This window comes from Cricetulus griseus, chromosome 6 (assembly GCF_003668045.3).
Source record: "Cricetulus griseus strain 17A/GY chromosome 6, alternate assembly CriGri-PICRH-1.0, whole genome shotgun sequence".
Taxonomy (NCBI): Eukaryota; Metazoa; Chordata; class Mammalia; order Rodentia; family Cricetidae; genus Cricetulus; species Cricetulus griseus.
In genome coordinates, this window is record NC_048599.1 from 85,596,751 (window position 1) to 85,834,666 (window position 237,916).

The following is a 237,916-nucleotide window of genomic DNA, read 5'->3' on the forward strand; positions in this document are numbered from 1 at the left end:
AAATCATCTTTGTAGCTGGAGGAGGCCCTGTTATATCAGTAGGACAGTAGCAGCATGGGATTACCTCTGCTTTGCGGAGGACCTTATCAGAAAGAAGTATATGCTAAACACAGGGATAATCACCTGCCCTGAGTCATCTTCAGATTCCCACTGCATGAACTGGTCCCACAGGAGGAGCAGCTCCACAGGAGGATGTTATGGACAGTCTAGCCATATTTATACAATCTAGTCATTTACTGTGGCTTCATGCCCACTTTTCATCTATCAGTGGTATTGACTGGCTTTTAGGGTCAGACCATATTTCAGTTTCATCTATGATCTTTGTAGCTTGAGGGGCTTTCCTCAATTTAATTTGACTTGTGTATCTTATCAATGGATATTGTGCTGGAATATTTAATTATAGAAAAAAGTACAGTGAGAAGTAACCGTTTTATTGATATAGGATCTTCCTATGTAGAGCCCCTCAAACTTAGACTTCTCCTCCCTGAACCTTCCTAGTACTAAGATTATAGACGTGCACCACCTGTCATATCTAGCTAGCGCTACCAGGGGCAGGGTTGTGGGGTAGATGGATGAAAGGAGGTTAGAGTAGTAATACAGAAAACTAGCTAGTATTGCTACAGGGAACCCTCAAATGGTAGATGAGGGATGGAAAGGTTAGCATCCCTGGCTCTCATCTGGTGCATTTGAAGGGAAGAGTAACTGAGGCTCTTTCATTGCATGCAATGCTTCCTCTCATGTGCTGCACTTAGCCTTTCTACCCATGCCCCATCCTCACTACCGCACCCTTACTCTCCATGACAGCATCTGCAAGATGCCTCCTCTCTGTGGGTACCCACAGCCCTTCGGGATCCCTGTGCTAGATATTTCACACACACAAAAAAAAACCAGTGTTCCGTCTTTCATGCATGTGCCTGTTTAGTATCTGAAGGCCCTCTGTGTCATTTCCCTTGCCCCTGGCTTTGAGAGGTCCCAGGCCTAAGAATGGGCTTTCTTAGAGCCTTGGTTATCTCTTGATCACTTGGCTTCCAGCTTTGATGTGCCCAAGAACCAAGGTTATTTGCACTTTCCATGCTTTGAGAGAGTGCTCAGGTGATCTGACTTACTGCTCCATCAAGGGGTACAGGGGTTCAGGTATTGTGGTGCACCTACTAATTGTGTATTTTTGTCCCAGTATTTGGGCTAAATACTCTAATGGAGATTGTTACTGAAGCCGGCCCTGGGAGTGGTGAAGGTGGGTCTTCCCCGTGAGCTGTGCATGACTTTCCCCCCCCAGCATCTTCTCTGCCTGCCTGAGGGCCTCCTCATGGAGCAAGTGATGTCACATGAGTGACCTGCCTTGCCTATCCCCCACGACACCCATGCAGCCCATGGGGCATGCTGCTGGTGCATGTGGAGTGGCCTGAGTCTCCATCCCAACCTCCTGCACATTGTCATGGCAGCTTTCTACCTGTGTGTGATGTTCTGGTGCCACCCAGCCCAGACCTGCTGGAGAATGGCTGTGGACAATGGCAACCCAGTGTATGATAATGTGAGCCCCCCGACTGTGCCAATGATGTATCTCATTCCTACCTTCCCTACTGTAGGAAACAGAAGGGCCTTGGTGGACCAGAAGTCATCTGTCATTAAACACAGCCCAACCGTGAAGAGAGAGCCTCCATCACCACAGGGCCGGTCCAGCAATTCTAGGTATTAAATGACAGAACAGCTTGTTTTGTTTTACTTTTTGAGTCTCATGTTGCCTACCATGCTTGCCTCAAACTTAGTATGTAGCTGAGGATGACCCTGAATTGATTTCTATTTCCAATTCCCAAATGCTCGGGTTACAGGCATGCACCACCAACACTCAACTGTAGAACAGTTTTAAAGTTCTCAGGTGGGATAATGTTTCCCTATTTTTTTTTTTTTTGAGGGATGCTCAAGATAGGGAGAGAAGCTCTCAAAGCAGTAGATTTAAATTTTTTTTGTCAGCACTTCTTTTTGGGGGGCGGGGGACGTGTTTCAGGAGAGGGTTTCTCTGCATAGCCCTGGCTGTCCTGGAACTCACTCTGTGGACCAGGCTGGCCTCAGACTCACAGAGATCCATCTCCTTCTGCCTCCTGAGTGCTGGGATTAAAGGCATGTACCACTCCTACCCCACTAGTACTTCCCATTTTTAACCAGGCCCCAGGCAACAGTAGTGGTTTATGGTGTGGAGAAAGGTGAAATTTCAGGATTGTGGGGAGTGTGCAAACAAGATCCTTGGGGAGACAGGAGTGGCCATTTTGGAGACTTAGCTTTATGCTTTGCCGTGGTATAAACATCTTGTCCAGTGAAAGAAGGGATGCTCTGGCCGGGCAGTGGTGGCTTACCCCTTTAATCCCAGAACTCGGGAGGCAGAGGCAGGCGGATCTCTGTGATCCGCCTGGTCTACAAGAGCTAGTTCCAGGACAGCCTCCAAAGCCACAGAGAAACCCTGTCTCAGAAAACCAAAAAAAAAAAAAAAAAAAAAAAAAAAGAAAAAAAAAAAAAAAAAAAAGAAGAAGGGATGCTCTGCCAAGGATCAGATGACCACAGAAATGGTTTGTGTGCCCTGTAGTGAGAACCAGCAGTTCCTGAAGGAAGTGGTACACAGTGTGCTGGATGGCCAGGGAGTAGGCTGGCTCAATATGAAAAAGGTGCGCCGGCTGCTGGAGAGTGAGCAGCTCCGAGTCTTTGTACTGAGCAAGCTGAACCGCGCAGTTCAGTCAGAGGACGATGCCCGGCAGGATGTCATCCAAGACGTGGTAAGTATTTGGGCTAGGGAGTCAGAATCAACGGAGCAGAAGGACATGGATGTTAAAGAAAAGTCGCTAGCTCTGGGTCCTGGCTATTGTTGCAGGAGATCAGTCGGAAGGTATACAAGGGAATGCTAGACCTCCTCAAGTGCACAGTCCTTAGTCTCGAGCAGTCCTATGCCCACGCAGGTCTGGGCGGCATGGCCAGCATCTTTGGGCTTTTGGAGATTGCCCAGACCCACTACTATAGTAAAGGTAGGGATCCTACTTGCTGTCTGTTTGTCATTTTCCAGTGCCACTCTGCTTCCTGTTACTCTTTGGGATTGTTTTCTGGTATGTTTGCATGTAGGAAATCTTTTCCTACCATGAAAAATAAGGCCTTAGCTTCCCACCCCCCCATGTTACTAACTACTTCACATTCCCCCCTCTATTCCGGCTTCTCTCCTCTCATTTTCCTGACTTGACTCCTATTTGATGGCTCCTTTAGCCACTGTCTGTATTTGTTCCTTTCCTCAGAACCAGACAAACGGAAGAGAAGTCCAACAGAGAATATAAATACCCCTGTTGGCAAGGACCCTGGCCTGGCTGGGCGGGGGGACCCAAAGGCTATGGCACAGCTAAGGGTCCCTCAGCTGGGTCCTCGGGCACCAAGTGCTACAGGAAAGGGTCCTAAAGAACTGGATACCAGAAGTTTAAAGGAAGAGAATTTTGTAGCATCTGTTGGTATGTATCATTGCATTTGTTATGTCAAAGTGGTCCTGGCTTCTTAAATATATTTCCTTTCTCTCAATTCATCTTGACTTTGTCTTCCCATGCTTGCTTTTTAGAGAGGGAGGGGTTTTTGTCATTTCCAGTAGCATTTTCTTGTACATGTCTGTCTTCCTGCTTACTCTCTAGCTGCCTCACCAGCATCTTTGAGTAATAATGCAAGTTTCCTTAGAGACCCATGTGATGCAGTATAGGGAGTCTGAGCTGTATTCTCTGTCCCTTTTTGTTTGCATCTGAATTGCTTCACATAGAGAAAATATATTCCTGGAAACTGTTAGGAAATATATCTTTGGGATGTAAAATTATGACTATCTGGGTCTCAGCATCCAGTTCCCCACCCCTCCTGCCCCCATCCAAACATTGTCTGGAGTGTGTTCTTTTCTGGCATGTTTGGGTCCTAGACTCCAAGGCCATAGATTTCTGAGCCAGCTCTTCTTTTTGTCTTTCCACCCCAGAATCGATTAAAAACTTGCTTATGTCTGGTGTTTCTTCATCTGCTCCCTGGTGTCTCTTCTTTGGCTCACTACTACTTGACCTTGAGTCATCGAGGCTACTTTCTTTTTGATTCTAGGTCCCTTTTCTCTGTGCTGTACTAAACTGATACTTCTTTGCCATGGCCTCTAGCCCATGTCATAAGTTCTCATAGGAATGAACTAGGTCTCTTCTTAGGACATCTCCAGGTCTCTGGTTTGCAAATATTCTCCTAGAAGCAGTAGTAAAGCTTGGCTTTCTCCTGCCTCATATGATGTTTCAGAAAAAATATATATATTGACATGTTGTCTTGAAAGTCTTGAGTCTACTTGGGCAGATTACTTCCCTACTAGGATCTCTATCACCTCATCTAGGAAATGAAGAAATTATACTTAATTCTGAAGTTCCTTCCAGGAAAGAAAGAAAAAACTATGATTGGTATTCCCTGTGCTTTGTCTGACTGAGAAGCTAGTCTTGGCCATTTTCTGTTCTATTACTTATACTAGAAGCATTTTTCCTAGATAACAACTAAGACCGAGTCTCTTGGTTGAATAGGCAGTAGTTCTGAGGGTAAGTTGGTTAATTGGTAGCAACAGGAAGATTGCTAAGTGAATAACTGATCTGGCCTCTGTCCAATCCAGTGTGTCAAGCAAATTTCTCATGTTTCTGAGATTCTTTGACAGCTTGACATGACTGTCTCTTATCTGTAGCTTGTGAGCATGGCTGTTGTTCAGCTCCTTTGGCAGTCAGAGATCATGGTGTGAGGGGAGTCCACTAATCTGTCTCCAGCCTGCCTAGGAGCCAGTTTCTCATACAAAATAAAGTGGTTTCATGAAGAGCCCTTCTAGCTCAAAGATTCTGCGGAGTGTTTACATCGGGAATCGGATTAGAAATATGTAGTCTTCAGTTCATGATTTGGGATGGGGGCCAAAAAGTGGATCTCTTGATTCCTTAACCCTACCCAAATAAAGGTATCTCTGTACCTCTTAACTGCTAATACAACATCTGAAGCGGAATGAGCTTGGGTGGGCGGGTGGGTCTCTGGTCCTCTGACACATCTCTGACTCTCTGTCTCTCTCTCCTGCTTGCATTGCATCTGGGGTAGAATTGTGGAACAAGCACCAGGAAGTGAAAAAGCAAAAGGCTTTGGAAAAACAGAGTAAGGAACGAATGCCCCTTCCTGTCCCTCAGTCTCCCATACCTGCCAACTTCCCAGGCCCAACTGGGGCAGGCTTCCTTTGTCAGCCCCACCCCAAATTTGTTCTTGGGTGGTATTTGGAGGAAGAGTTGTAAAGACAGGACAGGGGATTCTTGGGGCAGGTGGTGTGTGAATCCTAGGTGAATGACTTGTAAGCTGCTCCTTGCCCCTCCCTTCATTAGCAATCAGGCGTCTACTGTGTAAAATACCTAAACCTTGGTTTTCTATTGCCGAATAGCTGGTGGGGTGAACTTCTGCTGATTGCAGCGTCCCTCCTTGGCTGATACCTCCCTCACCATTAGGCCTGTGGGTGTAGTTGGCAGAGATGGTTGCTGTCCCTATATGTTGAGTCTGTAGCTTACCAGCTCTCTCTAGTGGCTTGCCTAGGCACACATTCTTGCTTTCTGTCGTTTTGTCCTTCTGCCATACCATTGGGGGGGGTGGGTGAGTTAAAATCGGAGCTTTTTATTTTTATTTTTATTTTTATTTTGTCTCAAACGTAGATGGTGTAGGGTGGGGGTAGGTAGTACCCAGGGAAACAGTGTTCTTTTCTTTCTTTCTTTTGCCCTAACCTTTTCTGGCCTCTTTGGATACCTTAGTCAGGAATCATTGAGCATTCTGGGAACACTTTAATAGTCTCAGGCACAGTGGGACTCTGACTTTGGATGCCATGTTTGTGGGATGTTTTGTGTTAGGATGATTTGCTCTGGATTTTCTCAGGTTGAGAAGATGGCTTCAGAGACCCTTGGCCAGGTCTAATGTATTACTTGGTTCTTAAGGCTTCTGGGGACTTCCTCTAGTGGGTCCCCGTGGTGGGGAGGGGCGGTCCCTGGGAAGTGACTGGGATGAGATGAACAGGTCTGCAGCATGTCTGCTGCTGTCCCACTCCCTTCAGCCTGCCCCAAGCTTTTGTGTGCTGAATAACAGACGCCTTCCCTACTCAGGACCGGAGGTCATCAAGCCTGCCTTTGACCTTGGTGAGACAGAAGAGAAAAAGTCCCAGATCAGCGCAGACAGTGGTGTGAGCCTGACATCTGCTTCCCAGGTTTGTGACAACCTTCCTAAAAACTGCCTGGACTAAATTACTATCTCAAATGCTATCTCAAATGTGTGTGTGTGTGTGTGTGTGTGTGTGTGTGTGTGTGTGTGTGTGTGTGTGTGTGTTAGCAGTGGGAATTAAATTCAGGGTATAAGCCGGTGTTGGTGGAGCACGCCTTTAATCCCAGCACTCAGGAGGCAGAGACAGGCGGATCTCTGTGAGTTGGAGTCCAGCCTGGTCTACAGAGAGAGTTCCAGGACAGGCTCCAAAGCAATACAATGAAACCCTTCTCCAAAAACCAAAATAAATAAGTAAATAAATAAATAAATTCAGGGTATACATTCTAGGTAAAGACTGCCACTAAGTTATACCACTAACCCTCAAAATACTTCTCACAATTAACAAAAGAAGAAAACAATCTTAAATATAACCAATAGTAGGAAATAATTAAATAAATATAATAGAGTCGTGGAATGCAAAATAAATTGTGTTTCCAAAAATTTATCAACACAGTATGATTAAATATACATATATTCATAATATGAGATACATATGTATGTATGAGATACATATGTTGGGGGTGGGTCTTACTTTATAGCCCTGGCTGGCCTAGAAGTGCTGAGATTAAAGGTGTGTGCTACCCTGCCGAACTTCAGTTTAGTTTTAAAATATATATATATATATATATATATCTAGAAAAGACTAACAGGAAATATACTAAAAGTAGAGGTTAATGTGTGCAGTAGATTTATGGCTTATTCTCATTTCCTTATTCTTTCTTTTGTTTTCCACAGTGAGAGTATGTATTTACTTAATGTGTTATTTCATTGTGTAAGTTACATTCCAGCTAAGAAAAGAATTAATTGCTCAGGATCTCTCTAGAAGCAATATAGGTATCCCCTTGTTTTATTTCAGAGGACGGATCAAGACTCTGTCATCAGTGTGAGTCCAGCTGTTATGATCCGAAGCTCAAGTCAGGATTCTGAAGTTAGCACCGTGGTAGGGGTACCACATTGGCTTCTTTGTAGGCGGGGTGTGGCTGTCTCTTTGCAGGGCTCCTTTCCTTTGGAGGCTGTTCTTAGTCTCAGGCCAGCTTGAGTCTCATAAGTGTGTGCACAGAATATCACTCATCTATAAAAGGGGAGTTTGGGGAAGCTGTTTGACACACCTGAAAAATGATTCTTTTTATAGTAGTATAGGATCCTAACTGGCATTGGGAGTCCTTCTCTGGGTACTGTCCCTTACTACGGTTTGTCTCTTCCAGGTGAGTAATAGTTCTGGAGAGACCCTTGGAGCAGACAGCGACCTGAGCAGCAATGCAGGTGACGGACCAGGAGGAGAAGGCAGTGCCCACTTGACAAGTTCTCGGGCTACACTGTCTGACAGCGAAATTGAAACCAATTCTGCCACAAGCACCATCTTTGTAAGCTTTATTTACTAACAAAAGACTTGTTTCTCTAACGGGAGAGGAAGGTGGTTTAGTACAGAATGAAAAGGTAAGAGACAATGAGGAGAAAAAAAGTGGTGGTGGAGCTGTGATTCAGTGACAGAACACTTGCTGAGCATGGGCATGGCACTGTAGAAGAAAGGAGGGACTTGCCATAGTCAGCCAGCGAAGGCTCCTCTCCCTCTCTCCCTCCTTCCCTGTAACCCAGGCTGGCCTCCAGCTCTGATCCTTCTGCTTCAGTTTCCCCAGTGTGAGCCCCACACCCACATGAAACAAATCACTCAGCTCTTATCTCACCCCTCTGCTTTGCCCCAAACACCTGATTCTTCAGACAAGTTATCTACTCTGATACGTGTGCCACTTTACTAAGATGACAGTGGATGTCCTCCACAACAGCTTTTCAGTCATTTTGTCTATAGAGGGAAGTGCAAGATATGCTCTACATGAAGTCTTTTTTTTTTTTTTTTTTTTTTTTTGCCACTGGTGCTTATTTGTGTCTCTAGATCCTTCAATATGTCTGTGCCAAGTAGAGCCAATGGATGCAGAGATAGAATTAAGAGTTAGGAGGGCCACTCAAGTTATGACTCTCTGAGTCTACAAAGACTGTTTTAAAAAAAAAAACCCAAAATAAAAGAGTGTTTAAAATATTCTTCTAGCTGGGTGTGGTAGCTCATGCCTGTGATCCTCCTTCTCCAGGGGCTGAGGTAGAAGGATCTTAAGTGTGAGGCTAGCCTGCTACACTGTAAGACCTTGTCAAAAAATGGATGGGGCCTGGGCGATGGTAAAGGCTCTTGCCTGAGTTCCATCCTTGGAACTTCATGATAGAAAGAGAAAGCAAACTCCTGAAAGGTTTTTTCTGGCCTACACATGCATGCCATGGAAAATTTGTAAATCCCCTCTCTAGCCACACATGTACAAAATGAGTAAGTGTTACTTTAAAAGTCTTTTAAAATCATTTAGGGCTGGAGAGATGGCTCAACAGTTAAGAGCACTGGCTGCTTTTCCAGAGGACCTGAGTTCAATTCCCAACGCCCACATGGCAGCTCATAACTGTCTGTAACTCCAGTTCCAGGGGACCTGACACCCATGGCAAAACACCAATACACCTAAAATAAAAATATTTATAAAAAACCAAGTTAGTTAATTAATTTAATCACTTCTCCAGTCCTGTGAGGTAGATATTATAATGTGTCTATTATAGACAAGGAAAATGATCCTCAGGAACTAAAAAATAAATCAAAAGTAGGGATCTGAACTTTGGCCAACTCTGACTTCAAACTACATTCTTTCTACCGTGTTGTGCTACTACAAAGACTTTGCCTTGTTTTGTGGGGTGAGGGTGTATGACAGGATCTTAGGTGGCCCAGGCTGTCCTCAAACTTGCTATAAAGCTAAGGTTGGCCTTGAACCCTTCCTGTCTCCCACAAGATGGATTAGAGGCAGGCCCAGCTCTAAAAGAAAGCATCCCAGAGACTAAAGAATAAAGGGAAGTCACAATGAGGCCTTTGTTTCTTGCTTCAGGAAGCAGTAACAGAAAACAGGATTATCGGGATGACTTTTAGCCATCACAGTAGCAGACAAGGGTAATAGTGTTGTTAGTGGATAATGTTTACTTAGTGTGTGAGCCTTTCAGTGAATTGCCTGGTTTACTTTGTCTCTATCTGTCTGGCATCTGACCTGCCTTGTCTTTCTAGGGTAAAGCCCATAGCTTGAAGCCAAAGGAGAAGCTGGCTGGCAGTCCAGTTCGCTCTTCCGAAGACGTAAGCCAGCGAGTCTATCTCTATGAGGGACTACTAGGTAAGAAATAGACTGGCAAGGCCCCTTGCATTAGACAAAAGCTGGGCTCAGCCACGGGAGAGGGTAGCACTGAACAGCTGCTGCTTAGCTTTCTGCTAATATCAGTTTTGACATCTGATAGCATTTTAAACTTCTTTTTAATATTTATTTATTTAATGGGGGTGGCATGTGCTGTGCACACATGTGGGTGGTCAGAGGACTTGTGGAAGTTGGTTCTTTCCTTCCTCTTCCCATATGGACTCTAGGGATTGAACTCAGGTCATCAGGCTTGACAGCAAGCATCTTTACCTACTAAGCCATCTCACCAGTCCAGATAGCATTTTAAAATCTGAACCAGGGAATCTGTAGGATAAGCAAGGGTTGAAAACTTGATGAAACTGGGTTTTGGTATTAATCAACAGGCTATGTCTTTCTGTCTCCTTTCTTTCTTCTTGCTACCATGTTCCTTCCTGTTCACAAATTGGCAGGAAGGGACAAAGGATCGATGTGGGACCAGTTAGAGGATGCTGCTATGGAGACCTTTTCTATAAGTAACTGCTTTTCTTTGTGTGATGTGTTCATTCTTCCTGCTTGGGAAGGGCTGGGCCTTGCTTGGAGGCCTCTGGGATTGGTGGCAACATATATTAGATCTGGGAGAAAGGTTTGGTTTCCATTGCCCTGGAATTCGGAATGACCTTGTTAAATCTGGGGCTTACTATCTTTTCATTTGGCAGCTATGTTCTTTAAATGTTAAACAAGCATTGCCTCCTACCCAAGAGATAACATTATTCTACACAGGCAAAGAGCGTTCTACTCTATGGGACCAAATGCAATTCTGGGAAGATGCATTCTTAGATGCTGTGATGTTGGAAAGAGAAGGGATGGGTATGGACCAGGGTCCTCAGGAAATGATCGACAGGTATGGGACTTAGGAAAGACATGAGAATATCCCTCTTCAGTTCTTTCCACTGTGTTTTGTGGTCCCCACCTGAGTTCTAATTTGAGCCTCATCTTCTGCTTAGGTACCTGTCCCTAGGAGAACATGACCGGAAGCGCCTGGAGGATGATGAAGATCGTTTGCTGGCCACACTTTTACACAACCTCATATCTTATATGCTACTGATGAAGGTAATGTTGATTTTGCTTATGTCCAGCTGTCACTGATGGAAGGGCAAGGCTTGTTGTTGCCTAAATCCTGGGACAGTTGGAAGCTGTCAAAGGGTCTGACTGGGGCTCTCTTCCTAACTGAAGTCCAAGACCTGTTTGCCAGCTTACCCACTGTCCATTTAACAGCTGCCAGGCTTTTTTTAAAATGACTGTTATATAGTTAATTGATTATCACTTTGTACTTGTCTACTTTCAATAAAGATTTTTATTTATTTATTATGTATACAACATTCTGCTTCCATGTATATCTGCACACCAGAAGAGGGCACCAGATCTCATAACTGATGGTTGTGAGCCATCATGTGGTTCCTGGGAATTGAACTCAGGACCTCTGGAAGAGCAGTTGGTGCTCTTAACCTCTGAGCCATCTCTCCAGCCCCGTCTACTTTCAATTTTATATGTGCTCTCTTCACTAAATTGTTTTAGGATACAGTAGAGCTCCCCTCAGAATACAACTGATTTAATTCATTTTTTCCAGTAGTATATTATAAAACCTTCAGGGGCTCAGAATTTATTTTCAGTATCAGTCCGTTGTCATTAATAATTTTCTGTCCTTGGAAAAAATCTGCCTAACAAGACACGGTTGTTCATGCCAGAAATAAGGCCCTTGGAAAGTAGAGGCAGGAGGGTCAAGAATTCAAGGCCAGCCTTGGCTGTAAGTTTAAGACCAAATAAAATCATATAAAATCTTGTCAAAAAGAAAAAATATCTACTATTACAAAATAATGATAAATCCTGTGCTTCATGTCTATAGTTGTGGAAAAGTATATTACCAAGCAGAAGAGTTCACTGAGAGAGAATGGTTTGGATTGGTGGTGGCAGAGAATAGAGCCTCCCTGAGTTTCTCCTCTCCTCCATAGCTCTAACTGTGAGGAAATCGGTTGCCCAAATATGGAGATGTGGTGCTTAAGCTTTTTGACTTGATTGGCCTTGTGTCTTAGTTAGGTTTCTGTTGCTGTTGTAAGCGCTATGGCCAAAAGCAACATGGGAACAAAAGGGTTTATTGGAGAACTGGTCACAGTCCCCCTTCAGTAGAAGCCTGGAACTCACAGAGATCCACCTGCCTCTGCCTTCCAAGTGCTGGGATTAAAGGCATGCACCACCACCTCCCGGCTCAGCCTGCTTTCTTATACACCCCAGGACCACATGCCCAGGGAGGGCACTGCCAACAGGGCTCCCTCACATGAGTCATTAATTTAAAAGTGCCCCACAGGCTTACCTGCAGGCCAGTCTTACAGAGGCGTTTTCTCAATTGAGAGTCCCTCTTCCCTGGTAGCTCTAGCTTGTGTCAAATTGACAAAAACTAACCAGCATTTCTTGTATTGTAAGGTTTCTTCTAGGGTTGAATTCCACTGGACAATTGAAAAATGTTCTGCCATAGTCAGTGATGCAGTTTTTCAGAATTCCATTTCTCTCAGATAAATATGCTGAAACTTAAGACATTTTCTTGTCTCTGCCTCATTGGGAAGAGAGCATATCTTTTACTAAGACTCCTGTCTTTCTTGTCTCTGCCTCAGTTGGGAAGAGAGCAGATCTTTTACTAAGACTCCTGTCTTGGCTTCCCAGGTGAACAAGAATGACATCAGGAAGAAAGTGCGGCGCCTGATGGGAAAGTCCCACATTGGTCTTGTATACAGCCAGCAAATCAATGAAGTGCTTGATCAGCTGACCAATCTGGTGAGCATACCAGACCATCCCTTGGCCTCTTCCATTCTGCTTGTCATCCTTCCCTATTTCAGAGTTTCCACATGGAACATTTCTTGCCATGTCGATATGCAGCCCAGTTAATCCCTAGTTTTGAGAATGGGACAGTTGTCCAGGTGAGGTTTTAGCCCTTCTGTTCAGCTATCACAGTATAGCAGTTTCCATGTAAGATCTGTGGATGTCTGGGGCTCTATCAGATGAAATCTGTTCTCATCACAGTACTAAAATGCATCTTTACAAAACAAAGCAAAACAAACAAAAAACAAACAAAAAAACCCAGGGTTTCTCTGTGTAGCCCTGGCTGTCCTACTAGAACTCACTCAGTAGATCAAGCTGGCCTTGAACTCACTAGAGATCCTCTTGCCCTGCCTCCCGAGTGCTGGGATTAAAGGTGTGTGCCAGGCTTGGCGTTGGTGGCGCATGCCTTTAATCCTAGCACTCGGGAAGCAGAGGCAGGTGGATCTCTGTGAGTTCGAGACCAGCCTGGTCTACAAGACCTAGTTCCAGGACAGCCTCCAAAGCCACAGAGAAATCCTGCCTCAAAAAAAAAAAAAAGAAAGAAAGAAAGAAAGAAAGAAAGAAAGAAAGAAAGAAAGAAGAAAGAAAGAAAGGGCTGGAGAGATGGCTCAGTGGTTAAGAGCACTGACTGTTCTTCCAGAGGTCCTGAGTTCAATTCCCAGCAACCACATGGTGGCTCACAACCACTTTGAATGAGATCTGGTGCCCTCTGCTGGCATGCAGGCAGAAGACATAATAACTAAATAAAGGTATGTACCACCAGCACCCAGCTAAAATGCCTCTTTTAACTGGTTAATGTTTGTACCAGCACTGCAAAAGTAGTCCTGTGCAGGCTACTGGCACATTACTATCATAACTGAACTGTGTGAGCCCCACCCTTATGTCCATGCATTCTGTTTTTTAAAAAAGACAGTTTTATAAACTAAGCATGGTGGTGCATGCCCTTGATTCCAGCACTCAGAATCTCCAAGTCCAAGGCCAGCCTGGTCAATAGAGCAAGTTCTAGGGCAGCTAGGACTACACAGAGAAACCCTGTTTCTGAGGGGGATGGGGCAGGAAAGACAATTTTGGGTTGGCAATATGGCTCAGTAGGTAAAGGCACTGGCTACTAAACCTGGCAACCTAAGTTTGACCCCTGGGATCCACATAGTAGAAGGAGAGAACCAACTCCTGCAAGCTGTCCTCTGATTCCACATGAGCTTCATGGTACTTACAAGGTACTGCCACTTACACTTATGAATGCCCTTGCCGAAGCAATGAAAAATATTACATTTGTTAAATTTTAATCATTGCTTATATGTCTTTTTAATAGCCCCTGTGATAAAATGGGATGTGTACATAAAGCATTTCTGCTACAAACCCAGTGTGTTGATGATTGTGAGGAAAAGCAGTCTGTGACAGGTGAAATGCTAACTTTGTCCAGGAAACATCATTTCCTCTATAACTATCAGATTGAGCTGGCAGACCTTTTTTCTAAAAGCAATACGGTGAACCAGTTCTTTGAAGGTGAACAGTTGACAATATTTGTTGTCAATGATAAGAGCAAATTTTTAAGTAAAATTGGAACAACCTTTTTTTTTGTTTTTTTTTTTGGTGTGAAGCTTTTTTTTTTTTTTAAGACAGAGTCTCACTATATAGTCCTGGCTAGCCTCAGAGACACAGATATCTACCCACTTTTGCCTCCCAAGTAGTGAGATTAAAGGCATATACCTGGCCAGCTTTTTAATATTTTAAGACTTTACTAATGAGATCGATGATGTAATGAATGTGATTTTTAAAATATGATATAATGAGCTATAAATATTTGGTTAGTATCTTTCCAATATACTGTGTGATGTTACAAATACAAATAAGGGTAAAAGTTCCATCAAAAACAAATATGTGTTTTCAGGTCCACATTGCAGCTCTAATAAACCGACACGTCTCAGCTGCTGCTCATAATGCTGCTAATCCCAGTGGGCAGGAGGCAGAGGCCAGTTGTAGCGAGTTTGAGGCCAGCCTGGTGTAGAGATCTAGGCTAGCAGGGTGTAGTAGAAAAGACTAAACCTGCTTACCTGAAGAGGCCTTTAGAAATCGCAGCACTTCTCCAGTGCCCATCTGCGAAGTCACATTGTTTTTATGTTCCTTAGCTAAGCCACATGCTCAGTATCTTGAGAGCAAAAGCAGGTATGAGAATTTAGCTGTTCTCTCTCTCTCTCTCTCTCTCTCTCTCTCTCTCTCTCTCTCTCTCTCTCTATCTCTCTCTCTGTGTGTGTGTGTGTGTGTGTGTCTGTGTGTCTGTGTCTGTGTGTCTCTCTGTGTGTGTCTGTGTGTCTCTGTGTGTGTGTCTCCTCATTGAGACAACATCTCAATAAGTAGTAGCTCTGTATACCAGGCTGGCCTCAAACTCACAGAGATCCTCCTGACTCTGCCTCACAAGTGCTGGGATTAAAGGTGTAATGGCTGAGTGCCATCACACTCGGCCACATTTATTTTTTTTAGACAAAGATGACTCTTTTTTTTTAATTGGATTTTTATTTGTTTGTGTGCATGTGTGTTAGAGGACAAACCGCTGGAGTTCTCTCCTACTGTGTGGATACCAGAGGTCAAAACCAGGTTGTCATTGCTCCTTTACCTGCTGAACTATTTTACCAAATCTTTTTATTTTATTTTCTTCTATTTTATTTTTGAGACAGGTCTCACTTTGTAGCACTACTTGGCCTAGAACTCTGTGTGTAAACCAGGCCTGCCTCTGCCTCTCTCAAGTGTTGGTATTAAAGGTATACATCTTATTTTATTTTTTTAATGAGAAGGGGATTTCATGGTTCAAATTTTCTATACAACTAAGAATGATCTTCTCAAACTTCTGATCCTCTGGCCTCTACCTCTCAATGCAGAGATGACAGGTGTGCATCAGAGCCAGCGCCTCCCTATGTATTGCTCCTCTCTTTCTTTTTCTTTAATGGTGTTTTTAATGTAGCCCAGGCTGGCCTCAAACTTGTGACCTCCCTGCCTCAGCCTCTTGAGTGTGGAGCACCATGCCCAGCCCAAAAATGAAACTACTTTCTCCTAAAGCAAACATTAAAGAGATTTGCAAATAGGTAAACATTGCTATTCTTTTTATTATTGCTGTTATTAGGAGAAATATGGTTTATAAAAGATACATTCAAGCCGGGCGTTGATGGCTCACGCCTTTAATCACAGCACTTGGGAGGTAGAGGCAGGTGGATCTCTGTGAGTTCGAGACCAGCCTGGTCTCCAGAGCGAGTGCCAGGATAGGCTTCAAAGCTACACAGAGAAACCCTGTCTTGAAAAACAAACAGACAAACAAACAAACAAAACATTCCTTTTCATATGTTTGATTATCAACAAATTATTTTATTTTATTTATTTATTTTGGTTTTTTCAAGATAGGGTTTCTCTCTATTGCTTTGGAGGCTGTTCTGGAACTTGCTCTGTAGACCAGGCTGGTCTCGAACACACAGAGATCCACCTGCCTCTGCCTCCCAGTGCTGGGATTAACAACATGTGCCACCACTGCCCGGCTAAACCAAATTATTTTTAAATGAATTAATAAACATTAAAATGTTATTACTATTTCTAGAATAGTGAGTATAACTATAACTCACATAAACAGACATTCTTTGAGATCTTCAAATTTTTTATTATTTGTTTTTCAAGACAGGGTTTTTCTGTGTAACAGCCCTAGCTGTCGTGGAACTTACTTTATAGACCAAACTGGCCTCAAACTTACTGAGATCTTCAATTTTGAAGAGGCATAGGGACCCTGACTCCAAAAAGTCCTTGAGCCTTCCCTATGACCAGTGACTAATAGATAGATTGTGCTAAGTGGTGGGCATGATAGCCCATGCCTTTAATCCCATCACTCCATAGGCAGAGGCACGCAAATCTCTGAGTTTGAAGCCAGCCTGTTTTACAGAGTGAGTTCCAGGACAGGCAGGGCTACACAGAGAAACCCTGTCTGGGGGTGGGGGGCAGCGGGTGGGGGTAGGAGGGGAGATTGTACTAAGGAAACTGTTAAGAACTTAATTGCTAAATGATGCATTTTTATTCAGATTTGTGTATGTCTCTAAGCATCTCTTTTCCCTCAGAGTGGACGTGATCTCTCCATCCGGTCCAGTGGCAGCCGGCACATGAAGAAGCAGACATTTGTGGTACACGCAGGGACAGACACAAATGGAGACATCTTTTTCATGGAAGTGAGTTCTAGTTTCATGTTGGAGAACCAGAAGAATATTTCAAAGACACAGGGAGCTCCTAGACCAATGAATGCTAGGTTTTGTTTATCATTATCCTCCCAATTCATTTATCATTAACTTATTAAGTTATTATGCAAATTAAGTAACTAGATGATTCCTCACCATTTCTTTTATCAATATTGGGTGTGTGACATAATTGCATTGAATCAGAACACTAGAAAATGATATACTTGGATGGTATCTGGCATGTATTCTAATCCCCACTTCCATTGTTTTCTACTGTCCTAATCCTTTCATCCTACAAGTAATTGTTGTCTCCTTTGCATCCTCCAGGAGATTGTAGGCAGCTAAGCAATAAGATGTGAACATAGTCAAGCGGTGGTGGTGGCCACCTTTAATTCCAGCACTCAGGAGGCAGAGGCAGGCGGATCTCTGAATTGGAGGCCAGCCTGTCTACAGAGTGAGTTCCAGGACAGCCAGGACTGTTACACAGAGAAACCCTGTCTCAAAACAAAACAAAACAAAACAAAACAAAACAAAACATGTGGACATAAATTATTATTTTCCCCTTTCTCATGGAAAGGTAGTAGAAGACCTCCAGTGTGCACTAGAATGTGTTGGTCTGGGTTATAGTAGTGTGGCTTTACCACCTATTCACTGGCCTATACCTTGTTTTTCCACTCAGTATTTTCCAGATACTTCTTATGATAGGACAAAAAGAACTTTGTTTTTTCTTTCTTTTCTTGTTTTTTAAAACTTTTACATTTATTTATATGTGTGTGCCACAGCATATGTATGGAGGTCAGAGGACAGTTTACAGAAGTTGGTTTTATATGGTGATTATGGACTTGGTCTCAGACTCAGGTTCAAGTCTGCAGCCTTGGTGACTAGTGCCTTTTCTTTTCTTTTTTCTTTTCTCTTCTTTTCCTGCCTTTCTTCTTCCTTCCTTCCTTTCTTTTCTTTTCTTTCTTTCTTTTTTTTGTTTTTTGAACAGTGTTTTACAGTATAGCCATAGCCGGCCTAGAACTCACTGTGTAGACCAGGCTGGCCTCAAACTCAGATATCCGAATGCCTTTGCCTCCAAGTACTGGGATTAAAGGCATGCACCACCATGCCCAGCTTTGATAGTTATTATTCTTAAGCATGTTCTAACATAGGTTCCACCCATCAACAGTTATTTTGCTGAAGAAATTCAGTTTCTGCCTATAGGGTGTCTAGACTCTGATGATCACATCTCCTTCAGCACGGACACATTTCTCAATTATTTATATTTCTCATAAACTATTAGCCCAGTAGAGATGCTTAATTTCAGATTCAATATTTTGACAAGGATATCTTCTAAATATGTATTTATTCACTGTGGCTTCATAGGTTCATTTCTCTGTGTTTATAGGGTTCATTTGTATCCCCTTTTAAGTGTGTGCATGGGGGTGTTTATGACACAGGGTCTCATGTGACATTTCTATGTTAGCCCTCAGCTCTGAGAAACACCTAGCCAAGTTCTGATGTTCTCTGGGGATATATTGCTTCCTTCTCAGCCACGCTGACATATACACTCCTGCTTCAGAACAGGGAGCTATGTGTTCCTCCTGCACTTCTGACTCGGGCACCTGCATAGGTGATGGTGCAGTTTACTACAATAAAGACTTAGAAGGAGCACCTGCCCAGGAAGTGCTGAGTTCTGGTTTGGATGAGTAGTTTCTGGTCCTGTATACGAGATAACCAGAAGAGTGGTCAGGAACAGAGAAGAGAGGCCTTGGATGGAGAAAGATTCAAAAAGCATAAATATGTTAATAATAATAATAATAATATGTAGTAATTTATTTATTATTTGTGTGTGAATGTATGTGCTACCACATGTGTGTGGATAACTTTGTGGAGTTGGTTTTCTCTTGTTCGTGTTTATGTGGGTTTGGGGGAATCAAACTCAAGTCTCCATGTTTGCTTAGCTGGCACTGTTACTTGCTGAGCCGTCTCACTGCTAATGAGTAGACTTTTGTACCGTAACTAGATTGTCCAAGCAGCCAACTGGGTACTTTCTGTGTGCAAGTGCTCTATTGTTGAGCTGTGTCCCCAGACCTGTACCTGGCTTTTGATGCACATTAAGAATTTTATGCATATTTCGCCAGGCATAGTGGTGCAGTCCTTTAATCCCAGCACTGGGAAGGCAGAGGCAGAATGAGCTCTGTGAGTTTCCGGCCAGCCTGGTCTACAAAGTCAGGAGTACATAGAGGCATTATCTAAAACAAAACAAAACAAAACAAAAAGGAAATTCATGGATGTTAATACATTTAGTAATGTAGTTATTACTGTCAGTGGCCCCTCCTTAGCCATGAGAATATATCAGAAGAGCTGGCTCAATGTGACGTAACTAGGTTTGGCAGAGCTAGGATCTCAACCCAAGCAGTAGGATTTAGACCTGCTCTTACCCAGCATGCCACAGTGCCGCTACAATAACTGAAGCTATGGAGATGGCTGAGTTCACCTGGCAGGAACTGTTGAACAAGAAAAGCATACAAAGGGGACCTTGCTTCTTAGCATTTATCATTCCATATTCAGTAATTTTATATAATAACCATTTTCATGTATCACTTATATAATTACAAAAGCATTTTATAGGAGTAAAGAGCTAAGAGTAGAAAATTTATTGGCTCCAACTTTTTCTCCTTGGTTAAGCCAAGGAGAAAGTGTTTGATAACAGAACTGATTTCTCCACATGATTATAAGATGGAGGCAGAATCCACTTGGAATTCTAGAAAGCAAACTGATTTGGACAATGTGTCTGTTTATACACAGGCTTCTTTCAAAGAATCCATTTCTGTCAGTAATACTTCTAACAGACAGTGTGTCCAGACAGTGTGTTCTCCCCTAGGGGACCCGGAGTACTGGGCAGAAGACATAACCATGGGGCTGCTCCTAGGCAGTCATGCCATCCTTTCCCCGTGGGACACACGTAGCGTGGCCTGGGATGGGAAAAATTGTCAAAGACCAGCAGAACCACTGATGTATGCTCTACATTTTTCCAGGTGTGTGATGACTGTGTGGTGTTGCGCAGTAACATTGGGACAGTGTATGAGCGCTGGTGGTACGAGAAGCTCATCAACATGACCTACTGTCCCAAGACCAAGGTCCTGTGTTTGTGGCGTAGAAATGGCTCTGAGACCCAGCTCAACAAGTTCTATACTAAGAAGGTACTCGGGTCTCTGTTTGAGCTGGGGGTTGGATAGGCATTTAGGACTAAGTGCAGAGTTTCTCACTGGAAAGTTAAAAATCCAAAATCCACACCTAGAGCCATACTTTGGCCTCCAGCTCTCATGTGGTCCTGGGGCCTGGCATTTACCTTAGCCTCTGGTAGTGGTGACCTAGGGAACACAGAATCCTGGAAGGGCTCCTATTACAGGATGTCCCTTCCCTGTGCTACAGTGTCGGGAGCTATACTACTGCGTGAAGGACAGCATGGAGCGTGCAGCTGCCAGGCAACAAAGCATCAAGCCCGGTGAGGAGCAGTCAGCACCCCCCCCCAGTACCCTCCCTGACCATAGAGACCTGCTTAGGAAGTTGGGCTGTGGGACTCTTCACCTCACCAGTTAGCTGACACCTTCCTCCTTACCACAGGGCCTGAACTAGGTGGTGAGTTCCCTGTGCAGGACATGAAGACTGGAGAGGGTGGCTTGCTTCAAGTCACCCTGGAAGGGATCAATCTCAAGTTCATGCACAACCAGGTAGGCACAAGCAGCAGCACAAGGCCTCCTGGCCCTAGTGTCTTACCTATAATAAGATCAGTTTCCAGGCTCTCGGTGTTCTCTCAGTGAGCAAGAGGGAGAGCAGAGCCTTGGGCCAGAGAGAGGTGAATGGCTGGAGCAAGAGAGAAACCAAAGGGGAGGGTACAGTGACCTTGGTGAGAGCACCAGGCTCTGAGCAGATGCAGCAGGGAGCCTGTGTTGAGAACTGGGAAAGAGAGTGAGGCTTGGTGGCTGTGCTGCCCATCCACTGCTCACACAGTGTGAGTGGGAGCGTCTCACTTGGCCCCTCTTGCGTGTCTCTGCCTTCCTGTACTCCCAGGGTGTGCTTTGCTTGGTGGTTTGCTTTGAGAATCTAGAATGGCTGATCTCCTGTGTACTTCTAGTGTGCCTGAACCGTGTGTGTGTGTGTGTGTGTGTGTGTGTGTGTGTGTGTGCGCGCGCGCGTGTGCGTGCGTGCGTGCGTGCGTGTGTGCGTGCCTATCTGTCTGTCTGTCTGTCTGTCTGCCTGCCTGCCTGTCCTCTCAAAGTATGGGTGTTTGCCTTTTCCTTCTGCTGATTCTTGTCCTTTCTCTTCCTCTGGGTGTCCCTCCTCTGCCCTGCTCCACAGGCCTCCTGCCCTTCCTTTGATGGGGGAGTGCTTCAGGATCCTTCTTCCTTGTTGTGATTCCACCCTAGGAGCTGACGTTTCTCTTTCCTCTTGGTCTTTTAACACAGTGCTACTTTTTCTCTCAGTGGACATTCCTTAAGCTAATTCCCTCTGAGGCCAGCGCATCATCCCAGGTCCGTTCCCGGCTCTGACTCCTCACACAAGTGCCTTTCCTCCACTCCCCTAATGTCCCCAAGTCTCTGAATTAGGTCCCAATATTGATATCCTGAAGCCCCTGGCCAAGCAAGCAACAGAAACACAGGGGAGGTGAATATCTGACTTCGATGTGGCTTTGTCCTTCCTTGCCAATTTAGCTGGGAAGTTTAGATACAATACGAAATAAATGACTGCCCAGATATCTATCCTATTCTTCTATTAGTGTATTTCCAATCTGGGACCTAGTGTGGCAGGATATCTATAAAGATCTGAGGGGTAGTGCCTTTGTCCTTTTTGGACCATGAAGGTATTAAAGAGGTGGCTTCTGATCCCATTTTGATGCTTCCCCCTCCCAAGGAAAGATAGACTCTTAGACACCCAGACACTCTGTCCACCTCCTTGTCCAGCTCTCAGTGTTCCCCATCCCCATCCCAGCCTTCCGTATTAACAGCTGCACGCCATGTCCAAACTGCCCTGCACTGGAAGGCTTGGCTCTTAGAAGTAGCATCCTACAGAGAGTAATAGTGAAGGCTGACTTAGATCTGACTCCATGGTCTGAATTGATAATGGAGCAATGGCTTGTGGCTTGACCCATCTTCTGTCATACAGCCGGCAGCTGAGATGAACAAAGCTTTGGCCCTCACAGTGTGGTTATGCAACTTGAAATAACAGATGGGAAAAGCATAGACTTGGAGTCAGAATGTCCTTGGATCTGAGGCCCAGCTTTATTCATGAACAAATAAATGTTCTGATCCTATTTCTGTCCCATCTGTAAGATGGAGACAAGCTGTAGACTGTACCAGGTAGATAAAATTTTGTAAAATGCCAAGTCAGTGCTCAGCGCATGGTAGCTGTTATTAATGTTACTGCACACTTCTTGGGAGGTCCTGGATCCTGTGTCAAGGAAGATAAGATCACCTCCCACCCTAAGGACAGTCTGGGAGCTTTGCACCCGTGCCAGCCCTCTGCGCCGGAGGAGGATGTATGGAAGGGTAGAGACCTGGTGGGCACCGTGTCCTATGAGTGCTGCCCTGGGCAGAGGGTACGGGTGGGTAGCCCAGGCCAGCAGAGGAGCCTTTGGGTTGGGTTTGACCATTAAAACTAATGCCTTCATTTCTCTCCCATGCTTTCTCCTCCGGCCAGGAGCGGAAGGTACTTGCCCTTTCTGCTTTCTTCGCTTCTTAGCGCTTTTGATTGTGTGTGTGTGGATTCTTATGTCTTCCCTCTGGGAACTAGGTTTCCTTGGGGGGGGCATGGGGCTGTAGCTGGGAGAGTGGGCTCTGTGGGGCAGGGGTGGAGCCTTTGGGCCTTACGCCCCCCTCCCTCCCTCTCTTGCAGGTTTTCATAGAGCTGAATCACATTAAAAAGTGCAATACAGTTCGAGGCGTCTTTGTCCTGGAAGAATTTGGTAATTACACTATTTTGCTCTTAGGTCTGGACTCACATGGCAGTAACTCAAACCTTGGAGCTCCAGAGGAGGGACTAGGGGGGACAAAAGCCTCTGCAGAGAGGTCAGGAGGAGCAAGAGTGACAGGGAAGAAAAAGAGCCCTGAGAAGACAGAAGGGAAGGATGAAGAGCAGGGAGCCTGGGACAGGTTGCAAGTCTAGGGATGGTACTGATGTAGTGCCCTCTCCTGGTGCAGCCAGCCAGTGGTCAGAAAGTTCTGGGGCAGAGCAGACTGGGGACCCTCAAGCTCTGTTGTGTCCATGTTGCCTGCTGCCGTCTCTTCAGCAGCCCAGCAGTGCTCCACCCAGCCTCCCTGGCACCACTCTGGGTTCCACCTGGCCTCTGTTCTGGAGGAGAGCATGAGGCGTCCCAGGCAGACTCAGCTGAGGCCAGAGAAGCCTAGTGGGCCTCAGAGGCAGAAGGGGCAGGTGTATCTGGAAGCTGGAACCAGCCTCCCCAAACAGGCACTAAGGAATGGTGTAGGGGGTTCTCACCCTGGGGCTTTGAGTTCCTGCTGTGTTTGTGCTTCATTCTTTTGTGCCCCTCATCGCTGCTATGAAAACCTTCGTTCTCCAGCAGGTAAAGTGACCTCGGCTCGTGCTGCCTTTCCCCAGGCCCCAGCCTTGGACCCTGCAGTGGGTGGGTGGGCTCCTTTCAACCAACCTAGCTGCTTACACGGCCGGCCGGTGGTCTCTCCCTCCTCTCCCCCCACCTCTTCTTCCCCAGAGCCCCTCCCCCTTGCGCTGGCTCCCTGTTCTGAGTTCTCTTCACTGTGCTCCCTTCTCTCTTTTGCCAGAGAGGTACTTGGGGAGCCCTTCCAGCTCAGGAGAATGATCTGGGGCTTCTTGCTCTGCCTTTGATGAGTGTGTTTCATGCTAACACTGGGTTCCGGGGATTCTACCTCCCAGGGTCAGAAGAAGGTGTGGCCAACTCTCATTCTGCCTTTTCTGCCCCCACCCCAGGGGGATGCCATGCCCTCCTCCCAGTCTCACAAGGCCACACTGATGGCTGGACCTGGGGGACCCTACTCCTTCCTCTGGCTGGGCACAGTCCCTGCATGGCTGGATGGGGTCCTAATCTTGCATTCTGGGCTGTGGACATGTGTGTATTTGCCTGACGCTCCCCCTCACCTCCACCTGGGTGCTGTACTCGCCTGTCTCTCCTGCTCAGTGTGTCTGCTCCAGAGCCCTCTGACGCTCTCCCTCACACGGGCAGGCCCAAGATCCTCCTACCTCACAGGGAAGGACACCTCCAAGTCTGATGATGGGTTAATATTCTATTACCTCATCCAGCCTTATGACCCTCTGTATGGGGGTTGTGGGAGGGAATGATATTTTTCACGACTAGATTTGTGGGCTCTGGTGACAAGGATGAGTCCCTGAGCTCTCAGCAAGGTGAGGCACAGGCTAGAGACCACTGTCCTCCCTACTGCAACTCCTCACAAGCCCTGGACAGTAGCTCTGACTGGGCTGGAGAATGGCCAGCCCTTCCACCTCAGGCACCCAAAGAAGTGTGTAGATCCCAGCTGTCAAGTAAAGAGCCACGGCAGACTTCAGACGTCTCTTTGAAAAGTCTGCCTGGATAGCCCAAGGAGTCTGGCTGGACAGAGCGGCCTCTGCTCTGTCATAGCCTAAGCCATTGCAGCCACTGTGAGAGGACACAGGGAAGGGGAGCCCCGTGCTGGGCGTTGCCGCCTGGGGGAATATGGCGCTGTTGCTCTTAGTTTTGAACTTTCTGTTTTGTCTCTTGCCCGTCCGGTTTTAGTTCCTGAAATTAAAGAAGTGGTGAGCCACAAGTACAAGACACCAATGGTGAGTATGCTGCTCAGCCACAACAGGCCGAAGTGCAGAGGGCTCCCCGGGAAGCTTCGGACAGGAAGGGTGGACCCTCATGGGGGATTGGTCTAGAGCCGCTGGCTCAGCTCGACGAAATGCATCTTTCATCCTGAGAAATGTACTTGTGATGACCCTCTCCCAGAAAAACCTTCCAAAGACTTGCTTGAGGCTCACTCAGCCCAGAGGCCTGTGCTAGTGTCAGGGCAGGCCTTGCACTCTGGGCTGACCCTCCACCCATGCCGGTGTGGGAATCTCAGTGTGGCTGACCTGCTGGGTCTTCTGTTCCCTGTAGGCCCATGAGATCTGCTACTCTGTGTTGTGTCTCTTCTCGTATGTGGCTGCAGTTCGTAGCAGTGAAGAAGACCTCCGAGCCCCACCTCGGCCTGTCTCTAGCTGATAGAGAGGGTTACACAGCTGGCCCAGCCCAGGGGTCACCCCTCACCTCTTGCTGCTCTTCTGCGCCAAAGCTGCTGTGTGTGACAGAGAAGGGGATGGTGTGTGTATGTTCTCTGCAAGCTCCTTCCCACGGTTTAGCTGGTTTTGATTTATGTCTGAATGTGTCTTTGTGTCTGTCTGTTACGGGGCTGAGCTAGTCCCATTACCTTCTCTTCCTCTAATACCAGACAAGCCTCCTATCCCCTCAGGGCTCCAGAGAATGTGTGTGTCTGTGGGGCCACTGTGAGCCCACCATTGAGTGTCCTGAGATGTTTGTACTGTGGCTCCACATCCTGGTCCTTATACCCTCCAGTTCAGGGCTCTTCTCTCCATCCTCTGTGATATACCTGGGACAGGTCCACTCTGGGAAGTGAGAGATACTTGGGGCCAGCCTTCCTGGCTGAGGGTTGGGCAGGAGGAGGACAGGAGGATTCAGGGGAAGCTGGGGTTAATGGCAAACTTCCTGCTTCCTCACACAATTCCTACACTGGCCCCAGGTCATGCTGCTGCCTGCCCCAACTCCATCAGCCAAATAGTGTTCCCGAGTGACTGCCATGTGCTGAGTTGGGATTTTTACAGTGATCTTCCTGGCCTTTGGCATGAAATTACAGAGGGGTTAGGGTGATGGTTTTCCAGTGGCCACCAGCTACTCTGCCTAAGAGCCATGGAAGGGTGGGTCACAGCCAAGTTGAGTCCAGCACATGTGCCTGTCTGCAGGCAGTGTCTCCTGGCTTCAGTGCCAGGAGGAAGATACGGACTGGACAGATGGAATGTAAATATTTCAGCTCTGCATTATTTATAGACAATGTACAGCTGTGTGATGTGAAATAAACGTCCTTAACACTGCTTGTGCTCCCTAGTTGCCTTGTATTAAATGATGGCTCAATGGGGTCTTAATGCCACCAGTGCAGTACAGGACTCTACTACACTTCCCACTGCGCAGGGCCCAGCTGCTGCCACCTGGGTCACTGGGATGAGGCTCATGCTTATGCCTACAAAGGAAAGTGCGGCTCCTGAGGCTTTTCCTTCCACACTTTCCTCACCTGAAGAATGAATATGGGGGTGGGTGGGGATGGAGGGGAGACTGACACCCTTTGTAGTGCCAATTAATGTCTCACAAATACAGGACACTGATTTGGAAAATGGCATGCCTGCCAAGATCAAGCAAATGCCTGCGTAGTTTCCTGTGGTGATGAACACGTTAGATAGGAAGCATCAGCCCTCCTTGACTGCGTTGATCTTTTATTGCCTTACATAATGAGCCAGCCAGAAGGGCCTGTGCCGAGTCACCATTTCTGAAGACCACACACTGTATGCCCCCAAAGTTAACAGCACTCCTTAGGAGCTGTGAAGTCAGTTTCTGCAGAGCCCACCAGACCTGCCTGGTGTAGCTGTGACCAGTCCTTCCCAGCCTATGATGAGCACACACAACACATGCAGTAGCAGAAAGGGCTGCTCCTCCAACTCCCTTCTGGACTTCTGGTCCATGGGCTGGCATCCATTTGTACCTGTGACACAGGCTGCCTTGTGAGTGAACTGAGGCCCCCTGTACTCCCGTTTCCTGATAGCCAACCTAGGCGCTGGGTCTCAGGTGGGCTGGAATACATACCTAGTCATCTCTGGGGAGCCATCCAGGTCACTGAGGAACTGTAAGGGAAGGAGACAAGCATGTGTCTTTCCAGTCTTCCGGAAGCCAGGCTCCACTGACCATGCCAGGGCCAGTGCTCTAGCAGCCAGAGGTACAGCTGGAGCTAGGACAGCAGAGCCCAGCCCAGGGTCCCTGCACTGCCCTGCTCTCTCCCAAGCCCTGGCCCAGCAGGCTTCTCACCTCGCACCTCCAGACGGCACTCACACTGCGCCTCGCCCTGCAGGTTGGTGGCCCTGCAGACATAGACACCCCCATCATAGGGACAGGGCTTTCTGATTTCCAGGGTCAGTACTCCCTGCTTGCTGAACATGCGGAAGCGAGCATCTTCCCCCAGGTCCAGTCCATTCTTGAACCAGGAAATCTTGGGCTGTACATCAAGTAAAAAGAGGGAGAGAAGGAAAGCGTAGCGGGTGATGGGGGAGTTGGTGGGAATTCAGGGGTACAAGTCCGAGTTCCCATTGGAGCACAGACTCAGCCCAAGGGTGAGAATGAACATAGAGCTGACAATGAGGGCTTAGGCCCAGTTCAGGGGGAAGACTAGAAGATACCCAAAGATGGAGCAAAGACAATAGACAAGGGAGAGGACTACCCGAAGGGAGCCTAGGACACCAGCCTTCTGTCAGTCTAGCCCAGCACCTTGAGTTCCTACCTTGGGACTACCCCGGACAGCACAGCAGAGGACAGCATTATAGCCTGCAATGATGGAGCGGTTTGCCAAGGGCTGGGTGAAGCTTGGGGCCTCAGAGAAGTCCAGGGCCTTGTACTTGGGTGGCTCATATGTGATGCCTGTTGGTGACAAGTCTCCGTATTAGGAAGGTCACTCCCAGCCAGGCTCCCTTCCCTTCCCCAGCTTCCCCACAGTGGGAGTGAGGGTGCGTCACCTGGTCTTGGAATAAAGACAGGCTCCTTGGTGGCAGCGGCTTTGTCACTGGAGCCCACCATGTTATGGCTGAAGACCCGGAAGTAGTAGCCGTTGCCAATGATGAGCTCTGATACCACACAGTGAGTGCGACGGTAATGCTCCAAAACAGTGAACCACTCCTGGAGGATGTAAAGGAGGGGAGGACTCTTTGAGGGACCTTTGCCTTTCTTGGGCACCCATTGTGCCTACACCCCTGCTGTGGAGGAAACCAGATTAATGCGTTAAGCAACAGGAGGCCCAGGACCCCAGGCTCACCATGGTCTTCTTGTCAGCTTTCTGTACAGTGTAACCCCAGATTTCTGTATTGCCATCATCTTGGGGTGGCTTCCACTCCAGAGCCACATTGAAACCCCAAGTCTCAATGATCCGGATATCCTGGGGAGGACTTGGCTTGTCTGCAGGAGACAGATCTGATTGGATTACTGCACATTCTGAAACTACCTGAGCAGAAGCAGGGGGATGCTAGTGTATAGGAAGCCCTCCTCCCCATGCCAGCCACCTTCTGCAGGGCCTCTGAGCTGGGTTCCCAGGCTCAAGATCAGAACACAATTGTGCTGGCAGGGAGGCTCCAGGGCTACATACCCACAATCTGTAGGACCAGTGTGGCCTTGTCCTCCATGTTCTCAATTCGAACTGTCACCTGGTAGGTGCCTGAGTGGGTGCGGTGGGCAGACCGGATGAACAAGATGGTGTCCGTGGGGCTGTTTCGGATGCTCACCTCATCACCTGCCAGGGGATGCCCCTCTTTGGTCCAGGTCACTTGAGGCCGGGGTTTGCCCTGAGGGAGGATGACCAGTCCAGCCCTGAGCTTGTCTCTCTGCAAGGGCTAGCACTACACCGGCTACATGTGGGACTGAAGCCTCAGTGTACACAGCCCCCATGAGATCCTTCCATGTGGTTTCTCCCTTGGGGCAGGGAAGGGAGCAACCTACCTGGAAAGGGATGAGAAGATTCACGGGCTCCCCCACCTTCTTCTGAATGGTCTGGCGCAGGTGCCTGGGCAGTTGGAGCCGTGGTCGTTCTGTGGGTCGAAAAGGGGCAGTTTAACAAGGGCCCTTCTGTAGCCCCAGCCCTAAAGAACCCCAGGTCCATTCTCTCTTGAGGTAGGGCCCAGAGCACTGTAGCTGAGAAGAAAGCTGCCCTGGGCCTGGCTCTTTTAACTCCCATCAATTCCAGGGTGCTCAGCACTAGATGCTGTCTGCTGAGCCTCCGGATAGTTCTAGCATTTTGTTTTGTTATATGCATGTGGTTTTCATCTTTTCAGTTTTATTTATGTGTATGAGCATATTGTCTGCATGTGTACATGTGCACCGTGTATGTGCCTAGTGTTTGCAGGGGTCAGAAAAAGGCATTGAGTCCCTTGGAACTGGAGTTATGAATGGCTATGAGCCACGCATATGGGTTCTAGAGACCAAGCCCTGGTCCTCCACAAGAACAGCAAGTGCTCTTAACTGTTAAAACATCTCTCCAGCCCCTTGCTTTGTTTTTTGAGTTCATAAAGCCTAGACTTGTCATAAGCCCCTCATCCTCCTGCCTCCACCTCCAAGTGCCAGGATTACAAGCATATGCCACCATGCCCAGACTTATTCAAGAGGGTAAGAAACTTACTTGGAGGCACACATCTTATAAGTTAAGGGTATAATTCTAGGCTTTTGGACCCTCTGCCCAGTACTGTTTAAACTTGTTGCTTTTTCCAACCTGGAGAACCAACCCTTCTACTTTTGTTGAGGTAAGGAACAGAAGAATGAGCCAGGTCAAATGACACACCTTTAATCCCAGAGGCAAAGGCAGTCTGTAAGTTTGAGACCAGCCTGCTTGGTCTACAAGTTACAGAACAGCCAGGACTACACAGAGTGACCCTGTCTCAAACAACAACAAAACAACAACAGAAGAAGGAGAAGTGGATCCCAGATCACTCTGAATGGCCCCCGAGAAGCCTCACTGTTCAGTTCTGTAGACACTACCTATGTGCTGGAGCTGAGTGAGACACAGAAGAACATGGAAGCCATGGCCTGTATTCTCCTTGGTCCAGAACTAGGGGCTGTTGGGAAAACCAAAGGCCCAAGGCATAGATGAAGGCCCTAGTCCCTTCTGCCTCTGTCCCTGCCCCTGCCTGTGCCCACTGAGGCCCATGCCTCTGACAGGGTCTCCTTGATTGGGAACGGGTGGCCAGTGGCAGGTCTCATAGCAGAAGGGTACTCACGAAGTATCTCCTGCACTGTCACAGGCTCCTTGGTGATGACAGGGGCTCCGGGCCCTGCCACGTTGTGTGCCCTCACTCGGAACTGCAGCCGTGCCCCAGTGGGCAGATCCTTCACCAGTAGCGAAGTGCGCTCCGTCAGCCCCTGAAGAGCAGCCACCCACTCAGAAGCTGGTTGTGGGGATAGATGAGAGAAAGTCAAAAGATCACAGCTCACCTCACTCTCCCCTTCTGAGGGCTTCCCAGGGTCCAGCAGGGTGCTGGGGTTGGCCCAGAGACGGGGTACTCACAGCCTTCCTGGCAGTACTCCACACTGTAGCCGTCCATGCCACCTGCACCCACGCGCTCCGGGGGCCGCCACTTGAGTGAGACTGTGGTGTCAGACACATCCTCCACAGTCAGGTGGGTTGGTTCACCAGGGGGGCCTGACAGAGACAGGAAGAGAGGGTCTGAGTGAGACCGCACCATGCAAGGAAGCTGCCACTCAGGACCAGGACCTCAGGTTTTGCTGCTCTCATAGGAAGGACTTCCCCTCTGCTGGCTTCCAAGTGTGTCCAGGAACATTTGGCCTGCATTAAAAGACATGTCTCTGGATTGACTTTGTAACAAGAGCAGTTACAAAGCAGGGACCCTCCCCCCCCAAAAAAGGAAAGGAGCCAAGAGAACACAAGGATGCAGAAAAGACTCGCCTATTGGCGTAGGAAGCTCAAGAAGTGTAAGAAAGCCAAAAGCCAGCATGAAATGTGGGAATATCCTGGCAATGTGTGATTAGGTGAGTCGCACAAACCAGAAAGTAGTTCCTTGAAAAAAAGGGAAGAAGGCTGGGAGCTGGTGCAATGACTCTTGCAGAGGACTCAGGTTCAGTTCCCAGCCCCGACATGGTGGCGTACAATTTCCTGTAACTCCAGTTCTAGGGAATCTGCTGCCCTCTTGTGACCTCTGGGGCAGGGAGCACACAACTCTAATCACAGCACTCAGAAGGCAGGGGCAGGTGGATTTCTGAGTTTGAAGCCAGCTTGGTCTACATAGAGAGTTCCAGGCCAGCCAGAGCTACATAAGTAAAATCCCGTCTCAATTGTGAAGGAATGGGACTAGTGTTCACCAGAGTGTCCGTCCTATCAGTGAGGTGACCCTGAGGCCATTTAACTTGTTCAGCCTGAGTTTCCTCATCTGTGGGACAAGGTAGGTTACCCCTGACAGCACCAGAACCCAGGCATGCAGAGGCCTGATGCAGAGGCCACCTATCAGCTTCAAGGCTGCTACCATTTGCTCCCGTGGCCCAGGAGTTCTGGGAGTCAACCATATTCACCAATAGGCATGAAGGGCTGAGAGGCAGGGCTGGGTCTGGACATCCCCACGGCATTGACTGCGTAGACACGCATCTCATAGGCTACACCCTCGATCATGCGCCTCGCCTCGTGGCTCAGCTCCCGCAGCAAATCAAAGTTGAGCCTCATCCACCTATAGCTCTTCTTCTTCTTGCGCTCCAGGATGTATCCTGAGAGAGGAGATGAGAGCTGGGTCTGTGCCCAGTCACTAGGTGACAGCTGCCTACGCTTGTCTGCATGCCCTGGCACTCACCCAGGACCGGCTGTCCACCGTCGTAGGCAGGTGGCTCCCACCGCACAGTGCAGGAGTCCTCGCCCACATTGCTGACCTTGGGGGCTGCAGGAGCGTCTGGCACATCTTGACGAGGAAGAGACACTGTGTCAGCTATGTCCAGCTCAGGGTCTAACAACATTGCTCACCTCTTCTTCTCGCCACCCCAACCAGTAACAGCCATCTGCTCCCACCACCGCCAGAGTCAAAGCAATGCAGAATCTATCATGCTACCATCTTACCACTTATGGCTCCACACTGTCTGTTTTCACCTCGTGTATCAGCTGCGATCGGCTACATCCTTCTGACCCCACTCAGCCCTCCAGAACACAGTGATTGCCCCACGCCATTTCTCCCAGAGAACTATCAATGTCACAGATAGTGACATTTCTACACACCCATCTCCCCTTCAAGCAGGGCTCCTCTCAGGCATAAAAAAGGTTCCAGTCATCACCATGGCCTGCTTTAGAGTGCCCTGTGATAACTGTTGAGTAAGTGAGTGAATGGATGGACCCTCCCTGGTGTCCTGTGTTCTCCAGCCTGGACCTCCAGTTGCCTCACCGATGACCTTGACTGTGAGGTTGACCTGGTCCTCGCCCACGGGGTTCTTTACTGTGACAGTGTAGACACCTTCATCTTCCTTCTCTGCTCCTTCAACCGTGAAGACACTGCGGTCCTTAGTGGTCTCCACACGGACCCGGCCCTCAGTCTCACACAACAGCTGAAAAGGAGAGAGAGTTGGGAAAAAGGCCCAAGTCAGACATGAACCTGTACGGTAGCCATCAGCCCTTCAATGAGAGGGGAGTTCAATTCAGGGTCTGTTGGAAGTAGTGGGGGCAGAGCCCGGGTGGAAACTGCACCGTGTGAGTGACTAGTCAAAATTTTCAATATAGTGCTGGGTGTTGGTAGCACACGTCTTTAATCCCAGCACTTGGGAGGCAGAGGCACGTGCATCTCTGTGAGTTTGAGGCCAGCCTGGTCTCCAGAGTGAGTTCCAGGATAGGCTCCAAAGCAATACAGAGAAACCCTGTCTCAAAAAACAAACAAGCAAACTAAATAAATAAATAAAATCAATATGGCAAGACACAGGCAAGGGGCTTAGACTGATCTAGTTTCATCATGGAAACTAGATTCTGTGTGCCTCACTTTTCCTGTCTGTCAAATGGGAAGCAGGTGACCCCACAAAGCTATTGTGAGGCTCCAGAAAGACCCCAGCTATTAAGACCTTCAGAAAAGCCAGCAGGGGAACAGAGGAGAAAAGGCATGACTGGGCTGTGCCAGGCAGCTGCACTTGCTGCAGAGAGCCAGGGGTGCTGTGCAGCTTGTTGGGGAGGAAAGCAACCAGTGGTCTTACCCAGCACTGGACTCTGCATGCCAAGATAACAAGCTGCCTGGCAAGTGTCCACTGGAGCACTAGCACAACTGTCCTGGGGTAAGTGCTGCTCTCTGTTAGCATATGAGGCCTGCTCCACAGAAGGGAATGCCATGCCTGGTACTGTAATGCTGGTCAGAAGCCCATGGCTGAGGAGGGCATGGGCCCTAGAGTTAAGCCAGCCTGCTGTTGTCATTTGTTAAATGGTCATGTTGTCAAATTGTCTTATGTTTCTACCCACAGACCTGGCCAGTCTCAACCTTAGTCAAGAAGCTTCTGTCTGCCTCGGACAGCAAGCAGTCAGATGGAGATGCATAAGAGTCAGTGCTGAGAACAAGACAGACATCTCTGTCAACCGTGCCGCCCCTCCCACAGCTCAGGAACCTCTTGGCGGGCAAGGCAGAAAGAACATAAGAGCCAGAGGATAGGGAGGAATGTGTGAAACGCCATCTTCTGGCCATGCCGCCCATAGCAATCAGGAGTTCTCAGCAGCTATGGTTGTCTGCACTTGATGAAGCCAGCTTGGGGGGGGCGGGGGCAGGTAGGCTGCCTGTGCTCCTGTGGATAGGCTGTGGCTGCCTGTGCTCCCGTGGGTGGCCCCACACCTATGTGTTTATTGGCAGCACTAATTGAACTTAGTGGGTTAGAGGGAAAAAAAAGCACAGAAAAAACATCTGAGCACTCTTGAGGCAGAAGTGAGTGGATGTCTGAGTTTTGAGGCCAGCCTGGTCCACATAAGGAGTTCCAGGTCAGCCAGGACTCCATAATGAGACCCAGTATAGAAGAAGAAAAAGAGGAGTTGGGAATAATGGGAGTTGGAGGGGTAAAATGGTGGATATGCTCATGTTTCATTGTATATATGTATGAAATTCTCAAGAACAAGGAAAAATTATTAATAAAAAGAAGAAAGGCAGGGATCCAGGAATCATCCCAGTTACAATGGCTTCCTAGCAAAGTCAAGGACACCAAGACCTTGGTGCAGGGTCTGTCAGGCCTCTCCCTACCTACGTACGTCCTTCTTCAGGGTGGACACTGCATATATAAAGGAGTGAGGGCCACGAGGCACAACCTGACTTCAGTCTCACCTTCTTATCGAACACCCACTCTTCATCTGCATCTGCATCTTCTTGGGCACCAGGGGGAGCCCCAGCTGGGGCCTTCTTCCCCTGGGAAGAGAACAGAGTGGAATTAGGGGTAGAGTGCTGAGTCAGCTTTCCTTCCATGCCTCTGCCACGCTCTGCCTTCTGGCCAGTGGAGGCCTCTGTGCTCCCAGTGAGTGGGGTGGGGAGAGGTATGGAGCTGAGCTTAGCACTCATCTGGTCCCACACATCCATCATACAGATAGGGAAAGTAAGACAGGAACCACAGTACCTGTGTGACAGTCTTCTGCCAGACCACAGTGGGAGCAGGGTCCCCAGAAATAGGGACATCCAGGCGTAACTTGTTCCCAGCAACAACCACAATGGTGTCTGGTGTGCTCCCAGGACAGTCCAAATGGATCTTGGGAGGTTCTGCATGGGGGAGTAGAGTTCAGAGAAAAGGAAGGGGTCCAGGCCCATAAATGTGACAGAGGAGGTGCACAGGTCAATTGGTGGGTGCTGGAAGCTCCTATCTCCGCCGGTTAGTTTTTATCATTTTATGATTTCATTTATATACAATAAAAAGCACAAATTTCAGAATAGTTAGTCATGTAGGGTTTTTGTTTTGTTTTAAGACAGGGTCTCAGCCGGGTGTGGTGGCACACACCTTTAATCAAAGTACTCAGGAGGCAGAGGCAGGCGGATCTCTAAGTTCAAAGCCAGCCTGGTCTACATAGGGAGTTCTTGGACAGCCAAGGCTACACAGAGAAACCCACCATGTCTTGGGGAAAAAACTAGGCCGGGGGGAGGGGGTGGTTATCAAAACAAAGGAAAGGTGTGCTACCACCTCACACTGGTGACACTATCCCTGTGAAAGACTCACTGTCACCTCTCATTTTAGACCTGAATTAATCAGGACTGGAAGGAATGGCTCAGCTGGCAAAGTCAGACTAGTTTAATGCCAGGAACACACATAGAAAAGCCAATGTGCACATACAATACTGCACTGGAGAGGTGGAGACAGGTGAATTCCTGGGGCTCAATGGCCAGCCCAACCTCACTTAATCACAGAGCCCCAGGTCCCAGTGAGAACGGTACCCAAGGTGGAATCTGAACTCCACATTACCCCCACACATGTGTACACCCACATAAACTCACCTCACATACATAAACGTGCACATGCATAAAGAGTTCAAGGCCAGAGAGATTATGATCATCCTATGGTCATGTGTGGTGGAGTCAAGTTGTATGGCTACATATGTCAACTTGACACAAACTATAGTCATTTGAGAAGAGGAAATCTCCACTGAGAAAATGCCTCCATAAGATTGGCATGAGGGCCAGCCCATAGAGCATTTTCTTAGTGATTGACGGGGGAGAGCCCAGCCCATTGTGGGTGGTGCCATTCCCTGGGCTGGAGGTCCTGGGTTCTATAAGAAAGTGGGTGACCAAACCACAAGGAACAAGTCAGTAGGCAGCACCCATGCCCTCTGCATCAGCCCCTGCCTCCATGTTCCTGGCCTGTTTGAGCTCCTGTCCTGGTTTCCTTCAATGATGGACGACAATTTGAAAGTGTAAGCTCAATAAACCCTTTCCTGCCCTAAGATGCTTTTGGGCCATGGTCCCTAAGATGCTTTTGGGCCATGGTATTTTGTCAGAGCAATAGAAACCCCAAGACATAGGTCTGAGGTCTTATTCCAAGGTCTTTGCCATCCCTGTGTCTGGGGTTTGGCTGGGCTGGGATGTGGGGAAGGAGACAAAGCTGAGATGGCACAAAAGGGTCCCGAGACTCACCCTGCCTGGGCACAAAGTCAATCTTGACCTCTGCAAGAGAAGAAAAGCAAGGAACACTAAGAGAAAGGAGGGCCCAACCATAGGGCACCCTGGGCTTGCCCCCAGCTGTGCATGAGTATACACACACACACACACACACACACACACACACACACACACACACACACGAACACACACACATATGCATGCATACACACAGTTCTAGCTCACCCATGAAATGGAGCTTGGCAGACAGGTTGCAGGCAAATCCTTCAGGCACAAAGCTGTAGTCAGCCTCGTCAGCAGGTGTGACGTCGTCAATGGTCAGTTTGTGGACCCTGAAAGGCAGTAAAAACTCAAAGAACCCCTACTGGGTCACACAGCCCTGACCTCTCTCTCCACACACCTCCAACTACAGGGGACTGTGTCTTACCCTTAGCTCCTTGATGTCCTGACATTTTAAAATGAGTTTTCTCCCTGTGGTTTCATGTGTTCTGGCTCCCTCATGTGCTCTCTGAGGTCAGCAGTGCAGAAGTGATGTCTGCACGAGGGCATCCCCATGGCGGGGGGGGGGGGCTTGGAGACAGGCAAATGCTGATCTGGGTAATCTCTGTGAACTGGAGCCCAGCACGGCCCCCAGAGGCTCCGGGGTGAGCCAGCGCCACCTCCTCAGTGGCCTCCTGCCTGGTCTTGTCACAGCTGGGGCAATGGCAGGGCACCTGACCCTGTGTGTTTCTCACACCCTTTGCCTCTGTACCTGTGCCCTCTATGGCTCCCTCTCATGTGTGTCCTCTGTAATTTTGTCTTCCTTTTCTTTCTCTCTCCACCATGAACTGTCTGCCTCCCTCTGCAGCCTCCTCTTCACTCACCGCCCTATATGAGACACCTTTATGCGGCTGTCAGGCACCAGCTCCTTCCCGTTCTTCAGCCACACGCCACGCACGTTCTCGTCTGAAACCTCACACTTAAACACAGCCTGGTCCTTGGCTCCCACTGCCAGGTCTGCGATGCTTTGGTATACCTCCAGTTTCTTCTCTAGGGGATGGACAGAGCCTATGAGCTAAGGAAGACTGTGCATGTGGTGTGGACCTTTGTGCTTTGCGGGAACACGTGGGCTCGCAGGCAGTGGTGTGCAGCATCTGGTCGGGTATGTGCATTTGTGTGACATACATGTATGCTTAAACTCGGGTCCAGGGGTGACACTGACCAGGCCCACCTGACCCCCATACACACACTCTGTAGTGCTCATTTCAGCGCACACATTTTACAGATAAGAAGATGGGGTTTGGGGTATCATAGACTGGCCCAAAGCCTCTTCCCTCCATGTGGCCAGTCGGACTTGGGCTGGGGGCCCTCACCTTGCACGATGAGCTCAGCCAGCGCCTGGCCCCCGCTTGTGCGTACTGCGTAGTGTCCCGCGTCCTCCAGCGTTGCCTCGTTGATGATCAGGTGGTGTTTCCTCCCATCCTTCTTGAACCGGTATTTGAAGGTCTCCTCACGGGTCAGCTCCACCCCATCCTTCAGCCTACCAGACATGGGACGATGTCTCTTCGGGGCAGATGTCCCCATCCTCCAGCCCTGCCTCACACCCCCACGCTCCTGCACTCACCATTTGACTTGGGCTCCTTCTTCCGATACCTCACACTCAAACTCCACACGCTGTCCCACCATCACCAGCTGGTCTTCCAGAGACCGTGTGATCAACACTGGGGGCTCTGTGCAGTGAGGAACAACACGAGGGCTGTTTCCCTGTGGCCTTTTGTGCTCCCAGGGTGCCCCTGGTCCTGGACCCACCTTTGACGAAGAGCTCTGTGCTGCATTTCTCTCCCCCCACGACACATTGGTAGGCTGCGTCATCAGCCAGTGAGCATTGGCTGATGGTCAGGGTGCGCTTGGTCCCGATGGACTCGAAGATGTACCTGGGCAGGGCACAGAGCATATCAGGAGGGCCATGGAAATGCCTCTGGGGCTTGGTGCCCTTCACAAACCTCATGCCTGCTTCAAGCTGTCAAGAAGGAGACTTACTTGCTATGGAACAGAAGGAGCCATTGCAGTGTTCCACATAGAAGGAAGTGATATATAGAGAGAAAGAAAGATAGGTTAGGTCAAATGTCCTGGGATTAGAACCTGAGGGTGGAGAGGGAATGGGGGAAGATACAAATGGGAGCCAGGAACCAGAGTCAGGGAGATCTCACAAAAAGAGACAGGGCAGTGCAGCTGAGCTCTAACCCCAGTGTCCCAGACTCCGCCCCTCCCCCACCACACCTGCCACTCATCTGGATCTCCTGTCCATTTTTCAGCCACTTGACCTCAGCATCCGGGTCAGCCAGTTCCACAGTAAGTCGGATCTTGTGGCCCTTGTTCACCTGGTAGGCAGGCTCCAGCTTCTTCTGAAAAGCTGAACACCACACCTCAGCCCAGCCTCCCCCAGGTGCCCCCAGCCACGCCCAGCCACTCCCCAGTGCCCGCACTTTCCCCCAGGTACCAGCCACAGTGGCCACAGCAGCTGCCTGCATCTCCCTCACCCTGCCACACCCTCTGGGTTCCTGTGATGTCCCTGTCTTTCATCTCTGTTATGTGTCTGCCCATCCCTTTGTCTGTCTCCTCCCTGCCTTCCTTCAGGTTCTTTCTAACTGCTCAGCTCTTGGGTAGGGTTAGAGGCGTCCTGTAAGATGGAAGCTTGTCACTAGAACTAAGAAGGTGACAAGCCTTATTAACATCCCTACCAGCTTCCCTCTCTCAGTGCTGTCACTGGCCAGTCCTCAAGGCCATTGTCATAGGTCTCATGTTTGCAGGGGAGATGTGGTGAATGACCTAAGGCCATAGCTCCACTGTGGTAAGGAGGAGTCTGGAGTCCAGGCCCACCTCACAAATGCCTCCCCTTGCAGCCACGTTGGCAAAAACAGAGCTACAGCTGAAGGCTGTGAGGGCTCACAGCCCTCACATCATCAGGCTAGGCCTAGAGACTACTGCAGAGGAGCGCTGGTGCCCAGTGCTCTGGGGCTTTGAGGGAGTTCCTTAGGTTTTTGTGCCTCAGTTTTCTCCCTTGCCAAAGTGAACTCATAATACTCCCTGAATGGTGGTGCTGTTGGGAGAATTAAATTAGGTAATTATGTAAAGCATGCTGTACTTTGCTTAACTATTAATTAGCTCTTTTTACTACCACTAACTACTCTTTGTCTGGTCCCCAAGGGCTCCCTCTGCCTACCCTGCAGGCTTTTGTGTGACACTCTCTGGCCCAGCAATTGTCCTGTGTCGGGAGCTAGCTGGCACCATCTCCTTTCCCATGAATGGGAAGGGCTAACCTGTGCTCTTCTTTTCGTCATGCTTCATGCCCTTGAGCCTCTTCAGCATGCCTCGAAGATCTGTGACTCCATGCTGGAAGGCGATGCGCTCATATTCTGATGGCGGTGCCTGTCTCAGGATCTCCCACACGTCCTCCTCAGCAGGTGCCTCCAGTTTCGAGTCCCTGTGCCCCACAGCCCACTGGGAAGCTCAATGAGGTCCCTCCTTGTCCCTTCCTGGGGTGGGGGATCCTGGGCACAGGGTTAGGGCCTGCCTCTGCCCCCTTCCCTTCCTCCTCGCTCTCCCTCCCCCTCCCTTCCCTTCTTTTTCATCCCCTTCCTCCCAGTCTACAGGCCAAGGGGTTTTGGGAGTTGAACTAGGGAGGGCCCTGAAGTTGCCAAGGCACTCACCTCCGGAAACTGCTGCTCCAGATGAAGAAGAAAGACAGGGACACATTAGAAGTCTGGCCACCTCCTACCAAGACTGGGGTCCTTCCCAGGGCCCTCACTTCCTCCCTCTTCCTGATACTGTGCCCTGCTTTTCAGGGCAGGGCTCCCATTCTTCTTACTATCTGGCAGAGTGTGGGGGCCACCCAAGCCTCAGGAGTGTCACCCTGAGGTGTGTGTTTCACCAAACCCCAGAAGAAAGGGTGTGTACATCCCTAAAGCCAACATCCTCTTACCCCAGAGCTCCCCAAACCCATTCCTTACTCTCTGGGCAGGAGCAGCAGCAGTAGCCATGAAGGGTAGATAGGGAGAGAGGGCAAGAGAGGACAGAAAAAGAAATGAAGTCAGGGGGCTGGGCTGCAGCTTTGGGGGTCCTCTTCCAACATCTTGGGGTCCTCTGAGTCTACAGAAATGATCTACTGTAGACTATATGGGGCTTTGAGTGGTACACTGAGGATGGGTGTCAGGTCAAAACTCCTTTCCACAATGGGGTCCTTCCACTTGACTAGGAAACCAGTTTCATCTTGTGCAGGGCCACGTAACTGGGAAATCTCAATGCCATGTCTTACTCTCTGCCCTTGAAGGTGTGACCCAAGGACTCACCTCTTCTTCAGCAGGGAACTGAAGTCCAGAGTCCCAGTGTCTTCATGGCTGTCACTATGGAAAAGGGACCCCATGAGGCTTCTCTGGATAGCTATAAGGGCTTAGGGGTGGGATGGGGTAGGAGGAAGGGACACAGCCAAATAGGGCTCCCACCCATCACAGATACACCTGGAGTCTGTGTATAGGACAGATGAGGACAACAAAGGGTACCTGGTTCGCCGACCTGCTCCAGCCAAGCTCCTGTGGGGTTAGACAGTGTCTTCAACGACCCAGGAGCTGGTTTGTCCCTGCCCCTCACAGATGTCAGCTCTGACCCCCACATGTCCCTGTGTAAAACTTCAAGGGGCCTCGGCCTCTCACACTGGCCTCCCCAAGTCCTAAGGAAAGAGAGGCACTCACGTGCGGCGGAAAGCTGATCTGAGGTCCAAGTCTCCAGAACCCATGGCCTCTGTTTACAAAGAGAATGAAATGATGGGGTTGCTTGGAGGGGACTACAGGACCCCACCTTCTCAATTTGTCCCAGGGTCCGTGTCCAGCGGCACGGGCAAGTTTATCATCCCAACCTTTCCAGCGGCAGCCTTCCCCACACCTTCCAGTTCACATTTAAACTGTCAGCAGGCACACAGACACCTGAAGCACAGCCCCACCCTTGATTTGCATCTAAACCTCCCACAACCCTGAAAGCATGGATTTCTTTCACACCCCAGGTGATTGGCACAGGACATGTGGTCAGCTCTGCTAGCCATGGCTAGTCAGCCTCTTTAGTGTTGGGAGATAGACAAGCCCAAGAGACCAGGACCCATGAAGACTACAAGACCAGATCAGACACCAGGGCCTCTCTCTCACCATGGACAGTGAGGTTGAAGTTACAGCTGTCAAATTTGTCCTTGGTAGACACCTCACAGCGGTAGCCCCCAGCAGAAGTGGTCTGAGCATCTGTGATGTGCAGCTCAAACAGGTATACCTGTGGGCAGGGGATGAAGGAAGTTGGGGCAGAAGAGGCCCTACATTGCTAAAGAAAATGGAAGTGCTCACCGCTCAGGGTTAACACATACAGAGCTTTTGTATAATTACAGAAAGGATCCATCTCTTGAGACCCACGACTGGCACTTACAGGCACGACCGTGATAAAATTCCAGGGAGATGGCCGACTTGAGAGCTGTCTTGTACAGTGTACAGCGGGTCGAGCCCTGCCCTGCTTCCCTGTATTGCAGCCTCCTATGCCTTGCACTCCAGAGCTCCCCCTGTCCCTGGCCAGGTGCCCTACCTTGCTGGCTCGGTCGTAACTGTCATGCAGTTGCAGGTGCTGGCCCACCTTGCTGCTCAGGTCTACCCACTTGCCCTTGAACCACTTGACCACTGGCGGTTTCAGGAGGCTGGCCCCAGCCACACGGGCTGAAAAGACAATGCTGCCACCTGTAGGAGAGAGGCGACAGACAGGCTGCACTTGGGGTGCTCTGGGGCTTCCTTGCCATAACACCCCTGAGCACAGAAGCCTCCACTCACCCACAGTCACCTCGCCATCCTGTGGCCGCATCAGAAAAAGGCCAATAGGGTCATCAGGGGCTCCCTGACTCCCTGGGGCTGAGTCTTCCGAGGTTTCTGAGACTGACCCTGAGAAAGAAGGCTTTTGAGACCCATCCCGGGACACACCCTCCTCCCACTGGCCTGTCCCGCATTGCCCAGCACCTTTCACCTTCAGGATTTGGGATGTTTTCTTCCAACTCAGAGGCTGGAACTGGAACTTCTCTGGGGGCTCCAGGGGCCTCCGCAGGGGTGGGAGTAACTGCAAGCTCGGCCTTCTCCGGAGGGGCTGAGGTGGGGGCGTGGCACAGTTTCTAATCAGAGACCCCATACACACCCTCTCTCAGACGTCAGACCTGTGTCCCACGGGGCCTAAGATGCATCTCACTTGTGTGGCACTGTCCCAATTGCTCCGCGCCACTGGGCTCCTACCGAGAAGAGGTGCTGGCCTGCATCTCCTTCTCTCACCCTCACAGTTCACCTGCTCCAGATTTCTGCTCTGAATAGCTCTGAGCTCCATCTGCTGTCCTCTTCCAGGCTCTGGCCTTGACCCAGCACCCACAACCAGGCTCTTAGGATTCCCTGCCAATGCACGTAGCTAGCAAAGTCCTTATCTGGGTGTGACCATCACTGTGGGTCTGCTACCAGAGAGGACTCTTTCCAGGTCACCCTTACGTTTTCCCACCTCCACGATTCAGAACGGGCTGCATAGAGAGATCTTGGTGCAGAAGAGGGGAATAAGGGGCATTTTCAGCTTACAGAATGGCCAGGGCAAAGGTGAGCACCCAGAGTCTGTTCCCTGCTCAGGGCTCCAGCTGCAGTTGGAGCCCTGGGGGAAGGGTCAGCAAGCTCTTACCTGCCTCTGTGACCTTGAGGTCAAACTTGACCTTTGAGGAGCCTGCAATGACCGCATAGGAACCCTGGTCCGCAGGGCCCACATCTCGCACTGTCAGCGTGTGCCGCTTGCCCTCTGCCGCCAAACCATACTTGTCACTGGCACCGATGTCACTGCCGTCCCGCTGCCACCGCACTTTCACACCTGCGCGCTCCGTCTCAGCCTCGAACACGGCAGCACTGCCTGCTGTCACCTCCACTGACCGCGGCTTCTTGTTGAAGGCTGACACTGAAGAGCCGGATGGAGACTGAGGGGACTGAGTTCCCTGGTAGCCCATCCCTGCCACCCTACCTCAAAAAGACCGTGGTAAGAACACTCCGAGCCTTTCAGTAATGCTCCAAAGATTCTACAGAGTTATTTCTCAGGTGAGGAGATGTAAGCCAAGTCTGTGGTCTTAACCACACAGGACATTCCTACTTTGGATCCTCTCCCTCCCGTCTGGGAACACCGGTGGTAAGCCCAGCCCCCTCTCCCACCATGGGGCCCTTGGCAGACACTTCCACCCCCCACTCCCCTCCCCTGCACTCTGCCTACTTGGAATATAGCTAAATTTGTCCTCTGAGGCCTTCAGACTAAGAACGAGCAACTGAGATAATGCTAGCCTAGGAGCAGCAGGGGGCTGGTGGTGGGGGTTGGATCCCTGCCCCCAATGACCTCTGCAAGGGCGCAGGCCTGACCAGGCACTGGGCTACAGTTTCTCTGTTTTTCACCTGTTCTTTTCCAGAGAAAAGGAAATGTCCCCCTACATCTGGAGTCAGGCATTCATACCTAGGGTTCAGGCTCAAGTGACAGACAATGTTGGAAAGGATCACCGCCCCCCCAACACTGTACATTTATAAACTGAGCCCAGAAGGTACTGAGGGACTCAGTGAGCTGGCTCCATGGCAGCCTGAATTTGGGCTCCCTGAAGTGAGGACCCTGGCTGAAGAAGAAATGGGTCAAGATAAAATGTGTTGTTGAGCCAGGTTTTGGTGGCGAATGCCTTTAATCCCAGCACTTGGGAGGCAGAGGCAGGCTGATCTCTGTGATCTACAGAGCCAGTGCCAGGATAGGCTCCAAAACTACACAGTGAAACCCTGTCTCAAAAAACCAGAAAAAAAAAAAAGAATGTGTTGTTGATCTGGGTCCTTCCTAACTTAGGGAAATTACCTCTCAGTGGCCCCGGCATGGGAGGGTTGGGGAAAGAAGCTGAGAAACAAATAGAGACCAAAGAAGACTATTCTGTCCGTTCTTGGGACCTAGAGGCCTCATCGTCATCATCCTAGCCCTGTCCCCAAGCTGTGTTCACCCACTGCGCAGGATTCAGACCCAAACCCGTGCATGGAGCTACCTGCTTTCTTCGCTGGCTCAGGCATCTTGAGGATGGTCACACCAGGCACCCAGCAGGTAAGGCCACCCAAGGAGGAACTGAACAGTGTCCTGTGTTCTCACTATTTATGAGAACCGCCCCCTTCCCCATTCCTGCTTATCTGCCTCCTGCCAGCCACCTGCTAAATATAGACAAATTCCATCCAGCTGAGGTATCTCCATGGAGAAGATAGAGCCACTTGGTCCTCTGGCTTCTCCTTTCCCTCCCCTCCCCCAGCATGATTGGATGGCTTCACCCTTCCAACCCTCTGTGGACCTCAGGGATAGCCTCACCTTGTCTGTGTATCCATCCAGCAGAAAACTACACTGTAGATGTGCTCTTGGCCTGTGTCACCCACAGCTAGAGGGTCAAGGGCACATGTGCTGGGGGAGGGGGGGATTTCGGGCTAGGTACTAAAGTTCTTTTGATTAGCAGAACCTCGATATACATTGCTGCACCACAAGGGGTAGGGCCTGGCCTTGGACCATGGAATCCAGTGTAGGCTTAGTCTAGAGTCAGTCAGGGAGGAGACAAAGCTGAGAGTACCACCACAAGGGAAGTGCTAGGTGAAACTGCAGGTAAGGGCATGGAAAAGAATCTCTAAAAGTACTCCAAAGTACAAGACAGAAGCAGAGCTAACTCTCACTAAAGTCACAAGGCTAACCAAAGATTAGTGGTGGAATATTCTGAATCTCCCCATCTCCCATCCAACTCCCACAGTTCTTGCCCGGTGACTGGACCCTTATTCACATCAGGTTCATCAGGTGTTACAGAAAAAAAGTAAATTATGGGGGTCCCCATCAAGCAACACTAGTAGAACAGATTGTTTATCTTCACAAGTGAGGGGGGCCATGCATAAGCATTTTCTATATAATAGAAACTTACCAGCCATGATTTCCACCCAGTTTCACCACCTGCTCTTAAGTCGTGTGTGTGTGTGTGTGTGTGTGTGTGTGTGTGTGTGTGTGTGTGTAATCTAGGTTGGCCTCATGACAATCCTCCGGCCTCAACCTCCTAAGTGCTGCTATTCCAGGATACACCACTGTGCCTATCTAAGTCTTCCAGAGAACTGGTGTGGAGCTGGAGAGGTGGCTCTGAAGTTAAAAGCACTTGTTGCTTTTGCAGAGAATCCAGGTTCCATTCCCAGCACCCACATGGTACCTCACTCACAGCCATCTGTAACTTCAGCTTCAGGGGGACCTGACACCCTCTTCCAAACATATATGGTACACATACATAAATGCAGGCAAAACAGTCATATATATTTTTTAAAAATCTAAAAACGTTTTTCAAAAACTGATGCTTGGGGGCTGGGGAGATGGCTCAGTTGTTAAGAGCACTGGCTGCTCTTCCAGAAGCCCTGAGTTCAATTCCCAACATTCACATGGCAACTCACAGCTGCCTATAACTCCAGTTCCAGGGAATCTGACACCCTCAAGCCAATGCACATAAAATAAAGTTAAATAAATTAAAAAACAAAACAATTGATGCTTGAAAGATTCCAAAAAGATGGCTCAAGTTGGTAAAGGTATCTGTTGCCAAGCCAGATAACCTGAGTTCAATCCCTGGGATACACTGGGGGAGGAGCAAACTGACTCCTGCAAGTTGTCTTCTGACCTCCATATACATGGTGTGGTACACACACACACACACACACACACACACACACACACACACACACACACACACACTAAACAAGTTAAAACATAATAATAATAAAAAAAAACCCAAAACAAAAAAATAGCCAGGCAGTGCTCAATCCCAGCACTCGAGAGGCAGAGGCAGGTGAATCTCTGTAAGTTTGAGGTCAGCCTGGTCTACAGAGCGAGTGCCAGGACAGACTCCAAAGGTACGGAGAAACCCTGTCTCAAAAAAACAAAAACAAACAGACAATAACAATAACAACAACAAAAAACCCACTGCTCCTTTAATCCCAGCACTTGGGAGGCAGAGGCAGGTGGATCTCTATGAATTCGAAGTCAGCCTGGTCTACAAAGAGAGTTTTAGGACAGCCAAGGCTGTTATACAAAGGAAACCCTGTCTTGAAAAAAAAATTAAAAAGAGAAAGAAAGAAAAAACAAGCAAACACCCCACTGCTCTACCACTGGGCTAACCTTAGCTCATATCCCATAGCCTTCTCTTGAGGCTCTGCAGCCTGACTACTGAGCGATATGTCAAGAAACACAAGGTCCAGGAAGTATGCCTTTCCCCTACAATCACATCCCTGGAGTCTGCATTTCTTGAAGTGTGCAGACTGCTTTGGAAAATTTCCTCACTCCCTGTCTGCCACCACTTCTGCCTACACCACCTACATGAAGCAAGATGTTTACAGATATCCCTTGTGTGCTGCCTCTGGGAGCAAACGCTTTGAAACAAAGGCTGTCTGGGAGACTCCAAGGGTTTGCCTGTGGAGTCTGTGAAGAAAACTTTGTGGCTAGAGAGGTGGTTCCCCTGGTAAAGGCTAGGCCCCTAAACACAACGACCAGAATACTTCACGGTGCCTGGAGCTTTGGACTTAACTGAACCATTTCCTCTTCCAGATAGGCGGAGCTTCCACCATGCACTGGAGTGATGGACAGCCCTGGAATGGACCGGCGTGGCCACGTCCCAGCTGTGTGACATCGAACTAGTTATTTAATTACTTTGTGCTATTGCTATTGTCATCACTACCATCACTACTAATTTGTCGTGTCTAAGTCAGAAGATCATGAGTTCAGGCTTCACTGAGACTTGAGCCTCTGCTGCACAGGGCCTTTCAATATGATCCCTGCCCTGATTAACAGCCTGGGACTTGTTTCACTAGAAACAACCTCTGTGTGTCCATGGTCCCCATGTCTCCAGTCCAGCTTTGGCTATATGTCCTCTGCACAAGTGAGAAGAAAGACATCTGTGCACTGGGTAGTGCACCCTGGACCAGGCACATAAAAACTCTTGAATGAGACTCTGCGCTGGGAGAATAGCTGAGAATAATTTTACTTCTCTTTGGGAGGCTAATGGGTAGGGGTGGGTGAGGGGAGGAAGAGCCTTAAAAAGAGCAATCAATATACAAAGACGCCAGACTCCCAAGGAAGCACCGTGGCCACTAAGCCAGGCTGACCCTCGGGTGGGGTCCGAGGCCCAGGTGGCCCTTGGGCCGGGCTAGAGTCTTGGTGGGAGGCGAAGCGAGGCGGGACGGGCCAGGCGTGGGAGGGCGCGGCCGGGCCCCCAGTCCTGCCTCGGCCCTGGGAATGTCCTCCCTGTGTCCGGGCCCGGCGAGGGGTTAATGCTATGGCCGGCGGGGGCCGGGGGCCTGGCGGGCTCTGCAGGAGATCAGTGGGGTGGGAGGCGCCGCTCGGCCAGGCTTCCGCGGCCCAGCACCTCGCCGCTGAACTGGTAGGTGAGCTTCTTCTTGACTTTCTTCACCTCGCCGGTCTTGCCGTAGTTGCGCAGCGCGCGCGCCATCTTCTGGTAGGTCATCTTCTTGCGGTTGCCCTTCTGGATGCCCCAGCGGTGCGCCAGCGCCTCCTTGTGCTTGGATGAGAACTGGAAGGTGCCCTTGTCCTTGTCCACCCACCAGATGCTGTCCTTCATGTCGCCGCTGCGCAGCAGGTCCAGCAGGAACTGGTACAGGCGAATCTTTTTCTTGCTGCCTGAAGGAGAGGGACACTCAGGTGGGGTGTGGACGGGGCACAAGGACTTTCCAGGAACCGCCCCCCCCCCCCCCGTGACCCTGGTAGGTGCAAGCACACACGTACCCACTCCCACTCACGTTCACACCCCTCTATGTATACATGTCCCTGCACCTACATGTCACATGTATGCATACATGCATATATCTATATCTACGCTCACATATCCACATGCCTATCGACAGGCCCTCACATATAGGCACTCACACATTCACATTTACGATACCTCACACACTCACAAGCCCTCACGTACTCAAGACCTCACAAATTCACAATCCATCACACACTCATAGGCCCACACACACTCACAGACTCTACACACATGCATGGGCCCTCACACAATCATAGGCCTTTACATGCTCACAAGCCCCACACTCACAGGCCCATACACACTCAGGCCTTCACATATACACATACAGTCTCCATTCACACGCTCACATAATACTGATGTCCACACACAGACCCTCACACTTTGAAGAGATGCCTTTTCACTCACAACACAGACTTAGAGACCGGTGCAGTAGAGAATCATCCACAAACATGCGCGCGCACACACACACACACACACACACACACACACACACACACACACACACACACACACACAGCTCTGAAACATGGCTTCTGGGCCAAGTGGCCTTAGCTATAGATATGCAAGGGTTGTAAATGCAGCTAGGATCAGCTGGATCAGGGACTGGACCCTACCTGTCTCCCCATGCAGAAGACCAGGCCCAGGCTCCAAGCCATCAGCCTCTCCATCAGACACCTCCAATGGGGGGCTCTGCCTCTCACCCTCCTCCTCATCTGAGCTCTGCTGGTGGGCCGGGGACAAGGACTGATAAGGGAAGCACATCCTGGGCATGTAGGAAACCTGCAAAGGGAAGGGAAGGCTAGAAGTCAAGAAGGGGTAGCCCAGAGCTGCAGCAGGGGTGGGCTGAGTGAGAGAAGGAGTGCTGGGGTGTGGCCGGCAGGGGCAGGAAAACTGAGAAGGGAAAACTAGAGGCTAGTCTGGACCAAAACTCAGGGATGCAGGTCATGGTGCAACGGGCTGCTAGTTATTGAGCCTACCACCCTTCCCACTGCAGCCTCTGGTTTAGGGCAGGCAGAGGTATGCTTTATTCTCATGTACGCCAAGGGGCCATTTGGCCTGACAGTGGACTAGGAATAGAGGAGTTCTGGGGAACAGTGAGATGGTTATAAGGAAGTGAGTGGGGCTTAATAAGAGAGTGATGAGTCAATGACAAGGCAGTGGAAGTCAGTGAGGGGGTGGCAGACGTCGCTGGCTGGGGTTAGGGTCCCTGGAGCAGGGGACAGTCAGTAATGAAGATTAATGGGGAGCCAGAAGGTCGGTAGAGGCTAGCATTCAGTGACTCAGATGCTGAGATGGTGAAGAGAGTAAATGGGGACTATAGTCAGTGGGACCCTAAGGGCCCACAAACAGGAATGGGTGGGAAAGGCGGCTGAGTGCTGGGGGTCACATGGGGTCTGTCCATCCTCTGTGAGATAAAGGTGTAGGTTCACAAGGTCAGTCAGGAGGTCAGCACAGCCGTTGGGGTACCAGCTGCCGTTGGCTCTGTGGAGCAGGAAGCCACGTTGAGTAAGAGCCTATGTCAGCTTCCTGTGAAGCTTCCATGCCTCACCACAGGCCTGGAGGTCCAGGGGACAGAGGACAGCCAGCGGCACGCACCTGGTGGCTGAGGCTGGCGTGGGGCGGTGCCATGGGGGTATCGAGGACGTGCATCTGTTCCAGCTCCATGTGACGGTAGAGCTGCTGCAGCTGCGGGGCCTGCACACTCTGCAGCTCCGTGAAGTGGTTCTCAGGGAAGCTCTCGAACTCGCTGTGTACATGGTGCGTGGGGAAGTCCCAGTAATGATCTGTGGGGACAGCCAGGGAGGAGGGGGTGAGCCAGGGTGCCAGAGCAGGTAAAGGACGCAATAACACAAAATAATCATTCAGACGGAGCCAAAAAGTTTGCATTAATCAGCTCTTATAATTTCGTGTGTTACAACTGCTACTTTATAGAAAGGGCTCCGGCTTAGAGAGGTTCCCTGGATTAAAGTCCTTAACAGTGGTAGAGCCTGGTCCTGGGTCTCCAGTTATGCCCCAAGTGGTTCTCAGCAACCATTTTATTCTGGAACTGGGCCCAGGGACACAAAGGCTTCTTCTGGGCCCAAGTCTGCATCCTGGCTTTGCCATTTATTGGCTGTGTGACCTCAGCACAGGCCTAGGCCTGTCTGGCCTCAGTGGGCCTACCTAGAAAATAGGCAGCATTGTTTTGGGGAGAATACAAAGGAGCTCACATTCATAAGGGCTTCTAGACCCAGAGCAGGCCTTGGAAAAGTAAATCCTGCCTAAGCGACCGTCCACAGACTCTTGACTACCTAAAATCACAAGCATGGGTACTTGTCACATGATCAGGTTATGATTGCAAAGTCACAGGGCTGACATTTCTCACATACCAGAGTTTGCCTAGACCTATGGCGCTGCTTCCGTAAAGCCACAGACAGGGGTAGCCACACCCAGGTTCCCAGGAGGCTGAAGGAACAGATTTCCCCAGAAAGCCCCCGTGGGTGTCTGGTGTCTGTGGCAGGGTGGACCCAACTCCAGGAAACAGCCACATAGCCCTGGGAAGAGCTATAGTGTGGTTTCTCAGGGCACCTTTTTCAGGAACAAAGGTTGTTGCCCATCTGAGGGACTCCTTGGGCACAGTTTGGAGTTCAGAAGAAAGTATGATATGGGACTAGTGAGATGGTAAAAGCTCTTACTGCCATGACGACCTGAGTTCGATTCCCGGAACCTTCAGAATGGAAGGCAAAGCCAGCCCCTGTAAGCTGGCCTCAGACTTCCATGTGCATGTTGTCACAGTGCACATGAATATATTAATAAATAAATTTGATAAGAAGAAAGAAAAAATGAGAATGTGGTATGAAGGGAGGGATTTCCTTATGTCATCTAAAGGAGTGTGGAAGGTGCCAGACCAAGGCAAGTCCACCAGGAACCACGCACACGTGTGCACATACAGGCATGCACACCTGCCTTCTTCTTTCTTTGTCTTTGTCTCTCACACAAACACATCCTTACCCCCACATCCCTAGGAAATGACATACGCTTTCCAGTTATGTAGTGGGTATCGCAGGACTCTTTTTAAAATTACATTATATTTATGTATTTATTGGGGGCAAATATGTGTGGTCAGAAGATAACTTTCAGGACTTGATTCCCTCCTTCCACCCCAAACTCAAATCAAACTCAAGATGGAGGCAGTAAGTGCCTTTACCTACTGAGCTGTTTCATCCATCCTTGTTGAGACAGGGTCTCACCCAGGCTGAGTTTGAACTTGTGACCATCCAGATTTAGCCTCTTGAGGTTCGGGATTACAAGCCTGGCTTTTTCCTCATCCTGCCCAGTGGTGCTGTGCTATGTGACCTTAGACTTTTTTTTTTTTTTCCTCACTGAGCCTGTTATTCCCCATTTAAGAGGTCATTACTAAGCTCTTGTTTCCATGCAATGTCTTTTGAGCCAGGCAGCAGGGACCCACCTCTAGGAGGCTGTGTGGCACAGAGAAGAAAAAGCATGTGCCTTGGAGCTGCATTCAAACCCTGGCTGCAACATTTACTGCTGCATGGCTCTGGACCTCAGCTTCCTCATCTGAATGGGGCTGGTAATTTATACCCATCTTATATATATACTGTGAGGGATAAGTGAGCTACATGATGCCTGTGCTTAGTATAAAACCTGGTGCAAAAGAAGAACACTCAGTCTCATCATGCTCGGTTAGTCTACAGAGCCTATGTTAGCTCATCTGTAATCTCAACAATCAGAAAGCAGAGGAGAGAAGACCAAAGGCAAGCTGGGCATGGTGGGTGCACACCTTTGATTGCAGCACTGCAGAGGCAGAGGCAGACTGACCTCTGTGAGTTCAAGACCACCCTTGTTTGCACGAGTTCCAGGTTATGTTTTCTGTCAGAAACAAAGGTTTGAAGCCCAAGTCTGGAGAAATATTTCAGTGGTTAAAAGCACTTGCTACTAGTCAGGCGGTGGTGGCACACGCCTTTAGTCCCAGAACTCGGGAGGCAGAGGCAGGCGGATCTCTGTGAGTTCAAGCCCAGCCTGGTCTACAAGAGCTAGTTCCAGGAAAGGCTCCAAAGTTACAGAAAAACCCTGTCTCTAAAAACCCAAACACAAAAAACAAGAAAAGAGCACTTGCGGCTATTACAGAGAACAGGGATTGAGTTCCCAGGACCCATATGGCAACTCACAGCCTCCTATAACTCTAGCACTCTCTGTCGCTGTCGCTGTCGCTGTCGCTGTCGCTGTCGCTGTCTCTGTCTCTGTCTCTGTCTCTGTCTCTCTCTCTCTCTCTCTCACACACACACACACACACAGAGAGAGAGAGAGAGAGAGAGACAGAGAGAGAGAGAGACAGAGAGACAGTGAGACAGAGAGACAGAGAGAGGATGTTTTGTAAAGATTGAGGCCATCTTTGGCTAGAAAGCAAGATCTTATCTCAAAACAAAAACAAAAAGGCTAGGGTTATAGCACAGTGGTAGAGTACTTGCCTCCCATGCACAAAGTTCTGGGTTCAAGACCCAGGACCAAAAACAAAGGTCGCTAACCCTGAGAGGATGGCTTGCAGACCCAGCTCCCTCTTCAGTAGGTCAGCTTCAGCACCTTCCAAGCCATTGCCTTTTACCTTTCCCTGCCCAGCCCAGCCTGCTCCAGCTCCAGGGACAGGAACCCTGAATGTTTGTCCCTCTCTAGGTGTGAGCTGAAAGGCTTCTGGCCTAACTCCTTGCAGCCCCACCACACCTCTACTAGCTCGCTGTGCTATTTGAAGCCTAAGGCTAGCATTTCCCAAAGCTGTTGTGGGTAACAGGAGTGTGAAACACTGCAGGGGGAATTCGAGACTCTGCCCCCTGTTCTCAGTCTCCTCAAGGCGATGGCCAAGACTCCCTGAGCTACAACGGTTTCAAAACCTCACCTTTCCCCTTGATTTGGGTGCCAAACAATTATGTAACCAACAGTCTAGTAGGCAAACTCATTTCAAATACGGGTCCCAGAAAGAATGTTCAAGAAATCATTCAGAGAACAAAGGTTAGCCTTTCGGGCCTTCTGAATCTCATTTCTTGTGTCTCACTCTATAGCCCAGGCTGGCCTAGAAACTACCATATAGTCTAGGATAGCTTTTAATTCATGGTAATCCTCTTGCTTTATTACAGACTTGAACCATCTAGACAACTCTCTCTCTCTCTCTCTCTCTCTCTCTCTCTCTCTCTCTCTCTGTAGCACAGGCTAGCCCCAGACTTGCTGTATAGCAGAGGATGATCTTGAAACCTTGATCCTCCTGTGTCTACATCCCAAGTTCCAGGATTACCACCATGTGCCACCACGCCTGGCTTGGACAACTCTTCATGAACACAGTGTCTAATTTTGTTTTGTCCCTTTATTGTGCCACTTTGCCTTCTACCTAAAGGCTACCCACACACCCCATGAGCATAACTTTCTGCTCTTCAGAGACTATCATCATGTCATTTGCATATCTGGTGACAGCTGCATGTCTACTTTCTATAGCCTGTAGGCATCCATCATGCAGAAGGTCTCAATGCTTGATAGGATCACTGATGTTAACTTACAGTGTACCAAGCATCGTGCTAAGAATGCAACCCACTTTATTTCTTTAACCCTTACTCTAACTCTGAGGAGGTAGAGGCTAGAGTGGGCCCTTCCTTTTGACAGTTAAGGAAGCTGTGGCTCAAAAGGTTACATCCTGCCTTTAATCCAGCACTTGAGAGGCAAAGGCAGGTGGATCTTTGTGAGTTTGAGGCCAGCCTGGTCTACATAGCAAGTTCCAGAACAGCCAGGGCTACATAGAGAGACTCCCATCTAAAAAGAGAGAGGGAGAGAGAGAGAGAGAGAAGAAAGAGACATAGACATAGAGATGGGGAGAAAGAGAGAAAGAGAGAGAGAAAGAAAGAAAAAAGGAAGGAAGAAAGGAAGGAAAGAAAGAGATTAAGTATTTTGTCTATGGTAGCTACTGGTAGTGTGGTGTCATGTTCCAAGCCCACTTTTGTGTAATTCCAGAGGATGAACTCTTACTAAACTGTGCCACTCTGGGGATCAAAGCTATTGATGTAAGTATGTTAGCTTTAAATAAGACCAGTGGTGACCCTGAAAACCTCTACTGATGCTCCTTCCATCTATCTGTACACACCTGTTCATCCAACCATTATTCAAGTATCTAGCCACCCATCACACAACCTTCATCTACCTATCAGCCGCTTGTAACTCATCCAGCCACCCAGCCAAACAAGAGCCCACTTTTTTTTATTTTTTTTTTCTGACAAGGTCTTGATATATGACCTAGGCTGGTCTCCTGTGCTGACATCACAACTGATACCACTACACACCTGGGCAAGCCATTTGTCTTCATCTTTTCTTTCTTTCTTTCTTTCTTTTCAGACAGGGTTTCTCTGTGTAGCTCTGGCTGCCCTGGAACTAATTCTGTAGACCAGGTTGGCCTCGGACTCACAGAGATCCTCTTGTCTCTGCCTCCCAAGTGCTAGGATTAAAGGCGGGCACCATCACTGCCCAATTGATCTTTTATTTTTCTATCCCCTCATCTCTATTCTTACTTAGTTGTTACTAGGACAAAGACCAGGTGATATTCAGATTACTAAACATCAAGCCTTAGGAGTCACTCAGATGACCTTATCCTCAGAACAGAAACCCCAGCCTGAAGCCCAGGGCTATTCCCAGAAGAGCCAAAGTACTCTCAAAACAGAAGACCGGGGACTGGACAGAGGTCTCAATAGTTAGAGCACTCACTGTCTTCCATAGGACCTGAGTTCAGTTCCCAACACCCACATCAGGCAGCTTAGAACAACCTATAACTTGAACTCTAAAGGATCTAACACCCCTGGCCTCCGAGGACACCTGCACTCACATGTACACATAATTAAAAATAACAAAACAAATTTTTACAAAAGAAAACATCAAAGCCTTCCTGAACTATATAAGAAGTTCAAGGCTAGCCTAAGCTATATGAAACCATGTCTCAACAAAACAAAACAAAAAGCAAAGATGAGGAATTGAGAAAGGAGCCCCTCACCCCTCCCCCCAAAAAAATACTTCTTAGGGAATTACTATCACTGCCGGAGAGCGCCCCTCTGGAAAAGCCTGCAGATGTGTTTCGGAGGCCCAGAGAGCAAAAGGCTCATGGCAGCATATGTTTCTAGAAACTATGTATCCTGGTTATTGGAGTTTTAATTATTCCCTTGATACAGAGATAAATTTGACATTTCCTGCATTCTATTCACCCCATAGCATCTAGCCTGGCACAGAAAAGATACTTGCTGTATTTGTTAGATGGGAAAGTGAGGTGTGTGGAAGGTTTGGTAGGTGGAGGGAAGGACAGTCGCAAAGTAGGGTGAGTGGTTGGCTAGAGGCCCGTGTGAATAAACTCCAGCCCCGTGACTACAGTTCCATAAAAACCAACAGTAACAACAGGAAATGACAAGTGTTGCTAAAACATGACTACTTGTGCATTGTAGCTGGTATTGTAACGCTGCTGCTGCCATTACGGAAGGTAGCAGGGCAGCTCCTCAAAGAAAAAGAGGGGTTAAGGAGATGGCTCAGTGCTTAGAACACTCACTGCCCTTCCAGAGGACATGAGTTCAGTTCCCAGTACCCACATCAGGCAGCTCATAACTGCCAGTAACTCCAGTTTCAGAGTATCTGGTGCCTTTGATATCATGGCACCTGCACTCATGTGCAAATACTCTCTCTCTCTCTCTCTCTCTCTCTCTCTCTCTCTCTCTCTCTCTCACACACGCCTACTACACACTGCTAAAAATAATAAAAACAGTCTGGTATGATAGTGCAGAGACAGGTGGATCTCCATGAGTTTGAGCCTAGCCAGGTTTACATGATGAATTCCAAGCCAGCCAGGGCTACAAAGTGAGACCTTGTCTCAGAAATGAATAAATAAATAAATAAATACATAAATAAATAAACAAATAAATCTTTAACACACATACACACACACACACACACACACGCACACACACACACACACAACTATCACATAAGACCAAGCAAATTCATCAAGGCCATTTGTGAGTGTACATCCAAGAATATAAGTCAGAGTCTTAATGAGATCATGTAAACCCATAGTTACAGTAGTGTTATTCACCATAACCAGAAAGCAGAAACAGCAGAAGTAGCCATCAGCAGACAAGCCATCACATAGAGTGTAGTGGTCTGGGTGGTGAGCATTGCAGCCTTCCAAAATGTACTATGCCCATACGGTGGGATATTATTCAACCTCCAAAAAGAGAGAAATTCTGGTATGTGCTACAACATGGATGAATCTTGAGAACATTCTGGTAGTGAAATGAGTCAGTTATAAAAGGAAAGTTGCAGTTAGACTTCCCGGAGGGACTAAAGTGATAAAATTCAGAGAGACACAAAGTAGAGAGGGGCAGTGGTGGCTCGCACCTTTAATCCCAGCACTCGGGAGGCAGAGGCAGGTGGATCTCTGTGAGTTTGAGGCCAGTCTGGTCTACAGAGTGAGTTCCAGGACAGCCAGGACAACACAAAGGAGCCCTATATAAAAGAAAGAAAGAGAGAGAGAGAGAGAGAGAGAGAGAGAGAGAGAGAGAGAGAAAGAAAGAACATAGGATGTAGGCTGCCAGAGGCTGGCAGGTTGAGGGATGGGGAGGTGTTTACTGAGCACAGGGTTTCAGTTTGGCAAGATGAGTTCAAAAGAAAATGGTGATGATTTATAATAGAAATGTATTTTTATTTTGTTTTCTTTTGTTTGAGATAGGGTCTAGTAACTCAGGCTAGTCTTGAACTCACTTAGATCTTGAGCTCCTGATCCTGCCTTTGGTCTCCCGAGTGCTGGAACTACAGGCATGAGCCACCATGCGCACATGCCCAGCCTTTGTGAATGTATTTCACTAGCACCCATTATTCCCTTGAATGATTCAGGTGGTGGCCTGACAATGGCACATGCCTCTAAGCTGACAACCCGAGTTTTATCTCCAGGACCCATATGATGGAAGGGAACTGACTCCCACCCCCATGCTGTAGCACATTCATGTCCACACACAAGTTGGTAGGTAGATGATTGATAGATAGATAGATAGATAGATAGATAGATAGATAGATAATAGATAATAGATAGATAGACAGATAAATAGATAAACAGACAGACAGATAGATGTAATTTAAAAAGATTTGGATGGTAAATTTTACACTATGTGTATAATTGTGATACCTTCAAAACTTCTCCTGAATGTCTAACCCTTTTGTTTGTTTTAGTGTGTGTGTGTGTGTGTGTGTGTGTGTGTGTGTGTGTGTGTGTGTGTGTGTGTGTGTGGTCATATATGTGCGTGTGTGGATGAGTATGTATATGCAGAAGCCAGAGGGGGACTTCAAGGGTCTTTCTCTATCACTCTACACCTTTTTTTTTTCCTTTGAAGCAGGCTCTCCCTGGTCATGGTGGTACACACTCTTTTCTCTTTTTTTGGTTTTTCGACACAGGGTTTCTCTGTGTAGCTTTGGGGCCTATCCTGGCACTCGCTCTGGAGACCAGGCTGGCCTCGAACTCACAGAAATCTGCCTGCCTTTGCCTCCCGAGTGCTGGAATTAAAGGCATGTGCCACCAACACCCAGCTGGTGGTGCACACTTTTAATCCTAGTACGTGAGGCAGGCAGATCTCTGTGAGTTCAAGGCCAGCTTGAGACCAATGGGTTCAAGGATGGCCAAGACTACATAGTGAAACTCTATCTCAATAGAGAGAGGAGGAGGAGGGAAAGAGAAAGAGTCTAGTTCTCTTACTGAACTAGACATTCACCCATTTTGACTAGGCTGGTTGGCCAGGAAGCTCTCAGGATCAGGTCCTACTGCTAGGGTTACAGCCTTTGGTAGCTATCCCTGACTTTTTAATGTAGGTCCTGGGGGTTGTGAGTCAGGTCCTTATGCTTGCATAGCAAACAGCCTTGTCTACTGAGCCATCCCACCAGCCTTAGGTCTATTCCTTTTTTGTTTCTATTGCCACTACCCTTGCTGAGCCTCCATTGTGTCTTACATTAGGAAGATGATAGAGCAATGCCTGTTTTCCTAAGTGCCCTTCACTCAGATCCCATCCTAGTCTCCCTTCTATCTGTTGCCTACCCAGCAACCAATGGGACCATTTAAAATTGTTGGATGTGGTGGTGCATACCTCTAATTCTACCTCTTGGGGGATAACTGGTTTGAGGTTAGTCTGAGTATATGGTGAGACCCAAGAAAGAGGTGGTGGGGGGAGAGGAATGTGGAGAGATAAGGGGAAAGGGAGAGAAAATAAAAAGAACTTTCAGAGAGACAAACTGTAAAAAATAAAATAAAAATCTAGATTATAGCCGGGCGTTGGTGGCGCACGCCTTTAATCTCAGCACTCGGGAGGCAGAGGCAGGCAGATCTCTGTGAGTTCGAGGCCAGCCTGGTCTCCAGAGCAAGTGCCAGGATAGGCTCCAAAGCTACGCAGAGAAACCCTGTCTCAAAAAACCAAGATGAAAAATAGATTATAGCTAAGCATGGTGGCATGCGCCTTTAATCCCCACACTCAGGAGGCAGAGGCGGGTGAATCCCTGGGTTTGAGACCAGCCTGGTTTACAGAGTGAGTTCCTGGACACCCAGGAATACACATAGCTACTCTGACTTGAAAAACAAAAACAAAAAAATCTAGAGTACAAAATAAAAGAGGATGGTGTCAGATACCATAAGAAAAACTGTAGTAATAACTGGAAAACAATACAGAAATGCTTTCAAGTTGCTAGCAGAAAACAAGACTTTTTTTTTTCACTCTAAAGTTTGACATAGCCAAACTGCTGCTTACCAGGTGAGAGTCAGTAATAGCTCACTCCCCACATGGCCTCTCTGGAGCTCCAACAGAACACCTGCTGTAAGACCTGTCCTGAGCTTCTTGTGTATAGTGACTCACTCTGTCCTTATAATAGTCCTGAAAAGTGGGTGTCATTATGGAAAAGTTAAGACACAGACAAGACAGCCCACAAAGCCGTCTAGGCTCTTATTGCCTCTCAACAGTACTCCTGAGAAACACAGGGAAAAGGTAGAATGGGCAATCAGAGGACACTCTGTGGCTCAGCCAAGTGTCATAGTCACAGGATCATAACAATGGGCACTGTCCAAATGAGTTACCATAAAACAGTGGGAAACCTACAGAAATATGACCTTGTGTGTCGTGAGTGGCTGTTGTGAAATGTTTCTCTTCAGCCAGGCAGTGGTGGCACAGGCCGTTAATTCCAGCACTGGGGAGGCAGAGGCAGGTGAATCTCTTAAAGTTCGAGGTCAGCCTGGTCTACAAAGTGAGTCCCAGGACAGCCAGGGCTACACACAAAAACCCATCAGAACAACAACAACAACAAAAAAGTTCCTCTTCACAGCCTGCATGAACAGGTTACATGTTTCAAACTGGAAGACCAAACTGATCCATCCCTGCTCAACAGCTAGAAGGCTGTCAGCAAAATTCACTGTCTGTGGACTGTGGAATGGCTCAGTGGATAAAGCCATGGGCACCCAACCATGAGCACTCTGGTTCAACTCCTAGTACCCACATAAATTCTAGTGGAAGTGGCAGTCACCTGTAATCCCAGTGCTCTAAAGGAAGGGACAGGTGTTCTCCAGAGCACACTGACTAGACACACTAGCGGTATCAAACACACTGAAAGACAGGTGTACCACAGAGTTTCTGCAAAATATAGTGCCATCAGCAGCGGGGAGATGGGAGAGTGAAGGCCTTGCTTGATATACTGGATTCTTACACTGAGGCATTGAGGGGTTTTTTTTGGGAGGGGGGCGTTCCAAGGCAGGGTTTCTCTGTGGGTTTGGAGGCTGTCCTGGAACTAGCTCTTGTAGACCAGGCTGGTCTCAAAGTCACAGAGACCCGCCTGCCTCTGCCTCCCAAGTGCTGGGACTAAAGGCGTGCATCACCACCACCAGGCCGAGGCATTGAGTTTTTAAGATTTATTTATTTTTATTTTATGTGCATGAGTATTTTCTCTGCATGCATGTCAATGCAACATGTGCATATGTGGTACTCATGAGTTACAGACAGGTGTGAGCCACCACATGGGAACCAAACTTGGGTCCTTTGCAGGAGCAGCTGGTGCTTTTATCTGCTGAACCTTCTCTCCAGCCCCCGAGTATTTGTCATTTTAATAATTAAAAGTTAAGTATTTAAAATGTATTTAAGGCTGACAAGATGGCTCCCACAAGTTGTTCTCTGACCTACACACACACACACACACACACACACACACACACACAGAGAGAGAGAGAGAGACAGAGAGAGAGAGAGAGAGACAGAGAGACAGAGAGACAGAGAGACAGAGAGTAAATATAAAAATGTAAGTGTATTTAAACCTTCACTGCACATAAGGCTATTCAGACCATATAATTGTCCTGTTGAGAACTCTTGGGTAGGGTTATTGTAGCTTACTGGTAGAGGGATGGCCTAGCAAGTATGAAAACACAGGATACAACTCATACTCCTCTGTGGCCTTCAAGCCTTTTTTTGATCGGCTTCTTGATGGTCACCTTGGCTTAATTTTGTCTCCTGGTGATCTGTAGCCCCGTGCCCTCTGCTGAGGGCTTTCTGCTCTTGAATTTGCCATTCTTTGTCCCTGTCTACCTCACATGCGTGATCCCTTCTCTTCACTCAGATGTCAACTCAGCCATTACCCTCTCAAAGGCTTCCCTGATCATTCATGTGATCATTCATGATGAGTAGAGGAGGAGACATGTAAATTGAGTGGCAAGTAGTTGGAAGAATGGATGTTGGTAGGGTGGGTAGATGAGAGGATGAGCAGATGGGTGGGTGTGTAGGTAGAAGGGTAAATGCATGGGTGCATGGGTGGATGGATGGGTGAATGGGTGAAAGATGGATGGCTGTCATCCAAGTCAGTAAACAGAGACCTAGGTCACAGAGACCTCTGTCCTCCCAATTCCCTAGCTCAGTAGTTCTCAATCTGTGGGTTGTGACCCCTTTGGGGGTCAAATATCAGATATCATGTATTTCAGATACTACAATTCCCAACTGTAACAAAATTACAGTTATGAAGTAGCAACAAAATAATTTTACAGTTGAGGGTCACCATAACACGAGGAACTGTATTAAAAGTCACAGCATTAGGAAGGCTGAGAACCACTGAGTGCCTACAGCTTGTATGGGGTACAATCATGCTAACAATATGTACTGAGACTCCCCCTGTCCTGTTCTCAGCATAGTACACACAACTTCATAGAGGACACATGTCACCTCATTGGCCTGATACAATTCTGAGGTGCTTCCATGATCTCAGATTGACAGAGAGGTTCTGTTGCTTGTCTCAAAGTGACACAGCTGTTGAGAAAGTGGAGTCAAGACTGAAGCCAGGTTCACCCCAAAGTCTTTCCACCAAGCATCACTTTCTTAAAACATGGATACAGAAGACAGGCAGAAATCAGAGGATGGACGTGAAGGACAGAAGACTTTTCTTGAGCCTTCTCTAGTAACTCCCAGTATTAGGGACAGCACAGTTACTCAGATGGGCAATGATGGCAGAGATGGGGAATGGACAGGGAACCCAGAAACACAGGGGAGTTTTCTGGGCTCTTGAAGGAATTCTGGGCTCATGCCTTAAGTAGAATTCCATGAAAACCACCAAGAGTTATTCATAGAGCCTTACCCCAGATACAAGGATCCCACTTGGGACCCTGGGCCAGAGAAACCCGGGCTTCCTGTGAGGTGCTCACCCCGTCGTCCCAGCCCCAGTCCCATGTGGTTTCTAGATATTTGGGCAACTGTGTAAAGGCAAAACTGAAGTGGCCAAACACTTGAAGGAAATACCTCCAAACCCCATGGCCTGAACATGGGAATAGGCCAAGGGGAAAGCAGCCCCTATGGGAAAGGGGCTCAGAGCCCTGTTGTGTTTGCTAGACCAGTGCCTCCAGGGGGAGCCCTCCTCAAGCCCAGAGGGACCTTGCTTGGCCCTCCAACTGCCTGCTGGAAGGGTGGATGTGGTATCCGTGTCACTCAGACTTAGTTCTTAAACTGGGTGAAAGGAACAACTTGGGATAACGTAGGATGAGAAAGAGCCTATGTCATCTGGATGTCACCCAGAGAGTGGGTATTTCTTAGAAACTTTGAATACATTTGAAGAACAAAGGAGGGTGTTTTGAAAGCCCTTCTAGGTTTGAAAGAAGCCCATGCCCTTGAGGTGGATAGGCCTCCCCTTAGGGTTCAGTTCCAGGAAGATTTAATATTGGAGGACACGTGAAGAAGGTGCTCTCAAGATATGGTGGCCATGTGAAATGCCCGAACTGTGTGACAGCCCTGGGTGTGGCTGTCAGGTGGAAGGTCTCCCTCAGCTGTGCCACTCTGCATTTCTCTGACCTTGAGTCTCCAGATGCAGCATGCAGGATCTGGAAGCCAAGATCCATTTCTGGTGGTCTGTTACCTCCTTGCCCGGGTTCCAGTCACTAAGAGTCTGATCTCTCTCCCCTTCACTTGCTGAAGAACAAGGCTGGGTTTGAGTGGACAGTTGGGGCCAGGCTTCTTCCCCACCTCCAACAGACTCAAGGTCCTTGGTGTCTGCCCAACAAGGGATGGTCAGAGACTTTCCCTTGACCCAGCATTGTTCAACCAGCGGGGAACGGGAGAGACAGCTGTATTGATTGGTGGCCCTTCTGGCATCTAGCAGAAGAGATAAAAAAAAAAAAAAATGTTGCTAAGCCTCTTATGAACAGAATTCCTAAGCTCTTCTCAGTAATGGCAACTGAGAAAGGCCACCAGCCACACGGTAAGGTAGGTAGGCTCACTGAAGGGAGTTTTGGATAGTCAAGGCCCTCTGTCCCTTGACTTTCAAAATCAGCCTGGGCGACCTTTGTATAATAAATCATCAGCATGACAGTCATTGTGACAGTCCTGTGCCTGCCTAGGGCTGGGCTGACCGAGGTTAACAGTGAGGGAGGAGTGCACTGGGCAGACTGTAGCAGCAGGACACAATGTCGTATGGGAGGGTGTGCAGGTGGAATGTGGGTGGCTCTGTGAAAGGCTGTGTGGACCAACTGGTGACTGGAGTTCTATGTGAGCATGTGACAAGAGAGGAAGAGGTAGAACTGGTGGTCAGGAAAAAGAACCAAGCATGGGGCAGACTGTCTGGGTCAGAATCCACTAGTCAAGTCACTCAGGCTCCCGACCTATCTTCATGTATTAAAAAGTCCCCTCACCTGCACAGGTCTAAGCCAGATGGGGCCCCAGGGTTTGAGGGGAAGTGGACCAGACACCCCATCTCTAACCCAGAAATTATCTCCAGTTGATAACAGCTCACAAAGGAAAACTTAGTTTTCTTCAATGGAATCTCACTAGGCATATAAGCCACGCCTAGCAGTAGATGGCCAACACAAAACAAACTCAATTCTTTGCAGGGTTTTTGTCTCAAAGTGCTTTGTCTGACCCCCTGCGCCCCCCCCCCAACACACACTTTTTTTTAAGCTTATGGTCTTCCATGTTTGTGAATGTGTTTGTCTCTATTTTGTTGTTGTTTGGTTTGGTTTTTTGAGACGGGGCTTCTTTGTGTAGCCCTGGCTGTCCTAGAACTAAGCTCTTAGCCAGGCTAGCCCTGAACTCACAGAGAGAGTGTCTCTACATTTATATGTGTTTCTTGTGCTTTTTCTTTGGATTTTTTTTTCTGTTTGTTTAATTGTTTTCTCCTATCCTGGTTTGCTTGTTTTTATTTTACTTTATTTTTAAAATGCTTATTTGCTTTCTAAAGAAAGAGAGAAAGATAAAGTGCATATTTGGATGGTGGGGAGGTAGGGAGAACCTGGGAGAGTTAGGGAAGGGGAAACCACAATCAGAACATATTGTATGAAAACAAATCTACCTTTTAAAAAAGTCCCACAGGATCAGACAAGGTAAATGAGAAAGAAATGAAATCTGCCCTTGACACAGGGAAGAGGTTCAGTGATAAGGGCTGGGACAGAAGTTGTATAATACAGGGATGAGGCAGCTGCCTTCATCTTATTCTCAGAATTCAAAGTAGCCTCAGGAGTTGTCTCTCTCTAGCCCCGGGCATGCTCATCACCCAGTCCAGGCTGTGATGAGGTACGAGTATGGTGAACACTGTACTCACCACTGTGGCTGTCTCCATCACTGCTCATAAAGGAGTAGTAGTCTTGAGTTTGGCGTTGGTATAGTTCAGGTTCGTAAGTAACCAGCTCTTCCGATGGCTGCAGAGACAGGAAGTTATCAGAGCCTAAACAGTTGAGGACAGTCCAGCAAGATTTTCAGCTAAGTTTGAAGCCCTCAACCTTCCCTGCCTGAGGCACCTGGGAACAACCCAGCCTTTGCTTAGAATCCAGAGTGCCCAGGGATACAGGGATAAGGTGATGGTGGGAGGATCAGGAGAGTGTGTTGGGGCAGTGATGGGCCTGAAAGGTCAGAGGTCAGCAGGTCAGGGCTGAGAAGAGGGTGCAGCCCCCCTTCTCTTCTGCACCCTCACACTTACACTCATGCCTATGGGGCATGTTGCTCTTTCCCATCCACAGCCATGCACCCTTCCCCCAAATGTGCAAACACTCCCTGTGACACACTTACACACAAACCCATATGGGAGCTCGCTCTCACATGTGCACACATTCACTCTTGGGTTCCTGTCTATATCTCACATGCAGGCATTGTGCTCACCCTCTCATGAGCCCCACATGTCACACAACTCTTTCCATCCACTCTCAGGACCAGTCACACTCATAGATACACCACTGTGCGCCCTCCCTGCAGGCATACACAGAGACTGACACACACATGCTCACATAGAATTCCAGTCACCAGTTGGTCCACACAGCCTTTCACAGAGCCACCCACATTCCACCCGCACTCTCGCATGCAGCATTGTGTCTCTCTGCTACAGTCTGCCCAGCCCACTCCTCTCTCACTGTTAGCCTCTGTCAGTTCAGCCCTAGGCAGGCGCAGGACTGTTACAATGACTGTCATGCTGATGATTTACTTATACAAAGGTCACCCAGGCCAGTTTGGGGAGTCAAGGGGCAGAGGGCCTTGACTGTCCCTTCTTCCTCAGTGTCTTTGATGGAAGACTCCCTGCCTGTTACTTTCTCCTCCTCTATCTTCCTCCTCCTTGTCCTCGCCTTCCTGCCTTTCTTCCCTCCCTCCTCTATCTTCCCTCTCTTCTCCCTCTGCCTCCTCCACCTCCTTTCCCCACCCTCTGTCACTTTCTTGGGCACAGGGATATGCACACCGAGCTTTCCGGACAGTCATCCGGCTTCTCCCCACCCCCGCAGAGTATGCCCAAGGATTGCACAATAGTTACTGTGGCCGTCAGGGCTTGCTTGGTGGGGCAGTGCTGCCTTGGGAGCCCACCCACTCAAGAGACACTTGGAATGGCCTCTGGGGCTGGAGACAGGGCCTAAGGAGCTGGTATAGGAGCTCAAGGTCCTCCCCTTGCCGATTTCTGCCTGGTGTTCAGGAAGGAGAGGTCAAGGGTCAGGGAGAGTGGCTTTACTTGGGGCAGAGTGGACCCTCTCTGGGACAACTTCCATCACCCATGCTTGCCCCAGCACCTTCTCCATCCCAGGTGGGAGAAGGAGATCAAGATGGGGGGGGGGACAGGAAGGTCTGGCCAGCCCTGTCTACTATACTGTGAGGGAGGCTCCCTTCCCTAGGTTTCCTGGCAACACACTGGGCCTGGCCCTGTTGCAGGACATTGGCTATGATGTCAGGCCTGGGGTGCCTCCTAGGGCTCTAAGGTTGGGTGGGGTAGAAGAGAGATCTGCCTCTAATTCGGGAAAGCTGAGTCAGGTGGGCAGGCACTGCTCAGCCCTTCCTTGCTGTCCCAACACTTCCAAGGGCAGGAGAAAGCCAGAGGGTTGTCTTCAAGGCACTGTGACTGCCATCTGCCTAAAGCTGCCACTGTCACTGAAAATAGGAGAAACAATGGAGATTTGCCCACCTGCTGTGTCCCTGTCTTGTTCCACCCTAACCGCAGTGGAATACTCAATCTAGGTCCTCCATCGCCAATCTCAGTCTCATTCTGGTCCCAGGCCCACCCTTCACTAAGTTTCTTATTCAGCCCAGCCCTGGCCACAAATCTAGCTGCCATATTTCTGCCGTATGCTCTGCTCTTGCCCAGCCTTGGCCACAGCCCCAGATTCTCAGGTCCATGTAGGCCCAAAGCCCAAATACTTGGATCAACAGCCATGCCTCTATGCCAGGCCCCAAACTGAATGTTGGGGACCCATGAGTGACCCAGAGTTCCACCAGCCTTTGTTTCAAGAGTCCACCGGTCATGGGTTGAAACCTTTCCTGTTGCCTCCGGTGGCCCTTAGGCCAGTTCAGATCTCCATATCCATGGCTTCCCAGTAGCCGCCCTCACCGTCTTCAGCCCAGTACCCTGTCCTAGCATTTGGCCTACCACTGAGCCCCACCTATAAATAGCTGTTCAGGCCCCACCGATCACAGCCCCACCATGGGGCCAGCCGGCAACCCTCAGCCCGCCAGGGCATGCTCTAAGGGAGCCAATGGCCCCTCGCTGGGTCTCAGACCAGCAGCTCCGGGGAGGAAACACCGACTTCCCACTGATAGGGAGCCGGAGAGGAGCGGGTAAATTGGTGGGTTAGTGGGCAGATGGTCACACGTCCCAGGGCCCCAGGCTGAGCAGGTAATGAAGCCCCAGTACTCACAGGGGGGACGAGGGGAAACCCTTCCATTTTGCACGCCTGTAACATCCAGCTGAGCTCCAAGTTGGTCAGATCCCCTGCCTCGGTGGGGATCAGTGCGGATCCCCTCAGGACCAGGTGCCCCGTCGGGGGGCTGGACGGTTGTGGGTCAGACGCAGGGCTCAGGCCTGCCCCCTGAGCTACAGGAGCCCCGGGTGAGCCCCCTCCCTTGACATTGCAGGGCCAGCACAAGTTCCTGATTTTATCGAAGGGCCTGCCACTGGGAGATAGTCCCCTTGGGGTGACATCACCGCCCCAGCCCGTTTGCATAAATCTCTTGCGCTACAGGAAGTCTCTGGCCGGCTGGGGCAGGTGGTGCTCAAAGGGCTGCCCTGGGAGGCTATGGGGCCAGGCCCCCTGCCCAGAGGAAACTGGGGCTGGGAGGGAGAAAGGCTAGCACAACCACGGAAGGCCTCGGTTGGCCCAGTCGCTAGGCCTTCTAAGGTTGTCCACTATTCTTTCAGTCCAATAATACCAATTGCTTCTCAGCCGAGTCATCTCTTTGGGGTCAGAATAGTGACAGCATGGGGTCACTAATTTCTAGAGTGAATCTGGAAGGTGGAGGACTTTAATCCCAAGGCTGTCAGACTTGACTCTTCGTGTAGGCCTTGCAATCTCTGCTAGGTCTACCTAAACCACTCAGGGCCCACAGTAGACCTTGGGTCTACTAGCACCTTGTATCTCTTTTCTTGGTGCCTCAAGTGGGCTTCTCCTTCGCCTGGGAATGGCCTTGGCTTTTCATATCCTCCCCTCCCAGCTAAGTACCACAGCTGCGTCCAGATCCCTAGAGACAGTGTTCCCAGCCCAGATTTCTCAATTTCCCCAACCCTGGAATGTCGATATCCATTTAGTCTTCCTAGTTTATAATTCCTCCTTGTATGTTCATCCTTTTATCTGTTTTCCTATCCTTATCTCTTTCTGATTGTCTGTTCATCTTTCGACCCATCATACCAGCCATGCATCTACTCATCTATCTGTTCATCCAGCATCCATCTGCACATACATTCTTCCACACACATATCCATCTCTTCACTTAACCTACGTATCCATCCATTCGTCTGCCTATCTATTTATCTCCCTGTCTATCTATCCATCTACTACCACTCCACTTCCATCCATCCATCCACCTCCCTATCCATCAGTCTGTCTACCCATCCACCTAGTCACTTATGGTATCTGTCTGTCCCATTCATCCACCCATCCACTTACTATCACTGATCTGTCTACCCACCAGTCTACCTATCTATCCATCCATGCATGCATCTTCCAAATGTCAAGTGAACTCCAAACTCTATGCTGAATCCCAGGAACATAAAAAGGTTTCCTGCCTTTCAAAGATCCAGTGTAGAAGGCAGAGCGATGAATAGTAAGGTCCCCCCCCACACACACACACACACATGCGTACGCACACGCACAAACCTCCAGTGAGTCTACTTTGTTGAGAGTCAACTTCTTGATCATTCAGTTTCCTCTTGTGTAAGCTTTAACCTCTTGTTTTATATAAAAGCTAACCTTTTTTATAAACCCATAGCCCAGTGGTTTCTTTCTCACTGTGGGCAAAAAGCAGGGATTCACAGCCCGAGGCTCATCATGTGTCATTGTCACCTCCAGCCTCACTGCTTTTTTGTGTCTACACTGGGGACTCCCCACAGGGTCCAAATGACACATCAGCAGAACTCTTAGGAACCGGACTCAGACCCCTCCCTAAGATGAGGGAATATAAAACTAAGCTATGCAAGCACCATTGTAGTCCCTCACTTCCTCATCAAAAAGGCCAAGCTCCAGGTGACGAGATTGTAAAGGGAGAGTGGTCTGGGACATGAGACCCTAACCCTGTCTGATTTGTCCTTTCATTAATTCATTGTTTTGGATTGTTTCTACTAAGGTATCCCTGGCTAGCCTGGAGCCAGCTGTATAGACCAGGCTGCCTTCAAATTTGTAGTCACATTCTCAGCTTTGCCTTGACAATGCTGGAATTCCAGGTGTAAGCCCGCATGCCCAGCCCTGACCTCTTCTCTCCTTCCTTGCTCCCTCCCTCCCTCCCCCCTTCTTCTCACTCTTCCCCCCACCCAGCCCCTGTCTCCTGTTTTGATAGAGTCTCTAATCCAGGCTGAGAATGACCTTGATCTTTCCATCCTCCTGCCTCTAACTCCATAGTACTGAAGATGTTGTGAGCCACCACACTCAGTTGCCCAGTTTATGTGGTGCTGGGGATTGAACTCAGGCCTTCAGGCATAGGCAAGTAGTCTGTCAACTGAGTTTCATCCACTTGACTTGTTTTCTTTTTTCTTTTCTTTTCTTTCTTTTTTTTTGGTTTTTCTTTTTTTTTAAGAATTTATTTTTAAGAATTTATTTATTGTGTATACAATATTCTGCTTCCATGTATATCTGCACACCAGAAGAGGGCACCAGATCTCATAACGGATGGTTGTGAGCCACCATGTGGTTGCTGGGAATTGAACTCAGGACCTCTGGAAGAGCAGTCAGTGCTCTTAACCTCTGAGCCATCTCTCCAGCCCTTTTTTTTTTTTTTTTTTGGTTTTTCAAGACAGGGTTTCTCTGTGTAGCTTTGGAGCCTATCCTAGCACTCGCCTATCCCAGCACTTGCTCTGGAGACCAGGCTGGCCTCAAACTCACAGAGATCCGCCTGCCTCTGCCTCCCGAGTGCTGGGATTAGACTTGTTTTCTTTATGCAAGCACATGCTTATTCATTTGTTCGCCCATCCAGTTACTAACATTTTACCGAGTGTTTTCTATGTGCTGGGCCTATAGAGTCACACAAACGTGAATGAGGCCTGGATGGGCCTCGGGAGTTCACGGGCCTGTAGAGAGACATGCAAACAGACTGTGGGGGCTTTGAGGAAAGAATGCAAGAGAGAGAGGCAGTAGGTGCATGTAGGAACGAGTCATTTGTCAGGGTCACTGAAAGGACATCCTGGGAACAATGTGCAAGGGATATCACAAAGTGCATGCCTGGCTGAGGAGGCAGCCTGAGCAGAGGCAGGGAGTTAGAAAAGAACCTGGAGCAGTCAGCTGCCATTGCTGTGGCCAGGAGAAAGGTATGATGGGAAGGCAAACACCCTTCAGTGTTAAGCCCAGGAGCCTGGGCTGAATACAGGGCGGAGTTTCTGCTGGCTCTAAGAAAGTAGTGTGAAGTGTGATCACAGACAGGAGGCCAGGCAAGCTGTGTTCCCACGATTCAAGGGCCTCCACAAAAAGAAACATTCTATTGTCCTATGTCTGTCCAAACCCAAGCATCTGGGTAAGGCAGCTCATAAAAGAGATCCAAGGGTGGCCAGAGAGATGGCAGGGTGGGTAAGAGATGTGTCACTCTTGTAGAGGACCTAACCCACACGGTGGTTCACAGCTGTCTGTAACTCCAGTCCCAAGATATCTGATGTCCTCTTCTGGCACACACATACATACAGGTAAAACACTCGTCCACATAAAATAATAAAATAAACCTCAAAAACATTTTAAGTAAGAGATAGCTCCAGGGGGGTTGGGAGAAGCCTCAATCCTAGAGTACATGCTTAATGTTCACAAGGTCCAGAGTACAGTCCCTGTTACAAAACAGACTTGGTGGGGCCCACACTAAAGCTCTAGAAATGTGTGCACTGGCTCCCACCCTCTGGATGACACAGTATTCTGTGGTTGAGTACGCCTTAGAACCCTCCTCTTCTCCTCCCAAAGGCCTCCCAGGCCTCTTTGCCTCTCACCTCCTGGGACCTGCGGTTATTAAAATCCTAGATTCCAAGGAAGCTCAAGTCAAGCCACTGCACCTCACAGCGGGAGCTCAGGGCCCTTAGGAAGGCTTCTTTCTACCTGACTCCAGTCACTAAGAGAAACAATTGAAACTGCATTCATTGTGGTGCTTGCTGAGCTGGGGCATTCAGCAGGTTGAGTCAGATGCATCTTCACAAGATGTTTTCAGTTTGCATTGAGTTTACCAGGACTCAATCCTCTAAACCCATCATAGGTTGTGGGGTATCGGTCGATGCTGTGATAGTTTTAAATTATGAGCAATAGAGGAAGTCTGCTAATGAACAACCCAAGTTAACAGTGTCTTTAAAAAGAAACTTGGGTGAGGGTAATAGCTCAGTTGGTAAAATACTTGCTTGCAAGCATGAGGTCCTGAGTTCAATCCCAGCACATACATAAAAAAAAAAAAAAAAAAAAAAAAAAAAAAAAAAAAACCAGCATAGTGGTATATCTTATAAACTCAGCATTGAGGAAGTACAGGCAGGTGGGACTACCTAACCAAATCAGTGAGTTCAAGGAAAGTGAGAGATCCTGTCTCAAAAAAAAAAAGGTAGATAGTGTCCTGGGAAATTATACTTGATGTTGACCTCTGTCCTCTACATACATGCACACATGTGTACATGAGTGTCTACACACATGCAAACACAAGTGCACACACAGACACACACACACACACACACAAACAAACACACACACACACACCAGGGAAAACTGTTGGTTTTGGGGTCTGTTCCCATTACGGATGTTTCCATCCTGTGATCTCATGGGACTAAGACAACAACCTGTTAAAATAAGGCCCAGGAGATCTGTGACTCAAGCAGGGTCACACAGCTTGTGGGTAGAGGACTGGGTTCTGGGCAGGTCCAGGTTTTCCAGCAGGAGGAGGAGGGCTGCTACTCCAGGAAGGGAAAGAGAAACAAAATACAAAGGTCAAAGGAGAGAAGTGAGAGGCAGCTAACCCTCAGGTAAGGAGGGAAAAGAGTGAGGGAGAAGAGGGGACCTCAGACAGCTGGGCGTCAGAAGGTGAGTGGGCCTCAGAGAAGGAAGCACACCCCAGCCCCCTCCTCTCCAGCAGAGAGGGTCCTGGACTTTTTGAAGGTCACCAGGTGCTCTTGCCCGACTCATTCTTGGCAGGAAATTGGTTTGGAACCAAAAATGTTGGGACCTCCAGGGAATAAAAAAGAAAACAAAGTTTTAAATTGTTTTTATTTTGAGTTTGTAATGCAGACATATGGTATAGACTTGAAATGGCACACCCCAGTTTCTCTTGCACAGCTGCCTCCCCAGGGTCGGGGTTCAGTCCTGTACCATGTTTACCCAGAAGGTAGCAGCACACTGTGTCTGTGATGGTGTGAAAGAGAAATGCTTTCAATAGAAACTCTTGGTGAAGAAATTCAGATTTTGAATGTTGACCTTTACTCAGCCAAGCATTACATAGTCTGAGACTCACTATCCTGTCGGCATGGCTGACCTATTCAGCTGCCAGTCATCAGCTGCTCACAGAGACCCACCTGCCTCTGCCTCCTGACTGCTGGGATTAGGTGCATAAGCCCAAGGCACTTTTTGGGGGGGGCAGCGGACAGGGTTTCTCTGTGTAGCCCTGACTGTCCTGGAACTTGCTCTGTAGAGTGGGCTGACATCAAACTCAAGAGATCCTCCTGCCTCTGCCTCCAAGTGCTGGAATTAAAGGCATGTGCCACCATTGTCTGGCATATATGCATTTTTAAAATTAAAACATATTGTATGTGTCTATGTGTATTATGGGAGCAGGTATGTGTGTCATAGTCCAAGTGTGGAGGTCAGATGATAGCTCTGTGGAGTCCATCTCTTCTACCATGTGGGTTCCCAGGATTGAACTTAGGTTGCCAGGTTTGAGCAGCTAATGTCTTTTCCTGCTGAGCCATTTTGCCAGCCCTATTAAATGCATTTTTAACTTTCAGCATTTTAAACTTATTATTACTTTACCAGGATGTAACCTGGCAATACCAGAAGAAAAGAATGTAGTTTGCTTTAAAAAAAAAAAAAAAAAAAAAAAAAAAAAAGAAAGAAAGAAAAAGAAAAAGAATAGGGCAAGTGGGATAGCTCAGTGGTAAAGGCACTTTCCACCAAGCTTGATGACGTACCTTTGACCCCTGGGATCCCCGTGGTAGAAGGAGAAGACTGGCTTCTAGAAGTTGTCCTCTGACCTCCACACCTGTGCATGGCGTGGCATGTGTGCACGCCCCACCCCAATGCCATGATTCACAAACACTAAATATATATAATTATTTAAACGTATTTATCTTATTGAGATAGTGCCTTGTTATGGTTATTCCCAAGTCCCTGGACTACAGCTGAGGATGTACTGCAGTGTTAGAGTGCTTGCCACGAGTTTGATTCCCAGGTACTGAAAAACAAAGCAAAACCAAGTAGCAAGGCTATGAATGTCACCACATCCAGCTGTGTATCTGCAGATTAGGGAACACCATTCATAAAACAGAGTACATAAGATATTTACTTGCTGTCAAAGATTAATTGTAAAGTTAACACCTATGAAATCATTACACAGGTCAAGACATAAAACACCAGGGCTGGGAATGCTGTCAAAGACCCAGCTCCCTCTGCTTGGTGGTACTAGGGACTGAAGTCAAGGTCTCATGGGTACCGGCAAGTGCTCACTCTGAGTGACAGCCCAGTCCTGTCTGCTCTTCCTTATAAACATCTCAACAGCAAATTTTACTTGCTTGCTTACTTACTTACTTACTGAGGCCATACAGATCTGATTAGCCTGGAACTCAGTATGTAACCCAGACTGGCTTTATAGTTTATTTATTTTCCTAACAGATTTTAATTTTTATAGGAAACCTGCAGAAACTTTGCTCCTTTCTCCCACGTTGCAATGTGTTGCTGTGCTGCATTTCTGGAGAGTGTCTTGTGGTCACAGTTTCTGTAACCAGGTCTTTATTAATTTGGGTTATTTATAGACTTATTTTTTTCTAGCGTTCAACTCACAGGGCTTCTGTTCCTGATTCCAGAATGCCATAGTTACAAGCTCTCCAGGTTCTGCTCAGCGCAGTCTTTTGCTGTTCCAACTGGGGCTGCCACCAATAAAATACCATAGTTTGTACACATGCAGGGATATGTGTAGCAAAATGCCTAAAAGTTGAATTAAGAGGTCAAAGAGCAATGTGTTTTTAATTCTGAGAGAAGTGATAGATAGATACTGCCCGTTCCCCTTAACTAAATTTTACCTATTTATCATCTTCTTTGCACCACATGGCAGTCCTGCTTCCCCACCCTGGACAAGAGGGTGACCTGCAGACTGACAGGGGCATCAGGCAGGCATGGTGGTTGTGTATCCCTTTGCCCCCTCTGGGCTGGTGGCTGATGGGGGTGGGCAGGGTGCTAATGCAATCACAGAGTAGGCCAGCAACAGGAAACCTGACAGGAGTCCTGAAACTATAGACAGGGCACGACCCTCAAGCTCCCTGGCCTTTCCCCTCAGCCCAAAGGGCTGAAAAGTAAGGGAATTCTCCTTCCCACTTTCCTACCCACACATCCCCGGGAGGTGTAACCAGATGCATGTGAAAACTGAGGCCTCATCACCAAGGGCTGGGAAAGCTGACCAAAAAGAGCCGAGCCCATGCACTGAAATGGCCGTCTTGCAACTTCCTCTCATGGTTGAGACACTGGGAGAGGCTCCTGGGGCCCTAGCCCCAGCCTGTGTCGCTTGGGCCCCTCAGAACTCCCCAAGATTTGGTCACAACACCAGGTTGGCTCTTGAGAACTTTTAGAGAGTCAACAGATATTTACTTGGGTTCTCTAGATGCCAGGTAACCAGAAGAGGCAGGAATCTTCTTCTTCTGCCCTCATGGCAGGGACAGAGAGAGGATAACCACAGTAGATGGGTGGCTTTGGTAGAAGCAAACAAACCTTCCTATGGAGAGAGCATGCAATTGGGAAAGGGGCTCAAATGCTGGCTGCGGAGGTATTAAACGGGCCAAGCAGGGCAGACAGGCAGATTTGAACAAGCCCTGGAAACAGGTGATGGATTGAACCCACTGGGTTCCTGAAAGAAGTGTTCCAAGCTACAGGGCCACCCAGGGTCAACACCTCAAGGCCACCAGACCTGGGAACAGCAGAGCAGCCCTGAGAGTAGAACCTATGATTAGAGGGGAAGGCAAAGGAAGTGGGGGTGGGTGCCTGGAGTTTGTCCTTGATTCTGATTGTGGGGCACAGTGGCAGGTACAGTCTCACTCATCAAAATCCATTGCTTCCATTACCATCCTCCTGGTATCAGGCAACTGAGGCTCTGAAGTGGCTAGCATCTTGTAGAGTTCTTAGCCAACCCAGAACAGAACAGGCAGGAGGAAAAGCCTCCAGCAAGTGCTTTTAAAGTGCTGTGAGCAGCTGGCATTTATTGAGTGCCTGCTATATGCAAGTGTTAACTCATTCTGCCTCCCTGTGGGTCTATGAGGCAGGCCTTATCGGTGCTATTTTGCAGGTGAAAGAAGCAAGGCCAGAGAAGTGAGGGCTGTGCACACAGATGGCTGGTGAGTGGGGCCTGAGGCGCCTGCAGCTGAGTGCCCGAGGGCCTGGACTTCTTGTAGCTGTCCTAACTCTAGAGTTCTTTTGTCTCTTCCTACCTGAAAGGCCTCCTTAGCTCTTGCCTGTCCAAAGCTGAAGCCCACACCTTGGAGGCCTGTGCTGGGGCCTCCTATCTGGGAGTCCAGCTAACCCCACCCCCATGCCAGCCAGAAGACACTACTCAACATTCCCAGAACCTCTTTCTCAATCTCCCACAGGCGTTGCTCACAGGCTACCCCCTCCACACCCTAAGAACACTCTCTTCCCAGAGCTTCACTCCTCGGGACTGCCCTTTTCCAGTTTGCTCTGTCTTTCCCAAGCCTTAATTTCCCCTCCTATTCTATTCCAGTCTCTGGTCCCCTAAGCACCAGTGACCAGGAAATACAAATCTCCAGATCAGCCACATGCCTCTGACTCTTATTCTACCTCGTCTCCTGCTGACCAGGCCTGCAGATGCGGAGCTCACCTCCTGGCCACATCACTCAGCCTCGGGTACCTCAAACCCACCGCCACCCACAGTGACTTCCGTCTGCTCACCACGGGCAGCACCACACCCCCAGCTTGCTCACCGAGGACAGGAGCTGCTTCCCCACTCAGGCCCCCTCCTCTCTGGAGCCCCCTCTACCATCCCTCCCTAAGCTCCCCTGGACCTTTCTCCCATGGATTGGCTGTGTGCCCTTCTGTCGAGTTCCTTCCCCTCTCCAGAGCTCAGGCTCAGCTGTAAAGAGAGGCATCAGCCAGAACCACTTCCAGTCATGTTTCCAAACAGTGCTGCTGCTTCCATTGGCCTGTGCAAGTGCCTCTTGAGGCCTTCGGAGAACAGGTACAGCTCTGAAGCACTGCGTGACTCCTGTCCCTGTCTCTCATCTTCTGTGTGGTTGAGAGCAAGGAACCCACTTCTAGGTACCTTGGGCTATTCATCCCCAGATGCGAGCAATAATAGATGTCTCTGGGAATGGAGGTGGGGATTTCTCAGGACTAATTGAGGTAGTAAACACACTGTCTGTGTGGGACATACATGCCAGGCATCCCAATCTGAGGAGGAAGACTTAGTCCCATCTTCGGAGCTCAGCATTTTGCTTAGCCCTTAGTCTTTTGAGATCCTGAGAAAGGCAGCCAGAACAGGCAGAGAAGAGCTGGCAGATGGCCTCTCTGTGCTATTGGACAAGTCCTCATCAACCCAGCTGTCTGTGCTCAGAAAGAGAAGGCCTGGTCTGGAGCAGGGACCCAGTGACTGGATGAGTGGCTTTTTCAAAAGATGGAAAACTAAGAATGAAGGAGCTCCCACTGTGGGCTCAGTTCACTCATCTTTTTAGTAAGACTACAGGCAGGAGTTCCTTCTACTCTGTAGATGAGCAATGGGCTCACTTCCGGCCACACAGGTGGGAAGGGCAGGTTCACCTCCCCTCAAATTGAATGGGAAGGCTGCATGTTACCTGAGGTCATGTGTTTTTGGGTTTGTGACAGGGTGAATGAGGGGTGCTAAGTGGGGATTCTGAGTCCAGTTTCCACTCTATGAGGCCTAATGTCAGTACACAGCTATCCCCGCCTCCCCGCTTGGGTGGGAGAGAGCCCAGTATATTTGAGCCTGGAAGGAGTTAACTTTGTGAGGGGCCTGAGTGAATCAGACACTCCGCAGGCTGCAATGGAAATTCCCTGTGCATGGCATGTGGTCACCCAGAAAAGGGAAACGGTGCTTTTCGGAGTAGAGGACAAAGGGGGCTGGAGCCTGGGAGCAGACGCCTGCCTGCCGGGGTGGGGCTGGCAAGAGTATTACAAACAAGGAGACTTGACCTATGGTTCCGTCCAGGCCTATGGTTCTGTCCAGGCTCTAGAAAAGAGGAGGGAGGTGAGGAGCTGCCAGGCCAGGCCTGGTCGTGCAATGGTTGTGTCCAAGGGCCTTGGTGGGTGGGTAGGAATTCAGCAAAGTCAAGAGAAAAGAAAGGCACCCAGGCCACGGGAACCCCTGAAGCTGAGGCGTGGGGTGTGACTCAGCATGGATAGCCCATCTGCCTTGCTTTCCTGTCAGACATGGGCCATCCCAAGAGGCCCCTCTCCGGTACCCCCTTCCCCCACCCCAGACAACACTCATTGCTCCTCATTTCCTCCCACAGCCTTCTCTTGAAACTCTTGGGATTTTGTAGCTCATCTGCCTTCCCCGTTACAGGTTTTTCCAGGGTCAAAGAATGAGTCTCACTCCAGACACACTGGGCACCTGGCACAGGGCCAACATGGCATACATTATAACTGTTTGTGAGGATTCCGAGAACTGGAATCTGAGGCTCAGAGAAGTCAGGCAGGACTCAGCTGACTGTGGACAAACCAAGTTCAGGATAGTGCCTTCCTCAGTCAGGACATGGAGAGAGAGGACTGAGCAAGCAAAGAAGGCCAGGGCCACTGGGCTCTAGTAACGCAGCCGGGGAAAGGTGAGGTAGCTCCGTGGTCTAAGGCTTGCTTCCTCAAGAAGGGTCATCTTCTGCCCTTGTCACAGCTGGGAAATGTCTGTCCTGCCAGGAGAGAGACTGAGGAGTGAAGAGGGCAGGCAGAGGAGAGGCAGGAGCAGAGGAGAGGCAGGACGTGAACCTCCGTCCTGACGCTTTCTAGCAGCATGCCCTTAGAGCCAAGGCTTCCTCTCAGAGCCTCTGTTTCCACTTTATGATGGATAATGAGATTGTTTTGTTTCCAAGACAGACCTCTGTACCAGTGTGAGGAGGCTGTCTACCCTCAGTAAGGGTTTTATTTGTTTTTGAGACAGGGTCTCATGTAGTCCAGGCTGGCCTTGATCCTTTTGTACCTTCTGAGTGTTGGAATCACAAGTGTGTGTCACAACTATTTCAATGGTGCTGGAGACCAAGCCCAGGGCTCTGTGCTAAACAAGTGCTACCTACTGAACTACAGTCTCAGCCTCCAAGTAATGGTTCTGTGTTGCCAGTTGTTTGTCTTTGGAGCCTTCTGAAGTACCAACCCACCTACTAGTTTCTAAGCAGAGCAGGGACCACATAAACACTTGTGACCCTCACAGGCCTGGCCTGAACCCCAACTTCATAGAGTGATGGTCAGGAAGACCTTGATGAAGCATGTTATGAGGCCTCAGGACTCCAGTACCACCCAAGTCCACTAAATCTCTTGACCCCGACATGTTCACTGTGAAGATTAAGAACAGCCAGAGAAGCCACCCTTGGGCGGAGGCCAGAAGCACGGTGGCGGCCATTGAGGGTGGACCTTCTCCAAGCATGAGAAGGAACTGAGAACTGTGGGAATGTGTTTATGCAGGCCAGGGTGGGCTGGCGCTGGTGGGAGGGAAGAGCTCCAAGAGCTCTGATTGTTGTGGTCCTGGGATGAAAAGAGGACCCCCAGGAAAGTACTATGGGGGTTAGAGGTCACTGTGAGGTTGGGGAGCTGTGCAGGGGAAGGAAAGAGGAAGCCTTGGGGAGCGGGGGCTGGGCCAGTGGGGATGGAGTGGGAGTGGGGGCTGGGGGCCTGGAGCCACTTTGGCCACAGCCACTTCACTTCTCCCGGTTTCGGTTTGTAAATAGCTGGCGGCTCTGGCTCCACACGGGAGGAATGTGCCCTGTCCCTCTATGACCTGTGTCCAGTGAGGCTTGGGCCTGAGGGCCCTTGCAGATGCTTAGGCCTGAGATTTGAGGATCGAGGGCAGCCTATGGTCTGAGTGGGTGCATTCTGGTGGGCCCAGCTCTGGGCAGTCAGACCTGTGGTCACTGAGGTAATGCAGCTGGACCGGAGATGCTGCAGAACTTGATGACCTGGCCAGATGGCGCTTATTTATAACTGGGCCTCCGTGGCCAGGGCAGCTGCTGTGTCGCCAACTCAGCACTCGGGCAGGCCCAGTGCACGGAACTGTGAAGGCCAGGCTGCTCCGATGGCCTCTTAGCCTGAGCCTTGGGGGTCAGGGGACTCCAAAGTTTCTTCAACTGGGACTGGCCTCCCCTGTAATTGGCAAATCTGGGAATCAGAGGGGAGCTTCCTGTGGGGCACACATCTCAAAACATCCCAGACCAACAGGGTACCTACCTAACTTGGCTCACAAACTGGTCAGTGTGAGGGGACTTGGCCCTCAGCCTTCTGGAAGCCTGCTTGCTCTCTGCAGGCCCCATGCTAAGCGGAGTCATCCCCTCCTGTTCTCGAAATACCAGCTCATGAGCAAAACAACCAGCTTCGGGAAGAGGCATGTCAACCTCAAGGCCTGCCCCGAAAGGCAACGCCCCCATCTCACCCCTAGCAAGCAGGCTGATAGCTGGGGGCGGGGGGGTCAGGAATGGGTCTTTTCCAAGGCTCCTAGTCATATCATATGGACCTCCATCCCCTCGGGAGATGGGAACCCTGCAAGTGACCACTAATCTTCTAAGGAAGGATGTTAGTCTTTTCTAACATCTGCAGGGATAAAAGTATCCAGGGATAAAAGAATCAACTAGGTATCCACTATTGTCCCTCTGTCCCAATGTCAAACTTGGTCCTGATGGGTCCCACCTGCCTTACCCTCTTCCTGTCTCTGCAATTTCCCTTTCTGCCAAGGTCTATGCCAAGTCCCACCTCTGGGGGGCTCAGCTTCAGTGCTGTCCCCAAGCTGTGGCTCTTGGGATATGAAGCTCAGTGGATGTTGGAACTAGGACCAATGTAATTTTTCATCATGGCTGCCATGACACTACACAAAACCAGAAACCAAGGGCTGAATCATGAAGAGGCTGGCAGTGGCATTTAGAAATAGTAAGACCGAACTAAACTCAGAACCATGTGCCCTCACTCCCAGCCTAACACTGTCACCCAGGTGCTGACCAGCTTGTCCAGAACCATGGCATGCTTGACCTTTCCCTTTTGACAGAAGATATTGGGCAAGCCCAGACTAGGAGTCAGTGTGGGCAGGAGGAGACTCATGCCCACCCACTGCCCAGATCTTTAGTTTGAGGGTGTTAGGCCCCTCAGTCCCTTCTGGGCAGGGTCAGTGTGCCCAGCCTGGAGCCGCCCTGGCTGCAGCTGCCCTGTTTCCACATCGGCAGCAGCAAGGCCGGTGCCTGAGAAAACAGGAAGCGCCCGGTCACCACAGGAAGCATGTGTGCACTGGCTCCCCACCCCCTGCCCATTGCAAAACGCCAACAGCCCTATTACCACAGGCACCACACAGGAGCTGGGAGAAACGCTCCTGCCACCAGGCCTGTGGAGGAGCAGACACAGACCCTGGCTTGCATGGGCAGGGCTTAGGGTGATGTCCCACTGTGACCTAGAGGAGCCTTGAGTTTTCTGGGCCCTCGGAACTGAGGTCATTTTTCTTCAAGGTTCTCAGCCCACTACACAAACTAGTCTGAGCCAAGCCAACTGTGACTGCCCTTAAAATCAGAATATGGGGTCAGGAGTCAGAGAGAATCCATGTCTCAGATATGGTATTAGAGACACCTGGCCTTCAGACCCTGACCAAGACTGTTAGCCTTGAGCCTGCTATCCCTATCACCCCAGTAAGCCTGCTGCTGTCGAAGCCATAGCTACTTCACCCTCTGCCCAGACAGTATGTTGCCCACCCTGGGGAGGCCTTCCTCTGGGAGATCAGGGCCCCTCCCATCCTACCCTGCCTGCCCGACTCACCTCTCACTCCTGGTCCCTGTGCCCTGCCCTTGAAAAGAGATGGTAGTCCAGTAAGGCCGAAGCCCAGGGCCTGGGCAGGCCTGTGTTCCTCCAGCCCCGGGGGACAGCAAGGAAAAGAGAAGAGAGCAGAGCATTTCATGGCTATAATAAATCAAAGGGGGAAGTCAGAGCAGGAGAAATAACAAACTTCCCTAGCCTGGGCACGGGGACCTGCCAGGCAGCAGCACAGGGCACCCTGTAACCTTCCCTCCTTCCTCCTGCCTTCTCCAGCTGGCACCCAGATCTCTTGTGGAGCCTAGCTCCTCACCTGCCCAGAGCCTACTCCCCAGGTATCTATCTATTTATCTATCTATCTATCTATCCTCCTCACAGCTCTCTGGGGCTAGGCACCCCTGACCAGAATACTCCGGTCCAAATTTCCTCCTAAGAGGCAGAAATCCCCAGGCTGTGTGGCTGTCCTAGAGGGTGGATGCCAGACTGCCTAGCAAAAGGTCATGAAGATGGATGGCAGAACAACAACTTCACGGGACAAAGTGAGGGGTGGAGCATCCTGAGAACTGGGAACAACACACTTGGGGCAGAATGGACAAATGGAGAGAAAATGGCTAAGGCTGGGAGCAGAGGCTGAGCTGGCCTTGTACTGTGACAACAGGCCAGACCTTCACCTTGTTCTTGTCCTTGTTCTTCTCCCAACCCCCAGTTGCCGGGATCCAAGGTGTAGACACAGAATATACACAGCCACAGGATGTAGCCGTTGTGTGTCTCCCTGAACTGCTTGCTTAGGCAACAGACTGAATGGGGGAGCTCTTTTATAAAAGAGGGGTCCTTTCCATCTTAAGAAGGATGAAGCCAGGTAGTGGTGGAACATGGTGGCCTTTAATCCCAACACTCAGCAGGCAGAGGCAGGCAGATTTCTGTGAGTTCAAGGCCAGCCTGGTCTACAGAGCAGATTCCAGGACAGCCAGGGCTACACAGAGAAACCCTGTCTCAAAAAAGAAAACAAAGCCGGACGTTGGTGGCGCACGCCTTTAATCCCAGCACTCGAGAGGCAGAGGCAGGTGGATCTCTGTGAGTTCGAGACCAGCCTGGTCTACAAGAGCTAGTTCCAGGACAGCCTCCAAAGCCACAGAGAAACCCTGTCTCAAAAAAAAAAAAAAAAAAAAAAAAAAGGGATGAGAACTCATATGGAATTGTAATATGAGGTATTTCATATTTCTTTCTAGTTTTGGGAACTCCTATGAGCCGTGTCTCCACGATCAGGAGTCCTTCCTTCTGCCCATCTCCACCACTGAGGTACAGGACAGGGGACACCAGACTCCTCTACCGAAGGCCTTAGGATGTGGCAAACCCACACTTATCCAGTCCTCCACTCTCACTATGAGCCACTTCTCCCCAGGCCCTAGTGTCTAGACAACTGCCAGAGAGTGGCAGAGACTGACGTTCTTTGTCGCCTCAGTTTCCTTGGCTCTGGAACAAGGTCATACCATGTCACTGGCAACCTTGTCAGGCAGTGAGCCCTGATGGAGTGCAGGCTGTAGAACCAGACAGACCCTGGGCCGTGTGTCATGTATGAGCCCTGGTAAGTTAATTAGTCTGCCTGAGCCTTGGAGTCCAAATGTGAAAAAGGAGGAATGCTTACTTCAAAGTTTGCAATGAGGGACAAACAAGGTTTGGAATGGGGCCTCTGGTGATCCTGTGGCCAGTATCACACCACTGTCCCCTTCCTGCCTCCTCCCAGAAATCCCCACTTCCTCCCTCTACACCTGACTGACTTAGGTGAGCACCCCAGGGCCCCTGGCCTTGCTCTGACCTTTCCTGGTCTGGGAGAATGCCATAGCCGGGATTCTCAGCCCTCAACCAAGGGGCTTCCCCTTGGGAACAAAGATGTTGGAAGCCTCAGCTTCTTCTGTGGGGGGACCCCCATTTCTACTGGCACTTTTTGCCCACCTTGTCTATTTAGATGACCTGTGGCATTCAGCAGTCCGCTTGCACACCAGCATCTTTGGTCCTTGCAGTTGTAGGATTAGCTCCATTTTAAAGGTGAGAAAATGGAGACCTAGAGCAGAGGAGTGACTGAAACCAGGTGACCTAAGCTGCAAAGGGAGCTGGCTGAGTCCTGGAGCCCAGCAGCCCAGGACAAATCCTCTGCAAACAGCTCATGAGAATAACTCAGAGTCTCTGAACCCCACCACTCGGAGGCCAGGGGCCATCTCTTCCCAGCTCACCACTTTGGTGCTCTCCAAGAGTCTCCTGCTTCTCCTGATCTTGCCTGGAAGATGCCAGAGTTGGAGAAACTCCCGTGTCTGAAAGAGCAGAGATTACAAAATCTAACCTGAGAATTGAACACAGTGATACATGCATGTAGTCCCGGCACTTGGGAGGTGGAGACAGGAAAGTAAGACATTCAAGGTCATCTTAAACTACACAGCAAGTTCAAGACCAGCCTGGGATATGAGACGTTTTTATTTAAAAAAAAAAAGGGCGGGGGGGGGGGGCAGCAAGACAGCTTGTTTGGTAAAGGCACTTGCCATTAATTCTGACAACCTGAGGTCAGTTCCCATGACTCCCGTGGTGGAATAAGAGAACTGACTCCTACAAGTCATCCTTTGACTACCATATATATCATAGTATATACTTGTGTGAGCATACCCACATGCCAGCATACACACACACACCAGCACACACACACACTCTCTCTCTCTGTGTCTCTCTGTGTCTCTCTGTGTCTCTCTGTGTCTCTCTGTGTCTCTCTCTCTGTCTCTCTCTCTCTCTCTCTCTCTCTCTCTCTCTCTCAATGTAATAATAATAATTTGAAAAACAGAATGTGAGGCCAGGCATGGAGGTGCACACTTTTAATCCCAACCCTCAGGAGGCAGAGGGCAGGCGGGTCTCTAAGTTCGAGGCCAGCCTGGTCTACAAACTAAGTTCCAGGACACCCACGGCTACACAGAGAAATCCTGTCTTAAAAAAGAAAAACAAACAAACAAAAACAAGACAAAAAAACCCAAAAAAACAGAACCAGAATGTGAAGAAGTGGAGCAGCCTCCTCGATTCCAGGGCCCCTTTTACCTCCCCACCTTGGACTTGCCGCAGAGAACAGCAGCATGTAACTCTGGACCAATGGTTCTCTGCCGTCCCAGTGCTGCAACCCTTCAATACAGTTAGTTCCTCATGCTGTGAGGCCCCAAACATAAAATTATTTCCCTGCTACTTCATAACTGTAATTTTATTACTATTATGAATTATAATGTAAATACCTGTGTTTGCCAATGGTCAAGGTGACCCCCATGAAAAGGTCATTTGATCCACAAAGAGATCATGACCCACAGGCTGAGAACTGCTGCTCTATAGGGTAACAGGCCGAGGAAGGCATGTTCCTATTACCTGGCCCCCGGCATTGGCACCAAACATTTGTAGATTTTTTGGGTTTGTTTGTTTTATTTTATGCGTATGGATGCTGTGTCTGCATGTATGTTTGTGCCCCAGGTGCATGCCTGATACGTTGGAAGCCAAAGGAAGGCAATTGGATCGCCTGGAACTGTAGTTACATACTGTTGTAAGCTACCATGTGGATGCTGGGAACAGAATCCAGTTTCTCTGCAAGAGCTCCTGTTTGTTTTTGAGATGGGATCTGTCTATATAGACCAGGCTGGCCCTTAACTCACTATGTAGACCAGGCTGGCCTCCAACTTAGATCTTTCTGCTGGGTGCTGGGATTAAAGGAGTGTGCCACCATGCCTGGCCTCATTTCTGTGGCTGAGGGCACTCCCTGAGGAAGTAACTTGGCCCCTACAGTTGGAACGCACGGGAGGAAAGTGCCTAGCCTGGTCTGCAAAAGAACCTGACTTCAGTAGCATCTGATGCCCTCTTCCTGCAAGCTCAATCAGCTTCAGAACAGCTGTCCAGCAGATGTCACTCCCACCTTACCCGCAAGGGGGCGGGGAAGCTCCTCCCCATCATCCCACTACCTGCCTGGGCCGTGAAGCCCCTCCTGTACAACTCCAGTTTGGTTACATTTCACAGAGGAACCGCAAAGGGCCTGCCTTCTCTCCCCCAATTGTTCCCACCTGCCGCTGAGTGACAAGGTGGAACTTGAAAGCTTAGTCTCGACCTGCAGGGCTGTGGCTGCAGTCCTCAAATACTCTGCTGCTGCTCCTGCTACTCACTGGACTTGGGGACCACTGTCTGGGCATAAAAGGAGTTCCTTGCAGCTGCAGCAATGCCCCTCCTGCCTCTGTCACCCTGCAGTGTGTCCTTGCACCTCCCTGGCCAGTTGCCTGTGTTGGTGGTCTCTGAAGCTCTTGGAAGCCATATAAGCCCCGCTAGGCATTCCAAGGAGGTACTGCCTATGGAAACTGAACTTGGCCTTCTTTCCTAGTTTATACTCCTTTGAGTCCTAGGAAAGGAGTCTACCATTCTGTTTATGGTTTTGTAATCTTTTCCTTACACGTCACCCAAAATTGTAAAAAGCTGAGGCCCTACAAAGTCTAAATCTGCTTGCTGGCTGTGAGTTTGGTAAACCCCTTTCCTCTCCTTACATTGGGGACCAATGAAGCCTGACAGTCAGGAAGGTGTGGCAAGGCCAGTGATGGCTTCGGGGTACATCAGGCCCCCAACTTAAGACAGCCCCAAATTAAGGGAACCCTCAGAGGGCTTCCAAGTCGGCCTCTTCCATACCACAGCTCTGTGGAGGAAGTAAGCTCCTACTCTCATCTTCCCAGCTGACAGAGCCGAGGTGGGGCAGCCTTGCTGTCACTTGTCACTTGTCACTTGTCATTTGTCCAGAGGCGAGGGAGCAGGATGGGCCCCATCCCCCACCGCTCCCTTGGGTGGGTCTGGCTCTGGGGCAGGTGGGGTCTCCTTCGCCCCAACGAGGCTCCTCCCCCGGTGGTAAAGGGTGCAGGGGTGAGACCATCTGCGTCCCCGCACTGTCTCGCCACAGGACCGACCCCGGCCTTATCTGCTCCGGCAGCTTCCGCCCACCCACCCCGCCCCGCCCCGCCCCCACCTCCGAGCGCCCGACCCCAGGGCCCTGGGGAGTCGGAGCCGCGGCGCTGCTGCCCAGCGGAGCGGAGAGCGCCGGCCCCCAGCTGGGCGGCGGAAGTGATCACCCCCTAGCAGGGACCCTCCCTGCCATCCTGCCCAGCCCAAGCCCACAGGGGCACCCCAAACAGGACTGCCTTCACCCCCAATGGGAGGATACCCCAAAGTCCCGGGGGGCAAGGGAGCGGCCAGGGTCGTCAGGGTAATAGGGATTCTGACTGGCACAGAAACACACACACACACACACATGTATTCCTGCCCAGAGACTTCTCTGCCCAGTGGTGGGAGGGAAGAGAAAGGTGAAGAGACCTGAGAGAAAGTGAACAGAGAACCACAGACTATCGATGTGTGCTGGGTACCCACAGGGAGCACACGCCCCAGAAATCCATACAGCATCCCTGCACACAGTCAGAAAAAGATCAAGGAATCAAGACACCTACAAAAGAGGAAACACAGCCCGCCTTTAATCCCATCACTCTGGAGGCAGTGGCAGGTGGATCTCTGTTCTAGGCCAGCCTGGTCTACATACACAGTGAGTTCCAGGACAGCTAGGGCTACACACAGGGAAACCCTGTCTTGAAAACCAAAACGAAAGAGAGAGAGAGAGAGAGAGAGAGAGAGAGAGAGAGAGAGAGAGAGAGAGAGATTGTCCAGCAAACAATTAAGGGCAAGGAGGGAAATGCAAACAAAGACCACCATGAGATGCTATTTTACTGTTTTTCAGGTAAAATGACCTAGCCTACCAAGCACGGTGGCTGACTCCTGACTCGGGTAATCCCTGCACTCAGGAGCTGAGGCAAAACAGCCTGGGTATGCTATGTAGTGAGTTTCAGCTAGTCTGGGTCACAGAATGAAGCTGTCTGGACAAACAGCAACAAACGAATAAACAACCCCCCCCCAATAAAAACTAAAACCAAGTACACACCCAGCAGACTCAAGACCTCGGAAAGAGGTGGGAAAACAGAATGGCTATGATGCTGCAAGACAGAGCCCAGCCCAAACAGCTACTAGTAAAAACCACCTGCCTTCCCTCACAAAGCTAAAGCTTAGCCAAGCCATAAACCAGCCAGCATTAAGGTCCAGAAGCTATTGCCTGTGCTCCTAGACCATAATCCCAGCCACACTACCAGCAGCAGATGTCAGAATAACCTTTGATGAGAGACTGGAAAAATCCATGTCAGTGGATTGGGCCCAATGCAGTATATGAAAGATCCAAAACTGCACAGAATATCACAAATGACTCAGTACCACAGTGTGTAATAAAAAAAAGCCAGTTCTCAAAGACAGGTGCCACGTCATATCTCATAAACAGCAGTGCTGGTTCCTCCTTATACTGCTTCTGCTAAAGGTTATCCGCTCAAAAGACTCAATTGAGTGTTGAAAAACTATTAGAACTCAGAAAATGGGGTTAGTTAAAAGGTATCAAAGGAGCTGGGTGTTGGTGGCGCATGCCTTTAATCCCAACACTCGGGAGGTAGAGGCAGGCAGATCTCTGTGAGTTCGAGGCCAACCTGGTCTCCAGAGCGAGTGCCAGGATAGGCTCCAAAGCTACACAGAGAAACCCTGTCTCAAAAAACAAACAAACAAAGAATATTTTGCCTTCTTGGGACTTCAGAGGACCTAGGTTCGGTTCCCAGCACCTACATCAGGTGGCTCACAACCACCTGTGACTCTAGCTCCAGGTGCCCCAATACTCTCTGACCCCCTCAGGCACCTGCATGCACATAACTCATGCAGGCACACACAGACATTCAAAACTAAGAATATTAAAAAGCAATACTGGATGTAGTGGTGCACACTTTTGTTTAGCCTCAGGACTTGGGAGGCAGAGGCAGGCAGATTTCTGAGTCTGAAGTCAGTCTGGTCTACATAGCAAGTTCCAGGACAGCCATAATTAAGTAGAGAGACCCTGTCCCAAAACACAAAATAGATAAATAATAAATCATTTTCCTTCTTGTTTGCTACCAACATTTTTCAAAACTTAATGTAAAAGATCCATTTAAAATATTCTCCCAAATGGGACTAGAGAGCAGGCTCAGTGGTTAAGAGGCCCTGGGTTTGGTCACCACACCTACATCAGGTGGTTCACAACTCCTTGTAACTCCAGTTACAGGGGGAATCCAATGCCCTCTGGCCTCCTTGGGCAACTTCGTGAACATCGAGTACATAAACTCACACAGGTACACACACATGTACATAAATTTATTAATTGTGCAGGACCCATACAAAAACAATTGTAAAACTAAGTAATAAAAAGAAGCCTCATAAGGAAATGTTGAATCAAACAACATTGTCCACACACACATATGTATTAAGAACTTTATAAACAGAAAGAGAGCTGAGCTCTGAACATACCTGTAATCCCAGCACTGAGGAGGCTGAGGGAGGATTGTCTTCCAAAGTTGCTTGGGATTAATGCTGAGACCTTGTTCAGAGAGAGAGAGAGATCAGTGGCAGAATTTTGCCTGGGATGCATAAAGGCCCAGGGTTAGATTCCCAGGCCCCAAAACAAACAGAACAAAACAAAACACAACCAAAGTGCTAAACATCACAAAATTCTGATTATTTCTTTCTTTCTTTTTTTTTTTTGTTTTTTTTTGTTTGTTTGTTTTTTTGTTTTTCGAGACAGGGTTTCTCTGTATTGTTTTGGAGACTGTCCTGGAACTAACTCTTGTAGACTAGGCTGGCCTCGAACTCACAGAGATCCACCTGCCTCTGCCTCCCAAGTGTTGGGATTAAAGGCGTGCGCCACCAAAGCCCAGTCTGATTATTTCAAGGAGGAGGCAGGAGACAGGATTGTGTTTTACATGTGCAAGAAAATGTAAAAAAAAAAAAAAACAACAACAACACAGAAATTAAAGAAGACCCTGAAAGGGCCAAGGTGACTTGCATAAAAGCGTCATGATTTCACCCCAAATTAGCACACCTGGGGAAATAGAGACATTATTATATATATTTATATTCATATAGGCAAAGAAACTGTCTTATCTAGAAGGCTGCAGCATTAGCAGGAGAGGCCTATATAAAGGACCCCCAAATATTCAGGCACTTCAGGGTGGATGTTTTAGGAAGGCTCCAGAGAAGAAGTCTTAGAAACAGGCTGAATTTTTTGTTTTGTTTTGTTTTGCTTTGCTTTGTTTTGAGACAGAGCTCCCTGTGTAGCCTTAGCCTGGGTTGGCCTAGAACGTGCTATGTAGACCAGGCTGGCTTCGAACTCATGCAAATCTGCCTGCCTCTGCTTCCTGAGTGGGATTAAAGGTCACTGCGGACAGCTAGGCTGAATTCTGATAGAGAGAGATGAAGTCAGGACTAAGTGGAGGTTTCAGCACCGGCAAAGGCAGAGAGGCTGGGCACAAGGAGAGGGCTGGCCCCACATAGAACAGTTGCTGAGCGTAGAAAGCTCTGCAGGTCTCAGAATGTGTGGCCTCCCCAGAACTTTAAACCAGCATAGTTCACTCTGAGAATAGTACCCAGAACAGACTCCAGAGAGGCAGGTGTACCCTCTGTGGCCAGGGAACACCTGGCTGAGCCACATTCCAGCTGCAGCCCAGGGCAATGACATTCCATGGCATGCCACTGCCTGCCTGCTGACCCACACAGAAGAGCTGTGAGGAGGAGGACTGCTTCCTCTCAGGAGGCCACACTCTGGAAGCACTTAACCCCAACCCTAGTATGCAGCCTTGGGAATCAGGTGGTCAGGGCAGCAGGTAGGGTGGCTCCACCACCACTTCATGCCCAAGGGTGGTCTATCGCTTAGCCCAGGAAGCCCTCAGGGCCTTTGATAATTGGATAAGCACCAGGAAATGTTCATATTTCTCAGCAAGAAAGGACAAGCACACCTTGTTTCTTGATGCCTCTGTTCTTTTAACATTTTCTTTGCCAATACATATATTTTCTTTGCACATACATAAAGCATATAAAACTATAATATAACAATAATATCTAACCTTTGGGCTGGAGAGATTGCTCAGTGGTTAGTGAGTTTGTTGCTCTTGCAGAGGACCAGAATTCAGACCCCAGCACTTATGTCAGGCAGCTCTCAACAGTTCTGTGGGACTCAACCCAGCTCTTCTGGCCTCTTCAGGTACCTGTACACATGCCCCCAGCACTACACACACAAATAATTTTTAATGTAACCCTTATGTAAATCTTCCCATTGCTGGATCTATATAAATGTTTCCATGAATTTACTCCTCGTGATAATCCAGTACAGAATGAGTGGTGCAACCTGCCATCCCAGAATCCAGAAAGTGGAGGTGGAAAAGTTCAAGAGCAAAGGGCAAGCCTCAGTTACATAGTAAACTCAAGGCTAGCCTCATCTACAGGATACCCTGTCTAAAAGTCAAATGGGACCAACACCCCAAAATATCAATCTATCACATTTATCTGTTTTACAGATAAGGAAACTGAGGCATAGGGAGTTAAGTAATGTGCCTCAGGAAGTCTGGAACCAGATTTGTTTTTTTAAGAAAGGATATCACTATGTGTCCCTCAAACTCAGAGACATGCCTGATGTGCACACATACCCCATACACAATTTTTTAATAGGAATAAATGTTTTATTTTTGTTTTCCATTTATATGATTTTCTGAAGATTTATGATATCATTCTAATATGTGAGTATCATTCATATTCATTCATTTATTTTTTTTTGAGACAGGGTCTTGCTATTTTTTAGCCCTGGCTATCCTGAAACTCACCCTGTAGACCAGGCTAGGCCTTATGAAGATCTGCCTGCCTCTGCCTCCCAAGTGCTGAGATTAAAGGCGTGCACCAACGCATCCAACTCTCTTCTCTATTTTTCATTCACTCCTCACTACATAGATGCAGAGACCTAACATTTTTGTTTGTTTGTTTGTTTTGTTTTACACAGGGTTTCTCTGTGTAGCTTTGGAGCCTATCCTGGCACTCGCTCTGAAGACCAGGCTGGCCTTGAACTCACAGAAATCCGCCTGCCTCTGCCTCCTGAGTGCTGGGATTAAAAGAGACAACATTTCTAACTGTGTATACATATACAATTTTTCTTTTTGTCATTATTTGAAGATAGCCAATCGTAGCAAATGAACTGTCTGTATCTGACTTTTCTTGCTCTTTACCTGGAAGATGCAGGCAGAGTCAGTTTACTGTTTATGATTTTGTGTTGCTGAGAATGACTCCAGGGCTTGTTGCTAAGCAGACTTTCAGCTACTGAGATGCATATCCTGAGCCCACAGTACCTTTAAAAATTATTTGTGTTTTTTATTTCATTGTGTGTATGAATGTCTGTCTAATCTGATGTGTGTGCATCACATGTGTGCCTGAGGAGGCAGAAGAGGCCACTGGGTCTCCAGAAACAGGAGATCCACCTGCCTCTGCTTCCCAAGTGCTGGGATTAAAGGTGTGCACCCCTACACCCGATTCAGAATAATGTAAAAAATTATAATAGCTGGGTGGTAGCTAGCCTGATCTAGAAAGTGAATTCCAGCCAGGTCTACTTAGAGAAACCTTGACTTGAAAATAAAATAATAATAATAATAATAATAATAATAATAATAATAATAAGCTGGGTGTGGTGTGTGGTGGTGTGTGTCCTCGCCCCGATGATGCTGGAAGAAAGATGAAGGAAGAGCCAGGAGTTGGAGGCTGCTTTTGGCTACATGTGTTGGCCCTGGGCCCTGCTCTAAGAACCCAGTTAGGTGTGGCAGTACATGCCTTTAGTCCCAGCTCTTGGCAGGCAGAACTCTAGTGGTTATGAGCCAACTGATATGGGTGCTAGTTGGAAACTAAACTAAACCTCATCCTCTACAAAAACAGTCAGAGTCTTAACACTGAGCTTTCTCAACCTCCCCAACAAGCTTGCCTTTTTATGTATGTTCTGGAACTTGAACTTAGGTCTGGATGCAACTCATCTTTACTGTTGAGCCATCTCCTTAGCCCCAAATCAACTTTTGTTTTTTCGAGACAGTTTCTCTGTTTAACATCCCTCCCTAGCTGTCCTGGAACTTGCTGTGTAGACCAGGCTGGCCTCGAACTCACAGAGATCCACCTGCCTCTGCCTCTTAAGTGTTAGTATTAAAGACCTGTACCACCATGCCTGGCTCAAAATCAACTTTTAAAATGTATATGGAGGAGGAATGGCTCTGGGGAGACGGAAGGGTAATGGGGAGGGACCGGGAGAAAAGGAGGGAGGGAAAGCTATGTTCATGATGCAATATAAGAATTAAAAAAAAATTAAAGTGGGAGTAGTGGCACAGGCCTTTAATCCCAGCACTGGAGACACAGAGGCAGGTGAATCTCTTGTGAGTTTGAGGAAAGCCCCATCTACATAGTGAGTCCCAGGACAGCCAGAGCTACAGAGTCAGACTCTATCTTGAAAAATTAGAGAGAGGGTCTCACTACATAATCTTAACGTGCCTGGAACCCACTATGTAGACCATGCTGGCCCTGTGCCTGAGTGTATGTATGTGCACCACATGTATGAAGATCTTGTAAAGACCAGAAGAGGACATCAAATCCCCTGGAACTGGAGTTACAGACATCCTTTGAACTGGCTCAGCTTCATCGTTGGAAACTGAGCTCAGGTGCTCTGGAAGAGCAGCCAGTGCTCGTAACTGCTGAGCCATCGCTCCGTCCACCCAAGATCAACTTTTTAAATTTCCCTGTCAAAGCCAGTGTTTCAAACAATGGATCTTCCACCTGAAGGCCCTGCTCCAGCTCAACGATCCTGCCTCCAGCTCAACATGCTTGCTTCTTTAATTCATGAGGTTCTGTTGGCAGACCAGGCCAGGTGGGAAGAAAGTAATAGCAAGTAGTATTTCTGGCTGGGTCTTGCTAGTGCCCATTCTGGCTGGCCAGGAAGCCCCTTTGACCTCTAGAGACAGGAATGCTGACAGCGTTATTGTGAAATCATTTGTATATTGTGAGGTGCTTTGCATAAGATGGCATGATTTGCATACAGGGAGGAAGACATCTTTAAAGTCCCAGTGTGGCATCGCCAAACATCATCTTCTCGTGGCAAAGAATCTGACTGAGCATTCTGTTTCAGAACTTCCGTAAGAGCCCAGAGCACATCCTGGGAGATGTATGGGGTTGGTGAGGAAAGCCAGAAAGGAAGCATTTGGAAGGAGCTGGCAGTCTAGAAAGTACAAATGTTAAGAGTATATTAGCTGGGTGTGGTGGCGCAGGACTTTGATCCCAGCACTCGGGAGGCAGAGGCAGGTGGATCTCTGTGAGTTCAATACCAGACTGGTCTACACAGTGAGTTCTAGGACAGCAGGGCTACACAGAGAAACCCTGTCTTGGTTGGGGTGGGGAGTATAAAGTATTGGGGATGTAGCTGATAAAGAGCTTGTTGACTGGCATGCACAATGCCCTTGGTGTCAACCCTGCATAAACCCAGTGTGGGAATCACACCTATAATCAGGAGTCCCGAAATTCTAGGTCATCTTCTGCTGCATATCAAATCCAAGGATGGATGAGACCTTATATCAAAAAATATAGATCGGGGCTGGAGAGATGGCTCAGAGGTTAAGAGCATTGACTGGTCTTCCGGAGGTCCTGAGTTCAATTCCCAGCAACCACTTGGTGGCTCACAACCATCCCTTATGAGATCTGGTGCCCTCTTCTGGTGTCTGGTGTGCAGATATATATGGAAGCAGAATGTTGTATACATAATAAATAAGTAAAATCATATATATATATATATATATATATATAATATATATATATCAACCAGGAATGGTGGCACACGTCTTTAATCCCAGCACTGAGGAGGAAGTGGTAGGCAGGTCTCTCTGAGTTCAAGGCCAGCTTCATCTACATAGCAAGTTCCAGGACAGCCAGGGCTACACAGAGAAAACCAGTCTCAAAATAAAATAAACCAATACACAACGAACAAACATACATGTAATACACACACACACACACACACACACACAATTGAGGTAGGTGAGGCATCAGCTGTAACGTGAGTTCAGTCTGCTCTCAGAGCACCCAGAAGAAAAGTGACCAGCCGCAGATGTAGACAGCTGCCATAGGGGGTGGGTGCTAAAGAGACCAGAGACTTAAAAGACCCTCTGTCAAATCTGCCCAAGGGAGTACTCATTTGGCCTCCATTGAATGTTCTCCTGCGCCTGTTGCTGGCTTTGCATCCAGAAAAGGATGCAAAGATTTTAGGCCACACTCGCACCTGTTCAGGTTTAGACACACACGCCCTGATACATCCAAGTCAAAATCTGGCTCTACCATCTTAAGTGGCTGCCCAAGCCTAGGCCAAAAGTTAGTATCCACCTGGAGGATAAAAATGAGGATTTGGTGAGATAACGCTAATTACTGAGCGGCACACAGTGGATGTTCAGTAAAAAGCTACACTAAATCAGAGAACTACAGTAATTATTGCCATTAGTTGCTCAAGTAGTCTGTGAGTTCAGGCCCAGCTTGTGTAGGGTTAAGAGAACACAAAGCCCTTTGTGCCCAGGTTTGGAATTCCGGGCCCAGGGTCTAGAAACAAGTATTGGACCTCAAAGGGTTACTGTCCTGGAGACAGTGGCCTGAGGTTCCAAGTGAAAAACCAAAGCATAAAAATAATTCGATGAGTAAGAATAAAATTCCCTCTTCTGAGGTACCGGGGACAGGCCCCTCCTTGTGGCAGGCACTTCCCCTTTCCCTAGCTCATGGAGGAGCCAGGCCCGCTGGCCGACTCGAGACCCACAGCCATGCTCTCATCCCGGGACGGAGCGGTCTGGCATCCACGCGCGCCCTCGTGTGGCCACTGCTGGGACTGCATTCCCAGAAGGAAGACAGCCGCCACTCTCAAGCCCCGCCGCCCCGTTATTCGTGGTCCCCGCGTGGCTGCCGCCCTCATCCTAGTTTAGCTTGACTAAACGCGGTACCCACGGGGCTACCCACTTCCGTCCTGCCCTCTCCACAGCCCCGTAATCCTGCCCGAGCGGAAGTGCGCTGACCGCGCGGGTCCCCCATAGCTAAGAGGCGGAAGCGCCCCCCCGCCGCCGCTCCGTCTAGCCCCCCGGAGCCGGGCGCGTCGGGTTCCGGACTGTCCCGTGTGACGTGGCTGCGCGCCGGGGGTGGCTCCGGGCCGGGGGCCTAGTGGCGGGGCCGGGTGAGGCAGAGCCGGGGCGGGGCGCGAGACTGCAGCTGGATGGCCGGGCCCGCCCGGAGCGCTGCAGCTGCCGCCACCGCCACCTCTGCCACCGCTGCCACCTCACGGTGAGTGATCGCTGGACCCTCAGGCCCGCGCCAGGGGCGGGATGGACCGTGTTGGTTCCCAAACCTGTCGCCGCTCGTCCAGAGTCTAGGAGTGGAACTTGCCTGCTTTTGAATCTTCCTTACCGCTGTCGTCCCACACTCTGCCCCTCATCTCTCCCGCTGCCCGGCTGCTTGCCCTCTCTTTCCACCAGACACTCTGTGGCTCACTTTCTTGACTATCCTTTCCTCCGTTCTCTCGCTTTCTTCTTTCGCTCCATACCCCATACTTCTCTGCTAGGTCCCCTCGCCTCTGTATGACCCTCCAAGGACTTGACCTGGCTAGGGCCTGCCTTGGTCCCAGTGAAGCTTTACTCTTTTTTTTTTTTTTTTTTTTTTTTTTTTTGTGTGGTGGTGGTGGCATGCGATGGCTGTAGGGGGTCTCACTAATTAAGGCCTGAAGATCCTTAAGCACATAGGCTTTTTTCTAGTCCACCAACCAGAGGCAGATGATTTCTGTCTTCACATCCATTAGTAGATGAGGAAACTGAGGCAGTCAAGGTCATAGGCAGTATAGGACAGGGCAGACCACATTTAAACTTTCCAGATTGAACTTCTTGGTTGGTTGACTCATCTCCATCCGGTGATCTGTCTGCAGAACACATTCCTGCTGGGAGTGCTTCAGGCCTCCTCTGGCACACAGAGGGCTTATGTTCCCTCCTCCGTGCCAGCAGCTACCTGCATTATCAAGCTCATCTCATATCCATAGCTCTGGAAGGGAGGCAGTACCAGCTCCATTCCCTGATGAAGATACTGAGACTCGGAAGGGACTACAGGAGTTGCCCACAGTCAAATGGCTTAAAATCTAGATCATCATATTAGCCGAAAGTCACCATAGCCTGTGGCTCCGGCATCTGTAAGGCATCTCTTCTGCCCCACTTGTCTCTTGATACCCAAGAGATCATTTAAGGGGACAGGTTTTGAACCACCGCTCACTTTCCCCACCTGTGTTCCTCAGTGCCACCCCATCAAGCTAACCAGTGCTGGCCTTAGATTCCGGAGTGTCTTCAAAGGCACATCCTGGCAGCCTCTCCTGGCAGCTAGAGACACCCAGCAGGGATGGGCTCTCCGGTGGCTGAAGGAAGCCCAGCCAGTGCCTCACCCAGTCATTAGGGAAAGTTTAGCCTCAGGCGGACACATTGACACACAGGCTGGAGCCAGCTCAGAAGGAAAAAATGTGTGGTTCTTGGGAGAAGTGTAGAGGAGCAGAACCCCTTTGCTCTGTGCACCCACCCTTGGGATTGTATGCCCTCTTCAGAGCATGCAGGAGGGTGATGCCATGGCTACTCGGGAAGGGGGAGGGGGGATGCTGGGCTTCCTAAATGGGTATGGGGTCCAAGGAGGCAGCTCACATAAGCTGTCTTTGTGTTTTCTAGCACCTGGCATGCCTGGATGTCCCTGTCTTGGCTGTGGTATGGCAGGCCAAAGGGTCCTCTTCCTCACTTTCCTTACCCTGGAGCTTCTGGGAAGGGTTGGAGGTTCTCAGCCAGCCCTCCGGAGCCTGGGGGCTGCAGCTGCCTGTCGCCTGGATAATAAAGAAAGCGAGTCCTGGGGGGCTTTGCTAAGTGGGGAGCGACTGGACACCTGGATCTGCTCCCTCGTGGGCTCTCTCATGGTTGGGCTCAGTGGGGTTTTCCCCTTGCTGGTCATTCCCCTGGAGATGGGGACCATGTTGCGCTCAGAAGGTGAGTGATCCTTCAGTGGCCCTGAGAATCAGCTAGAAGGGGAGGAAACATACTGCTTGCTCTTGGGAAATGCTAGGTCTCATGTACCAGGTACACTATGTCTGGAATGGAGAGCAGTGTCACCTTGGTCCTGTGGGAATAAGGTGTATATATTAATTTGTTCATTCATGCACGCATCTATTATTTCATTCCTCAAATATTCCCCAGACTCAGTATGAACAATGTCTGGCAATAAGGTTGGGCTTAAATCCTGGCCCTGCCACCCACCAACTAAGTAGTACATGGCAAGTTACTTAGCCTCACTCTGCCTCAGTCTGCCAGACTTTAAAATAGGGATACTAAGTCTGAGCATGTACTTCAATAGGAGAATGATTGCCTAATGTGCTCGGGGCCTGGGTTCAATCCCCAGCACCCCCACACCCTAATGAGACACTAGCACTACTACTAAGTTGTGAGTCTAGATGGAGCACTTGGAGGATTGCCTGGTGCAGCAGAAGGGCAGGTGAGCAAGTGCTGCCTCCCCTCCAGTTTTGGCGAGTGGTGTAAAGGCTGGGGATGGAGCACAGTTGGTATCCAGGAGTTCAATCCCCAGTACTGCATAGAACTGGATATGACAGTATATACTGAAAATCCCAGAAACTGAGTAAGGCAAAAGAATCAGAAGTTCATGGTCATCTTTAGCTATATAGCCAGGCAGAGGCCAACCTGTGCTACCTGAAACCCTTTCTCAGAATATAGAAAGAGGGGGCTGGAGAGATGGCTCAGAGGTTAAGAGCACTGGCTGCTCTTCCGGAGGTCCTGAGTTCAATTCCCAGCAACCACTTGGTGGCTCACAACCATCCCTTATGAGATCTGGTGCCCTCTTCTGGTGTGCAGATATACATGGAAGCAGAATGTTGTATACATAACAAATAAATAAAATATTAGAAAAAAAAGAATATAGAAAGAATGCAGGGGCTGGAGAGGTGGCTCAGCTATGAAGAGAACACACATTCTGCTCTTCCAGAAGATCCAAATTCAATTCCCGGCACTCACGTCAGGCAGCTCACAACTGTCTGCAACTCCAGCTCCAGCAGGAGCCTCTGGTCTTGGCAGGCACCTGCACTCATATACATGCATTTAAGTAAAAGAAAGAATAAATCTTTAAAAAAAAAAAAAAGAAATAGAAGGGCTGGTGAAATGACTCAGTGGGTGCTTGCTTTGCAAGCCTGGCAAACTGACTTCATTCCTGAAACCCATGTGAAGGTGGAGAGGGCAGACTCTCCAGAGTCATCCTCTGCCCTCCACATGTGCACTCTGGTATCCATACTCCTCTCTCTCTCTCTCTCTCTCTCTCTCTCTCTCTCTCTCTCTCTCTCTCTCTCACACACACACACACACACACACACACAAATGAGTAAATAGAGTGAATCCTCTTAGCCTTTTGCTGTCTGCCATGCTTAGGCACCATTCAATAAACGAGATGGCTCCTGGATGGTATCTGTCTGATGGTTGCTACAAGTTGTGAACCAAGCCATCCTGGAGCCTGTCATACCCACGCAACAAGTGCCCCACTTCAAACAGCCCAGGGGATGGGGCAGCTTGTGGTGGATGCTCACTTGGTATGTGTGAGGCTGGGTGGGGTCAGTCCAGGATGTACTTGGAGTATTGGCTACATTTTACAAGTGGGAAGCGTTTGCTTTCTGGCTAGCTTGGACATAGCAGTGTCGGGGGGGGGGGGGGGGCACCTGTCCTCTAGGCCTCAGTTGCTTTATCAACTGATGAGCACTTCCAAATCTGGATGTGCAATCCGTAAAAGTCCCCAAGTTTCTTAAGTTTCTAAGGTGACACTAGCTGAGGGGAACAATTCCCATTTAACGAACATTTGCTTTTATACTTTAAATCTGACAAGATCCAGTTTATACGTGGGAAACTGAGTCTTAGAAGTTGCCAGCAGATGGCTTGGAGAGCTGGAACTTGCCAGGGTCCAAGCCCATCTCTTAACCAATATGCAGTCGTCAGTGAGTCCACAGTGGTTCTCCAGGCTGTTACATGTTCCTTCTGAACACTCTGCCCTTGCTGGGCCTGTGGGTTGTGGAAGAGCTACCCAGAAAAGCAGTGGCCTTTGGAAATCCAGTCTTTGGGAGCTTGCAGTCTAGAAATGGGTGAGCTTGGGAGCAGAATCTCAGCGCAGGACCTCACATCTCTGCTTTGCAGCTGGAGCCTGGCGTCTGAAACAGCTGCTCAGCTTTGCCTTAGGTGGACTCCTGGGCAATGTGTTTCTACACCTGCTGCCAGAGGCGTGGGCCTACACCTGTAGCATCAGCCCCGGTGAGTGAGACCTCAGGACAGAATAGGAGTGCCCAGAGTTAGCCTAGGCCCTGCAGGCTCTACAGGGGCTGGGAGAGGGATATGGGAAGAGAGATCCAGGAATCTCGTCTGAGAGGGAAGGTCTAATCCTGATGCCCTGGCCTCTTTGGGAGCCCTAGGACCTAGCTGCTTGTTCAGCAGGTGCCCCCACCTCCAGCCCCCAACTCCCTGGACTAGCCCTGTTCTAGGTCCCATTCAAAATGGCTCCCTTCTAGCCACTGGCTTGGCATGGCCTGTTAGTGCTCCCCCTGCAGGTGGTGAAGGACAGAGTCTGCAGCAGCAGCAGCAGCTGGGGCTATGGGTCATTGCTGGCTTCCTGACCTTTCTGGCATTGGAGAAGATGTTCCTGAATAGCAAGGAGAAAGAGGGCCCCAGCCAGGTGAGCCACAGGCCCTAGAGCCTGAATATGTCAGTTTTGTTTTGTTTTCTAAAGTTAAGTACCCAGGGCCTGGAGAAGCCCAGGGTCAGAGTTAAGTTCTCTAAAAGGTATTGCCTGGCTCTTTCCTGAGAGCTGTGGGAGGGTGGGCCAACTTCTTTAGGAAACCCATGACAGTGACAGCAAAAGCCTGATCTTATAGCCAGATAATGACAGCAGTGTGGGGTTGAGGTCTGGGGAACCTAACTGATGGATCAGCAAAATCTAGCTAGATCAAAGAGGTATTCTGTGTCTCTTGACCTCCTCTCTTTTTCTGTCTGCCTGTCTGAGTGGGGGGCATCTAATGTCACCTCTCTCTCCTTCTTCTGGCTGTAGGCCCTCAGCAAAGACCCCACTGCTGCCGCGCTCAATGGAGGCCACTGTCTGGCCCAGCCGGCTGCAGAGCCCGGCCTGAGAGCCGTGGTCCGGAACCTCAAAGTGAGTGGCCCATGAGGGCCCCCCTCCTGCAGCTGCAGAGCTGAATGGCCAGCTCAGCTCTGCCTGTCTGGCTCAGCCTGGCTTTCCCTCCCCTCACCCAGGTCAGTGGCTATCTCAACCTGCTGGCCAACACCATAGACAACTTCACTCATGGGCTAGCTGTGGCCGCCAGCTTCCTTGTGAGCAAAAAGGTAAGGGTGTGGCAGGTAGAGCTCTGGTATCTCTGGTGGGAATGATACCAATGTCTGCCAACTTGATCACCTCCAAAGCAGTCTCTGCTTCTTGCTTTTGTTAACAGCGCCTTTATGAAGCCCCCTGTCACTATCTATCCCTCTACTGGATGCTGCTAGTCTCTTCATTGTTTCCCTTGACCTTTATTGTCCTCCAAGATTTATTTTTATTTGCATGTGTGTGCTGGTGTCACGTTTGTGTGCTCTTGGAGGCCAAAAGATCCTCAAGCTGGATTTGGATCCCTGGAGCTGGGGTTACAGGCAGTTGTGAGCTACCTAAAGTGGGTGCGGGGAATTGAACTTGAGTCCTCAGGAAGAGCAGTAAGCACTCTTAACCTCTAGTCCCCCACCCCCATGGCACCTGTAGTACCGTTCCGCTGTTTTTGTTGCCAGCACTCGTTTGGATGTTTCTATCAAGCTCCTAGACTTGGCCCTACCCACTAGTAAATGCTTCTCCCTTCATCCCTGCTGCCTTCTATGTTCTGGCCGCAGAGGTCTATCTACCCTAACACTGGCTATTCACTGTGCCCTCTTCCTGTTATGTTCTTCCTCCCACTCTGGGAACAACTGACTCCTTATCCCTCGGGCCTCACTTTAAATGTACTTCCAAGAGGCATTTGCCACTCTCATCCTCCAGTTAGGCACCTGTTCTCCAAGGCATCTGTCTGTATTCTTTACAACACTGCTCCATGTGGAGCCACACAGGTGTTTGTTTTCTAATCCTGGCTCTACCAGGCACATCCAACCTGCAGCTTAGGGGTTGCATGTGTCCCAGTGTGCTATGAATGTGCCCAGCACATCTGTAATGACACACCATGTTGCAGTATCAAGGCTGTTGGTGCTGAGAGTCAGGCTTCTTGTCTCCTTTAGTCACTACTGTCTTTCCTATAGCACCCAGAGCAGAATTCATGTTTGTAGAGGGACTGGGTATGGGGGAAGCCTAGTTACCCAGCAAAGGCATCAGACTCAGACTCCCATCTCTGCAGATTGGACTTCTAACCACCATGGCCATCCTCCTGCATGAGATCCCCCATGAGGTAAGTGCCCAGAGGGTGACTCAGAGGCCAAAGATCCCAAGGTTCCCATGCTCAGCATGGGTGTGGAAGTTGGCCAGGGCCTTGGGGTGGGTCTGCCCACAGAAGTGGGCTAGAGGAGGGGCACAGTTTCTTTAGATACTGGCCCAGGGGCAAGGTAGACAGGAGGCTGGGTGTTCATGAGGTCTGGATCTTTCCTCAGGTGGGTGACTTTGCTATCCTGCTCCGGGCTGGCTTTGACCGATGGACTGCAGCCAAGCTCCAGTTCTCTACAGCCCTGGGGGGCCTTCTGGGGGCCTGCTTCGCCATCTGTACACAATCCCCCAAAGGAGTAGGTATGAGAGTCGTGGTATTCAATAGAGGCACACTGGCCAAATGGCACTCTTGTCCTGCTGCTGTTGGGCTGGTGTCTGCCTGTCTCCCCTACGGAGAGGGTGGGGTCCATACAGTTTCCTGGGCTCACCACCAGCTGGCCCTTCCCCTACAGAGGAAACAGTGCTCTGGATCCTGCCCTTTACCTCGGGAGGCTTTCTTTATATTGCCCTGGTCAATGTGTTGCCTGACCTCTTGGAAGAAGATGACCCGTGGTGAGTTACTGGGATGTCCCGGGAGGAACTACTGCCTTTGCCCTCCATGTCCATGCACTAAGTCCACCCTCTCCCAACAGGCACTCCCTGCAGCAGGTGCTGCTGCTCTGCTCTGGCATTGTGGTGATGGTGCTGCTTTCACTCTTCGTTGAATAACCATTCCTGACATCCCACTCTGCATAGCAAGCAATAAGACAACCAACTTGTGCTGTCACTTTGTATGTGAGGCAGAGGGTGAATGCTAGAGCCAACCTCTCACTGGACAGAGAGGGTGTGTGGTGTGTACGCGCAGCCAGATGTGTTCGAGAGAGACCGACACTGTGATCCCTGTGTGCAGAGTAGCACTTGCCCAGCCACCCACTGTCATCTAGCAGCAAGGAATGACAGCAGTGGTGCCAGCACAGGCCTCACTTCTCACCCAAAGAAAGTAGCCCAAGATGCCCAGGGCTACAGAGAACCAGGGTTGTCCCTGCTGGGCCTCTAGCCCAAGAGTAATTAAAGCTCTGACCATTCAGGCCCCAAGCACCTTAGAGGCAGAGGCTGCACAGCTCTTCTCTGCTGTCTGTTTCCCCGGCCCTTCTACACCACCTCGACAGCCAAAGAGAGGGGAGGTGGGTGCTTTGCAGCCCCAGCCCCACACAGCACTGATGTCCTACCCCTCCCCAGCACCCAGCAGGTAGCCTCTCAAGGACCTCCTCCTAGGGGTGGCCAGTCTGGGCCCATGCTTCCCCAGCAAATGCTCCCTGGCCTCACAGGCAGCTCTCACCAACCCCAACTGCCAAACAGCAGTCTGCAAGGCAGTGAGTAGTCCTCAGGCTAGCAGTCTCCCAGTGCAGCTCCAGGGTGCTCCTGCCAGCACAGGGTCCAGCAGACATACCCGGGCAGGGAGAACGAGCCTTGCTGCCCTTCCCTGCTCAGGCCCCTAGTCCTTTGGGTTGAGAGTAAGGTGGGGGTGGTGAGGGCTCCACACTGTCAGTGCTCAGGAATGTGAACTGGGAGAATGCTGAAGCCATAATCCCCAACTGTTTCCCTTGGCTGATGTCCAGGTACTCAGCTGGCCCACTCTTCAGCCAGACTCCAGCCCTGCTGCTCCACTGTGGGTGTTAGAAGTGGCCACTGAAGTCTGAGTGATTCCATAGCAGTTATACTGTGGTTCATCTTTATCTGTAAATACCTGTTCTATAGATATAAATAAATATTACCTAGACCACTGCCTGTTCCACATACTAGCACTCTCACTGAGTGTTCTGGCCAGATCCATTACACTTGCTGTGCATCTCTGAAGGTTTCATATTTCCCTGCCTGGTTCATGGTTAACCTTCTATCCCATTAATGCTTGAGCACCTATCTGGGCCTTCATTATCATCACTGATCTTATGGACCAATAAGCTAAGGATATTTATTTCCCTGTTCCCCCTTAGCAATTCTTAGCAAGTTAGTTAGGGCCACGAAGTCCTTTCCAGCTTTGACTTCAGTGGGATGATAGTTCATTTAAGAGGTGTGGTGTCACACTATAATCTCAGCATTCAGGAATGGAGGCAGAAGGACCTGGACTTAAAATGCCAGCCCAGGCTACATGAAACCCCATTTTGAAAAACAAGGGAAAAAAGGAGGGCACAGGAGGAAAAAGGGTCTCTACTAGGCTCCCTTCTTGGCTGCACCATGACCATCACACACCAGGGGGCACTGCTTCCCCATTAGCAGCTGTGGAGGAAAGAATCCTACCCTCTCTCCTCCCTAAGCCACAAAGCAGCCTTCAGCTGGGATAAGCCATCTGTGCAGTGTCACAGAGTCTAATGCAAGTAGGTGATAAACCAAATCAGCTGCCTTCTTAGCTGGGAATGCTCAGCTGTCAGTGTTCTACCAGCACATCAGTCCCAGGGAGATCTGCTCCACCTGGTTGACATCAGTAAGCAAACTGTCCAGGGACCTCAAGACTCAAAGGTCCAAGCACAGTTGTCTTTCCTGCCAGCAGGTGCTCAGGGCTGCCACTGTGGTGTGAAGCCCTGCTAGGAGGCTGACAAGCACAAACCAAGGATCAATGTCCAGCACTACACTCCGCCTGAGGGGTGAAGGGGTTCTGCTGTACTGTGAGGAAGCCAGGAAAGGTGAGGGTGGTGTCTGCACATGCTGGGTTCATGGCCAAGAGCAAGTTCTATCTGGCTGGAAAGGAGGGGGCACCTCTTAGGTCAGAGGACAAAATCAGAAACACTTCAGCTGCTCAGCTCCTAGAGCAAGACACAGTCAAACCACCATCAACAGCATGCAATGCTCAGTGAGCCAGCATGTGTGGGGAGGGTTAAAACTATCGAGCTGGCAAGGTGGCCCTGTGGAGGTGTGACAGTAGCTTGGTATAGTCGTGTCTACCAGGAAGAGGAAAGAAGGGAAATGGCAAGGGATCTTTACTCCTTTTTGGCAATAAAGTGGAATTTTGAGGATCAACAGCTTTGAAAGCCCATTCAGGGCTGCCAAAGCCACTGGTAAAATAGTTCAATGGAAAGTTGAATGATGGGGGCCAAGCAAAGTGGCACATGCTTTTCATCCCAGAGACCACAAACCAGAGTTCAAGGCCACCCTGGTGTATATAGGAAGCTCCACACTAGCCAAGACTTCATAGTGAGACTGTCCCAAAAGAAAAAAAGTGTTGATACACACTTCGTTATGGTATCATTTCGGGCCAACGACTTAAACACATCTGTAAATGGGTACACCCCGGCCACTGAGATGGATCAGTGGGTAAAGGAACTTACCATGCAAGCTTGTTGATCGAAGTTCAACCCCTAGAACCCAGATAAAGGTGGAAGAAGAGAGCTAATTCCAGAGTTGTCTTCTGACAGCCACACGTCTTGACCATGTGCATGTGCACACACACACAAAGTAAAAATAATACATGGACTCTACAGTGGCTATCCTGATAAAAAATTATGCATTAAGACCTCTACAGGGGCAGGGATGTATCTCAGTTAGTATAGTGTTTACCCAACATGGACTAAACCCTGAATTCTATCCTAGCATCACTGGGAATGGCAGGGGCTGGAGAGATGGCTCAGAGGTTAAGAGCACTGGCTGCTCTTCCAGAGATCCTGCGTTCAATTCCCAGCAACCGCATAGTGGCTCATCACCATCTATGAGATCTGGTGCCCTCTTCTGACATTCAAGCACACATGTAGGCACCACACTATACATAATAAATAAATTTTTAAAAAAGAGGGAATGGTGGGACATGCCTGTAACCTTAGCACCTGGGGCAGCTAGAATAGGGCTGGCAAGACTAAAGGCTGTGGGGCTCTAGAGAGCAGGGCAGACAGAAGAGTAAGGTTGGGCTAGAGCAGCATAATGCAAGGTTAGGCCTGAATGGCTTTCAGCATGGATCTTGCTCAAGGCGATTTTGTGAGCCAGAAAAAATGGACTGAAAGGCTAGTAAGACCTGTGGAGAAACAGGACACCCACAAGCCAGGACACTGGGGTTTATTTCAAGAACCAGAACGAAAACTAGAGCACTGAAATGCAAAATGGGAAATTCTAGCTTCTCTTTAGGTTCTTCCTTCTGGAACCACAAGCCTCTAAAAAGGTCAGAGCTTTTTAGAGAGGACAGGGAACAGGGGAGAGAAGACTTAAAGAGACTTTAGAGAGGGGACTGAAGAAGACTCCAGACAACAGCTGTGCCCTGTACCTCCCTGTCACAGGGCCTCACCCAGACAGCTGGTTTGGGGCCCATGGCTATCTGGGATTTTTGAGACTGCAGATGCTGAGGAAAAGACCTCCATACATGCCACTCCCACCCAGAGACCACAGAGGGTGAGACAGACAGACAAGTGGCGGGGAACAGAAAACACCTTTTATTATCAGCTTTAGTCCACAGACCAGCGGGCAGACTAGAGGTCCTAGGCATAGTACTGAAGGTTGGCTTTCTTCTTAGCCTGTACCTCTAAGATGCCCTCCATGTAGTCTTCGTGGGTAAGCTCCGTAGCGCCCCTGCGCAGTGCGATCATACCCTGCAGTCAGGACAGATATGATCTAGGATGCTTCCCTACACCCTGACCCAACTTCCAAAGGCCTGCGCCCCTGACCTATCCGGGGCAAGGGCGAGGCTGAAACAATCCACCCATCCCCTGACCACTCACCGCCTCCACACACACGGCCTTGCACTGGGCCCCATTGAAGTCATCAGTGCAACGAGCCAACTCCTCATAGTTCACGTCAGGACTGGAGAAAGGACAGACACCACAGAGCTTGGTTACTCATTTGGAGACAACAGGAGTAGGAAGATGTTCTACTATGCACCATCAAGCAATAAAGTCAACTCGCTTTCTGCTGGCAGACAAGTCTACCCACACTGACAGTTCTTCTCAGTATAAAAGGGTTGAGGGCTGGAAAGAGGGCTCGGAGGTTAAGAGCCTTGGCTGCTCTTCCAGAGGACCTGAGTTCAATTCCCAGCAACCACATGGTGGCTCACAATCATCTGTAATGAGATCTGGTGCCTTCTTCTGGCCTTCAGGGATACATGCAGACAGAACACTGTATACATAACAAATAAACTCTTTAAAAAAAAAAAAAATGAGTTGGGCTGGAAAGATGGCTCAGTGGTTAAGAGCACTGGCTGCTCTTCCAGAGGTCTTGAGTTCAATTCCCAGCAACCACATAGTGGTTCACAACCATCCATAATGAGATCTGGTCCCTCTTCTGGCTTGCTGGCATACATGCAGGCAGAACACTGTATACACAATAAATAAATAAAAATCTTAAAAAAAAAAAAATGAGTTAAAGGTTAATGAGACTAACTATAGGATCGCTGGTACTCCAGCCTTCTAGAACCCTGCATCTGAGATCCTAGGAACCAAGTTTGCCTGAGGCAGGGGACAAAGGGTTATATAGAGGAAGGTAATATAACTCCACAGAGCCCTGCATCAGCCAGCACAATGCAGCTGCCACATCTGTCCTCATGTGCCAAGCACTGTACTTAAGAGACCATCATGGAGCCGGGCGGTGGTGGGTGCACACCTTTAACCCCAGCACTCAGGAAGCAGATCTCTGTGAGTTCGAGACCAGCCTAGTCTACAGAGCATTCAGGACAGCCAGGGATACACAGAGAAACCCTGTCTCAGGAGAGAGAAAAAAAAAAAAAATTCATCATGGCCAATTCCTAAAGTGGACTAATTACACCCAGTTTCAAATAACAGAACATGCTTAGAGGGTTAGGCCACCTCTGAAAGTTGTACAGGTCTGAGCTCAGGTCATCTGTCTGGTCCTGGTCAGATTCTCCTAAGCCATGCTTAGGCTGTGCCTACCTCTGGGCTGTGGAGGTCTGTGTGTCTTCAGACAGGAGGATGAGGTGCAGGTGACTAAGTACCATAGCACCCAGAAGTAGGGTCTGAGCCCCAGGAAAGCTCTACCTCAGGCAGTGGAGGAGAAAAGGAGGCTAGGTGCATGGACAGGAAGGGGAGGGGTGGTCAGAGGTTGAGGAACCACAGTACAGGAGCTGTGAGAACCGAGGACCTCAAAAAACGCTGTTGCAGCTGACCTGACATTCATCTTCCGTGAGTGGATCTGCATGATTCTAGCCCGGGCCTCCTCGTTGGGCATCGGGAACTCAATCTTGCGGTCCAGGCGCCCTGAGCGGAGCAGGGCAGGGTCCAGGATGTCCACTCTGTTAGTGGCTGCGATTACCTAAGGAAGAGGGGAAGCAGCAGCTCCAACTGATGAGCAGTACATCCACTCACAGGCACAAGTCATGGTTCTAACAGGAGGTAGCCCAGGGTGTGGGAAAGACAGTCCTAACTCTGTCAGTACCTGAGCTGGGCCAGCCCAACTGCTGAGCTGCATTTTCTTTACCCACCTTTACTTGGGTGTTGGGCTGGAAGCCATCCAGCTGGTTCAGAAGCTCCAGCATGGTCCTCTGCACCTCCCGGTCCCCGGCTTTCTCACTGTCGAAGCTGCAGTGCATAGGAGCCCAAGATGCAGTGACATCACAGTATAAGCACAGGCTATGCCAACTTGTCTAGGGAAACGCTTGCCTCAACTTGAGGCGCCCAGCCCAGGGACTGGCACAGAAAGTGTCACCAACACTTAACTGCAGCATTCAAAGCTTGCAGAGGCTTCTGGGACCAGATGCTGGGCCGATGACAAACAGTGAGCAGAAACAGCCAGGGCTAGGGCTGTGGCTCTGAACAATGCATGATCCCACAAAATTTTGCTCAGAAATACTCAGAGAATCAGGAGCCCAGGTAGCTAAGGAAGGGTTCTTGAGTCTAAAGACAATGGCTAGGTAACTATCCAGTGAACAGGAAGGAGCTGAAAACCAGACACTGGGAGGGTGTCCCCGGTGTCCAAGGTAGGGCAGAGTGAGACTGAAGAACAGGACACACAAATCTACTACTTATGCTAAGAAGCAATGGGGCGACCTAGGAAGAATTTTAAATAGGATCTCCTATGTGACAGACTTTGAATACATGTGAGATAACCAGATTTCTTTTTTGAGAGCAATGTGGTAGCTGTGACAATTTAGGAAGCAAAAAAAAGAAAAAAAAAAAAAAAAACAGAAGAGTTTCTACCCAGGGAGAGGGAGGAACAGGATGGGAAAGAGCTAGAATTTAGCTGAGTTGGGAGTTGACCTCCCACCATGTCCCTCACCACCAGGAACCCTTGGAAGTCCCCAGCACTCTCTCCCTTACCGCTTGGTACCAATGGCATCCAATTCATCAATGAAGATGATGGATGGAGCCTTCTCCTTGGCCAGGGCAAAAGCATCACGGACCAGTTTGGCACCATCTCCAATAAACATCTGCACCAGCTGAGGGCCTGCCAACTTCAAGAAGGTAGCCTGAGAGAGAGGGGGGGACAGATCAGCCCAAGGGCACAGGAGGCTCCAAGAATCTTCAAGCCCATTTCATACAACTCCACCCCCACCCACTTCCTCCTCACTGCCCGCTGCACACACCTTGGTCTGGGCGGCACAGGCTCGGGCAAGCAGAGTCTTCCCTGTACCAGGCGGCCCGTACATCAGCACTCCTTTTGGGGGCTGGATACCCAAGTTCTCAAACTTCTCTTTGTGGTTCATAGGCAGGACAATGGCCTCTACCAACTGCCAGGAAGAAGTCCTGGGTGAGGAAAGTGATGCCCTGAGGGATCCCACAACCCTAATCTAATCTCCATACATCCTACTCTAATGCAAAGACATTCTACTCTCCTAAAGTCCTCATCTCCAGAACAGCAGGGCAAGGACATTGGGCTGGACACATGGCTCAGCGAGAAAGAGTACTTGCTGTGCAAGTATGAAGAACCGAGTTCAAATCTCTAGCACCATGTAAAAATCCAGGCATGAACATAAGCCTATAACCCCAGTGCTGTGGAGGCAAGTCTGGAGGACCCACTGAGGTCTGCTTGCTGGTTACCAGCCTAGTTCCAGGTTCAGTGAGAGACCACAGCTCATAGGAAAAAGGCGGAAAATGGCTGGACGGTGTTGGCACACGCCTTTAATCCCAGCACTCGGGAGGCAGAGGCAGGCAGATCTCTGTGAGTTAGGGGCCAGCCTGGTCTACAGAGTTCCAGGACAGGCTCAAAAAAAAAAAAAAAAAAAAAAAAAAAAAAAAAGAAAGAAAGAAAGAAAGGAAGGAAGGAAGGAAGGAAAAGAAAAAAGAAAGAAAAGAAAAAATATATGGAAAAAGATAGATCAGGATATTCGACATTTTTATGTATGTACCTATAGATGCACTTTCACCGCACACACTGAAGGAAGGGAGGGAGGGAGAAAGGAAGGCAGATAAGACACTGGGGCAAGACCAGGAGCCTGAGTAGACTTTTTGCACTGGCCCTTTCTGTGGTCTTGGGCAACCACTCCAGTCTCCCTGGAATCCAGGCTACCAACACACTGCCTTTTTTCCTCCCTAGGCAGCTGTTCTACAAAGGTACAATAAGGGAATAGGTACAATAAGGTACAACCAGATCAAATAGGTGAAAATATACAAAAGGCAGGCAAGGCTGCTGGCAACAGCCATGCCTCCCTCACCTCCTGGATCTGCTTGTCCAGGCCCCCGATGTCACTGTATTGCTCTGTGGGCCGCTCATCCACCTCCATGGCCTTCACCCGAGAGTCATATTCTGTGGGCAGGGTCTCCAGGATCAGATAGGAGTCTTTGTTCACACCCTGGGGACAGAGCATAGAGCCTCTGCATTTGTCCCAGCTCTGCCTGATGGGCAGGGGGACACTTGTTTTTAGTATAAAAAGAAAGCTACAGGTCAGGAAATTCAAGAATCACAGACTGCAGAGAAAATCCCTGCAGCAGTGGCCTAAGGCAGTGCAAGCAGCTCACTGGAGAGGCCCTGCCTGGGCTCAGACAGCACTCACCACCAGGTCTCCTGGCTTCAGCTTCTCTGCATCCACCAACCCGATCACTGGTAGGAAGTATGTCTTCAGGAAAAAGTACAGGCAGTTTTAGCTACTTTCCTCACTGAAACTCCCATGCTGCCCCTTGCCCTCTGTCTACACTGAGCCAGCCTTACTTGTCGTGTGGAAGTTTTGATCACAGCACACTTGCCCTTCCTCTGTGAGTCCAGGTCAATATTGGCACCATCCTCCTCCTGGTCATTGGGATCAACGTCCAGCAACTAAGAAGGAAAATAAGCCCAGTCCCTTGAAGTTCCCAGAGTCGACTGCTGTGTGGGCCAAAACAACCCCCCCCCCACACACACACACACATACACACACACAAGGCCACAGGTCCTGCTTCACGATCCAAACTAGCCTTAAGCTTAATAAAATACATTTGAGCTGGGCAGTGGTGGTGCACCCCTATTAGCCCTGGCACTTGGGAGGCAGAGGTAGGCAGATGTGTGTGAGTTAAGGTCAGCCTGGTCTGCAGAGCAAGTTCCAAGACAGCCAAGGCTACACAGAAAAACCCTGTCTCAAAAACCCAAAAAATAAGTAAATGAATGAATAAAAAATGAAATATAGTTGATACACTAGAGGGTTGACAAAATCTTTGTTTAGGTGCTGCTTCTGTTTGCAAAGTTCATCACATCTGTGCAGGCCTAGGTTAAGGAAGTGGGTGTCAGGAGGTATGAGTCTAATGCAGTTTGATTTCAAAGCGTGTGCCAACTCTACCTATGGGCCCCATCCCAAGATGTCGCCAAGCCCGACTGACTCCCCTCCACAAACACACACCTCAATGACATTGGACACAAGGTATGGCAGGGTTTTGTTCACTTTGATTTTTTCACTGTTCTCTTTGATTTTGTCTTTCATGGCTTGGAGTTCATGGGTGACTCGCAATACTTCACTCTTCATGATCTGGGATAAGAGAAAATAAATGTTCAACCCTGATTCAGCTTGCATTAATTAGGGCCCTGTTATTGATGAGGTCAGACTGCCCACGAGACCCATCCAACCAGGTCGTTCTGAAGGCCCAAGCCTGTCTGTGTCCAAATTGCATAAGTCAAGACAAGAGGCCAGTTTAAAAACTTCTTGGTGAAGTAACTGTGGAATAAGGGGGTGGTGGTGATGAAATGGAGACTTATTAAAAAGACTGGTGAGGCAGTCTCATCATGTAGCCCAGCCTGGCCTGTTATACAGATCCTTGAGAATACTTTGAAGATATCCTTGGGAACTATCTGGTGGTCCCTAATCACCCTGGCCCTTCTCCACTTTTAATGGTCAGCTTTCTTTCTTTTCTTTCTCTGGTCCCAGGAGACAGGCACCAAGCCTCCGGCATTCTGATTGTAAAGAAAGTGGAGGTGTCTGGGGTTGGCAGGCTGAGTCTTGCTGGGACTTGGCCAGCTGCACGGGAGCCAGGCGCCCACCTTGATCTCACTGTCCAGCAGCCGTGTGCGCTGGATGATCTCTTCTGTGGACATCTTGAGCACTTCTTCCCCAATGCCATCTTGCTGTTTAAAGAAAGGAAGAAGTACTTATTTACTGTTACTAAGGGCTGCTGTCCCACGTTCCCACAGCCCCCTCTCAGCCCGTTTCCTAACAGCAGGACCCAAGAAGCTCGGTGCCCAGTCCGAACCGGACCTGAACTCCCAGCCACCTCCTTCCCAGCGCTCCAAGAACGTCTCGCCCTCTGGCCGAAGCTCCGGGACGCCCCTCAGGTCTCCCAGCACTCACCTCGGCTTCATCCCACACGGTCGCCATCTTCTCCTGCCGAGTCACTGGACTCTCCGGCGTCGGCAGCAGATTCATTTCCTGCATGAAAAGACCGAAACTGGGAGTGCGCCCGAGCCCCTGCGGGAGCCCAGCGCAGCCTTTCTCAACTCCCTCTCTCCACCAGCGGCGAACTTCACCCACGATTCCTGACTCCACAGAATTAGCTCCCTCTCCAGTGCCGAGCGAATCTGCCGCTCGGACTCCACGAACCAAACCGGGCCCCAGGACCGCCCCGTGGCTCGCCGGTTGCTCCGGTTTGTGCCGTAGCGATAGGTGGGCTGCTATTGGCCAATGCGCGTAGCAGGGCGGGGCTTGGTGCAAAACCGGAAGGGGCGGGAGAAAGGCGGGAGTCGCGGTGTCTTTCGGGAAATGCAGTTTTAACTTGGCCGGTAACTCAGAAGGCTTTTGCCGAGGCGCATGTTCAATCTTAAGAGTCTGGGTTAACTTGGAATTGAAAGATTTGTAAAATGCCGGGGATAGAAGCACTCAACTTTCGTCCCAGCGCTCGAGAGGCAGAGGCAGGCGGATCTCGAGAGCAGCCTAGTCTACAGAGTGAGTTCCAGGACAGCCAAGACTACACAGGGGAAATCCTGTCTCAAAAACAACAACAAATAAACAAACAGAGAAACTGCCAAGCATAATGGCACATGCTTATAAGTGTAGCCTCTGGGAAGCTAAGGCAGAAAGATTGCTGCATATCTGAGGCCAGCCTGGCTACAGTAAGAGTGCCTGGACAGGCTCCAAAGCTACACAGAGAAACCCTGTCTTAAAAAGCAAAACAAAACAAAAAAAGAAACCTTATTTCAAAAAAAAAAATAAAAATACAAACAAACAAACCAGAGAAATCACTGTGTAATAGGGCCCCAGACCTTAGAATAACTGACTCCATGGTGGAAGTGCCATTCAGGCAGTAAAGCTCAGTACATAGACAGCACCACCTGCCAAACTAAAACAAAAGCCTAATCCATCAAAGTGCATATAGTTCTGGGAAAGTCTTTTAAAGTGCTAACCTTGCTTTTTTGCTTCTGTAGTTCTGCTTCTGGCTAACTGCTCTTGTTAACTGAAGTATGTCAACCCAGAACATGTTTGTTTTTTGTGTGTGTGTGTGTGTGCTTAAAAGTTCACCTTGAGAAAGGGCTACACTGGGATCCCAAACACCCAGTGTAGTGGTTGGCTAATAAAGATTTCTATTTACTTAAAGCCATGTCTGAGCTGCTTCTACTAATATTAGTGTAGATCCACCAAACTGTCCACATAGGAAGAACTCCGTTGACAATGCCTGTGCAGTTAAAAGCAGGACTCAGGTCTACAATGTTTGTTTTCTGTCTTCATAGTGACCTTGGTGAGCAGGGCAGATCTCCGTGTATGTCTGTGCACTTCATGCATCCAGTGCCCAAGAAAGCCAAAAGAGGGCATCACATTCCCCTGGAATAACAGTGACAGATGGTGTAAGCAGCCATATAGTGCTGGGAGCCAAACCCAGGTCCTTACCAAAAGCATCAAGTATTCCTAATCTTGAGCCATCCCTCCAGCCTCTCGTTTAAACAGCATGAGACTGTTGGGCTTGTGCCTGTTACTCAAGAGTTACTCACTAGTTTGAAATGAATCCTAAGCTTCTGTATTATCTTGATGGAAGTCACATAGCTTAGACACTGGGTTAGGGAGATGAAGAGCACTGGCTGCTCTTCCAGAGGTCCTGAGTTCAATTCCCAGCAACCACATGGTGGCTCACAACCATGTCTAGTGGGATCTGATGCCTTCTGCTGGCATAAAGATGCACATGAGGACAGAGCACTCGTATACATAAAATAAATAAGTAAATCTTTAAAAAAATAAAAGAGGCGGAGTAAGAAAGCAACCAGTTGACAAGAAAAAGAAAAACATAGATTGTAAGTGTTACAGCTCTGGAGGGAGAGGTATCCTGGCCTTGGAAGTCAAGTGATGCTCTGCTCTGCCCTGCCCTGCCCTGCCCTGCCCTCCTAGTGTTTGGCTCCTTTTAGGTGGCTCACAGTTTCACCTTGTCCTGGAGGTGTTAACCCTTCTCACCCAGTGAACCTGGCCAGCCAACCATCTCCACTGAAACTTAGCTCTTCCTTCCCTTTAAATTAATACCCAAACCTGGAAAGATGGCTCAGCAATTAAGAGTACTGGCTGTTCCATCAGAGGACCCAGGTTCAATTCCCAGTACCCACATGCAGCTCACAACTGTCTGTAACTCTGGGTCCAGGAGATCCATCACTTTCACACAGACAGATATGCATGCAAGCAAAAACCAATGCACATAAAATGAAAAATAAATTACAAAAAATAATATCCATATACTGGAGGTAGTGGCGCACATCTTAAACCCCAGGACTCAGTGTAGAGAGGCTACCCTAATCTACATAGAGAGTACTAGGTCTGCCAGAGATACATAGTGAGACCCTGCCTTAAAAAAAAAAAAAAAAAAAAGTACCCAAGGGAGGCCGGAGCTTCAGGCCTAGAGCAGCATCAAGAGAGCCATAAACCTCAGACCCTGAGCAGAGTCAGAGGGAGGCCCCAGCCTCCGGCCAGAAGAGAGAAGTGATCACCTGGTGAAATGACAGCAATAGTTTCTAGCAGTAGCTGCCAGAAACTATCGCAAAAAGTTCCTCTGGGAAAGAACAACTGTGTCCCAGCCAGTATCCACTGCCATTTCTCAGTTGGAGATACCCCACTACTGCATCGACGACTGGACCCTCAGCCCCATCTATGCCTCAGCCCCACTGGCACCTCAAGGAGAACCACCTGAGCCTTGGGCCCACTTCCACCAGGAGGAACCTTCACCAAGGGCTCTGCTGTGCTTGCTCCTGAAGGAGTGGTCAACAGAGCCACAGCCCCACTATACCAAGAGAGACCCCCAGAAGCACAAGCTCCACCTGTACCGATTAGAGGAAGAGACGCATAGACAGCAAGGTAAGAACACACTCAGTAATGTAAAGATTAATTCGGCACCACTAGAAACTATTGGTGCCACGACAGCAAGACCTGAACATCCCAAAACTGATGAAGAAGAAGAAAATGAACTGAAAAATAACTTGATGAGGATGATCAAGGACCTGAAAGAGGAAATGAAAAATGAAAATGGAGGAAAAGACAAACAAAAAAAAATGGAAGATATCAACAAATGCCTTAAAGAAAACCAAGAAAAAGTAACCAAACAAGTGAAGGAAATGATTCAAGACATGAAATCTGAAACAGAGGCAATAAAGAAAACACGAACAGAGGGAATTCTGGAAATGGAAAATCTGGGTAAACAATCAGGAACCACATGTGCAAGCATAAACAATAGAATACAAGAGATGGAAGAAAGAATTTCAGGTATTGAAGATAATTTGGAGGAAACAGATTCATTGGTCAAAGAAAAATTTAAATCCAACAACTCCTTATCACAAAACATGAAGGATGGTTGGGCGGTGGTGGCACACGCCTTTAATCCCAGCCCTCGGGAGGCAGAGACAGGCAGATGTCTGTGAGTTCGAGACAAGCCTGATCTACAAGAGCTAGTTCCAGAACAGCCTCCAAAGCCACAGAGAAACCCTGTCTCAAACCCCTCCCCACAAAAAATATGCAGGAAATCTGGGACACCATGAAAAGATGAACCTAAGAATAATAGGGTTGGAAGAAGAAGTTCTACTTAAAGGCACAGATAATATATTAAACAAAATCATGGAAGAAAACTTCCCCAACCTAAAGAACGGCATACCTATGAAAGTACAAGAGGCTTACAGAGCACTGAATAGACTGGACCCAAAAAAAGTCCCTTCACCACATAATAATCAAAACAACAAACATACAGAATAAAGAAAGAATATTAAGAGCGGCAAAGGAGAAAGGCCAGCTAACATACAAAGGCAGACATATCAGAATTACATCTGACTTCTCACCAGAAACAATGAAAGCCAGAAGGTCCTGGTCAGATGTTATGCAGACACTAAGGTACCATGGATACCAGCCCAGACTATCCAGCAAAGCTTTCAATAATCATAGATGGAGGAAACAAGATTATTCCATGATAAGAACAAATTTTTAAACAATACCTATCCACAAATTCAGCCCTACAGAAAGTACTAGAAGGAAAACTCCAACCCAAGGAAATCACCTATGTCCACAAGAACACAGGAAATAGATGAGCTTACAGCAGCAAACTCCAGAGAAGGGAATTGAACACACAATGCCATCACAAACAACAAAAACAAAAATAACAGGAACTAGCAACCACTGGTCATTAATATCCATTAATATAAGTGGTCTCAATTCACCTATAAAATCACAGGCTAACAGATTGGATATGAAAACAGAATCCATCCTTCTGCTGCATACAAGAAACACACTTCAAACTCACATACAGGTATTGCCTCAGAGCAAAGGATTGGGAAAAAATTTTCCAATCAAATGGACCTAAGCAAGCTGGCATAGCTACCCTAATATCTGACAAAATAGATTTCAAACTAAAATCAATCAGAAATCGATAGAGAAGGGCATTTCATATTCATCACAGGAAAAATCCATCAAGAAGAAACCTCAATTCTGAACATCCATGCCCCAAACACAAGGACTCCTGCATTTGTAAAAGAAACATTACTAAAGCTTAAGTCACAAATCAATCCCCACACACTAATAGTGGGAGACTTCAACACCCCACTCTCACCACTGGACAGATCTGCCAGACAGAAACTTAACAGAGAAATAAGGGAACTAAAGGATGTTATGACTCAAATGGACTTAACACACATCTATAGAACAATCCACCCAAACACAAAATAATGTACTTTCTTTTCAGCACCTCATGCAACCTTTTCAAAAATTGACCACATACTCGGTAACAAAACAAACCTCAATAGATAAAAAAAAAAAAAAATGGGATAAATCCCTATACCCTGTCAGACCACCACAGCTTAAAGTTAGAATTTAACAGCAACATTAATTTCAGAAAGTCCACAAACACATGGAATTGAACAATAATCAACGGAACCATCACTGTGTCAAGGAAGAAATAAGAAATAAAAGACTTCCTAAAATTTAATGAAAATTACCTCACATTATACCTGAATTTATGGGACACAATGAAAGCAGTGCTGAGAGGAAAGTTCTAGCACTAAATGCCTACATAAAGAAGCTGAAAAAAATCCCACACTAGTGAATTAACAGAACAACTGAAAGCACTAGAACAAAAAGAAGCAAACTCACTCAGAAGGAGTAGAAGGCAACAAATAGTCAAATTGAGGGCTGAAATCAATAAAGTAGAAACAACACAATGCAAAGAATCAGTGAGACAAAGAGTTGGTTTTCTGAGAAATTCAACAAAATAGACAAACCTTTATCCAAACTAACCAAAATACAGAGAGAGGATATCCAAATTAACAAAATCAGAAATGAAAAGGGGGACATTACAACAGACACTGAGGAAAATCAGAAAATTATCAAGTCATACTTCAAAATCCTGTACTCCACAAAATTAGAATACTTTAAGGAGATGGACAATTTTCTAGATAAATACCACATACCAAAATTAAATCAAGAACAGATAAACAATTTAAATGCATCTATAACCCCTAAGGAAATAGAAACAATTATCAATAATCTCCCAACCAAAAAAAGCCCAGGCCCAGATGGATTTAGTACAGAATTCTACCAGATGTTCAAAGAAGATCTAATACCAATACTCCTCAAATTATTCCACACAATAGAAACAGAAGGAACATTGCCAAATTCTTTTTATGAGGCTATAGTTACCCTAATACCCTAACCACACAAAGACATAACTAAAAAAGACCAATTTCCCCCATGAACATATATGCAAAAATATTCAATAAAATACTGGCAAACTGAACTCAAGAACACATCAGAAAAGTCATCCATCATGACCAAGGAGGATTCATCCCAGAGATGCAGTGATGGTTCAACATACAAAAATCCATCAATGTAATCCACTATATAAACAAACTGAAAGAAAAAAACCCCACATGATCATCTCACCAGATGCTGAAAAGGCCTTTGACAAAATTCAACACTCCATCATGATAAAGGTCTTGGAGAGAATAGGGATACAAGCAACCCAATAAAGGCAATATATAGCAACTCAACAGCTATCATCAAACTAAGTGGAGGGAAACTCAAAGGAATCCCACTGAAATCAGGAACAAGACAAGACTGTCCACTCTCTCCATATATATTCAACATAGCAATAAGACAACAAAAGGCGATTAAAGGGATACAAATTAGAAAAGAACAAGTCAAACACTTGCTATTTGCTGATGGCATGATAGTTCACATAAGTGACCCCAAAAATTCTACCAGAGGACTCTTACAACTGATAAACACCTTCAGTAATGTAGCAGGATACAAGATTAACTTAAAAAAATCAATAGCCCTCCTATATACAGATGACAAACGGCTGAGAAGGAAATCAGAGAAACATCACCCTTCACAACAACCACAAATAGCATAAAATATCTTGGGGTAACTCTAACCGAACAATTGAAAGACCTGTATGACAAGAACTTCAAGTCTCTAAAGAAAGAAATTAAAAAAGATATCAGAAATTGGGAAGATCTCCCATGTTCTTGGATAGGTAGGATCAACATAGTAAAAATGGCAATCCTACCAAATGTAATCTACAGATTGAATTCAATCCCCATCAAAATCCCAGCACAATTCTTGACAAACCTTGAAAGAACAATATTCAACTTCATATGGAAAAACAAAATATTCAAGACAGCCAAAACAATCCTGTACAATAAAGGATCATCTGGGGTCATCACCATCTCTGACTTCAAGCTCTACTATAGAGCTATAGTAATGAAAACAGCTTGGTATTGGCATAAAACAAACAGGTAGACCAATTGAATCGAATTGAAGATCCTGATATCAACCCACACCTATGAACACCTAATTTTTGACAAAGAAGCTAAAAATATAAAATGGGAAAAAGAAAACATATTCAACAAATGGTGCTGGTATAACTGGCTGACAACATGTAGAAGAATGTAAATAGATCCATATCTACTGCCATGCACAAAACTCAAGTCCAAATGGATCAAAGACCTCAATATAAATCCATCCACATTGAACCTCATAGAAGAGAAAGTGGGAAATACGTTTGAACACATAGGTACAGGAGACCACTTCCTAAATAGAACACCAGTAGCACAGACATTGAGAGCAACAATTAATAAATGGGACCTCCTGAAACTGAGAAGCTTCTGTAAAGTAAAGAACACGGTCAACAAGACAATATGGCTCCCTACAGACTGGGAAAAGATCTTCACCAACCCCACATCTAACAGAGGTCTCATCTCCAAAATATACAAAGAACTCAAGAAACTAGATATCAAACTACCAAATAATCCAATTTAAAAATGGGGTACAGATCTAAACAGAATTCTCAACAGAACAATCTTAAATGGCCGAGAGACACCTAAGGAAATGCTCACCATCCTTAGTCATCAGGGAAATGCAAACCAAAACCACTCTGAGATTCGATCTTACACCAATCAGAATGGCTAAGATCAAAAATACCAATGACAGCTTATGCTGGAGAGGATGTGGAGAAAGGGGAACACTCCTCCATTGCTGGTGAGAGTTCAAACTTGTATAGCTGCTATGGAAATCAGTATGATGATTTCTCAGAAAATTAGGGATCAACCTAACTCAAGACCCTGAAATACCACTGTTGGGCATATACCAAAGGAAGCACATTCACACCACAAGGACATTTGCTAAACTATGTTCATAGCAACATTATTTGTAATAGCCAGATCTTGGAAACAGCCTAGATGTCCCTCAACTGAAGAATGGATTAAAAAATGTGGTATATTTACACAATGAAGTACTACTCAGCAGTAAGAAACAATAGCATCCTAAAAATCACAGGCAAATGGATAGAACTAGACAAAACCATCCTGAGTGAGATAACACAAAACCAGAAAGACAAATACAGTATGTTCTTACTCATAAGTGGATACCAGACATAAAGCAAAAGATACCCAGCCTGCAATCCACAACCCCAGAGAAGCTAGAACCCTCCTCCAGAAACAGATGGAAGCAGATGCAGAAATCCACAACTAACCAATGGGCCAAGCTCCTGGAGTACAATCGAAGTGAGGAAGGAGCCATAATATGAACAAAGGAGTCAAGACCATGATGGGGAAACCCACAGAATCAGCTGACCTGAGCTAGTGAGAGATCACTGACTCGGGTCTGACAAATGGGGAACCTGTATAAGACCAAATTAGACTCCCTTAATATAGGTGACAATGGTGTGACTGGGACAATATATGAGGCCAGTGGCAGTGGGTCCAAGATCTAACACTAATGGACAGACTGACTTAGTGGAGTCCATTTTATATGGAGAGATACTTTGCTTAGCTCAGACACAGGGGTGTATGGGGTGGAGAGGTGTCTTGGTCCTGCCTCAACGAGATGATGGGACAGACTTATTAGACTTCCTAGGGGAGTACTTACCCTCTCCAAGCAGATGGGAGGTGGCACGGAGAGTGGGGGGGGCAGGAGAAGAGGAGGGAGGGGGAACTGGGATTGGAATGTAAAAAATAAATTAATAAAAAAGCAAAAAAAAAAAATAGGAAAGGGGCAAGATTGCTCAGCAGGTAAAGGCACTTGCTGATGACCTGAGTCTCATCCCCAGGCCCCACATGATAGAAGCAGAGAACTGATTCTCTTTAAATTGTCCTCTTGCCTCCATGTGTAAGGTTTATAGGACAGAAAGACCACCAGACCACACTGAGGACAAAGGACAAGGTTTTATTGAGGTCCAAACTCTGAGGCTGTCTCTGAGAGATGAGAGCAGCCCTGCCAAAAGGAAGTTGGGTTTTTATAGGATAGTAAGTTGGGGCAGGGAGTGTGGCAGGAGAGCAGTAACAGGGAAGGGAACTGCTGCAAATAAACTGTTGTAAACAGAAATCTTTTTTCCCCTTAAGACAGGGTTTCTCTGTGTAGCTTTGAAGCCTGTACAATGGAGCTTGCTCTGCCTGCCACTGCCTCCTGAGTGCTGGGATTAAAGGTATTCGACACCACCACCTGGCTGTAAACAGAAATTCTTGAGGGGACCTCTGAGCATTGGGATAATAGTCTTGGAGCTCATTCCTGAGACATGCAGAAAGTGGAGTTTTTTGTTTGTTTGTTTGTTTTGTTTTGTTTTTCAAGATAGGGTTTCTCTGTGGCTTTGGAGCCTATCCTGGAACTAGCTCTTGTAGAGCAGGCTGGTTTCGAACTCACAGAGATCCGCCTGCCTCTGCCTCCCCAGTGTTGGGATTAAAGGCATGCGCCACCAACGCCCAGCAGAAAGTGGAGTTTTATCTCCTGGTTCTCTCCTAAGCAGGTACTTGGGCCAACCTAACATTTCACATACTAAGTGGCATGTATATATGCATGCACACACTAAGTAAATGTAGAGATAAATACATTAATACCCATTTTATGAGGAAGAGCTTGGGAACTGTAGATATTCTACTAACTCAATTTTTAATTTTTTTTAAAGATTTATTTATTATGTATACAGCATTCTGTTTGCATGTGTCCCTGCAGGCCAGAAGAGGGCACCAGATCTCATTACAGATGGTTGTGAGCCACCATGTGGTTGCTGGGAATTGAACTCAGGACCTCTGGAAGAGCAGCCAGTGCTCTTAACCTCTGAGCCATCTCTCCAGCCCCCTCAATTTTTCATTTTATCAGTATGGTTCTCATTGAATAAAGTCTGTGCCACTGATGTGGACAGAACCTTTGTGTCTCTCAAAATACTCATGTTGAGGTCCTAGCCCCCCGGTGTGATGGCATTTGGGGATAGAGAAGTAGTTGGAGTTAGATGGGTGGGGCACTCACAATGATTAGTGCCTTTATAGGTAAAAGAAAGGGAGAATGCCTCTCTTCTGGAGCAAAGATGAAGGGTTATGTAAGAGCACAGTGACAGGGCAGCATCTTGAATGTTCTGCTACTTCAGTCTTGCATTTATGTCTCCAAAGCTGTAAGAAAATATAGTTTGTTGTTTGCAGCACCATTCCCAGCTGGGTGGCTGTGGCACACACCTTTAATTCCAGCACTCAGGAGACAGAGGCAGGCAGGTCTTTGTGACTTCAAGACCAGCCTGGTCTACAAATCAAGTTCCAGGACAGTTACACAGAGAAACCTTGTCTTGGAAAACAAAAAACAAAAAACCACCAAAACAAACAAAACCCAAAATGAAATAAAACAGAATAAAAACCACAATTCCTTCATTATTTTGTGATAGAAGGTCTGTGCTAATAAAGCAATTGTGATTCATCACCACCAGTGGGCTTTGAGAGCCCTTCCAATCGGCTCATATGTCCTTCTCATATCCCTTTCAGTTCCCTTTGTTTTCCAGAATAATATATTCCAGTCCTACCAGGTACTTTTCATGGTCCAGGCCTAGAACAGGTTGTCCCCTGTTCTAGGGGGACAAACAAAGAGCCTAGTTTGTTTTAGGAGCATGGTATTTAGAAGTCAAGATCTGGTCCTAAACATGTTAGTGCTCCAGGCTGCTGGACACATATACCCCCATTTAGACTATTATAACTAGTTCTTTAAGAGAGAGAGGGGAGAGAGAGAGAGAGGGAGGAAGGGAGAGAGAGAGAGTCTGTGTGTGAACACAGGTAGGTGGGTGCACAAAGAGGCCACAAGGGGTGCTGCATCCCTTGGAGCGGAAGTCACACAGGGCTGTGAGCTGCCCAATGAGGGTACTGAGAACCAAATTCTGGTCCTCTGCGAAGCAATATGTGATCTTAACTGCTGAGTCACCTCTCTAGCCCCTAGCTATATTTTCTGAAATCTAGGAGTTTGCACTGTTGAATACGAAATCCAATTTAACACTAGTGCATCTCCTCTATTTTTCTCCTTTTCTGAATTTCTAATTCTCTTCTATATTTGTAATCTAGTAGTGAAAAAATGGCTTCTTTAATATACTTAGCTACTTTGTCAATGATCTTTCTTGTTTTAGTTTCCTGAGACAGGGATCCTTGTATAACCTTGGCTGTCCTAGAACTAGCTCTGTAAACCAGGTTAGCCTCAAGCAAACAGCGATTCACCTGTTTCTGCCTTCTGAGTGGTGGGATTAAATGTGTGTGCCACCACCGCTGGCTGGTCAACCCTTCTTTATATAACCATGGGGATGGTTGAGCAAGCATGAGGACCTGAGTTTATTCACAGCATCCAAATACAAAGCTGGGTGTGGTGGCAAGCACCTATAACCCTCACACCGGGGAGGTGGAGATAGGCAGGTGCCTAGAGCTTGCTAGTCAAGGCAGCCAGCCTAGCTGATCTGCTAAGTCCCAGGTCCCAGTGAGAGACTGTCTCTTACGGTGGCTAGAAACACTTGTGTTCTGACCTGAGAGTGCTACTGCACTCACAAACTTATAGTAGCTATGGTTACCTGTACAAGACCTGCACAAGATCAAGTCAGCATAGATAGAGGAGGAAGAGCTCATGAGCCCCCACACCTAGCTCCGGTTCTTGTGGTAATTGAGTTGCTAAGAAGGTGGATGGCTGGAGGGTCTCAAACAGAGTATGTAGTGAGGCTTGTGTCTAGGGAAGTCCACATGAGGGAGAAAAGTGTCAAAATCACTGGCACCAGATACAAACATTTTATTTTTCTATAAAGAACAAAGTACAAAGAGGCAGGGGAGGGGAGCTAGGCCCAGAGGAGCAGCACAAACCCCAGGCCCTGAGTTGGCAAAGGGGGCTTTGGCAGCTACCCTAGGATTTCACCAGGGCCTCCAGCTTGATGATAGAGAAGGAGCCAAGGGAGGTGGTGGGAAAGCCCAAGATGGCCACTGACGTCACACAAAGCCTGGCTTCATGGAGGAGCGGCGGCAGTTGGGGCAACTCCGAGTGCCGTTGTTCTGCAGGCATCTGCGGAAGCAGAGTGCTCTGTCCACTCACCCATGCCAGACTTTCTCCAGGCTCTGGCTTGTGGCTTCCTCCCTTCAGTCCAGGGTCACTCTTCAGTGGCAAACAAGGCTCTCAGGGCCTCCTGCTCACTTCCCGCTTGCCCTGCACCAGAGGCTTCCCCAGGCTAGGGCAAAGTTGGCATCTCCTGCCACCCTGAGGCAAGCCTGGTCCTGGAAGGGGGTCTCTCTGAATTCCCCTTGGGATGATGGTAAGAACAACGCCCCTCACGAGGCTGAAGGGAAGTCAGTAAGTAGGTGGGAAGTTCTTAGAACACACCAAGGCCCAGGAAGGCACCCAGGAGTTTCCCCTTTACATTATGAGTGTGATCTGGGGGTCGTGCCCACCCAGCGAAGGCCTCACCTGAGATGAAAGACGTGGGAGCAGGGCAGGGCCTGCAGCCGGCTGTTCTTCTCCCCGATGGACTCACCACACAGGCCGCAGTAGAGCTCAGTCTCTTCCACACACTCGTGGAACCTCACTACGTGCGCGCGCAGCTCCCGCTGCAGCCCTTTGCTGCGGTAGATGCCCTCACTCAGGCAGTGCAACTTGAGCTGGCTCAGCTAAGACAGGTGGGGAAAGATCCCGTGAGAGGCTAGACAGAGGGCAGGATTAGGAGGGTGCTATTCCTGCCACACCCCTGTCTTGCTGTGGGATCTGGGAGAAAAACCCTGCCCACCCCGAGCCTTGGATTCCCTTTGGACAGAGTGGGTGATATCAGAGACGAGAACATGGGACCCCATGTTTTGTTTTGAGATAGGGTCTCACATACATAGCCTTGACCTGCCTCAAACTATATAGTCAGGGCTAGCCTAGAACTCCTGATCTTTCTGCCACCACCTTCCAAGTGCTGGAACAGGTGTGCCCTACCAGATCATGTTTCTGAAGGATTTTATTGACCAAACCTGCTGCTGTGTTGCCTCTACAATAACTAATATGCTCCTTATGGTTATTGAGTACTCATTTCTGATCAGTGTGATAACTTGGATAAATGTGAGTGGCTGTGGTTCAGCCCAAAGCAAATATACTTCAACATCTTAGTTGGGCTGCAGAGCCTACAGATGCATGTTTTCTAGAAGACTTTGGGAAACACTAAGCTTTCTCCAAGGCTTTAAGATCTGGATATACAACTGAGACTTCTGAAGATGCTACTTATACTAGGGGCTTTAGCAATAAGACACAGAAGCTGATAGCTGGGGGGACTGGGGTCTCATCTACCGCATGAGATCATTCACAGGGAAGGTTGAAGCCGGTATCTATGAGGATACCCAGCCCTTGATACCAAGTACCCAGCTCTTGAGGAGTAGAGGACATTGTTAGGGTTGGCAATTTGGTTTGAGACAGGGTTTCTCTGTGTAACAGCCTTGGCTGTCCTGGAACTCAACTTTGTAGACAGGACTGGCCTCAAAGTTACAGAGATCCGCCTGCCTCCACCTCCTGAGTGCTGGGATTAAAGGCATGTGCCACCACCGCCCAGCTTTTTTTTTTTTTTAAGATTTTAAAAATGTGTACAAGTATTTTTGCTTGCATATATGTATGTGTGCCATGCGCATGCTTAGTGCCCATGGGACAGAAAGTTACAGGTTGTTGTGGACTGCCATGTGTGTGCTGAGAACTGAACTCAGGTCCTCTAGAAGGGCAGGTAGTGCTCTCAGCCATCTCCAGCCCATTAGGGGTTTTAAATGAATACAGAGACTACTAGGGATTCAGTGCTTCTCCAAGCTATGAAATGCCTGCCCAGCCCCAGAAATATTCTCTGAGAGGAAGCTGGAGATCCAGGGGGCTGAGATGGCTGCAAGAACCTTCCAGAGGGTCAGAGGAGCTCAGGGCTCTAGCAGGGTCTCATGAGTCCCAAGCTGGGTTCCAACTCACTACGTAGCCAAGGGCGACCTTGAACTCTGATTATCCTGTTTCTTCCACCAAGTGGTGGGACTACAGCTGTGTGTTGCCACACCTAATTTTCCTCCTGTGGTTCTTGATCCCAGACCCAGGAGACACAGTCATGTCTGACCTTATTTCCAACCTCTTCAGCCAGGTCCTGGGCTTTCTCAATGGCATCCAAAGCCTGGAAGGTGAGCAGAGGCCAGCGTTGTAGGCAGTCTGACTGCCTTGACTCATAGCAAAGAAAAGGGAAGTGGGCTTGGGGAGGGAAATGGGTGGAGCCATTGCCCCGTGAGAAGTTAGGAGAGACTGTGAGCAAATTGCATCCTGCCTTAGTTCATGCAGACACAATGGGTTTGCATAAACAATGACTGTCTCATGGGAGGCTGTGAGATAGTAGGGAATTTAAGAATCCCAGCTTTGGCCCTCCATAAGCCGTGGCTTCCCGGGCAAGGCATGGGCCTTCTTTGAGTGTAGAGAATTACACTCCTGGGCCTCATGGGAACAGAGTGAGGCAGATGTTTAAAAAGGGGGACAAGCCCAGCCATACCCCCAGTGTTTGCCGAGTAGCCCCAAATGGGGAGCACCAGAGAGCTTTAGCTACAGGAAAGGGCCTGGCCTCACCTTGTCCAACACCTTCCTGGCCATCCAGCACTTGGCCACACCCAGCAGCACATGTACCTGCCCCAGGCGGTTTCCAATCTCGGTCATGATGCTCATAGCAGAGTCATACCTAGGGAAGGCTGTCTGCAAAGCCAGACAGGGTTGGATTGGGGTGGTCCAGGCCCAAGATCCCCCCACCTCATCCTGGTGATCTCACCTCCAGGTCCCCACGGCTTCGGTGGATATCAGCAAAGCAGAGCAGACAGAGTGCCTGCAGTGGTCGGTCACCATGCTGCAAGGCAATCTTCATGGACTCCTGCAAGGGAGGCTGGTCGTCAGGCAAGCTGATGTGATCCTACTATGGGGTGTCCTATACCCAGCAGCCCCTCAGATGGGACAGCTAGGGTCACATCTTCAGAACCTAATACATTCTTGTGGTTGGTGAGGCCTCTTGCAGTGCACCTTAGTGGTTCTGCCTGAACCACTAAAATTACAGTACGGTCTGACCAATGGAAACAGGCTCAGACAGAAGCAACTTTATTGGGACCAGAGGAAGATGCAATGGGATTTGAGCCTGAGTGGAGGATCTTCAAGACTGTTCCTCTCTCTTTCTTTCTCTCTCTCTCTCTCGCTCTCTCTCTCTCTCTCTCTCTCTCTCTCTTTTTCTTTTTTAAAAGACAGACTCATAGGTGCTGGAGAGGTGGCTCAGAGGTTAAGAGCACTGGCTGCTCTTCCATAGTTCAATTCTTAGCACTCACGTGGCAGCTCACAACTGTTTGTAACTCCAGGGTCTGACACCCTCACACATGATATACATGTATGCAAAACACTGATGCAAATAAAATGAAAATAATAAATTATTTTTTAAAAAAGACAGACTTATCTAGTCCAGCCAGATCTTGAACTTCTGATCCTCCTCCATCTTCCAAACGCTGGGTTTTATGTAGGACTATAGATTGAACCCAGGGCTTTGTTGTTTTGGTTTTTAAAGACAGGGATTCTCTGTGTAGTCCTGGATGTCCTGGAACTCACTCTGTAAACCAGGCTGAGATCTGCTTCTCTCTCTCTCTCTCTCTCTCTCTCTCTCTCTCTCTCTCTCTCTCTCTCTCTCTGTGTGTGTGTGTGTGTGTGTGTGATTCTATGGGCTGTTCTAGAAAATAGGGGTCCCCGTGTTCTGAACCTGAGGTCCTCTCCCACCCCACCACCTGAGTGCTTCCCAGCTTCCCCACCTCACAACACTCCATGGCGCTGCCCAGGTGGCCTAGAAGGCGGTAGGCCACAGCCATGTGGTACTGGCTCATGGCCCGATACTTGAGGCTCCAGCCTTTGCCATAGTCGTTGACCAGCTCTGCAGCCTTGCAGGGAAAGAACAGGGCTTTCTCATAGTCCTGCAGGGACACAGAACAGGAGGAGGACACATTGAGTGGTACGAATTGTCCTAAACCCAGGGCTCCAGACCTGGGTTCTCCGACAGCCAGGGAGCCCCAATTTTTTTTTTTTTTTTAATGTTGCTCAGGCTAGCTGCAAACTTGTAGTCCTCCCCACTACGCTTCCTGAGTACTGGGATCACAGATAGGCATCACCGTGATCATAGTCAGCTCATTCATTCTGGCTTCCAGTGGTAAGCATGATCCAGGTAGAAGGGGAAGCTAGGGCACAGGTATGGCCTCTTGGGATTGCTGCTGTATGCCAAGAACCTAAAACAGTTCTTAGACTTAGGTGATGAATAATAAATATTTGTTCATTGACAACCTCCAAAGCAATATAGAGAAACCCTGTCTCGAAAAAGAAAAAAATATATATATTAACAAAGAAAAAAAGGCATAAAGAAAAAGCAGGACACAGATCTCTCAAACATAGCATTCTTACTCAAGATGTGTGACCTCACCTGACCAAACTTCACTGGAGGTGAAGGAGGCCTTCCTTCCTCACAACTCAAGGAAACACAAAAAACAAGGTGGGGGAAATGAGACACAACTTTTTTTTGTTGTTGTTTTTTTTCGAGACAGGGTCCTGGAACTAGCTCTTGTAGACCAGGCTGGTCTCGAACTCACAGAGATCCACCTGCCTGCCTCTGCGTCCCGAGTGCTGGGAATAAAGGCGTGCGCCACCAACACCCGGCAAGACACAACTTTCTACAAAGCAATTAATCTGCTTTCTTTAATGTGTCATGTCTATTCAGAGACATAGAGACATAGTAAGTGTAGCATGGTGGTATTTTGCTTTAAACAAGCCAAGGGTAAGGGAGAAATGTAAATACAGACAGGGTACTCAGAGTTTAGCTGCTTTCTGAGATTATCATAACATTGGTGTGTGTGAGAATTTACTGTGATTATGTAAGAATCACATCTTAGACATCACATCTAAGATTTTGTGATATCTAAAAACAAAACAAAAATCCTTTTCAGATTTTAGTGATGCATATAGTGTAAAACCCTTGAGGCCAGGCCCCTCCCCTGAGGACTGCCAACTGCCAGGTTCCACCCATAGAACAACTGCCCTAACATCTGGACCCTGCCCCTGCTTACAGAGTAGAAAGCCCACGCTCTGAACTTGAAATTGCCACTCCAGAAATCTTCCCCTGAAAAGTTCCACTCCCATCCCTAAGAAATTCTACATAAACCTTGCCTTTTGTTCAGTTCTCTGCTGCTTCTCCCATGAGCAGAGACAGCCACCCTCCTGGTTTTTTTCCTCCCAATAAATCTCATATGAGGTTTGTTGTGCAGTGTGACTTTATAGCATTCCTTGGTTTCTGACTGCCAGGATACCTTTCCACCTGAACTATAATGCCTACATTTGATGCCAAAACCTGGGATAGGCTCTCCTAGTACTTCCGTTGACCTCAGGGGCCTAAGCTGCACTGGGAGCCTACCCCTCATCTCCAGTCCACAGCAACAGACTCACCTTCCAGCTCACCGATTGCTCAGCACCTCATCCACCAATGGTAATTAGGTATGTTTCCCTTTCGGTCTGTGTAAACATTTCCATGAATCCAAGGAAGTGACCACTGAGCGCTCAGCACCCCTCTGGTACTCTTGGAGGCGGAGGTACCCCCAGCCACAGTTTTTAAGGCTAAGGCTATGGCTGGCCCTCTTCACCAGACCTCATCCCTTGGAGCTGCAATCCTGCAGTTTCCTTAGACCCTCCCCCCTCTTCCATTCAGAGCTGCCTGCAATCCCACAGCTCCTCTAGGCCCTCATGGCTTTTATGATGCTATTCTCCAATCCTTTCCTGTGGATGATACCCCTGCCTTAGAGCTCGGTTTTCATGCTCGTCTCCTGGCCTCTACGAAAGCCCAGGTACCAGGCACCAAGTTTCTCCTCTGGCTTCTCCTGGCCCCCGTTTAGTGTGGTGATGACCCACTGAACGGCTTGATCCCCATTTGGTACTCCCTGAGTCCTGGAGATGCCTGCGACTACAGACTACAGTGATACTTTCCTTCCCCTCTCTGACTACGGGAACGTGTCTTCCTTACCCTCTCATTCCCCCGTGGGATGCCTCTTAGAAAACCTCCAGCCTCTACACCTGGCACAAAAATTTGCAATCAAATTTGTCCTCAGTACCCCTTAGATAAGCAATCCAAAGGGAGCCTAATTGCACCATAGATTCTAATATTACTCGGGACCTTGACAAATATTGTGAGCAATGGGAAATGGAGAGAGATTCTCCATTCCCTTATTTGTCTTTTCTCCGCTTCAAGCTGTTGATGTGTGGACTTCTCCATCCCCATGGTGTAAATGTCCTGTCTTTAAGTTACCATTTGATGGATCTGTTTGTTTCAGGAGCAGGACCTAGCAGGAAAAGGAGAAAGCAAAGGAGGAGGCCATGCACATGCACACAGTCTGCACACATTCCTCACTGGCTGGTGCGTCCCAGTCCCCTCCTGCAGTGTCCTTTGTCTATAGCCAAAGCTTAGAGATCTCTAAGCCTGCCCGGGGTGGGGGGTGGGGGGGGTGGGGGGGTGGGGAGGGTGGGGGGTGGGGGGTGTTTGGTGTCGCTGGGTGTTAATCCCAGCACTCAGGATGCAGAGGCAAGTGGATCTCTGTGAGTTCGAGGCCAGCCTGGTCTCCAGAGAGAGCGCCAGAATAGGCTCCAAAGCTACATAGAGAAACCCTGTGTCAAAAATCCAAAAAAAAAGAAACAAAAAAAAAAAAAAAAAGAAAAGAAAAGAAAGAAAGAAATCTCTAAGCCTTCTTCCCCTCTCAGTTTTATGGATTCTGTTTTATAAGGATTTAGTTGTGTTTTAGCTATGAGTAGGCAGACTGTTGTTTTATGCTATCCTGTTTCAATTAAAAGCTGGTTCTGGAGATGGGGTATGGCTCCCCCTCTTCTAGACCCAAGCATGCTGGGTTAAAGTTTTCTTCCAATATCATATCATATCATATCATATCATATCATATCATATATCAGGAAAGCCACTTGATTATGTGACAGAGAAAGGAGAACAAAACAAAACAAAACAAAGAGGCAGATTATTCTCAACAGGGAATACTGCTACTCATAGCATACTCTTTTGGCTTTGGTTTAACTCTAAAACTTTTGCTAAGGTATAAATCTTATGTCAAGATTTGTAAAATTATTGTGCAATCTTCCTGTATCTCAAGATTTGTAAGCATATTGGGTATGATTTAAAAAAAAAACTGTAAAATAGGTTAACAAAAGGGTTAATTGAAAACTTGTAACACCAGGGTTGATAGTTAAAAATGTATACATAGGTAATCTTAAAGGAAACACGTGGCTTGCTGCCACCTTAGCTGCTGTCCCCACATCAGGATGGAGGCAGCCATGTGGCTGACAGTCAACTTTGCTAGGGGTGGAAAGGATGGACTTTGCCATGTGACCTCACTCCCCTCTTGATTAAAAATGACCACATTAGGTATAAGCCAACCAAGGAAAAAGTAACTCCTCCTAGCTATGAGGCCCAAACTAGATGACTCCTCCACTGTCTTTGATCACACTAGCCCGCCTCAACCCACAGTCCCTTCTCTTTCTCTTCAGTCTCTCTGGTTTCCCTTTCTCTCTCCTCAGGGACAGGCCACCCACCCAGTCAGCGCTGAAGGAGTCCCTAACCAGGACCCTGAATGGAGTTACAATATCCCACGGGGCCTCCTTTCTAGGCATCAATTTGTAACTTGCCTACTGGCTAGTCTTCATAAGGCCACTCTCTAGTACCCCATACTGTGGTTAAGACAAAACAACAGAACATACCACTTGGATTAGGATCTCCAACATGACCTCTGCAGTGGTTCCCCTTCATCCCATTGTACTCAACCCCTCCTCTCCTCTCCACCAGCCCCTAGAGACCTCCTGCTTCTCTGTCCTAGACCTCAAGGGTCCCTTCTTTTCCATACCTCCAGATCCCCAGCCACAAAATACCTTTGCTTTTACTTGGACTGACCTGGATTATCTTTCCAGAGGTTCCAGGACAGCCCACATCTATTTGGTAAGGGTCTAGCCTCTGACTTACTCTCTCTGTCCCTTCCTAAATCCAAGCTTATACAATACATAGCCAGTCTTTTCCTTTGCAGCCCACCCTGTAAATTAGACAGGTGATACCTTTATCTTACTAAACTTTCTGTCCAGCCATGGATATAGGGTCTCACCCTCTAAGGTCCAGCCATCACCCCCAGGCTACTTAGCTGGAATTAACTATTACTCCAACTCATAAGGCCATTATCCTAGATAGAAAACACAGTCCCTACAACCAAGGACAGCATTCTATCCTTCCAAAGGATGGCCAGCTTCTGATGCTCCTGGATTCCTTCTTTCTCCCTTCTTGCCTGCCTGCTATATGAGGCGGCCCTCAGTCCTCTCATAAACCCCTTCTTGCACCCATTACCATGCCATTTTGTAAGCTTCAACAGGCCCTCCTCCAGGCTCCAACCCTACATCTTCTGGACTTACCTCCCTTTTTCTCTCCAGGTTACAAAAAGGGCGGGGGGGGGGGGGGGAGCTGCCCTCAGGTTCCTGGGTCACCAACTGGGAACTTCCTTTGTGCCTATTACATACTTCAAAAAACAGAGCATACTGTTCAACCATGGGCATCTTGCCTGTGTGTGCTCTGGCCACAGCCGAACTTCTTCTTCTTTTTTTTTTTTTAAGATTATTTATTTATTATGTATATAACATTCTGCTTCTATGTATATCTGCACACCAGAAGATGGCACCAGATCTCATAACAGATGGTTGTGAGCCACCATGTGGTTGCTGGGAATTGAACTCAGGACCTCTGGAAGAGCAGACAGTGCTCTTAACTACTGAGCCACCTCTCCAGCCCCACAGCCAAACTTCTTATACATGAATAAAAACAGTTAACCTTCGGGTCACCCGCCACTGTCTTCTCACCTATCCCACCTAACATACAAGGGTCTCCAAACACTACCCACTTCCAGAGCTCTCTCTCTCTCTTCAGGTAGCATTGATAGAGGATGCTACACTTATCTTTCAGCCACGCCCACGTCCCAATGTTTCAGACTGACTCAAGTTGCTGATCTGACCCCCCCATTTGTTTCTGCTGGCTTCTGCCACACACCATATTTGATTCCAAATTCTAGAACCTACCTCTTCAACTGCTTCTACCCCTCTCTCTACCTGCTCTATCCGTCCATCTCTCCTTCCTTACTCAGTGAGTGCCCTCTCTCTGGCTCCCAGAATCTGCTGCACCCCCCCGGGGTCCCACCCTGTGGGCAACTCTTTAGTTACTAAGACATTAATTCCTCTCCCTCTATTGGACCCTCCCTGTTTCCTTGCCTCCTCCCCTAGGAGTTGCCTGCTAAGTCACTCGGCTTCCTTAAGCCCTTCTGGGCCCCTGTGACCTTGTCCCTCCTATCTCTCAGCTCCATCTTGTAAGTCTCACAGCTTCTCTATGTCCTCCCGGGCTTCTCTCTTGCCCCTCAGCTCCCACTTGGGAGCTTAGAGAACTCCCTCCAGTGGAGTTCTTTTTGTGACCCTTCCTCTCTTCCTCCACGGACTCAAATTTTATTACAGCCTCACTCTGTTACTACAAAAACCTTGGCCTCAGTACATTTAATGGCCTAAATTTGCGCTCTCAATTTTCAATGGTACGAACTTCTTCCACTGTCCGAGCAAATGATCTGAAAATCTTTTATATCTAAACTTACTCTCTCCTCCTTTGTTTCCTCCTAAGTACACTTGTCTGGGGTAGCTCTTACATGTAGATATTTACTGTCCAAGAGACCCTCACCTTTAACCAACAGCCCATCCTAATAAGTCGGGAAATCTCTCTATATCAGGTTGTCAAAGGCTGATTCAATTCCCTATCTTTCCCCTATCCACCTCTCCTCCACCAGGGCTCATTCCCATGCCTGTTTTCTCTATCTTTGTATGATAATTCCTGTTTTGAAAACAAAAACTTAAAACAAGGTTTACAATAAGATTTAAGAAACAATGCTTGTGTAATAGGGCGTAAAGCTGCCCCTTCATGTCCCTGTACAGGAATGTACCTCATGCTGGTAGCTGAACTTTGCAGCATGAGTCACCTAGGTGGTATGAGATTTAGAAAGACATGAAGGGGGTCATCAAGAGCAACTGAGATTTGGCACTGAGGTTCCTAAAGAGAGCCCAGGAGAGGCTATTGGTGGAAGCGTCAGTAAGTTCTGAAGGCCTAAGAAAGTGTATAAGGTTCTGAGGAGACAAAAGCTAAAGGAAGTTCTAAAGGTATAAGAAAGTGACTTAGGGTGATGAAATACCTTTCAGATTTCTGCCCCCTCTATGCTTTTGCTATATTGAGATTTCAAAGGTTCAGGAAACCTATACTTAATGTTTCAACAAGACCACTCTTGTGGTGGGGACTGGAGACTGCTCACCAGCAAGTTGCCAAAAGGAGACACTTGTCCTTATAACACCCAATCGATTTCTCAAACACCTGTTCCCCATGCTTGCTTTCTCCATGATCAAACTAGAGATCACTTTCAACACTGGCCAGAGACTTACGGAGGCTGCCCTTATTGATCCTGTAGGAGGCATGATGCATATTCAGGAAGGCGTTCTACCTTTCATGCAAACTGACCAATCTTTTATATTCTAATTAATGACCCACAGCCCCCCAGATGGGAGATAAGGTCACTGGTAAACTTCACTATATCATTTATCAGAGCTGCCCATCAGGCACAATCAAATACAGAGGGTACACAGCCCACTCTCAAACCTTAGGGTAGACACAGTAGGAGATGTGTTCCAAAACTCTTCAGAGGTCCATATAGCCCTAATATCATCCCTCTTAAATGACACTGACCCCACCACAGCATCTTTTGTTTCAGACATTAACCTCTGCATAACAACTACTGAATAACACTTTGCCTGACTGCTTTGGAAAACACTGGTTATGTGTCCCTCCTGGGTCAAACTGACAACCACCATCTGCGGCCTCACCCACTGTCTTATGAGACTCTCTCATCTTGACCCTCTTTAATCGCTCTAAGCCAAATGTCACCGCCATTCCTCTTCCTCCCACATCTCTCTTTGGTATCATAGGCTGCTTTACCTCCTCAGGAACATACTTTGTGGGCACAATGGATTCTGCAGACTGCAATAATTCCTTAACCCTTAATACTATCACCCAACCCTTATGCCCAAACATTTACAATGCCTCAGTTTTCTGTGGCCCTCAAGTTTATCACTGCCTACCTGCTCAGGGTGGTCTGGGACTTGTGCCTTGGTGGTCCTTTTTCCAAAACTAGCAATGGTACCCAGTGAAGAATTCTTGGCAATTCCCATCACAGGGTTTATAGCAGTCCTGCTGATGTCACCACTGGAGCAGAGGGACTGACTAGTTCCCTAGCTATTTAACATCAGTTTTCCTCTTAGTACATCCAGGATCCCCAATGGGTGGTTTAGACCATCCTTATGCTCCTAGGTCAAATAGACTCACTGACCACCATTGCGCTACAAAATCAGAGAGGATTAGATTTACTAACAGCGGAGAGAGGTGGTCTTTGTTTCTTGCTCAGGAAGGACTGTTTCATCTATGTCTACCCGTCAAGTATAGTAAAAGACAAGATGTGACAACTCCAGATAAATCTCCAAAAGCATAAGAAACAGCCTGGCCAGTGGCTCACTGACAGTCCAATATGGAAGGTAGTACAAAGTAAAAAACCTGAGCTCTGGACTTGAAATCCCACCAATCCCCACCCTAGAAAGCTTCACCCTGGAAAGTTTGACTCCATCCCCAAAGAAACTCTATACAAACCCTGCCTTCTGTTCAGTTCTCTGCTATTTCTCACCTGAGCAAAAGCAGCCACCCTTCTGGATTTTTTCCCTCCCAATAAGTCTCCTGTGTGAGGTTTGGGTGCGGTGTGACTTTGTGGAATTCCTTGGCTCCCATCTGCCAGGATACCTTAGCATCTGAGGTATAACACTTCGTATAGAACTATTTCAGGGTCAAGTATGAGATGTTGGACAGGAGAAATGGCTTAGTGGTTTAGAACACTTGCTGCTTTTGCAAAGGACCTGGGTTTGATTCCCAGCTCCCACAACCATCTGTAATTCAAGTTCCAGGGAATCTGTAATTTCAGTTCTTCTGGCCCCATGGGGCACCAAACACTCACATATAGTGCAGATACACGCAGGCAAACACGCTTACACAGGAAATAAACTAAGTCTAAAAAATAATAAAACTAAAATAAAAATAGTGAGATGGCAACAATTTCCCTCCTTCCTCAGATTTCATGTGGGATCTTCAAACTCTTTGTCAGTTAAGGATGACCTTTAAGGGGCTGGAGAGAGCACTGGCTACTTTTCCAGAGGACCTAGGTTCAATTCCCAGCACCTACATGACAGCTCACAACTGTCTGGAACAGGGGAATCTGACATCCTTACACCAATGTACATAATTAAATTTAAAAGAAGACTGACCTTCAACTTCTGATCCTTTTTGCTCTGCTTCCTCAGTCACAGGGTCCAGCTACTACGCTCAGTTTATGCAGTGCTGGGAATCTAATTTTGTGGAACACTGTGAAAACACCCTGCCCAAAGAGCTACATCCCCAGTCTGATATCAGCATTTTTTTTTTTAATACAGCAGTAAAATGTGTAAACCAAAAGTAGCAAAATACGAACAATTAGTACATCTAAGCGGTGGGTATATGGGAATTCACTGTATCATTATATTTTCCAACAGAATTTTCCCTTTTGGGGGAACAAAGTGTTTATCATGTGCCAGCAGTTAAAATTCCACCAAAGCTTGGGGCTGGAGAGGTGTCTCAGTGGTTAGCACTGGCTGCTCTTCCAGAGGACCTGGTTTTGATTTACATCACCCACCTGGTGGCTCACAACCATCTGTAGCTCCAGTTCCAGGGGATCCAATGCTGTCTTCTGATGTCCACAAGCAATGCACACATGGTACTCAGACTCACATGTAGGTAAAACACCCATACACATAAAATAAAAATAAATCTTAAAAAAAAAACAAAAACAATTCCCTCAGCTGGGTGTTACACTGGGCTCCAAGACACTCTGTCTCACTCCCTCCCCACTAAAATCCTGCTGATTGTTAAGTGCTTGGTAACTAACTCTACCAGCAAGTTCACAAACACTCTTCTACATGGCTTGGTACTTCCTTACACACCTCTGGCAGCTCTGTGGCCTCCCTTCCCCTTGGCAGAGCCTGTCCTGATGCTCATTCCTGGGATTTCTGCATGGCTTATGCCCCTCCTCCTCCATCACTCACTGAGGCCTTCTGACCAAAACTGGTGCCACTACCCTACACCCTGGTATTGCCCAGCTTTCTTCCCACGATGCACAACCACCTTCCTGATTGTTAAGTGCTCTTATCCAGATAGAACAGGGCTTTGTAAGAGACCCTGCCATTGTCTTTGTTGCTACAAACACACAGCCCAATAGTGTCTGGGATGTAGTGGATCCTCAGTCAATTGTTGTTCTTTAGGTTTTTTTGAGATAGGGTTTCTCTACATAGCCCCGGCTGTCCTGGAACTTACAGAGATCCACCTACCTCTGCCTCCCAACTGCTGGGATTAAAGGTGTGCACCAATACTGCCTGGCTCGGTAAATATTTCTTAAAGTATCCATTTGATATTAAGTGTCTGTGCCTGTGTGTATTTATATGCAGCAGGTGCAGTTCAGGAGAGGAATGGAACTGTAGTTAAAAGCAGTTGTGAGCCACCATGTCAGCACTGGGAGACAAACCTGGGTCCTCTTCAAGAGCAGCAAGCGCTCTTCACCACCGATCCTTCTCTCCAGCCCCCTCAATAAATATTAGACAAATAATTCTCTATATCCCTTCTGTGAGTCCTGTTCTTCCTCATTTATTTGTTTTTCGAGCAGGGTTTCTCTGTATTGTTTTGAAGGCTGTCCTGGAACTCTCTCTGGAGACCAGGGTGACCTCACACTCACAGAGATCCACCTGCCTCTGCCTCCTGGGTGCTGAGATTAAAGGCGTGCTCCACCAACACCCGGCTTTCTTCCTCATTTATAAACGGATCACTTAGGGTTCAGAGAAGATAGGTGACTTGCTTAGAACCACACAGAAAACACAGCCTGTGGCCTGTTCTCACACAGGGGCTTCTCTGTCTCCTAGGTCATGAGAGATGGAAGTTTGAATGGCTCTACCTTCCCTGGAGTCTTTTGTTTCTCACTCACCACACTGCTATCTAAAAGGAGGACTGAGGACAGTGCCCAGCAAGGTGAGTGGTTCCTAAGAGGCTCCCAGGACTTGTGCTGGACCTGGAGGAGGCAGGTGAAGCCTCTACAAACTATGCCAGTGGTGAGTTTGTGGACCTGTACATGCAGTGGAAATGCTCCATGAGCAACTGCATCACTGGTGCCAAGGACCACTCATCCATCCTGATGAATGTGAGGCTGACAAGGTCACAGGCAGGTTTAACAGCCACCTTAAAAACTATGCCATCTGTGGGACCATTTGCAGGATGGGCGAGTCAGATAGTTCCATTCTCTGATTGGCTGAGGCTGATGGCACTGTCTCAAATAATTATCACAAAGAGTGAGAACCGTCCCCCCACCCCCACCCCCGGCTTTCAAGGAGCCCGGAACCCCATTGTCCTCCCCCGCAGGACCCAGGCCCACCTTAACCTGGGCGTAGAAGCTGCCCAGGCTGCAGCAGACTCGGCACTCCAGCATGGTGTCATCATTGTTGTGGGCATAGCGCAGGGCCTTCTCAAAGCTCTCTAGGGCCTTCTGGAAGAGACTGAGGCCCAGGAAAGCATTGCCCATGCTCAGGCTGACCTGGCCCCCAAGCTGGGCACCAGCCCGGGTGCCGGGCAGGCCGAGGCAGGTCTTGCAGTAGGAGATGGTTTTGTGGAATTCACACAGTTTCTCATTGCTGCGTGCCAGGTTCAGGTAGCTTTCAAGCAGCAAGTCGGCATCCTCCAGCTCCCGTGCAGTGTCAATCTGGACCACAGCGAACTGACCCCGGGGTAGTAGGCAGACAACACTCAGCCAAGACTCAACCTGCACCCCTTCGGGTGCCACACCCTGCCCTACTTCTCAGCCAGAGCAGCAGACCCCAAAGCTCCGACTCAGAGCTTCCACCGCCTCAGATCAATCCTCCTCGGCTCCAGCCACAGCCTATAAGCTTGAACTGCAGCTTAGACCTGCAGACACTATCCTTTTACCCCCTGCCTCAGATCTGGAGTCTACTGGGGACCAGCAGACCCTCAAATGGAGCCTGTACCTCCAGACAGCAAGCAGCAGATTAAAAACTAGGTTTGGAGGTCTGGTCTTGAGAGCCCTGGACTCTGGCCCCAATGCCTGAGAACCTCAGGCTCAGTGGCTTAGATACTGAAGCTGAAGGCCACATGCAGATTGAAAACCTCAGACCCAGCCACTAGCCTGTGAGATGGAGGGTTCTCAGGAAGTTACAAGCCGGGCTGGGAGTTAGGAGCCACCCAGGAGTGTTCCCAGCCCTCCCACAGCACCCGGGCCCTCCCACAGCACCCCGTGAGGGTACATCTACCTTCAGCATCTCTTTGTAGCGGCCCATCTCTGAGTGAGCCGTGACCAGGCATCCTAGCACCCGGAAGCGGCCCACGAGGTCGGAGCCCTTCTCCAGGACTTTCATCCACACCTGCAGTGCTTTCTCTGTCTGGTTGGACTGGTACAGCTGCAGTCCTTTTTCGATCTGTTGCTTTGTCTGGTCCTGCCCCATCCTCCCACAGCCTGGCCACTCAGGGAAAGACTGTGGTTGGCTAGGTGCCTCTAGACCCTCATAGTGTTGGATCCACAGTATCGGTTGCCCACTGACCGCTGAGAGGGAAAAGCAACACTGGGAGCTGAGCAGGGCCTGGATGGACAACGGGCGCCACCCTGGGAACAAGGCTGGTTCAGCCCCTGTCTGCAGCTGTCCCTGCCAGTTGGGGCCACGTGGCTTCTGAGGAATGTCAGCAGCAAGGTCACGAGGGTTTCTGCCGCACCCACCCAAAGCTGAGAATTGGCTCTTCCAGGGATACAGGCATTCGGCCACCTGGGAACCTGTTTGGGTGCCCCCTTTGACACTTCTGACACCAGCCTTGATGACCCTGGGCAGGTTAGGCTTTCCTGAAGACTTGCCAAAAGGCTGTCTGCTAGGATGACTGGGCAAGCCTCAAGACAGGGGTTCTGACATCAGGAAAGAGACAGGCAGGACGTTTGGCTCACAGGCATCGAGGAGGTGGGGGTGAGTGCCCCGCCCGCTTTTTCCCTTTCCCTCTCACTCTACTTTTCTTTTCTTTTTTTTTTTTTTAGTTTTTGTTTCTTAAGACAGGGTTTCTCTGTATAGCCCTGGCTGTCCTGGGATTCACTCTGTAGACCAGGTTGGCCTCGAACTCAGATCTACCTGCCTCTGCCTCCCAAGTGCTGGGATTAAAGGCGTGCATCAATAGCACTCCGTGTTTTTCTTTCTTTTTTGTTTTTTTGTTTTTTCGAGACAGGGTTTCTCTGTGTAGCTTTGGAGCCTATCCTGCCACTTGCTCTGGAGACCAGGCTGGCCTCGAACTCACAGAGATCCGCCTGCCTCTGCCTCCCGAGTGCTGGGATTAAAGGCGTGCTCCACCAACGCCCGGCTCTTTTTGTTTTTTGAGACTGGGTTTCTCTGTGTAGTCCTGGCTGTCCTGGAAGTTACTTTGTACTTTGTCAGGCTGGCCTTGAACTCATAGATCCACTTGCCTCTGTCTCCAGAGTCCTGAAACTAAAGGTGTAAGACACCATGTTTTGCTAATGAAACACCTCTTGGTTTTCAACAGGGTTTCTCTGTGTAGTCCTGGCTGTCCTGGCTCTCAGAGATCTATCTGCCTGCCTCAGCCTTGCACTTGCTGTGATTAAAGGCTCGAGCAACCACCAACTGGCTTCACCTCTGCTTTCTTCCCAGTAACCCCACCCCACCTTGTTTTATTCTTGCATTTCACCTATCACTTAGACACTTATTTGGGCACATGGCCACACAGTTCCTGACATGTTGATGCCAAAGGCATGCATGCTTTCCTCCTAACTCCCCAAGCCATTCATGCAGCTCTCTAGCCCTGTTTCCTCCTCTACAATGTCGGGATAGCTAAACTCTCACAGCAGTGTGGTGGCTCACACACAGCACAGTACAATGGCGGCAAGCCAGGCTCTGCTTGCTGTATATCTGTGTTAGCTGTGTGAGCATAGAGAATTTGGGCAAATTAGGGGCCTGAGGAAGAAAGGTCAACAGCACCCAGTTCATATGGTTGTCACAGAACTTGAGGACTTGGAAGGGGACCAGGACTCAGAGCAGTCTCTGGAGTGGTGGTGCACGCCTTTAATCCCAGCACTCGGAAGGCAGAGGCAGGCAGATCTCTCTGAGTTTGAGACCAGCCTGGTCTACAGGAGATAGTTCCAGGACAGTCTCCAAAGCAATACAGGGAAACCCTGTCTTGGGGGGAAAAAAGTGTCCCAATTCCAGGGACTGGTAAGAAGGCTCAGCCAGTAATAGCATTTGCTGTCAAACATAACAAGCTGAGTTCCACTCCTGGGATCTACATGGTAGAACAGAACCAACTCCACACAAGTTGTTCTCTGACCCGCATATGTACATGTGCTTCACACACACACACACCACAGGTATACACACACACACACACACACACACACCACAGGTATACACACACACACACAAACACCACAGGTATACACACACACATACACACACACACACACACACACACCCACACCACAGGTATACACACACACACACACACACACACACACACAGGTATACACACACACACAAACACCACAGGTATACACACACATACACACCCACACACACACACACACACCCACACACCCACACCACAGGTATACACACACACACACACACACACACACCACAGGTATACACACACACACACAAACACCACAGGTATACACACACACATACACACACACACACACACACACCACAGGTATACACACACACACACAAACACCACAGGTATACACACACACACACACACACACACACACACACACACCACAGGTATACACACACACCACAGGTATACACACACACACACACACCACAGGTATACACACACACACACACACCACAGGTATACACACACACACACACACACACACACCACAGGTATACACACACACACACACACACACACAAAGAAAAAAATTGAGTGCCCCAATTCTAATCCCTACCCTGGTCTGACAGCTTCTCTAATAGTGAACTTTTATGCCAGACTCTGTGGGAGTCTTACAGAGAAAGTAGCCTTTCCCCCCTCCCCCAAGACAGGATTTCTTTGTGTGATAGTCCTGGCTGTCATGGAACTTGCTCTGTAGGCCAGGCTGACCCAGAACTCACTGAAATCCCTCTGCCTCTGCCTCTCCAAGTGCTGGCATTAAAGGGGTGCGCCACTACTGCGAAGCTGAAAATAGCTATTTTACATACTAGACTCACTAGAGCTTGTACCAACCCCACTAGCTGGATTCATCCATGCTCCTTCAAGTCACCTAATTCAGTGGATTTTCAGCATATTCTCAAATAACCAAAAAATAACAAGTAATAAACAGTATATTTAGCTGAGAGTGTGGGACATTTGTTTGTACAACCATTCCACTGCGTCAATAAAGCCACCTTGAATCAATGGATGGAGTCAGTGATTGGCTGACCAGGATTAGCCATAGAGTTCTTGGAGGACTGAGGAGGTCTGCTAGAGAAGACAGGAAAAGAGAAGAGAGTATTTCCAGTGGATTTCAGGGGCTGGTGGTTTGGGAAAAATGTGGAGAGAGGTTCAGCCAATCAACTCTCTGCTCTCATTGGATTTAAGAGGTCTTTATTTCAATTTCTGATTCCAAAGTTTTTCTTATACTGGAACAATTTAGACATTCATTACATCTGGCGCTCAACATGGGGCATCATTAAAGCACGCCAAGGTGGTAAACCTACCATGTACAGCCACTGCAGAGGCCAGACATGGCCCCCCTCCCCACAGGCCCTCTATGACGGGTTTCCCATGTCTGCAGTTTTTCCGTCGCAGTCCTGCTACAGCAGCATTTAGCTGCTGCTCAGTCCCAGACCCAAAACACCGCTGAGGTTAGGCACCCCACCCCCACTTCCCATCACGATGGCCTCCTCCAGAACCCCTCCCCAGGATGCCAATACAGGCCATCTTGGCTTCCTTGAGACTCACTTAGAGCTCAAACCTTTTCTGCTACTGCCACCACCAAAAGCTGACGAGGAGCCCAGTTGTGCACTGCTGGTGTCCTCTACCCAACTATGGGTAGTCCTATCCCATTCTTCATCCTAGCTGTGTGAATTTCTCCTACAGGTTTCCCTACATTAGCTCTTAAGACAGCTCACTCCTCTCCCCATACAGTGTGTGAGTAGCCACAGTAGCCCCCACCAACCTGCCCTTCAAGCTAGTATAATGGAATAACTTCACTGCAGGTGATTGCTCCTGCATATCTCGGCCTATACTGTCAGCATTATCAGATCTGGTAAGACATCTGGGAATTAGGTTCAAAGTGTGTGTGGGGGACAGGCTAAGAATCAGAAATATCACAATGCATGGAGTTAGGACCCTGTTTAGTATTACTATGGATGGCTTGCAAATGGAAAAATAAATGATGGGATAAACAGCTTAATTAGGATTGGCATAATGTCAACCATTGTAATTGTTGCTTTGGTAGTTCATATTTTAACCTTTAAAAAGTACTTTGATAACTGTCCCAGTTTCTAGATAACTGCATCTACACCAGTTTGCAAAGACAATTTAGACAATGCTCACACCTTGGCACAATGTCATATAGCAGCTTTGAATGCTTGGGACAGGCTTGAAGAATCAGGATAGAAGACTAAGTCATTTACTATAATTATTCAAGTCCCAAAAGAAGTCTTGACTGATTTTTTTTTTCAAAGACTGACTTCAGCTGTAAATATAACGATATCAGATTCAGAAGTTAGATAAATATTAATTAAAACTTTGGCTTTTGAGAATGTTTATTCAGAATGCAAAAGGTGATTAGGCCTTTAAAAGCAAGATGAACACCCATATATGAATGGATCCAAAATACAGCTGATATTGTATCTCACACTTATGATGCTGCTTTGATTGGAGAAATGATTTCTAGAAATTTTAAGAAAAATCAAAATATCAGATTTTTGTTTCCGAGACAGGGATTCTCTGTATTGTTTTGGAGCCTGTCCTGGAACTCGCTCTGTAGACCAGACTGGCCTGGAACGATAGGATTAATTAAAGGCATGTGCCACCAACGCCCAGCAGTATCAGATGATTTAATTGTGGTAAACAGGGTCATTTAAAAAGGGACGTGGGCAAGATGTTCCTAAAAACAATGTTTTCACTAAAGATAATCCAAACAGAAGGCCCTAGCCTTTTGGAGTATATAGAAGGTGTGGCAAAATCCAGCATTGAACTAATGAATGCAGACCAACAAGGGATAGGCAAGGTAAGCTTTCAACATGGGGAAATGACCTGAGGAGCCTCCTGCAGGTTGCAACATCAAATCTCACTCAATCATTCCGTTAGCATTGTAGAAACTCATCCACACAGCAATTAGAAGACTTAACCTACTGTTAAAAACCACACAGCTCTGGATATGAACAAAGACAACAAAATTTATATAGTTACAACAAAAAGTTCAGGAGAGAGTAGAAAACAAGTATTTTGGCAAGCTGCTATGAGTGATCTGAGACCTGCTGGGCAGTGGTGGTGCACGACTTTAACCCCAGCACTCGGGAGGCAGAGGTAGACGGATCTCTGTGAGTTTAAGACCAGCCTGGTCTACAGGAGATAGTTCCAGGAAAGCCTCCAGAGCCACAGAGAAACCCTGTCTCGGAAGACCAAAACAAAAAACCAAAACAAAACAACAACAACAAAAAAAAAAAAAACCCCAAAAACCACGCATGTAAATAACATTGAAATTGAAAGTTCCATAGACATGGGTGCAGATGTAACAATAATTTCACCAAAACCCTCCTGGGTTTGGAACTTTATCATAGGTAAAACAAAGTACAAGATGAGTTGAATGCACAGGGCCAGAAAGACAGGCAGGAAAATTAAAACCATATGTGGCCAACACAGCAATCAATTTATGGTGACATGATTTGCTGCAGCAGTGGGAAACACAGATTAACATTCACCCAATCTCAGAAACAAAGCATAAAATAAAGAATGCTTTTGAGAGAAAATTTGACTTCATAGTGCCTATTTATAAATTCCCAGCCTATTAAAAGGTACCGGTGGAAAGGTCTTCCAAAAGTAATGTTAAACAGCCCCACCTTGTGTCGCTATTTTGTACAACAGCCATTGAAAATAATTAGTAGGGAGCTGGAGAGATGGCTCAGTGGTTAAGAGTACCAATGGCCTTCCAGAGGACACGGGTTTAATTCCCAGAACCCACACGGCATCTCACAACTGCCTGGGACCCTTCCACAGACATAATTCAGTCAAAAATGTCAATGCACATAAAAATAAATAAATTTATTCTACAAATAAACCCTTTAGAAAAAAAGAAAACAATTAGTAAATGGTTTCCTCATTCTACAATTTACCATTATATGGATGATATTTTACTAGCTGATTCAGAGACAGATACCTTAGAAAAATGTTTAAAGAAGCAAAGAAAAGTTTGCCTTGTTGGGTATTACAAATTGCTCCTGTAAAAAATAAAACCACAAAAACCAAGAAGAGATTCTATTAATTACCTAGGATATAAGATAGGTTTGCAAAAACATTCAACCACAGAAAGTACAATCAGGAGAGATCAATGATAAACTTTTAAAGATTTTCAAAAGTTGCTGAGAGATATTAACTGGCTGTCGTTCACAACCGGATTAACAACACAAGAGCTAAGTAATTTATTTCAAACCTTACAAGTTGATAAAGACTTGAATAGTTCAAGAAAATTATCAGCTGAGGCTGAGAGGGAATTGGCTTTGGTAGAAAAGAAACTACAGGATGCACATGTGGATTGCTTGGATCCAAAGCTTGATTGTATCCTGGTCACTCTACCTTCTATGCATTCTTCTACAGGAATTCGTTTTTTTTGTTTGTTTGTTTGTGTTGGTTTGGTTTGGTTTGGTTTTTCGAGACAGGGTTTCTCTGTGGCTTTGGAGGCTGTCCTGGTAGACCAGGCTGGTCTTGAACTCACAGAGATCCGTCTGCCTCTGCCTCCTGAGTGCTGGGATTAAAGGCTTGCACCACCAACGCTTGGCCCCTACAGGAATTCTTATGAAGAAAGAAGATAATATTTTAGAATGGATATTTTTGCCACAAAGAGTAAAAGAGTACAGACCTATATAGAAAAAGTTTCTGAATTGATTCTGAATGGAGGCTTTGTTAATTAGCAGGAATAGACCCAGCAGAAGCTGTGGTACCTTTTACTAATGCTGAAATTTCCTCATTATGGGCAGGAAATGAACATTTGCAAAAAACCTTGCAGTCATTTCTTGGGAGAGATTAACAACAAATATCCCAAAAGCAAGAGACTTCAGTTTATAAGAGGAATTAATTGGATTCTTCCTCACATCGTGAAAGAAACACCAATTTCGGGAACCCTTACATTCTATACTGATGCAAATAAATCAGGAAAGACAAGTCATAAGTCAGAAAACTTAAGTGAAGTGCTTCAAAGCCCTTATGATTCTGTTCAAAAGTCAGAATCATATGCTACTCTCATATTAGATTTTCCACAACTGCCTTAATATAGTTACTGACTCGATGCTGAAATTATTCCAGATGATTCAGAATTAACTTTGCAATTTACTCAATTACAAGAAATAAGCAGAGATAGAAATCATCCCTTGATGGTGCACGCCTTTAGTCCCAGCACTTGGGAGGCAGAGGCAGGTGGATCTCTGTGAGTTCGAGACCAGCCTGGTCTACAAGAGCTAGTTCCAGGACAGCCTCCAAAGCCACAGAGAAACCCTGTCTCAAAAAAAAAAACCAAAAAAAAAAAAGAAAAAGAAAAAAAAAAAAGAAATCATCTCTTGAATATAACACATGTCACATCCTCAAAAGGTCTAGAACAAGGCAATGATGAAATTGATTAGCTATTGGTAGGAAATGTTCTAGAAGCCTCAGAATTTCATAAGAAAACCAGGTTAACAGCAAGGGCTGTTGAATTTTCTATCACTTGGCAACAAGGCAAGGAAATTATAAGGAAATGTCCTACTTGTTCTGTGTACCAAATTCCACTACCTGCTGGAAGTAATCTAAAGGGTACTCAAAGAAATTAAATTTGACAAATGGATGTGATTCACATTGCTTAGCTTGGAAAATTAAAGTATGTGCCCCATACCATAGATACATACTCAGGACTTCAAAAGGCAGGTTGATTCTGTAATCACACAATTGTTAGAAGTTATGGCCATTATGGAAATACCTGTACAAATTAAGACTGACAATGCTCCAGCATATGTCTCTAGTAAAATGAAATAGCTTTTTACATGTTACAACATAAAGCATATTAGAGGTATAACTCATTATCCTACGGGACAAGCAGTTACTAAAAGATGTAATTGTACTTTAAAAGATATGCTTAATAAACAGAAAAGGGTAATAAAGACCCCCAGAGATAGATTCTACAGTGCTTTATTAAGTTTAAATGCTAATGAAAAAGGAACAACACACATTAAGAGACATTCAACAATAGGAAAAAACAAAACAAAATGAACTAATCAGCCTGTATCCTTTAAGGATGTGTTGGCCTCACAATGAAAACCAGGATATGTTTTACATTTGGGAAAAGGTCTGACTTTTGTTTCCAGGGGAGAAGAAAAGCTATGGGCCATCAATATTGATAAAGATTATATTTGAACAGGGCAGACCTCTTGATTAGGAGATACACTAGTTCATCAAAGAGCATGGCCATTCAACCTGCCAAAAAAGGGAAACTCCCCCAAGTTAAGGTTAGGACAGAGTTTTGCTTTTGTCATTCTAGAAGAAAAGCATCCAACTAAGGAATCCGAAGACCACTGGACAAATGGGACATCTGAAGAAGGACAAATCATCAAGAGAAAATGTCCCAAGAAACAGAGCAAATTAGCCAAATGATATAACACACTTCCAATAGGATAAAATGTCACATATCTTACATATCTTCCGAAATATTTGTGTCTACTGTCCTCTACAGACATAGAGGGCAAATGGTCTCTCCCTCTCTCCCTCCCTCCCTCCCTCCCTCTACTCTCTCTCTCTCTCTCTCTCTCTCTCTCTCTCTCTCTCTCTCTCTCTCTCGGCAAAATAGGGTTTCTCTGTGGCTTTGGAGGCTGTCCTGGAACTAGCTCTTATAGACTAGGCTGGTCTCGAACTCACAGAACTCTGCCTGCCTCTGCCTCCCGAGTGCTGGGAATAAAGGTGTGCGCCACCACCGCCCAGCAGCAAATGGTCTTTCTGTACTCCCAAAGCAATTAAAAATTAAAGCTGCCTTTGGAATTGGAGCTTGATTTTCTTCTTCTCTAAAACAAAGTATGCTTGTTAAAGGAAAATCTAAAATCTCCTTCATGTTAGAAGAGCCACCGGGTATGGGACATCGGAAAAACCAAAATTAGGGACTACTCTATTGCCATTAATCTCATAATTCTTTGGTTTTATTCCCAGTATTTAAAGACTGAAAAATTTTAAAACTTTTATTGAGGTAAAAACATTATCTCAAAATATATAAAATCGATATATATATTTAAACCTTCTGTTGTGATATTAATGATCATACAGGGTACTGATTCTAGAAATAGGCTTCATCTAGCTTCCTGTATGTCATTTTGGGCTTGAATCTGAAGCATGTAACTAGGAACTAAGTTTGTGTACCCAGATGTATTGTATTTGAGATTGTAGTCCTTTAACCTATCTTATATCTGGTGCATATGTAGTGAACCATGACCATTCCTAACAGTGACCTTTGAAGTCTTCAAAGGGATGTTGGGGCCGAGCTATGAATCCACTTGGATTGTGATAATACCAACTAAGCTGACAAACACCACCCAAACATCAGCTTTGGATACAAACTAACTGCTCAGGAGAACTTCAAAGCAAATGGTACAGCCTCATGGAGTGCTCCAGCCAGGACTTCAGACATGCTTACATTTCCCCATGACATAGTGACTCCACAACAGCTAGCTCTTCTAGAACTTGACCTTTATCTCATCCCCCCCACCCCAGGGTCCCCAATAGATGTTGTTGCTCCCAGACAGCAGAAAGTAATCTTAAGAATGCTACACGCACATTCCAAAGAGTTGGGGTGGGTGGTTTTGGGTCATTCAACGGATGTTTGTCATCATTTGGGGATGGGGAGAGGGAGGAGAGGTGGTCAGAATCCACTATTGGTCATGGTCATGGCAGAAACTAAACAAAGATTAGATTCAGGAATCTGAAAAGAAAAAGGGGGAATATACAAATTATAGAATAAAAGTGTAGATTATTAAATCTACTTTCAAACTGAAAAAGCAACTACTAGTTTCAAATATTTTATAATGGTATGGATTTTTACATATTAAAAAAAGCGTGTTATTGTTACACTATATATATGTTTCTACTCTTAAGTTTTTTTTTTGTATATGGATACAAATTTAAAGTTATTTTTGTTATACTGTTGTATGTTTCGATTTCTTGTTAAAGGTATTGTACCTATGCAGCTTATTTAAAAATGTAATATGAAGTTCTAGTCCTTGAAAGCTATTTCAAATAATAAAGAAATACAGGTTAGTAGTTAGTCATCTATAACAAACTTATAGCCATATTAGGTATGCTTTCAAGGTCAGGCAGAGACATATTTTAAATAGATTCCAAAGTTTCAGAGACCTGCAGAATACGCATTTTAATCTTTTACAAAAACATAGGGCTTTTGTTTTTGTTTTTTTTGAGACAGGGTTTCTCTGTGTAGCTATGAAGCCTATCCTGGCACTCGCTCTGGAGACCAGGCTGGCCTCAAACTCACAGAGATCCACTGGCCTCTGCCTCCGGAGTGCTAGGATTAAAGGTGTGTGCCACCAACACCCAGCAAAATACATCGTTTTAAAAAACAAAGGCCCTGCCGGGCGTTGGTGGCACACAGCTAGGTGTTGAACCTGGGTCCTCTGAAAAAAGTCAGTGATCTTAACTGCTGAGCCATCTCTTCAGCCCCTGGCATAGGTGTTTTTCTAACAATGGCGCATGTCTGATCCTGGCAGCACCAGTTTACTCCAAAAGAGGATGTTGGCATTGACAAACCTCCATATAGTTTGCTTTCATTTGTGACAAAGTTAGCCACTAGACAAAGAAACTGCCCTTGCCTCAATTGCTGCCAGTATGCTATCCAAATTGGACAAGCAGGACACAAAAAAGGCAACTGTCATACCTTGCCAAGACATAGTGTCCTGCTTCACAGAAATGTCAAATATTTTAGGTCCATAGGCTGAAGATGGATGCCCCAATGTTGCAGAGGAACCCTGACTTTCCAGGCAGCCAAATGTCTCTGTCATTTCTTAATTTGGGGAGTTGCTTGCTCTGCACTTCCTGTTTATTCAGGTAACATTATATCCATCTTAGGTTGTAATCTTTCCGACAAGCCGCCTGAGCCCTGCCGCCACGTGGGCACCCGAAATAACACACAGAGGTTAATATTAGGTACAATGCTGCTGGCCATTGACTAGGATTTCTTATCTGTTATCAACTATAATTATTAATTTATATAATTTATAAAGACTTATCTGATCAGGGACGCCAGTGGCATGCATCCTCTCTCGTCCGGCTAATGGTGCTCCTTTTTATTTTATTTTTTTTTACATTTCCCAGAATCCTCCTCGACTCCTAGTCACACCTAACTTGCTTCCCTATTGGCCAACAGTACTTTATCGACCAATAAGACAAGCATATACACAGAAGGACCTCCCCCATCATTAGGTCCCTGATGGTGCTTAAGATTAGTTATAATTACAATTTTCTTTAGTCACCAGAGTAAATTAGGAGGGCCAGAGTGATGGCTCAGTGGTTAAGAGCATTGGCTGCTCTTTCAGAGGACCAGAGTTCAATTTCCAGCAACCACACAGCAGTTGACAACCATCTATAATGGGATCTGATGTCCTCTTTGGGCATGTAGGCATACCTGCAGGCAGATCACCCATTCATTTTTTTTTTTTTAAAGTAAATTAGGTACACAACTTTGGACTCACTAAGATACTATAGGTAATAAGAGTATTTTCTCTAAATTTGTCCAATACTAACAGACTGGACATGTGAATGTATTTCTTACTTGATAATTGTTTGTACTGTATACAGTTTTACTGTGTTAGAATTAAAACCTTTCCTTTTTTTTTTTAAGACAAAAAGGGAAATATGGGAGAATTCATTCCACTGTGCCAATAAAGCCACCATGAATCAAAGGATGGAGTCGGCGGTCTAGGAGGGCTGTTAAAGAGGACATGAAGAGAGAATAGAGGACTTTGGGGGGATTTCAGTGGCTAGTGGTTGGGGGGAGGGTTAAAAAAAAAAAAAAAAACTCCCGTGGTTCTCGGGGAAAAACAACTCTCCACTGTCCTTGGATTTAACAGGACTTTATTTCAATTTCTGACACCAGAATTTTTATTATAGTGGAACAATATATATTCATTATAGCAGGGTATGGGAGTACATACCTTTAATGCCAGCATTTGAGGCAGTGGCAGGTCTACATGCAAGTTCCAGGTTATCAACAGCAACATAGTGAAACCCTGTCTCAAAAAGAGGACATTAGATCCTCTGGATATGTAATTAAACAATTTTCGAGTCGCCATGTGGGTACTGGGACTTGTGCCCAGGTTCTCTATCCACTCCAGCCTCTGGAAGGATTGTTTCAGGAATTCATTTAGCCAACTCTTTCGGAGTACCAGCCCCTTCTGGGCATGGTCTGAGATGCTGTGTGGACTGATAGGCTGGGAGAGATGTGCTCTTCCTTGTGTGGTGGTACAAGATCCGACCACAGTGGCTCTCCACCTTATTGCCATTCACGACTGCTCCCCAAATACTTGATATCCCTTTATGATGGGCTCTTGTGGACTCTCATACCATTTGTTTTAAATGGTTTCTTAGGTGTCCACCCAAGAGTTCACTGGAGTTACATGAGCATGGGTGATTTAGGCAGTTCCATGACTCACCCACTCAAAACAGGGACTACTCTCAGAAGCTGTATCACTGGATTACTTGGCCAGCTCACAAGCAACGCCACTGAAGGCCTCCCTCCCCAACCAATTATTAGTTGATTATTATACCTGGGTGAGACACCTAGAGAGACTTTGCTTTGAATTCTTGTAACATCTTGAGCAGTCCTAACAAGAAGGGACCCTGGTTGTGTTTTTTTCTGGGGAGATGTAAACAATTATCTTGAAACCCTACACAGGGCACCAATAACTGACCAAAAGATTCTCACCTGTCTAGATCAAGTGAACAAATGACTTTATTAGTTTCTTCCAGGAACAGGGTGACTCAAAGGCAGCTTTGACAATGGAAAGCCCACTGTGGTCTGGTGAGGAATCCTACATCATGGAGCCTCCTCATAGCTTATAGTCTGTTCCACCAAGTCTCCTCACTCCAAGCACCTGCTCAAAGATTAAACAACCTTGTAGGGGTGTGTGTGTGTGTGTGTGTGTGTGTGTGTGTGTGTGTGTGTGTGTGTGTGTGTGTGTGTGTGTGTGTGTGTGTGTGTGTAACTCTGGCTGTTCTCAAATTTGCTCTGTAGAACACAGGCTGACCTCGAACTCAGGAATCTGACTGCCCCCGTCTCCTGAGTGCTGTGATTAAAGGCAATACCCACCACCACACAGCTAACTTTGTAGTTTTCTTGGCTTCCTGAGTCTCTCTCAGAGGATGTTTCAATTTGTAGGGAATAGTTACACAATACTGGAGTGAGCCTTAATACCTATTTCTGGTCAGGAATAAGGATGACTTAAATACAGGAACACCACATGAATCCTACTGTGTGCTGCACACATATAATCCACTACTTGGAAAGTGGAGGAAATATCAGTTCAAGGCCATCCTATGGTATAATGGAGTTCAAGGCCAACCTTGAACTCTCCAATCTGTGGAGATCAAAGTGTTGAATGCCTTGGAGCTGGGGCTATAAGCAGTTGTGAGCTGCTTGCCACGAGCCCTTCCTACCATGATGGGTCACAGACTCACTAAGCAAATCCCCAATTAAATGATTCCTTTCCTGAGTTCCCTTGTTTATGGTCTTTTCACAACAGTAGCACAGCAGCCAATACTGGAACTCACTCTGTAGACCAGGCTGGCCTTGAACTCAGATCTACCTGCCTTTGCTGAGATCAAAGGCATGTACCACCACCACTTTCCAGATGTGAAACTTTTTTTTTTTAAAGACAGGGTTCTCAGTAGCTATGGAGCCTGTCTTGGAACTCACACTGTAGGCTGGTCTCAAACGCAGAGATCTACCTGCCCGCCCCCCCCTGCTGGGATTAAAGGTGTTCAACACCACAGCCCAGTGGGAAACACTCAAACTTCTGATTTTTAAATACATTCTTAAAGCCAGGCAGTAGGGAGAGGTTGGGGTTATATGCCAAGACTCCATCGTGAGGGGGAAAAAAAAATGGAGACACGAAGAAGAGCAGTTAAAGGCAAGATTTGGTTGACAAGATCACCCTCCTGCACCTCCCGCCCCCCCCCCACCCCCCAAACCAGGGTTTCTCTGTATCTCCAGTTGTCCTAGACTAAAATTCACTCAGTAAACAGGGCTGGCCTTGGCTCAGAGATCCACCAGCCTCTGCAACCCAAACACTGGGATTAAAGGCATGCACCACCATTACCCAGTGACAAACCCCCACCCCCACCTCTCGAAACAGGGTTTCTGTGGCTTGGAGGCTGTCCTGGAACTAGCTCTTGTAGACCAGGCTGGTCTCCAACTCAAGAGAGTTCCGAGTGCTGGGATTAAAGGCGTGTGCCACCACTGTCTGGCTGACAAGGTCTTTTATTTAAACTCCACATGCGAACATCAGATGGTTTTCTGTCCAGGAAATGCTTGGGTTAAAAGAGAGGCTTCTTTTCTGCCCTATTTCTCAGAACCTAGACTATGCTAGTATACCTACCACCAGGCACTAGAAACAGGTAAACATCCCTATGGGGTAGTACTCAATAAATGATATTCACTACCTAGACATACCTCAAGTAGAGGGGCTCTGAGAAGAGGGTTGAGGTCTGGCCCACCAACTGCCCATGTAGCAGCTGTAGTTTCCAGAGAGGCTTCAGTTCCATGAAGACTGGACTACTACCCAGAGTTACTGGGACTCTCCATGTAAGGAAGACAGTGGCAGCAAAGGACTGGATAAGAAGCAAGGCCTGGCCTGGCAGTGATGGCAAATGCTTTTAATCCCAGCACTTGGGAGGTAGAGACAGGCAGATCTCTGTGAGTTCGAGGCCAGCCCTGATCTACAGAGGGTGTTTCAGGACAGCCAGGGCTACACAGAGGAACCTTGTCTCAAAAAAGGCCTGTTGTTCAGCCTGTTTAGGCCCAGTAGCTGAGCTGCAGCTTCTCAGAACTCAAGCCCCTAGGCAGAACGTCATTAGACAATGATCTAGAATACCTGACGAGTTAAATGAAGACATCTTAAAGGCATAACTACTTTTTTTTTTTTTTTTGAGCGCTCTGCATGTATATCTGCATTCCAGAAGAGGGCATCCACCATGTGGGTGCTGGAAATTGAACTCAGCACTTCTGAAAGAGCAGCCAGTGCTCTTAACCACTGAACCATTCATCTCTCCAGCCTGGTATAACTACTTTTGGGAATGGAGACTAAAGGCTTGAAGAAAAGGCCACGGTACAGAATTCATACAGGCTATCAGTAGTAATGGAGGAGGAGCTCCAGCAAGAGCTGGTCTGAACCAGTTCTGTGGTATGGCAGCCAATAACAAAAAAAAAAAAAAAAAAGAAAAGAAAAAGAAAAAGAAAAGAACAAAAATTAAGGTTGCCTGGGGCTGGAGAGATGGCTCAGAGGTTAAGAGCACTGACTGCTCTTCTAGAGGTCCTGAGTTCAATACCCAGCAACCACATGGTAGCTCACAACCATCAGTTATGAGATCTGGAGCCCTCTTCTGGTGTACAGATATACATGGAAGCAAAATGTTGTACACATAATAAAATAAATAAAATATTAAAAAAAAAAAAAGAAATTAAGGCTGCCAAAATGTTCAAGGTATTTCCATGTTGCGGTGACCTTGTAACATGCAGACAGGTCAGGCAGGTGGTTTTCCGGAGAAACTGTATTTTCCTTCAGGATCTTTGTGTGGGTTCTGCTGAAACACCATCAGGTACACCAACATGAAAGCCCTTCCCTCCCCCTCCCCCCCAATCCCCACTTCTTGGCCTCAGCAATCAACAACTCTGAACACATCAGTTCTTCTCAAACAGTTTAATAGCAAATAAACAAAGGAAGGTACCACACTTGGCAGATACAAAATGACTTTTTGTCCGTGTGTCTGTGCAATTAAAACAGATTTAGGTTCCCCATTGGGACAAAAGGAAAAACACACAAAAAAAAGGAAGGAGAGTCCTTTTAAACACATACTCCCTTGCTCCAAACTTTTAACAACTTTTTTCTTTTTTAATCCACTACACAAACTGTGATTAGGTAAGAAAAGCGACAAGGGCTCTTCTTGCCCTTTTTTTTTTTTTTTAAAACCATTAAAGCAAAATCCATAATTTTCTACAGAGTACAACACAAGTTCACACACACACAAAAAAAGACATCTTTTGTAAATCAAACAGGAAAAAAGGAAAGCTCAAACAAGGTCAAGGAAAAGCATTACTACGGCTGAATCACGACTTTGAGTTGATTGAATCCCGTTGTTGCTGCAGAACAGACTGTGCGTTTGGTCATAGTGGCAATTTTTTTCTCTTCACATTGTGAAATCACTTTACATTGTTTTCTAGTAGAAAAGGCAAAAAACTGTACAAAACCCCTAGTGTTAAATACAACGTTTGTACCAATAAAAAACTCACACAGGTTTGTCTCCAAAATGTAAAGTTTCTTTTTTTTTTCTTTTTAAATTATTCACAAAAAGCAGCTGGAAATCAGAAAGGCAGCTGCCGCTCCAGGGTCTCAAATCCATTAAAACCACTACAGAACAATTAAAACAATCAGAGAAAAGGAAAAGGAAACAATGTCCAACATTTGGCATTTGGTTTTATCCACAGGTTTTCCCAGAGCTCCTCTTGGAATTGAAAGCAAAATATATTGGCAAACACAGCTTCTCAATACACAGGAGGGGGAGCCGCAGTGCCTCCTGCCAACAGAGGCGGCTCTGTGCAATCAGACTGTGGGGCACACAGCAGGTTCTCTCAGGCTAGGGCTCTGGCTTCATTCCATCCCACACCACCCCTTCCAGGACATTGAGCAGCCTACCTACAGGGGTCCTCCACTTGGCTGCCTTTTCTTCCTAGTAAGGTGGCCTCAAGCATAATATATTAGGCAACCTGTGTAGGGTCCCAGAGCAGAAATTCTGCTGGAGTCCCTTCTTTATTAGCTGGGTGTGATGATGCTAGTCAATGCTTCCACACCCCACCCCACCCCATCCCTTGATGCACCTTGCCACCCTTCCCTGGACAATCTTGCTTCCACTCTCCCTCCCACCAGTGCTTAAGTTTCAGTGGGATCTGTCAAAATTCCTCCCTGCTGCCTCTGCTCTTCACAGACCTATCATCCCTGTCCACTAATTTCCTCTAGCCTCTCCTCTCCTATTCACATTCTTGCAAGTCCCCAAGACCCTGAGGCTGGATGGTGCTACAAGACAAGTGGGTAATTTCCCCTTAGGAAACCAAAGAACTGGCTGGCCTGGCACCTGGGGACAGTAGCTATTTGGCTCTTCACTGAATTTAAAAACAAATTCTTGTCCTTACCCCAACTCTACTAGCTAAGTAAGAGCAGAGCCATAGCGAAGAGCCAATGTGGGGTGGTTGGTGCCCAGGGCTGTAAACAGTGTGAAGACTGTAGTATTTATTGTGCTTGTCACCTAGGAAAAGAGCAGGCAGGTGTATTGCCACTCAGTGTGCAGACGGCTTCTCCTCTGGGTAGTTAGGGGCACAGCACCCTCCCTCCTCTGTGATATAGCCTTGATGTGCTAAGCCTCCTGCCTACCCACAGCCACCTTTGGCTCTGCTTCTGCCTCTCTGGCCCCCTGTCCTCCCTAAGCAGAGCAGCCAGCCTCCTGGATGCCCCACTGAGACCTGGAGGCCATCAAGAGTGACAGTCTAAGTGCACAGGCAAACACTCTAAGGGCAATAGAGGAGAAAGTTGCCACTTCAAAATAAAACAATACAACCTAGAGAGAGAAAAAAATCAACCCCGTAACAATTTAAAACATCTTCTTTGAAACCCCTTTAAATCAGTCAGTTTTTGCACAAACTATAGAAAACAGAGAGGTGAAGGTGATACATACGAAGGTGTGAAGAAACAGCAGGAAACATGCACAACTGGTTTTTTCTGGGCATAATCTTAGTAGTAAAGGAAAAATTCAAAACAAAAAGGCAAAAATACAAAACCCAAAAAAATTTCAAAGCATCACATTTTGCTGTGGAGACTGTAGGAATAAGCATGGATGTGAGCTGGTTGAGCTGGGGGTGAGGTGGAGGAGGACAGGGACAGGGACAGGATGGGAAGGGAAGGGACGAGAGGGGACGGGACCCTAGGGCTTCCCTGCAGGACTGCTTCAGGAAGAACCACAAAAGGAAAACAAAAAGGTTAGCTGGGGCCCAAACCTCAGCCTCAGTGAAAAGGAAACGGGGTGGGGGTATTTCAGGTGTTTTCTGCAGTTGAAAACTCAGAAAAACAAAAATTAATAACACATGCGGTCTCCTCAAGCCCCAAAACTGTATCAGCAAAATGTGTTCAGGAGCCTCAAAGATTTTTAGTGACATCGTTTATTTCATTGTTTATTTCAAAGTTGTCTTTAAAACTAAGCACACAGAGGAACAAAGCCTGGAAGCGGACTGGCTGTGTGTTCACAGGGATACAAACACCACACGGCATGTGCTAGTAGGGCTGCTCTGAGACAGTTACAAAGAATTGGAATCACAAAATCAAGTGGTTATCTTATGAAGTTCTAGAAAAATAGATTTTTTTTATATTCAAATGCAAGTTTAAATATTTTCCCTTCAGCAGTCGTTCTAGCAAAACCAATTTTGGCAGCACAAAAGGGAAAAAAAAAGAGAGAAAAAAGAAAAAACAAAGAAAGAAACAAACATAATAAAATACACATCAGCATCAAAGGTCAACACAAGGTCAAAGGTGAGAGTTCAAGCATCAGAGAAGCTGAAGAGACAGGGATTTGGACGATGTACTTGACGCCACATCGACATGCTTTAGGCACAACGATGAACAAACGGCAGGAATCTAGAAAAAAAAACAAACCAGAAAGAGGGAGATCCACTGAGTTACACAGAGCAATACATCCAAACAGAGAGAGAACAGGACACTCACTGTGTGCAGCCCTGAAATGAGGAGGTGGGGAAGGGCAGGGGTGGGGAATGACAGGGACTTTTGCACATGCTAACAATGGACACAGGGAAAAGTTCAAAAGGACATGGAGGACACCAAGAGAACACCAACTGCCAGAGACAGAAGGGAACCTAAGGCTTGGATTTCCTGCAAAGCACCTAATACATCAAGACAGTCTCTGGGGTAAGCAGGGCCTCAGCCGCTTTCCCACTACCTGGTGAGACCGGAGGGGAGAGGAAACAAAAAATGCTGACTACAGTGTAAGGGAGATTACTTAGGGTAGAAGGCCAGAGTTTCTTGCTCAATCTTGGGATGGCCCTTTGTTCCCAGAAATCCAAGCCCTAAGCTTCCACGTAGGCCCTGGCCACTCATGTGGAACCCAGGAGATAGTGGTCGGGCTGCAGTGAAGGCAAATCAATGGCATGATATAATTCAAGAAACAAACTACAGCAGAAAACACACTGTAAGTGAAACCTCCACACAACAGAAATGGATTGCTTAAGACTTCACTTCAGTCTCCACTCTGAACTGAGCCCTTTCACATCAAGACTTACAGGGGAGCAGCTTCTTCAACAAAACCATCTTTGGCCTGGGGAGAGAACTGTGCTCAAGGACAGTGCTACTGCTGTGCTTATGCACTGGGCAAAGGGGGCCAACAGAAGTTCATGGTCTCACCAGCTGGCTGGCTGCCTGAGCACACCATGGCTCTGCTGGGGCAAGTACTCCTTTTAGAGCCACAAGTAGGTATGAAGTATGGGGTCTGTTCCAAAGGCAGAGGGTCACACATTTGCCTCTAATATCATTAGGAAGGTGGTTTCATAAGGTCCCAGAGCACAGGACAAATGGTGAAATGGGAGACAGAGGGAAGAACATGGTGTTCTGGCCAAGGAGGAAGATAACAGGAGGTTAGGGAGCACAGCACTGGCAGCACCCTATGGAGCACAGCTCTCGCCTCGGCCGATTCACAGCATTAATGTTAGCCTTCCCCTTGGACAGGTTACCTGGGCTGCAAATGGTCACAGAAAGTCAGTAGTTTCAATCATACACAGCACTCTGTGTGTACAACAATCACATTCTGGATTCTACAAAATCCTGGCCTTTTCCAGAGATATAATTTAGGTAATAAATATTCTCCACCCCGGAGCTGTATAAAACTTCTATAAAAATAGAAATGACATTCTTGGTTCCAGCCAGTTGGGATTCAGAACAGTGCCTGCCCAACCTAGCATTTTTCTTTTTTTTTCCTTTTTAATTTTTTTCATTTTTATTTTTTATTTTTTGCATTTATTTTTAAAAATCCCATCATTACCCTGGAAGCCTTTAGAACAGTTTTATCTTGAAACACAGGACACTTTTCTCCCGTTGCACAGAATTCAAGTTTACGTGGTTCAGTTTAAGAAGTGTATTATATTTCATGTTTTTAAGAGGACAATAGACCCAACTTATCACTATGAGCAGAGAAGTGCTGTTCCAGCTTCAATGGGATAATCCAACACTAATAACTACCTGTACAACAGCAAGATGGTCAATCCCTGTATGTTACCTACAGGGACAGCATGATAAGCAGAAGTGTCCCTGTCTGACTTAAAAACAGGCTAGACCCTTTCTTCTTCTAATCTCTGCTGCTAGGAGTCAAGGCTTTTAACTTGTGAGGTTTATGCTTTCAAGGACCTAGGAACCCAAGCTATTGGCTGTGGCCAATAGTCATATGCTTATGGGGCTACCTCTGCTCAGATGCACATTCCCAACAGCATTTCTTATAGCAAAAGCAGAGCCTAGAGGCTGTGTGGGACACTGGCAAACACTGGAGTTAACACCGGTGAAAGGCAGCAGGGAGCTAACTGTAAGCATGTTGACAAAATGACATGAGTTAATACTGAGGTAAATGAACACTAAATCCATATGGAGCCTGTAAACGTCCTGTACTCTCTTCTGTCTCCAACGGCAGAAGATGGGGCTAGAGTGGCTAGAAGAGGCTTGTCAGACCTCTGTGGAAACACAACCTCTGGGATACCTTCATCAAAGAGGCAGCAGTGCACTTCTGCACCTTCTTGAACACTAGGCTCTGCTCAAATACAGTTTGAAGAGACCCTGATTCAGGTACATCATGAAGCAGGTCCCTCCTCCCTCCATCAGATGGCTTCTGATTGCTCTGCCTGTAAACAGCACCCTTGTTAGGGAGATGCTGCAAAAGCTTCTTAGATCTGCCCTCATGAGAAAATTGCAGCTGGGGAAGGAGGCAATATTCCTTGCTGTGTTGAACTTTCATCAAAATAAACTTGGAAATGGGCAATGGCCTAACTTCACACTGAAATAAACTAGAAATGACCTCTTTGGCTGCTTCCCCCAAACAACCACCAGCCAGGCAGGGCAATACAATACCAATGGTGGACTGGGATGGCTAGTAATGGGTATCTCCCTGTTATTTGCATATTTCAGACTAAATTAAGAAGTGCTTTATTTCCTGAGACTTGCAGACCCCCTTCTAGGAAAAGAAGGGCAGAAATCCAGGACAAAAGTCAGAAAAATAGGTGACATAAGCTTAGCATTTCCACAGAAAGCAACTCGTTTGATATGAAGGGTCTAGATGCCAAGCAACCTCATCCACTCTGCCCCTGCAGCTCAGTAGACCTCACCCACCCCAGCACTCAGGGAGAGAGATTTGGAGGATCAACTTTCTGTTCTGCTTAGTCCTCTCTCTTTCAGTGGTTTGGGGTACATTCTGATTATCTTTTAAAGCATTTCCCCCTTCCTCAGGGTGGACTGGTGTTGATCCTTCTCAACATACTGGTTACAAACACAGCAAACTTTAAATAAAGGGAAAAGAAACAAAAACAAAACAAAACGAAACAAAAAAACCCCAGGATATGGCACCTAAACTCCAAAGTAAAACACTGGAAACCAAAGCACAAACTTGTCCTCTGTACGAAGCGACACTCCCACAGAAGGCAGTAGCTGAGTCTTCAGGGCAAGCTGTGCCTGCGAGAGTGGCAGGGATCAGGGTCCAGGGCTGTCAACACACAGCCTTAGGGCTTCCAATGATTAAGGGTGCTCCTCCCCCACTTACCAGAAGATCTTCTCACTCCAGTCTCAGAGGGGAGCACTCTCAGTAGGGCTTGCTATCATTCTTCGAACGTTTGAGCTGCACTTTAAGCCTCTTCATTCCAATCTGAAAGCCGTTCATGGACTGGATGGCAGCTTGAGCTGAGACAGGATTGTCATAACTTACAAAACCTGTATGGTCAAACAGAAACCTAGGTGAGAGACTAAGTAAGGCAAGGAGTCTCAGTCCTCTTTATGCAAGAAGTTATCTATGTATTTAGTCTCAAATCTCAACTGTTCACAGCAGGCATGAAAATTCTGGCAAAAATATCAACATTAAAAACAATTAGGTTCTCAGCAGTACCACCTTTGGACCAGTACTGTTAGCAGAAATCACCACCTCCACTACAGGTAAAAGTAAAGTTCAAAAAGAGATCATATGATCTGCTGAGGTCAAATCAGCTTCCTCTGAATTTGTCTGCAGCTCCTTTCTTTCTCAGTGGCAAAATACTAAATCCCATTCTGACAACAAGAGAAGTCAACATACCAAAACACTTGCTCAGGTTTGTCTGCTTGTCTATGAAAACCTTGGCAGACACGACATTCCCAAAGGGCATAAACATCTGCAGCAGGTCCTGGTCTCCAAACTCCTGGGGCAGGTGGTAGATGAACAGGTTGGCTCCCTCTGGACCTTCAAATATCCGTTGATTGGAAGAATATCAGTGTTAAGCATGCTTATCAGCCAGGGCTTATGGTCTCTCATTCCCATCTATACTAACACTAGCAAAAAAAAAAAAAAAACCAACAAATTTATGCTTTGAGGGGAACTAAACAGATTCTCTCAATACAAGGCAGGAAACCTAGCAGTAATTCCAAAATTAAATTAAATTTCTCCCCTTGCAAGTGTCATCTCATGGAAACATGTCTTTTTGGTATTTTTATTTTTCTTTTTGGTTTTTGAGACAGGGTTTCTCTGTGTAACAGCTATGGTTGTCCTTGAACTCACAGAGATCCACCTGCCTTTGCCTCCCAAATGCTGGGATTAAAGACATGCTCCACTATTCCTAGTTCACGGAAGGATATTAAAGTCCCACCTTGCCAGAGAGGGTATACAGGGACTGGAAAGAAGATAGACCTGCATGTATAGTAGTAAAGCAGAAACTGGAGCACACAAGAAAATAAGGAAAGGGGGGTAAAATGGGTTATATGCTAAAACAAGTTTCAACCTGTGATCCTACCACAGGAGCCTGAGACAGGAGGATCTAAATAAATTCCAGGTCTGCCTGGGCTAACAAACAAACAAACAAAAACCAACAACAAACAAAACAAGGAAACAACAAAAATTAGGTTTCAAAGCTAGGTGACGGTGGTGCATGCCTTTAATCCCAGCACTCAGGAGACAGAGGTCAACCTGGTCAACAGAGTGTGTTTCAGGGCTGCTTTCCCCTGTCTCGGGGAAAACAAATAAAACAAAAACAACAACAACAAAAGGTTTCTGGATACTAAAGGGGCAACAAACAGGCTGGTAGTGCCAGGGGCAACAATCAGAGTAGCAAATAACAGTGGGATGCTAGGGAGTTTCTAGTAGATATTTATAAATATTCTCCCACTATGATAGTAGTTTCAGCACTATATAAACTTTTTTCCTCTCTCCATTTTTCTGTATAAACTCTTAAAGCTTTATACCAAAATGAGTGAATTTTGAATTTAGACATACCTAAGCTGTATCCCAGTAAAAAGAAAAGACTTTTAAAATGTGCCTACAGTCAATACTAAACTCAAAGCAGACTACACTTTCTTTACTTGCAATGTGATTTTCTAATGAAGAGTGACTAAGACAATAAATAACAATCCAGCCACATATGTCTCCTACTTATTATCAAACACATGGCCCTTTATTGCCCCCAGGTCCATGCACTTGCCATGTCTGTGCCACTTTTACTCTTTCTACTACACATACTTGGTTTGCTTTCTCACATCTTCCAGGTCTCTTAATACTAGTTCACACACTAAAGCCAAAAGGGCTACTTAATATCAGCACTCGGGAGGCAGAGGCAGGCGGATCTTTGTGAGTTCTGAGTTCGAGGCCAGCCTGGTCTCCAGAGCGAGTGCCAGGATAGGCTCCAAAGCTACACAGAGAAACCCTGTGTCGAAAAACAAAAAAACAAAACAAAACAAAACAAACAAACAAAAAAAAAACCCAAGTCAAACCCGAATACTAGCAGGAACACTGTCTAAAAAAGTCTTTCCTAAATTTAGTTTCATTTAAATGACCCACATCTCACTCCAGTAAACCAACAGACTATCTCACTCTATCCCATCACATTTCAGTATCTTATTTAGGACATTCATTAATCAGAAAGGAAAATGTCAAATGATATATACCTAAAAGGGATACTCAGACAATCCTCTGACTGATTCACAACCCAGAGAAGAATCCCCAACTAAACAAGATTCTTGTCACATGACCAGATGCAGTAATTACAGTGTCTATTTCTTTGTTAAAAACTAAGCTCCATCCTAAGAGGATCTGTAAAGATTCTGATCCCTCCCACCCCCAAATTGCAAACACTTCATAGTGTTAACCAGTCTGGTCTTGGCCTTGGCTGGAAAAAGTTTAGTTTGACCACCTATAGCCTGCTGCCTCAAACCTCACCTTCCATTTCTGGTGCACTCACCTTCCTTCTGGCTTCCAGCAGCACCGATACTCTGCTGTGTCAATAAATTCTGGTTGTACAGAGTGGGGAGTGCTGCAGCAGCATATTGCTGGATACCAGAATATGCCTGGGTGAGGGCCTCCATGGTGCTCCCAGTGCCATTGGAAAGGCCACTGCTGCCCAGACCGCCATTCAATGCAGCCATTCCTTTGTTGGAGGAAGAACAAGGTTAATATATTGGAAAGATTCAATTGATGCTGAAGACAGACATATTTAAGTTTCTAGAAATGAATCCCTCCCCTCAAAATGTGCCCATTCATCTGCCTCTTAACTTCCCACTGAATGAGATTATTATCTGACTGGTCCCATTTCAGGATACTTCACCAGGCTTTAATATTTATGTGAACATTACAAAATGTCATCAATGTTTTCTAGCACATGGAAGAACTGACACCATTCACAAATGCCTATGTGTATTTTTCTATGGCTATTCTATCTCTTGTTCATACAAATCTGGAATATGGTAAAGTAAGCCCCAGAATAAGGGGCTTATAAGATGGGAGTACACGCTATCATTAAAATAGCAGCAAACATTTACTGAGCATGTTCTGTGTGCCAGTAACTGAACTAAATGTGCCCACCAGCCCTTTGCCTATGTTCTTATTTAACTGTTTATTGTTTTTTTGCCTTTTTTTTTTTTTTTCTTATTTTTTAAAGACAGCTTCTCTGTGTAGCTCTGGATGACCTGGAACTCACTATATAGACCAGCCTGGCTTCAAACTCACAGAGATACACTTGCCTCTGCCTCCCGAGTACTGGAATTAAAGGCTATGCCACCATTGCCTGGCATCATTTAACTTCTTAAGAACCCTTCCAAGTATTCTATTATTTCTACTTTATAGATAAGAAAATGACTATTAGAATGATGGTCCAAGATTCCAACTAGCTAAGTAGCAGAGTGTGGGTTTACCTCAGCACTGACAAAATCCTACCGTTATTCCTGACTTTTCTTGGACCAAGGCAATTATTCTGGGTGAGTTTATGGATGTGTCAATTATAAAAGTCAATTATAAAAGTAACCAGCCCATTACCTGCCAAAGAGCCAACGTTGAGGCCAGCTGTTGCTCCAGCTAATGTTTGCAGGGCTCCAAGTGAGGCTATGGGGTTGACAGAGTTACTGCTGCTGGAGCTCGGTGAAGATCCTGCTATTAGAAATCCAGGAGTTAAATTATCACTTGCCTTCTCTTGCCAACAGGAACCAAAGCACAAGAATGATCCTATCTAACTCTTCTATTTGCAAAACAGGGGTTTTGCAATCACTGAATTACTGAAATGACATCTGAGGTGGTCACCAACCCTAAGAACCTGAGCCTCATTCCTGGACCCACAAGATGAAAAGAATGTACACATTCTCACGCTCACAAATGAGAATGCACACACACCACACACCACACACCACACACCCACACCCACACACATGAACATAGCTTGCAGAGACTAGAAAAGGAAACTGAATTCTCTGCAGTCACAGGCTGCTTTAAGTTGCCTATTGTGGGTGCTAAGAACCAAGCTCAGGTATGCTCAAAGACCAGAACATGCTGTTAATCACGGACCTCTCCTGCCACAATAGTTTAAAATTTTTTAATGAGGAGCAAAAACAGACAAAAATTCCAAAAAGGGCGTGGCCCACAAATCTTTAATCCTAGCACTTAAGAGGCAGAGGAAAAAAGATCTCTTTCAGGTTCAAGGCCAGCCTGGTCTATACATTGAGTCCAGGACAGCCAGGACTCACAAGATACAGACTCTTGTCTCAAAAAACAAAATGGGGAAGGGGGGGGGGAGGATACCAAGACCTCTGAATCTTTGTTCATAATACAACCCACTTGTATATATGCTAATTCATTTCCAAGATGGCATGCCCATCTCCTTAGTCTCTGCCTTCAAACAGAGAATCTGTCCAAGGAACACAATGCTCCTTATTGGCCCCTTACCTGAACTGGTGAGTACGCTGAGGGGACTGCTGGATGTAGTGAGGGCATTGGTACCACTTGGTGTGTTCTGAGCTGCACTAGCTGCAGCAGCTAGTGCAGCCAAATTTTGTAGCTGCATTGCATTTAACCCTGCAATATCCAGAAAAAGACATGAACCAGCAGATTAGGTGCCCAATGTTACTCCAGCAATGCCTGAAAACTGGTCCCAGACAATGAGGAAGTATTCTATGTAAGAATATACTTACTTTCTATATTTTCCATAATATACTATAGGACTCCAAAAGATCAGCTATCATTCAGTAAGAAACGTTAAAATAATGGGGTTCTAATTCAGAGGTATGGCATATGTTACCATGCATGGGGCCTTGGGTTCTCTCTCCAGCAGGGAGGAAAAGAGAAGAAACTTACAACCACTTTCTTAGAGAAGAGCTTGCTAATACAATAGCAATGGCACTCTAAATGAGCATTAATACTGACCTGCCAAACTGAGTAAGGAGCATACCTGTGCCCTATCATGGGACCAGGAGCTCAAAGGGACAGTACAAAAAGCTACAGTAAAGTAAGTCCCTCTTACACATATAGAGGTGCACTAAAGAGGTACAAAGAGGTCTTGAAGGCTCCATGGGAGTAACAGAAAAGAACAATAATAGAAGAAATAAAGAAAATGCTGTCACTGTAACAGTAAATTAATCATCAGAAGATGGCAGAAAAAAATGTGAAGGAAAGAATTGTAAGTGAAACCTCAGTAACACAGAGGAAGAACAAATTTTGCTACCCAAACCAAACCCAAAACCAAAAAGAATAAATCTGAATTATGTTGTGGTTTTGTAAAGCATTTTACTAGAGGACATAGAAACTATCAGGAGAGGAAAAGTAAAAACACCACACGTTATAATTTAATAATTTCCCCCCAAACACAGAAAACTAAATTCCCTAGGACAAAATCAATTACTATTAAAACTTCAAAACACAGTTCACCAACATGTCCCCTTTCTCTGTGTATGCTTAGCTACACTCCACTGCACAGGGTATAGGCACAGGCTGCCTCTTCAGGCTTTTCTATTAGCCAGTACCTCATGTCTGTCTTTAGAACTTCATTTTACTACAAACCATATTATTTATAATTTACATGAATTCAGAAACACAAAAACTCCCTGGCACTAGCAGCTTTGGTAAGTATTTACACAAAGTCACTGAATGTTACTTCACATAGGCATCTTGAGAGTTTTTTCTGCATCTGAATGGCCAACCCTGGATGGTCCCTAAGGGCTCTTGGCCATCTTCCTTCCCCAGCAGTGACTTAGAATGAAGTACACCAGACAACTTCAGAGCAATGTGGCACCAACCAACAATATGGCTACATAACAGAGATAAGAAATTTGAATCCCTAGATAGTCACCTTATGTAACGAGTGAAAAAAGTTTTGGCAGACATGGTGCAAAACTCTCAGACTGAGGCAGCTGTCTGCTGGCCTGTGTGCTGCTGCTCCTCTGCAGCAGTGAAGCACTTACCTCCCATTGGGTGGAGGCTGCTCAGGGTGTTGAGGTTCCCAGAGGAGGCAGTCTGCTGAAGGAGCTGCAAATAAAGCTAGACATTACACCAAAAAACAGAACAAGAGTGAGAGTGAGGGCTGGTTCTGCATCTGGGATAACTCTACAGCACAGCAAAGCAAGAGTGCAGAGGCCCCCAGAGAGAAGAAAGTCAAAGACAAGATCCCAAGCCAATGCAAGGCTAATGACTATACCCAACAAGAGCAACATAGCTAAAGCCCCAGTCCAGAAGACCATTTCCCTTGATAGTGAGCTAAGCTCATTTCTGGGCAGCAGAATACAGCACAGCAAAGAACAAAAAATTGCAGAGAAATAAGCACATCTTATGAGTTATAGGCCATTTCTAGTTTCTTCCTCTCCCACGCTCTCCTAGTGAAACCATCACATCCATATTCTTTAGGTTACAAACATTACTAGTTTATTTTATTACTTTGTTGTTGTTGTTTGAGACAGGTTCAAACTATAAGTGTTGGCTGGCCTTACACTCAACATGTAGACCAGGCCAACTCTGAATCCAGAGACTCACCAGACTCGGCCACCTCAGTGCTGGGATTAAAGGAATACAACACTACACCGAGCCTTCCACTTAACGATTTTAAATCATTGGCTCGTATTATAAGTGTGTGTGTGTGTGTGTGTGTGTGTGACAGAGACAGAGAGAGACAGAGACAGAGACAGACAGACAGACAGACAGACAGACAGACAGACAGACGCACACTCTCTTTTATGTAGCTATGGCTGTCCTAGAACTCACTATGTAGACCAGGCTGGCTTCAAATTCAGTGATCTGCCTGCCTCTGTCACCGAGTACTGGGATTAAAAGTATTACCACAACACCTGGCTAGAGATCATTTTCAAAGCATTATTCTGGTTGAAAACTACAATATTTTTGAACTTATGTAATGTTCCTAGCTTTAAGAAATAATTTACTCTACTGAAAAAAACTTTTATCTCTCTTAACTGATTTTAGACATACTAGCTAGAATAAATTAGTAGTTTTATTTGTTTCGTTGTTTACGGGGCATCAAATTAACTAGAACTTAGTACGGGGCAACAGAAATATTATCTTTCCTGTTTCCATATAGAATTGGTATCTAAAAGAATGAGGAATGAATAACTGCATTAGTTGTTCCTATGTTGCATTTCCAAACTATCCATATAGACATAAGGTTTTTACCAATTATAGTTTCAACTACCTTCTCTTTCTGAGTCAAGGCTTCAGTCTGGGCAGAAACTCACTGTGCATCCTGCTATGGACTCCCAAGCACTGGAACTATAGTCATGTGCTACTATGCTCAAAGATGCCCTTTCCTTTGTGCCTCACAATTCTAATAATCCCTGTGAGATTATTATTAATTATAAACTAAATAATAGATTAGAGCTGGATCTTCTTTTAGATTGTATGACTCAAAGTCTTACAATCAATTAAAGGAAACCTGTTAACAATTTGGCAAATGCAACAATTATGAACCTGTAATTCTCATTTAATAGTATTCATTTTAATCTCAGTGGTGGTTGGTGCATGCCTTTAATTCCAGCACTCTGGAGACAGAGGCAGGTGGATCTCTTGTGAGTTCAGGCCAGCTTGGTCTACAGAGGGAGTTCCAGGTCAGCCAGAGTCACACAAAGAAACCCTGTCTTGAAAATAAAACAAAATAAAAAAGATTTTGATAATGCTCATCACATCTTGTAGAAAGAGATATAAAAAATGATGCTGAGTAGTAAAGATTTTCCTAAGCATTTCCTTGAAGCAGGGAAACACAAGACATTTATAATCTTCAAATTAAAACCACGATTTCGGGCTGGAGAGATAGCTCAGCGGTTAAGAGCCTGCTCTTCCAAAGGTCCTGAGTTCAATTCCCAGCAACCACAAGATGGCTCACAACCATATGTAATGAGATTTGGTGCCGAACACTGTACACATAATAAACAAACAAACACGATTTCACTTTACTTGTAGCAAGTGCCTCAAGATTAAACCATAAAAGAGAAAGACGTGACTTAAATGACACTGCTTAAATTTTTACGTAAAATCTCTACATGCCCAAAGTTGCAAATGCCACTGTTTGTTAGCTAGAGACAGCAGAAGAAGAAACAGATGGGAGCTTGCACAGTCTGCAGAAAGCAAATCACACAACTCACTGCTAAGTACTGGGGCCCAAGAGTGTTCAGACTAGCCAGGTTTCCCCACACAGATGCTGCACTGATCTGTTGCATCTGTTGCTGGAGCTGCTGGGCCATTCTCTTCTGTTCTTTGTCCTTCTGGGTGTCAGCAAATTTTACCACCATGGGGGATGAGCAACCCTATGAAAACATCAAAACCAAAGGGTCAAATTCCTTCTTTAGGGACCAGGGAGATGGTTCAGTGAGTAAAGGAGCTTATTGCAAGCTGGATGACCTGAGTTGGATCCCTGAAGCCCACAGAGTGGAAAGGGAAGACCGACCCTTACAAATTGCCCTGATTTCTGCATCTATACTGTGGATGAATAGGAATACACAGGAACACAGAATTTAAAACAACAACAAAACTTCCTCCTGGGCTGGAGAAGGAAACCATCCTTTTTGTTTATACGAAAGCTGCATTCTAATTTCCACCGCCCCTAAATGGCTTTTTTGATAGAAAGTAGTGGCAAAAGACTATTTCTAATAATCATTTTCTGTTTATTATTTTTAAAACAGGGAGGTCTTACTATGTTGCGAAGTTGGTTCTTAACTACTGGGTTCAAGTGCTCCTCCTGTCTTAGCCTGAATCACTGGGTCTATAAGTATTCATTGTATCTAACTCAAAGATGTTAGCTGTTTATTTAAAGAGTTATTACTTATTCTATATGCATGAGTGTTTTCCCTACTTGTATGTATGGGCACCACATGCATTTATGGTCCCAAGGAGGCAAGAAGATGGTATTGAATCCCCTAGAACTGTAGTTACAGATGGTGTGAGCCACCATGTGGATGCTGGGAATCAAACACAAGTCCTCTGCAAGATCATGAGGTACTCTAAACCACTTGAGCTCCATCATTTTAAACTTACTATTTCAGACCTTAAGGTAGACTATGTTAAGTTTCAGGATGATCTGGTGTTGTACATGCTGCTAGATTTTGATAGGTAGCTATCCCAGCACTGCCAGGCAAAGGATTTTCCTGGCAAGGGATTTTTTTCCTCTTCCACCTGTCTGCTCCTTACCTCCATGGTTTGTGCTTGGTGCATTGCTTTGATAGCTGTCTGTGCCATCGTTCTTGTTGTAAAAGTCACAAATGCACAACCTAGTAAGGAAAGATAATCAATATTCATTTGTTTAGAGATTTATCTGTCAGACATTAACTAAACATCTAACTTACTGTGTGCTAACTACCATGTTAGCAATACAAGTGATCCTACTTTTTATGGTTTCACAAGTTGATACAATAGATAGAATGGTCATGATGGTACCATGAGCTACCAAGGAACTGCAAATAGGAGGAATGACTGATTGAGGGAGAAGCAAAGAGTCCCACTTCTGCTAAAAAGCAAATGTGAGGGGAAAATGGTTGTATGTGGACATCAAGATCCCCAGCAATCAAGAGAAATTAAGGAGACAGAACTTCTTAAGCAGGACTGGCAAAACACAAAAGGGATCAACTGGTAAGGCATGGTGGCGCATACCTTTGATCCCAGTACCAGGCAGAGGCAGATGGATCTCTGTGAGTTCGAGGCCACCCTGGTCTACAAAGCAAGTTCCAGGACACATCCAGGGCTACAGAGAAAAACCCTGTCTGGAAAAACAACAAAGAGAAGAAGAAGAAGAAAAAGAAAAAGAAAGGATGGAAGAAAGGAAGGGAGAGAGAGAGAGAGAGAGAGAGAGAGAGAGAGAGAGAGAGAGAGAGAGAGAGGAAGGAGGGAAGGAAGGAAGGAAGGAAGGAAGGAAGGAAGGAAGGAAGGAAGGAAGGAAGGAAGGAAGGAAGGAAAACAAAAGGGATCAGCTAGCGAGAGGAATGACAAGATCAGGTGTACAGCAAGAGGTAGCAGGCCCAACCTCTTATTTATGGTGGCTTCATCTATCTGTCTTCCACTAGTCCTGTTAAATAAGAGACTGCAATTAAAGACAAGCATCTTTTTTAAAAGCTATAAAAATGTACCACCTCGGCTCAAGCCATCAGGTCCCCGCAATATCCGGCATTCTTCAATCTGTCCAAATGAAGAGAACATGACTCGGATGTCATTTTCAGTACACTTCTTGGAAATCATACCAATAAACAGCTTCCTGTCTTCCACAGCTAAAAGAGTAAAACACAAAAGTCTTGGACATTATCACTAAAAAGCAGTGTAGTATATATAGCCAAGAGCCAAAGGGTTTGAATCCTGGCTGTGTATCATATGATCCATTTCACAGATTCTTTTTCGAGAGGTTCTCTCTCTCTCTCTCTCTCTCTCTCTCTCTCTCTCTCTCTCTCTCTCTCTCTCTCTCTCTCTCTCTCCTCCCTCCCTCCCTCCCTCCCTCCCTCCCTCCCTGGCTGTTCTGGAAATCGCTCTGTAGACTAGGCTGGGCTCAAACTTGAACTCAGAGATCTGCCTGCTTCTGCCTTCCAAATGCTGGAATTAAATGCACGCATCACCATCACCCAGCCCATCTCACAGATTCCTTTTTTCCTGTGTTTCCTGTTAAAGATTTATTTATTATGCACACAGTGTTCTGTTTGCATGTATGCCTGCAGCCAGAAGAGGACACCAGATCTTATTATAGATGGTTGTGAGTCACCACCGTGCGGTGCTGGAAATTGAACTTAGGACCTCTGGAAGATAAGCCACTGCTCTTAACACTGAGCTAGTTCTCCAGTACACGCCCCCTCCCTTTTAAATAATTTATTTAACTTTATTTTATGTCCACTGGTTGAAGGTTTCAGATTCCTTGGAACTCCAGCTACAGACAGGTGCTGTGCGCTGCCATGTGGGTGCTAGGAACTGAACCTGGGTCCCCTTGAAGAGGAGTCAGTGTTCCCAATCACTGAGCCATCTCTCCAGCCTTCATCTCACAGATTCTAAGACACTTTTCTTCTTCCCATAATTTTACATCAATGGTATAAAAATTGTATTATCAATTATATAACAGCATAACCATGATAACTTAAAAATTATACATATTTGGAAGCATTTGCATAAAATGTGGAGAATTTATATTCCTGTTCAAGTTATTTCACCAATCTGTTTGATTAATAGATAGCAAGGTTACCACAAAGGCTAATCTTGTAGGTATAAAACGCACGTTTGTGGCATCTTGCCATATACTTAGCATGTTTGCTTTTTCTAGCAAAACCAGGAAAAGGTTTTCACACTTGATATGACCAGGGAACAGAAGACTCTTTATTACAAACTTTCTACTTTCCTTTTCCAACATTTTAAATTTTACTTAACTTACTTAAAATTTCTCTTAAACCGTGAATGGCTTTTGGTCTACCCGACCCCCCCCCCTCCTTTGGAACAGGGTCTCTCTACATAGCCCTGGCATCCTGGAACTTGTTATATAGACTAGGCTGGCTTTAAACTCACAGAGATCCTCCTTCATGTTTCCTGAGTGCTGGGTCATTTGTATTTCTAAATGAAACTCTTGAGAATTCAAAACTAACATTCTAGCCTCTGAGCTTTTCACACAGCATTGTTCTGTTGCATTCTGTCTAAGTAAACCTTTATGAGTCAGCAGCCATCCAATTTTAAGTGGATTCTACTGAGAAACCTGCATAAATCCCCACAATTTCACTGAGGAAGACCAAGTCCTCAAGAATGGCACCAAACATAGCTATCAGTAGTATAGCCTGTGAGAAGGTCTGCCTGTTTCTACACATCTTTTTCCTAGCTGTTTTGGGGCAAATTCTCCTCTGAGTTTCCTGCTGATCTTTTTGTTCAGATCATGAACTAGTAGTCAGACTTGCATTTTCTCCAAGAGTTTCTTCAGTTGTGGGGGTGAAACAAAGATTATTTGTAGCTTTCTGAGCACTACCAACTTCAATTTCTTTGGCTGCCATTATGTTTTGCTTCTACAGATGACACTTTAAGTCTGAGTTCATCCCCAGCTCCAAAAGTACCTGGGTCATAGCTTGCTGCTGGGCTGCAGTATCTTGGCAACTGCACTGATCGTGGCCTTGTCCCTACTGAGCTCAGGAAAGTCTGTCCTAAAGCACTAGCAGGTCTCCTTTCCAGATGGTCCACTTTCCTCCTTAACCCTGTCCATAAGAAAGTATACTTATCAAGAACATTCTAGGTTTTCTGTTTGTGGATATGACAGTTTTTGAGATATGGTCTCATGTGGTTAAGCTGGCCTCAAGCACGTAAATGCTTGAAACTACACTGTATACTCCCACACCTGGCTAATTCATCCTAGTATGTATTATTTCTGTTAACTCTATTTCTCTCACTAGTTGTCAAAATTTCAACAAAGGATACTTGCTGTTGTTTTGTTTTTCATGTAACAAAAGCCCTGACTGTCCTGGAACTTGCTCTCTGCACAGGCTGGCCTTCAACTCAGAGATCCACCTGCATCTGCTTCCCAAGAGCTGGGATTCAAGGTGTGTGCCACCATCACCACCCAGCTCAAAGGAAACTTTTTTTTTTCTTTCCCCGAGACAGGGTTTCTCTGTGTAGCTTTGGAGCCTATCCTGGCACTCACTCTGGAAACCAGGCTGGCCTAGAACTCACAGAGATCCGCCTGCCTCTGCCTCCCGAGTGCTGGGATTAAAGGCGAGTGCCACCAAAGGAAACTCTTATAGCACAATTCAGCACAAATATCCTAAGAATAGCAAAGCAAAAAGAAGAAAGAAAGAAAGAAAGAAAGAAAGAAAGAAAGAAAGAAAGAAAGAAAGAAAGAAAGAAAGAAAGAAGGAAGGAAGGAAGGAAGGAAGGAAGGAAGGAAGGAAGGAAGGAATACAAAAATCTCATGCAGAGCAGACCCTGATGTGCTGCTTGCTTACCGTTGTTCTTTTCACTGTCAGCAGGTTTCATCTGTATAGGGTGATGCATCTGAAAAGCAAACCCACTGGTATTATTCTCGAAACCCATGAATGGCTTTCAAAAATATATAGACTCTAAAGGGCATATCAAAACAACGGCCTTTAGAATTCTCTGATATCATGGCTGCCCAGTTATTTTACTTACAAAATATTAGACAGAATGTGACTGACTCATAAAGTTAAAATACATAAGACTTGGCAACAAGGACAACTTTTGGTGTAATTTCTTTGAAATTGTCCCCTCATAGTCTATTTTCAAAATGCTTTCCACTATGTACTTGCCATATATAAGCATGTCCCATGCATAAAAACAGAAACAATGCCATTTTTACTTATAAGAGCCTCTTACCCCAGGGAGAACCTTCATGTTGTGAAGAGCATTCTGAGCTTCTAAAGCAGCTTTGCGGGTGTAAAATGTAACAAAACAGCACCCTGAATAAACAAGATTTTACAAAATCAAATCAATGCCTTGAAAACAGATAATTCCTAGAACATTTCTATTCCTACACTGCTGCAGAACTTCAAGAGAGGAATGAGTTTATTAAAACTGGAGCAGGAAAAAAAAAAAAAAAAAGAGGCTGGGCAGTGGTGGCAGACGTCTTTAATCCCAGGACTGGGGAGGCAGAGGCAGGCGGATCTCTGTGTGTTTGAGACCAGTCTGGTCTACAGGAGTTAGTTCCAGGACAGCCTCCAAAGCCACAGAGAAACCTGTCTTGAAAAACCAAAACTGGAGTAGGAGGACAAGGGTTTTACCTTTTTTGTTTTGTTTTTCGAGGCAGGGTCTCTGTGTAGCCTTGGCTATCCTAGAACTCACTCTGTAGACCAGGCTGGCCTCAAACTCAGATCCACCTGCCTCCCATAAGGGCCAAGGGGCATGCTATTTTTTTTTTAAATGTTCTTTTTTTTTTAAATTTATTTATTATGTATGCAACAGTCTGCTTCCATGTATATCTGCACACCAGATGAGTGCACCAGATCTCATTATAGATGGTTGTGAGCCACCATGTGGTTGCTGGGAATTGAACTCAGGACCTCTCTGGAAGAGCAGTCAGAGCTCCTAACCTCTGAGCCATCTCTCCAGTCCAGGCATGCTATTTTTAAGCACCTTTATTGCTCTAGCCTATTCTAGCTCTGGGTTGTATCTCTAGAGTCCTTGTAATCATCAGAAGTCCTCTTTTGCTTCTGTAACTTCTCTGGGAAATCCCCACTCCCCCGTTTTTAAAAAAAACAAACCCCTTGAGTCAAAAAAAATCTCATTTAGCACAGGCTGGCTTTGGATTTGGTATGTTAGCTAAGGATGTCCTTGAACTCCCGCCTCCATGTTCTGCGAGCTGAGATTACAGTCTACACAACCATGCCTGGCTACAATGCTAGCTTTACAAATGTTATGTGCCATTCCATTTAACTAATCCTACCATAAACTAGGTAGTATGCTGAGGAACAAGACCTAGCTACATAGTCTCTATTCTGGCAGCCTGGTTTCTTGGGAACCCCTTTTCTCTCTGCTTGCTGAGAACAAACCACTCCCAATATCATAGTCAGTACTTCAATTAATTAATTAATTAATTAATTAATTAATTTGTGGTGTTTTATTTTTTGGAGACAGGGTTTCTCCGTGTAGCTTTGTAGACTAGGCTGGACTCGAACTCACAGAGATCTGCCTGTCTCTGCTCCTGAGTGCTGAAATTAAAGGAGTGTGCCACCACCGCCGCCGCCCAGCTTAAAATTGTTTTATTATTTTATTTTATATATATGGGTGTTTTGTCTGTGTACCATAAGGGCCTGATGCTGAAGAGGCCAGCTTAGGACTGGACTTATAGCCTTTTGTGAGCCACTGTGTGGATGGTGAGAATTGAACCTGGATCTTCTAAAATAGCAATCAGTGCTCTTAACTGCTGTACCGTCTCTCCAGCATCTCATAGCTAGTTTTTGACCATATGCTTTAATTATCACTTATTAAATTATAAAATTACTGAAGAACTTAGAATCTATACTTGGAGAATTCCTTATTCTCATCAGATAATTCTGCTCCTTACAGCACTTGAAGATCTTGTACTTTGTTTAGTATCTGTATTAAAAATAGGTCTTAAAAAAGATTTTGGGCTTCAGTGTTCTGATACTTGTATATTCTCATGAAATACAATAGTTTTCTCTCAATATTATGCAACACTTAGGATTTTAAATTAATGTTGTATAACCAGACATTTCCAGAAACTACAACTTTTATTTTTGATTAGCTATTCCATGTGTAGAAAATTCATTCTGTCTTTAGAACCTAACTCATTAACTTGTGCACAAATGACAACCATACTCCTCACATCTTTACTGGAGAACAACTTTAACAAAGAGTCAATCTAAAATTGACCATTTGGAAAATAAGAGTATGTTTGTGTACAAGCAAAGCTAATGTTGCCACTTAATATTAGTCTCCTGAAATGTATATGTTGCTGTGATCCCTGGAAGAGCCTATCCTTTCTTTCCCTATCCATTTTGTAGGCTACCGCCAACAAATAAGCCTAAATTTTAGGCTACTGCCTAAAATAAGCCCTACTCAGTTGACTGACTATCCTGTAAGGGCTTCTATAGATCAGTTTACTCTAGCCAAAAACCTCATGTGACTAGTTACTTACTATTTTAAGCATTCAATTCCTAGATCAAATGAGACACATAGCTCTGAGAGCACTTACACAGGACTGCCCAGGCACATGTTACAAATTCTCATGTGGTCACCTTAATATTTTATTTTTAAGCCATTAATATGCTGGACTCGAAAATATAGCTGATATAAAAGGACACCTTCCCCCACATAGCCACAGAAATACCCTGACAACCAGAGATAGAATGCATAGTATAATGTAGGAATTAAAAATATAACCCAGCTGTGTGTGGCACAAGCCTTTAATCCTAGCACTGAAGCAGAGGCAAGAGCTCTTGAGTTCAAGGCCAGCCTGGTCTACATAGGAAGTTCCAGGACAGCTAGAGCTAACACAGAAAGACCCTGTCTCAAAACAAAACAAATTAGAAAAACAAAACAAAACAATTATTTGCACTGTGTTAAAGTACCCCAAAACCCTGTCCAGCATGCATGTTGTAAAGGCACTCCTACCTAATCTAACCTATGAGTTCAATGCCTGGGATTCACATAATGGAGTGAATCTAGTATTTCAACTTGTCCTCTGACCTCCATATAAATGAACCATAATTAAAAAAATAAAATAAAACACCTCACCTTTGCTCTGAGGAGGGTTTTGGCTCCTATCCCTTAGGATGTTGATTTCATAGACAGCACCATACTGCTCAAAAAGTTCCCTCAAGTCCTTCTCAGACCAGGTCCTGGGAACCTGGCCCACAAACATCTTGATAGCATCAAGATCTGGTTGGTCTGGGTGGTCCAGGGTGCCGTTCATTTTCTTTGAGCTGCATGAGATAAAGGGGGAGATTATATATAGTGTACCAGAAAGGTTATTATTTTTGTAAAGATTTTCAAGTACTTTCTGAAAACATAGGAGAAAATCTACTTCATTCACTACCTCTACTTAATTTACCTGAATTCTAGTCTGTCTACTCTACTGGGTATCAAACTAAATTCAACATTCTGATTAAGACATATGGAGTTTTAAAAAAAATTGACAATGCCACTTACGCCCTAATATAAAAATTCTCAGAACTTAACAAAGTGAAGATCTCAAAGATAGATCAAGTTTTAATAATATTTGAGTACAGCTGAACAAATCCCTTCTTAAATTTTATTATTTGTGTGTGCAATATGGCTATTCATATGCTACAGCATTATGAGCAGAGTTTGGAGGACCATTTTTCCGAGTCAGTTCTGTCCATTCACTTTTATGTGGGTTCTGGGGATTGAATCCTTATTGTCAAGCTTGTAGAGCAAGTACTTTATCTGCTGAGTCATTTTATCGGCCTAATAAAGACTCTAAAATGTCTGTATAGTAACAAAGGATTAATGATTACAGGTAAGAGTCAGGACTCTTTAACATAAAGACAGTATCTTTTTAGCAGATGTCAAAACAGATGCACTTAATTTCTAAAATCCAAACTACCAGAATACTAGCTTTAAAGGGTGCTGTCTCAAACAGTGCTTTTTAAGTTAGCTTTACCTCTTATTAAACTGACAAAAATGACTGTGATGTAAGTTCCTGGTTATTGTTCTAAAGTATGTAACCAGTACTTGCTGTTTCTCTGAGACTTTGCATTGGATTCCCCCCACATCATTTCAAATTCTACAAAATCTTCCAATCCTATCACACCTAACACTCGTACTTTAATACCCATACCCGTATTCCTATCCTGTGAACTGTTAAGAACTTAAGGGCATTCTTGCATCACAACCATTTCTTCAGTAGGTACCATCCATTTCCAAGCCTTTCCCACTATTTCAAGATCTTCACTTAAAATTTAACACTCGGCCGGGCGTTGGTGAGGCACGCCTTTAATCCCAGCACTCGGGAGGCACAGGCAGGCAGATCTCTGTGAGTTTGAGCCCAGCCTGGTCTCCAAAGTGAGGGCCAGGATAGGCTCCAAAGCTACACAGAGAAACCCTGTCTTGAAAAACAAAAACAAAATTAACACTCAAACCTAATAACTTAAATTCTCAAAGACTATCAAGGAATGCTGAATCTATGAAAGTAATTTACCTCTATGCTTTACTTTAGAAATCTTTTGTAACTGAACCACAGAGGGTATTTTACATATTTCTACAGAATCTAGCATTAAGTAGTTATTGGGAGAATACTAACACATTATGTGTGAGTCAGGTGTGGTGTGCATACTTGTAATTCCAGCATTTGAGATGCAGAAGGACTGCCTCAAGTTCAAGGTCAGCCTGCCTCTACCTCTCAAGTACTGGGATTAAATGTGTGCAACACCACCACCACCTGGTCAAGCTATCCTCTTAAAAAGTTATCTTGGGAGCAAATAGGGAGATGACTCAGAGGAAAAATAAAAGCACAAGGATGGAGTTTGAATATTCAGTATCCACAGAAAAGCCCTGGCACAACAACACTGCGAATAGACAGGAGGCTCCTGCAGGGTGACTTGCCTGGCCAAGCTTAACCTAATTGACAAGCTATAGGTTCAGAGAGAGAGAGAGAGACTGTCTCAAAATAATAATATTAATAATAGCCAGGGATTCCTTTAATGCCAGCCCTTGGGAGATAGAGGTCAACCTGATCTACATAGGATGTTTTCTGGTCTGTCAGGGCTATATAGTAAGACCCTGCCTCAACCAATCAATTAATTAAATTGGAAAATAAAAACATGAAGTAAAGAGTGATAGAGAAGACACTCTCTGGCCTCCACATATCCATATGTGGATATACACACACACCACATGCATGCTGAAAACCTACTTTGGAATACACTGTTAATTTAAAGCTGTGGGTACAGAATGGTGGTATACACCTGTATTCCAGCACTAGGGAGGCTGAGGAAAAATCCTGAGTTCAATAAAAGCTAGGGCTACACAAAGAAAGAAAAGGACAAGAGGGAGTGGAAGGAAGGAATATGTCAGGTCATTATAAAAATATAATTTTTAGCATTTTAACCTTACTGTCTCAACAGAAACCAGGCTTCCATGATTAAAAATAGAAGGTACCATTGAGTAGTGAAACAATAGGAGACATTTCTTACAACATGACCCTAATAACTTTATCGGTTTCAGTAGCATTTTATTAAAATGTTGCTAATCTCTCATGTTTGTATTCCAGAAAAGAGTAACGGAACCTCAGTGGTAGTCAGGATATGTTTTAATAATAAGCTAATAGCTCTTTCTGCAGAGGCATTTGTATTACATTAGAAGCCAACTGCATGGGCTGGTCCTTTCCTCCCACATGTACATGCCTTTTCTAACTTTACATCACCAATTCAGTTAGAAGCAAAAGGCATGGTTAATACACACAAATTACAACTTATTAAAACTGGCAGAAACTCAGGATTCTAGGCAAGAACTATGTCACTGTACTATATGCCTTCTTTTTTACTTTGAGACAGTCTCACACTAAGTTGCCCAGGATAGCCTTGAACTTACTCAGTAATACAGTGGTTCTCAACCTGTGAGTCAGGACTTCAGGGGTGTGTGTCTGTGTGTGTGTGTCTGTGTGCGTGCGCGTGTGTACACACACAACCCTTTCACAGGGGTCGTCTAAGACCATGTGTATTTCTCCTGACTCTCTCTCCCTAGTGCCTGAGACTATGGGCCTTTACCACCAGCTTCAAAATCTCTATTTCTTCAAGACCATACCCTCCAAAAACCAACCTTTCCCTTTTGAATACCAACTCAGAAACCCTAAGAATTGTCTAGGTCTGTGATATGTGAACCAGGGCCCAGAAATCAGAAGCAACTTTCAAACTTAACCTTTTAGAATTCCATTTTCATAGAAATTGGATTAGCCCATTATAGATCTATTAAAATTGATAATAATAACAAATAAGTTTGTGCCTCATTTTAAAATTATTTCCACGATAGGATTTCTCTTTGTAGTCCTGGCTGTAATGGAACTTACTTGGTAGACCAAGCTACCCTTGAACTAAAGGCATCCATCTACCTCTGCCTCCTGAGTGCTGGCATTTAAAGGTTTGTGTCACGACTACCTAGCCATATTGGTCTCATCTAATTTTTTTAAGGAAATAATTTTTTACTATATTTTTCAATGGAGTGAAGCATAAAGCAGTTCTCCACTCTGAAAGGCACAACCTAAGTATTTCACATTTTCAGACAGGGTCAACAAACTATACAGATCATGAGCTACAATCATTTACTGACTCATTCCTACTTATAATAAATACTAGGCACTTTACTTATATAGGTCAACACACTGTTAGACATGGCATACATTGGTAAATAACAAAAGCATAGTATAACGAATAAAATATAATTGTATGTGTTTGAAAATGCCAAAATAAAAATAAAACCCAAAATTTTTGCTAATTTGAAAAAATTAAGCTTTATTTTTATTTATATACATAAGTTAAGATTTATTTTCTGTTCTGTGTGTGGGTGCTCCAGGAAGCCAACAAATATAGGTGCTAAGAACTGAAATCAGGTCCTCTGGAAGAGCAGTAAATTCTGTTAACCACTGAGCCATCTCTCCAGCCTTAACTAGAATTTTTTTTTTTAGAGACTGGAAAAAATGGATGGATGGATGGATGGATGGATGGATGGGTGGGTGGGTGGGTGGGTGGATGATAGGGGAGAAAAGCCAATGATATGGCTCAGTGGATGAAGAGCCTTGTTGCCAAGCCAGACAGCTTGAGTCTGATCCTCAGGACCCACATAGTGAAGGAGAGACCTACTCCCACAAGCTGTCCTCTAACCTTCACAAGCATGGTAGACACAGGCCTTTAATCCCAGCACTCAGTAGGAGAAAGAAAGCAGAAGCAGACCAATCTCTGAGTTCCAGGCCAGCCAGAGGTACACAGTGAGATCCTGCCTCCAAAAGTTAATTCATTTGATTAAATATCTTTTAAATTCAGTCAATAAGATGGCTTAGTAGATAAAAGCACCTGACACCAACTCAAGTTCAAACCCTAGAATTCACATAGTAAGAGAGAAGCTCCTACCACACATTGCCTATACACATACATGTATACAGAAATTTATTTTAAAAAAATTTGTGTGTGTGTGTGTGTGTGTGTGTGTGTGTGTGTGTGTGTGTGTGTGTGTGAGAGAGAGAGGGGGGGGGGAGGGAGGGAGAGGTTGGGGGGGGAGGGAAGGAGGGCTGGCTCAGAGGGTAAAAGCACTTGAAGTCCAGCTAGGCAACCCAAGTCCAATCCCTGGAATCTACATGTAGGACAGCATTCACTCCAAAACAATTTCTGTAAGCTGTCCTTTGACCTTCACATACATGTCTACACGATACTAAATAAAAAAGATTTTCCTAAAAAATAAAATTTTGAGGGGCTGGAGAGATGGCTCAGTGGTTAAGAGCACTGACTGTTCTTCCAGAGGTCCCGAGTTCAATTCCCAGCAACCGCATGGTGATTTACAACCACCTTGAATGCGATCTGGTGCCCTCTGCTGGCATTCAGGCAGAAGACGGTATACACAATAAATAAATAAATAAATATAAAATCTTTTAAAAAATAAATAAATAAAATAAAATTTTTGGAGTTCACTCAAACAGTTAAAAAGGAAACTTATAGTGTCAGCTAGAAATTTAAAACCTGAGAGAAGCAACCACATAAATAAATATATATTCAAAATAAGTAGATTCAAACTTTCTCAACTGTCATTGATGTGAAGAGTTGAGCAACAGTAAGTAGTCTTCCATTCTCCTTGTACATATACATTCATTGTGCATGTTGTCCTTAAGTAGGTAATCACTGCATTAAAAAGTCACCTGAGGGTAAAGATGGAGTTTAGTGCTCTCTTAGCATCCCTAAGGCACTGGGCATGGTTCCCAGCATCACAAAATAGATAAAAGGATAGACAGATAAGTAGATAGGTAGGTAAGTAAATAAATAAATGTATATTTCCCTGGAGGTTAATATCTCCAGGCAAAGTACTTGTCCAGCCTGTTGAAAACCAGGTTTCAATCCCCAGCATAAGGAGGGACGGGGAGTAGATGCTGAAGAAATGACTCAGTCACTAAAGTGCTTGTACAAGCATGGAGACCTGAGTTCAATACCAATACCCATGTAAAAAGGTGGGCATGGTGGAGCACTTTTGATGGAGCAGTTCTATGACCCCAGCACTGGGAGACAGACAGATGGATTCCAAGGTTCACTAGTCTAATCAGTCTAGCTGAAACATGAGTTTTGGATTCAGCAAGAGATGTTCTCTCTAAGAATACGGTGGAAAGAAAGGCATCTTAATAGCAACCTCTGGCCTCCACATGCACCCACACAGGTAGGTAAAGCACACTTGCACAGCCAAGCACAACCATGCATACACACAGAGCCCGCAATAATTTTTAAAAGCTTTCATTATTCATTTTGTCACTTACCTGTCATTATTAGTTTATTTCCTTTTGCTCATAACATAAACAGAAAATAATCTTCAGGCATTAATGCATCTACCTTTTTTAGCAAGCATAAACCCATATTACATTGTAAATTTAACCATGACCCAGTCTCAACAAGTCTCCCCAGACTATGTAAATACTATGGAAAAGGGGAAAGAGAAATGCATACAAATTTCAAGGACTTAGAAAAAGAAGTCCATGCTATGTTCTAGGTATTTCTCTAGTGAAACCAAAACAGAAAATGTGCATTATGTGTGGAAATAATTTTAATTTGGATAAAGGGAGACTTGTTACTAGGTACTAGAAAAAGCTATCAATAAAGGTTTCTAAGTCAACAGCCTTTAACAGCATAGATGATAATCTAATTTTGAAGCATTCTTCTTCCCTGAGGTTTGGAGAAAAATGTCAAGGTTTTAGTCTGTAATTATCTCCCTCCAGCCACTCCTCTCCAAAAAAAACACCCTCAAACAAACAAAAACAAAGAAACATGGTGTTAGAGCAACACCAACACCACAATTATATTGGTTCTATGAAAGACTGAGCAATAATCTGCCTTGGAGAATACTACTAAACAAGTGAAAACTACACACTCAACAAATCACTTGGCAAATATAAAAATTCTATCTTGCTAGGTATGGTGGTGAAGCACGCCTTTAATCCAAGCACCAGGGAGGCAGGCAGATCTCTGATGTTTCAGGCAGTCAAGACCACCTGATGTGATACTGTCTCAAAAGAGAAAAAAAAAAAAAAAAAAAAAAAACAAAAAAAAACGAGGGGTGGGGGTGGGGTGGCTAATGACTTGACTTTATTTTGAGGAGTGTGGGCTGAGGATTTAAGATGAAAGATGGGAGCAATGCTATATGGCATGTAGGACTGAAAGCCTAAGCATGATGAAGAACAGAAGATAGAAAGGAAGAGAAAATACACTTGGGAGTTAAGAGCACAGAAATCAATAAAGGGGGGGGATTAATTAGAAATCAAGATAGATAAAGAGGTATGTTGGAGAGACCCAGAAGATGGAATTCCTGTGACACACTAAGAGCTTGAATTTTATTCCTAGATCTTTTCTTTTCCTTCCTTCCTTTTGTTTATAAAACAGGGTCTCATATTCCAGGCAAGTCTTGAACTCCCTATGTTGCTAAGGATGATCCTGAACGCCTGATTTTCTCTCTAGCCTCTAGCTCCTAACTGCTGGGATTACAGATACATACTACTCTCTTGCTACTCTAAACTCAACTAAGAAAATTATCAGATTTTTCTCTTAAAAAATACCTGGCAGGCCAGGCAGTGCCACTGCACACCTTTGATCCCAGCACTCACAAGGCAGAGGCAGATGGATCTATGTGAATTCGAGGCCAGCCTGGTCTTTAAGAGTTCCAGGATAGCAGCACTACAGAAGAGAAACCCTGTTTTGAAAAAAACAAAACAAAACAAAACAAAAAATGTAAATGTAAAAATGTAAATGTAAAAACTAATTATTAAAAAACACAATAAAACCCCAAAACAAAACCCTAGCAAACCAGCTGGGAATGTTCATATCTGCAACACCATTACTGGGCAAGTATAGGTAGGTGCATCATGAGTTTGAAGTCAACATGGGCTATACAGCCAGACAGTCTAAAAAATTAAGAACAGAATGAGCCAGGCACGGCAGTACATCTCTTTAATCCTAGCAGAGGAAGAGATGTCTGTGAGTTCAAGGCTAGCCTCATCTACACAATGAATCCCAGGCTAACCAGGGCTACAAAGTAACAAAGTAGACCCCGAACTCCACCCCTTCAAGAGTGTGTGTATGTGTGTACACATACGTATACTGTGAATAAATAAGAAGAAATAAATTGAGGTGGGGAGAGAACATGAAACCAGGAGGATTCTGTATAGAGTTGCTCCCATTTTCATTTTTCCGGTCATGATCCCATCACATTCCTAGGATGTAGAGTTTACAGAATTCCAAGGAGGTAAGGAAGAAAAACTATGAGTCACAGACAATTTGGGAAACTGCTTTTATGTAAGGAAGCACCCAGACATAGAGATATCTAATAGACAGGTTTTGATTCAAGTTATGGGGTTGTAGATGAAATCCTGAGAAACAGGCTAGGACAGGGAATTAATCAATGGAGAGCTAGATAGGGTCTTAGGGCCTAATCCTTGGAGAATAGCACAACTTCAAAATGATCAAAGAAGAACTCGGGATACTGAGCACAAGAACAGGAAACAGGGTATCTAGCCCTGGAGCTTTCAGGGCTCTTTCACTACTTGTGTGGTAAAAAAATTTTTGAAAAATTATAAACCGACCAATCACAAATCACTGATTTAACCTCTGGTTAAAAGAATTGCTTCAGTGAATAATTCAAGAGGTGGCAAGCATGCACCAATTTCAAGAATTCTTCATCCTGGGTCACAAGTAAAGTGCTTATCTAGTATGTATAAGGTCCTGGGTTTTATTTCCAACAGGTCCCGCATGCACACGCAGAAACTCACCAGAAAATGCACATGCACAGACACCCTTCATTGTAAGCGCCATTCTGTGGTGGTGTGGATCTAAGGGCATGCAAGTTTAAGCTACTCGCTGATATCCGGTCTAGTATATCCCCAATAAAAAAGAATATTCAGTCCAAGACTGACATCAATTATTCAGCAATCAAGTTATGACTTCTCTCAACTGAGTTCCTCAACTGTAGAATAGGGGCAATAGCCAAAGAACTTATTAGCTTGATAAAGCTTTGGTGGAGATGGGTCACGAAAACAGATGCAAATGACTTTGGATTATTAAAAAAAAAAAAAAAGTAACAATCCATTTTGATTAATTCAAAATATCCACATTAAACCATTTGCTTCAAACTTCAATATACATTAAAAACTATACATTATACTTAAAATACAGTCTTAGACCTTATTTTAACATAAAAACTAATCTGGATTTTTTAAGTCCCAGGTGATGTTCATGTAAACTGGAAGTAGAAGTATATGACAATCATCACAAAGCTCAGGAGGTAGAGGCAGGAGGACCAGAAGTTCACCAGCCTTGCCTACACAGAAAGTTAAGAGGCCAGCCTGGGATACATGAGGCCCTATATGAAGAAAAAGGAAAAGGAAAGAAAGGAAAAAGCAAAGAGGCTGAAAGATGGAGTGTAGCTCAGAACATTGGTTTGCTCAGCAACCTAATTTCTAGCACAAAAAGAAAAGGCCAAAGAACAGAGGGGAAAGGGGCTGAGGGGACCTGAGAAAAACATTGAAATGTTCAACAACAGACAGTAGCAAAGCACAAAAAGAAACTTCTAGAATGCAAAGGTAATTTGAGCTATAAACTCCAATTTTAGCTAGTATATATTCTGAGATATGGGCATACTTGGCGTGCTGAATCTTTTTTTTATTTATTTTTATTTCCTTGCATGTATGTCTGCAAGGGTGTCAGGTTCCTTGGAACTGGGGTTGTGCACCTCTATGTGGGTACTGGGAATTGAACTCAGGACCTCTGGAAGAGCAGTCAGGACTCTTAACCGCTGAGCCATCTCTCCAGACTCATGCTGAATCTTGATACTAGTACTTAATGTAATTTGCCCTTAACTACTGCTAAAATAACATTTTGATAGTAAAGAACTGTCATAAAAAGGCACATTGAAATTACGATTTAGAGGACGATAGAGAAGGCATATTATCCATTGCAAAAGAGCAATATGATTAACTTAGAGACTCTCAAAATTATCTCATAAAGTCGCTATTACTCACATTGCTCTAGGAGGTATGATTTGAACAGGGAGGCCTAATGTCAAAGAGTCACACTAATATCTTTCACCTAGAGAATGTTCTCCTGCTAACATTCTTGGCTCTCAATAAAGATGCATTTATTTGATGTTCCAAGATATTTTGAACTTAGTTAAAGTGATGACACCGGGGACACTGGTTAAAGTAACTGAAATAATACAGAGTTCAGGTTTTGACAGAAATCAGGGTTGGAAATATGATCATTCTCTACAAAGTCCAGACCTCAGGGCCAGGCCAACATTTTGGCTAGCTGACCAGCCACAATTTATTTGCACAAACTGCCAATCAAAATTGATCTAATTTTGTTTTACTGGGTTTTGTTTTTGATGAGGATAACCTAATATTACTGAAATTACATGCTGAACTTTACTTTTCAATTACCGAGGAGGTAGGGGGAGAAAATTAAGGTTCAGAGTTATAATTCACAGGTCAAAACACTATATAACACTATACCTACAATACTAAATAATACCATACTTAACTACCAGTTTTCTCTGTGACAGGAGCTTCAGAGTATGACAGTTAAAAACTAGCAGGGCTTAGTGGCACATGCATATAAACCTAGCACCGAAGCAGCTGTGGTAAAGGATCATGAGACCAATCTGAGCTATATAGGGAGACCCTGTCTCAAAAAACAGAAACGGGTTGAGGATGATAGAGTGTTTGCCTAATCTGGGTTCTATGTACAGCAAAACTGAGCTTCATGGCTCATGCCTGCAATCCCAGCACTCAGGAGAGTAAGCAGGAGTTCAAGGTCATATTTGGCTACATAGTGAGTTGTATATCGGCCAGGGTTACACAAAACCCTGTCATTCATAAATAAATAAATAAATAAGCAAACAAACACATACATACATACATACAATGAATAACAGAATGCTCAATTCCCAAAGGATTATTTAATACTGTAAACCCAACCCAAAGCAATAAAGCCACAATTTTAAAAACACCTTGGAATCTGTTACATGAACAAACGCTACAGTTTGAAGCGATTAGAATCAGCATACTTGATGTTGCTAGTCATATCAAGTGTACCTTCATGCAAAGATTTTAGTTACATCCTAGAGGCAATTAGCACTTATGAGAATTAGACTAAATAATTAAGAGAATTAAATGTGGGCTTTCTAATTTTTTTCTTCTCTCTTTTATGGGACCGGTTTCACCAAATAATAATAATAATAGTAATAATAATAATAACAATGGTAGTAGTAGTAGTAATAATAATAATAAAACAGCCCAGTTCCCTCTGCTTATGATAAGAATTAGACAACAAAAATACTTACACAGGACTGGAATTCAAAGAGCAATGATCCACCATCATTTCTGGAAGGAAATCCAACTTAAACGCAGCCATCACCTCACTCTCCCCTTCAGAAGCCAATGATAATAACTTGCTGCACTTGTCTGATCCACAAATACACACAGCTTTAGCTTCCTGGGCCCCACAAAAAACACAAAGTGGAAACGGAGCTCAGGGAAACCAGCAGTAAGTGCCACAGAAAGAGGCAGGTCTGGGGAAGGGGCAGGGAAAGGGAGTACTGGACTAAAATGGGGATCCAACCATGTGAAGGGAGGCTCAGCCCAGCACACAATGAAAGTGCTGATGCACCAGGCTTGTTTTGTGTGATTTTCCCTGGCGAAGCAGTACTAAGTGCACTGTCAGATAAATAGTGTGTCAGATTCATGAAGATAGTGTAGCCAACAAAGCAGAAGAAACACAAACTTGTTTCATGTCCTCCAAAGTCCTCCCTGTATTTATGATCCCACAAAGCTAAAATTACCTGAAGGAAAAAGCAAACAGGAAAAACACAATGACAACAACAACAACAACAACAACAAAGTAACCAATCAAGAAAAAAACCACTTCACTTTATGTGGTCCAAAAATGCTTTTCAAAGACCTGGGTTGTTGGCCTTGGTTTTAAACTTAGTTTCCATGTGTCAAAGACAGCAATGAGCACAGTTCTTGAGTACAAATTAATCCCAGAACAGTCACAAAAGAACAGTAAGGCCAACAGAAGCACACCAGAGGCAAGCTGTTGTCAAACTGGCCACCTAAACCCTGATGTTCACCAACTACTTCCACTGGACTGCACTGGTCTGGTCCTGTTCTCTTTAACAGTGTTGAGAGTAAAGTGATAAATCAGTCACTCATTGGACAAGCCTTCAAAAAACTCTGGTTCAGTATCACTCATTAGGCAGCAGGCAAAATTTCTTCATTAATCCCGATACACCCACCCCCCCCCCCCCACACACATACACACAGGGTTTGTTCTCTGTGGCTTTGGAGGCTGTCCTGGAACTAGCACTTGTAGACCAGGCTGGTCTGGAACTCAGAGATCCCCCTTCCTCTAATTCTGAATTTTAACTTGCCAGAAACTAAAAGGAATAGAAATATTCTGCCTTGTTCTTAGTAGAATACTAGGAAACAACTTTTTTTTTTATAGATAGGGTGTCCTGGAACTGACTATGTAGACTGGGCTAGCCTCAAACTCAGAGATCAACTTGTCTCTGAATGCACCACTACTCCTAGCATCTGTGGGTCTTTCTAACAAAATAAAAAATAAAAGCCACTAGTAATAATGATGAAAAAGAACTCTGTCTATTAGGGATACAAATTCAAAACACAGGGGAAGGAGACAGTTTTACCCTCCTTAAGGCCTAGGGATATAATAGTCCGGTGGACGACTTACCTAGAATGTGTAACAACATGGGTTCAATCCCTAGTACTAAAAAGGGAAAACACTGTTGCTAAAACCAAGAATGATGAATGCATGCATAAAAATTCCATTGTGAGTAAGCTATTGAGATACTTAGCAATCAAGGCAGATGTGTTCTCCCTTCTCAATTTAGCTCCACATCCCTCTAAACAACAAATGATGGTATTTCAATATTTAGGCAATGATTCTAAAACCTAGCTCTGAAAGTTCTCAAATTTCACAGGTTTCCTTTCCATTCTTATCATTAGGATGGTCTTATTGCAAAGATTTCACTTCATCCAAGTTCATCTCACAATACAGGAAACTTTGGAAACTGTTATATTCAGATTATAAAAGAAGTAAAATGAAGTGGGGCTGGTGTTCCATGTCTGTGTAAGCCTAGCAATTGAAGATAAAGGCAGGATGATCAGTTCAAGGTGAGCCTCGGCCACACCGCCAATTTCAAAGACTGCTTGCTAGGAATACAAAAGACCCTGCCTGTCTCAAACAAACAAGTGATAATAAATTCCCAAATCATAAAAGGAAGGACAGCATGTGAGAAGGTGACTTCAAACTTATAGTCTGTAATAATGGCTAGTATCAATGTACACCTGACTCAAGAAAGCAGAAGCTAGGGTTTCTCTCCAAAGTCCACATACATAACACTCCACTTCTAGAACTGTAACAGAGAATAATTTTTCTATTTTGTCTAAAATTGGATTCTGAAAGTCAATTTTGGAGATGGGAGTGGCAAAAATACTTCTCCAACTCCATTAAAGAGAGAAGCACAAGTAAACGTCTACTGAGGCGAGACTGCAAACGATCCACAGTCCAGTTCACCATCCCTGTCAAGATTGCAGGCGCTAATCCTAGCTGGGACTGCTTAACTTACTGGCAGGTTTGTCCCAGTTCCTCTTATAATAATCACTGGAACTGGTTACATTCCTCATCCTATAGAAAGCTACATGGCTCAAGAAATAACTTCCTGAGTCAAAGATAAAATTAGAAATTTTAGTTTAAGAATTCATTTAAAGAGGAATTAAGTTATAAGGAATCCCACTGGTTGTTGCAATGCTTCTATAATTCATTAAAGACATACAAATTCTAATTATGTATTTACATTAATAAAGGGGGAGTACTTAAACATGGGAGATATAACTGAATCGCTAGGCATTGTCCAATGTATGATAGGATATATACTCCTTTCATTAAGCCATGGGCTAAGAAACATTGACACCCCCCCCCACCAAAACAGAACTTTATTCAAAAGAATTCTGAGAGCCTACTTAATAGAGATTAAAAAGGGGGCTGGGGGGAGTGGAGGTCCTACAAGTTTTTCACGTATTACACTGATACTAAAACCCATTTTATGAAACTAGAGAGATGGTTCAGTGGTTAAGAGCACTGACTGCTCTTCCACAGGACTGGAATTTGATTCCCAACACCCACATGGCAGAGGCAGGTGGACCTTTGTCAGTTCCAGGACAGGACAGTTAGGAATACACAGAGAAACCCTAGAGGGAGGGAGGGAGGGAGGGGGAGAGAAAGAGAGGGAGGGAGGGTAGGTGGGTGGGTGGATGGATCAGTAAGCAAGAACATTGCAAATAATAATAATAATAATAATAATAATAATAATAATAATAATAGTAACAACAATAATACACCAAACTCATAGCACACCCTACATTTAGAATATACATATGAATAAATTTAGCATGGAAATGAAAACCTGGATTAGTAGAGAAAGTCATAGCAAAGAAAAAAAGCATGGCTAACACAAACACCTAGGAGGCAAGTCCAAATAGCCATCTTTCATTTGTTTATTTGGTTTGTTCATTTTATGTGTATTCTGCTTGCATGTATTGTTTGCCACATGTATGTTTGGTGCCCATGAAGGTCAGAAGAGAGCTTTGGATCCCTGGAACCAGAGTTACAGATGGTTGTGAACCACCATGTGGGGCACTGGTCCTCTGCAAGAGCAACAAAGTACTAACTGCTGAGCCATCTCTCCAGCTCCCCAAATAGCCACCCTGACTGATGTAAACAGGGAGTACAATGATAGGCGAACATATTTTATGTTTGCTCCAATCTGTCTTTGAAAAAGTGGTAACATAAAGTGTGGCTATCTCTGTAAGAACAGAAGAGATTATGGACTGACACTGAATTATAAAAAGAAAACGTACATCATTAAACATCAAGTTATATAAGGAAAGCTAAAAGTGAAAATATTTAGAAAACAGCCATAGGCTTAGACAACTAAGAAAATTGTGTGTGCCTCCCTCTTCCCTACCTGTTGGATCATTAGATGACAACAGGGATACAGAAAAGACGCAATTGATTTTTCACTTCAAAGTAACCAGCCAGAAGACCTTAAAATTTTAGCTTAAAACATCCAAACTAGAAAGAACTTCCATTTCAAAAATCAAGTACTTCTGGGGCTGGAAAGAGTGGCTAGTGGCTTTAGAGTACTTGCTGCTCCTCCAGAAGACTGCTGAATGAATGGCTTCCAGCACCCCTGTATGGCAGTTCTCAACTGCCTGAAACTCCAGATCCAGAGGATCCAATGGCCTCTTCTGATCTGAAGTAGATGTATGCACACAAAAGGCGTACACCACCACCACCTGGCAATCTTTTTTTTTTTTTTAAGTACTATGAATATAATTAGTGACTCTACTAGAACTCCCAATCCAGTACCTTACATATTTAAAAAATGCTGACCTGAGTTGGCAATTACCTCAGTGGCATTCTACATTATTATTATTATTATTATTAGTAGTAGTAGTAGTAGTAGTAGTAGTAGTAGTATTTTGCAAAATTATAAAAAAATGACTATAGATCAAAAGATCTTTATGAGTGTGCAACAAAAGTCAGACAATTCTGAAGTATGTGTGAAGTAAAAAAGAAATACATTTTAAAAATTGCCTCAAGTCTAAAATAATGCATGAAAAAAGCAATGTTCAATGTACAAGCTGGTCTGCATGTAAACTTTCTATATATGCTATACTGAGAAAATATGACAAGGCAGAAAGAAGACTAACCAGAATATATTTTGAAAACTATAAAGTTTTGTCTCCTTACCCTGTTTTTCATCATCCCTCTCCCTCTTCCTTCTTGCTCAGTGGCAAATACAAAGACTAGCAGAAAGGCCCTGTTCTGAGATTAGTCTTATTCAAAGCAAAGTCAAAGAACCTCTTTTGGAGTGTTTCTTTCTCTTTCTCTCTCTCCTTCCCTCCCCTCCCCTCTCTTGAGACAGAGTTTCACTGTGTAGCCAAGGCTGTCCTGGAAGTGCTCTATAGATTCAGCTGAGTAATAGGATCAAAGGTGTGTGCAAATATGTTCCGCTCAAAGCTCATTTTAAAACATCAATTGAAAATTGGATTAAAATACAAAATGGCTGAAAAGATATTTACTCCCCTAATCTCATAGCAAAACAAGACTTGGAGGCTAATTTTCAGTATATTTAGGTAATCAGGAGAATAATCATTTTTGTTGTTTCTTTTCGTGATTGAGACAGTCTTCTGCATCCCAGACTAGCCTAATACTATGTATCTGAGAATGACCTTGAACTTCTGACCTTCCAGCCTTCAGCTCCCCAGTATTGGGACTATAAGCATGCACAACTATGTCTACTTTATGAATGATTGAGATAGAAACTAGCGCTTCTATCAACTGAGATACAACTCCAGCCACTCCACCTGCTATGAGACAGGAGGCTACAGAAAAGCTAAAGTATATAATTCTCTGCAATTATATGTAATACCATGTTATTAATGTGGAGAGGATACTATTGTTTTCCTCAAAGCAATTTTCCTGAATAGGTAGGTGTTAAGCATAACCCTTTCAAAAGCAACCAAGTTCTTGACTTTGTAAATGCATCTTGATGGCCCTAGGGTGGTGGTGAACCACTAAAACCAAAATAATCAGAAGATGAGGAAGTAATTGAAGGTAAAAGCAAAGAAAGGAACCACAAAACCAATATGCCTTATTTTTAAACATTATTGAATAATTTTACTAGTAGAAATTGATTCTGTAACAGCCCCAATTTCTAACTTCCATTTATAACTCCTTCCAGCTGTAATTTTGTCCATCTATAGTCAGGGTACTGCTGAAAGTCATGAAGGACAATTTCTCACTGAAAAGTTAAGAATTTTGAAAGATCAAGATAGATTTAGAAGTATGAGACCTACCTTCTTGGAAAATAGACTGTTTTGCTTTGTTTTATGTGATTGGATGTTTTTATGTGTGTGTATATACTCCATGAGGATTTCTGGTGCCCACAGAGGCCAAGAGTATGTTGGATCTCCTGCAACTGGTTACATATGGTTGGGAGCTACCTTGTAGATACTTTGAACTGAACCTGGATCTTTGAAGGAGCAACAAGCACTCCATCATTGAGCCATTCTCCAACCCAACAAAGACTCTTCTTAACTAGCATAAGACATGTGCTCAAGTTTTTTCTTTCTACTTTGAAGTGATTGGAACTGAACCCAGGCCATCATGCATGCTAAGTAAGCATTCCACTACGTGCCTCTTAGTTTTTTTTTTTTTTTTTTTTAAATGAAATAGGGATAATAAGTTATTTGGGCTGCCCTCCAACTTGTAGTCCTGCCTCAGCTTCCTAAATAGCTAGGATTAACAAAGTGCTATAAATATCATATTGGAAAAAAGAAATGATGCTTCCAATAATTATAAAAGGAAAACTCATACTAAAAGCAGCAAGAAAAACTGTAAAGTCAGGCATGATGGAGCTTGACTTTAATCCTAGCACCTGGGGGCAGAGGCAGGCAGATCTGAGTACTAGGCTAGCCTTAGCTACATAGTGAGTTGCAGGATAGCCAAGAGTTATGTAGAAAGACCTGTCTCAAACAGAAAACAAAACTTGTGAAATGCATTTACTTGAACCTGCCTATAACCATCAAAGGCTACAGAAGAAAGCAGGACCTGGTGGCTTACACCTTTAATTCTAGTACTTGGTAGAAAGATTGACTTAAATTCAAGGCCAGCCTGAGCAACAAAGTGAGACGGACTCAACAAAACAAAACATTACTAAAGGGGGAGTCTGGAGATTTAGTTCAGTGGTAGAACATAGGTTCAGCATATACAAAGTCTGACTTCATTCCTAGCACCAAAGAGAAAAGGTCACTAACAAGAAAGCTTCCATTTACTAAATGCACAATTTTTTTATTTTTATTTTTTTTTAGATTTTATTTATTTTTATGTATACAGTTATCTGCATGCATGCTTGTACACCAGAAGAGGGCACCAGATCTCATTACAGATGGTTGTGAAACACCATGTGGTTGGTGGGAATTGAACTCAGGACCTCTGGAAGAGCAGCCAGCGCTCTTAACCTCTGAGCCATCTCTTCAGTCCCTAAATGCACAATCTTATCAGTGGTAGAACATAGGTTCAGCATATACAAAGTCTGACTTCATTCCTAACACCAAAGAGAAAAAGTTACTAACAAGAAAGGAGCTTCCATTTACTAAATGTACAATCTTATCCAGTATCACCATTTAGGGTGGAACTTCTCTAAGAATTCAGGTGCTTAGGAAGATAATCTGCACCTGTTTTTTGACATGCAACCATAGCCGGGCGTTGCTGGCACACGCCTTTAATCCCACCACTCAGAGGCAGAGGTAGGCGGATCTCTGTGAGTTCGAGACCAGCCTGGTCTACAAAGAGCTAGTTCCAGAACAGCCTCCAAAGCCACAGGGAAACCCTGTCTCGAAAAACAAAACAAAAACAAAAAACAAAAAAACAAAACAAAAAAAAGAAATGCAACCATAATGCAGGAGGTCCCAGCTTTTATATAGACAATGAGTCTGGAGAGGACTCAGGAGTAGCAGTTAGTGGGAAGAGTGGGGACCAAGTCAAATTTCTATTACTAATGATGTTCCATGGGATTTAAAGAACAAAGAAAGGTGAGGAGACAGTTCCCCAAACTGAGTGAAACCGTTTTTAGAACATTGCTAACTACGTAACTTATTCTTTGTCAAGACTGTCTCATACTGTACTCCAAAATGGCCTTGAACTCACTATGCAGCCCAAGATGACTCCCAAATATTGCCTCAGCTGCCCAATTGCTGCAATCACAGGTATCATGCCTGGTAGGCATGAGACTTATCAGACTGCATTATAGTCAGGAAATCTCCAGTACACCAAGAGCAAAAGGAAAGCCTGGGTTGTTAAGGCCCAAATATGAAAGTGTGAGGGACATTTACTAGAACCCAGAGAATATAGCAACGCTTACGGAATTAGGAATAGCCTACCTATCTAGCTCAGAGAAAATCATGAGTTCCTTAAAGCAGACAGGGTCCCTCAGAGGTGTAGCTCGGTGGGCAAAAGCATGTGTGAAGCCTAGTTCAATTCCTCAATACCACTCCATCAACTGATACTAAGACAAGCAAAGACTTTTCACACCCTCAGACTTACAATGATCCTCCTGTCTCCACTTCCCAAGGACCGAGAATACAAGCATTCACCATTAAGCCTGGCTGCAAAGATTTGTTCAAGTAAAAACTAAAGCAGCCCTACAAAAAGAATAAACACTGTCTTGTACAGTGAACCCTTACCTGGAAGGTAAGGACAATAACTAGTGTTATGCATTCATAAGCATTGTGTTGAAAAGCTTTGTCTTCCTACCACCTTTAAAGCAGGAAAATGGTCAGGCATAGTGGAACAGACCTGTAAACTCAGCACAGGAAGTAGAGTTGGGAGAACCAGAAGTTCAAGGCCAGCCTGAACAACATGAGCCTTTGTCACAAAACACAAAGGATAGGGCAAGGGGGGAGGGGTGAAAGGGTACGCGTGTGTGTCAGGAGGCAGAGGCAGGCAGATCTCTGTGAGTTCCAGGCCAGCCTGGTCTGCAACGCATGACTTGGCTTACAAAAGGTAGTATCTCTAATTTTTTTTTAAATCTGTACCAAGATACCAAATGCAATCAAACTGTTATACAAATTTTTAACTGTAAGAAAGACGTAACAGAAAAGACTTGCAAAAAGCACTCTTTCCTTTTCTGTTTCCTGTGGGAACCTGCACAAACATGTGCAAACACAAAGGCATGTGCACATACATGAGCACACACCAATAAAGCTTTAGGGGGAAAAATCCTTCCTAGGCCAGTAAGATGGCTAACTGGGTAAAAGCACTTCTCACGTAAACCTAACAATTTGAGTTTTATCCCTGGAACTCATGTAAGAAAAGCCAGTGACATAGATGCTCAAGCCTGGAAAATCACCAAGGACAACTGTCCCCACAGAGTTGTGTGCTGACCAAGCCTGTAGTATGAAAGACCTTGCTTCAACAAGACGGACAATCAGAACTGACCCCCAAAAGTTGTCCTCTGACTTCAATGTTTATACTCAAACACACACACACACACACACACACACACACACACACACACACACACACACACACACACACCCACACCACACACCAAGATCTTAATTTTAAAATCTTTTCCAATCCTCAATTATTCTCAAAGTAACTGTCAAATCCCATCTCTGTTCTCCACTATACAACTCCATTTGGCATTGAGGGACATTAAGTATAAAGGGAAACAAATGTCTTTTTTTCTATGCCTCTTCCTGTTTCCATCTCACAGAAGCACTCTCAGTAGTGGACAAAAGAAAATGTGGCATGCAGCAACTTGCATGCAGCAGCTAAAATGAGGTACCCAAAGCAGAATGAAGGCTGTTGCATTACCGTTTTTCTATCATTCTAGCTTGAATTCAGTGTTCCAAAGTTCAGAAGAAGGGAAGGCTCTAGAGAAGGATTCTGATGACAAAGCACTTAATCTAAAAACAAAGGACTCTATCATTTGACTTTTCCACAATACCCTGTATTATTTGCTCAAATCTGGCATGTTCTACGGCTACCAAGTTCTCTTTAATTTCACTGTCCTGCCAGAAGGCCAAATCTAGTGAATCACCACTGCTCTTCTCTCCAATGCATTTTGATTTCCACCCACTTGTGAAGCTCATCAGGACTACACCATATGTTAGTATCATGTAGGCAGAATATGAATAATTTTTTTCAAAAGTCATAGTTGCTTTTAAAGTTACCTTATACTCTTGATGTCTCTAAGGAATTACTGTCATACGCAATGTTCTAGAAATGGCTTTATAAAAATTATTTTCCAGTCTGTTCAGAGATTTCTTATCTATTATTTGTTTGGCAGGATATTGCTATACAGCTAAGACTAGACTTGAAAATGAGATTCTCCTGCCTCAGCCTTCCAAGAGGCTGGAAATACATACATGCTAAACTATGCTGGCTTCCAATGCAATTCTTCAGTATTTTTTAGCCCCACTTTCCAGTTAAGTACACTAAAGAGAGTGAATTCAATGACTCTAACTCCACAACCAATCACTGGAGCTGAGCTTTATTGGATCACTGTGCTAGAGCTGAGGAATTAATTATAGTTTGATGGCTGGAAATCTGCTATATTGACTATGCTGGCCTTGAATTTATTATCAATCCTCCTACCTCCCCCTCCGAGGTTCTGAGATTACATGTGTAAACCTCCATGTACGTCTGGTTTCACTTTTGGTTTTGGTGGGGGTTTTGTTTATTTTGTTTTGGTTTTTTGAGACAGGGTTTCCCTGTCCTGGTTGTCCTGGAATTCCCTCTGTAAACCAGGCTCACCTTGGACTCGAGATCAGCCAGCCTCTGCTTCCCAGTGTTGGGATTAAAGGTGTGTGACACCACATCCAGCTTTAAATCTGATTTGCTTGTATTTTCTTAATGTCATTAGTAAACTTTAGATATAACTACTGCCTGGAATTTACAGGTAATTCTGACAATCAGCTGATCTCAGGAGTGTGAGTTGCTTAAGAAAAAGGATCTGAACAGGACCTAGACACTAAACACTTTTCGACTTGCTAAGGATCATAAATAGGTTAAATTAAGAAATGATTTATAGATTCAGGAACCATAAATTCTTCAGAAGTTTAAGAGTACAGCAAGCGAGCTGGCTAAGACATTGAAGGCGATGTGCTGTAATCTCTCCAATCTGAGACCAACAAGGTGAAGAGGGAAAGTATGGCTTCTCCACAGTTGCCCCAGGAGCTCCACATGTAGGCCATTGGCAAAGGTTTGCCCATCCAAGAATGAAAGATAAAGTTTCAGAGTGGCTATTCTTACCTCTTCCAGAGAACTTATCACTTTCCTGATTACCAGATCTGATAACTACGCTCATTTTAACAAAGTTCCTCAGACTGGAGAAATGGCCCAGTGGTTAAGAGTACTGGCTATTTCAGAAGATCCAGGTTCAGTTGTCAGCACCCACAAGGCAACTCACAACTGTCTGTGCATACACAGCCATAAATATAAATAATTAAAAGTTTTAAAAGGAAGTTTTTTAATACTGTCCAAATATTTCAGGTCTTATGGTTCATTCTATTAACTGCTTACAAGGTAATAGTTTGACAATTACCACATTCAAAATTTACAATTATTTATTTAGTGTGTGTACATTCCCAAGACCAAATTCAGGCTGTCAGAATTGGCAGTTAGTGATCTTACCCACTGAGCCATCTTGTTAGCCCACCTATTAATAACACCCTTAATGAATATTATCATTTGTAAACTACAAAAAGGAATTTTCTAAGTATCTAATTAATACTGAAAACTGGGCATAATTTTTAAGTCTGGAGGTTCTGGTTCTTGAAAAATAGTATGCAAATAAACTTGTACCTGATATGTGCAAAGTATGGACAAGGGCATTCAAAAGAACACTGTCTACAACAGCAAAACCTAAAAAACCACCATCAATTTAAGTCTGATAAAATATATTGTAGTATAGCCTTAAAATAGAGCGATATTTTTTAAAAGGTGATCAGGATCTATTTATATAAGAATCATTCGTGGCTTGAATGGAAACAGAAAGATGAATAGCTACAGAAGTAGACATGTGGATATGTAACCTATTCAACAACCTTTTTTTCTTTTTTTGGTTGAGACAGGATTTTTTTGGGGGGGGGGGGCGGGTTCAAGACAGGGTTTTCTCTGTGTAGCTTTGGAGGCGGAACTGGCACTTGTAGACCAGGCTGGTCTCGAACTCAAAAAGATCCGGTTGCTTCTGCTAGGACTAAAGGCATGCGCCGCCACCACCTGGCTAAGATAGTATGTTTTTTTAAAAAAAATTATAGCTTTTGGTCTAATCACTCAAAAAAAAAAAAAATCAAAGCAGCTTTAAGTTTAAACACAAAAAGCCTACAGTACAGAAATACCATACTTGACAGCTCTAGAGAATGATCTGGAATCCTGTTTCTCACACTACATCTTCCCTTTTCCTCCCTAATCTCAGAAGGAGGTTTAGATCCAACTGTAGGCTTTGTCATCCAAGTCCCAGCTTCTGCCTTTCCTTTACCCCCATATTATCCAGCATAACACTACCTTCTCACTGCAATTGCTCATTCACCTTTTAGGCAGGAATATACAAAGCAGACAATACACACCAGCTCTTCCTCAGCACCTAGCATGGAACTTCTACCACCTCTAAAACTTTGACCAAGCAAGTAGCCAAGAAACCTGCCTATATATACTATCTGTCCCCACCACCCTCCCAAACATGGGCACTCAAGCAGGATGGCTGCCTTGTTTTGCTAAGAAGTAGGAAACCTCCTTGTCTTTCTGTTTTGGCACATCTCAATAAAACACAAATAAAGTCCCTTTTCAGTGCCTCGCCTCCACCACTTGTAGCGCATATCTGTAATCTTCAGCATCCAGTAAACAGAAGTAGGAAGATTATGAGTTTAAGAGCTAGTCTGGGTGGGCTAATATAGTGAGTTCCAAGACATGCTAGGCTATAAACAAAGACCCTATGGAAAACAACAGCAACAACGGGGTGGGGGGTGGGGGTGGTAAATCTTGCTTTCATTAATCAGTAGGGAGGGGACACTTCTAAGGATGAACAATCTAAGAACACACTCCAAGTATCTTTTTCTACATTATTTTTTGAAAAGTGAGTTCAATTATTATGTTTTCATCACTTTGCAATTGTGTTCCTAAAAGAACTTCTCACATTTAAATACTCACTTATAGGATTTGCAACACCTCCTTCAAATCACTCCTTAAAATATCTTGACTGTTCCACAAAATTAAAGTTGTCAGTGATTTGATTTCATTTTCATAAAAACTAGTTCTTTAGAAAACAGCTCTACCGCCGGGCATTGGTGGCACACACCTTTAATACTAGTGAGTGCTGGGATAGGCTCCAAAGCTACACAGAGAAACCCTGTCTCAAAAAACCAAAAAAGAAAAAAGAAAAAAATAAAACAGCTCTACCAATGAAAAAAGAACCCAGGGCTGGAAAGTTGATCAAGTTTAAGAGTCCTTGCATTTATTTCTAGGTGACTGAGTTTGGTTCCAGCACCCAAATCCTAGGTGGCTCATAATGGCCTATAACTCCAGCTCCATGGACTCTGATGCCTTCTGGCCTCCACATGCATGCATACACATATATTCACAGAGACAGATAGAAAAAAATATCCACTATTTTAGAACTAAGGAAAACACAAAGAAAAGGGCTCATTTCCTGCTTTCATGAACATGTTAATAAACTATGACTTGCATTAGAAACAAACACACAAACAAAAAGAGAGACCATACACAAGTGCAATCATTAATTTGGAACGCAAAATTTTTTTTGCAGGGCAATGAATGGTAGCTCACACCTTTAATTCCAACAAAGGCAGAGGATCTCTGAGTTCATGGCCAACCTGTTCTATAGAGAGTTCCAGGACTACCATGGCTACACAGAGAAACCCTGTCTCGATATATATGGCTGCTTTTCCAGGACCCAGGTTCAATTCTCAGCACCCACATGGCAGCTCACAATTGTCTCTAATTCCAGTTCCAGGGGATCTAATACCCTCACAGACATATATGCTAGGCAAAACATCAATGCACATACAATAAAAAATAAATTAAAAAAAAAAAAACTTGCCGACAACAGTGGGTTCTGTTGTGTGTTTACCTGAGACTGGGTTATGCTACACTATCCAGACGGGCCTGAACTTGATACCTACTCCTGGCTAGCTTCTTATCTCAGCCTCCCAAGTGGTGAAATCAGTCATGTGCTACCACACATGGCTGTTTGGGGTTGTTGGGTTTTTTGTTTTTTGTTTTTGTTTTGTTTTGTTTTTTTGGTCTCCTGAGACAGAGTTTCTCTATATAGCCCTGGCTATCCTGGAACTCACTCTTGTAGACAAGGCTGGCCTCAAACTCAAGAGATCGCCTGCCTCTGCCTCCAAAGTGCTGGGATTAAAGGTGTCTGTCACCACTTCCCAGCTTAAAAACAACTCATTCTTATTCACCTGTCTAATTGTTTATCATGTTTTTTTTAATTGTTTATCATGTTCTAGATAGAATAGTATTTTTGTTATACTCCATGGCAATTACATGATCAACCACAAAACCCTTTAATATCACTTCTTGTGAACAGAGCCCTGTTATCCTGACAAAATTCATAGTTTTGGACCAAGCAAAATTTGCTAGTCCTTCCATTTCATGACCTTTCATAAAGGCATCTCCAAGAGATGTTTATAGTGCAAGGGGAAATTAAAGAAAGAAGGGGCTGGAGATACAGCTCAGTCGGCAGAGCGCTTAACCAGCAAGCACGAAGCCCTGAGTTCAAATACTAACACACTATAAACTCAACATGGTGGCATAGACTTATAGATATAATAGATATAATCCTATCATGAGAGAGACAGAATTAGATGCAGGATCAAGTGTTGAAGGCCATCTTTGACTACATAATGAATTTGAGGCCATGTCTCAATGACATGATAAAAATAAATGTGTGTGTGTGTATTAGATTGTAACTCAATGGCAAAGTGCTTGCCTTGTGTACATGTGACTCTAAATTCAATCTCCAATACCAAAAAACAAACGAACAAAACCAAATCCACTACATATTTACTATAAACATGGTGTATCCTACCCCAACTCTAGAATCATAACTAGACTCCTAAGATATTTTCCGGTTTTGGTACTAACTAGGTAACTTTGTGAACATTGATTTGTCTCTTTGAAAGGAGAAGCTAAATGCCATGCATGTGTGTGGAAGTAAATGACAACTTTGGAGTTGGTTCTCTTTTTCCTCCTTTACATGGGTTCCAGGAGGGATTAAACTCACTTGCCAGGCTTTTGTGAAAGTGCCTTTACCCACAGAGTCATCTATCTCATCAGCCTCTTTTCTTTTCGAAACATGCTCACATATTCCAACTAGCCTCTAACTCACCATATATTGTACAAAGACCATACACTTGTTACTCTTCTATCCCTACCTCCTAAGTGCTTAAAGTACAGGCATATGGTATCATGATAAGTTAATGGGGTGCTAAGTAATCCCAGTGTTTTCAAAATGCTAGGTAAGCACTCTACAAACTGAGCTACATGCCTATATCCTCAGTAGCTTTGTGAAATTGTTAAATCTTTTCGTTGTTGTTGCATTTGTTTTTTGAGACAGGGTTTCTCTGTGTAGCCCTGACTATCCTGGAACTCACTCTGTAGACCAGGCTGGCCTTGAACTCGGCGGTCCCCCAGTCTCTGCCTCCCAAGTGATGGGATTAAAGGCATGTGCCACCATGGCCCAGCTTGTGAAACATCTTTATGTATTTTCTCATGTGAAAAATGGTTACAGCTAGGGGGTGGTGGTGTATGACTTTAATCCCAACACTCAGGAGGCAGAGGCAGGTAGATCTCTGAGTTCTAGGCCAGCCTGGTCTATAGAGTGAGTTCCAGGACAGCCTCCAAAGCTGAGAAACCCTGCCTTGAAAAACCAAAAAGAAAAAAAAGAAAAAGATTTGAATGTACATCATGTAAGACACAGAAAATACTCAAATAAGCAAAAATAAGCATTTACTATTGTTACTCTAGATCCTAAATTTGGTGTGTGTGGAAGGTTAAGTCTAAGAAAGCCTTAAAGATAGTTATATCTCTTCAAAATGGTTACCTGGTTAGAAAGAACAAGGATACAAATAAGAAGTAAAAGTATTATTTGTAGGAGGTATGATCCTACACTGAAAAGACCCTAAAGACTCCACCTCTGCTGTACACTTAGCAAAGTTAAACAGGATACCAAACAAACAAACAAAAAAACAAAAACAAAAAAACCCAGTAGTTTGAGGGTAGAGAGACGGCTTAACAGCACTGGCTGCTCTGCCAGAGGACCTGGGTTCAACACCAGCATCCACATGAGGGCTTGTAACTATGTAATTCTAGTTCCAAGGAGTTTAACACCTTCTGGCTTCTCCAGGCATGGCATACATACAATGATACAGGCAAACATGCAGGCAAAACATCCAAACATATAAAATGAAAAGGTCAGGTCCATGTATTGAGAAACGAGAGACCTGGGATTCAGTGGAAATATTTCTCATTAGAGGGAAGGGAAAACAGGTAAGTAGGCAATGCTTAGGCCCCAACTGGACCTGTTAGCATCTAATAGGAATACAGCAATTCTCATTATTCAATATTGGACCACTAGTCCTAAGTGCATTTCTTTCTTTCTTTTTTTTTTTTTTTTTTTTTTTTTTGGTTTTTTGAGACAGGGTTTCTCTGTGTAGCTTTGGAGCCTATCCTGGCACTCGCTCTGGAGACCAGGCTGGCCTTGAACTCACAGAGATCCTCCTGCCTCTGCCTCCTGAGTGCTGGGATTAAAGGCGTGCGCCACCAACGCCCGGCTAGTGCATTTAATTTTTTTTTTGGTCTGGTGGTGGCCATGTGTGCTTTAACCCTAGCACTTGAGAGGCAGACACAAACAGAGCTCTGTGAGTTTGAGGCCAACCTGTTCTACACAGTTCCAGGACAGCCAAGATTACACAAAGAAACCCTGTCTTGAACCAATACCGTCACCCCCAAAATGAGCAAATAATGATATTTTTCATTTTGTGAGTGTTTTGTCTCCAAGTAAATATGTGCACTCTGTGTATGCCTGGTGCCCACGGAGGTCAGAAAAGGGTATTACATCCTCTAAAACTGGGGTTTCAAAGTGCTGTGAGCTGTCATGTGGGTGCTGGGAATTGAACCCAGGTCCTCTGGGGAAGCAGCCAGATTTCTTAACCACTGAGCCTCCTCACCAGCTCAATTTCTCTTCCTCCTTGAAATTTATTTACCCCCCTTATCATATCAAAATAAGTCTGTAGAAGCTTTCAAAGTAGATACACATAAATAAGGCCAGGGATTGAACATGTTGGCACTTGGGAGGCAGGAAGATCTAAGTCCAGCTTGGTCTACAGAGTGAGTTACAGGACAACCAGGGCTACAGAGAAATCTTGTTTTGAAAAACCAAACTAACAACAACAATAATAACAACACCAATGAGAGCAGGAAAATTATAAAAATATTTTTTTAAAGACCAAAGGGGAGTGGGAGAAAAACTATAACATAAATGTGCTACCATGGTATTAGTTGCCGAGGCTGAGCTGTAAAACCAAGAGTTGTGAGTTGGAGGCCAGTCTGGTCTACATGGTAAGTTCCAGTACAGCCAGAGCTACATGATGAGACTCTGTCTCAAACAACAACAGAGCTGTTCCTGATTGTAACCTTTAACACAAGCCCCTACATAATAGTTCATAGTATCAATGAGAAAATCATAGAACAGGACAATGCAATGAGCACTAAAAACTTGCAAGGGAGATTAAGCCAACAAACATATTGTTATAGCAAATACTTTTAGAATATCCTGAAATATACAGGACCCATGAGAGAAGCCCCCACCAGACTTAGTCTTCAAAGACAGAATACATAACACTGAATAGCCAAGGAATTCTGCAGATAGAAGTCAACTCAGTAATGCTGTTTTTCCAGCATTTAAAGTTTTTTCATCTCCGAATAAGCCATAGTTATAAACATGTACAGCAAACTGTCTCGTTCCCCTCAGCTGACAAGTTCTACTCCCAGCTCTACAGGCCGTGACTCATGGGGATACAGTGGGGGAAGGAAGTAAAAGGAGCCAGTAAAACAAAGAACTTCACTTTAGATGAGGTGATCAAGATTGAAGTTACCTGGTTAACTCCAACTGAATTAAGTAATTAAAATGATCTCAGAACAAGGCAGCAAAGTCTCTTAAAACAGTATCATCATTAGTAGCTTAGAAAATTGCCTATATAGATTATGTCCCCTCTACCCCCTAAATAGATATGGTATCACAAGGCATTACAAGACCTGTTAGGCAAAACTTTGCAAGGCATTGTGAATCCACATAACAGTATAGGTAGCTGCAAAACCAAAAATAACCAGGCATTCTCCACAACTCTTCTCAGCAAAAGGCCAAATTAACAGTCCAACTACACCCTCTCCCAAAGAGATAAACACAAAATCTTTATCGAGCTGGTTTCTCAGCTTTTTATGTTCAAAATTTATGTCAGAAAATATGTTCAGTCCCACCCTTAAGAACTGATCTTTATGATTTGTTTTAAAAAGCAAAACAAAACAACAAAGCACTTCTTCAGTGAGCCATGTTTCTAATGTAGCTCAGAGACACCCTGACACTAAATTCACCAGCCTGGCATCTGCTCCTCAAGATACTGTTAGCAGACTACAAATCTTTCCTCCACCCAGTCCCAAATTTCAGTTCTCTACAATTTGTAACTAACAAACCTCAATAAATCAAACCAAAAAAAGACAAACAAGTCACCTCTTTACTTGAAAACCTTAGTCTTCCACAAAAATGTACACAGACAGACAGATGGACGCACGTTAAAAACACAAACTTCAAGCCCTGGCTGAATCCTGAGCAGGTCTGAGGCAATGTGGGTGCACAGTATAACTGCACTGCCTAGCTAGTGGGCTGCTCCTGCTGTTGCTGTACAAATATAGAAAGCTGCAAAGTGGAGCAGCAGCTTCCGTAGAGCAGCCTCTGCTCCGCAGTGTGAGGGAGGAGCAGAGAACTGAGCAGCTTTACCCATACATGGTTGTTGAAAGGGGGCCATTAGTGAAAGGGCAATTATCTCTCACACAAGCATTCTGTGTTCACACCCTTCAGATAAACAGAAGCAGAGCTCGGTGGTGGTGGTGGTGGTGGTGGTGGTGGTGGTGGTGGTGGTGTGTGGTGGTGGTGGTGGTGGTGGTGGTGAGGAGGAGGAGGAGGAGGAGGAGCAGCACACCTTTAATCCTGGCACTCAGGAGGCAGAGGCAGGAGGATCTCTGTGAGTTCAAGGCCAGTCTTGAGTTCCAAGACAACCAGGACTACACAGAGAAACCCCGTCTCCAGAGAGGGATGGTAGAAGGAGAGAGAGCACAATGGCAGGCTTCGAGTTTATTCCATAGAGCCTACCTTCAGTGTCTTCAATGTGGGAAATGCAGATTTGGAATAGGTGGGGTTTTGTTGTTGGTTTTTTGTTTGTTTTTGGTTTTGGTTTTGGTTTTTCGAGACAGGGTTTCTCTGTGTAGCTTTGAAGCCTATCCTGGCACTCTGTAGACCAGGCTGGCCTCGAACTCACAGAGATCCGCCTGCCTCTGCCTACCTCTTCCTGGGATCAAAGGCATTCGCCACCAATGCCCGGCTTGGAACAGTTTATTTTGAGGCAAGGGGTTTTCTGTGTATTCCTGGCTGTCCCCTACCTCTGCCTCCCAAGTGCTGCATAGGCACCCACACACACACTGGTAATTCAACACTCACTCAAAGTCATTGAAAAACTTTTTATTTTTTTTTTTCCAGACAGGGTTTCTCTCTGTATACCAGGCTGACCTTTGGTGCTACAGTCAAAGATACCACCACCGCCCAGCTTTAAACTACTATTTTAAACAAACAAAGAAAAAAGGGAAAGAACACTTGGGAGGTAAATGTAGGATGTTCTTAAGTTCAAGGTCACCCTCAGCTATATATCTTTAGGAGGCCAGCCTGGAAGCAAAAAGGCAGGACTAGAAATACTGATGACTTATAGTCCTTGGCCAAGGAACACTACCATATCATCTTGCCATCAAAGGGACTGCTGAGGAAATCAGTACTGGCTTCTCAATACAGGGAAATGTGTGGTGGGACTATCATAACAATCCTAAGTAGGCGCCCCCAAACACTCTCCCTAAAATTTATAAAGAAAAGTCAAAGTGTGAAGACATACATGGTTCAACATAAATAATATATTTTTTTTTTTTTTAGAATTTAACTTCTAGGAATTTTGAAAATTTCTTTTGCCAGATATAAGTAATGATAACTTAATGTGGTGAAACAATATCAAACTTGAATTTTCAATCCCACTGCATATTCTGCCAATGTAAAAACAGAGCCTTGTCTTTGTCACTTAACATAAAAAAGCACATTTGAGCAGTTATGTGAAAGCACGTTCATATTCCCAAAATAGATGTGCCAAGTGTCACTGAGATGTCTTAATGATGTACAGTGGCTTGTGGATTTAATCTTTAAGAATTTGGTGGGGGGGGCAGTAGGGGAGGACAGGTGGGAGAAGGGAACTGAGATTGTCATGTAAAACAATCCTGTTTCTAATTCAAATAAAAGTTGGGAAAAAAAAAGAATCTGAACAGCTTTGTTATAACAACTTTGGTTGCTTTCAGTGGCTTATGGTGGGTATACTGTATTTTATGTAAAACAACTTAATCAATGTATAAGCAACTAAGCAAAAATAAACACAAAAGTCCATCATTATGTACAGCAAGGGTAATTAAAATATCTCAAAATCAAAATAGCTATAAGCCCCTATAAAGCTAAGTACATTGACTTAGAAAGTCATTTCTTCCCTCTGAGCCTATTTCAAGTGAAAAATAGGCTAAGACCAGATCAGTGTTCTATACTGAAGGCCCACAGACCTCCATAATTAATAGATACTTCAAGTATTCCAAAAGCTCCCTTATATTATGCACAAAATTTTACACACACACACACACACACACACACACACACACACACACACACACACACACACACTGCACAGGGGTTGCAGTGAGAGATTCAGAACGAGGTTTTAGTTTCATTTAAAACTATGGAGCTTGGACAAAATGGGTACACCTATAATCCCAACAGATGGGTGGTAAACACAAGGCAGCTGAAAGCTTGAGGCCAGCCTCGACAATTTTAATTCCAGCACGTGGGAGGAGGAGGCAGAGGCAGTGGCAGGTAAATCTATGAGTTTTGAGGTCAGCCTAGCCCACAGAGTGAGTACCACAATAGCCAGGGGCCATGTAGAAACCCTATCTCAAAAAGAAAACAGAAAAAAGATAGAAAAAGAAGAGAAAAAAGTGCCTTCTTTCCATGGCCAATCAATCAAGAAAGTCACTCTGGCCAAGAAATTACTAATGTATTCCAATTTAAACTGAACCTGATTTGGTTTTAGATTTGGTTTAAAATGATCAACCTAGCCAAGCGGTGGTGGTGGTGGGCACCTTTAATTCCAGCACTTGGGAAGCAGAGGCTGGTGGATCTCTGAGTTTGAGGCAAGAATGGACAGTCTCCTAAGATACAAAGAGAAACCCTGTCTCAAAAAACAAAAAAAGGGGACTAGCGAGATGGCTCAGCAGTTAAGAGCACTGACTGTTCTTCCAAAGGTCTCTGGTTCAATACCCAGCACCCACATGGCAGCTCACAACTGTCTGTAACTCCAAGATCTGACACCCTCACACAGAGGTACATACAGACAAAATACCAATGCAAATAAAATAAAATGAAAAAGAAAAAGAATGATCAACTTTACAGTGACTATTTTTTTCTATTTGCAAGAAATTTTAGGTTATGACTTACTGAGTAAGACACCTCTGGATTATCTTTTATCAAACTCATTTAAATAAATAAACAAAGTTTCTCATTTTTGCACCCTCCCCCTTTAACATAGGGTGTGATAACAGAGACTAGTCTCTAACTTGCTGTGTAGCTCTCACTGGCTCTGAACTACTGATTTTTCCTGCCTCTACCTCCTACTGTGTCTTCTTCAGTTTTCTACTTTTACTCTTACCTTGAAGCAAAGAAGTAAACTGGGAAAGGTGACCCATGCCAGTAATTCTTCCTCTCGGAAGACAAAAAGGATTGCTCAGAGTTAAAGACTATTATAGGCTACAGAGTAAGAGTCTGTCTCAAAGACAAAGTGTAACACTGTAACACAGTGAGAGGAAAAATAAGACTAAAATGGAAGAAGCTAATAAAAACAAGAAAGAAGTTACTATTTTATGAGCAAGGAGAGCAATCTATGAATTAAGAGTACTCTATACCTCAAATGATTAAAACTATTAGCTGGGCATACATTACCTGTAATCTCAGCACTTAGAAATCTAAGGCAGGAAGATCAATTCACAACCAGCCTTGGCTACACACGGAATTTGGGGCTCTTGAGACCACAAAAACAAGGCTAGGCATGGTGGCAGAAGCCTTTAATCCAGCACTCTAGAAGCAGAGGCAGGCAGATCTGAGTTTGAGGCCAGCCTGGTCTACATAAACAAGTTCCAGAAGTTACAGCCAAGAGTTACATACTAGAGAGACCCTGTCAAAACCAAACCAAAGCTGGACATGGTGACACATGCATTTAATCTCAACATTCAAAAGGTAAAGACAGGTGAACAGAGATCACCTTACAGAGGTTAAGAGGCCCTCTGATCTACACAGTGAGTTCCAGGCCAGCTGGAACCACACAATGAGGAACTGCAAAACAAAACAAGCAAAAAATGACAAAACAAAACTAGCCTCTGTCTAAAACAGTAAGAGAAAAAAATGCTTAACAATTAAGCCTTAACATTTTTGGGTTTTCATAGCAACCTAAGTCAGCATGCTCAACATACTGTATATAAAGCACATAACTGGAGGCTTAGCTAGTAAATTCAAAATATGACATATGTGCAATGTGGGCGACATCAGTGAGAACTTAAAAAATCTCAACTTTTATTCTGTGGTCCCAAAGATGATATAATAGAAAACTATGCAGAAGGTACAAACTCAAGTAAGAGGTACAAAGAATATAAAAAGCAAAGAGATAAAAGACAAGAAAACTCACATTTATCAGAAAAATAAATTCCAAATACAGTTCTCTCTCCCACTGGGAATCAACCTTTAAATGGAGGCTTCAAGTCAAGACTGCCAGGGAGGTATCAAGATACCATTTAGGAGCCAGGCAGTGATAGTGCACGCCTTTAATCTCTCAGGAGGCAGAGACTGGCAGATATCTGTGAGGCCAGCCTGATCTACAGATCTGCAGGACAGGCTCCAAAGCTACAAAGAAACCCTGTCTCAAAAAACAAACATACAAATAAACAATACCATTTAGGATGCACTTTATTTAATGTGGGCCCAATGGAAAGAGGGCTCCGACAAAGACTAGGCATATGGCAAATATTGCTGATCTCATGGGTTTTCATGGGGTGTGTTCTTTCTCTTTTTTTCCTAGCTCACAGCATATGGCTGTTTAGAATGGGCCTGGTGATTGTGCAGAGTGTGAATTCAATCCCCAGTAAAGGACAAAAGAAAGGGGAAGGGGGCAGCCAGTTCAGAATTAAAGAGTTAAGAACAGATGTGTGTGATTAGGAAGATCAAACTTTAAGAACAATGGGGTGACCTGGAGAGAGCGCTTGCTAAGGGCACTGGATGCTCTTTCATAGGACAGGATTCAATTACCAGGACTAACAAACATCCGTTAACTCCAGTTCCAGGGAGTTCAATGTCCTCTTCTGGCTTTCACAGGCACTGTACACAAGTGCCACACAGACTCACATACAAGCAAAACAAACATGTATACACATAAAATAAAAAAATAAATCTTAGCCGGCGTTGGTGGCACACGCCTTTAATCCCAGCACTCAGGAAGCAGAGGCAGGCGGATCTCTATGAGTTCAAGGCCAGCCTGGTCTCCAGAGCGAGTGCCAGGATAGGCTCCAAAGCTATACAGAGAAACCCTGTCTCGAAAAACCATAAATAAATAAATAAATAAATAAATAAATAAATAAATAAATAATAAATCTTAGAAAAGAGGAAGAAGAAAGAAGATTGAAGAACAGCTGGGGCTGTAGCTCAGTGATAGAGTGATTGCCTAAAGTATATGAGGCCCTGAGTTCAAGCCCGAGGACCTCATATTACCACTGAAGCACAACTTGGGCTACAAAAATAGGAGTTAAGAGACGACAAACTCATCCTGTATCGCTAAGAAACCAAGTAAAAGTCACAACACTCAGTCCACTTACCTAACCAAAAGAACTCAATGAAAGGTAGACATCCTAACACATGCCTGTAATCATCTATAATCAGAGCATCCATTCAGATGGCAGAGGAAGGAAGATAACAAGTTAGAGAGAGGCTGGTCTAAGCATAGCAAGTTTCTGTCTCAAAAAGCAAAATGAAACAAAAAACCAGGGCTGGTGAGATGGCTTGGCAGGTTAAAAATAAAACAAAAACAAAAACAAAAAAAAACTTGCACATAAATCCTGAAGACCTGAATAAGATCCCAGGTTACTACATGGTGAAAGGAGAAAACTGTGGTCTCTTCCAAGTTGTCCTCTAATCTCCCTTCAGCACTCACACACTTACACATTCATACACACAAACAAATAAATGGAATAAAAAGAGGTCTATAAATAGTTCCAGGACAGCTAACTAGGGACATCTTGTGTCCAAAAGGAAATCCACTGGTCAAGCAAGACTAATGATAGATATTTGAGAATAAGGGAAAGGAACACGTTAGGAAAAGGCTAGGTTTTAAGATTCACAACTGTGTCTAACAATTAAAGTATCTGACTATATCCTAAATACAAGACAAACACTGAGGTCTTCAACTTCCAAGATCTTAAAAATGCAAAAAACCAGCAGTTACCTATAATCTCAGTACTTAGGAGATCATGAGTTCAAGGTCATCCCTGGCTACACTTAAAGTTTAAAGATCTTTTGGGCTACAAGAGACCCTACCTATCTCAAAACAAACAAAAAACCAACAACAAAAACAAAACCGAACCCAAGACTGACAAGGTATAGGTAGAAGCACTCGTGTTGCTCTCAAAAGTCTGAAGCTTACCTGAGCTACATTGTAACTATAACAGGTGAGCCAAAATTATAAAATGAAACCCTGGATCAAAAGATCCATAAAACTTCAGAGCTGATTTGTCGACACACACCTATAACCCCACTCAGTATTCAAGAAGCAGATATAGGAACATCCTAAATTGGAAACTAACCTGGGCTATATAAGCAAGGCCTCAAATAATACCATGTTTTCTTACATATTTGTGTTTGCATAAGTTAAAAGATATAAATAACCGTCAATTTTTGTTTGTTGAGATGGGGTTTCTCTGTGTAATAGTCCTCCCTGGCAATTCCTGGAACTAGATCTGTAGACAGCCTAGGCTGGCTTGGAACTCACAGAGATCCACTTGATTCTCCCAAGTGCTGGGATTAATTAATTAGCTACCAATGTGTAGCCAAACTTCACTTTTTAAATAAATGTACCTACTTTAGTTTTAATTTTTTTTTATTCCTTCGGGGAACTTTCAGGCTGGCCTCAAACTTCCTATGTAGCTAAAGTTGGCCTCCAATTCCTTATCCTCCTGCCACAATCTCCCACATACTAGAATTTCAGTTACGTACCACCATACGCAGTCTAAATGTACTCACACTTTAAACAAAGATGAAAGCATCCAAACACATCACAAAAACAGAGAACAAGGCGTTGGTGGCACACGCCTTTAATCCCAGCACTCAGGAGGCAGAGGCCCGCGTATCTCAGTGAGTTCAAGGCCAGCCTAGTCTCCAGAGCAAGTACCAGGATAGGCTCCAAAACTACACAGAGAAACCCTGTCTCGAAAAGCCAAAAACCAAAAACCAAAAAAAAAAAAAAAAACCCAGAGAACAATTTACCTGTTTGGTTTAGATTCTGCTTTAACTATAATTTCAGACCCAGGTGTAGGAGCAGACACCTTTAGTCCCCAGCACTCAGGAAGCAAAGGCGGATAGGTCTTGGTGAGTTCAAGGCCAGTCTACACAGGAAGTTCCATACCAGAGAAAACTAAACAAAGAGGTGAGGTGGGGGTAAAGAGAAGCAAGAAATACAAGTCTATAATTTTGACATTCAGGAGGGTAGGAGAACAGGAAAAGGAATGAAGGCCCACCTTTACTACATAGCAAGTTTGAAATCAGACTAGGCAACATGAAACTGGCTCAAGAAAAAACAAAACCCTGAAGGCCTTTCTTAGGGAGTGGAGCTCTTTACTTCAGTCATCTCATCTTTTTTGGGGGGTGGGGGGAGAGGTTTGGAGACAGGGTTTCTCTGTGTAACTTTGGAGCCTAACTTGGCACTCTCTCTGGAGACCAGGCTGGCCTCGAACTCACAGAGATCCACCTGCCTCTGCCTCCCGAGTACTGGGATTAAACACAAGCGCCACCAACGCCCGGCTTCAGTCATCTCATCTTATTAAGGACATCAGAAAGTGCATTAAACAAAATACAGCATTATTCTCACATTTTCCTTCCCACTTATTAAAGGACTAGCTTTTTCCAAATATGGCACTATCTTTTCAAAGTCTAGGTATAAACTCCTCTACAGAATTACCTGTCTTCTCAAGACTTAAGTAGAGATTAACTTCCCTAATCCAAAAAAAAAAAAAAAATATTGAGCCGGGCAGTGGTGGCACACGCCTTTAGTCCCAGCACTTGGGAAGCAGAGGCAGGTGGATCTCTGTGAGTTCGAGACCAGCCTCCAAAGCCACAGAGAAACTGCCTCAAAAAACCAAATAAACAAATAAATAAATAAATGATAAATAGAGAATTCTTATGATTTACAGAGGAAAAAAGTATCTAGCTTTAAGATGGGAAATCCACATAAACTGACTTTCCATACAACAACAGCAGTAAGCCCAGAAAGATGGTTCAATGGGTAAAGGCACTAGCTATTAAGCCTGACAATCTAAGCTGGAACCCACATTGATGAAGAAAAAAAAAACAACTCTTCCCAAGTTATCCTGTGACTTCTATACTGACAACCTACATGTGTGTAGCTTATGTGTCAGAACATGTGTGTTCATATATGTGTATGCATGCACACACAAAAAATAAGCAATAAAAATGTAATGTATTAAAAAGTGAGAACCTCCATCAATGGAACTTTTGCCAACTAGACAACCTCAAACTAAAGGGATAGGTGGTGGTTCTCTAACCAGGACCCTGAAGAATGGATTCCTTCACTATGCAAAAAGGTTCCATGCATGCAGACCATCTAACCACCGAAACTGAGATTTTATTATGAAATGTATAAGAAATGGATTGAAAGCACAGACTAGAAGGGAAAGTTAAAAGGGCCTAGGCTGAAATCCTGGCCTCTCTCTCTACATAAACTTAAGTATAGAATTTTATTTTCCGCATCTCATTTCCTCAGTTGCAAACTGAAAGAATCTCTAAGATTTCTAAGCCTCCTTTGCCACCCACTGAAGGAGGAGCTTAAAGCAAGATGCCACTACATCCCACCCACTTCCCACTGACGCACCTTACCATAATTAGGCAGCCTTTTAAAGCTTCTAGTTAACAGAACAAATAAATTAAAACCTTAAACTTTCTTTCTATTTCTGGTACACTGCAAATGTGCAACAGTATTTTATCAGTAGTTAATGCCACACAGTTCTTGATACTGGCTTTTCTTTGAACCTCAGTGACAGTTACACAGTGACAAGTTGTAAGCAAGGAGGTTGTTACCATGGAGACTCACTAGGATTCCTGGGGGTGGATCCAGAAGGCTTTTTTTTCTTTTGTGAAAGCATTTTTTGATGTTCTCAATCTTGCAATTCAGAATGCTGATCTAACTTTTCTTCGGCACACTGCTTTTAAGAAGCATTACCACATAGCATACAATTCTGAATAACTCTTAAAATTATCATTAGCTCTTTCTTGAAAGACTCAAATACATTCAAGACTCAATCCTCCTCTGTTCATAAAAACAAAATAGGTGTGGGGTGGGGTGGTGTCACATAGCTGTAATACAATAAGCACTAAAAGGCTGATTCAAAATTACTTTCAGATTGAGATTGGCCTAGGCTAATCTCAGGACGACCCTAAACCAATTCCTCCAAGTCTGCCTTCAAAAAAAAAAAAATGAAATGAGACTAAATCAACATTCCAACAATTTATGTTTTGATCTCCTTCCACACAAGCACAGTGTTTATATTTTATAAGTATTGGTATTATAATTAAGAGCTTAAAGTTCAGATGGGCAGTGGTGGCATGTGCCTTTAGAGGACCTGGGTTTGGTTCCCAGCACAAACGGAGACTCTTTGTAACTCTAGTTCCCAGGGATCTAATGCCCCCTTCTGGTCTCCACAGATACTGCACTCACATAATGTACAGACAAACACTGAGGCAGAACAGTCATACACACAAAAATAAAAATTCAAATACATTATAAATATAAAATTCAGAGAACTGTAACAAAACTATTATGGAACATAAAGGTTTATGTTCAAATTCTAAGATGGCCTCCGAAATTGCTATATATAGACAAAGGTGGTGAAATTCAGCAAGACTAAATTGCCACTCTGAACCAATAAGCATTGCCATTCCACTCCCTTTGGGTTGTTGTTTTAGTTTTGTAGTACTAAGAATTAAACCTAGAGATCTGTGTATGTTAGGCACACATTTGATCACAGTTACATTTACATCCCCAGTCTATACACTCATTTAATATTTACATTTATTTATTTTGTATAAGTGTCTTGCCTACATGCATGTATGTGCACAACATTCATGCTTGGTGTCAGAAGGCAGCATAGGATCCCCTAAAACTGGAGTTATGAAGGTACAAACCACCCTGTGAATGCTAGGAACTGAACCTGGGCTCTGCCCACTGAGCCATAGCTCTAGCCCCTTGCTAAAATTATTTTTAAACAGTATTCTTAACTTGTCCCAGCTATCCTTGAACTTGTGATCCTCTTGCCTCAGACTCCTGAACAGCTGGAATTACAGACAAGTGCTACTATACTCAGATTGTTAGAAAATATTTTAAGAAAACTGATCAAAGACTGGAGAAATGGGTCAGCAGTTAAAAGTACTGACTGCTCTTTCAAAGGACCAAGATGTGGTTCCTAGTACCCATGTATCAACTAACAACAGTCTGTGACTCTAGTTGTAGGAAATTCAATGCCCTCTTCAAGCCTCGGAATAGACCAGGCATGCATGTGGTGCAAAGACATACATGTAAACACCCACATACACAAAAATTTAAGCCTGGAGGAGGTAAAACACACCTTTAACCCTAGCACTCAGGAGGCAGAGGCAGGCAGATCTCTTTAAGGCCAGCCTGGTCTACAGAGTGAGTTCTAGGGACAGAAGGGCTACACAGAGAAGCTCTGTCTCAAAAAAACAAAACAAAAAAAGAAACCTCATTTTTTAAGTGTGTGTGTGTGTGTGTGTGTGTGTGTGTGTGTGTGTGTGTGTGTGTGTGTGTGTGTGTGTGTGTGTGTGTCTGGTTTGTGTTCCAGGCCAGCCAAGGCTACACAGAGAAACCCTGTCTTAAAAAAAACAAAATAAATAAATGAGTAAATAAACAAATGAAAATTTTTAAAAATTAAAACCATCTCAAATTCACAAGCTAAAAGGAAAAACTGTATGGTTCAAAGGAGATTATAATGCCAGCTAAAAGGGCATCAAGAAAGGCAGTTCAGAATCTAGTTTGGGTTCATTTACTCACCTAAGCTCTGCTGTAGCTGCTTCACAGGTTCTGTGTTTAGTTTCCCAACTCCATCTATAACCCGAATTAATTTAGTAAAGTCTGTAAGCTGTTTCTTTTTAATTGCCCTTTAAGATGTGTCCAGGAGCTATTAAAAAGAAACAGCATACAATATAAACAATCAGTGTATGAGTGTCTTCTCATAATCTCTCATAAACTTGAAAATGAACAGGAAGACAAGATTAAAGGATAGTTTTGCTACATTAGTTTAATTGCACACAACCTAGAAACAAAAAGGAGATTCAGACTATGTCTACAGGATATGAGAAGTATAAACTCCTCGGTCCTTTTTCATTTTTATTAATGATTTATACTGGCCAGGCGTTGGTGGTGCACGCCTTTAATCCCAGCACTTGGGAGGCAGAGGCAGTCAGATCTCTGTGAGTTCGAGACCAGCCTGGTCTACAAGATCAGGACAGCCTCCAAAGCCACAGAGAAACCCTGGCTCGAAAAATAAAATAAAAGAAAAGAAAAGAAAAGAAAAAAAAAAAAAAAGAAAGAAAGAAAATCCTATCTTGGTCCAAAAAACCAAAAGAACATAGACTGCCAGTTGTATGTCAAATTTTCTTTTTCTTTTGCACTACAAAAAAGCCAAAATCATGATGGTCCTAAACTTATTAAGGCTGGAGGGATGGTCAGTGGTTAAGAACACTGGCTGCTCTTCTAAGCACCTACATGGCAGCTCCAAGTGTCTATAACTCCAGTTCCAGGGGATCCAAAACCCTCACACAAATGTATACAAAAAACACCAGTGCACATTAAATAAATAAATCTAAGAAAAAAGGCTGGTATAGAATATTATGTTTCAAGATTATAGATCACAAAGCCACAAATTCTAGCCAATGCAGTACCTACCTTTTAACGAAAAGTTGCCTACATAGAGAAACCCTGTCTCAGAACCTCCCCCAAAAGTTGTTCACATTATTGTCCTAAAGGCGCTTGAGGCTTTAAGGCTCTATCTTCAGAAGACAATGACTTAAAGTCATATAATGTCAATGTTTTATTCCTCTTCCTAGTCCTTAACCCTGAACTGTTTCAAACACACAATGCCACTCTACCAGATAATGGAGTACTCAGCAAGTATTTATGCAAGGCCCTGGTAAGGGCAGGCAGCAGGGCCTGTGGAGTTTCCTTTGTGTACAGCATCCAGTTCAATACCACACATTCTACACCCAGGCATAAGGAAAAAAGCAAACAGATCATTTATAAATCTGCTCTATGGACACAGTTTATCCAGAAAAACAAAGTGATTCTCAACACTATATGTATACTTACAAGAAGTCTTACAACTTTTTCTACATTACAAATAAATACCTTACTCACTCAATACAAATCCACTTGTTTACTTCTAATTCCTGTTCACTAAAATCAAAAGGAATTTTCAAAGTTGGGGTATAGTGGCACAGGCCAATCTCTATTTCAAAGCCAGCCTGTTCTACACAGTGAGTTCTAGGACAATCAGAACATTGTGAGATCCTGTCTTGAAAAACAAAACAAACAGAAAACAACAAAAAAAAATGTTTACATTTCTCTGGTATAGTTTTTAAAACTAAAACAACAATAACAACAAAAACCCAAGTGACCAAAGGAAGACAATCAAATTAAAAAGTGCTGAACAGTCTGTTTCATAGTTTCCCTCTCTCCCCTCATTAACATTTCTCTAAGAGAAAAACAACACTGTGATAGTCCCATTACAGATAATTTATGAAATTACTAATTAAGCCCATTCCAGAGAGACTCTACCAACTGGGCACACAGCCACGCATCCTCACCTAAATCTCAACTGACATTCAACCTACATTACTGTGTTCCACTCAAGCCAGTCAGTATTTTTTAGGAAAAAGAAATAAATCTGGGCATGGTAATGCAGGCCTTTTGATCCCAGCACTCAGGAGGCAGATGCAGGTAGATCTTAAATTGGAGACCAGCCTGGTCTACAGAAGGTGTTCCAGGACAGGCCCTACACAGACAAACCCTGTTTCAAACCCTGTTTCAAAAAGCCACCAAAGGAGGGGAGGGAAATAAAAATTTCAAATGTGTTACTTATCAAAAAAGTAAAAACCAAATAAGTGTGTCTCACAAAAACTTTGCAAAGTGATGGTTTCATCTAAGTTTGCTACTTAGGAAACAGTATTATTTTATCAGTCTTGTATACTCAAAAAAACTAGTTATAAAAAAATTCATTAGTGAATGAATACCAGGCAGTGGTGGCATATGGAAGTTGGAAGACAGGCAGGCAGATGTCTATAGAGTTCAAGACTAGCCTGGTCTACAGAATAAGTTCCAGGACAGGTTCCAAAGCTACACAGAGAAAGCTTGTCTCGGAAAAGAAACAAATGGAAATAATCACTAAAACCTTTAAGGGAGACCACATGTGGAAACTCACATTTATAATCCCAGTGCTGGAGAACTGGGGAAGGCAAGAGGACCCTGAATTCAAGGCCTCCCTGGGTGCATGAAAGCCTGTCCCAAAAGAGGATAATGTATAAATATTACACACTAACCCATTCATTGAGTGACCAGAGCTCCTAAAAAGATATGGAAAATACAATAAGCATAGGGTGATTTCTATTCCTCAAAAACTCAAAATTTCAGTTAAATGAAAAAAGGTGTCATGAATAAAAATATGAACTGCTCAAAAAAAACAAACAAAAAAATATAATACGAACTGGTAAGTTATTACAGAAATGAATAAGAAAAAAGACAAACAAGGGCCAGCAAGATGGCTCAGCAGGTGCACCTATTGCCAAGCCTGACAACTGGAGTTCAATCCTCAGACCCCAAAGGGTGGAAGGAGAAATCCCACTTCCACAATATGTCCTCAGACATGCACACTGTGGCTCATGCAACACATACCACACACACAATTGTTGTTACTAGTTTTGTTTTTCTCATCAAGTTGCTATGTAGCTAGGATGGCCTTGAACTTACAGAGCCACCTGCCTCAGTGTCAAGTACAGGGATTAAAGGTATGTGCCACAGCTGGGTGTTGGTGGGCACACCTTTAATCCCAGCACTCAGGAGGCAGAGGCAGGCGGATCTCTGTGAGTCGAGGCCAGCCTGGTCTCCAGAGCGAGTGCCAGGATAGGCTCCAAAGCTACACAGAGAAACCCTGTCTTGAAAAACCAAAAAAAAAAAAAAGGTATGTGCCACAAAGCCTGGTTTAGAAAAATAAAATTTTTAAGTTTTTTAAAAGAAATTTTAAGGCAAATAGGAACTGAATTACAAGCAGGGAGAATTTGAAGAACATTCCTAAACACGAAATGTAAAGCTTGCTTTTCTTACTGCCTGAGAAATAGGGACCTAGCAGGGTGGGTGGTACAGGCTTGAAATCCTAGCTTCTCCAAAGGACTAAGGAAGGAGGATCAAGAGTTCAAGGCCAGCCTGGGAAGCTTGTTGAGACTCTGTCCCAAAACAAGTAAAGGGAGGGCTTGTGATATTAACTCAATGGTATAGGCTTGCCTACCATATAGGCAACACCCTTGATTCCTTCATTATAACTAAAAATAGGGACCTGTGGTAGAACTATTGGGAGGTGTGGCTTTGTTGGAGTAGGTGTGGGGATGGACTCTGAGGTTCCCTTTGCTCAAGCTACTCTCCATGTGACACTCAGTTCACTTCCTGTTGCCTACAGATCAAGATGCAGAACTCTCAGCTCCTCCAGCACCATGTCTGCCTGCATTCCACCATGCACTGCCACGATAACAGACTAAACATAGGAAACTGTAAGTCACCCAATGTAAATCAAATGTTTTCCTTTATAAGAGTTGTCCTGATCATGGTGTCGCTTCACAGCAATAGAAACCCTAAGACAGGACCTACCAAATAAATAATCTTCTACTACATAACTAGCTCCCAGTGAAATATCCTCAAAGAAAGCCTTTCATGCAACTTAAAATGACTCTACACCCATAACCAGTATTAATTAATCTGGAAGAAATCATCAGTTAGCTAATAAATGCCAAATGGTTATAAATTCGGGTTGTTAGCACTATCCTGTAATTGTTCTACCCCTTGGTCCCTACAAGTCTCTTGCTCAAATGGCAGTTGGAATAAGGCAAATGGCTAATAAACAGCACAGGGTTTCTCTGGTAACAGCCCACTCCAACCTAGCACAAAAGTCAGCAGCAGCATCACCAAGACAGAATATCCAAGAGAGAAACACTGAGCTGTGTGACTACAGTGTGAGAGGAGATTAGTGGGGAAGTGTATCCCACACACAAAAGATACAAGCACAAGGAAACTGGGAAAAGCTTACAGTAAATTATACAAAATAAACTAGCAGAAATTTAACATATATATTCAAATCAAGTTGGGTCCAAAAACAAACAAGCAAGCAAACAAAAAACCAAACCTGTCCACTGAGAGTAGATTATTAGTTAACCACACTGCATTATCACCAAATATCACACATTCCCCTATCCTCTGCTAGAATTTGCTTCCACCTCACATGAAACAAAAAAGGTAAAAGAACAAAGAGAAACTGTCAACAGTTTCAAAAGGGTAGATTCTTTTCTGAAGAACAGCAATGTTGAGTAAATCAAACAACTGACCTTACGAAACTGAACACATTAAAAACTGAACAGCTATGGACGCTGGGCTTGGAGTGGTTCTAGACAACTTTAATCCAGAGGCACAGGCCTCAGACTCCAGCCTGGTCTACACAGCCAGTTGTAGACAGCAAGAACTATATAGAAACACCCTCTCTCTCTCAAAAACAAAACTGGGGAAGAAAAGTTAAATGAGTCAACTCCATTTTGTCAGAGTTGAACACAGCTGCCACAGATTACTGAATAAGCACTCACCAAAAAAAGCACATTCTAACTGATTGTAATCCCCTCAATTTCAGTATGATCTCAACTAGACTCCTCTTCAAAATAGTACACTCAAAGGCTGTTCAGAAACTTAGTCCTTTTCTTTAGTCCTTTTTCTTGAAAGGTAGGTGCCAAGGACCTTGATTTGGTATCACACAGAACCAATGTCACAAAACTTTACATTTAAATTTACAGCTGAAATGCTTTAAATCATATAATGAAATGTACTTACATCACATCTTAACTACTTCTCCCTTTTTGAAAGGAATAAAAGTTTCTATGAAATTCAAGTTCTCTGTATACAAGTTAGAAATCCTCCGAGCATAGAAGTACAACTATAAAAGCCCTAACAAGAAGGCTGAGGCACAAGGCTTGAGAGTTCAAGGCCAGCCAGAATCAGACCAGGCCACAAAGGGAAATCCTGTTTAAACAAGAAGGGAGAAAAAAAAAAAATATTAGTATTCATTCTTCTAAGTCTATGAGATCCAAGTTTTTGTTTTTATGTGGAGGAGGGGATAGCTGGTGGAGGTGTGTTTTTGAGCCAGAGTCTTGCTGTTATGCAGCCTGCTGGCCTGGAATTCACTGAGATCCACCTACCTCAACTTCCTAAAATAAATACAGTTATTGTTGTTTGTGTGTGTGTGTGTGTGTGAGTGTTTGTGGTGTGTGTGTGTGTGTGTGTGTGTTGTCTTCAAGACAGGGTCACTATGTAACCCAGGCTGGACCCAAACTCACAGAGACCTGCCTGCCACTGCCTCCCTAGTGCTGGGATCAAAGGAGTGTGCCACTATATCCAGAAGAACTGGCTGTCACCACAAAGTTTAGTGGGATGAGTTTGTCTCCCAAATCCACAAAAAGAATGAAACTGTTTGGAAAGAAAGGAGATACAGCCAGTGATTAAGAGCATTTGCTCTTCCAGAAGCTAGTTTAAATTCCAGCACCCATGTCAAGAAACTCACAACTGCCTGTAATTCCAGTTTCAGTGGATCCAATGCCTTCTTCTGGTCCCTGCTAACCCTGATAGACACAGAGACATATACACATGAATAAAGTAAATAATTTCTTTTAAAGTGAGAAAGGAAAGAAAAAAAAAGGGGGGGGGATCTCTAGTTTAAGGAGTTCGTTAAAAATAGCTTTAGGCTACGGCAGGGCGTTGGTGGTGCATGCCTTTAATTCCAGCATTCAGGAGGCAGAGGCAGGCAGATCTCTGTGAGTTCAAGGCCAGCCTGGTCTCCATAGCGAGTGCCAGGATAGGCTCCAAAAGCTACACAGAGAAACCCTGTCTCAAGAGAAAAAAAAAAGCTTTAGGCAAAGACAAAAGTACAATTTTAGATAAAGGTAAAGACCTCATCAAGAAAACAACTTTTTTCTAGACATGGTATCACAAGCCTTTAATCCCAGCACTGTGGAGGCTGAGTCAAGTGGATCTCTCTGAGTTCAAGACCAGCCTGGTCTACAGAGTTCCAAGACAACCGAGAACACACACACACACACACAAAACCCACTGTCTCAAAAAACAAAAAAAAGCAATTGACAGGGGAAGGGTCAGCTCATTGTGGGTGGTCCTGAGGTCTACAAAAAAGCAGGCTAACTCATGCCTTTAATCCCAGCACTTGGGAGGCAGAGGCAGGTGGATCTCTGTGAGTTCGAAACCAGCCTGGTCCAGAGCTAGTTCCAGGACAGCCTCCAAAGCCACAGAGAAACCCTGTCTCGAAAAACAAAAAAAAGAAAAAGAAAGCAGGCTAAGCAAGTTATAAGAAGCAAGCCACGAGGCAGCACCCTCATCCCCATGGCCTATGCATCAGCTTCTGCCTCTAGATTACTATCCTGTTAAGAGTTCCTGTACTGACTCCTTTCATGTGGAAGAGTAAGACAAATAAGCCCTTGCCTCCCCAAGTTGCTTTTGGCAGTGTTTCATCACAGCAATGTTTCATCTAAGTAACACTAACTTAGACATATATATTGTATAAAATTCTCAAAATACATTTAGAAAAACAGTACAGTGCTGTAACAGAGGAAACAGCCTTATCAACACTACCCAAATAATAAGTTAATTCTGACATTACCAGTCAAGTATTATCTTTATTTTAGGTGTGTGTGTATTGCCTGCATTTATGTTATGTGAACCATGTGTGTGTCGAGCTTTGAAGGCCAGAAGAGTGTCAGATATCCTGGAACTGAAGTTACAGACAGTTGTGAGTTGCCACATGGGTACTGGGACTAAACTGGGTTCTCTGAAAAGCAAGTGTGCTTAGCCTCAGCCATCTCTTCAACCCCCATATCTTTAAACATAGGAAAACAGCACCAGAAACACAAAGGTCACAATGGTGCTAACAATGTTTAAGCCTAGCACGCCAAGCTGTCACAACTCTTCTTCCAAGCTATGTCCCATGTAAGAATACACCATTGTTTTCAAACCATTAAATTTCCATTTTAAGGATTCTACAATCAAAGAATCAACCCTCAATTACAGAAGTCTCTTGTTTTTATCTCTCCTTTTGTCTCTCTCTCCTTTTCTTTTTTCTTTCTCTTTTTTTTTTTTTTTTTAAGAAAGGGTTTGTGTGTGTAGATCTGGCTGTCCTGTAACTCACTCTGTAGACCAGATTAGCCTCGAACTCAAGAGATCTGACTGCTTCTGCCTCCTGAGTGCTGGGATCAAAGGTGTGCCACCACCACCACCACCACCACCACACACCACCACCACCACACCACCACCACCACCACCACCACCACCACCACCCAGCAAAATTACCTTGTTTCTATTTTACTTGACTGTTGGCCATTTCAGTGTGTCAAGACATATCAAACAAAACTGTGGGTAAATCAACAGCAATCAACTTTGGGACCTATTAGAAATTCAACTCAGAAAGTCAGATATGGTGGCTCACACCCAAGACTCCAACTCAGGAGGATAAAGTAGGAGAGCCAAACAGGTTTAAGGCCAATCTAGGCAACATAATGGTTAGATTTGGCCTTTAAAAAAAGAAAAAAGTTAAAATTACTTAAATCTAAGCCATAAAACTAAAAAACTCAGGGAAAAATCTATGTCATTAGATTTGATAATAATATAATGGATATGACAGCAGGCCAGACACCAAAAGTGAAAAATTAGATGAGAGCAAACTTAAAAACCTATGTGGTTCAGAGGTCCCAATCTGCCAGGTATGATGCACTTGCCTATAACACCAGCACATTCAGCAGACAAGAGGCAGGATGACTGCTGCATGTTCAAGGCCAGCCCTGGTAGTCTATACAGTGAGACCTGTCTTTTAACAAAAATAAAACAAAACAAACAAAAAAAAGGATGGGAAGCAGTCAATTAACAAAATGAAAAGCAAGCTACACCATGGAAGAAAATCTGCAAATCATCATAAGGAGTTGGGAACTTGTAAATTGAAGTAATTCTTTTGCCCCTCATCATGATAAACAGGATCCAGGCAAGAGCTGCACAAGTAAATACAACCCAATCTGAAGCCCAAATATGATTTAAAGGTATACACAGTGAATAAACATGGTGACAACACCCTATAATCCCAGCTATCAGGAAACTGAGACAGGAATATCACTCCCAGCTACACAGCAAAACTTTACCCCAACAAGGGGAGAGGGAACAACTAGCTCAGTTGATAGTGTTCAATCTCCAGCACATTATGTGTGTGTGTTGGGGGGGGATAAGATACACATCTGTCACCCCAGCACTTGGGGACGAGTGAATCAGAAGTAGTCCAGGTCATCCTGTCTAACACAAGTTAAAGCCAGCCTGGGATAAAAAAAAAAAAAAATGTCTTGAATTCAAAACAAAACCAAAGGGGGAGAAAGGGGACAGACTGTAAAAGAGACCAGTCTAGGCTATATAGCAACATCACAAACAAAAATAGGGGCAGTGGATCAGTGGTTAAAAGAACTTGCTGTTCTTCCAGAGGGCCTAGGTTCAGTTCCTAGTACCCAAATAGCAGCTTACAACTGCTGTTAACTCTAGTTCCAGGGGAGCTGACTCCCTCTTGACTTCTGAGGGCACCAGGTACATACAGGCAAAAACATACACATAAAATAAATTTTAAGTTTAAGACAAAAGGCTGGATGGTCGGCACCACACACCTTTAATCCCAGCACTTGGAAGCAGAAGCAGACACATCTGAGTTCTAGGCCATCCTTGTCTATAGTGTGAGTTTCAGAACAGCCAATACCACACAGACAAATCCTGTATGCCCCCCCCCCCCAAAAAAAAAAAAAAAACCCTAGGGGGCTGAAGAGATGGCTTTAGTAATTAATTAAGAGTGCTTGCTGTGAGCTTCCAAAGGGCCAAAACCCAAGTCTGGTCCCAGTTACCCACATAGAACAGACAGCAACAACCACCTGTAACTCCAGCTTCAGGGCACCCAGCACCCTCTTCTTTTTTTTGGTTTTTCGAGACAGGGTTTCTCTGTGTAGCTTTGGAGGCTGTCCTGGAACTAGCTCTTGTAGATCAGGGTGGTCTTGAACTCACAGAGATCCGCCTGCCTCTGCCTCCTGAGTGCTGGGATTAAAGGCGTACCAACGCCCGGCTCCAGCACCCTCTTCTTGACTGCATGGGTAGGTATGCACAAGTAACATACACGGACTCACACATATAAATAAAAACAAAAATAAATCATAAGGGGCTGGAGAGATGGCTCAGAGGTTAAGAGCACCAACTGCTCTTCCAGAGGTCCTGAGTTCAATTCCCAGCAACCACATGGTGGCTTAAAACCATCCGTTATGAGATCTGGTGCCCTCTTCTGATGTACAGATATACATGGAAGCAGAATGTTGTATACATAATAAATAAAATCTTAAAAAAAAATCATAAAAGCAAAATTTGTATGGCTACTAAAACATAAACAAGGTCCAGAAGATGGCTCAGCAGGTGAAGATGCCTGCTGCCAAATGTGATGAATCGAGTTCCAGGACCCTCTTGATAGAAGGAAAGAACCAGCCCTACCTCCCCAAGACCCATAAGGTGGGAGAAAACTGAATCCCAAAAAACTGTCTTCTGGTTTCCTTTCAACACTGTACCATATTGAGCACACACCTACACATACATGCACAAATAAATGTATTTTAAAGAAAAATCACACAAATAAGTATTGTAAAGCACATAAAAACTGGAATGCTTATCAATGCTAATAGGATTATAAAATAGTGTAAGTGGGCTTAGATGTTGCTCACTTAGTAGATTACTTGCTTTAAATACTCAAAACTCTGGGCATCAGTTCAATCCCCAGTACCACAAAAACCTGGAGTAATGCGTCTCTGACATCATAGCACTTGGGAGGTGGAAGCAAGAGAATCAGACTTTCAAGGGCACACTCGTATTCATAGCAGATTCAAGACTAGCCTGGAATACATGATGACTTAGTAGTTAACATTTCCTGCTCTGTCAGTAGTTTAGTTCAGTTCCCTGTACCCATATCAGATAGGTCAAAACAGCCTGTAACTCTAGCTCCAGAGGATCCAATGCCCTCTTCTGGCTTTTGTGGGCACTTGCACACATGTGGCATATATATTCATATTCATTCTCTCCCTCTCTCCACCTTTCCCTACCACTACCAACCCCTCACCTTCTCTCTCTTCCTAACACTTGGCAGAGGCAGGCAGATCTTTGAGTCTGAGGTCAGCCTGATCTACACAGTCAGTTTGAGCTACATAGAAAGACCTGTCTCAGAAAAACAAAAACCCTGAATCTCAAAGTATCTCTGGACCTATGGACTCAAGCATTTATGATAGGGGATGGAGAACTACAGCAAAGTACAAGCCAGGTATGTGACACATTTCTGTAATACCAGTTCTCGAAGGCAGGATAGTCTACATAGTAAGTTTTAGGCTGGCCAGGGCTACACACATAGGAAGGCTGTCACAACAACAAAACAACAAACAAACAAACAAACAAACAAAAGCAGTAATACTAAATTTAAAATCACTCACTTGTATATTTTAAGTGGATAAATTATATGGTATGTGAACCGTATCACAATAAAGCACTTTTCCCAGAAAGCAGATGAAAGAACTTAATCAAATCCTATTACTCACTGATTTAAAGACTACAGAATTATTTGTCAGGAAGACCCAAATCCCTGAGCAAAGGAGCCTATGCTCTTGCTCCCTCCAAATGACAGCTGTTTTTTTCCCCCCAAAGCACCCCACCACTGTTATTATCTAACAGCCTACTCCCTTATTAGGTCCAGTCTTCCAGTAAAACAAAGTTAAAGAAGCTTTAGTGAAGTAAAAGGAGGGGCTCTAAATTTAGTACCCACACTCTACATTTGACAACAGAGCCCGTTAATTTCCAGTCTTACTCTTCTGACCCACGTATTTAAAAGAAGGATTTCCCTGCTCCTGTACTGGCCTATTTCATATGAGCAGAAACTATTAAATACAGAGTATTATTTTAAACGTTTCTGAGGGCTTGAGAGATGGCTTAGAAGACCTGGGTTTGAATCACAGTTCCTATATAGTGGCTCTAAACAGTCTGTAACCCCAACTCCTGGGGGTTCATCACCCTCTTCTGATCCCTCTGGGCAGTAGACACGTGGTGACATACAAACAAGCTGGAAAAACATATGCATATGAATAAAAGTGGTTGGTAAAACAAACCAAGCCAGGTGGAAGTGGTGGTTTAATCCCACCACACCTTTAATCCCAGCACTTGGGAGGCAGAGGTAGGCGGATTGTTTTGAGTTCAAGGCCAGCCTGGTCTACAGAGTGAGTTTCTAGACAGCCAGGGATGTTACACACAGAAACCCAATCTCCCAAAAAAAAAAAAAAAAAGAGCAAACAAACCAAACCAAACAAACCTAGTCTACCACTTACTAAAGCTTAAAAACATCACAGACAGGTGTAGTGACAGGCTCCTGTAATTCTAGCACTTGAGAGAGGCAGGAGGTCAGGAATTCCAGATGGGGGTGGGGTGGGGGTGGGGGGTTGGTATCACCAAACTGATAAGCCTACTATGGTAAATAATAAATGCTTCTTCACCACATATAAGACAGGAATGGTGACACACCCCAATAATCCAGCACTTGGGAAACTGAGACAGAACTGTAATGAATTTCAAGGCCAGTCTGACCTACAGAAAATGAGGAACCTGCCCCAGTAAAAAGAAAAAGGTTCATGCTAGAAGACAACTCAGGGGTGCACAACATGCCTATCACCCATGGGAAGCTGTGAGCTTCATTCCCAATGCCACGAAAAACAACCAACAACAAAAAGCTGGAGATAATAAAGACAAATATTGGAAGATGTGGTGGTGTACACCATAATTCCAGCACTTGGGAGGTAGACCAGTGAGGATTACATAGCAACATCCTGTCTTTCGAGGATAGTGGGGGTATAAAATTGTACACATACCCATACCCCCAAAAATAACAATAATCTCTCAAAGATAAAATTTCAAACTGGGAAGTGGTAGTCAATGCCTTTAATCTCAGCACTTGGGAGGCAAAGGCAGGCAGCTCTCTGAGTTTGGGTCCAGCCTGGTTTGAATTCCAGGACTGTCAGGGCTACATAAAGAAATCTGTCTAACAAAAACAAAACAAAACAAAACAGTTAAGATTTCTTCCTGTTTGACTTATCTGTACCTTTTATAATGAACCTGAAACTTCTGTAATAAGAAAAGTATGTAGGGCTGGGTGGTGGTGGTACATGCCTTTATTCCTAGCAATTGGGAGGCAGAGGCAGGAGGATCTCTGTGAGTTAGAAGCCAGCCTGGACTACATAGTAAATTCTAGGATAGCCAGGGCTTCACAGGGAAATCGTAAGGGGGGGGGGTGTATAAATAAACCATTCTGTCTCCAATTTTCACTATCTGCCCATCAGCCCACATGTACATTCATTCACAAGGAAGAGGAACGAACTCCTTGTGAGGTAGGCACCAATTCCTAAAGGATTCTGAAGATTAAAATAAACTAAGGAGCATAAGAAAAGAGTGATTTGGGGATGGAGAGATGGCTCAGAGGTTAAGAGCACTGACTGCTCTTCCAGAGGTCCTGAGTTCAATTCCCAGCAACCACATGTTGGCTCACAACCATCTGTTATGAGATCTGGTGCCCTCTTCTGGTGCACAGATATACATGGAAGCAGAATGTTGTATACATAATAAATAAAATCTTAAAAAAAAAAGTGATTTGACTAACTAGTAATGAACTGCAAAAAGACTTTTATAATGTAGGCTAACTAACTTCAAGCCCAGAGTCCTTCCCATTCCGCCACACCTTAAAGAGCAAATCAGCATCATTGCTCATGACAGCAATTGTTTAGTTTAAAAAAGAAAAGGCAAAACAAGCAAACCTCTGGGAGAATGTTTTAAGAGCACTTGCTATAATAACCTTGGGCAAATAAGTCACTTTACTTTTTGAGGGCATCAGAAAAGCAAAAGCACAGAAGAGATGTTTCAACTATCTGGAACAGCCCCTCTTACTAATGGATCCTTGAAAAGAAAACCAAAGGGTAAGAATGAATGAGAGAAATGGAGACCTATGCTCTGAAGCCAAGAGCCATTCTTAAGAGAAACAGGTGGTGGAGAAGAAGGAACCAAGAGGAACCATAAGCTTGACTGCTAGCGCAACAGCTGAAAGTTCCAGCTTTGCTTTGCCAAAAGCACTGCTTCAGTTTTCCTAAATCATGATCACAAGCCGTATTCTCACTCAATAAAGCTAAAATATAAAAACTAGTATAAAGAGAAAAAAAAACTGTAGATGCAGTTTGTCCATTCTAATCTCCGTGATTTTCCAAGTATACTTGTTAATGCCAAAAACCAGAAAAAGCGAGTCCAATTGAAGACACCTTCATTCTCACTAAAGATTTAACGAGAACACGAAACTGTGGAAAGGCTGAAAAAGTGCAACTAAAACCTTCCAAGACAGGGAAGAGACCTTATAAAGGTGAAGTTCCTGTAAAGTGTGCAAAGGCTGTTTGAAACCTCTTAACGCTGCAGACATCATGAACAGACTCCACGCTCTTTAAAACTGATCAACAGCCTTTATACAGCGTTAACTCCGAGGACCAGGAGATTCCGTTTTGCTCAAACAGGCTCTGACCAAAATCTCACACTTTCCACCCGGAAATCTAAACCAATGAGAAGCTCCGTAAGAGCATATGCAATGGTCTGAGAGAATTAAAACAACATCCTGCCGGAACGACCAACAACAACCAAGAGACCACCGACTTTAAATCCAAAGCCTGGTACCTAGCGAAGAAAGCGCATTCAAGAGCAGTCCGCGCTCCTGGGTGCGAGATTCGAGCCCTGCTACTAGGCCCTGACTGGGTGAGCACCTGATGTGGGGGGGGGGTAGGGCGAGCCAAGGCGGACTCAGTGTGAGAACCGGGAGAGCTCTGGATGTTGGAGAAGCACTGCCTTCCAGGGGCGGGAATCTGGGGCACCCCCAGGGGTGGGCACCAAGAACACGTGGGGCGACAGGGTCAGGGAAGAGGCATCTCGGGCAGACAGCTGGGATCTCGCACAGCGGACCCAAAGAGGAGGACTTGGGTGCCGTGCAGGAACCAAGCCCTAGGGGCCTGGAGAGTGAAGGCAAAGGGCATGGGAGCCGGGGCAAGGCCACGAGGAGGGCGGGTCTCCCTGGGAGCAGGGGCACGCGCCGGGCGGACGCGAAAGGGCCCCGAGTTCCGAGCAGTCCGCGGCCTTGTCCCCGGGGTGCGGGGAACCGGGAGCGACCGCGCCCGGAGGGCCCTGTGACCCGCAGCTGCCCGAACCGGACCCGCCCCGCGGCGCCTCCCTCCAGCCTCCCTCTTCCCTCCCTCCACCCCGCGGCCCGTTATCCTGCGGCCGCCGCACTTACCAGCGGCTGCACCTGAGCCTGCCGCTGCCTCAGCTGCTGCCTGCGCCTCCGCAGCCGCCCGCCGCCTCGCTGCTGAGGCCGAGTCCCGGGGAGCCTCCGCGTCCCGCCGCCGCCGCCTCTGCCACTGCCGCCGCCGCCAGAGCAGAAACACCCCAAAATGGCGGCACTTCCGGCACCTACCACCGGCGGGGAGGGCCGCGGAGGAGGGGGCGGGCGGCTAGGGGGAACGTACCACCTCGGCGCCGCCCGCCGGCGCTGATCCGAGAGGAGCGCCGCGCAGGGGCGGGCCGAGTGCCGGCGCTGCAGCGCCCCCTCTGGCTGAGGAGTGGAGGAGCAGCCGCTCCGAAACCCTGGGGGCCGCGGGCGGAGCCCTCAGCCCTGGGAACTGCAGAGGCGCATCTCTTTGTCTCGGAGCAGTGCTAGAGACACGAGAATTGAAGTTCTTGCCCCTGCGCACCGCACCTACTGGACCTCTAGCGGGCAAGCACCGCTGCTTGCCGCTGAAAGTACTCTAAATAAATATCTGATGAATGAATGAGCTGAATGGTGCTTGGCTAGCCCTGGACACGGGGCACACCCTCCTTTTTGCACGCCGGCATAAAGACAACAGCATCCAGGCCTTGCTTCTTTGCTGCTGGTATGTGGAATGTGTGTTGCAAGCTTTTAGAGTTAGAGAAGTGCCTTGTACAGAGAAGATGATCAGCGGTGAGCGTTCGCAATCTGGCAAAAATCCCTGCGGCACCAGGAAGCTCTTAAGTAGTCTATTAAGAGGCTACCCAGCTCAAACCTACTCTTCCTAGGAAAAAATGAACATTTTTTTTTTTTTTTTTTTTTTTTTTTTTTTTTTTTTTTTTTTACGATTCCACACCCCTGCCTTCTAGGACTCAGGATTCCTACCCTGGGTCTACATGGATTCACACATTACCGTTTGTTGTTTATTCCACAAAGTCTAGACAATGAAATGTGAGACAATGAAACGCAGATTGAGAGACAAAACTTAGTTCTGGGAGGTCCGAGCTCCATCAATTTACAAATTACTCATGTGTTGGCAATGATTTCCCTTTATCACTTGATTTCCTAGAGCAAATAATTTGTACACCCACAAATAACAATTATATTCTACCTTACACACACACTCACACTCACACACACATAGCAGGCTCCCAACCAGAAGCCAAGAGTTTTCACATGAGTTTAGAGGCACAATCATGTACAGCAATGAAAGACCCCCCCAGACCCCTAAGGGGCACAGGGTCCCGAGGAGCCCCCGAGACTCAGAAACCAGACCAAGAGCTGCAAAAGCAAGAGGGTTTATTGAACGAATGCGAATTCAGGTGTCAGCAATATCAGGAAAGCTGCACACCCCAGCAAAGGTTAGGTTACAGGCTCTTTATATAGGAAAAAAAACTGCAGATCAGCATACAGGCAAGGGGCACAAAGTGATTGATTACAAAGCATGATCTCATGTTAGAGTGGTCACCCAGCTGTGACCTGCTTTTCTATAAAGGAAAAACCACAGAACATACCCTGGAAAGTCCTTGATTGTCTGTTGGCCAGCCAGGTGTGACCCAAAGAGGGGGTTGTCTTGGCGATTGCCCCCGTCTAAACCATAGGATGTGCCCGGGGTTGGGGCCAACTTCCTTGTAAAGGGCCAAGGCCTGTGGGAAAATTTTTCTCTCTGTGAACTAAAATCTTTTAAAACTTTTTCTCCCAGCAAAGTAAAATCTTTTAGCAAAACAGCCCCTAAGTTGTACATTATCAAATTACCTAATTGTACTGTAAACTTTTGGGGTTTTTAAAACAGGTTTCATGACCTTGAATTTCTGAGTCTTCTGCTTCCACCTCCCAACTGATAGGTAACTGTCACACATGCATGATTTTATGTAGATCAAATTTAGAACTTTATACATGCTAGGCAAACACTCTACCAAACTGAGCTGCATCCCAGCACCGTAGCATACAGTTTTATATATTTTCATGATGCTGACAATGTAAGCTTATTCTTTGTTGTTGTCGTTGTTTTGTTTGTTGAGACAAGTTCTCACTATGAACGCTGAAATCAAAAGCATGTGCCACCACCACCTGGTATCACCTTTCATTTGTTTGACTGGTTTGGTTTGGGGAGATAGGGTTCTCACTATGTTGGCCACACTGGCTTGAACTCACAGCAATCCTCCTGCCTCAACCTCATTACAAATGAACACCACTGTGCTCTGACAAAGGTTCACCTTGTTAGTTCATCCTTACCTGACCACTCTATTTTATTTTATTATGTATGTGTATGGGTGTTTTGCCTGCATGTATGTCTGCTTCACATGCATGCAGTGCCCAAAAAGGCCAGTAGAGAGCTTCAGATACCCGGGAACTGGAGTTAACAGACTTTTGACAGAACTGCAGTTATGGAATCTTGTGAACTGCAATGTGGGTGCTAGGAATCAAATTTCAGGTCCTCTGGAAGAGTAGCTGGTGCTCTTAACCACTGAGCCACCTCTCCAGCCCATGACCACATCATTTTAAATCACACACACAGGGCCGTTGATTAGGATGCCTGCCACCAAGCCTGACTACCAATTCAATCCCTGGGACCCACATGATGGAAGGAAAGAGCTGACTTGACTCCAGCAAGCATATTGTCCTCTTTTACATGTGTGCCCACACAATGCACACAAATAAATAAATAAATGTGATTGTTTAACTTGACTTTTATTTTTATGTGCATTGGTATTTTGCCTGGATGTATGTCTGTATAAGAGTATTGGATTCCCTGGAACTGGAGTTACAGACAGTTGTGAGCTGCCATGTGAATGCTGGGAATTGAACCTAGGTCCTCTTGGTTCAAGAGCAGTCAGTGCTCTTAACTACTGAGCCATCTCTCTAGCCCCAAATAAATGTGATTTTAGAAATTAAAAGTAATAACTAATAGTTACTAAGAGTACAAGGAGTGAGAAAGTTGAAATGGTAATAAGGAAATCTAGTAAGGTTATTCTTCCCAATTTTCTTCCTTCCTTCCTTTTTTTTTTTTTTTTTTTTTTGTTTTTTCGAGACAGGGTTTCTCTGTGTAGCTTTTGGAGCCTATCCTGTCACTCACTCTGGAGACCAGGCTGGCCTTGAACTCACAGAGATCTGCCTGCCTCTGCCTCCCAAGTGCTGGGATTAAAGGTGTGTGCCACCAATGCCTGGCTTTCTTCTCAATTTTCAAATTGCCTTTTTGTCTTCGTGTTGTTGGTTGATGGGAATAGGGTTGGAGGTGTAAAGTGAATCAGTTACACGTAAAAGACCAGGTAAGGCCAGGCAGTGGTGGTGCACACCTTTAATCCCAACACTCAGGAGGCAGTGGCAGGCAGATTTCTGTGAGGTTGAGGCCCCCCTACACTGTTTCACAGAGCAACCCTGTCTCTGTGAATCTGACCCCAACCAAGATTCCTAGCAATAGGAGACATGTAGCCTGAACTGGCCATCTCCTGTGACCAAGCAAGACTTCCAGTGGAGGGACTGTAATACCAACTCAGCCACACAACCTTTGACCTACAGTCTGCCCTATCTGTGGGATGTGCAGAGATTGTGGGAGTGGCCAACCAATGACTGGTCTAGCCTGAGACCCATGCCAGGAGAGTGAACCCCTGACTGCCTGGAGTGCCAGGACCCAGAGGTTGGATGGCCTAGAGAGAGGATAGAACCAAACACTATTGGAGGGAAAAAAATGTCAATGATATTCTGCTATACTCATAGATTGTTGCCTAGCCCAATTGTCATCAGAGAGCTTTCATGAAGTGACTGATGGAAATAGATGCAGAGAGCCACAGCCAAACATTAGGATGAGCTCAGGGAATCCTGCTGAAGAGACAAAGGGATTGTGTGAGCCAGAGGATCCAAGGACACCACAAGAAAACCCACAGAAATAACTAACCTAAGCTCTTAAGAGTTCATAGGGTCTGAACCAACAACCAGGGAGCCCTCTAACCTAGGCCCTCTAAAAATATGTGACATTTGTATATCTTGTCTACTTGTGGGACTCCTAACAGTGGAAGCACGGGCTGTCCCTAATGGGAACCTATTCTTCATACTGGATTGCCTCGCCCAGCCATAATACAATGTGAGGTGCTTAGTCTTACTAAAACTTGGTATGGAGGGAGGAGAAACTGCAGTTGGGATGTAAAACAAATAGATAAGTTAATTTAAAAAAAAAAAGGATGGAACAAGCTGGACGTTGGTGGCGCACACCTTTAGTCCCAGCACTTGGGAGGCAGAGGCAGGCAGATCTCTCTGAGTTTGAGGCCAGCCTGGTCTACAAAGCGAGTTCCAGGACAGCTAGAACTGTTACACAGAGAAACCCTGTCTCAAAAAAAAAAAAAGTTTGGGGCTGAAGCAGTAGTGTATAAAGTGCCTATAGGACTACCAAGACAACCTGAGTCAATCACCAGAATCCACTTGAAAGGTCAGGTAGTCCCAGAACAGGGAAGAGGAAAACAGGTGGATCCCTGGAGCTTACTGGCCAAGCAGTCTAGCTAATCCATGAGCTCCAGGTCTCAGGAAGAGACCATGTCCCAAGGAATAAGACAGCTGCTGAGGAGTGACACCAGATACTGACCAGTGCCTTCCACACACATGCATATGCATTGGGATGATAGTAGCAGAAGGATTAGGAGTTCAAACCAGCCTGGGCTACATGAGAACCTGTCCTAAAAATAAAAATAAGTAAGTAAATAAATAAATGAAATTGCCAGGCCATGGTGGCACAGGTTTTTAGACAGAAACCCTGTCTCACAAAACAAAAAACAAAACCAGGTGGTAGTGGTACATGCCTTTAGTCCCAGAACTCAGGAAACAGAGACAGGAGGATCTTTGTGAGTTGGAGGCCAGGCTGGTCTACTGAGTGAGTTTCAGGACAGCTTCCAAAGCTACAGAGAAACCCTATCTGGAAACCGCCACACACACACACCCCAAAAACCAAAGAAACCAAAAAACAAAAATAAACAAAGCAAAATAAGATGCTTAATGGTTTTTGGGGGTGGGGTTGAGACAAGGTTCTTCTGTATAACAGCCCTGGCTATCCTAGAATTTGTTCTATAGACCAGGCTGATCTTGAATTCACAGAGTTCCACCTGCATCTGCCTCCCCAAATTCTGGGGTTAAAGGAATGTGCCACCACTAGCAGGCTAAAATATTTAATCTTAGCTCAATAATAATCAAGATATTCAGATGTGGAGCATGCTATGGATGAAATGTAGTTGGTAAAAGGCTTAACTAACACACACACATCTCTGGGTTTGATCCCAGCATTTGATAATCCAGGTCTGCCGGTGCTTGTCTATAACCCTAGCACGAAAGAGACAGAGGAAGGAAGATTGTACAAGTTCAAGGACACAGCCAGTCATCTAAAGTTACATGAAAAGATCCTATCTTATAAAAAAAAACAAAGTCAGCCGAGCGTTGGTGGCGCACACCTTTAATCCCAGCACTCGGGAGGCAGAGGCAGGCGTGTCTCTGTGAGTTCGAGGCCAGCCAGGTCTCCAGAGTGAGTGCCAGGATAGGCTCCAAAGCTACACAGAAAAACCCTGTCTTGAAAAACCAAAAAAAAAAAAAAAAAAAAAAAAAAAAAAAAAGTCAAGAGGCAGTATCTCAAGCCTTTAATCCCTGCGCATGGGAGGCAGAGGCAGGTGGATCTCAGTGAGTCTGAGGCCAGCCTGGTCTACAGAGAAAGTTCCAGGACAGCTAGGGCTGTTACACAGAGAAATCCTGTCTTTAAAAAACAAAAAAAAAAAAAAAAAAAAAAACAAAAAAAAAAACAGGAGCCAGCCTGGTCTACAGAGTGAGTCCCAGGACATGTTCCAAAACAATACAGAGAAACCCTGCCTCAGAAAAAAAAAAGTAAAAATAATAAATAAATAAATAAATAAATAAAATTAAAATTAGTGCCATCTGGATGGCTCAGCCAAGTCCAATGATGACTCAAGTTTAATCTCCAGAACCCTCTTGTTGAAGGAGAGACTCCTGTAAATTGTCCTCCACAGTAACAACACCACTAGACACACACCTGCACACATCACACACACATACACAAACACATAGATGAATGTGGTGGTGGCCCTCGGCTTTAGCCCCAGCACTCGGGAGGCAGAGGCAGGTGGATCTGTATCTACCACACATATATAACACATAAAAATTCTCATCTAGTTTATGAAATTCTACAGAGATGGGCAGTAGTGGCACATGCCTTTAATCCTGGCACTTGGGAAGCAGTGGCAGGGGGAATCTATGTGAGTTCGAGGCCATCCTGGTCTACAGAGTGAATTCCAGGACAGCCAAGGCTACTCAAAGAAACCCTTTCTCAGAAACAACAAAATTCTACAAAATTCTCATTAATCAATAGTGCATTTGTGGTTGACACCAATGAAGAAGGATAAAGATATATATATGGGTTTTTTGAGATAAGAGTATCACTATGTAGCCCTGGCCTGGAATGTGCTCTGTAGACCAGCATAGTCTCAAACTCATAGAAATTTGCCTGTTTCTGCCTCCTGATCCCTGGTATTAAAAGTGTGAACCATCACTTATCTTCTGGCCATAAAGCAGCATTTTAAATATGTGCAAAAACTCTTTTTATGGGGC

The 237,916-nt window shown here is 45.6% G+C and overlaps 7 protein-coding genes and 1 pseudogene across 70 annotated transcripts in view; 3 read left to right on the plus strand and 5 right to left on the minus strand.

Moving 5' to 3' along the window:
• Positions 1–25,651, plus strand: part of Madd (MAP kinase activating death domain) — a 44,963-nt gene extending 19,312 nt beyond the window's left edge. For 3 of the 50 annotated variants that reach the window (XM_027422539.2, XM_027422542.2, XM_027422550.2), the window contains exons 16-36: positions 1,175–1,234; positions 1,587–1,689; positions 2,579–2,765; positions 2,861–3,011; positions 3,273–3,479; positions 5,101–5,154; positions 6,138–6,238; positions 7,148–7,237; positions 7,497–7,655; positions 9,374–9,476; positions 9,944–10,006; positions 10,254–10,374; positions 10,478–10,583; positions 12,189–12,299; positions 16,436–16,543; positions 19,570–19,734; positions 19,967–20,039; positions 20,159–20,265; positions 22,427–22,496; positions 24,300–24,346; positions 24,663–25,651. In XM_027422539.2, coding sequence (XP_027278340.1) covers positions 1,175–1,234; positions 1,587–1,689; positions 2,579–2,765; positions 2,861–3,011; positions 3,273–3,479; positions 5,101–5,154; positions 6,138–6,238; positions 7,148–7,237; positions 7,497–7,655; positions 9,374–9,476; positions 9,944–10,006; positions 10,254–10,374; positions 10,478–10,583; positions 12,189–12,299; positions 16,436–16,543; positions 19,570–19,734; positions 19,967–20,039; positions 20,159–20,265; positions 22,427–22,496; positions 24,300–24,346; positions 24,663–24,767 — 2,291 coding nt within the window. In that variant the 3' untranslated portion in view covers positions 24,768–25,651. Of the gene's footprint in view, positions 1–1,174; positions 1,235–1,586; positions 1,690–2,578; positions 2,766–2,860; positions 3,012–3,272; positions 3,480–5,100; positions 5,155–6,137; positions 6,239–7,147; positions 7,238–7,496; positions 7,656–9,373; positions 9,477–9,943; positions 10,007–10,253; positions 10,375–10,477; positions 10,584–12,188; positions 12,300–16,435; positions 16,544–19,569; positions 19,735–19,966; positions 20,040–20,158; positions 20,266–22,426; positions 22,497–24,299; positions 24,347–24,662 lie in introns of those variants that run through there. The other 47 variants (XM_035446439.1, XM_035446442.1, XM_035446446.1 and 44 more) reach the window with 36 other exon arrangements.
• Positions 25,652–26,411: 760 nt separating this feature from the next.
• Positions 26,412–43,524, minus strand: Mybpc3 (myosin binding protein C3). The gene is made up of 33 exons (XM_035446447.1): positions 43,482–43,524; positions 42,113–42,379; positions 41,429–41,545; positions 41,239–41,346; positions 41,000–41,148; positions 40,579–40,696; positions 40,132–40,180; positions 39,943–39,972; positions 39,733–39,786; positions 39,094–39,108; positions 38,704–38,867; positions 37,664–37,796; positions 37,424–37,426; positions 37,193–37,317; positions 37,008–37,113; positions 36,757–36,923; positions 36,268–36,433; positions 35,630–35,736; positions 35,420–35,449; positions 33,918–34,057; positions 33,632–33,712; positions 31,736–31,895; positions 31,157–31,261; positions 30,885–31,073; positions 29,866–30,000; positions 29,579–29,746; positions 28,308–28,396; positions 27,958–28,153; positions 27,631–27,770; positions 27,335–27,494; positions 27,103–27,239; positions 26,634–26,820; positions 26,412–26,452 (listed from the first exon to the last, which is right to left on the minus strand). Exons 1-33 carry the CDS (start codon positions 43,504–43,506, stop codon positions 26,442–26,444), a joined length of 3,831 nt encoding a protein of 1,276 aa, XP_035302338.1. The 5' UTR covers positions 43,507–43,524; the 3' UTR covers positions 26,412–26,441.
• A 2,976-nt stretch (positions 43,525–46,500) lies between these two features.
• On the minus strand, positions 46,501–65,958 carry Spi1 (Spi-1 proto-oncogene). 3 transcript variants are annotated; one of them, XM_035446959.1, is made up of 6 exons: positions 65,914–65,958; positions 65,184–65,186; positions 63,351–63,447; positions 48,855–49,042; positions 47,873–48,038; positions 46,501–47,128 (listed from the first exon to the last, which is right to left on the minus strand). In XM_035446959.1, exons 1-6 carry the CDS (start codon positions 65,956–65,958, stop codon positions 46,809–46,811), a joined length of 819 nt encoding a protein of 272 aa, XP_035302850.1. In that variant the 3' UTR covers positions 46,501–46,808. The 3 variants fall into 3 exon arrangements, with proteins under 3 accessions (XP_035302850.1, XP_027278382.1, XP_035302849.1); XM_027422581.2 differs by lacking the exon at positions 65,184–65,186; XM_035446958.1 differs by lacking the exon at positions 65,184–65,186 and having other exon boundaries at positions 63,351–63,473; positions 65,910–65,958.
• Positions 65,959–93,962: 28,004 nt separating this feature from the next.
• On the plus strand, positions 93,963–102,115 carry Slc39a13 (solute carrier family 39 member 13). 2 transcript variants are annotated; one of them, XM_027422584.2, is made up of 10 exons: positions 93,963–94,119; positions 95,532–95,840; positions 98,037–98,150; positions 98,444–98,568; positions 98,941–99,042; positions 99,144–99,233; positions 100,259–100,309; positions 100,509–100,641; positions 100,794–100,893; positions 100,974–102,115. In XM_027422584.2, exons 2-10 carry the CDS (start codon positions 95,540–95,542, stop codon positions 101,047–101,049), a joined length of 1,092 nt encoding a protein of 363 aa, XP_027278385.1. In that variant the 5' UTR covers positions 93,963–94,119; positions 95,532–95,539; the 3' UTR covers positions 101,050–102,115. The 2 variants fall into 2 exon arrangements, with proteins under 2 accessions (XP_027278385.1, XP_027278386.1); XM_027422585.2 differs by lacking the exon at positions 98,941–99,042.
• A 2,594-nt stretch (positions 102,116–104,709) lies between these two features.
• Positions 104,710–111,327, minus strand: Psmc3 (proteasome 26S subunit, ATPase 3). Of its 2 annotated transcripts, XM_027422583.2 has the most exons (13): positions 111,176–111,327; positions 110,996–111,073; positions 110,689–110,772; positions 110,054–110,179; positions 109,393–109,497; positions 109,238–109,300; positions 108,899–109,036; positions 107,831–107,974; positions 107,565–107,713; positions 106,730–106,826; positions 106,415–106,560; positions 105,018–105,099; positions 104,710–104,888 (listed from the first exon to the last, which is right to left on the minus strand). In XM_027422583.2, the coding sequence occupies exons 2-13, from the start codon at positions 111,068–111,070 to the stop codon at positions 104,778–104,780; spliced, it is 1,320 nt and encodes a 439-aa protein (XP_027278384.1). In that variant the 5' UTR covers positions 111,071–111,073; positions 111,176–111,327; the 3' UTR covers positions 104,710–104,777. The 2 variants fall into 2 exon arrangements, with proteins under 2 accessions (XP_027278384.1, XP_027278383.1); XM_027422582.2 differs by having other exon boundaries at positions 110,996–111,294.
• An 11,326-nt stretch (positions 111,328–122,653) lies between these two features.
• Rapsn (receptor associated protein of the synapse) lies at positions 122,654–139,146 on the minus strand. The gene is made up of 8 exons (XM_027422587.2): positions 138,404–139,146; positions 137,515–137,853; positions 126,685–126,843; positions 125,673–125,771; positions 125,477–125,599; positions 124,983–125,036; positions 123,335–123,534; positions 122,654–122,935 (listed from the first exon to the last, which is right to left on the minus strand). Exons 1-8 carry the CDS (start codon positions 138,593–138,595, stop codon positions 122,863–122,865), a joined length of 1,239 nt encoding a protein of 412 aa, XP_027278388.1. The 5' UTR covers positions 138,596–139,146; the 3' UTR covers positions 122,654–122,862.
• LOC103159487 lies at positions 134,545–137,435 on the plus strand (annotated as a pseudogene).
• Positions 139,147–154,273: 15,127 nt separating the features above from the next.
• On the minus strand, positions 154,274–231,440 carry Celf1 (CUGBP Elav-like family member 1). 11 transcript variants are annotated; one of them, XM_027422596.2, is made up of 16 exons: positions 231,308–231,411; positions 187,620–187,771; positions 176,820–177,007; positions 173,940–174,022; positions 173,552–173,600; positions 172,670–172,807; positions 170,732–170,866; positions 169,797–169,876; positions 168,755–168,916; positions 166,574–166,649; positions 165,063–165,191; positions 164,163–164,276; positions 163,093–163,278; positions 160,962–161,105; positions 160,440–160,606; positions 154,274–157,267 (listed from the first exon to the last, which is right to left on the minus strand). In XM_027422596.2, exons 2-15 carry the CDS (start codon positions 187,688–187,690, stop codon positions 160,479–160,481), a joined length of 1,683 nt encoding a protein of 560 aa, XP_027278397.1. In that variant the 5' UTR covers positions 187,691–187,771; positions 231,308–231,411; the 3' UTR covers positions 154,274–157,267; positions 160,440–160,478. The 11 variants fall into 11 exon arrangements, with proteins under 11 accessions (XP_027278397.1, XP_027278391.1, XP_027278390.1 ...); XM_027422590.2 differs by having other exon boundaries at positions 166,574–166,637; positions 231,308–231,407; XM_027422589.2 differs by having other exon boundaries at positions 164,163–164,273; positions 231,308–231,407.
• Between the last annotated feature and the right edge of the window lie 6,476 nt (positions 231,441–237,916).

Excerpts from the sequence above, each read along its gene's own strand:
- Mybpc3 (XM_035446447.1), bottom strand. The coding sequence starts at position 43,506 with ATGCCTGAGCCAGCGAAGAAAGCAG. Across the intron at positions 41,149-41,238 it reads GGATGGCGAGGTGACTGTGG|GTGGCAGCATTGTCTTTTCA; the intron begins GTGAGTGGAGGC and ends TCTCTCCTACAG. Across the intron at positions 27,495-27,630 it reads AAGCTGACAAGAAGACCATG|GAGTGGTTCACTGTTTTGGA; the intron begins GTGAGCCTGGGG and ends TACATCCTCCAG.
- Spi1 (XM_035446958.1), bottom strand. The coding sequence starts at position 65,958 with ATGTTACAGGCGTGCAAAATGGAAGGGTTTCCCCTCGTCCCCCCTGTG. Across the intron at positions 63,474-65,909 it reads TCCCCTCGTCCCCCCTGTGA|GCTCTGATAACTTCCTGTCT; the intron begins GTACTGGGGCTT and ends TCAACTGTTTAG. Across the intron at positions 48,039-48,854 it reads ACGCCAGCCTCAGCCACCAG|GTTTCCTACATGCCCAGGAT; the intron begins GTGCGTGCCGCT and ends TTCCCTTTGCAG.
- Slc39a13 (XM_027422584.2), top strand. The coding sequence starts at position 95,540 with ATGCCTGGATGTCCCTGTCTTGGCTGTGGTATGGCAGGCCAAAGGGTC. Across the intron at positions 99,043-99,143 it reads CCGTGGTCCGGAACCTCAAA|GTCAGTGGCTATCTCAACCT; the intron begins GTGAGTGGCCCA and ends CCCCTCACCCAG. Across the intron at positions 100,642-100,793 it reads ACAATCCCCCAAAGGAGTAG|AGGAAACAGTGCTCTGGATC; the intron begins GTATGAGAGTCG and ends CTTCCCCTACAG.
- Psmc3 (XM_027422582.2), bottom strand. The coding sequence starts at position 111,079 with ATGCAGGAAATGAATCTGCTGCCGACGCCGGAGAGTCCAGTGACTCGG. Across the intron at positions 110,180-110,688 it reads TGCTGGACAGTGAGATCAAG|ATCATGAAGAGTGAAGTATT; the intron begins GTGGGCGCCTGG and ends CTCTTATCCCAG. Across the intron at positions 104,889-105,017 it reads AGGCCGTGTGTGTGGAGGCG|GGTATGATCGCACTGCGCAG; the intron begins GTGAGTGGTCAG and ends TCCTGACTGCAG.
- Rapsn (XM_027422587.2), bottom strand. The coding sequence starts at position 138,595 with ATGGGGCAGGACCAGACAAAGCAACAGATCGAAAAAGGACTGCAGCTG. Across the intron at positions 125,772-126,684 it reads GCGCCATGGAGTGTTGTGAG|GAGTCCATGAAGATTGCCTT; the intron begins GTGGGGAAGCTG and ends CCTCCCTTGCAG. Across the intron at positions 125,037-125,476 it reads CCAGGAAGGTGTTGGACAAG|GCTTTGGATGCCATTGAGAA; the intron begins GTGAGGCCAGGC and ends CTCACCTTCCAG.
- Celf1 (XM_027422596.2), bottom strand. The coding sequence starts at position 187,690 with ATGGCTGCGTTTAAGTTGGATTTCCTTCCAGAAATGATGGTGGATCAT. Across the intron at positions 173,601-173,939 it reads ACATGAAGGTTCTCCCTGGG|ATGCATCACCCTATACAGAT; the intron begins GTAAGAGGCTCT and ends TTTGCTTTTCAG. Across the intron at positions 164,277-165,062 it reads CAGCGTACTCACCAGTTCAG|CAGGATCTTCACCGAGCTCC; the intron begins GTAAGGGGCCAA and ends GATTTCTAATAG.